This window comes from Vombatus ursinus, unplaced genomic scaffold (genome assembly GCF_900497805.2).
Source record: "Vombatus ursinus unplaced genomic scaffold, bare-nosed wombat genome assembly UNPS02014821.1, whole genome shotgun sequence".
Lineage (NCBI taxonomy): Eukaryota > Metazoa > Chordata > Mammalia > Diprotodontia > Vombatidae > Vombatus > Vombatus ursinus.
The window spans coordinates 29,827,857-30,078,189 of NW_020954599.1; the positions used below are offsets into that span (position 1 = coordinate 29,827,857).

Here is a 250,333-nt window from a genome sequence, read left to right on the forward strand (position 1 = left end):
TTTGAACTCAAGTCCTCCTGACTCAAGGGCCAGTGTTCTCTCCACTGCACCACTGAGCTGTCCCTAAACTGAGTCTTGAAGGAAGCCATGAGGCAGAGGTAAGGAAGAAGACCATTCCAGGCATGAAGTCCAGATAGAAAATGTCTGTTGTGTGGAAAAGTAAGCAGGACGGATAAGAGAGTACAGGGAGGAGAGTTCAATATTAGAAGACTAGAAAACAACGAAGTTAGAAATTGTTCAATTATTTCAGTCATGTCCGACTCTTTGTGACCCCATTTGGGGTTTTCTTGGCCAAGTTCTCCCATTGCATGATGAGCCTTCTCCAATCCTCCTGATCCTTATCTTGTCCCTGGACTCAGATGGCTGTGGAAGAGAAAGTGAGGCATGTGACTTTGCACAGCCCTCCCTCATTCACATCAGAGTCAATTGTAAGTCCTATTCCAGAAAGAAGGACACAACCTCCAGCTCTTATCAATGATCCTATTTACCCCAAAGACAATAGAAGGTTTATCAGTGGGAGTAGCTGTCTCAGAAGCATGACAGATAATTGACTTTAGAAGCAGAGGCAATCAGTCACTCAGGGCAATGCTGAGTTATGGTTAGAAAGACCTCTCCGGGCTAAGCCCCAAAGGGCTAAAATTTGGATTTCCCAGAGAGGAAGCCTTATTTTCTTTTTGTCACAGAACTCTACTACTATTAAATGGAATGGAAGTGTTTATCTGCCATAGCGCTGGCCACTCCAAAGGTCAGGTCAAATATGGCTTATAAACATCAAACACAAATTGGAAATAAAAATCAAGCCATGTCTTTTTTTAATTTTTTAATTGAAAAACAACATAGGTCAAAGTTCCAGACCTCAATTAGAGGCTGAGATAGCGGCATCTTGTCCTTGATTTATTGTAATCTCCAAGATTCCTGTTTGTTTTTGCCAGAGTTAAGTGTTCCTGCAGCCAACTCTTGAGCCTTCAGTTTCTGATTGTTTCTCTGTCTGTGGATTATCCAGACCACTTAGGTCACCATCTTCTATTCTTGACTTTATGCCACTTCAGTGGTCCTTTTTATATCCATCACAGGATGTAGAAGAAAAAAATAGAAAAGGAAGGAAGGAAAGATGGAAGGAAGGAAGGAAGGAAGGAAGGAAGGAAGGAAGGAAGGAAGGAAGGAAGGAAGGAAGGAAGGAAGGAAAGAGGGAAGGAAGGAACGAAGGAAGGAAAGAGGGAAAGAAGGAAGAAAAGGAAAGAAAAGAAAAGAAGAAAAAAAGAAAAGAATTCAGAACACTTCTATTTAGCTTGGAACCAGTTGGGGTAAAAGAATTGTAAGTGAATATAAAAACCATCAGAGCATTTCATTTAATAATAATCACAATCATAAAAGCTAACGTTTAAGTGACTATGTGCCAGGCACTGTACTAAATGCTTTACAATAATTATCTCATTTGATCCTCAAAACAACCATGGGAGGTAGGTGCTATTTTTATCTCTATTTTACAGGTGAGGAAACTGTTACACTTGCATATTACCTCTAAATTTACATTGCTCTTTCCTATTCCCCATATATCCATATATCCCCATGGATAACCTAGGGTAATCTGATGTAACATTTTAGACTTTTTAAATGTTTTACTATTACTATTATAGAGCTCAATTATCACCATTTAAGTCTCCTGATACTAAGAATCTTGGAAAACAATACATTCCTTACTGTAATTTGTAGACTGCACGATGAAGCTACAGTACTATTAGAAGCCTATTCTGTCCTCCATAGTCACTGGCCCCATCATTTCTAGGACTTTATTTCCTTTTGGAATGAAAAGGTCTCCATGCAAGGCAACTCTGCTCACATATAGTTTGGAGATAACACCTATTCCCCAAATTCCACCACCTATTTAGGAATTAAAAGGCTGAGACACAGAAGAATGTTGGAGGGGTTGTAGCAAATCAGGCACTCTGGTACACTGTTGGTGGACCTGTGAACGGGAATGGCCATTTTGAAAAGTGATTTGGAATTATTTACGAAAAGTTCCTAAACAATTTATGCTGGTTGACCCAGATATAATGTTGGGATCCTGTGGCCTATGGAAAGAAGTGTTAACCTGAGTTAATAGGGAGGGGCTTGGACAGTGTTTTGAAGAATACAGTTGTCGCTGACATGGTGGCACAAAACTGCCACAACAAAACCATGTTGTCTCTGCCCAAGACTGTGGGCAGCTTATAGCACGGTTCAGCAAAAAAAAGACTCTACCAGAGACAAAAAGTAATACAGGAGAACACAAGCACAGACGCACAGAAACACCAGACCCCTGGTAGCCTCACTTCTCTGCCAGCAAGAAGACTTTCACTCTCTTCCTCCTTCAAGGACAGTGAGCTAGCTCCATAAGCCATCTAAAACACCAGCCAGGAAATCAGGAAGCCCTATTCCTCCAAGCTTTCATGTGCTGTCTGCAAGGTGACATCAATATGGAAGAAAGGCCACTGTTGTTACCATCTGTTTCTACCACACCCAAATAAACCTTAGACGCTCTGACCTCCATATCGTAGTGACAGCTAATTCTTAAACATTAGAAACCTTCAGATCTGATTCTGCTGAACCAAGAGAAGAAAATGGGGGAGGGAGACCCATTCTTCCCAACGAGTTGTTAGATTTGATAGGCAACATATTTGTAAAAGACTCTTACAGTCTCTTATTACCATTCACAATCAGCTAGCTTCATCAAGGAGAGATGGTCAGTTTTGTGTGCTCTCTAAAATCCAGTCCACATATGCAGCCACTTTGGTATAAACACCTGGGTGATCCTTTTTAGCACAACCATCTCCCCAGCTGGTGATGCCAACTAGTTGCCATGCTCCATTTTGGTAACAGGACAGGGGGCCACCTGAATCTCCCTGTATCACAGGGGTTGGAAAAACAAAATAGAAAATGTTTATAAGAGGTGTCTTCAAAGTCAGTTCATACATACAGCTTTCTGTAGTCAGACACACAAAAACATACATACACATAACCTTTCCTTAAAACCATATTGGTACTTGAACTTATTGATGAATGCCAAACTAATGGATGATATGGGTTTCAAAATAACAATATAATTCTATTACTCCAATAAGAGAATAACTGAAAATTCAAAAGCTTTCACACAGTGGGACTATAAAAACCTTTTCCCAAATATTTTTATCATAATACTCCAAAATCTCAGTATAATACTAATTACCATGGAACAGACTTAAGTATAACAGACTTTTTCAGAACCCATTTCTGGGTGACTTGAGTACCAAAAAGACTTAATTATTAGGTGATTTCACTTATAAGAAAACGTCCCATGTACCCTTAAGAAAGCATTATAGTAAAGATCCTTTGTAGCTCACTTTCCCTCCCCGCCCCCATCAAAGATATTCTTGTTGTTCAGTTGTACAATGATGTCCAACTCTTCGTGACCCCATGGACCTTAGCATGCCAAGCCCTTCTATTTCCCAACGTCTCTCTAAGTCTGGTCAAGTTCATGTTCTCTTGACAACTGGCATCTGTTTCCTAAGTTGACCCGCCACCTCTCTCCTGACTACAAACCCTTCCTTGTCCATACTACACTCACTCCTCCACTAGCTGCCCAGTCCAATTTCTCTTGACCATCTATCAACTCACTGAATCCATTTCATTAACTTTCATTAAGGACAGCCACTCTTGATATACCCACTCTTTAGTATGTCCTCCAATCACCCTGGCAGCTAGTTATTGCTTCATCCCAGATTATCCCAAACTAGTATGATACTGACCTGAGTAGATGCTCTAAGTTAGAATCTCAGTGTTATAATATTTAATATTTTAATGAAAAATAATTTAGTTTGCTCAAATGGGACTGGAGCAATGGGAGCACATGGATCATTAATGGAATGTCAATATGTTTGAATGAAAGACCACCCAAAGGAATACTTGAACCATATCATAATGCTAAGTAGTAAAGATGCACAGGGGCATGGTGAATATAGCATTGTATTTGGAATCAAGGAAGCCTAGATTCAAATCTTGCCTCTGATACTTACTAGTTATATGACCACAGTCAATTTATTTTAATCTCTCTGAGTTTTAGTCACCTTGGCTGCAAAATGGAAATTATATATATATGTTGGAGAGAGAGAGATAGAGAGCACACTTTTCAAACTCTGAAATGTTCCATAAATATCAATTAATATTATGGGCTGAAAAGTTTGAGTGTTTCTTTGTGGGGGGAGATTGGTTAGAGGCATAAAGGAACTTTACCTAAGAACTTTATAAGGAGAACTGGATTTCATTAAAGGCTAAATGGTATAAAGTTGACAGATTGGAAGGAAGGAAGAGGGTGTACCCAGATACTCTAGGGGTGAGGTTTATATTTTTGTTGTTGAGTCATGTCCAATCACAACCCTATGGACCATATCATGCCTATACTGTCCATGAGGTCTTCTTGGCAAAGACGCTGGAGTGCTTTACCATTTCCTTCTCTAGTGGATTAAGGCAAACAGAGGTTAAGTGACTTGTCCAGGATCACACATCAAATTAAGTGTCTGAGGCTGGATTTGAGCTCAGGTCTTCCTGACTCCAGGCACAGCACTCTACCTGCCATCTAGCTGCCTCTTTGGTATTATATGGGTCTTGGCCAAAGATCTAACAAAACCAAGTTGGGCTTGGAGAGTGGCCCAACCCACTTCCTCAGTGGGACGCACATTGAATGGCAAATAATTCAACTCAATTCAACCACAAGGAAAACACAAAATTTCAACAAGTGTCTACACATCATAAAGTGTTGAAGTTCTTCAAGTAAGGAGTGAGAATGAGGGTAGCTCTATGTTTTTTTTTTCATTTTGTTATTTCCCTGTCTAATTCAATAACCAAGTTTATCTATTTCAGATATCAGGCCAACAACCATGAAAAAGAAATCTAATGTCCATATATCTGAATCGAAACATAGTCCACTCTTATCATACATCATCATCACAGCTGAAATACTTGTGCAATTCTAAGGTTCATAAAATTTTCTGCTTACATACATTCTGTCCTTTGATCACACACACAGTGCTTGTCTGAGGACTTTGGATCTGTCTGATTTCAATGTATCCTATCTTGCTTTTGTAACAAATAAATAGAAACATTTAAATGGCATTTGATAGTTGGCTTTTAATGTGAAATTGATTCTAGCATTATGACTTATGTAACCCCAGACAGGTCACTTGATTTGTCTGAGAATCAGTTTCCTCATTTGTAAAATGAATGTTTTGAACTCATAAGGCCCCTTTCAATTCCAGTTCTATACTCCTTCACATCATATTTCTCACCTCTGAGGGGAGGAAGGAAATAAACACTTATTGAGTGCTATGCTAAGTGCTTTACAAGCATTATCCTATTTGATCCTCACAACAACCTTTGTAGATGCTGTTATTTTCCTCATTTACAATTAAGGAAACTGAGGCAGAGGTTAAATGACTCACTCAAGGTCACACAGCTAGTAAGTGTCTGAGGCAGAATTCGATCTCAAGTCTTCCTGACTCCAAGCTCAGCACTCTATCGCCTGCTCCTCTTAGCTAGATGCTTTTTTGCTTAGTAGTCCCACTCTGCCAATATTCATATAACAGATGTCTTTACCTTACAAGCATCTTTACCCCCTTCTTTATAACCAGCACAGATCATCTGATCAGTTATTCTATGCTGAATGTATTTTTTCCGACATTCTTCAATGGGGACTAGGGGAATTCTGACCTTCTGGAGAGTGTTTTGGATTGTACCTAGCAAAACAGAAGGAACATTGAAATGTGTATTAAAAGCAGAGTGAGAAATTGAAGCAAAATCAGATTTCTGAATTCTCTAATAGGACCCATTGGGTAAAACCTGGACATTAGAAGTTGGCAGACCAGTTTTTGTGTCTTAACTTGTAGTGGCATCATTCAAGTGATCTAGAAGTCCAGTCAACAGGTATTTATTAAGCACCTACTGCGTGCCAGACACACAAGTTATATACAATATAAACAGAAAATAATCAACAAAAAGGAAGACACTGGCATTTTCCTCCTTTATCTTACATTTATTTCTCTTTTTTGGTGAAATAGTATTTTATTTTTTCTAATTACATGTAATGATAATTTTCAACGTTCATTTTTATAAGATTTTGAGTTCCAAATTTTTCTTCTTCCACTCTCTTCCCTTCCCCCTCCCCAAGACTGCATGCAATGTGATATAGGATATATATGTGCAATCATGTTAAACATATTTCCACCTTAGTTTTGTTGTGAAAGAAGAAACCAAACAGGGGGGCAAAACCATGAAAAAAAAGAGAAAATAGTAGGCTTCCATCTGCATTCAGACTCCATAGCTCTTCCTCTGGATGTGGATAGTATTTTCCATAATGAATCTTTTGGAATTAAGACACTAGCATTAGAGGGGATTGGGAAAGGCTTCATGGAGAGGTGGGGATTTAGCTAAGACTTGGAAGAAGCCAGGGGAACCAGGAGATGAGGAGGAAGAACATTTCAGACATGGGAGACAGCCAGAGAAAATGCCTGGAGTCACGGATGGAATATCTTGGGAAAAGATTAGAGACCAGTGTCACTACATCCTGGACTGAAGCCCTGGCTTTGCCTCCAAGACACTATTAGAACAAGTCTGACTACCAAGCTACCTCCAATCTCTGGTCCACCATCTTCCTCCATAATCACCCACAGTTCAAGGCTGACTAAGAACTTCAAAGCTCATCATTTTCATTTACTACCTATAATCTCACATTCTAGTTCTGTATTTTTCCATGGGGGTGGAGGGAATGAGGCAATTGGGGTTAAGTGACTTGCCCAAGGTCACACAGCTAGTAAGTGTCAAATGTCTGAGGCTGGGTTTGGACTCAAGTCCCTCTGACTCCAGGGCTGATGCTCTATCCACTATGCACCTAGCTGCTCCATATTTTTAAAATTCAAAAACAATAAAAACAAAAAAAACCCTATTCTTTCATTCACCTTTTCCTACCAACCCCAGCCTCCAACAGAAGCAACCCATGGTGTGCTAGTAAATGTTTAACAACCTACTCTCGGGGGGGAAGGGGATGCTGAACACAATTTTAATTTGCATTATTACTGTTTCCTCCACCACTTTCAAAAATCTAGACAGTCAACAAAGCAATAACTGAAGCTTTGATTTGTTCTGATTTGCCACTTTCCAAGGCGTAAACACTCATATTGAAAATTTAACAATCAGGTCTTGTAAAAGCAGTTCAAACTGACTCCCATAGACTTCTGAATGATATAGTGGGAAGAAAAACAAACAAACAAACAAAAAACCAGCGGCACTGGCGTCAATTGGCTTCAAATACCATGTCTGACATTTACTCCTCTGTGACCTTAACAGATCACTTAAACACCCTGGGCCTTCATTTCCTCACCTATAAAATAAGGGGGCTGGACTGAATCAGAGACATCAAACAAACGGAAGGCCTGCAGGCCACAAGTAGCCTCCCAAACTCCAGAAAGCAGTCCAAACCAGATTAAAATGTAATTGGAAACTGTTGAACAAAACAAATAAAAATATAATACAACATAGATAATGATACTTTTTTTTGGAGGGGGGGGTTCTTGCCTAGGCAATGGGGTTAAGTGACTTGCCCAGGGTCACACAGCTGGGAAATATCTGAGGGCAAGCTTTGAACTCAGGAAGAGGAGTCTTCCTGACTCCAGGCCTGGCACTCTATGCAGTATGGCACCCCCTAGTGGCCTCCATTGAATCAATACACATTGAGTAAGCACCTACAGTGTACAAAGCACTGTGTTAGACACTGGAGGAGATAGAAAGGGTAGTGGGACAGTCCCTGCCTTCATGCAGCTCAAAGACTAGTAAAGGGATAAAGCATAACTGTAATTATAATGTGCAATATTACATGATAATAATAGTAATAGTGAACATTTATATAGTATCTACTATGTGCCAGGCACTGTGCTAAACACTTTACAAATATTATATCATTTGATCCTCACAACAACAACCCTAGGTAGGTGCTGTTTTTATCCCCATTTTACAGATGAGGAAACTGAGGCAAAGGGAGGTTAAGTGACTTGTTCAGGGTCACACAGCTAGTAAGTGTCTGAGGCTGGACTTAAACTCAGTTCTTCCTGACTCTAGGCCCAATGTTCTATCCAGTGCTCCACTTGGAAGACTAGACTGTGACATGAGGACCTAGGTTTGAATTCTGCCTCTGACATTTACTCTGTGACTATGATAAATTGTCTTGGAGGAATGCAGGTGTGTTTCTATTGTTTATTTGTTTATTAATTTGGACCTGTGATTTCATTGATGTAAGGTATGACCAGTGAAGAAACCTCTCCCTTAGATCAGCACATCTATACTATTAGAGAGTTGCCATAGGCACCGATAGGCTGTCATTTGCCTAGAGTTGCACAAGTATACATATACATATGTGTGTGTGTGTGTGTGGATCCTGTCAGAAGGCAGGACTCAAACCCAGGTCTTCTGGATTCCAATGTTAACCTTCTACCCACTACTCCACGGTGCCTCTCATTTACCTTCTACATTAGGGCTCAGTTCCTCTGAATTGCCCCAGTTTTTTTTTTAAATTTTTTTGATTTTACAGCTGATGCCCCATTCATGAGCATTTATTTTTAAACATCATTCCATACCTTTTTCCTGGGTGTAGCCCCATCCAGTCACCCAGCAGGTGGTATAAGGCATGTCTTCTTTTGAAGGCAAGCAGATAGGTTTTTGGAAATCTAGATTGTATTTGTTATATTAGAGTTTGGTTAGAGAAGAAGGAAAAATTCTGATTTTATAGACATACTCCATACACACACACACACACACACACACACACACACACACACATACCAATGCTATGTCCTGCTGTGGAAACCCTAAGAATGAGATCTGTCCACTTTCTGTTAAATACTCAATAATGCATTAGAGATAATGACACAAGGGAGTGTCCAACTAATAGGGAATTCATCATCCCAGGGCATTATAAGCATTAGAAATTGCCAAGTCGTCCCTGCCCACTCTGCCCAGAAGCCTGGCGTACCAGTTTACCATTGGGAAAAATTTTAATATCTTACTTCTTAAAGCTTATTCAGAATATGATATCCCAATAGCATGCCTCCAGACCAACCTCTTGCCTTCAGTCCAGTCTCACCCCAACCACAGCATCTGATGCTTAGTTAGACATTAGTCTCTAGCTCATGGCAGTGTCTCTATTTAAGACCAACACCAGATGGCAGGTTGATAAGGTTCTTTGTCTGAGACTACCACCCAGGGGTAGCCTTGTGCCTGTCTGGTCCCCGAAATGCATCATCTCCTCTGACGTTAATCTCAATAATTTATGAGATATCACATGTCAGGTTGAGAGTTCTGGCTGAAAACCTCTTATTCTGGAAGATACTTTATTAATTTTGAAAAAAGATTTCTCTTTCCCTTAGGAAATAGGAGCAATTATTGTCCCCTAAGTCAAAAGCCAAAGGCTGTCGTGAAAAGAGTTAGGTCTTATGCAAAGTGCTGCAAAATTTAAATCTAGAAAACTCAAATAGATAACTTTGTGATGAACAGTCTACATACCAGTGAAATTCATGGCAGCTTCAAGCTTGATTAAAGCAATATCATGTCTTGTTTCTGAAATTTTATATTGAGGGTGGATAATAATCTTTCTAGGCCTGAAGAAAGGTGTGGCTGCCTGGATTTCTGACTGATTTAAAATGCCAGTATAGATTCTCCAAATATCAGGTGATGGTAAGCTAGAGGTAGGAAAAAAAAATCTTCATAAGAATATTTAAGTGTCCAGAATGCCCTATTTACTCCCAAATTTCAAATTCTGATGTGCTTTTTTATCTCCCTCCAATGCCACCCCACTGACCAACCTCTGTTCCCAATTAAAAAAATCAGGAAAACCAAAAACAACTGATTTTTTCTGCATTATGTTTTTGTTATTCTATTTCTGTTCTCTATTTCTATTTCTCTATTTCTGTTCTCTATTTCTATCCTATTTCTATTCTATTTAGCAACAGTCTCCAACATTTGAGGTCTCAGCAAATTAATAGCTAGTTATCAATTATATAGTACCCTAAGATTTGCAAAACAGCTTACATGTGTGTGTGAATTGTGTGTGTATATGTGTGTGTGTGCGTGTGTGTATAAAATCTCATTTGATGCCATCCCTCCTTTAATGATTTCCTATTTATCCTTAATATAGTTTGTTTGTACATATTTGTATATTAGATTATGAGCTCCTTAGGACAAGGACTGTTTTTTGCCTCTTTTTGTAACCCCAGAGCTTAGTACAGTACCTGGTACAAAGTGGGTGTTTAATAAATGTTTATCTACTGATCAACTAATTGACTGATTTTCATAGCAACCCTTCAAGGCAGGTACTATTATTATCTCCATTTTATATATAAGGAAGTTGAGGCTTAAAGGGGTTAAAAGACTTGCCCAAGGTCAGACAGTTAGTGAGAGGAAGGCAGGATTTGAACTCAGATCTATCCCCAAGTTCAGAGCTCTAAACACTGAGCAACATGGCTAGTAAAGGCAGTTAAATACATATAAGATGTGTTTAGTTACAGCATGTTTTTACTGCCGGCTAGTGGAAGCCCCTTTTGCTTCTCTTCGTAGTTTTTTAATTGCTCTTGTGAACACATCAGAGCTGTTAATGTTGAAAGCAATAGCATCCTACTGTGGGAAAAATTATGCTGTCCCTGCATTCATTGAAAATGCCTATGTTTGTAGAATTTTTACATTACACTTTATATTCACATTATTCACATTATACTATATATATGTGTGTGTGTGTATATATATATATATATATAACATATTCACATATACAGATTGGTGCTCATTCCTTCCTTCCCTCTCCCCCAACTAGTCCATGTTGATGAGACTGTACTATATGAATGTGAAGGTCAAATCATTTCCCTAAAATATGGCCAAATATCTTTACCTTTAAAGGACATATGAAGGAGAGCAGGAGGCAGGATAAAGCCTGCCTTTAAGGAAATTAAGGAATTAAGGAAAATAGTCCCAACATGGGGTTTAAAATAATGACATGGTGATAGTGAAGTGTGCCCCAATATCGTTCCTCCTCCTTCTATTGGAATTCAAACAGAGAAGAGCCAATACTCACTCATCAAAGCAATGGGCAGCTGTTACGACCCACTGATTCCCAATGACTGAGCCTCCACACGCATGACTCTGTGTTCTCAGTTTGACTTGTAAGGAGGCTTGCCATGGCCACTCTTGTGAAGAAGATCCAGCACCTCCAACAATCCTTGTACTTGCTCTCTTTGCACAGACTACAAAGAATCATAATGGTGATGAAAGGTGACAAACATGTAACATTTACACAGAGTGGAACGTCATGAAGCATTTTATCTACATCATCTCGTCTGAGACTGACAACATGAGACAAGTCTAACTATTGCTATTTCACAGATGAGTAAAACTGAGGCTTAGAGAAATGGAGTGACCTGCCCAAGGTCACACAACTAGGAACTTGGATTTGGTCTCGGGTCTTCTGATGGTGAGAAGTGCTGGAGGCGGTGTCTATAACTAAGCAGTAAATCAGAGAACCTTCACTCTCAAGGTAATTCAAAATAATGGGCTCAATCAAAAGACAGGGATTCATTGAATTATAATGTAACAAGGTATCTGATTACACTTAGATAGAAAAATAAGGACTTTACTTACCAGAGATGCTTGGCGTTTTACACATTCTTAAAGTATAACCAGAGGTACATTCTGTCCTATAAACTATTCTAGTTGGAGAACCATTCGAAGATATTTTTAAGGAACATTTACACCTACAAAGATAAATAGAAAAGGAAGGAAGGAAGAAGAAAGAAAGAAAGGGAGAGAGAGAGAGAGAGAAAGAAAGAATGAAAGAAAGAGAAAGAAAGAAAGAAAAAGGAAGGAAGGAGAGAAAGAAGGAAGGAAGGAAGGAAGGAGAAAAAAGAAAGAAAAGAAGAGGAAAATGTGAGGTTTTTAAAGATATTGTCTTTGTAGAAATGACAAATATGTTCAAGAATTTTGTTAGCTAGTTTTCAGAAAGAAAATTGATTGTACTTGTCTTCCTTGCATTCTCCTTGGTGGGATGTATACGTGAAAAACTGACAGCGGATTTTGTTTGTACAGCTTTCTTGACAAGCCTCAATTCCTTTAACATAGACAACTTCCAACTCCTCCCCTTCAAAGTCCACACCAGCATACTTTTGGGAATGGCATCGTTCTGTACTGGTCACAGACATGAAAGATGGAAAATGCACACACAAATAATAATAGCAGCTAGCATTTATAGAGCACTGCAAATATCTTATTTTATCCTGACAACAGCTATGGGAGGTAAGATGCTATTATTATCCCAAGTTTTACAAATGAGGAAACTGAGGCAGAGAACAGTTAAGTGACTTGCTCAGGGTCACACAGCTAATAAGAGACCGAAGCAAGATTTGAACTCAGGTCTCCCTGATTCCAGGTCCAGTATTCTATCCACTGTACCGCCTAGCTGTCTAAATATACAGGTATGAATTTGGTTTCATCCTATTATTATTGCTTCTCTCTCTCTCTCTCTCTCTCTCCCTCTCTCTCTCTCTCTCTCTCTCTCTCTCTCTCTCTCTCTCTCTCTCTCCTTTGTGATTTCATTGGTATAAGGAACTCCCAATGAGGAACTCACACCAACCAATGTAGATCAGCACCAGCTTAGGTGACTTGCCCAGTGCCACCTGGCCAGTACATATATATCACAGTCAGAACTTCAACTCATGTCTTCCTGATTCTGAAGCCACCTCTCTATCCACTCAGTCATGTTGTTTTTCTCTACAAGCACTATCCAGTTACTAGCTATATGACCAAGGTCAAATCATTTCATCTCTCTGAGTTTTAGTCTCCCCAGCTCCAAAACAGAAATATTAACATCTATAGCAGAGTGAGTGGAACCAGGAAGAATTGAGTTTGAATCCTTCCTGAGACACTCACAAGTTGTATGACCCTAGGCAAAGCCCTCATCATCTCCATACCTCAATTCCTCATTTATAAAATGAAAAGTTTGGACTGGACAACCTCTAAGACGTTTTCTGACTTTAAATATCTGATCCTATGAACCCAAGGCTTCCTATCTACTTCAGCACCCCATTTCACTCTACCACAGTGCTAGAATAGCCTTGGCAATCTTATCCAATCTTTTTAAAAATTTATTTTGTTTTTAATTTATGGAATGAAACAAACATTTTTATAACATAGTATAATAAAAAAGATTATTGCACGTGAAATTGCAAATCTGTTATGTGCAACTTGCTATTCTTTTTAAATATATAATACAATTATCATGTAAATTTCTTTTTTTTTCCTTTTTTTTCTTCCCTCCCCCCTTACCCCACCCTAGAGATGGCTACCATTAGACACAACTGTGGTGGCAAAGAACTAGAAATTGCGGGGATGCCCATCAATTGGGGAATGGCTGAATAAGTTGTGGTATATGATTGTGACGGAATACTACTGTGCTAAGAAATGATGAGCTCAATGATCTTAGAAAAAGCATAGAAAGACTTGCATGAAATAATGAAAAGTGAAATGAGCAAAACCAAGAGAATACTGTATACAGTAACAACAATTTTTTTTAAGAAAGACTTTGAGAGACTAAGTCATTTTGACTATTATAAATCCACAAATTAAAAATGAGAGACATATAAAGAAAGACTCTATTTGAATCCAGAGAAAGAACTGATAAATAGAAGTATGTATAGAATAAGGAATCCTCTCCAATCTAACCCCTTCATCTTACTGATGCTCATCAGTTATTACTTGTTATTGTACCACATTACCAGGCAAATCTTTGCAGCTTAGAAGACTATATCCTGAGGTGGTATTGACCTGTGGTATTCCAGAGCTTGGTTTTCCACTCTTTGATGTCTTAAGAAAACACATATTTCTAAAAGCAAATTAAAAAAAGCATGAGAAACACTAAGTAAATAGGGAAAACATTTAAAATGGAACTCTCCTTCAGGAACAGACAGATCATTATTCTTTCTTTTTAAAAAAAATTGTGACTGGAGGCACTTTAGGGACTGGAATTTTGTAATATTGAGAGAAGATAAGTAGACTTTGACCTTGATTTCACATAAAGGTTTTGCTAAGTTAATTGGGGTTGGAAGAAGAGAAATCAGGGACTTTGGTTGCAGGAATACTGACCTCTTATCCTAACTAAGCCTCCAACACATTCTCCTGCTCAGAGATTGTTGTATGTAACTAATATAGAAATATGTTTAATATGATTATACACAGATAGCCTGTATTAAAATGCATGCCGTCTTGAGGGAGGGAAAGGGGGGGGGAAATTTTTAGAACTCAAAATCTTATAAAAGTGAAAGTTGAAAACTAAAAATAAATAAAGTAATTAATTTTTAAAAAGCATATTGTCATAGAAAGTTTTTGATCCAAATCTGTGATTTCATTAGAGTAGGGAACCCAAGGGTGAGTTGGAAATTTGTCTGCAATTTGTAGTCTTGAAAAAAAAATGTTGCCTGGGGCATTGAAAAGCTAAGTGACTTACCCAGGGACACACAACCAATAACTGATTGTGTGTCCCAGGCATAAAGTCATATAAGAGTTTCCTAACTATAAGGCCAGCCATCTATTCATAGCACTATTGGCTGTTTTTTAAAAAGTCTAAGCCTCTAAATGTGAGAATTATAAAATTTGTTATAAAATGACAGCCAAAATCCCACATACCTTTGTGACTCTATATGCCATGTGTTTGTATAGAACGTAAAAAATAAACAATTTGGATAATAGGAGCAAATAGTGCGGCATACAAAAGGATCCGGAGCAATCACTCTGCCAACATCTTCACCAGAAAATGACATATGTTGAAAAATATTCATTTGGCAACCTGTGAAGGCACAGAAGTCATTTACTACTCAGAATTCCACATGCTGTTTCATGGTATCAGGAAGAGACAATCTTCCCCACTTCCTATCCTAAAGCATCCAAACCCCATCCCCAACCTTTCCCCTCTACCAGACTCTGATCTCCATTTCTGCTGGAGGGAACTCAGAATTTCATATGTCACTCTGACCCTTCCCAGTAGTGGGGGTCTAGTCTGACCCTTCCCAGTAGTGGGAGTCCAGTGCCCTCCAGGCTCGCCACCCTGCAGATCAGACTCTCTGCTGCATCCTAAAGATTCATGGCCTTGACATTCACCTTTAGCACCTTTGGGCCTTGCTGTCATCCCTGCTGATGTGCCCTCTTGTATGTACTGTGTCCTCCAATTAAAGCATCAATTCTTTTAGATTGAATGTCTTCTTTTTCTCTTTACATACCCAGAACTTTGGACTAACATTTGGAATATTCTGGACACTTAAAAATGTTTTTTTTTTAATTCATTACTATTAACACTAACATTATATTGGATTAAGATCTGGGTGTACAATTAATCAAAACATTAAGATATAAGTCCACTGCTTCTTTGAAGCTCAATTCTCATAGGATCAGAGACTTGGCTAGAAGTGATGGTACGTGTCTGTAATTCCCACTCATGGAGAAGCTGAGATTGGCAGATCTCTTGACCTCAGAAGTTCTGAACTACAGTGGACGATGCAGATGTGGGTATCCACATCAAGTTGGGAAAAAATTAATAACTGAGTCCCTGAGAGCAGGGAGGCCTCCAGGTTGCACAGGGAGGAGGAAACTGGCCCAGGTTGGAAGCAGAGCGGTTCAAAGGTTTTGTGCTAATCAGAAGTAGGATCAGGCCATGAGTAGTTCCTTTACTTCTACTTTGAGCAAAATGGAGAGATCTAGTCTTTAAAAAATATATCAGATCTAGAGTTAGAAGAAACTAAAGGGGCCATGAAGTCCAAGTTTCTCATTTTACAGATAAGGAAACTGAGGGCTAGATAAGTGAAATGACTTGTTCAATGTCCTACAGATAGTAGCATCAGAAGGAAGGAGGGATTTAAACCCAGATTCTCTAATTCCAAAGCTACTGCTCTTTCCACTGGAGTTGGCTGCAACCCAAAAACCTTTCTTTGTATTTGTTACATCACTTAAAAGAAGACAGAGTCATTCGTGTTGGCAAAGTTAACAAATTCTTAAATTTCTAAGTAGGCAGCTTTTTCCAGTGATAGTAGACTGTTGATCGAAATTCTGCTAACCCCCATCATTCTCTCAATTCTATCTAAAATTTTAAAAAGTAGAACTTATTCCATCGGCCCTCTGTCATATACTCAGTTGTCCTTTGCATTAGTAAGACCCATAGTCCAGGTACTTGGGAATATAAACTATTATTTACTTTGAGCTATTTTTTCTGCAACTACCCATGATTCTTCACTGACTTCCTTCCTCAGTACCTCATCATGATGTGAAGGGAGTCCATGGCTATTGGCAAATAGCAAAGACAGGAACTGCCAGTTTCTACTGACCTGGGAAGGCTTCAAGTATAGGCCATGCTTTTAAGTTCAGAGGTTCTTATTAGCAGAAAATTATCCATTAGATGATAGATTTTCCAAGGTCAGCAACCCATAACCCATATCTACTAAGGAAGATATGCAAATGTAGGAAATGCAATGTGGGAAAAAATACCATGATGATGAAATCATGGGTTTTTGAAGTAGTACATAACTTATTAAGTACATATGTAATATGGTGTCGTGGTGGATTAAGCACTGGACTTGGAGTCAGTATGACCTGAGTTCAATTCCTCCTTCAGATATTTACTAACTATGTGACCCTGGACAAATCACTTAACCTTTCTCAACTTCAATTTCTCCATCTGCAAAATAGGGACAATAAAAAGACCTATGTATCAAAGTTTTTTGTTGGAAACAAATGAAATAACATATAACATAAAGTGCTTTGTCATCTTTAAAGTATTCTACAAATGTTAATTATTATCTCCACAGTCCCTTACAGCTGTAAAGCTCCATGACTTTTAGGCCTTTATGATACTTAGCAAAGAGAAGTATGAGATAAACACCAATGAATTTATAGAGTCTAAAATAAGTAAATTTAGATTAGATCAGGAGAAAGTTCAGTGATTATCATTTTTTATTAAACTTGTCTGTTAATTCCATTTGTACCTGTCTCTAGTTATCTTATAAATTCTAATAACCTATACATAACTTGCAATAATATTATGGAAGCTAAATTACTGATAACAACTTTTTCTCACCAGGAAAACAACACCAAACTGATTGCGTATAGCTTAAATGCCAGTGACTTAACCCTTTAATTCCCCAAGAGGTATATGGGCAGGTTAATTTGAGAAGATGAATGCATTTGTATTTATAATCCCAGTGCCTGGCACATAGTAGGTCTTTAATATATACTTGCTGACTAATTGATTCAACAAGTATTTACTGAATGTCTTTTATATGTGAGTCTAGTTGAGTCAACTCACAAGCTTTATTAAGTACCTACCATGTGCCAACCACTGTGGCAAGTGCTGAGTAAGACATTATGTTACATACTGGTAATAGAAACCTAGGCAGCACCAGTGTGCCCACCTTCATGAAACTTACAATTAAGCAGGGGAGCTGTGACATAGGAACAAGTAATTAGAACACAGAATATGAAAAAAAAAGTTATAAAGGGCTAAGAGAGCTATGAGTACAATCATGAGAGGGAAGGCTTACTTCTGAATGCAGGAGGATTACAGTTAGCTGGCCCTTTTTGTCTGGGGATAACTCCAAGCACAGGGAAACAGAAGAAAAAACACTAAGGTGAGGAATAATTAAAGAAATAGGGACTTTCTAATTTGGCTAGAGCATAGGGCTTCTACAGTGGAATAATGGGAGACACAACTAGAAAGTTAAGGTGGGATAATAGAAAGAATAATCTTTTATTTTAGTCATGAGAGTTTTTATTGTACTCTGTAGGCAATATGGAGCTATGTAAGGTTTTTGAAGAGGGAAATGATATGGTAGGAAGTAGATTCTCCTCCATCTCAAAGACTCTATCTTCTGGGCTCTAGTGAAACATTAATCTGTTGGTTGGAGTGGGAGAGAGACTGGGAGTGGAAAGGCAAGGAAATCAAAAAGAAAACGCTTATACTAGTTCACTCAAGAGCTTATAATGGTTTGAACTAGGATAGTGGTGGTGGGAATGGAGAGGCAGAGACTGATGCAAGAGATTGTGTAGGACATAGAAAGGACAATAGTGCTTATGTGGGAGGAACAATGGAGAAGGAGCCACCAGATATGAAATCTCAAGCCTGTGTGACTTTGCATATCAGTTCCATTCACAGATACATGGAAATCTGGAAGTGTAGACCATTTTAGGTGGTAAGATGATGGGTTTAGTTTGGGAGATGTTGAATTTAAAGCACCAGCAGGTTAAGACCTGGAAGAACCTAGGAGATTTATTAACCTAGGGCATATAGATCTGTAGGTCAGGAGAAAGGTCATGGCTTTGAGATAAAGATTTAGGAAGTAGATTGTCAAGGTAAAGCGTATATAACAAAAGAAGGTTGAAGACAGGAACCTGGGAACCATCAACATTTTTTTTTTCTGGGAAGCAAAAGAACCAGTGAAAAAGATAGAGTAGGAACTCATGAGTTATTCCTAGAGCCTCCATTTTGTGAGGGGTCCAGGCTATCCCTCCTTCGTCTGTCTCCTGGCTCTGCTTCTGACTCTTCAAATTCTACCATTATGCAGGTGCCCCCACCTCGACTCCCCACCATGCTTTTCAGCTCCCTTTTATGAAGTGTCTTCCCCCATTAAAATGTAAGCTCTTTGAGGGCTGGGGTTATTTTTCTTTTTTTGCTTGTATTTGTATCCCCAGTGTTTAGCACAATGCCTGGCACGTGATAAGAGCATATTAAATGTTTGTTGACTGACTGTTGACTAATGAAGAGATTCATGAATTGGGTAGAAGGTTGAACTAGGTAATCTCTCTGAAGACTCTTCCAGCTCAAAGAATCTACTACTGTCTTCTTGACACATATTTCCCCAGACACCTGCCCACATATTCAACTTTGATTAATGTTTTCAACACAACCCACTTCACTTCTATATTCCATCTATCCTCTCCTGCCTAGAGACATTTATCACCACTCCCCTTTGCCCGTATCTCTAATTTCTTCTCATCTCTACTGGCGCCTTCCTCTTCAGCCTAAAAACATATGCTCAGGAATCCCCTGTCTTGAAAAATCATTATTGTATGCTACCCTCTTTTTCTTACTGTTATTTCTCTCTTTTCCTTTTCACCACTAAATTTCTAGTTATAATATATTACTTATACTTATGAAGTCCTCCTCACCCCTTTTTAATGTCTTGGAATATGGCTCCTACCAGAAGATCATAGATTTTGAGTTGGAAATGACCTCCAACTCAATGGACTCATTTTACAGAGGGAGCCTTGTCCAGAGTCTAGAGTGAAGTGTTTCAGACACAATTCAAACCCAGTTCTTCCTGACTCCAAGTCTAACACTCTATCCACTATCTCTATGAACACATTAAGACTCATTTTTTTCAAACATCATTAATACCTTCCTAATTGTTGGTTTGATGACCTTTTTTTTAGTTCCTATCTTACTTGAGATTTCTGTATCATGTGATACTGTTGACCACTTCATCTGTCTTGAGATGCTCTCTTATCTTCTGGATTTTCTGAAAGAGCCATACCTAGGTGGTTTTGCTGGAATAGGCAGAAACAACAGAGGAGGTGAATACCAGTGGCCACACTGAGGCTTTGAAAATTTTAGCAAAGAGGGATGCCAAGGGAGGTTTGGAGAGAAAGATAATTGAGTTAGCTTTGGGCATGTTGAGTTGAAGATATCTATGGGATTTCCAGTTTGAATTGTCCAAAAGGTAGTTGAAGATGTAAGTCTAGAGGTTAGGAGAAAGGTTAGATAAGGCTGAATAAACAGATCTAAGAATCATCAGCATAAAGACCATAATTGAACTCATGGTGCTAGTCAGATTACAAGCAGGACAGTAAAGAGAGATAAAAGAGCAAAGTTCAAGATAGAGACCTGGAGGAATACCCACAGTAAGTAGGCATGATCTGGATGAAAATCCAGAGGAGACTTGAGAAGGATCAGGTAGACAGGAAGGAGGAGAACCAGGAGAGATTATGAGGAGGAGAGGGTGATCAACAGTGTCAAAAACTGCAGAGTCAGGAAGGATGGGGTCTGAGAAAAGGCCATTAGACCTGGCAATTAAGAGACTGTTAGTAACTTTGAAGAGACAGCAGTCTCAGCTGAAGGATGACATCAGAATGAGACAGTGGAGTAAGTGTTAAGGGGATGATTATGCTGATAATTTGTAAAATTTGCCTAAAATAGAAAGTTGAAGAAGGAAGCCTGTGAGGATAGCCATTAGCCAATTCTTTAGATCATAAAATTTCAATGATTTTTAACCCTAACTTGAAGTCAGCCTAAAAGATCCTGTTTTCTCAGATATTTCTCAAAAATCTTCATTCAAATGTTTTAATTTGTTTCATGAACAGTCTTACAAGCAATCAATCAATGGGTATTTTAACACCTACTATGTGCCTGACACTGAGTTAGAGGACATGAACACAAAAGCAAAAGATGAAGTGGGGGATGAGATGATATAGAAGGGATGCAGAAATCCCCCCTGACAAAACTAACTTATCTATTGTCCTATCTGAAGTCTCCACCCTCTCTCAGTTCCCATTCACATATAAGGACCCAGTGAAAACACTCCCCTTAAAGTATGAGAAGAGGAAAAGGAACCAGAAATGTCTGTGGCAGCCAATGAAGCACCACTCTCACTGGCCTTTGGTCATGCCATATCTCAGAACTTTTGTTCATATCACTCTCTGCATGTTCCAACATACCTTCTGGACTTCCACTGCTTGGGTCTTAGCCCTGTGAACTTTGGACCTCAACTTATTCTCCTCCTCATGGTTTAGTCTCTTCTTTAAAAAAAAACTGATAAAAGGGGGCAGCTAGGTGGCGAAGTGGATAGGGCACCGGGCCTGGATTCAGGGGGACCTGAGTTCAAATCTGGCCTCAGACATATAACACTTACTAGCTGTGTGACCCTGGGCAAGTCACTTAACCCCATTGCCTAGCCAAAAAAAAAAAAAAAACAGCTAATAAACAAACGGCCTAGCTCCCTATGTTGAGTTGGCCTGTGTTTTCTACCAGTACTAGTAATCAGACCTTCCTCCTGTCTACTATGGAAAATATAGTATATTAAGTGAACAAGGTACTCTTCTTACTGACATCTACTTCCCCAGATCCTCTGACCTGTCCCCTACCCCTTCCTCAGCCTAGCATCAGCCCTAGTTAACTCTTTGCATCACAGATTCCCTTGGGGTACATCAGTATCACACCATGAAAGCACCGTGTGGTGCAAAGGAATGAGGATTGCATCTGGAGCCAGAAGATATAGGTTCAAATACGGGGTTTACTACTTACTCATCTGTGTGACCTCAGGTTAATCGCTTAACCTCTCTGGAACTCAGTTTCCATGATGGTAAAATGAGGGGATTCAACTAGATGACTTCTGGGGTCCCTTATAGCTCTAAATCTACAATGATGTTGAAAACCTAGTTCATGCATTCCATTTGTCAGGAATATCAGAATTTGTGCTGATGCATTATCACTTACTGGGGATAGGAAGTTTTGACAGTGGGCAGGAAATTGAGAGGACATCCCAGGCAATTTGGGGGCCAGAGAGGATTGTCTTGGGAAAAGAGGGATCAGTGTGAAGATATTGAATGAGGGCTGACGAAAAAGGGAGATAGCCCCCTGGCCTTGCTGCAGCTTCTCTGGTTTTAATAATGTTACCATAATTAATGTTATCTATAGATACATGAATTAAAATGAGCATTAGAGATAATCCTTTCAATAATGCCAGGTGAATTATCCATCCATCCCAGGAGATAGAGTCCCATTAGTCCAAGTTATAGTAACCTTTGCTCTCTGCCACATTAGGTATAAGCTCTGTCCAAGTGTTCCTTGTTCTCTGTACAAGAAATCATGTGGAATGGTGGATATATAAGTAATTACCCATATCAGAAAGTCCACAGGGCTTCAGGGAGAATCCTGACACCAAGCCTTCCAGCGTCTTGATGGTGTCAGGGAATCCTGACTGGCTGTGCTTCAGCAGACATATGTTTCTGAGCAAGAAGGAAAGAAAGCTCATTGATGATTTTGTTTGATATCTGTTCTTTGCATTCTGAATATTGTCACAAAATAAAGTAAGCTGTGTTCAGCAGTGCAATTAACACTTCCACCTGCAACATGGTTTGATTCCCCTCCCTTGGCAAATCCCCACAGAAAATTACAGTAACAATGATCACGGCAATAAGATGATCCTGGTGATGATACCACGAGAGATGAAGCATTTGGAAATCATAACATGGGTGGAATGGTGGAAAGAAACAAGGAATAGATAGACTAGGAACAGGTTTAGGGTCAGGCTCCACCTTTACACACATAATTACGTGACCATGTCCAAAATTGGACTAAGCTACAGTCAAAAATTTATGCATTGATACCCTACCCATAGACCTTTAACAGCATTACCATGCCTAGAACATTGCCTTGAACAGATCCTGTTGCTAGCCTGGAAGAGAGAAGAAAAAATATCTTGTGTTTGAAAGGTTATTTAGCTGAGACTCAAGACACCTGGGCTTGAGTCTTGGCTCCAATCTTAGGAAATTCACTTTACTCTGGTACACCTCAGTTTTTCCATCTGTCAAGTGGGATGATATATTTATACTGCCCACTTCACAGGGTTGCTGTGAGAATCAGTTGAGATGAAAAATATTTTGCAATGGTGATGTTGAATACAAACTCCTTAAAGGAAGGGACTTATTTTGATTTGTCTTCATTGTTAAGTTTTCTTGTTTACAAATCCCCCTTCATGCTAGGCCCTTCTCTCTATTATCATCTATAATTTATGCTCTCTATATCTTGTTTGTTCATAGTTGTTTGCATATTATTTCTTCCAATAGACTTTGAGCTTCTTGAGGACAGGGACAAGTTTTGTTTTGTTTTGTTTTGTTTTGTTTTTAACTTTTGTGTCCCCAGCACTTAGCAGGTGCTTGTTAACTTGTCTTGTCTTGACTCTTGTGAATTTTCTATCTAGTGTGGCATAGCAAACCCATCAACTAGAACAGAATTCTAAAATGGTCATTCCTTGGATGATGAGGAGACTGGAATGCTTTCAGGCCCAGTAATGAACCATGCTTGACCATTTAGCTTCGACACTTATGAAAATATAAATACTCTATACCATTGTCGACTTCACTGAACTACCACCAAACCCCACCCACAAAGATAGCTGCTATTTCAAGAATCCCAAAAAGAAGAAAAGTGAGATTGGAACGTCTTTCATTCAGATTTGAAAAAGAGTTAGTTGAGCCTTAAATTAAAATCCTTAACAGAATCTTTAAGGAAGATTGCTGCTCACCGATACTCCGGTCTGTGGAATGTCTGTGTGGCATATGTGTAAAATTGGCAGAGGGCATGGTTTGTACATTGTTTTTGACATTCTTCAACAGTGTTCACCTTGGTTACATTGAAATTCACTCCTCTCATATCAAGTCCTACATGTTTCTCCTTGCTACAAGCTGTAGAAACATAACAAACAGAACTAATGCAGTTTCCTAACTGGAATAATGTAACCCCTTTAATCAATGGCCCTAAAAGAAAGTATTTCATCTTCAATGCACCATTAGAAAAATCTCTTCTTTTTTAAATTTTATTGTCAAGTCATGGAACAAAACAAGCATTCCCACAATACAGTTCAATAAAAAAGATGATTGCACATGAAACTGCAAATCTACCATGTATGACTTGCTATTCTCTCCAAATATACAACAAAGTTGTCACGCAAATTTCTTTTTTTTTCCTTTTTCTTCTTTCCTCCCTCCTCCACCCTAGAGATGGCTACCATGAGACACAAATAGGCATACATATGTGTGTATGCATATGCATATATGTATGTGTGTGTATATGTATGTGTATATATGTATATATGTGTGTGCATGTGTGTACATATATACATGTATACATACATACATACATACATACATACATATATATATATATATATATATATGTTAAAGTATTCTAGCCATACCTCTATTTTTCAGTTCTTTCTCTGGATGCAAATAGCGTCTTTCTACAAATTTCCTTTACTTTTAATTTGTGCATTTAAAACCTCTTCTTTTAATTGCTCCACATAATCCATTTATATTTGACATTTTCGTTACCAGTAAGTAATGAACCTTACTAGCTGTGTGACTCTAAGCTGGTCACTTCTTCATCTCTAAAACGGGGGAGGCAGCTATGGTACAGTATAAGAGAGAGCTATCAGAGTCAGGAAGATGTGGGTTTAAGTCCCAGCTCTGCCATATAGTGACTGTGTGACTAAGGTCTAAAATTGGATAAATATTCTTTAGCTAGATACCTATTCATCAGTGTCATCTCTGTGGCTTTGGAGAACATTACCGTGCCTAGAACAGTGTCTCAAACATAATCTGTGCTCAATTGTAGTTAGAAATTGATTGACTCCTATATCACTAGTCACCATAGAGAATTCCCAGAGGATCCATCTACTATGTATGGAAAGTAGAAGAAAAGAAATCCAAACAAAACCACATGGTGTTTTATCCAGTAGAATATTTTTCCCCAAAGAATACCTCCTTCTCCTCTCCTTTGCAGATGTAGGAGTCTACAAGTATAGAATATTAGATAGTGAACTCATTGAGGGCAGGGATTATCTTTTGTCTTTCCATGTATCTTCAGAGCTTAGCACAGTGCAATGAACATAGTAGGTGCTTGATAAATATTTCTTGACTGAGTTAATATTGCATGTAATATTATTTTTTTGATGTGTTGATTGGTTTTGTTGACTTTTTTTCTTGTTTTTAAATTCTTTCTTATAAGGGATGGCAGGGGTAGAGAGGAAATGTAGACAATGTTATAACAAATAGTACCACAAAAATCTATTCAAAACAAAAAAAGAAACTCTCAGGGGGACTGCCTTCCACAAATGTATGAGGCTCCATAACCAACTGGCAAGGAAAGAAAGACAGACAGAGAGACAGAGATAAAAAGACAGAGAGAGAGAAAAGAAAGAATGAAAGAAAAAAGAAAGAAAGGAAGGAAGAAAAAGAAAGGAAGGAATACTAGGTAAAGCATGTTAGAACTAAATACCAATTGAAACAAGTAAACTACAACTTACCACTTCTTTGATAAACACATTCTTTTAAAGAATGCCCAGAAATTGCATTTGTCCTAGTCATTCTTGGAAGAGTTCCAGTAACACTGTCTTTTAAGAAACAGCCAAACCTGTGGGAAAGGAGGGGCATCACTTAGTGAAAATGGATAAGTATATGGACAAATAATTTATAATTATATCAATTATTATACCTACAAAACTATCAACACATTTAAAACTACTAACTTATCTATAATTAATGTTTTTAAAAGATTTATTTTATATTTAATTTATAGAATAAATAACCTTTTCATAACATAATACAATAAAAAAGATGATTGCATGTGAAACTGAAAATCTACTAGGCACAACTTGCTATTCCTTTCAAATACACAACAAAATTATCATGTAAATTTCTTTTTTTTCCTTTTTTTTCTTCCCCCACCCCGAGGTGGCTACTATTAGGCACAATCATGTGTATATGTACATATACATATATGTATATGTATATGTGTGTATACATACATATATGCTTATTTATATACACACATATGTAACATTATTCTATACATACTTCTATTTATCGGTTCTTTCTCTGGATGTAGATAACATCTTTCCTCATATGTCCTTTATAAAATGCCCTGAATTTGGGTATTTTAAAACATTTTTAATGGACAGAAAATCCATTACACCTTTTCTGACACTGACCAAAAAAGAATATTTGTCAGAAAGTAATATTCTATTTATTTTAATTCTATTCAATAAGTCATTGAGGTCAGAACACTTCACTAGAGGAGATAACAAAGTTTAGAGAAGGCATGGTCCCTACCTTCCTGGAGCATATAGTCAAGCAGGGACAAATAGCCTATGTACAGATAACTGTAATGAACAATAACACATATTAAATACTGTTTTTCTTTTTCTTTGCATTCCTAGCACTTGGACCAATGATTGACATCTAGTCAATTAAGTAAGTACTTAAAAAATAAACGTTGATCAATTACTTCTGTAATTGTATATTTGTTTGTATGTTGACTCCTCCCTTAGATTGTAAGCTCTGTGAGGGCAAGGACTGTCTGTTGCCTCTTTTTGTATTCTCAGCACTTAACACAGTACCTGGCACAAGGTAGGTGCTTAACAAATGTTTATTGATCAACTGAATGATTGATTAGAGTGACACAACACAAATTGCCACCTAAGATAGGTGGAACACAAGGTCTTTCCTGACTGAAGGGATGGGAAAAGGCCCTGACAACTTTGCTTCAATACTTCCAAAGATATATGATTTCATCACTTTGGGCTTTCCACTCATGCAGATCATGACCCATCTGGCACAGGGAAAAAAGGCCCTTAATTAGAGTCTAAAATTTTAGGTGTGAAAATCAGAGATTAATGAGGTAAATCAGATCATCCAATATAAGATCAGGGTAGAGAGCAGGCATAGCAAAAGATAAGGATTGTGAAAATTTGAATCTCAAGTGTGGTTGTGACCCACTTCTTAGTCTTCTTTGCTGGATCTTCCTCCAAGGTCATGTCTACTAACCATGAGTAGGCTGTGTCCTATATCCTCTTCTTCTTTTATATTATTCTGCTTGGTGATTTCATCTGTCCTCATGGGTTCAACATCAGCTCTATGAAGACTATTCTCAGATCCATATATCCAGCCCTAACCTTTCTCCCAAGCATCAGTCCAAATTCTTCTTGAGTATCTTGAACTGGCTGTCCTACAGACATCTCAACTCAGCATGTCCAAAGCAGAACTCACTATTAATCTCATCAAACCCTCATCTCTTGCTATTTCCTATTCCTGTCAATGATATCACTATTCTCCCATTACTTCAGAGTTATTCTCAGCAACTTGCTTACACTCACCCCACCACCACCCCTCACACAGATCTATTGCCAAGTTTTCTCATCTCAATCTTCACCATACATCTCATATAAGCTTCCTTCTCTACACTCACATTGCTGCCACCTTGACTCAAACTCCCATCATCCTTTTCCTAGAATACTGCAAAAGTGTGGTTGGCTCCTCTGCCTTACACAAGATGACTCCCTTACTCAGCAAATTCCAGTGGCATCCTATTATCTCCAAGATCAAATCTAAAATCCCTTGCTTGGCATGTAACATCCTTATCAACCTATGCCCTCCCTAGTTTTCCAGTCTTCTAACACTTCACTCCCACAAAATCTGCAATGCAGCAGCACTGGCCTTCATGCTGTTTCTTGAGCACAGCACTCCATCTTTGTACCTTTTTTACTGAGTGTTCCCCGTGCCTAAAATGCTCTCCTTTCTGGCTTCTATCATTTTTCCTTCAAGACTCAGCTTATATTTCCTCTTGTTTAAGAGGCCTTTCTAGATACCCCCACCCACCCACCAAATGCTAGTGCCTTACTAATGGGATTACCTTTCATTTACATAGTATATACTCTCTATATAAAATTTTGTGCATATAGGCACCCCCTCCTTTCTCATTAGAATGTGAGCACCATGTAGGTGGGGACCATTTTTGTTTGTTTGTTCTGCCTATCTTTGAATCTCCACTACCTGACACTTGTTAGTGTCACTAATTAGTGACACTAATTAGTAAGCACTTAATAAATGTTGCGGCCTTTAATAAAAGCCTACTTAGTGCTCGACACTTGGGACACAAAATCAAAAATGAAAGGAAAGATAGAAGTGACTGACTATGTGTCTACAATCCAAGGTTCATCCTAGGTTAAGATCAGTGAATTAAGTTAAGTTATTAGGCTATCTACCATATAGCTTTGTCAATGAGATAAAATGCTTAGAGCAGTGTCTGGCACATCTAGTCTAACTCCTTCATTTTACAGATGAGGATACTGAGGCAAAGAGAGGCTAAGTAACTTGCTCAAGGTCACACATGTAGATGCAGAAGTGGTAGAACCAGGATCCGAACCCATGTACTCAGACTTCAAAACCAATGAGCATCATTGGGCGAGGGTCGGGGAAGGGGGGATCGGTTTCTCTGATAACGCACACCAAGCCTTTTACCTTCTGTTCTCATCATTAATGGCGTTTGCAGGTAGAAAGCTAAACAGTATACACCTGGGGTGGAAGGTGCATACTCTCTGGCAGTCGTCAGCAGTTGGGGTGTGCACCGCACCCACATCTCCTCCTTTAAAGAAGGTGTTTTCATAAAACTGAGTCACACAGTCTGTAATAGAATCAGAGGAGAACGTTAATCTGGCACGGCTGGCAAGGAATGTGCTCGAGTGCCCTCTTATTTACCTCTTCCCCCAACATTATCTCCTTCCCCACCCCCTCTCCATTCTTAGCAATCTCCTCCCCCCACCACAACCCCAATTAAGATATGGCTGTAATTCCCTACATAGAATGAAGTCATTTGGCAATGAGACAGCACAGACCCTGCAGTCAGAAAGACCTGAGTTCAAATGTGACTTCAGAACCTACCAGCTGGGTGACCTTGGGCAAATCATTTAACCTCTGTTAGCCCCTGTAAAATAAGGATGATAACAATAGCATTTACCTCCCAGAGTTGTTGCAAAGATCAAATGAGATCATATTTGTAAAGCAACTGATACATAGCTATTATTATTGTTATTATTATTAGACTCCCACCCATCTGCCAGGACTTCTTTCATAACACTACCCTCACAATCTCCTCTTTGCAACCAAATTGCCCTAATAATAATTAGCATTTATATAGTGCTTTCTTATACATAGGATCTCATTTGATCCTCACAACAATCCTGGAAGGTTAATGCTATTATTATTCTCATTTTGCAGATGAGGAAACTGAGGCTGACAGGGGTTCAGTGGCTTGCCCAGGGTTCTACAGCTAGTAAGTGTCTGAGGGGCAGCTAGGTGGTAAAGTGGATAGAGTGCCCAGCCTGGAGTTAGGAAGATTCCTCTTCCTGAGTTCAAATCTAGCCTCAGACACTTACTAGCTCTGTGACCTTGGACAAGTCACTTAACTCTGTTTGCCTCAGTTTCCTCACCTGTAAAATGAGCTGCAGAAGGCAATGGTAAATAAATCACTCCAGTGTCTCTGCCAAGGAAACCGCAAATGGGGTCACAAAGAGTCGAACACATGAGCAGCAAGTGTCTGAGGCAGAAATTGAATGGAAATCTTCCCATCTCCAGGTGCAGCACTCTAATGACTATGCCACGTTCTCTGAGCTCATTATTTTGCTCCTCATCTCCATGTCTCTTCACCTTACCCAGAATGCACTCCCTTCTTATATTCACCTCAGAATCCTCAGCTTCGTTTAAGGCTCAGATGAGGTACCACCTCCAGGGAAAGCCTTATTCAGTCCCCTAAGTTATTAGTGTTCTCAGGGTGAGCTGGTAAATGTTTAACAACCAGCCCTCCAAAAGAAAAAATATATATATAGACAGTATACACTTTTAAGTTGAATCTGCTTTATTAACATTTTCTCCATTACTTTCTTAAGTCTAGTCAATCACTAAAACAATAAATCAAGTCCTGGTTTGTAGTATTTGTCAATTTATGAGGTATGGATGCTCACTACAAAAATTTAACAATCAGCCTAGCTGGCTCCAGCTCACCCCTGAGTGTTCTCTGTCCTTTCAAATTATCTTGAACTTATTTACTGGTAGATATCTTAAATTGCTGGTGTCTCTGTTGTATACATCCAGTAAAAATGGTTTTTGCCTTTGTACCCCTAGCACCTAATTTGGTACCTAGCAAAAACAGTAACAGGCACTTAAAACAAATGATTATTGAATTAGATCAAAAGACCCCAATAAATTTCCCTCCACCTAATCCAACAATTGATGGCAGGTCCCCACATGCTAGGAATCATCTGCTTAACCAAACTTGCATAGAGTACTAGAATGAGTTATGATTTCTCGCAGAGGCTGAAGTAACCAAATAAAAGATATATGTGTGTATATAGGCACACATGTACACGTATACATATATACACACAGGATTGTTGTTGCTTGTCCTTCATTCTCAAAGAAGGCTGTGACATTAGGAAGATGATGCCATGAGTTGCAAGTGAATTGGATTTAAGTGAGGGAGGGCTGTGCAAAATCACCAGCCTCACTTTCTCCTCTGGAGCCATCTGGGTCCAGTGGCCAGATACACATCAGCACAACTGGAGAGGGCCCCAAATGCAGTGGAAGACCTTGGTTTTTTAAAGCTAAGGTCTTTAGCAGGTCTCAGTTTGATTGAGGCAATGCCCCTTTAGTGATTAAGGCTAGATTTTTAAAAAATGAGTCAAAGAACCTCTTTAATCTAGTCGAGAAAAAAAAAAATCAAACCGGTAAGGGAAGACCCTCAGGGTTTCTGGCCAAAACATAAACAATTCCTATTTACATTCACTCTGAGTCAATCAAAGTCCAAACATTGACCAAGTACACACACACACACACACACACATATGTAAAATTTCTTAGGACTAAATTATCTGTGCATAACTCCTAAATATCCATGGAGAATACATGTTCATTCATCCACCAACATCTAGAGGTGTGCTCATGAAATGACCAAACATGGAGGTAGAGCTGGTAATGGATAGGTGACTTTCAGTCAATCAATCCACAAGCATTTATTAGGCACAGTGCCAGGCACTGTGCTAGGCACCGGAGATCAAATATAAAGAGTGTTCCTGCCCCTGAGGTGCTTACATCCCCCTGGAGAGGCATATACAAAACATATTCAAAGTAAGTGCAAAGTATTTTTTTTGCAAGGTATTGGGAAGGAGGTTGAAATACTAGTAGCCAGAGTGATCAGGAAAGACCATGTAAGATCTGAAATTTGAAGAAAACCAAGGACTCCAAGAAGTGAGGGGTGGTGGGGAGAGAGCATTACAGGTATGAGAAATAGGTTGGGCAAAGGCATGGAAAGAGGAAATGGGAAATTAGGTGTGAGGAACAGCAAAAGAACTGGTTTGCCTTTACCATATTGTTCATAAAGGGGATTCATATGGAATGACTCTGGAAAGGCAAGTTAGAATCAGATTATAAAGAACTTCCAATGTTTCATAGAAGAGGATGCATTTGATGCTATAGGGAATAGGGAGCCACTACAGTTCATTGAGCAGTGGAATAACACATTGGGTCTGTGTTTAATGACTATAGATAAACAATTGAAGTGGCACATTGGAAAGTCTGATATGGAGAGAGAGAGAGACAAAGACAGAGAGAGACAGACAGGGAGAGACAGAGACAGAGACAGAGAGAGATTGAGAATTGAGAGAGGAAGCCCTCCAAGACAGATAAGAATTTCACAGAGTAAGATGACATAAAAGGGGTATAATCTGAGGTAACTGAGAGAGTATCCATGTGGGTGACAACAGAGATCCACCAAGGATCTTATTATTTCTGTTCTCCATAAATTGCAAGAGACAGATGTTTGTTTGGGGACTACTTGAGTATAGTCAGATTCAAATCGACACCTTCTAGTAGTAAAAATAAGGACTGATCTTCTTGGACATGTAAATCTAGAAGGGATCTCAAGAGTCATCCAGGCTATTGAATACATTCTAGTCCATTTTATAGATGAAGAAACCAAGGCCAAGAGAAGTTTGGTGATTTGTCCAAGGTCACACAGGTAGGAAGCATCAGAGGTAAGATTTGAACTCAGGTCCTCCACCTTCCGAGTCAGTGCTCTGCTACAATGAAACAAGACTTCTAAAAACAGGTATAGCTCTGTGAGTATAGCTCTTGGTTAAAAAGTCTGATTTTTGGATCAGTGACCTTCCCCTCCCATCTGATTTTGCACTTCTGGGTCCCTCCCCCTGATTCATGATAAAAGACAAGGACAGTAAGTCTATAGAGCAGATACATTAGTTCTTGCCTCTGGTCCCTAGAAGGGGAGTCAGATGATCACAGACCCAGAAGCAGACTCCTTTCTAGTTTCCTATTCTCCCCAGAGAAATGAGCCCTCTTCACAGGCTGGTGCCTAGGACAACCACCCCTCTCAACTTTACCAACTGTGGAAAATTCTCTTTGGGTAAGATAGGTGTTAAAGCTAAACTTACCACTGGTCACCGTAGCAAAGAAGAAAAGGAAATAAACTGCTTGACATGCGAAATCCATCCTAAAATGACAAAATACATGAACAAGTCTAAGGGCTAGGATATCTCCCAAGAAAGCACAACCTGGAGTTATGGTGACCAAGTCATCTAACAAATCAATAACGTGGTCATTTGTCCTTTTCCCATTGATAGATGTTAGCTATGAATTCTGGGCACAGAATCCCAGGTATTGAGAAGATGGGTCAGAAGTAATTTTATGTGATTTATCACTTGAAAAAAAACAAAATTCAGCACACTTTGAAAAATATGGAATATAACAGCAGTTAACAACTCCCAGTTCTTGGCAGCATGCCAGACACATAGTAGGTACTTAGAAATGCTCATTGACTTAATGTGATAGCAGCCCCCCTCCTCCAGCTTCTTAGTTTCATGTTTCCAAAGGACATTTTAGGGTACTTACTTCCCAAATATCTAAACCATAGCTACATATCTATATCCATATCTATATTTCTATGTCTACATTTAGCTCTCTCTACATTAGCTCTAGATAACATTATGTTATATTATATTGTAAAACATTAAATTATAAAATGTTATAAATGTTAAATTATAAAATGATAAATTATAAAATGATACATAACATAATGTAACATAAAATATTATGTCATATCATAGTATGCCATATTATATATTTATATAATAGATATAGTTATATATGTAGACATAGCTATATCAATATAGCTTTAGTTATTAATATTGGTGGGGAAGGGAGGGGGACAGAAGGAAATGTATATATATATGTATATATATGGAGAGAGAAATCTATCTCTATATATATGTATATTATATATATTATCATGCAACTGTTTATACTTATTATTTATCAGTAATAGATGTTATGATCTCATAGGGAGGAAACAGCTTAGGTGATTTCTGTCCAGGCTTGATTTTAAATTGTATCGATGGGGGCTTTAAAATGATTTCCACACACATAGTAGAGATTTGCAGTTTCATGTACAATCCTCTTTCTCTGTTCTACTTTGTATATGAAAATGCACAATTTATTGAATGACAAGTCCGGAATGAATAAAAACACATTTTATTTAAAAAGATGAGTTATATGCCATCTTTCCACTTACACTTGGCTCATTTTGGCTTCCTAAATATGCAGTGATTTAGAATCAAAACATCGCTTCATGGAGTAAAAAAAAAAAAACAAAACAAACAAAAAAAATAGTCCATTTCAAGCAGTGGCCTATGGAGAAGTGATCAGAATAAGAGAGGTTCTCTACCTGAAATTTTGCAGGCTTCAATGGTTCTGGTGGTAAGGGTTGGGTCTTCTTTCCACTTAAAAAGTTGGATGGTCGTCCCTTCATACAGAGGACTGTGACGCAGCACGTATTTGCTTGGCTCTAACATTGACTCTGATTCTCTGCCAACTGACTGTCAGCATTTTTCTCTGTCAACATCTTTCATAAATGTCCAGCCCTCCTGGGTTTCAGCGACCTCCCTCATTAATATGTCAGCTATTTTGCTTTGCGACTGTGTAACACAGGCCTGGGATTGGATTATTTTAGGTTTTGGGAACATTCTCTGTTATTTTAGAGCAAGCAAATTGCCATTGTTGGACTGTACTTTTTCCATTGGAGCAGTATGGAGAGGTTCGGGCACGGTGGGTAGAGTCCATAGAGCTAGATTGAGAGTCATAGAATTATAAAGCTGGAAAGGACCTCAGAGTTCATTTAATCCAAAGCTTTTTAATAAGTGGTTTGTCAAGTTCATATAGGATGCAAGAGACAGGTGGGATTTGGATGACAGTGTGTGTGGGTAAATGTTTAACAATAAGTGCTGTGGAGAAATGTACCCATGACACACTTTTTATGTTTAATTTGCATAACTAACATTTTCCCCATTGGTTTCTTAAGTCTGGAAATCAACAAAACAATAAATCAAGCCTGGATTTGTAGCATTTGCCCATTTCTGAGGCATAAATACTCATACTGAAAACCTTAACAATTGGCTCCCTACCAAAAACAAGTTAAAATTGGCTCACCAATTGAGTTCAAGTTGGATTTGAACCCAGGTCATTTGACTTTGGACCCAGTGATCTTTCTCCAGGATCCTGCTCCCTGGGTACAGATCTCACCTCTGACTAGCTGTGTGATCATGGGTGAGGAATCAAACCATCAACAAGCATTTATTCATTGTTTACCAGGCACTAGACTGAATGCTGGAGATACCAAAGAATAAAAGTGAAAACACACATTGGCTGCAAAGGACCCTATATTCTAAAAGGGAAAACAACATGTGCATAAATAGAGATATTCAAGAGGGGAAAACATTAGCAACGAAAGGGAGAGGGTGGTGATGTGACCGGCAAAAGTTTCTTAAAGAAGTTAGTACTTGAACTTTGTGTTGAAGAAAGTCCGGGGTCCTAACAGGTAGAGGCAAGGAGGGGGTATGTTTCAGGTCTGTTTCAAAGGCAGAGATACAGCAGATTGGACATTGTGAGTGAGGGACAAAACATTTAGCCCATATGACTAAGAGTGCTTAGAGGAGAGTATGTTTAAGAAATGCATGAAAATAAGAAGAGACGAGGTTGTCAAGTGCTTTAAATGTCAAGCAGAGGAGTTTATATTTGACCCTAGATGTATTTGAGAACCATTGGAGGTTACTGCATAGGAGGAGAGGGTGACATGATCAGAGCTGGCACTCTAGGAAAATTACTTTGGCAGCTGTGTGGAGGATGTGTTGGAGTAAAGAAAGACTTGAGTCAGGGAGTCGAGTGAGAAGGCAATTGCAATAATCCAGAGATGATGAAGACTGGAACGAGGGCTGTGGCTACGTGAATGGAAAGGAGATATATTTGGGAGATGTGGAAATAGGAACAACTAGATTTCTAAACTAGTTGAATATGCTGAGTAAGCACAAGTAAGATGTCAAAGAAAACACCAAGGTGGTAGACTTAGGTAACATAATAGTACCCTCACAAGTAATCACTTGATGTCTCTGAGCCTCAGTTTCTTCATCTGTTAAATGGAGATAAAACTATCTGTTGTACCAACCTCACATGTTTTTGGTGGGGCTTGAGACAATGAATTATAAAGTGCTGTGTAAACTTTAAAATGTGACATGAGTATAGTAGCCTTTTGCCTAAGAAACTGGAATTCCATTGGAAAGGAAGAGAAATCACCACACCTCAGCAGAAGGTCAAGAATTTAAAGGGAAATAATGAAAAAAAGGTAGGAAAGAAGGGGCCCTAGCAGTACCAGATCTCAAACCATATCACAAAGAAATGCTCATGTAAACAATTTGATACTGGTAAAAAAAAATTAGAAAAGCTGATCAGTGGAACTGATTAGAAAGAATATATAGAAGCAAAAGAGCACAGTAGCCTCATGTTTGATAAACCCGAACATCTCAACTATTAGGACAAGAACTCGGTATTAAACAGAAACTATTGGGAAAATTGGAAAGCAATTTGGTAGAAAGGAGGTTTAGGTTAACATCTTACACTACATGCCAAGAGAAGTTCTAAATAGATACATGACAGATATAAAAGATTATATCATAAACAAATTAGAGGAACAGTGAAGACATCTGTCAGATCTATGGATAAAATGTGATTTCATGACCAAATAAGAAATAGAAAGGATCACAAAAGGTACAATTGACAATTTTGATTACATAAAATTTGAAAGTTTTTGCATACCAATGTATTCAAAATTAGAAGTTGCTGTTCAGCCATTTTTCAGTCACGTTTGACTCTTTGTAGCCTCATTTGGGGTTTTCTTAGCAAAGATACTGGAGTGGTTTGCCATTTCCTTCTCCAGTTCATTTTACAGATAAGGAAACTGAGGCAGAGTTAAATGACTTGCCCAGGGTCACACAGCTAGTAAGTGTCTGAGGCTACATTTAAACTCAGGGAAATAAGTCTTCCTGAATCCAGGCCCAGTACACTATCCACTGTGCCACCTAGCTGCCCAAATTAGAAGAGAATCAGATAAATGAGGAAAGGGCTTCATTTCTTAGATATATATGGAATTGATTCAAGTTTACAAGAATAGAAGCCATTTTCCATTTGATAAGCAGTTAAGAGAGAGAAACAGAAAGTTTTCAGAGGAAGAAATCCAACCTATTAATAATCATATTTAAAAAGTGTTCTAAAACACTAATAATTAGAGAAATGCAAATTAAAACAATTCTAAGTTTCTACCTCATACCCGTTAGACTGACAAAGTTAAAAAAAAAAAAGGAAAATGACAAACTTCACAAACGCTGTTGGAAATCAAGTATGTTAATGTACTATTTGTGGAACTATAAACTAGCCACAGCCAAAAAGCTATTAAACTATGCACACCTTTGGTGCAGTAATACCACTACTGGTCTATGCCCTAAACAGATCAAAAAAAGAGGAAAAGAACACATATGTACTAAAATAGTCATAGCAGCTCTTTTGTGGTAGAGAGGCAACATTGTGCAATCAAAACGGCATTGGACTTTGACTTCAAGTCCTGGTTCGGATACTTACTAGTCATATGAGCCTGGGCAAGTCACTTTGTTCTCTGAACCTCGGTTTCAGCATCTGTAAAATAGGAATACTAATACTTGTACTCCCTACCTAAAAAGGTTATCATGAGGAAAGTACTTTGTGAAGCTTATAGACCAAATAAATGTAAATTAATAGAACATTATTCTTTATGTTGAACCAAAATGTGCCTCATTATAATTTCTGCCCATTGGTCTGAGATCTGCTCTCTAGAGCCCTCCCCTCCAAATTTTTTTCATTTATATTTTGTATATGACCAGCTTTAAAATATTTGCAGACAGTATTTATGCTGTGACTCATTTGTTTTTCATGACCAAACATGCCCAGTTTCCCCAATGTTCCTTAATAGTCTGTGCCACCTTTTCATGTTGGACTTCTGACTTGGGGTCAGGCAGGAGCATCCTGGAGGTAACAGAGAGGAAAGCCAATGAAAATGGCCGGAGCTGAGAGATGGAGTGCCTTCCCTGAGGAACAGCAAGGAAGCCAGTGTCGTTGGGTCAAAGACAGAAAGGGGAAGTGCTGCTGGTGGCAACGTGACTGCTTGTGTTCTACCACAATCACTGAATTTGGTGATCTGTTTGTCTTGGCTGGAATCAGAGGAGTCTGACTATAACTGAGATGTTAACACTTACCTGAGATGGGACATAGTGACCTGGAGAATATAATGGCCCAGGGGATGAGAGTGATCCCTGATGCTAAATGGGAAATCCAGGATGACAAGATGGATGAGACAACATTTGTGAGGAAACATTTCAAGGACATGGTCACTACCAACTTTTATACTGATAGTTGATATACCCAAACTGTGTTTTCATAGCTCTAATTCTGAAGCCATTGAAAACAGACAGATCAGACCTTTGAAATGGGTCTCCAGATTTCCTCCACAAACAGACAGAAAATCACCACTAAATAAACACAGAGCAGCAAAAGAAAAAGAGTAAAGCAGCTCTTCTCCCACGACAACTTGAGAGGACCTCAGAGAAACCTCCAGACGCTGAGGTTCGGCCTTAGTGAAGTGTAGACGCATCCAGGCCAACTTCACTGACAGCATCCCCTGAGGACAGCAGGCCCAGGGGCAGCTTGGTGGAGAGGCAGACAAGGCCTCAAGAAATTTCATCTCAACTCAAGAGCTTTCACCTCACAAACTTTCATCTAATGAACAGCAGACAGCTGAGTGGGGGAGATTGAAGGAATCCACTGTTCCAATCATGACCAAGTGGGATTTATAGCAGGAATGCAGGGATTGTTAACATAAAGAAAACTATTCCCTATTCTGATCCTTTCTACTTCTTTTTCTTCTCTTACTGCTGTTGCTAGGATTTCCAATACAATGCTGAATACTATTGGTGACAGTGGGCACCCTTGTTTCACGCCTGATCTTACTGGGAAGGCTTCTAGTTTCTCCCTATTACAAATAATCCTTGCTGATGGTTTTAGATAAATGCTTTTTTATCAGTTTAAGGAAAAATTCATTTATGCCAGTAATTTCAAGCATTTTGAATAGAAATGAGCGTTGGACTTTATCAAAACCTTTTTCAGCATCTATTGATAATAATCAAATTATTTTTAAAACTTTTTTAGTTGATATAATCAATTATGTTGATATTAATATATTTTATATATGTATTATATTGACATAATCAATTATGCTCCTACTCCCCTCCTGTCAGGTACTGGGCTAAAATGCAGAATCAGACAAGTATTTTTGGACACGGTTAATATGGGAGTTTGTTTTGCTTAACTATACATGTCTGTATACTGCATATACTGTATACTGTATATATATATATATAATATACTTCTATAATATGCATAGCATATTTTATATCTATAAAATATATGTGTGTGTTTAATGTGTACTATACACACATATACACACATGTATGTGAGTATATGTGTATGTGTCTACGTGTTTTGGAACAGCTAGGTAAGACAGTGGATAGAGAGCTGGGCCTGGAGTCAAGAGTTCAGGTCTGGCCTCAGAGACTTACTAGATATGTGACCTTAGACAAGTCATTTAACCTGTTTGCCTCAGCTTCTTCATCTGTAAAATGGTGGTTAATTACAGTGTCTCCCTCTCAGTGTTATTGTGAAGTTGTTATTATCTCATTATCAAATGAGTTAACAACTATAAAGCACTTACAATGCCTGGCATAGTAGATACTATGTAAATATTAGATATTATTATCTATTCCAAAGGTTTTCTTTTTCTTTTCTTTTTCCTTTGTTTTAGTAAGTGGAGGAGATGGGATAAAGAGAACTGTTTAGAAATTAAAAAAAAATAACAAAACTTTATTTCCAAAAGTCAGTCCCTTGATTTCAATATTTCAGATCCCATACATGATTATTAGACAACCCAGTAGGTATACGATAACCATGACCATGTTAGACTGAGAAACAAAACCATTCCACTTACATTTTATATACAAACATTCACAAACTGAATCCTACCCCTGAAAACAGCAAAGGTTGAAATATTTCCCTTCTAATTTTAAGGTAATCTGGCATATTTCTGTCTACTTCATCGTTTTACTCTCTTACACTATCAGTGAACCTGTCACTAGGATTTTGATCACCCCCCTTCTACACCACACACTTTATGATTTTTTATGGATTAATAAACTAGAAAAACAATTTTATTAGAATTATGTGCTGAGTAGAAATCAATACAGTTTTTAAAAAAGTAGATAGGCTTTAAAGCATCTGTTTTATGACATTTGTTTTTGGCTCTTCAAAGAGCTTTTTGCTTCCTTTCAGGTGATGGCTTTCTTTGGGAGTGGTGGGTGAAGATTGCTGCAAGTTTCTGAGATCCCCTTTACTCTAAAAAATCTGTTTCTTTATGTAAATTACAAATAACTGATAAAGATTATTAAGTGCTTTGAAAATATAAAGTGCTTTAAAATAATTTTACTGCAAGTGAATTATTATAATTCAAAAAGTTATTTTAAATCCCTTAGATCAAAAGAACAAAATACTAGTTTTTTTCAAATATCAAAACAAAATAGATCTTTCATCTCAAAGGATCTATAGCTATTCTTTAGGATAGATCCTATCAAAGAAAGTATAACTGACAAAGAAAAGAGGGTTTCTTAAGCATCTGTGCTTTTATGAAGAATAAAAATTAAATGTTGGTATTTCTCTTTTTTAAAAAAATGTTGATTTCCTTGATTTATCTATAAATGGAGGACAACAAATTGATCTACATCCTCCAGGTTGGGAAACTTGTTACCTGCTCATCCAGTGATTGACATCAGTGACCACCTGAGGAAACGTGTCAAGGATATGGTTACTACCAACTTTTGTATTGATAGTTGATATACTCAAACTTTGCTTTCATAGCTCTAATTCTGAAGCCAATGAAAACAAGACAGATCAGACCTTTGAAATGGGTTCTCTACCAGAGGATTTACAATTTATCATCAAGAATTTTGTAAGCGCTCTCTCTCTCTCTCTCTCTCTCTCTCTTTTCCGGCTAGATGATGAACTGCCAGTACTATTGATCGAATTTGAGGTTCTCTCCTATGTTCTCCTCTTCAGCTTAATCCAGATGCCATTCTTTGGCCGAAGAATCATCTCTCCCACCAGCTGAAGTTCTTCTCTTTTTTGAATGGATTCGACCCAAAACCGCCTCAGCACCCAGGAAATGACAGTCTTTTCTTCCATCATTGCAAACTTCTGACCTTAAAATTTAATAGACACATGACCACTTCAAAGGTTATTCCCAGACAGAGGTTTCAAAGATCTCTGTGATCGTAGGTATGATATGTCTGAAATTTTTCCCTTCCTCTTGTTGACTCCCTACGTATCTTTCAATTCAATTCAATCATCATTCATAAAGTGCCTACTTATAAGGCAATGTCCTAGAAAGTATGGATCCGGGGACAAAAACTAAATAGGGGAGAAGGGAACAAGTGTTTATTAAGTATCTACCATGTACCAGATACTGCATTTTACAAATATTACCTCATTTGATCCTCACAACAATCCTGGGAGATAGGTGCTATTGTTATCCTCATTTTATAGATGAGGAAACTGAGGTAGACAGAGGTTAAATGACTTGCCCAGAGTTACACAACTAGTAAGCATCTGAGACCATATTGGAACTCAAGCGTCCCTGACTTCAGGTCCAGAGTTTTATCTACCGTACAACCTACCTGTCCCTAAGGTAGGCGGGAGGAGAGATATACAAAGGAAACAGGGACAGGGGGGCTTTCAACTACAGGAATCGGGAAAGGTAAAGGAGGAGTTGATCCAAGTCAAGGCTGAAGAAGGCTACAGATTCTAAGACATGGTGGTAAGAAAGTTAGCACATTCCAGGTATGAGAGGGATGGCCTGTGCAGAGGCAGAGATGGGACATCAAGTTAAAGCTACAGCTGACTGTTCTTCCCATTTGTATGGAACATGGAGTCTGTGAAGGTGAGTAATATGAAATGTGTCTGGAAAGGTAGACAGAGTCTTAACTGCCAGGCTGATGAATTTGTACTTGATTACAGACAGGGGCCACGGGGAGTCACTGGAGCCTTTCTGAGAAGAGGATATTCGGGATGTGTTTGGAAATATCATTCTGGCAGCTTTGTGGAGGAGGGAAAGAGACTCTACCACCACCTACTCCAGGATGCGTTTCCCAGTCAGTGTCAATTCCTGGCACATAGTAATAAATCTTAGTAAATAACTGTTGCTTAATTGATAGAATCCTCCCAACTGACAAAACATTTCTCCTCAGGATTTAGCTTTGGAACTCTCTGATGTTGATATACTCATCATGTAATATTATATATTATAACTATCTTTGTTGGTACGTTTCCTCTCCATGCTAGACTGAAAGGTCCATAAGAGAAGAGACCCAGTCACTTTCACCCCAGCACATCAGAATCATTTAATAAATGCTTATTTAACTGAATCACATTAGTCCATTGTGTTTCGACATGATTTTCTTTATGAGTGTTTTCCATGTAGACAACTAAGGCATACTTCTTGAATGTACAAATGCATAGCGCTAGAGAGCATTAAGGACACAGAGGAAATAGAAGACAATGTCTGGAGCTAAATAATATAGTGCAATTGGGAATTTTATTATCTATACTATACAATGCTATGCTCTATTATGCATGTTATAATATAACACGATATGTTTTATTACATTGTATTGTTATATTATATCACATATGTCAATTAGATTAAATTATATCATATAATATTCAGTATATAGGGTAACTAGGTGGTGCAGTGGATGGAGTGCCAGGCCTAGAGTCAGAAAGACTTCTCTCCCTGAGTTCAAATCTGGCCTCAGGCACTTACTAGTTGAATGACCCTGGGAAAGTCACTTAACCCTATTTGCCTCAGTTTATCATCTGTAATATGAGCTGGAAAAGGAAATGGCAAACCACTCCAGTATATCAATACCAAGAAAACCCCAAGTGGGGTCATGAAGAGTCAGACACAACTGAACAAAAACAAAGTCAAATCATATAATTGGACAGCTAAGTGGCACAGTGTATAGAGCACTTGTCTTGGAGTCAGAAAGACTTGAATTCCAATTTGGCTTCAGATACTTAATAACTGTGTGACCTTGGACAAGTCACTTAATCCTGTTTGCCTCAGTTTCCTCATCTGTAAAAGGAACTGGAGAAGGAAATGGTAAACCACTCCAATATCTTTGCCAAGAAAACCCCATATGGAAAATGAAGAGTTGGACATGACTGAAACAACCGTACAACAACATTGTATAACTACATTATATTATATTGCATCAGCATATCAAGATAAGTTATATTACATTATATATATTATATCACACTATACTATAATATTGTTATGTTAGGTTACATTATTATATTATGTTATGTAATATTATATTATATTATATTATCACATACAACAGTCACATATTTAATACCCTTTGCACTTAAATGCAAATAATTACTGCTTGTCTATGTCTTACTCTTTAAAAATAATTTGATACTTTGGTCAAATATTAAATGACAGTTGACAAATTGATTTTTGTTAAGCATGTTTTCATTAGTATGTTTACTTAATTAATAAAATGTTTACTTAATAAAATAAATTTTTACTTAATTAATAAAATAACTTAATAAATGGTTTTAAAGACAGAGTGTCCCATAAGTCTTGATGCAGTTTAAACCTTTAGTAGCATAAAGCTGAACTAAGATTTCTGGGATATCCTGTGTTTAGAGTTCATTATTGTGATTTGGAGAGGAGTTGTTATTTTGTGTGTGTGTGTGTCTATCTCTTCCTGTTATGAATGTTGAGTGAAATACGCTCACTTGTCTTCAGAGCATCTGCAATCACTTGCCCTCTCTAATCCCTACGCAACCTGGGTGTCAATACAAGAGCTATTGTAGGTACTTCCTCCACAAATGCCCTTTTCCAACAGATAAGAAATCTCAACTTGAAGGACTTTTCCTTTGGAAATAACAATGTTTTCCCAGTGTTTTGCGCTCCCCCATGCCTGCATATCAGTAGCAACCCCTGCCCCTCCATTTTCCCACAAAGCTCTAGCATCCTAAGCAAATAATAGTTTCCTTTCTAAAGTAATTAAGAAGAATTTAGAATAAAGAATCAATATTCCAGATAGGAAAAAAATGAAATTTATTTTTACCTAGTGACAGAGGAAATATTATTGCCCTTGAAAACAAATTTTGCCACTAGCACTAGAAGACAGAAGTTAAAGAAATGATTCAGTTCCATTCCTCGTAAATTTATAGTTCTACCTAAGCTTGACTTTCTCTTTGGAACCCTAAAGTTAACTTCTAATAAGATCAATGAGTATAAAATTATTGGTCCATTTTAGTCTAGTCCCATTTTTAAACAGGAATGAGCATTAAATTAGAAATGAACATCTAACCCTTATCAGCCTCAGTTTGCTCATATGTAAAATAAGGATAATAATAGCAGCTACTCACAGGTCTCACGAGGCTCAAACGAGATAATATACGGAAAGCACTTGGCAAATCTTATGAAGCTATGTAAATCCTAGCTATTATTATTACAATTATTAAAGTCTGGAAGGATTATGACCTCTGTCAGCACAGTACAGGCACTAATGAAGTCACATATCACTGAATTATTAAATGCTATCACAATGACCAAATTTTTTTAAAAGTTATATTTCAAAGCCATACTCTGCTAATGTATAGCAGATAGCCAAGCTAAATTATGATACTTGTTGCTTTTTTGATCACTATGGGAAAAAAAAATCACTCTGATTTTGGATTGCAGCTAGTTGGTAGAGTGGATAGTGCTAGGCCTGAAGTCAAAAAACCTGAGTTCAAATCCTGCCTCTGACACTTACTAGCTGTATGGCCCTGGGCAAGTCATTGAACGTCTGCCTGCCTCAATTTCCTCATCTGTAAAATGAGGATAGTAAAAGCACCTATCTCACAAGAGTATTTCGAGGATCAAATGAAGTAATGTTTATAAAGCAGTTTGAAGTTAGATGGCGCAGTGGGGTCATGAAGAGTCAGATACAACTGAACAAAATAGGAATGAGCCTGGAATCAGGTTCCTACCCAGGTCTGGAATCAGGAAGACTCATCTTCCTGAGTATAAAATCTGGCCTCAGACTCTTACTAGCTGTGTCATTCTGGGCAAGTCACTTCACTCTGTTTGCCTCAGTTTCCTCATCTATAAAATAAGCTGGAGAAGGAAATGGAAAACCATTCCAGCATCTTTGTCAAGAAAACCCCAAATAGGGTTGCAAAGAGTTGTACACAACCAAAATGACAGAACAACAACAAAAAAGTGCTATACAAATGCTGCTGCTGCTCCTTATAACTACTACTACTGCTACTACTACTGCTGCTACTACTACTACTACTGCTACTACTACTGCTGCTACTACTACTGCTACTGCTGCTGCTGCTGCTGCTACTACTACTACTGCTGCTGCTGCTACTACTACTACTACTGCTACTACTACTACTGCTGCTGCTGCTACTACTACTACTACTGCTACTACTACTACTGCTGCTGCTGCTACTACTACTGCTACTGCTACTATTAGATTTCAGATCAGGTGTTTAGCACGGTGAGATGACAAAGTAATAGTGTGATGCCCACGAAAAGGCTTTTCACAAGTTTCATTCTAATTCATACAGTGTACATACCAATACAGTTTCTGGGTCCAGCAGAGAATGGAACATAAGCATAAGGATGGCGTCCACGAGCATTCTCAGGGAAGAATCGCTCAGGCTGGAAGTCCTCAGGATCTGGAAAGTGCTTTGGATCTCGGTGCAGGGCATAGGGTAAGACAACTGCTTCTGTCCCTTTTGGAACCTTGTAACCAGCTACATGGGAACAGCCAAAGAGACATGAGCAATGGTCTACTATCAACAGGAGCAAACTGCTCAGAAGACACAGTTCCCCTTTAGACCTGAACATGAGATGCTTACCAATAAAGCAATCTGAAATGAGAGTACGGGCAAAAAAAGGAACAGAAGGAAAGAGACGAAGGGTCTCCTTGATGACACAATCCAAATATTTAAGTTTTTTCAGATCATCCACTGTAACAGGGCGGTCCGATTTTCCTTATTTAAAAATGAAAACAACAACAAAAAAACAATGAAAATGAAGAAAAGCGTCAACGAAGCATAAATCAATCTAACACATAAGGCTAATATTTAATTAAATATTAATGTTAATATGTGGGCATTTAATAATAATTATTAACAATTAATTAATATGTGAATATTTAATTCACAGATAAAGAATAAGACATGGCTAATAAAACCTAAACTAGAAATCAGTATTAGGTAATTATTATGGAACACAGATGTGTATGGGAATAATAATATTATGTTAACATAATCAGAAACACAGGATAGCTCATCTTTGAAAAGACAGCAGTTGTGACCAAAAAAAAAAACCAAAAACCAACCTTATGATGGCACCAACCTTTCTCCTATCCCAAGACTGCCTATTGGTAGCTGATAAAGGCCTTGAGACTAGCATTCTTTAGCTGGGTCTTATATTGTGGTTGTTGGAAGAAGGGAGAGAAAGGGAATAGTGAGGTCTCTTTGTGGCACAGCATAATAGCTCAGGGAATTCTGGTTTTCTGGGTTAATTTTCATCTTTGATTTTATTCCCTGTCACTGTCTACTCTTCTAGAAAAGTCTTTGTGCACTGTGCTGGGCTAAAAACTGCCTGAGGTCTAGATACAAAATATACCTAAGGGCGGGATGATAACTCTTCACCACAAAGTCAGTTTCAGCTGCCTTTTTTTTTTTTTAGGCCATTGGGGTTAAGTGACTTGCCCAGGGTCACACAGCTATTAAGTGTCAAGTGTCTGGTCTGAGGCCAGAGCGCAGGTCCTCCTGACTCCAGGGCCAGTGTACTATCCACTGCGCCACCTAGCCGCCCCTCAGCTGCTTTCTTGACAACATTATCTGAGACCTTTCCTAGTCTCTCAATTATGCCTCCATTAGAGGCCATGAGACCAGTTGTCAGAACAGATCCGTGGCTCACGCTACATCAGGAATCCTCATGAAGCGGACCATCTGTTCCCTCTCCTCAGTTTCTCCTCCTGTAAAATAAGGGGGTGGACTAGGTGACCTTAAGGTCCTTTCCAGCTCTAAATCTGTGATCATGTAATCCAAGTATGGCATTCATTTGCCCAAGTAGAAGTACACATGCATACATCAACTTTATACTTCTGGACTAATTGATAAGTGAATAAATCTAACACACCGAAGACTTCATCCAGTTCGCTGTGTACTTTGCGCTGGGCTTCTGGGTAGGAACCTAGCAAGTAGAGGACCCAGTTCATACCCGTTGCTGTGGTGTCATGCCCCTAAAGGGAAAAATAAACATGACGGTGGAGAAACGACAGGGAGAAGGCAGAAGGAAGCACAAAAACTGTCTCACGTTATTTCAGATGGAGTGTGACAAGGGAAAGAATAAAATATAATTAAATGCACAAAGCAATAAGAACTCTAATACTATGACTTAGAATAGTCTTTGATGAAGAGGTAATGCTTCTCGTCAGCAAGGCCAATCCCTCCTATATGTGCCCTTGATTCCATCCCACGGCCTGTCTCCTCTAGCAAGCCACCCCCACTATTATCTCATCTCGCTAATCTTTAACTTTTCCCTATGTACTGACTTCTTCCCTGATGCCTGCAAACTTCCCCATTTTCTACCATTCTTTATAAGCCTTCACTATACTCTAGCATCACCTCCAGCTATTATTCTTTATCCTTTATTTCTGAGTTGAGCTCTTAGAATAAACAATCTCATTCACGGCCTCCATTTCCTTTCCTTTCACACACTTCTCAACACTTTGTAATCTGACTTCTGACCACACCATTCAACTGAAAGTACTTTCTCCAAAGTTACCAATGGCCTTTCCAATAGCCAGATCTGATGGCCGTTTCTCTGTCTTCCTTCTCCTTTACCTTTCTGCCACACACCTGACACCGCTGACCTTTGAAGATATTCTTTCCTCCCTGAGATTGTTCTCTCCCCCTATCTATCTGACAGTTCTTTCTCCATCTTTCACTAGAAGTATCATCAATATCACACTCCATCCACTACTTTCAGAACTATCAAATAGGAACAATTATACACATAGGAAGGAACTTTTAAGTTCTTCAGGAAAAAGAAAAAACACTTTATTTTATCAATCTAAGATAACATGATACATATTTGATTAAGAAAAAAGACAATTCTCCTTTTTTGGATGAATGATAGATCCATTTTGGGTTCTAAAAGCTTATTCCTCTAAAGGAGGAAGATTGGTGGGTATTTGACAAAAAAAAAATTGAATCTGCTGAGTCAGCCTATGTTTACATCTTTGTATAGTTGAGTTTAAGACTTTTCTGGGTATTCTGCACAGCAGCTATCTTCTGACCAAAGAACTTGGAACTCAAATGAGGAGCAACCGCCTCTGGCTCCTTTTCAACTTATTGAGGGAAGGCATCTTGACATTATACTCCTTAATATACTTTGCTGGATTTGTCAGGGAAATTAATCCAAGTCAGAATACAAATGGATTTGAGATATAAAGATATAGATAGATAGATACACACTACATACATACACATGTATGTATATTTGTTGTATATATACATTTATAGGTATATACACGCATGCATATATATACACATCTGTTGTTGACACACACATAGGTGTGTATATGTATGCATATGGGTAGCTAGGTGGCACAGTAAATAGTGCACTGGGTTTGAAATCGGGAAGACTCATCTTCATGAGTTCAGATATGGCCTCAGACACTTACTAGCTGTGTGACCCTGGGCAAGTCACTTAACCCTGTTTGCCTCAGTTTCCTCATCTATAAATGAGCTGAAGAAGGAAATGGCAAACCACTCCAATATCTTTGCCAAGAAAACCTCAAATGGGGTCACAAAGAGTTGGACACCACTGAAATGATTCAACAACAACAATGTATACATGTGTATGTATATCATATGCACAAAAACACATACATATGTATGTATACATGTGTGATTGTGTCTGTATCACAAGGCTAACATATATCAAAGGCTCACATCACTTTATATTTTTTAATATGAGTGGGGAAATTTCTTTTTAAAAATCCAATATCGTCTCTATCCCAGTGATATAAGAAACCCCACAAAAATGTAGTTATGGGTTTAGAATATATACATATACTAAGAATCTCTTCAACGGTGTTTGGAAAGCCCCATGGTATGACAGCTTACTTCAAACATGAAAGTATCAACTTCTTCTCGAATGTCCTGAGGACTTAGTGTGTTTCCGTCTTCATCAGTCGTATTTAAAAGCAAGTCTAGAAAAGCCTGCCGCTTGATGTCTTTTGGTTTCATGTCACCTTTCTTCTGCGCCTCATTTTCCTTCATTTGTCTGGCTCGTTCTTCAATAACCTTTATATTTGAAGAAAAAAAAACTTCTGTTTTTATACATTCTGCAGTTCAACAATATTCCTGCAGAAAGACCAATGGCTTCAGAAGGTCCCAAGGTAGAGCATCTGGTAACTTTTCCTTAGAGACTCTTCTGAAAAAATGAATATTTAGATCTCATTGCATTTACCATTTTCACTAACAAGGGGCTACAGCTCTAATGTATTGTTCAACGCAGTCCAATAAGCATTACTGAACGTCAGCTATGTACCAGTACTGGGCATAAACAGACAAAAACAAAAGGATCCCTCAGTCTTTGCACTCAGCAAACTTTTGATTTTACTAAGGAGAAAGAATTAAAATTACTATGAAAATGTTAGTGTGACTTCATAAAAGGTAATCATGATCCAGTCAAAAGCAAGCAAGTCTTGGATCTGGCACTATAAGACAGCCCACAAGGCACTTTACTCTCTGTACCTCAGTTTCCTCATCTATAAAATGAGGATAATCTATTAAACTACGTACTATACACACTCATACTGTATACCGCATATTTCACAGGATTGTTATGAGGAAAACATTTTGTAAATTTTAAAATTCTGACTCAGGTAGGCATGCACACAGTTTTTTTGTGTGTGTATGTGTGTTTGCATGCACATGTGCACGATAATTATAATGATCAAGGTTAACCCTGAAGCAGAGAGGAGAAACTGCACTTTTCTCCCTTCTTGGCACAGGTAAGGGATTATGGGTGTCAAATATTGCATATTCCTTCAGACTTAGTTGATAGGTCAGTTTGTTTTGCTGAACTGTTTTTTTTCTCTTTCTTTTTTATTCTTCATATAAGTTACAAGTTCATTCCAAGCAGGTAAAATGGAGAGGAGAGGAGGAACTCTATTTGTAAATGAAGATGATATAAAAATAAAAGATATGAATAAATATTTTAAAACAACCTTAAAGTTCATTCATTCTCCTCCAGGCCCTATCCCTGACTTTCTGGATTTCAATAGCACGCCTTCTCTACTGATGGTTCATCCTGGAACTGTCCTCAGCACCTGGTGCCACCTTGCCTTGGAACAGCCTACCAACCCTGCAGTCTGCTCACCCTGCACTGTTCCTTCGCCAGGCCTTTTCCCTGCTCCCACTGGTGAGTTCCTCCTAGGTCTTCCATTTTGTCCTGACCCTGTTCCTGACTTTTTGGACTTCAAAACCATGGCCCTAAACCAGGTTCCTTTCTATTTCCCCTCCTATTTCTCTACATTCTCTGTGTGTGTGTCTCTCTGTGTCTCTGTCTCTATCTCTCTGTCTCTTTCTGTCTCTTTGTCTCTCTCTGTCTCTCTCTCTCTCTCTCCCTCTCTCTTTTGTGTGTTGACTTACCCCATTAGATATTGACCTCAGTGGACTGGAAGCTACACAAGGACAGGGACTGTTTTTCTTTCTGTTTTTATTTGTATCCCAAGGCTTAGCACAGTGCCTGGTATGTAATAGGCACTTAATAAAGGCTTATTCCCTCCTTCCCTTCCTTCTTTCTTTTTTTCCCTTCCTTCCTTCCTTCCTTGAAATGATTATATCTAGGAACAGTTAGTAAGATGACATTAAATAATACAAATTCACTCCAAGCAGGTAAAATCAATAGCTTTTCAATAGGATCTCTGTTAACTGGTTAACTAGGCAACTGATCGAGTAACAATAAAATGGATAAATGAAACCATCAGCAAATTAAATATATGAAAAGATAGATTTATACAAAACATAAATCAAGATGGCAACTGCTTATTTTAGATAAGAATTCCCAATAAAATTTCTTTAAATATCTTTCCTGTGGTATTTAAAATGTGATTTGATATACCACCTCTTCCTCACTCTACCCAAATTAACTAACATCAATTTTTCAGATCCATACATTTTACATAAAGTGAAGTACATTTAAAATGTGTCACTATCTCTCTTATTTTTTTTTAGTTGGCTATGACCAGCTATTTCATTTTGGAACTTGAATGTTTTCTCAGATAGCTCAACATAACCAGAAAACCCAGTTTCTATCGCCTCTTGTTTATACTAACCCCTGCCGAAGATTTTAATTTGAATGTCTATTTAATGTATTCTATTTAATTTTTATCATCTCCTATACAATTCAGGATGCCATAAAAATGGGATGGGGGGAGGGGAGAAGGAACATACTTTGTCTGTGAAATCATGTAGGATCTTTAGACTCCTTTTGTGTTCCCATCCTTCTTTAAACAGAAGATACCATAGGTCAAGCCAAAGCCAAGGCATCTTAATTCTGCGCAATATTATATCAGTCATCCTACAATAGAAGATTTTTAAAAAAATTAATGAATTAAGATTGAGACTAGAATGGACTCCAACAAGAATCCTTCAAAGTAGTAGTACCCATCTTGCATTATCATCACATTTCCTTATGGATATTGAATGCTTATTACTTACAGTTACTAAGTTATAACTAGGTTATAAGTATGTAGTTACTATAGTTACTAAGACAAGGATAAACATGGTAGAGCACCAGGTGCAGAATCAGGAAGATCTGAGTTCAAATCTAGCCTCAGATATTTACTAGCTGTGTGGCCATGGGCAAGTCACTTAACCTCTGTCTACCTCAATTTCCTTGTTCATAAAATGGGAATAATAACAACATCTACCTTTCAGGATTGTTGTGAGGATCAAAGGAGATATCATTTGTAAAGTGTTTTTTTAATATTAAAGTGGCACATAAATGCTAGCTATAATAATAACAATAATAATAATTATTATTATTATTATGTTAACCTCATCACCAGTTCAAGACACTTGGAAGGAAACTACTCAGACTAGAATATGTTTTGGACATCAAATTTATGAATAAGGTCAGTTTATTTTTAATCAAATTGTTTATAATTAGGACTTGCTTTTGAGAAATCTTTCATCATTTTATTGAATTCTTTTGTTTTTATTTATAAAAAAGGTACATTGATAACAATACTATTTCACAAAGTCATTGTTAGGAAATTTACAGAAAGAATTTTGCAAATAATCAGACACTGAATAAATGTCAGCCACCATTGTAATTATTATTGTCTCATTCTTTTCATCTTTTTCAATGGGGTTAAGATAGAAATGGCTCACTTCTGCAAGTCAGGAAGGTGGAATAAGCAATAAATCACAATAACTCTCTCATATTCACCACCAAGCAACCATAAAATAGCACCCCAAAACAAATCCTGGGATTGCAGAACCAGCAAAAAGACAAAGTGAAACAATCTTTTAGTCCAAGAAACTTGAGAGATCAGCAGGAAAGGTCTGTCTCACTTGGGTAAAAGGGAGGCTCAGTCTAGGACAAGAAATGTTCCATCAAGCCAGCAGCAAGCCCCACCTCAGCAAACCAGGGGGAGTTCCTGAGCCCTAGTGTGATGGAGCAGGCAAACACCAGCACCAGGACTTCCCACATGCCTAAGTATAACCTGGGGAAAGGGTAGACTCCAGGTCCAAGAACTGCCATGTGCTTCAGCACTGGGCAAGCAGGCAACCTCAAGCAGCCAGAGCACCATGTGTTTCAATGTAGCCCTGGGAAATGAGAAAACATTCCACTGGCCTCAGGACACACCACACACCAGCACTAGGACCCCAAGTCAGGACCAGGTAAGCTGCCAGACCCCTATGGGCTCCAGCAGTGCCAGCCATCTCCCCTCCCCCCACTCTACTTCCTCAACACCACCAGTAGGGTCCTTCATGGGCCTCAGGGCAACATCAGTATAGCACCAGGTTAACAGCCAGCGCCTGCAGCCCCTGGCACAAGAAGCCTGAGACAATGTCCTTTCCACCCCAAAAGCAGAGCTCAAATTTAAAAGAAAGGAAAAAGACCAAAAAAAGATGAGCAAAAAAACAAAAAAATAATCTGACCATAGAAAGTTATTATGGTGACAGGGAAGATCAAGGCACAAACTCAGAAGACAACAACGCCAAAACACTTATAGGCAAAGCCCCAAACTAAAATGGGAAGTGGTCTGAAGCCCAGAAAGAACTCGTGGAAGAGTTTAAAAGTCATAAAAGAGAGGTAAAACAAAAACTGGGAAAAGAAACGAAAGCGATGCAAGAGAATAAAGGAAAAAAGTCAACAGTTTGGAAAAAGAAAACAACTGCTTAAAAAGTAGAATTGGCCAAATGGAAAGGGAAATACAAAAATCCACTGAAGAAAACAACTCCTTAAAAATACAATTTGATAAATGATAAAGGAAGTACAAAAGCTAGTTGAGGAAAACGACTCCTTAAAATTTAGAATTGGACAAGTGAAAACTAACAACTCTATAAGACTTCAAGAATCAATCGAACAAATTTAAAAAAGTGAAAAAATAGAAGAAAACACAAAATACCTCACTGGAAAAACAACTGAGCTGGAAAAATAGATCCAGGAGAGACAATATCAGAATCATTGGACTACCTGAAAGTCATTATCAAAAGGAGGATCTAGACAGCATCTTTCAAGAAATTATTAAGGAAAATTGCCGAAATATCCAAGAACCAGAGGGCAAAATAGGCATTCATCAATCACCTCAGAAAAGAGATCCCAAAATAAAATCTCCAAGGAACATTATAGCCACATTTCAGAATTATCAGGTCAAGGGGAAAATACCACAAATGGCCAGAAAGAAACAATTCAAATATCAGGGAGTCACAATTGGGATTACATAGGAGTTGGCAGCTGTAACATTAAAGGACTGGAGGTCATGGAATATGATATTCTAGAAGGCAAAGAAGTTAGGACTGCAACCAAAAATCACCTACCTGGCAAAATTAAGCATAATACTTTAAAAACAAATGATCTCCAATACCAAGACCCAAGAGAAGCCTTAAAAGGTAAAAAGGGAAAAGAAAACATAAAGGATTCAATGGAGTTGAACTGTTTACATCCCTACATGGGAAGATGATACTTATAATTCTTAAAAATTATACCACTATCAGTACAGCTAGAAGGAATACACATAGAGAGGGTACAAATATAAGGCAAATTTGAGAGAATGACACAAAAAATTAAAGGATGAGAAAGAGGAGTACACTGGGTGCAGAAGGATGGGAGAGGTAAAATTGGATAAATTATTTCACGTGAAGAGACTCAAAAAAAAACCTATTACAGTGGAGGGAAAGATGGGGTGGGGCAATGGGCATCACTTGAACCTTACTACCATCAGTATTGGCTCAAAGAGGGAATAATACACACAATCAGTTGAATATAGAAATCTATCTTACCCAAGAGTAAAGTAGGAGGGGAGAAAATTAAGCAGGTGGTGGTGGTGGTGGTAGGGAGACTGACAGAAGAGAGGGAAGACCAGGGGAAGTGGTAGACAGAGGCAAAACACTGTTAAGGAGGGAAAGGATGAAAGGAGAGAGAAGACTAAGAGGAAGAAAAATAGGATGGAGGGAAATACACAGTTCATAATCATAACTATACATGTGAATAGTATTCATTCTCCCATAAAATGGAAGCAGATAGAATTCACTATTTGACAAACAATTGCTGGGAAAACTGGAAAACAACAGGGCACAAACTAAGTATAGACCAAAATTTTATACCGTGAGGTAAAAATGGGTACATGATTTACTTTTTCCTTTTTTTTTCTTTTCTTTTTTGGCAGTTGGGGTTAAGTGACTTGCCCAGGGTCACACAGCTAGTAAGTGTCAAGTGTTTGGTCTGAGGCTGGATTTGAACTCAGGTCCTCCTGATTTCAGGGCTGGTGCTCTATCCACTGCGCCACCTAGCTGCTCCCATACATGATTTAAACATAAAGGATGACACCACAAGCAAATCAGAAGAACAAGGAATAGTCTACCGGTCAGACCTATGGAGAAAGTAAGCATTAGTGACCAAATAAAAGACAGAGAGTATTATGGAATATAAAATCAATAACTTTTATTATATTAAATTAAAAGGCTTTTGCACAAACAAAACTAATGCAACCAAGATCACAAGGAAAGCAGAAAGCTGGGAACCAATCTTTACAGCAAATGTCTCTGATAAAGGCCTCATTTCTCAAATATATAGAGAACTGAGTCAAATTGATAAGAACACAAGCCATTCCCCAATTGATAAATGGTCAAGGAATGTGAACAGGCAGCTTTCAGATGAAGAAATCAAGGCTATCTAGAGGCATATGAAGAAGTACTCTAAATCACTTTTGATTAGAGAAATGCAAATTAAAACAACTCTGAGGTACTATCTCACACCTATCAGATTGGCTAATATGCCAATTGTGGTCAACCATTAAGCCTATAATTATGTTCCAGGGGCTGATATAATCTATTAGGTAAGTTATCAAGGATATTTTAGGGTTCCTTTTTATATAGGAATATATATGTATTTATAGGAATTTTTATTTATTTATAAATAAATATTTATATATAGGAATATATATATATTTATAGCTGTCAGTTCATGAAAGATTGATAGCTTCTGATAAATAATTCTAGTCAGCAGGCCATGTCTTGCAAAGCATCCAGTAGATACTAAATTTCCTTTGGTAATATGTAGGACAGTTTCTATTATTTCCACACAGAATAGACAATAATCACTAAGTTGAGTCTCTGTAAGGATAACCCTTCTATAATTTCTGGGATCAATGGCCTGGTCTTGAATTGCCATCATGAATCCCTACGCTTCCACAAATAGTTATATATGACTTAGCCTTTGTTCTCCATGTCTTTGTGTTGGCTGAACTCATGTTGATGTTGCCCAAGGAGGGCCTTCTGATTCTTTTCTTGAGTTTTAGCCAGAGGTAAACCACTTTCAGATACACTTATCAAAGCCAATGGCACGTACCATTTGTAAGCCTTTTCAATTAAGTGATACCTGCTTGTTCCCAAAGTATTTCTTTGAGTTTTTGACCTGCTGATCATATGCTCTGGGACAATCTGTCAATACTATTCTTTTTGGGTGAGGAAGGATTAATCATTCTAGAGCTGCCTTAGGATGAGGGCTTCTGGGTTTCTTAATATTGTACAGATTTTTATTAGAATATTTTTCAAATCCTATTCCAATCTGCTATTGTTGGTTCATTTTATAGTTCTTGAAGTGTGCATTAAAGCTAGTTTCATTTTATGTTCACCCTATTGAGTGTTATTGTTATCATTTTTATTATTATTAATAAAATCATGACAAAAACTCATTTTATTCTTGGTCTCAATATAGATGAGAAAACATCTAAATCTACTGATATACTAGAAATAAATAAGGCAACTTCACTTAAGTGGAAATAAACATAAAACTAACTTTGACAGTAAATGTTTTATATATTAATTACATATGATTATTTTAAGTGTGTGTGTATATATGTGTATATGTATATGTATGTGTGTGCATGCCTTTCAAAGACAGTTTATTTTTGGGTTGTGGCTGATAGTACGGCCAATGTATTACATAATCCTGAAATGAGGCTAAGGGTCTACAAGTTTATTCATTTTGAAATAGAGAGTCCACAAGAATCAATGGGAAAGGTAAGGTGAGTAGGATTTCATGTAAGAAGCTGGATCAAGATCTTCCATCTGCCTGAACTTCACAAGTTAATATATTTAGAGCAGAAAGGGACCTTATATCATCTAGTCCAATCCCCTCATTTTATAACTAAGGAAACTGAGGTCTAGAGAGACCAACAGAGGTAATTTTGTGCAACCTGGTGTGAGAAACAGGATTCAAACCCAGCTGCTCTGAGGCTACTTCTCTCAACAACCGTAATTGCCTCACTTGTTCTAGAGATGCTGGAAGATTTGAGAAGTCAAGAAAAGCAGAGGTGCTATTCCCCACCCCCATCATAGCTACCACCACTACAGTGGTACCAACTAATCTCTTAACCTTCAAATCTTTCCCCGGACACAATGGATCACAGACCTGACTAGGATTTAGGTTGGGTGGCTTCTGTTTTCTCTGCCCAGGTTCTACTTTGCTAAGCAGACACTCAAAGGAGACTCCAAAGGCCAAGAATAATGACCACCCAGTTGGAACTCATCCCACTCACTATAATACTCACTTGTCTACGCAGACGGGCCAGTGACAATGGCAAGTATAAACAAGCTACCCACTCTATAGATGTCATGGACAAGGTTTACTTCTTGAAACATCACAGGATCAGGGAACCAAAGAAATTCAGACAGGGATGGAAACTGAGAGGTCATTTAATCCAACCCCTTCATTTTCCTGGTGAGGAAACTATTGGCCAGAAAGTCTAAGCAATATCCCCTTTCCATTCTTCATGTCATTGTCTTACATTGCAAAATGGCCTTTTCTATGAAAATTCTGGATAAGCTATTGCAGGAGCTTCATGAAGACAAATGTGTTTTTGTTGTTTATTACAGCTTTCTGAGGTAAGAAGAAAAATCACCTTTAAAAAATAAATGTTTCCATTTTGGAGACACTCATTTCATTGCCACAGTGAGCTACCAATGAGGAAAATACCTCTTGCCAATGAACATCAGCATATGTTCTGCAACATAGAAATTTGCCTGGGACACTAAAAGTTTAAGTGATTTGCCCACATAGGCAATATATGTCAGAAGCAAGACTTGACCCAGATCTTCCTGACTCTAAGGTCATCTAACCACCATACTGACTTTAATATGGTCCATTCATTTTCCCAATTAGGAATTTTTTAAACGAGTCATTTTTGTATCACAACTTCTATTGCTAGGTAGCCAGTCGGCCCAGTGGATATAATTATTTACAGTTACTAAGTTATAACTAGGTTTTAGGTATATAGTTACTATAGTTACTAACTTACAGTTACTAAGAAAAGGATAGACATGGATAGAACACCAGGCCTGGCTTCAGGAAGATGAGTCCAAATCCAGCCTCCGATACTTATAAGTTCTGTGTGACCCTGGACAAGTTACTTAACTGCTTTCTGCCTCAGTTTCCTCAACTGTAAAGTGGGGATAATAGTAGCACCTACCTCCCAGGTTTGTTGTTAAGCTCAAATGAGATGAATTTATAAAGTGCTCAGCACTTTGCCTGGCACATAATAGGTGCTATATTTGTTATTGTTGTTATCACTCTTACAACTACTGGTTTTCTAAGATCCTTAGCCCATTTCTTACCTTCAAGCTATACATGAACAGGATTCATATAACAGAGCCAGAGAAGGGAGAAAATCCTCTGTGCTCAGCTATTCTGTCAATAAGGAGAAATAATTTATTCCAACCCTTGGCAAGCCAGAAAAGCTTACAGCTTAACAGTACTTAGAACGTTCCTTCCTTCCCTTTCTTGTTCCTTAACTGAGTATGCTTTCCAAGGTTCCCTCCTTAGCCTTCTACCCTAGAAGTTCTTAACTTGGGCCTATGAATTTTTAAAAATGTCCATTTTGATAAATGTATTTCAATATATTGGTTTCCTTTGTACTCTTATGTATTCCAAATTATCCATTTAAAAACATGATTCTGAGAAGGGATTCGTAGACTTCACCAGACTACCAAAAGAGTCCGTGACACAGAAATGTTAAGTTTCTGCTCTAATCTCTCCTTTCTCCAGGCCATCCTTTGCATTCCTACCAACCCCCCTCCCCAATTCAAAAACCTCCTGTGACTCCATCATTCTAATCAGGTCACTTTTCTGCTCAAGGATCTTCTTGGCTCCCCTCTGTCCACTAAAGAAAGAATGAATTCCTTAGCCTATAGTTAAGGCCCTCAAAAATCTGGCTGCAACCTTCCTCATCAGCCTTCCTCACGGTTCCCCTCGATTTATTCTGTGTTGCATACAGAATGGACTGCTCACCACCTTTCTAAAACTAATTTCCTTCCTATTCCTATGCCTAGGCTGATACTCTGAAAACAAGCTCTATGAGAACCAAGACTTCATTGATGTGTGTACCCACCCTCTCCCACTGATGTGAATCCCAACCTGGTCAGGAATTGCTATGAAGACTCAACCACTTTTTACCAACCTGGTGAATAAACAAGAGAAATAAAACACAAAAGCCCAAACTCAGAACTACACTGGAGGGTTTTCCAGCTTGGTAAGACTGGAAAGAGCTTACTTTTCTTGGGCACAACCTTTGAGAAGCCAGGGTCACCTCTATTCCAGAAGGAGACATTGAAGGAAGGTTGTGGTTTTGGTTTTTTTTTTTGGGTGGGGGTGTCAAAACCATAAATACAATACATTGTTCATAGAAGAAATGGTAGATGCCAGAAACTTGGGGAATTTCATATATTAATTCATGACCACTTAAAATATTAATTTAATATGCAGGCACACTAAGAGCCTGTAAGAACCATAGAAAAGGAAATGTCACATATATGATTAAAATATCACTGCTGGCACTAACTTTAAAAACCTAAATGATTAATAATCCTTTGAAACTCAAAGATGTATATTTACCTAAAAACTGAGCGGACATACTCAGAATCACCATTGACTTGGGCACCAATATTTTTACCCATAGCAGTTTCTAGAAAACGAAAGAAAAAGCCTGACTTAGATTCATAAGAACATTCATCAGTTGGGTGGGGAGTGGGGGTAGTTTGATGATTTACTATTTTTAAAAACTGTATAATGTTTATTATGTTTGTATGTTTATTATGTTTTTCAGCTGGCCACCATCTTCCATGCTCCCTTCTCTTCCCTTGCTTTATCCACTCCACCTTCTTTCCTGCCTTTTCTTTTATCTTTCCCTCCATATCCTACCACTGTCCCAGGAGTGGATGTAAACTGGGGAAGGATCCCCATTTGGGCTGGTGCTACAGGGCTCAGTTCTGTGCCAGTCTGATGTTAAGTCCAGTGACCAAGGCTTTTTCTCCCATATTATTCCCATATCTGGTTACCATAATTAAATAATAATTAGAACTTACCACAGATTATGTCTAAGGCACAGAGAGTGATGTCAAGAAAACAGTTAAAGGCTTCTTGGTCAACGTGTTTTTCAAGCTGATTGACTAAAACATTAGCTTGTTCATTCATGACATCTAAGAATTCTTCCAGAATTGTGAAATGAAAGGTTGGGGTTAGCATTTTTCTCCTGGAACGCCACTTGTTTCCGGTACTAGAAATTTGTTACAAATAAGAAGAAGAAGAAAAAAAGAAGCAATGAATCTGAGTTTTTTTTAACTTTTTGATCTGAAATCCAAATTTGATAATTACTCTAAAATTAATATAATTAATTATATATAAATATTATTAATAACATAATTATAATAATCTATATATTCTTAAATGTTTTATAAGAATTTTAATGAGTCAGTTATAATAAATCTATTTTAGAACCCTCATACATAAGATTCTGATTATAATATGATACTCTAGAGCCTGCAGAAATATAGGACTTTGCTGTCTCAACAGCAGCACAATTCTCTATTCCTGGAATGCCCTGCCCTTGTTAAATCCCTATCCATCCTTAAAAGCCTAACCCCCAGGCTACCAAATCCATGAAGCTTTCCATGATTATCCTGCTGCTACCTACCTCCCCTCTCTGATATCAGAGAGGACCTGATTTTGTCCCTCTCTAGCAAATAACATATTTGACACAGTATTATACTTCTGAATGGTTGTGTCTTTGCCTTTACTAGACTCTAAACTCTATGAGGGCAGAGAAGTAATCTGTGAACTCCTCATCTACTTCAATACCAAACACACAGGCTTGTATACAGTAGGCACTTAATAAATGTCTGTTGAATTTTAATATAGTGTTATTCTGTGGAAATATTATAACTTAAATATTTTCATGTAAACCTCCATTGAAAAGACTCCTTAATTTGAGAAGGAAAAAGTATCTAAAATATCAGAAGCCCCAAACACATTTTAATCTAGATTCATAACTGTAGAATAAGATTATAAAAATGGGATGTTTTTTTAACACAGTTGTAGCAATATCATTATATATTGAGAAGTGAAATGCAAAGATTACATATATTATTACAAATACTTTCTTCATTTTAGCAAATATAAATAGTATAAAAAAACCTTTAAAGTAGATAGCGGTAACTTCTGAAATCTTCAATTCTCAAAAGAAATAGGATGAGATCTTTACATTAGCATACCTTGTAAGGAGTCCAAGGCCAAGCCAGGGATGCAGGAACTTATACAGGCGGGATTTGTCAATTTGCTTTGAACTTGATAAAAGTGTCTTAAGAGAGGAAAAAGAAAAATGTGTGCTTCAGGTTATGGAAACCTTTGGAGAGAGTGTGGTAGAGCAGCCTTGAAATCAGGAAGCCCTAAATACAAACTCTCCCTTATAGTAGCCATGTGACCAGCCTTTTAAACTCTCACCACTCCCAGAAAATTCTGTAAAACTATAAATGACACAGGAGCTGCTATCCTATATCAACAGAGAGAATTTCTCCACGCAGAATTCTTTACATCAGTGAAGCTGTAGACCCAAACCAAAACCATATATTGATACACACCCTGTGTATATGTGTGTGTGTGTGTGTGCACAGACAATAGATAGCTAGATTGATTATTTTTAAAATTGATTTTAATCAAACCTGTGGTTTCATTAGTATAGTGAACTCCAGGTGTGGAAGTCCTTCGTCCAATACAAGACCATAACTATTATGTAACTATAGTCTTAGAGAGTCGCCTAGATCACAGAGAGGATAAGTGACTTTCGGAGAGTCACATGGCTAGTATGAATCAGAGGTAGGATTTGAACCTAGGCCTTCTGGACTTCAAAGTTAGCTTAGAGGCTGTCCACTACACTAACTCTTGCTACACTGCTCTCACTCCACCTTCATTTTCTCTCTGTCTCTGTCACTCTGTCTCCATCTCCGTCTGTCTCTCTCTGTCCCTCCCTTCTCTATCTGTCTCTCTTCCCTCCCTCCCTCTCTCTCTCTCTGTTTCTCCTTCCCCCCCCTCTTTCCCCTACTCTCCTTCCCTTCTCTCCTCTCTCCCCTTCTATATATACACACATACAAATATAATTACAAATATATATCATCATACATAATGTATATTATATGTACATATATGGGAAAAAGCAGGAAAGCTATTTTAAATATTAAAATGCCTATATAGGGAAATTTAGATCTAAAACAATAATTTCAAAGTCCACTCCAAAGCTCCATTCTTTTGCTATGATTAGGCATATTGATTCATTCATTCATGAAATCTTCCTACCTAGGTGACAAATTCCTCAGTGAACAGGCTTGGAGAAAGGAAAGGAGGAACCTTCCTGTTTAAGTGTTTGATTATACCCACATAAAATGTGGACCCGAAATGAGGAAAACCAAACCTTTAATCAGATTGATGCTTTAAGGGGGCTGAAATAAAATGTAAACAAAAAAGTTTTATTTTGTTTCTTAAGGTTTCCAGAATTAAAATCAAGAGTTGGGCCAAGGGGCAGCTAGGTACTGCAGTGGATAGAGCACTGGCCCTGGAGTCAATATGACCTGAGTTCAGATTTGGCTTCAGACACTTACTAGCTATGTGACCATGGGCAAATTACTTAACTCCAATTGCCTCAAAAAAAAAAAAGGAGTTAGGTCAATTATGTAGCATGAAAACAAATAAATAAATGGTCTAGCTTCAAGGTACATTGCTATCCCAGAGAAACTAAGGGAACAGGAAGAAGGGCTCCTATGTGTTGGATAGCTCCTCATTACTGAGGGTGGTGGTGAAGGGAGAAAAAAATAAAAACAATAACAACCGATATTCATTAGTACTGTAAGATTTACAAAGCATTTTCCTTCTGGCAGAAGTAGTACAATGGTTAAGAGAGAAAAATGGAAGTTTAGAGGTTAAGTAAAAGTAGGGAGAAAGTCAGAGAACCTCTAGCTGACCTTGGTAAATTCAAATCACTAGGCTGTGATGAGATAGATAGTCTCAGTTCTGAGAGAACTGGCAGATGAGACTGATGAGCTACTATCAGAGATCTCATGGATCCTGGACGACAGGAGGGGTACCGTGGGACCTGAGAGGTCAAATAGTCTCTGGATTTCCAAAAACAGAGAAAAGGACAAAGTCTGCAAAATTCTAGTCGAAGGAGCTCCAATTCCTAGGAAATTTTTAGAAAATATTATTAGAGGGATGAATAATGAACAATCAGAAAAGAAGCCAAGAAAGCTTCTACAAGAAAAAGTCATGCGATTCCCCAAAGCATAAAATTTCAAATAACTAAATGAAAGATTGCTTCAAGTCACTAATAATAAGAGAAATGCAGATCAAAACAACTTGGAAATTTCAACTCATACCCAGCAAATTGGCAAAGATGACGAAAGATGGGAATAGCCAACGTTATAGGGCATACAACAAGACAGATAGATTTTAGGCACTCTTGAAGTATATAGAGTGTAAAACACACTTGTCGCCTTAAGGCTAAGAGACCAACCATTGGGCCATTTATAATTGTCTTGGAGGAGCTGTGAATTGATCCAACCACTCTGAAAATCAGTTTGGAAGGAGTGGTCAGATAGGTAGGAGGAGAACAGGAAAGAGAGGTAACCCAAAAACCTAGAAAGAAGAGAGTATCAAGGAGAAGGAGATTAACTGTGCCAAAGTCTACAGAGAAGTGAAAAAGCATGAGGATTGAGAAAAGGACATTAAATTTGGCAACTGAGAGAGAACTAGTAACTCTGAAGAAAGCGATTTTGGTGGAATGAGTTGGAAGCCAGACTATAGAGAGTTAAGAAGAGAGCAAGAGGAAAGACTGTGGGGGGCACTTGTAGACAGTGTTTCTCAAGGAGTTTAATCACAAAAGGGAAGAGAGATATGGAACTCAAGCTGGAAGGGATGGATGGATGGATGGACAGATGGATGGATGGATCAAGCAAGGGTTTCATGAGGAAGACATGGGCATGTTTGTAGGCAGTAAGAAAGCAGCCCAATAGGGAGAAACTGATAATAAGTGAGGGCATAGATGATAGAGGGGGCAATCTGCTGAAGATGAGAGGATAGAATGGCGTTATTTGTGGGTGGAGCTTGCCTTGGCAAGGAGAAAGGCCACCTCACTATGTGACAGAGGCATGAAGGAAAAGGTAATGGAAGAAGGCATCTGGGCTATGTGTGATGAAAGAGTTGAGGAAAAGATGCAGCTGTTGGGGGTTGAGGAGTCATAGGAGGCTTGAGGAGGGATAAAAAAAGTTTAGAAGAGCATCCTACAGATGAGGAGGATAGCAAAAGGATTGCCTGGCAGCAGTGAGGGCCCAGCTGAAGTTACGTAACATAAATTCATAATGGACCCAGTCAGAACAGTCTTGTGGCATGTCCAGCTTCATTCAGAAGCATGTTTGCAGGAGCAATGACAGGAGATAGAAGTCATCCAAGGCTAAGGCTTTGCAGGAGAAGTTCAGTGACATGATCAAGCGGCAAAGGGACACAAGAAGAAAGTGGAGATGTTTGTCCTGAGGAAGAGAAGAGAAGACTGAAGGATGGGGGTGGACATGAAAATTGTCTACACATCATATGGAAGAGGGAATAGACTTACTCTGTTTGCCTTTCAAAGGCAGAGAGTGGCAAAGAGGTAGCTTTAGCCTTGATATTAGGAAAAACTTTGTAAAACTTAGGGCAGCCCAGAAGTAGAGGTTCCTCCTCATTATAGATCTTCAAACCTTACAAGACTAGATGATTACTTCTTGAATATTCTGCAGAAGGGATTCTGCTTTGGGTATTGGTTAGACTTCAGGGCTGGAGAGACTGCAGCCTCAAGGACGTACATGGCCCTCTAGGTCCTCAAGTGCTGTCCTTTGACTGAATCCAAACTTCACAGAACAGATCCCCTTAATAAAAGGATCTGTTCTGTAAAACTTGGACTCAGTCAAAAGGCCACACCCAGGGACCTTGAGGGCCACATGTGGCCTTGAGGCTGCAGGTTCCCCACCCCTGGACTAGATCAAAGATCTTGACTTTTTTGTTTCATTATTGTTGTTTTTGTTGTTGTTGTTAAATTATTTCAGTCGTATCTGACTCTCATGACCCAAATTTGGGTTTTCTTGGCAAAGATACTGGAGTGGTTTGCCATTTCCTTCTCCAGCTCATTTTACAGATGAGGAAATGAGGCAAACAGGGTAAAGTGACTTGCCTAGGGTCACACAGCTAGTCAGTGTCTGAGGCCAGATTTGAACTCAGATCTTCTTTACTCCATAAAAGAACCCTCTGACAGTTTCAGAATGATACCTAACATGTAGGTTTACAAAGGAAACAATTACATTGAAATAGTTACTTTTTTTTTTAAAGCACCTTTACCCCCTTGCTAGCCCTCACATACAACATTCCATTTCCTGACTCCATCCATCTTCACTGGCTATCTCTCAGGTCTGGAATTTTCTTCCTTCTCTTCTCTGCCTCTTGGCTTTCTTCAGATCCCAGCTAAAACCACACCTTCTTCAAGAAGCCTTTCCGGGTCCCTCTTAATGCTAGTATCACCCCCCTGAGATAATCTCCATTGTGTCCTGGATATACCTTGTTAGTGCTATTTGTGTTATTTCTCCTGTTAGACTGTGAGCTCCTTGAGGGCACAGTAGGTTTTTTGCTTGGTTGTGTTTTTGCTTCTCTGTGTATCCTCAGTACTTAGCATCATGCCAGGCACATAGTAGGTGCTTGATACATGCCACACTGTTACAGCCTTTATCATCAGAGATGAGATTTGAACCCTGGTGTTCCCATCTCCAAACACCGCACTCCATCTTATGCTTTACTCCGTAAAGAATGTGGGCTACTGCTTCATTATAGAAGATGGGCAACAGGAATTGCCTCCATGTAGGAGGCAGTATTTTCAAATATGGCTCTTCTGGTTTAAGGGAGTTAAGAAATAGTACTCCACTAATCTTTCAGTTGGCTGCTAATGGATATAATTAACTTAATTTGTACTTGGAGAAAAGTGAGCTTCTGAGAAATAAAGCTACGGTCCACAGGGACTTAAACTATTTGGTCACAAACCTCTATTTCCTCATTCTCATTCTGTAGTATTCTTTACTATATCACTTTTTCTTCCTGTAAAAAATATTTTGTATTGTCTTCCCCATCAGACTGTGAGCTCTTTAAAATCAGGCAGCAAGGTGATACAGAGGATAGAGCATGGAACCTGGAATCAGGAAGAACCAAGTTCAAATTCAGCTAAGCTTTGTGACCTTGGTCAAATCCCTTAACCTCAGTTTCTTCAATTGTAAAATGGGAATAATAATTAGTACCGACCTCCCAGGGTTGTTATGGGGATAAAATGAAGTAATATTTGTAAAGTTCTTAGCACAGTACCTGGCTCTAAGTGCTTAATTAATGCTTATTTACTTACTAATTATAGTACAGAATTATTTTGGTGTGATTCTCATGAAATGATATGTATAATATTAATAATTAGTTATACATTTATATGTAATTATATTAAAATAATTAGCACAATATTAATAAATAACATGTCTAATATTTATTTAAAACAAGTTCTTTCCCTATCTTTAAAAGGGCAAAAGTTTTAAGAAGTAGATGAAGATTATTACAGATAGAACTGAAATGGGAAGGAAGGAATGTAGAGTCAATTCTGAGGGAGAGAGGAGAGACAAGAGAGAGACTTTACTGTTTATATGCTTTCTGAGCAGGCATGGTGGTGTACCCCTATAATACCAGCTATGGGGGGACTGTGATCTCTTGACCTCTGGATTCCTGAGCTGAAGTGAACTATGCCAGTTGGGTGATTGAACTAAGTAAAACACCTATATGGTGAGCCCCAATGACTGAGGAGCTACCAGGTGGCTTAAGGAGGGCTGAAGCAGGACAGGTCAGAAATGGTATCCAATAAAGCTTCCATGTTGATCAGGGTGGGATTAGGTCCATAGATGGCTGCTGTACTTCTGGTCTGGGCAAGATAAAGAGACCTAGTCTTAAAAAATAAATAACATCATTTTAAAGGCTTTCTAATTATATTATTGACCATAGTCTCCTTTGATTTGAATGCCAGTAAAACAAAGGTATAGTAGGAAAGAAAACTATCACGGCAATAGGCCATAAATAAAGAAATCTCATTCTGAAATATTTCAATTAACTTTTTTCTAATCATAAGCATCATGACTGATGTTCACACACACACATGCACACATGTATAGGGCAGGATAGTATGACAGAAGAAAAAGTACTGAATCTTGAGTTAAAAAAATGTGTCTAAATTTTTCCTATAATATAGGCAACTAGGTGGTGCAGTGGATACAGCTCTGTATCAGGAGTCAGAAAGCACCTGAGTTCAAACCCAACTGTAGACACTTACTTGCTGTGTGACCCTGGGCAAGTAGATAATACTTCCCAGTATTATTTACTGTCTATCTAGCTGTAGATAATACTATCGAGTTGAACTTAGACAACTCTTATCACCTCTGCACGTCTCAGTGTTCTTATCTATAGATTGAGAGGGCTGGACTAGTTGCTTCCCAATATCCCCATATCAATGTTGCAATGTATTGAAAGGTACCTTTCAAAACCTAAAATACTCCAAGTATTTCCCTAAGTAATGACTCAAGTAGCAGGGAGCATTTCTGATAGGTATTGCACTAGAATTCAACAGTTCTTCAAATTGTATGTTTCTATTTGAAATACAAACTCACCTCCACATTATCAGCATGATACAATGCCACCATTGGCACTGGACCCACCCACAATTTTAGCAGTGGTTCCTGTCTGTATTCTTCGGTATAGAAACTGATCTGTTCAAAAAATTCTGGGAAATAAATGTTTTCAGTTAAAATTCAGTCAAAATGAGCATTTGGGTAATTAAATATTTGTAAAAAATCATGCATTTTATAAAATACCTCTAGCTTTCTGAAAAACCATTGAGACTTCTCAGGATTCAATTTTTAAAACAGGAATGGGAAGAATGACTTCCCGTATGATAACTAAAAACAGAAACTAAATTCTCTGTAAGAGCTTCTATGTGCTAAAAGATATTTGATTTTTTTATCTAAAATTTTTAACGTTTGTGTTATATTTTCAGTACCTTCATATGGTATAAAGTGAGAATCTGTTTTATTTTCTTCCACATTATTAGCCATCTTTCTCTAAACACTCCTTAATTAAAACTTTCCCTCATTTTTACCAGCTACAAGCTCATCAAAAACTAAGTTCTTGTATGAATTCAGTCATTTCTACAATTTCTATTTTATTCCACTATTCTGGTTTTTCCTGTTTAGTTTTGTTTAGGGAATATCTTAGGAAGTATATTTCTTCCCCTTAAAAAGAATAGAAGCAAAAAAGAGGGGATAAAAATAACAAAAATCAAACTTTTTCTGAGATGAGCCAGGGTGTATGTGAGAAAGAAGAGGAAGAGGAAGTAAGATCAAAGCAGAGAAGACATAATCTAAATTTGCAGTGAATCCAATTAATAAAGTTTCCAATTAATTTCAATCAATTAATTAATCCAATTAATGGAATTCCAATTAATGAAGTTATATAGAGGATTGGAACAGAGGAAGTTCATGATCTAAGACTTATTCCCCTCAATAAAAATAGGGCAGATGAGAATAAAATGGAGACCCTATGAGGAGGGTAGAAAAATTTTCAAGTAGTTACTTCTGTTGGTGAGGGATGGTATAGTTGAAAGGTCACTTTTTGTTGCTGTTCAATCATATCTGACTGTATGTGACTCCATGGACATTATCCATAGAATTTTCTTGGCAAAGATACCGGAGTAGTTTTCCATTTCCTTCTCCAGCATGTCCCTATTTTACAGATGAGGAACTGAGACAAATAGTGGTTAAGTGACTTGCCCAGGATCACACAGCTAGTAAGTGTCTGAGGTGGGATTTCAATTCACATCTTCCTGACTCCAGGCCTGGTGGTCTATCCACTGCACCAATTAGCTGCTCCAGAAAAGGCACTTACTCTGGAGTCAAGGGACAAGTGTTCATATTTTGCTTCTGATCTGTGTTACCCTGGAAAAATCACCTACCCTTCCTGGGCTTCAGTTTCCTTATCTGTAAAATAAGAACGTTAGACTAGAAAGGCTGTGAAGGCCCATCCAACTCTGGAACTACGATCCTACGAATAGAGTCAAAGAGTATTGGGCACAGAGCAGAAATAACACAATCTAAATCTGTAGTGAATGCAATTAATTACTTCATATTGCCTAGGAGTTGAGAAAATCAGTGGTGGTGGTGATGTTTATATGTTTACTTCCCTCATCAGCTGAAAGATCCTTGAAGGTAGAAGTAGGTCTTACATTAATTTTATACCCCCTCTAGTGCCTAGGCTTAGAGTATTGGTGAGGCACTATCCCTAAGGTAGCCCCGCCCCCCCTAAAATTGTAGTACCTAGTTTAAAAAAAAAAAACCTCACCAATAACAAAAAGATCCTAGTACTTTGAGTGCATACTGAGTATTCATAAATAAATAACTGTTGATTGATAGCAAAGTCACTCTTGGGAAGCCAGCATGTTCCCATCACACGTACAATTGTTCAGAACAGCTTATTTTAAAACTGTGTCATTCACTAGAGGCTAAATTTCTTATACCAACAATTATCCAATAGACTAAGGTGCCTTCTTAGCTCAAAGCTTACGATGCGGAAGAGGGAGAGGGGTATGGAATATGTATTTCTACATGCCTATTTTAATACATACTGCCACAAAATCTGGAAAAGAATCAGAGATTTAGAACTGAAAGGGACTTAGCAGACATCTAGTCCAATCCTCTCATTTCACAGATGAGGAAACTGAGATTGACTGACTTGTTCACACAGTGAACTCAGGTCACACAGTACTAAGTTTTTAACCCAGGTCTTCATTCCAGAGCCAGGATGCTTGCTGGATGTGTTAGTATATTAACTTCCTTTTTTCTTTCCAAAAACGATTTCTGTAAATCTCAACATATTATATACATCATAGAAAGTATCAATCATACTAACTTTAAGACAGTCCTGAGCTGATAAAAATTCACTTCCTACACTTGACTAAAGATTAATGAGATGAAGTTGACTGTATTTTCATCCAGAGAAACAAGCTAGAAGTGGCCAACTAGTATTTCCAGCCTGAAGTTGAATTCAAGATAAACATTTTCTATATCAGACTATTAAAATGAAGTTTGGGGAGCTTTAAAGGAGCGTGAAAGCTAGAAAGTAATCTAGACATTCTTGCCCTGATCTTATCACTAAAGTTTCCACTTGAAATCAGACTACTGGAGTTTCCTAACTTCAAGGCTCCCAAATTTTTCTACTGATAGAAATGAAAAACAACAAAACTGGCCCCACCTACCTTATGCAAGCATTTTAAGGATAGCAACAACAATAACTTTGAAATATTTATGCAAAAATAGATTTATAAGAGCTTTATAACTTAATAGCACAAGACCCCATTTGATATATTACTTCTATTAAAATAGGACTGAGATGTTCCAGCTCTTAAAAAAGGTTTATAAACAAAGACATCTGCCATTAACAAACAACATTGTTGCAAATTTCCCCAGAATTCAACTGGAAGCCTCAGCCAACTAAGCTCAGAGTTGACTAGGTCTGAAGGAAAGGAAAATTGTTGGGTAACCCCCTGGATAGGAGTTCATGTGTCAATGAATGGGGAACCAACATACAAAAGTAGGGAGCATGGCTTAAAAATATTACATCTTAGGTCCTAAACCTTCCTACATAACTTTATTTTTTAAGTTCAAAGTTATACTGGAGCCCTTGTTATATGGGGATGAGGAAGAAGTTGGGGTATTTGTCTTGTTATGTGTGACAGATCTCTTCTAGGTTTTAAGCAATTATTGTGATAAAAAAGGAAAGACTGAGTAATGAAAATGAAACTTTTTCTGAGATGAGTCGGGGTGCGTGTGGGAAGTGAGAGGAAGAGGAAGTAAGGCCAGGGCAGAGAAAACATTATTTGTAGTGAATCCAATTAATGAAGTTTCCCAACTATAATCCAGGAGCTGAGAAAATTAGTGATGAGGATGGCTTTTATTTCCCTCACTAGACCAAAAAACTCCTTGAAGGAAGCATGTTAGCGCTAAAAAGGATCTCAGATAGCAACAATTCACAATTTAAAGGCTTTATGGTTCACAGTGTATCCAGAGCAACTTGTGAGGGAGTTAGTGCAAGGATTATTTTTCCTGTTTTACAGTTGAATAAAGTGAATTTTGGAAAGGTCAAGTGCCTTGCGCACGGCCACATAAGTAGTGAATGTCAGTGCTGGGATTTGAGCCTTCCTCTGGTTCCAGGGTTCCCGACAGTCCAAACCCCTCATTTTGTACATAAGAGGGCTGATGCACTGAAAGAAACCTCAACAACTGTCAGATCCAGGACCAGAACCGGCTTCTGACTCCAACTGCATCTCACATCAGGAAGCATCAAAAGAACAGGAGGAACAGAGCGCACGGAGCCAGAGAGCCAAATCATTAGTGCCGGGCGCTCCAGATCTCAGAAGCTGCGCCAGGAGTCACTGCAAAGTTTGGAGTTTGCTGCTGGCATACAGAAGAGTTAGAGACCGAAAGGACTGGCAGTCAGCCGGGATATAATTTAGCTTATTTAAAGAAGAGGTAGAAAGGATGAAAGTAGAGGGAGGGAAAGAGGAGAGAGACACGGAAAGCGTGAGAAAAAGAGAAGGAAGAGAATTTGAAAAATCGAGAGAGAAAAAGCAAAGGGGGAGAGAGGAAAGGGAGAAGAAAAGAGGGAAAGAAGGGATTCGGAAAGGGGGAAAGGAGAATGAGAAAGAAACTAAAAGTTAAGAGCTGGATGAGGATGGAGATTTCCCGTCTTCACTCTCTCTGAATAGACTGGATAGACCCTAGACTGGGAAAGGTGAGTAAACTGAGTCAGATTGCCTGGAGGTGGAAAGGAGAGAGAGGCGATAGTCGTCCAGCTGCGCCAATTCGGCTCATTTAGTTACCTTGGCTATCAGATTTCATATGCAGGGAGTGTCCCACCAGAGGGTACGCGACGCCAACAGAGGGGATGGCTTTCATCTGATTCCATTTCCGGACATAAGCGACCAGCATCTGCAACAGAGTCAGCGCGAGGATGGTGCCCAGCAGGGTAACCGCGCCTGTGGCGCCCCAGTAGAGCAGCTTCTGCCCAACGGGCACTAACCACATGTCTCCGCCCATCGTGGTCGCCCGCTATTCTCAATCCGAGCTAACGCTGCCAGGGGCAAGAGAGTTCTCCGGGCACCGCCTGGGCAAGCCGGCCAGCTGCGCTTTCCAGGGAGCCCAAGCAAGTGGTCCGGGTGCTCGGGGCAGAGGAAAAGGGATGCTGCCAGCCAGCCACCGATCCACCCGGGAGCTGGCTTCCCGAGGGCTTAATTAACTAGACTATCTGCGCAAGGCTAGGCAGTGCAGCTGGGTCCAGGGAGGGAGGAGGAGTCACGGGAACTCCAGACCGCATTAAGTGGGGTTTCTGTTTGCTCCCCAGGCTCTGGTTACGATCCTGCGAGGGAAGGAAGAACAAAAGAGGTCTAATATGCAATCGTTTTCGAAAGCTGAACTCTGTGCCCCAAACCTTCAGAACCGCTGCGGTCCCGCTGCAGTGGAAGTCGAGGTCCGCAAAGCCCCCTCAAGGTCCAACTTCCGTCTTGGAAAGGCGGAAGAACAAGGCTAGCCTGGCTCTGAGCGGCCGGTAATGCAACAGCTGGGGCTCAGACGCCAGCTATGCGTCTGCGGAGTCTGCGGACCCTATCACTCTGAAGTGCAAGAGCTGTTTGCTTTTGCGGGGACTCAGCCCCGGGGCGTGGAGAGGAGGAGCGAATTTTGTGGCATTTTGCGTCGTCAACAAACGCTTGTTTCCAAAGATTTTTAAAACCCTCTGGCTCAGCGAAACCGTACACTGCCACCATTCTAGTGCAGGACGCCTTGATTATTGCAACAGTCAGCTGATGGGTCGGCCTCCCTCAAGGCTCTTCCCACTCCAGACAATTCTCCATTCGGACACTAAAGTGATTTTCCTAAAGCGCAGATCTGATCATTTCACCCACTTACTCAGTAAATTCTGGTGGCTTCCTGTTGCTTCCAGGAGCAAATGCAAAATGCTATGCTTTGCATTCAAACCCCTTCATAACCTAGCCCCCTTCCCATCTTTCTAGTCTTCTTACACCTTACTCTCTGACACATACTTTTCCATCCAGTGACACTGACCTGTTCCACGAACAAGAGTCTCCAACTCTCTGCTCCAGGCATTCTCTCTGACTGTCCTCCATGCCTGGAACTCGCCCCTCTCCACTCTGACTACTGACCTCCTTGGCTTCCCTGAAGTCCCAAACGAAATCCCACCTTTTGCAGAAAGCCTTCCCCACCCACTCAATTCCAGTGCCTTCTCTCTGTTCATTATATCCTATTTATCTTGTATATAGTTTGCTGTGTACAGTTGCTTCAGCCATTAGATGGTAAGCTTGTTGAAGGCAGGGACTATCTTTGGCCTATTTTTGTATTCTCTGCTCTTGGCATAGTGCCAGGCACACAGTAGGCACTTAATAAATGTTTATCCATGGATTAACTTAAAAGGCACTCTAGATAACATCTAATCTCTTCCTTCTACAGTTGGGGAAAGTGAGGTTCTAAGAGATGACTTTATTTCCTTAAAATCAGTGGCAGTCTGGTTCAAACTTGGGTCTGTCTTTATCACTGCATTACATCACTTGTAGCTAATTCCACATTCAACTTTTTGAGATTCAAGTACATAATATATACACTTGTATTTATTTAAGGCAACAACTCAAATGTTGGGGAAAGGATATGGCCTAAGGAAATAAAGACCACTTTTGGAGGGACACAAAAAGGGTAACAGGGATGGGTCCTGATTGTGGAAAAACTAATATTCTAAATTAGGTAACCTCAGCTAGGTGGCTCAGTGGATAGAGCACTGACCTAGAGTCAGGAAGACTCTTCCTCCTGAGTTCAAATCCAGCCTCAGACACTTGCTAGTACTGTGACCCTGGGCAAATCACTTTACCCTGTTTGCCTCAGTTTCCACATTTATAAAATGATCTGGAGAAGGAAACGACAAACCACTGCAGTATCTTTGAACAAAAGCAGAGACAATGGTGAGCTTGTTGGGTTCTGGGGACCTTAACGAAAACAACCACCAAGGCTGGAACACAGGGTTTGAGTTGGAAACTAGTGGGGAAAGGGTTGGATTTGGTAGGCTGGGACCAAAACACAAGGCTAGGGAATTTGGAGTTCATCCTGAAGACAGTGGGAGCCATTGAAGGTTTTCTAAGCAGAAAAGTAACATGATTTTAACAAAAGCTCACCGACAGCACTTTCAACATTGTGGGGCAAGTAGTATTATCATTGCTCCCCATCTTAGTGGGGAAGAAAAGGCTCATAGAGGTTAAGTCACTTGCTCTTGGCCACACAGCTAATATCAGATCCAGGATTTAAACTCAGTTTTGTTTGTTTGCTTGTTTTACTTCACATTCAGAATTTTTCCACTATACCACATCTATTGTATAGTATGAGAGAAATGATTATTAATAACCAGTGATTTGGGGAGATTCATATTTCCCCCTTTTTCTTTTATCCTCATTTTAAGACATCAGTGTCTGAAGGTTGAGCTAAGCTTGTCCGCTATCCAGAGCCAACCCAGGTGGGACAACCATTGTGTTCCGCTCAGGTTTGGGTGGGGATGAATTCTCTGGATAGATTGCCCAAAGCCTGAGTTAACTTAGAAGTAAATGACATAATCAAAGTTCAAGTCCAGCCCCTCATTGTAATATTCATTCTTTCATGAATTGTTAGCCAATTAAAGTTGATTGGGGGGGGGGGGGGGGGAAGAACACACCTCTTCCAAAAGAGCATTTAAGCTGTGAACATACCCCTCCACCCCCTTATTGTCTTTGGTCTAAGAAGGAGATGGCCAGAATACCATCCTTTTATTAAAATGCTGACACTAATAATAAAATGATTAAAGTACCCAGAAATTATCTCTCGAACCTTTTTTAAATGTCACAAGTGAAAGCCTTTCTCTCCCCAAAAAAATTCTTTCTGTATAACTGAATAAATAATGTCTCATACATATACACATATTACCATTTTTCAGTTGTATATTGATGTACTGATTTATAGATGTGATCTTCTTGAGGGCTTGAGCTATTTTTCCTTTTTCTTTATGTCTCTAGAAATTAGCAAAGTGCCTGACATATATGGCAAGTGCTTAATAAATTCTTCATTGATTGATACAGATGTGATTAGTAGATTATTCATTTTTAGAAATTTTCAATTCATCATAGCTCTTTGGTACTATATATTTTCTCAGTCATTGAATAATAACGATACAGTTTCTATTATTTGGAAGGGGTATGTTTTATATATAAAAGGGTTCTTCAATTGCTGTACACCAGAAATGTTGAACACACAGATAGCAGACCACAACACTGTCATGTCAGCCCAAACCACATTAAAATGTAATGGGAAATATTTAACAAAATAAACAATAATACAATAAAACATAGATAATGTTAATATGTAGTTTTCTAAGTCAAAATGCAGCCCACAGGAATCCTTATTATGTGATTTAATGACTCCTTTCTATTTGAGTTTGCCACCAATGCTCCTTACCAAACTTTTTTTGGTCCCTCATGCTTGTCATTAAAAAAAAACACCCACCCATATGTATATATTTATTTATTTATAAATTACTAGTACTAATGTACTGATAACAATATAAATTATACATCTTACACACAAATATAAAAATTTAAAATGATGAGCTAAGGATAGAATAGTATGATCCTAGGGGAAATAGCGAGCCATTGCAGTTTGTCTAAATGACTGATTTGTTCAGACCTGCTTTAAGCAGAGCAGCTAGGTGGCGCCATAGTGCATAGAGTGCCAGGCCTGGAGTCAGGAAGACTCATCTTTCTGAGTTCAAATCTAGCCTCAGACACTTACTAGCTGAGTGGCCCTGGGCAAGGCACTTAACTCTGTCTCAGTTTCCTCATCTGTAAAATAAACTAGAAAAGGAAATAGTAAACCACTCTAGTATCTTTGCCAAGAAAATTCCAAGTGGGGTCATGACTGAAAAACAACTCAACAACACCAAATACATTACAAAGATCATTTTATCAGCTGTGTGGAGAATGGACTGGAAAGGGAAGGGGTTTGAATCAGAGAAATCCATCAGGAGACTATTGCATTAGTACAGGCCACAGGTGATGGGGGCCTCAATGAGGGTGCTGGTCCTGTGAGTAGAGAGATGGGGACCCATGTGAGAGATGTGGAGGTAAAACCAATGATTAGATATGGGGGTAGGGGAAGTGAGGAGTCTTAACACCAAGGTTATCCTGGGTGACTAGGAAGATGTTGATACCCATTGATCCAGGGGGTGCTGCAGTAGATAAAATGGAGGAAGACCTGAGTTCAAATCTGATCTCAGGCAAATCACTTAACTCTTCTGTGTCTCAGTTTCTTCAGCTGTAAATTAGGGATAATAATAGCATCTACCTCCTACGGTTGTTGTGAGCATCAAAATGAGATAATGTATGTAAAAAAGCACTTAGAACTATATGAATGCTTATTCCTTTCCCATCTCTCCTCTATCCCTTGGCAATAATAGGGAAGTCTAAAAGAAGTGTCGTTTTGGGAGTGTGGGAAGAGGGAAGATAATGAGATCTTCATGTAGGTCACAACCCCTCCTTGGTCCCCCTGCCTTGTCTTTCCCTTCTCCAGGTCATCTTCCATTCAGCTTTGAAATTAATTTAAAGAGAAGATCTGACCATGTCACCTTACCCCCCTATTCAATAAACTCCAGTGGCTCTGTATTACCTCTAGAATCAAATATAAAATCCTCTATTTCTCCTTCAAAGCCCTCTATAAACTCGCCCCCTCCTAGCTTTCCAACCTTCTTTCACTTTATTCTGGGAGACTGTCCCAGACTTTTGGAGGAATGTTTTTGTACCAATTGTACCATTTCAGTAAATATTCCTCTCTAAAAGCTTACTAACTCTGGCTGGCTAATTGATTTTGAGGAATAATTATTTGCAGGTGGTATGATGGTATACTTAGAGAATCCTAGAGAATCAACTAAAAAATTACTTGAAATAATTAACATCTTTAGCAAAGTTGCAGGATATAAAAAACCCCACATAAACCATCAGCATTTCTACATATTACTAATAAAGCCTAGCAGCAAGAGATAGAAAGAGAAATTCCATTTAAAGTAACTATAGACAATATAAAATATTTGGGAGTCCACCTGCCAAGACAAACCCAGGAGCTATGTGAACACAATTACAAAACACTTTTCACACAAATAAAGTCAGATCTAAATAATTGGAAAAATATCAGTTGCTCATGGATAGGCTGAGCTAACATAATAAGATGACAATTCTACCTAAATTAATTTACTTATTCAGTGCCATACTAATCAAACTACCAAAAATTATTTTATAGAGCTAAAAAAAATAATAAAATTCATCCAGAAGAACAAAAGGTCCAGAATATTAAGGGAATTAATGAAAAGGAATGCAAGGGAAGTTGGCCTAGCCATACCAGAACTTAAATTGTATTATAAAGCAGCAATCATCAAAACTACTTGGTACTGGCTAAGAAACAGAGTGGGAGATCAGGGGAATAGGTTAGGTGCACAAGACACAGTAATTAATGACTTTAGTAATCTACTGTTTGATAAACTCAAAGTTGCCAGCTTCTGGGATAATAACTCACTATTTCACAAAAACTGCTGGGATTTTGAGGAATACATGAGATTGGTGGCCAACAGATAATTCTAGTAACATTCTCCCCCTCCCCCCACCCCACCCAGGCCCCTTAAGATTTCCCCTGGATACTGGAGGGGAACTTTAGTCAGTTTGCCCTTTGGGGATCCAGCTCCTTAATGTGAGTGGAAAAGTTGGAAAAGTAGCCTCAGAGGAGGTGCTACAATTATAAGGTAGAGTTCTACTAGGGAGTGAGTAGTCATCATTAGGAAGAGATAGTAATATAAAAAAAAAAGAGCATTTTATTAATGAGCAGACAGTACACTTCAGTTCACTCCAGAGCTGAATGTAAGAGTCACACAAAGGTCCCTCTACTAAGAGTATCTAAAAACAATGGCTACCCCCTATAATACGCAAAGAACAGTCTTCATTTATTCCCAGTGAAGAAAAAAAAGTTAAACCAGTTATTTTGGCCACTGTTACAATGGTGGTATTCTTATTTCTTATACTTATACAACTTATACATTATATACCATATGGTACAACTCATGCAATGGTGGACCAGAGGCTGTAGTTTTTGTTATATATTCTTATCTATATATGTCTTAATTTTTCTATCTTTATCAGCATATCTGTCACACTTGTGAATTCTTAAATGAAAATAGGTGAAGCATTTGTGACTATTTAGCCACATATGGCTATGTAGCCATGTAGGGGAGCCATGTAGCCACGTATGGTCCAAGCAATAGTCTAACCTCTAGCCTCCATGCAAGTTAGGTTAGCTTTTCCTTATAAGTATTGAAGCTGTGCTTGATATTTGATTAGCTCAGTGAAATAAAAGGTTCCAGTTATTAATGTCACTTCCTGGTTGCTTGTGTATAAAACATAAGGATCTCCAGTCTTTCTCTGAAGCTTGGCTATTGGACTATAATGGTCAACCCAGCAGCTAAGGAGTTTTATTCAGCTGAATCAATTCACTGTGCCTTCCACAAGTCATATCTTTGTTGAATATCTTTCTCCTTCCATGACTAAGTAAATCCCCTTTTGTTAACTGTTAAACCACTTCATTTTATTCTAACTATTGAACCTAATCTACCAACGGTCCAACTTTGACCCACCTAGCCTAGAACACCATAAATGAATTTACAACATTACAGGTCATAAAGTATCCAGATTTCATAGACATAATGAAGCAAAAAGGACATTGTTTTAAAATTTCAATGGTTTGGGCAAGCTCTGTCTTTCCAAACTATTTGTAATTTGTTAAGAAATTTAGAAACAAAGGCAACTGCCAATGATCTCTGCCCATCAGAAAGAAAACATTGAGAATTAACTATATTATACAAACTATATACAATGTTATGCAAACTGAATACAATGCTATAAAAATGAATTATGCAACTTAATTTGTGTAGCTTCCTTATTTGATTTCAAAATACATCAGCATAATTATTTTCCTTAGAAATAAACCCACTAGTTCATGGTGACATTTCATTATCTTACTTCCCTTCCCTCTTCCCCTGTCCCCATTCCCACTGTTGATTTGTCTGATTATGTCCAAAGGTCTTCTTTTCTCCTCTGATATAAAACAATGGAATTTATACAATACGTCTAGTAATTGAAATATAAAACTACACCTAAGAAGAATTAAAACACATTGTCAATTTCCTTAGAATAAAAATCCCTTGGGATGAATTGGTGATTTGTTAGAGTGATTGGTTTATGAAACCGTGCCCTAAGTGTTTTCTTTTTTTTCCTTTTTTTTAACATTTTTATTTAAAGTTTTGAGTTCCAAATTCTATCCCTCCCTCCCTCTCTCCCCTCCTCCCTCCCTGCGATGGTAAGCAATCAGATGTATATTACATGCATGCAATTATGTAAAACATTTCCATATTAGTCATTTTTTACAAGAAGACTTGAATAAGAGGGAAAAAATGAAAGAAAGTAAAAATACCATGCTTCAGTCTGTATTCAATCAATATCATTTCTTTCTCTGGAGGCAGATAGTAAGCTTCATCATTAGTCCTTTGGGATTGTCTCGGATCATTGTATTGCTGAGAATAGCTAAATCATTCACAATTTTTCCTCGAACAATATTGCTGTTACTGTGTTCAACGTTCTCCTGGTTGGTGTTTACGTGATGCCCTTATTCCAGGGAGTTTAATTTCATATAAACATTAGTTCACTTATCTTTCAGTCTCATGGCACCTTAGGGCTCTGGGTAAAGACATGTCTGTTTTATACAAGAAGGAAACAGGCAAACAGCTAGAAGGTTGCAACTTCATTTGTCAAACACTGTCAGGTCTTCAAAGTCTCAACCCTTTGTTTCATCTTTGAAAATGCTCTTTTTTATTTTTGCGAAGTACCTAATATACATAGTTTTTAAGTTAACTATTAACAATAGTTAACATTTTAAAATTGTTACCCAATTGGCGTTAAGCATTTCAAAGAGCCTAGGCCATAGTTTAAGTTCATGTGTTCTCCGAATTGTGATATATGAATGTAACAGAGTGTTTTTGTCGTTCTTAAGTCATTTTCCAGGTTATGTCTGACTCTCTGAGACCTCACTTGGGATTTTCTTGGCAGAGATACTGGAGTGGTTTGCCTTTCCTTCTCCAGCTCATTTTACAGATGAAGAACTGAGGCAGGCAGGGTTAAGTGACTTGCCCAGGGTCACACAGTTAATTAGTATCTGAGATGAGATTTGAACTCACGAAGATGAGTCTTTTTGACTCCAAGCCCAGCACTTTATCCAATGCACCACCTAAGTGCCCCAAGGAATATTTTTGTACTATCGTTGTTTTTCAGTCACGTCCAACTCCTTACGTCTCCATATGGGGTTTTCTTGGCAAAGATATTGGAGTGGTTTGCCATTTCCTTCTCCAGTGGATTAAGGCAAATAGAGGATAAGTGACTTGTCCAGGCTCACACAGCTAGTGAGTGTCTGAAGCCAGATTTGAATTCAGTTCTTCCTGACCCCAGGCCAAGCACTCTATCTACTGAGATGTCTAGCTACACATTATTGTGTTATAAGAAATGGCACATATGAAGAATTCAAGAAATTTGAAAAGATTCATATGAATTGATGTAGAGAGGAGTAATCAGAACCAGAAGAATAAATTACACAATCCCCACAATTTACGTAAACATAAACACCATAGATAGATTTCAAAACTCTGATCAAAGCAGCCTAATTGTGACTCTGGAGGACTTGGTGAGGAAGCATGTTTCCTGCCTATGAGTAAAGAGGTGGTGGGCAATAGATACAAAAGGAAGCATATATTTTCTGATGTGTCCAATATATTGAATTGTTTTGCTTAATTGTACGTATTTATTATAAGGAAGAGTTCTATTGGGGAGGTGGTACTCATTGGGAAGACCCAATGATGTAAAAAGAAAGATAGAAATATTGATTGAAAATATATTTTTTTTTAAAAAAATCATTGAAATGAAACCTCCTTACCTTAAAAGTTCCCACGGCAGTCAATCATACCACCATTTTCTCATTCCAAAATATCCAAGCTACTTTGGAAAAAGGGTGGGGGGCTCACAGAAAGAATCTAGGGCACTCTAAGCTTCCCTGAGAGGGAGAAGGTTATAGTAACACACATGGCATTGTCAAGGGAACATCTCAACAATAACTTCTATGAATTAGACTCTTCGTCTCCATGTATACTAATTTGTTTTTTTTTTCTGGCCCTCTGATTTCATTCATGTATATAGTTCCCAGGGTGGAATTTTTCTATCAATGAAGATTGGCAATTGCTCTTCAATCTAAAAGTCTAGTTTCTTGACCTGGGATCCAAAGAAGAGGTCTGCAAGCAGATTTCAGGGGATCTATGAAGTTGGATGGGTAAAAATTATGCCTTCTTTTTTTTCTACCAACCTACAAGTAAAATTTATTATTTTGTTCAGTTATTTAAAAGCAATATTCTGAGGAGTCCATAGGTTTTGCCAGAATGCCAGATGGGTCAATGACACACTCTAAAAACGATTAAGAATTTGTTGTAGAGAGTTTCTTGGGCCACTGAAGGGTGAAGGTATTTGTCCAGGGTCACAATCTGATATGTGGCAGAGACGGGAATTGAACCCAGGTCTTTTTGAGTCAGAGGCCCCTGGGAATTCCCAGGAGACTTTCATTTTGATAATTAGTTTCTTAATTTAAGAATCATATTTCTTTTAAAAACATTGCTGTCAACATCATCACCAAAATTAAAGTATAAACGTTCTCCAAATGCTTTGGTTTTCATCACCCACCCCCAGGAATTCACTATGGAAAATACATCCTGGCCTTAGCTTGCCTGCTAAAACATGGATCTTCAGCTGTTGGTTAAATACATGTCTATACCAGAACCCCAATTCTGTATTTTCTGTATTTCACATGTTCTAATGCCCCTTCTTTCTATCTTACTCAGTCTGGTGATCCTAGAGAGAGAAACTGGGGTAGTAAAGAGATTATGGTTCAAAAGTGTCATATATAATATATATATATTATATATATATATATATATATATATATATAAAATTTAATTCTTTCAACAGCCATGTGAGGTAAGAACTACTATTATCACTACATTTTACAGATGGGGAAAGAGAAGCTGAGAGAGGGTCAGTGATTTGCCCAGGATGACAGAACTAATGATGTCTAAGGGAAGATTTCAGTACTCTATCCACTGTGCCACCTAGATGGCTGCCATTTACATTGTTGGAGTCATTGTGGATGTTGATTTCTTGGTTCTGCTCACTCTACTTTGCATCAGTTCATTCAAGTATCTCTAGGGCTCTGCATTCTTCATACTTAGTATTTGGGCCAACACAATAATAATCCATTGCATTCATTCCGATAGTTTAATTTTTTTGCCTATTTCTTTTTTTAAAATTTGGTATTTTATTTTTTCCCCAGTTACACGTAAAAAAAATAATTTTTAACATTTGTTTTTAAAACTTAGAGTTCCAAATTCTTCCCTTCCTCCCTCCCCACCCACCCACATTCAGAAGGCAAGCAAATCGATATAGGTTATGCATGTGTAGTCATGCAAACCACTTCCATAATAGTCATGTTGTGAAAGACTAACTATATTTCCCTCCATCCTATCCCACCCCCATTTATTCTATTCTCTCCATTCACCCTGTCCCTCCTCAAAAGTGTTTGTTTCTGATTACCCCCTCCCCTAATCTACTCTCCCTTCTATCACCCCTCCTTCTTTTATCCCTTTCCCTCCTACTTTCCTATAGGATAAGATAGATTTCCATAGCTAATTGAGTGTGTATGTTATTCCCTCTTTGAGCCAGTTCTTATGAAAGTAAGGTTTACTTACTCCCCCTCATCTCTCCCCTTTTCCCCTCCATTGTAAATGCTTTTTCTTGCCTCTTTTATGTGAGATAATTTATTCTATTCTACCTCCCCCGTTCTCTTTCTCTTGTACATTACCCTTAATTTGATTTTTTAGATATCATCCCTTCATATTCAACTCACAACTGTGCCCTCTGTCTATACATACATACACACACACACATATATATGTATATATATATATATATATATATATACACCCCTTTTATCTACCCTAATAATTAGAAAGGTCTTATGAGTTGCAAATATTATCTTTCCATGTGGGAATGTAAACAGTTTAACCTTAATAAGTCCCTTATGATTTTTCTTTCCCATTAACCTTTTCATGCTTCTCTTGAGTCTTATATTTAAAAGTCAAATTTTCTATTTAGCTCTTGTCTTTTCTCAAGAATGTATGAAATTCCTCTATCTCATTAAATGTCAATTTTTCCCTCATGGATTAAACTCAGTTTTTCTGGGTAGGTGATTGTTGGTTTTAATTCTATCTCCTTTAACCTCCAGAATATCATATTCCAAGCCCTCTGGTCCATTAATGTAGAAGCTGCTAAATCTTGTGCTATCCTAATTGTGGTTCCACAATACTTGAATTGTTTCTTTCTGACTGCTTGCAATATTTTCTCCTTGACTTGGGAACTCTGGAATTTGGCTATAATATACCTGGGAGTTTTCATTTTGGGATTTCTTTCAGGAGGTGATCACCAGATTCTTTCAATTTCTATTTTACCCTCTGGTTCTAGAATATCAAGGCAGTTTTCCTGGATAAATTCTTGAAAGATGATGTCTAGGCTCTTTTTTTTGATCATGGTTTTCAAGTAGTCTAATAATTTTTAAATTATCTTCTCCAGATCTCATTCTGATACTTTTAATCCAACATTCCAAACATACTTCCCTTTATTAGAAATCTAAACTTCCCTCGAGAATATCACATCATTTACAGCTTTCTCCACTGAAAACCAGTCTGTCTACTCACCCCAGCTCACATGTTTGGAAGGGTCAGTATATTCCCTGTGCTCCTGGAATGGGGCATTTCCATCTTTATATGACCATGGTGGCCTCCTTGGGGTTTAAGCTTAACAGTGCTTAACATATGTAGATAGACAGTAAATGGATAGATACACACATACATATATACACACATATATACTATATACACATACAAACACACACACATATATAGATAATTATTATTATTAATGGTGCTCATGACTATACTGGGTTAAAGTGCAGACACCTGCCTTACAATAATACACACACACGCATATCTGTGTATGTGTATATATACACGCATATATATAGTACTATTATTATACTATAATATGTAACAAAAAATTGGAAACAAATTGGATGCCAATCAAAGGTGAAATCACAAACAAACTGTGGTACATGAACATTATGGAATATTATGTCACAAGTGATGGTGATAACAAAAGATACAGAGAATGTCCTGGTTGTGTTTTGTGTCTGATGCAATAGATCACTCATAGCGTCAGGGTTCAAACAAACACTCTTTTTTCCTAAAATATATTCCAATACTCCTAGATAAAAGCAGTTTCTAAAGTCATTCAACAGCAGTTTCTGAAGAAAAAAGCAACCAGCAAAGAAATTAACAGCAGCAGGCAAGAAGGTTCCCTGGGGTCACTGGAGCTCTCTGCCTAAATCCAAACTAACATTTGTATAGGTACTCTTCTCTCGAAAGGTGATGAAATGTGGGTCCTGGCTCAATCCACCTGGCGGCAAAGTGAACTCAAACCACCTCAAGTCTGCACCCCAGCTTTCCTTGCTTACAACAGGCTTAGGTGATATTGTGGAAATGTGGGGAATTAACTTACACCTCCCCACTTCCATTGGTTTCCTGGCCCACAACATAGAAACATGGAGACCTATGAACTAACACAAAATAAACTAAACAGAACCAGGAAAACAACAGATGCCATGACTTCAGCAATGTAACAAGGGCAGAATGATAATAAAAACAAGCATCCAAACCGAATGCCAGATGACCATGACTAAGTTGGGTCCCAAAGAAGAGATATAAGAGGAAAATACCCTTCATTCTTTGCAGAAGTGAGGAGCTATAAACGTGCAAAAGTGAATATATAATGACAGACTTAGTTGATGAGTTGGTAAATTTTGCTGGGTTTGGGTTTTTTTGCTTCTTTTTTTTCTTCCTAGTTATTAGGGATAGCTCTCCGGGAAGGGAGGGAGAATGGATATACTGGGAAATGAAGGTGATACCAAAAAAAGAATTAAAAAAAAAAACCTCACTGGTTATAAGTATAGCATCGTAAACAGTAAGAAGAAAAGAAAAATGGTAAAAAAAATTAGTTTTTTAAACTAGCCGCTGTCATCTTTTTTAAATGATACAATGTTTTGAACCTGTTTTTTAAAAAAATTCAGAAAATGTTGGATTTGAAAAAGAGGGCCTTATTCAAACCATGTCACATGTCACACATGGCCACAACTGAAGTCCTTCTTTGAGGTTTCACAGTCATAAGCTAGGAACTTATAACTCTTGAATGCATCAGAGAGTAAGCTCTGGCAGGTTCTTCTAATCTGGAAAGGTTTTGAGAATAGATCTGCTGGCAGAAACTGTGTCTGTCTCCTAAGGACCTACGTGACTAATTTCAAAGGGGCTCTTTACTAGGAAGTTGGCCACCAGGAAATGAAGATCTGTGGCCAGAGTGACTCACAAAGACTGTCTACTAGAATGGGTAACGTTTCTGGTTTATACTGGTGGGAAAAGCATGCATACTGAGGTCATAGATCTCTGAGGTTCATCAAAGGTAGATGAGTCTTTTTAAAGAGAGAAATGCTATAAAATTTTAGTGGGATTGTGCTGCAATGAGAAAACAGTAAGTCTACTCAGATAAAAAACTACAAAGCTGGTTTGTTGTCTTTTTTAAAATCACAAATCTTGTACATGAATTAGAATAGAGGTCAACCAACAGCTTTAAAATGCTGGATCACAGTCAGAGGGATTAAGTGATTTGCCCAAGTCTACATGGGTCATATCTTTGAACATCAGAAGCAGAAACCATACAGATGCATCCCATGCCCCAAACCCCAAAAGTCTGTGTGTATGTTTGGATTGTGTCTTACGGATGATGCAAAGTTATGGCACGTTCCAGTTAAAAATGGACATGTTTATTATGATTGGTTTTCTCCAAGAGTCCTGTCTCCAGGACCAGGAGACAAAGGGACACATCAAGATAGCATAATACCTTGCTGTTATTTCTCAAGTAATAAAGAGTAAGTTGACAGTTGGCAGATTTCACTGAGTACAGTGACTGACCAGCCAAGTTGGATCAGGAAGCCACTGGAAATCTCCTTCTTGAAGTTGAGGTATTTCTTTGATAAGATTTAGGTAGATGCTGTGAACCTGAAATCACAAATATAAGGAAAAGTCTAAGAAAAGACAATGATATCAAAAAAGAGGTAAACTGAGGTGTTTGGTTTTTCTCACCAAAATCCATGATTTAATTTAACATTTTTACTGAAGAAATGTAATGATATAGTGAATTCTCTTTTTTTTGGCCTGACCTCTAATTTCATCAGTATGGCTACACATAATATTGCAGGCCTGGCACATCATAGGCACTTAATAAATGCTTGTTGACTATTTGACAGTGGGAAACTTCCAATGTGGAAACTCCCTCCACCACTGTATATTGGTATTCTGAGTGTTTGAGAGCTCAGCACCGAGTTAGCTTCAGTGGGATAACATTTTGGGCTACGGCAAATTTCATAGACTATTTCTCAAGTTGTTTACAGGGCTGTTGAGCTTTTCATCAGTGGAAGAACTACCCATATTGATTAAAATATAAATTCTTGGAGTATTAAGGAGGAAGGAAATAAGCATTTATAGAGCACCTACTACACACTAGGCACTGCGTTAAGCACTTTTTACAAATTCAGTTATACCTTCCACATCATGACTTTCCCCATCGTGGTTTCAATATGTTACAGGTCGCATAAGAAATAAAATGCAAATTTTGGGGGAGTTTTGCAGAAGCCGAAGATGACACGCAAAGACTCACGGGTGACAAAGAAAAAGTTCAATGCATAAAATATATGTATAGCAACCCAAATTTTACAATAAGGTATTGTAAACACCCTATAAAAGAAAAAGAAAAAAATTCAGATGTCTTCTCTGGTATGAAGGGAGGGCCAGAATATTTTACATGGATTTTCCAGATCATAGAGGCACGGCACCCCTAACCCCTTCGATGTAGATGGAACAACAATTATCACATTTGTTCTTCACAACAATCCTGTGATGTAGGTGCTATTATTATCTTCATTTTACAATTGAGGCAACTGAGGTAAAGAGAGATAAGTGACTTGCCTGGCTAGTAAGTGTGTGAACTCAGGGCTTCCTGATTCTAGGCCTGGCACCCCAACCGCTGTATCATCAGCTGCACTCTCCTCTATTATTAAGCTACATATTGAAGTTTCTGTTTATTATTATCTATTTATTAAGGCAGAAATTATGTGATCCATCTTTAGAAAGATGTCCATCATAAACAGCTTAAATATAAATAGCATTAATACTTAAAGGTGTTTAGCCATTGGAAAAACAGGGATAACCATACTCTATATAGGATTCCATCAACTGAGTGGCATGGTATGGTGAGAAAATTAATTAACTATCAATATATGCATACAAATAGGGTTAGGGACTAGTTCTGGGATCTCACTGGCAGAGAGAACTCCCAGATAGGAAATCCCCTCTACAAACTCAGATCAGAATCTTTTCTGCTACTTATAATGGTACAGAGTTGCCTGAGGGACCAAGAAGTTGGGTGACTTACCCAGGGTCATACAACCCATAGGTTTCAGAAGCAGGGCTTAAACTCAGGTCTTTCTGGCTCCAAAATCAGACCTTTATCCAATTTGTTGTGTTCTTTATTCAACAAACACCTCCTCCATATACATATATATATATATATATTCCATAGAATATGGAAGATATCTCAAATCATCTAGTCTAACTCCCTCATTTTACAGATGAAGAAACTGAGGTCCTGAAAGGTTACTTGATTTGTCCAATATCAACCCCTTATTTAGGTAGTAACAGAGCTGGGGTCTGAATTCCCACGGCCTTGAACTCCAGCTTTAGCCAGATACCATGTTATCAAATCATAGAATTAGTTCAATAGGTGGTGATGGGAAAGCAATAAAATCAAAGAGACCTGTCACAAAGGAAAATTAGAGTGATTGTTATTTCACTAATGGAGGCAGTTGTTCACTGTTTATGAAAATGATTAACCAGGTCAATTAGAATATCTCTATTTATTTTTTCCAATTTTATTAATTTATTTACCTTTAGTTTTCAACATTCACTTCCACAAGATTTTGAGTTTCTCCCCATCTCATCCCTCCTCCACCCTAAGATGGTGTGCATAGAATATCTGAACAGGACAATTTTGCTCCTAAAATAAAACGGCCCTTTGTACTAATTGCCACTGGTTCTTCTTGCCCTACAGAAAAATGTGACTCATCAAAAAGGTAAAAGGACCTACATGTACAAAAATATTTTTAGCAGCTCCTTTTGTGGTGGCCAAGAATTGGAAATTAAGGGGATGGCCATCATTTCAGGAATGGCTGAACAAGTTATGGTTTATGAATGTAATGGAATACAATTGAGCTATAAGAAATGATGAGCAAGCAGACTTCAGAAAAACCTGGAAAAGATTTATATCAACTGATACTGAGTAAAGTGAATAGAACCAGGAGAACATTGTACACAGTAACAGCAACATCGTGCTATGATCAACTATGAATGATTTAGCTCCTCTCAACAATACAACGATCCAAGATAATTCCAAAAGACTCATTATGGAAAACGCTGTCTACATTCAGAGAAAGAACTGATGGAGTTTGAATACAGATTGAAGCATGCTATTTTCTTGTTTGTTTTCTTTTCTTTCTCACGGTTTTTCCCTTTTGTTCTGATTCTTCTTTCACAACATGACTAATGTGGAATTATTATAATTATTATATTATTATGCATTATATATAACATACATTATTATATATAATAGCATTATATAATATTATTATTATAATATACACATATATATCCTATATCAGATTGCATACCATCTTGAGGAGAGGGAAATGGAGGGGAGAATTAGAACTCAAAATCTTAAAAAAGAGAATGCTGAAAATGAAAAATAAATTAATTTTTTTAAAAATGCTGAAAACTAAAAAAAAAAAAGATTAACCAGAAGTTTCACTTAAGTCAACCAACCAGTGTTATTTTTCATTTTCTTTGTAGGAGGGGAGGAGATAGGAAGGGGAAGTGTTGTGTTATGTTTTAATAGCTTTGAGATGATTAAAAAGGAAGAGAAAATTTTAAAAAAAGAAAATAGAAAAATGTGACTCTCAGGTAGCCATAGGCTAACACAAAATTTTTTAAACTATTCAGAACTACTCTGACTATTTTGAAATATGTTAAAATAATTTAAATTAATTTAAAATAAAGTTTCATAAAAAACTTTACTCACCTGTTAAGAAACCCTGACCTGTCCATGTGTGGTTTACAAACTCCACTGGTGTCAACGACCTTTTGTGAGGAGTATCAGACTGTTGGGAGAAAAGAGGGAAAAAATGTTTACGATGCTTGAAATTCTTCCAAAAAGGAATCTCTGATGAGAGCCAGAACCTACCCTGAAGGTCTGAGTGGTATTAGGCCTTGAAAATTGCTCAGAGATAACAGTCCTTTCCCGGAGAGGTGGTCTCTCAATATTTCTAGGCACAGCACTTAACACTCTGTTTTGAGAATATCTTCCTCTGCGCTTAAATTAAAAACAAAGAGTAAATCCAAATTTGCAACAAATTTCATCATTAGCATAGCAAACTGAACAAATTCATTTTATTCATTCCACAAGTATTTATTGAACCCTCAATACATGAGCCATTGTGGGATAGCAGAAATAAAATTGGACTCGGAGTCAGAAAACCTGGATTTGATTCTTGGCTATAATACTCACTACTTGTATAAGTTTCATCTCCCTGGGCCTCAGTTTCCTCACCTGTAAAATGAAGGGGCTGAACTATATGTTCTCTGAGACCCCTCAAAACTCAAAATCCTATGATCTGATGGCACTTTGATCAATTATTAAGCATATAGGACATGTAAGCCACAATGCTAAGTTTACTTAGTCTTTTAAATAAATTTTTATTACTATCTTTTCTTTTAATATCACCAATATTTCCCCCATATCTTTTCTTCTCCTCTCTTTCCAGAGAGCCATCTTCTATAACAAAAAAAATTAAAAAATCAGCAACAACAAAGAAAAGAGACAGAAGAAGGAAAAAAAATGAGCTCAGCAAAGCTAATCAATATATTTTTTAAAACCCACTGATGTCATATGCAATGTGCTGTTCCCATAGCCCACCCCTCCCCCCAACTTCTGCAAAGCAATGTGGGGAAGTGTCTTTTTCTCACCTAGGCTTACTTATAAAGTCATTACTGTTAACTATGATAAGATGCTAAAGAACTTTAAGTTTTTAATGGTTTAAATTTTGGAATTTGAGGGGAAATCTAATTTATTTTGAATTGTTTATTGATAACTTCATTTTAGATCATCTACATTTCCCAGCATAGACGTTCTCCCTTCTCCCACTCAGAGAAACATCCTTTAATGTCCTTAATTTTTTTAAAATTTTAAATCAAATTTTAAAATAAAAACAAAAGAGAGTAAAACAAAATAAAAGTTAAAAGGGAGACAGGGGAGAGTAACAGTTTACTAGGATGAAATAACATGTGGAAAAAGTCTAACACTGAATGCAGTGTTCCACACCCACTGTCTTCAACCTCAGCAAAGATTGGGGGAAAAAAATGCTTAAGCTCATTTAAAAAAAAACATACACATCAAAACCAGGTTAGGTGCTTAGCATTTTAGGAAGAATAACAACAATAATAGCTAACTTTATATAGCACTAACTACGTGTCAGGCACTTAGCTAAGCCCTTTGCTATTATTGTCTCATTTGATCTTTGACAACCCTACAAAGTAGATGCTTTTATTATCCCCATTTTACAGATAAGTAAACTGAGGCACACAGAAGTTAAGTGACTTGCCCAGGTTCACATAGCTAGTAAGTATCTGAGGCTGGATTTGAACTCAGGTCTTCTGTTGGGCTCTTCCTCCTTCTCCTTCTTTGTAGCCTTCCCTCACCTCCTTCCAGCACCTCATCTCTTGCCATAGATTTATAATAGTATAACCAAACAAGCCTTGCAACTCTTGTCTATGTTCAAGAAATAATATATTTCACTGAGCATGACCCTCCACCTTCAAACTCCTGCCCTTTTCTCTAGTCCTGGAAGCCTCTGGTCACTGCTCAAACAAGCTCTCTTTTTCAACATTATAAGTGACATTGGCTGGTTGTACTTGAGAAATATAGCACTAGTCTAAGAGTACAATTTGAAAAAAAAAAATGAAGTTTTATAAGCCAACAGCCTCAGATTGTGCACCACAGTGGAAAGATCCCTGGCTCCTGGTCAGAGGATCTGAGTTTAAATCTCATCTTTGATGCTTGCCACTATGTACCCTTGAGCAAATCATTGAACCTCTGTGGGCCTCAGTTTCCTAATCTGAAAAATCGAGGAGATTGGATTAGATGGCCTGAGGTGCCTTCCAGTTCTAAATGTATAGTCCTAGTTTTTTCAGAACAGGCTGCTGGACTACATGAAGATAATACCTCTCCACTGAATATCTCCACTGAAAAGCTAGCCCACAGAATTAAGGATCTAGAGCTGGAAGTTTATCTAGCCCAATTCTGCCATTTTACAGATGTGGAAATTGAGGTTCAGGGAGGTTAAGTGATTTGACCAAGGTCACACAGGTACTAAGTGGCAGAGTTGGAAGTTGAACCCAGGTCCTCGAACCCAAGTCTTCTTACTCCAAAACCAATTTCTTTCTGCTGGACCACACCACTTCCAATTAAATGAAAACATTATACTGTAGCTTAAAAAATGAATATTCATTTAACACCTAGACATATTAACTCAATTCTATGATTCCATTAGCCTAAACCAGTATTTTCTTCCATTTAAAAAATGGTATAAAATTAATTTTAATTCAATTTTAATTAATTTATATAGTGCCCCCCCACCAAAGCTCATGGAAATGATTTTAAGTAGAGCCCATCATAGCATTCTGTTCTGTTATTGATTTCTGTTATAAGCGTTAAATTCTTCCCAGTGCTCAGTTGATAGCTACTTTTTTTTGGTGATCTGTTCTTGTGACTTCAGCAGTGTAAAGAATTCCCAGTGAGGAAATAAATTCCACTGACACAGACAAGCAGTTCACCTGTATCCTAGAGTATCTTAGTAGAGTGGCCTGGGAGCACTAAAGGATTAGGTGACTTGCCCAAGGTAATACAGCAGAGGTTGGAATTAAACCTAGATCTTCTCACTCTGAGGATGGCCAGTTTTCTTCTATGCCCTGCTGCCTCTTAATAGGTTCATTAGTATACAATAAAGTAAGTCTTACAAAGGCTTGGCGGGATCCAGGAGAAGCAACATTCTGTTCACCAGCCTCTGAAATTATGGGTGGTAGCCTGTTTCGAGGCACGGATGGAGAAGACAAGCAGTCTGAGCCAATTTGCCTGTAAAAACCAGTCACATAACAAATAAAGATTTATTATGTACCTACTGTATACAAGGAATTATAATGTGTTGTGTCTCCCACTAGATTATGAGTTTCTTGAGAGCAAGGACTGCCTTACCTTCTATTCGGATCTCCAATGCTTAATTCAGGGCTTTGCACATAGTAATATGGGCTTAATAAATTCATTGCATGAAGTGATGAGGAAATAGAGACATAAGATACACAGCCCTAAAAGAGATGACCTACTTTATCAAGAGCCAGCTTTTGTAACCAAAATATTATTTAAAAAAAAAACAAATATCAATTGATATGTTTTATAACTATTTGAAATTATTGACCTCTATTAGGACAAGAGTTAAGGCTTTTGCTAGCCTTTAAAGAGCACAACACTAAAGAATCCAGGCCTCCTATTAAATGAAATATTTATTTAGTGTTCTCTACGTCCTCAGTGTTGCTGGACTCTGAAAAGGAATAAAGAGGACCTATAACAGCCCTTAGGATCAAAGAAATGGCAATTTATTTGGGCAACAAGACTAACCACATATGAAAGATTTAGAGAATGGAAGACATTATGCAATTTAGTACTAAATTGTGTGGTTAACGTCATGTTAACATGCAGGAGTTTTGAAATTTTTTTGTATCACCAATTGCTTTGGCAGTCTGGTAAAATCAATGGAATAAAGGTTTAAAAAATGTATGAAATAAAATACATGGTATTCAAAAGAAAAGCAATTACATTGAAACACACACATATACTTATATATCATATATTACATATATTATATGTCATACATATATTAAAAATATACATATATGTATATATACTCACATATATTTACATTATATACATATATATATAATGTGTGTATGTTTTTGTGTATGGGTGTGTATGTATGTATATAAAGTTTATGGACTACAGGTTAAGAACCATTGCTGGAGAGGAAAGAAACGATCAAGTCAGGGCAGCATCATGGAGGTGCTAAGCCTTGAATTGTGGGGTGAAGCATGTGTAGAATGTGGGTTAAAAATGAAAGAAAAGAAGGAAGGCATTCCAGAACAATGAAATAAAATAAGCAAAGGCACCGAGGAGAGCATGGTCCTGGGAGTCTAGGGTCCGGGGTTCAAATCTCAGCTCTTCCACTTACTACCTGTGTGACCATGGACAAGTCACTTAATCTCCATTGGCCTCTGTTTTTATTATCTCCAGAATAATCTTTTAGCTCTGAAATCAGGATAAAGCTTCCACTGTGTTCAAGGAATAACTATGAAGTTATTATTCACTTGTCACATAATCCAAATTAGCCAGGCATAAAAGAAATATTCTCAAGAAAAAGGAAAAACCTTGTAGAAAGACGGCCCCCTACATATTGGTGATTAGACAAATTTGAATCTTTTTCAAAGATCCTCTAGAAAATAAGCATTAGGGAGGGCTGGCAGAAAGAAATTTGGGGAAAAGTGGTAGAAAACCTCTTTGCATACAATTCATATTAAATAACATATATAGAAAGTGCAGGCATAGGAAACCAAGAGAAAAGTCATTTTAGATGATGAACATTCAATTTCCTTACCATCTCTAAGTCCCCCAAGCCCATTGTTAATTAACTTACTTCTCAAATGGATCTGTGAACTAATCAATTTGAGAGTTTCCCCCAGCTGTACAGAATGTAACCTGCCCATGCCTGCCCGTTCTGGGTGATTCTTGTCTATGTGCTCCCATGTGCTTACAGAATGCACTCACCCAATCAAAGTCTTCTTCTATTTATCTTGACATCACAAAAACACCGCTGGGGCACTGGGACTATCCATCTTTTTCCCTAATCACATGACAAGTACTCTTTTTTTCCTATCATATATTTCTCTGATGAAATGAAAATGAATATCATACAGATATCAAGGGAGAGTTGATGATGGCTATGAACATACTCCATTATAAGCAATGGGGAAGTTGAAAGAAAAAAAAGGTACAACAGAGGTCATCAGGGAAATATATTAACTACTTTATCCATTTTTTCTTGTATTTTCCCCAGATACCTATGTCTTAAATACTTTCCCATTTCAAATTAAGTTACCTAAGTTCAAAACTTGCCTCAGATACTTAAAACTGTATTATCCTGGACAAGTCACTTCACTCTCTCCATGGCTCAATTTCCTCATGAGGGGAAATGGATTCAATGGCTTCAAAGATCCTTTCCAGTTCTAAATCTGTGACCCTATGATCTATGATCCTGGAAGAGGTCAAGTTTGTTTCCATGTTCTTTTCCATGATAATTGTCAAATATTCAAAATGTTCAGTACTCACTTAAAGGAAGAGTTATAACCCTAGAAGCCATAAGCCCCAGGGAATCTATGATTAGATTTCAGTGAGTCCATGAACTTGGATGAGAAAAAAAATGCATCATTCTTTTCACTAGACTTTGAATTCCTTGGCAATCCTATTTTTTTTTCATTTTATACATTTAAAAACATGAGGCGTCTATAGGTTTCACCAGACTTCTTGAGGGGTACATAACAAACACACACACACACATGCACATACACAATCATTAAGAACACCTGATTTAGAGACATTTAATCTACAAGCCCTCATGGATCACTTCCTTGTCATGGTGGAGAAGTTTGCACAGCTCAATGAAACTATGAGCTGTACCATGCAGAGTTACCCAAGAAGAGCAGGTCATAGTGGAAAGTTCTGATAAAAGGTTATCTACTGAGGAACAAAATGGCAAACCACTTCAGTATCTCTGCCAAGAAAACCTAATGGACAGTATTAAAATGTTACAAGATATTACATCAGAAGATGAGCCCCTAAGGTCAGAAGGTGTGCAATACATTATTGGGGAAGAGCACAGGGCAACTACAAATAATGTCAGAAAGAGGGAAGCAGCTGGGCTAAAACCAAAGTGAAGACCAGATGTGTCTGGTGACGAAAGAAAGTCCAATGCTGTAAAGATAAATATTGCATAGGAACCTGGAATGCAAGACCTATGAATCATGGTAAGCTGAATGTAGTCAAAAAGGAGGTAAGAAGGTTAAACTTCAAAATCTTGGTTGTCAATAAACTTAAATATCTGGGAATGGGTGAATTTAATTCAGTGATCATTATATATACTACTGTAGACAAGAATCCCTTAGCAGAAATGAAGCAGCCCTCGTAGTCAATAAAAGAATGAGAAAAAAACAGTACTGAGGTACAATCTCAAAAATGATAGAATGATATCTGTTTGAATCCAAGACAAATTGTTCAACATCACTGTAATACAAGTCTATGTTCCAACCACTGATGCTAAAGAGGCCAAAGTTATTCAGTTCTATGAAGATCTACAGCTTCTAGAAATAACACCCCAAAAAAATGTCATATTCATCATAGGGGATTTAAATGCTAAAGTAGGACATCAAAAGATAATTGGAATAACATGCAAGTTTGCCCTTGAAGTACAAAATGAGGCAGGACAGAGACTAATATCTTTTGTCAAGATAACTCACTGGTTATAGCAAAGACTCTTTTTCAACACCCCAAAAGGTGACTCTATACATGGACATCACCAGATAGACAGGGCCAAAATCAGATTGATTATATACTTTACAGCCAAAGATAGAAGAACTCTGAACAGTTAGTTAGAACAAGACATGGAGCTTACTGTGGCTTAGATTATGAGCTTCTTACTACAAAATTTTGACTTAAATGGAGGAAAGTAGGGAAAACCATCAGGTCTCATAGATACGGCCTAAATAATATCCCTTAGGAATATAAAGTGGAAGTGCCAAAAAGATTTAAGGTATTAGATATGGTAGATCTATGGCCAGAAGTTCACAATATTGTACTAGAGGCAGCAACAAAAACCCTCCCAAAGATAAAGAAGAGCAAGAAGGCAAAATGACTGTCTGAAGAGGCTTTATAAGTAGCTAAAGAAAGAAGGAAAGAAAAAGGCAAAGGAGAAAGGGAAAGATATACTCAACCAAATGCAGAATTCCACAGAATAGCAAGAAGAAATAAGGTTTATCTTAAATGAACAGCGCAAAGAAATATAAGAAAACAATAGAATAAAAAAGATAAGAGAGCTCGTCAGAAAAATTGGGGATATCAGAGGAATGTTTCATGCAAAAATGGGCATGATAAAAGACAAAAATGGTGAAGACTTAACAGAAGTAGAAGAGATAGCAAGAATATACAAAAGAACTATACAAGAAAGATCTTAACATACACTGATAACCAAAATTGTGTGGTTACTGACCTGGGGCCAAATATCCTGTAGGGTAAAGTCAAGTGGACCTTAGGAAACATTGTTAGCAATAAGACTAATGGAAGTAATAGAATTCTAGCTGAACTGTTTAAAATCCTAAAAGATGACACTGTTAAATTGTTGCACTCAATCTGCCATCAAATTTGGAAAGCTCAACAGTGGCCCCTGGATTGGAAAAGGTCAGTTTATGTCCCAATCCTAAAGAAGGGCAATGACATAGGATGCTTGAATTATCAAAGAACTGTACTCATTTCACATACCAGTCAAAATTCTGCAAGCTAGTCTTCAGTAAAATATAACAAGGAGATTAACAGAAGGGTAGACTGTTTTTCGAAGAGGCAAACAAACTAGAGACCAAATTGCCAGCATTTGCTGGATTGTGGAGAAAGCAAAGGAATTCCAGAAAAAAACATCTACTTCTGCTTCATTGATTACACTAAAGCCTTTGTGTGGATCAGAACAAATTGTGGCAAATCCTCAAACATATGGAAGGACCTGTACATGGGTCAAGAAGCAACAGTTAGAACCAAACATGTAACAACTGATTGGTTCAAGATTAGAAAAGGAGTATGGCAAGGTTGTATATTGCCACTTTATTTATTTATTTATTTATTTATCTTAGAAGCAGAGTACATCATATGAAATGCCAAGCTGGATGAATCAAAAGCCAGAATTAAGGTTGCTTGGATACATATTAATAATTTCAGATATGCTGCTGATTCCTCTCTGATTGCAGAAAGTGAAGAAGAATTAAGAAACCTCTTGATAAGGGTAAGAGAGGAGAGTGTAAAAGCTTGCTTGAAGTTTAAGGTTAAAAAAGCTAAGCTCATGGCATCTGGCCCCACATTTCCTGGCAAATAGAGGTAAGAAAAATAGAAACAGTGTGAGATTTTATATTCTTGGACTCAAAGATCACTGTAGACAGTGGCTATGGCCATGAAATTAAGACACTTGCTCCTTTGAAGGAAAGCTATGGCAAATCCGGACATCATACAAAAAATCAGAGATATCACCTTGCCAACAAAGGTCCATATAGTCAAAGTTACAGTTTTTTTTTCCAGCAATAAAATATGACTGTGAAAGTTGGAGTATAAGGAAAGCTGAGCACCACAGAATTGATGCCTTCAAATTGTGGTGCTGGAGAAGACTTTTGAGGGCAAGGACATCAAATCAATCAATATTTAAAGAAATTAACTCTGATTATTCATTGGAAGAACAAATACTAAAGCTGAAGCTTAAATACTTTGGCCACATAATGAGAAGACAGGACTCATTGGAATGGACTCTGATGCTGGGAAATAGTGAAAGCAAAAGAAGAAGGGAATGGCAGAGAATGAAATGGATAGATAGTATTATAGAAGCAGCGTATATAAGCCTGGACAGACTTTGGGAGATAGTGGAGGACGGAAGGGCCTGGTGTGTGATGGTCCATGGGGTCACAAAGAGTTGGATGTGACCGAACAACTGAACAAAAAACAATCAACAAGTATTTTCTGAGGACTTACTATGTGCCAGGCACTGTGTTAAATATCAGGGATGCAAAGAAAGGCACAAAACAATTCCTGTTCTCAAGGAGCTCATAGTCTAATGGAGGGAATGACATGCAAAAAGCAATATACAAACAAAATATATACAGGAAAAATTGGAATTAACTGAATTAATGTCAGAAGGAAGTCACTTAAGATTTCAACTCCTTCAAGATAACATCCCCTCAGCCCTGATGGGAAAAAAAATGCCTTTGCTCAAGTTAATATTTAGTTTAACAAGAAGGAAACAAGACTTACAGCTTAGTGCCCCTGAGAACTTTATCACTATGCACATTGGAGGTTTTCGATTGATGCAGTTCCGAAGAGAGAGATGGCAGCCTCCTATGGACAGGTGTCTTCCTTGCAGACATAGGTAGCGGCCGAGACGAGGAGAGAACACTGTAATCTGAGACTTGCCCCGACCGATGCCGAGTTGAGGAGAGAACACTGGAACCTACAACCGGCAATTTGTCATCTTGATCATGCCTAGGAAGAAAGCTCAAGTTATATACTGCTCCCATTTAGATCTATACTAGATCAGTGTAGAAATGCACTGAGGTTTTTCATTGTTTACAATCAAACAAACAAACAGACAAAAAAAAAAACAACCCAGCACCCAAAGGGTTAAGTAAAAGAGTATTTCCTCCATATTATCTTCTTCATTTTCTCCACTTCTCCCACCTCCTCCTTATGCTATGGGTTTCATGGGAAACTAGCCCCCAAGGCTAAAAGTCAGCTATCAATTTCCTCCGCTATTACTGGCCCATTCTTCCCTGACACAGGTCTATTATTTTATGTTATAAAACTGTAGTCCATAAGGGTAGATATGGATCAAGAGAAGAGGTGAGAATAGAGGTTAGGAGGTAACAAAGTATAGGTGAAAGGTAGAGAATTGAATTTTGGGGTAGACTAAACCTGAGGTCAGTAAGCTTTTTTAATGCTATGGACCCCTTTTTCATTTAAGCCTGTGGACTCCTCTAAATGTTTTAAGGTGCATAAAATATATAAGATTACAAAGGAAACTCATTATATCGAAATAAAGATGTAATTTTTCACCATCCAAGTTCCCAGACTCCCTAAGATCTATCCATGGGCTCCAAATTAAGAACTACGGCTAGGTAATTTCAGTAAGGTTCTTTCCAACAAATTTCCATGAAGTCATGAGTCAAGAAATCTGAGTTTGGGTTCTGGCACCATCACTAAATAGCTGAGTAGTATTGGGCAAGGCTCCTAACTTCCCTGATTTCATTTTCCCTTATCTGTATAGTTAGGGATTTGGATTAAACGGTCCCTCAAGTTCCTTCTAGCTCTGACATTCTATGCCTCTTTGGCCTTAATAACGAAGAAACACACTCAAATGCTTACTGTACTTCATAATCCCCAGGCTGTGTTTCTCTCAGCCAGGAAGTTAGGCATATTTGTTTATAACTAAATGGTGTCCCTCACAGCCTTCCTATCCCCAAAAGCCTTAGGCACCGGAGAGTTGAGACTGAGTCGTTTCCCATACGTACGCTGTCCTGTCTGCAAAGTGCATATGTCTCTGATGAAGGGGTTTTGCTTGGATTGTCATCACACCATTCAAATCATTGTAAAAACTACCGGAAAAACGATGGCTCTAGAGAAAGAAATAAAAACGAAAGTTATTGTAATCCGTATTATTTGTCAGTTTCATAAATTGATATGACCAAAAGTAAGAATAATCTGTCCCCCTGGTGGTGAGGAGCCATTCTATGTGTAGCCAGCCTAGTCTTTAAATGACAAGTACAGTCTGTTGCTGGATTATCTTTGTAGCCTTCCCAGCTTGGGGAGATGTGCTAGAGTTATTACTCTGAAGGCCTAGTCTTCTAGAAGCCAGGGCTCTCTGTACCATGAGCCAAGATCAGAGTAGGTCTTTAATAGAGATGGACTTCCCAAAATCTAAAACATCAAGAAAAGGGACTTTAGTATTTAGGGTATAGGAGATGGAAAAGGGAGAGGGGGACTGGATAAGAATCAAACATGATGAGAAGTCATGGAGGAGTTCCAATTGGTATCAAGACTGATGAAATCCTAGATATACCCAAGTATCAAAAGACTACAATTTCACAATAACGTAGGGATAAACGTTCATTGTTCAGTTGTTTTTCAATCATGTCCTACTCTTCATGACCCCATTTGGGGTTTTCTTGGCAAAAACTACTGAAGTGGTTTTTTGCCATTTCCTTTTCCATCTTATTTTACAGATGAAGAAACTGAGGCAAACAGGGTTAGGTGAATTGGCCAAGGTCACACAGCTAGAAAGTGTCTGAAACTGGATTTGAACCCAGGAAGATGAGTCTTCCTGACTCCAGGCAAGGTTCTCTAATTATCACACCACCTAGCTGCCCCTAAAGTTGCACCTATCCTTTGCTAAAATCTGCCTTTCCCATAAAATCATCAGAAGAATAATAGCAATGTAACAGTACTTCTTAGCATTCTATTTTAGTTCAAGGATCAATGCAACCCTTTTATGCTGGGTGTCTGTTGGAAGGGGAAAGGGTGTTGGTAGGCAATAAATTAGATGAAAAAAATTAGATTTAATTCTTTGAAATCAGTTAGTTTAATTGCAAATACTTTAGGTGATTCTACTGATGTCCAACATTCAGTTTTTAATAGATCACTCATAGTTAAGATAAAAAAGAATAAATATAATCACTCCATAGTAATAATAGCTCACCTTTACGTAGCTCTTGAAAGTTTGTAAAGCACTTTGCAAATATCTCATTTGTTCTGCGCAATTATAGTCCCTTGGGGCAGGTCATTTTACTCTCTCCATTCTATTACATCTAACCCTTGCTCCATATACAAAAAAAATTCCATTGATAGAAACCAAAATCAGAACTGCTTTGCATTTAAGCAATTCCCTGAGCATCCATGTGCCAGGACTGGAGTCAGGAAGACCTGAGTTCAAATCCGACCTCAGACACGTACTAGCTGTGTGACCCTGTACAAGTCACTTAACTTTGTTTTCCTCAGTTTCCTTATCTGTAAAATGAACTGGCAAAGGAAATGGCAAAAACCACCCCAGTATCTTTGCCAAGAAAACCCCAAAGTGGGGCCATTTAGAGTAGAACATGACTGAAACGACTGAACAACAACTTTAATATATGTGTGTGTGTGTGTATATATATATATATATATACACACACACACATATATACACACACACATATACATACATATATACAGTATTTTAAGTATTTTTAAGATCAATTATTTTCTGGGGTGTGGAAGCATGGTGTAGTCCAATGGTGTCAAACTCAAACAGAAATAGGCGCCGCTAAATCAAACATAAGGACCCTTGCAGGCTGCAAATTGACTTAGAAAACCACACATGGTTATATATTTCTGGTTTTTTTTTTTAATTAACACATCAACACATTAAAGTCAGCTAGAAGCTACATTTTAATCTGGTTTGGGCCACACTTAGAACTGTTGTGAGTCCCATGTTTGGCACCTTTGGTGCAGTTGATGAAGAGCTGGATGGAGAGCCAGGAAGATCTAAGGCTGCCGCTAACAGACTAGCTGTGTGACCCTATGCAAGTCACTGCAAGTCTTAGTGTCCTGCGCAGTTTTTAAAGAGCATAAGTTGCAAAGGAGTTGCTGACTTGCATTAGTAGAAGGAGTTTCCTACATCAAGGAGATCACAGATGCAAGTCCACAGTCTCAATTCTCATTTCCTGCAACACGTGCATTATAGAGACAGTAATGTGGCATACTAGATAGAAAGCTGGCCTCAAAGTTAGGAAGACATTCTAGTGCTTATCACGGTACCTGGGAGACAGTAGGTGTTTAATAAATGTTTATCGGCTATTTGACTGACAGGAATTCAAGTCCTACTTCTGATACATACTGGTTGTATGATCTTAAACCAATTAATTAACTTTTCCATATCCTGGGCAATTTTATAAGACAGGTGTTCTTAACTTGAGGTTCATGAGCTTTAAAAATTTTAGCATATTTTTAATATTTCATATTTATTTGATATTTTTGATATTTCAATAAAATTGGTTTTCATTGTAATCCTATATATTTTATTTTATGCACTGGAAAATATTCTTGTGAAAAGGGGTTCATAGGTTTCACCAGACTGCCAGTGGGGTCCAGAGGGCACCAAAGAAGTTAAGAATTCCTGAGCTAAGAATTAACTGCAGAAAAGATGCCAATATACATTGTTTTAAGTCTAACTGGGAACTCCTTAACAGAGATAAAATCACAAGCCCAGTTAAGAGAACAAAAAAGCACAAAATACAAGTAGTTTATAGAAACATTCTGAGTCGGCAGGATAATGAGACACCTGTATAACAGTCGTTTGTTTTGCTGTTTCAATCCCCATCTTCCTCAGGTCTACCCACTTTACCAAATGTTTTTGGATCTTTGCCTATTCTGTTTTTAAAACCCCACTTGTAAGATCCTCATATTAAATATGCATCAAAGCAGATAACAATGCACTTAGTAACCCCTGCTTCCTTGTAACATTGCCTTTCACTCCTGGCCAGTTCTCAACTCTGAGCCACCCTCATCATCTACCAGCTGTCCTTCTATTCCTATGCTGCTGAGGAAGTTACGGAACTGTGCTGATGAGGATATAAACATATTGAGATGTTCTACACCCACCTTCACCCTCACTGTATGGCAATTCCTTTAAAAATTCTTCCTTGATTCACTTTTATGCACTCCACAGAAGTGATTACAAAATTTTCCTCTCTTTTTCAACTCTCTATTCTTCCCTCCTCCAGCTTTCTCAGTAAACGACTAAGAAGATGATAAAACGATAAAATTAAGGCCACCTCTTATGAGTTCCCTCATATCTCTTATTCCATATCTCAAAATCACTCAATTCTTCACCTACTCTTCTCCTTTGCTCCAATCTCCAAGGAAGCTGTTTCCAATCCTTTACATAACAACTAGCTAGTATTGATAGAACATTTTAAGGTTTGGAAAGCACTTTACAAATATTATCTCATTTCATTCTTGCAATAACCCTGTGAGATAGGTGCTATTATTTTTCCCATCCCCATTTTTACAAATGAGGAAACTGAGGCAGAGGAAGGTTAAGTTAGCTAGTAAGTGTCTAAAGCTGGATTTAAATTCAGTCTTCCTGACTGCAGGTCTAGAGCTCTATCTGCTATGTGACCCAACTGCCCCAATCCCACTCATCCTTTCTCACCTCTTCCAGGAGCCTGCCCTTCTGCCATTCCCTCTATTATCACCTCCTTTCAAAATGCTTCCTAAAAACATGCCATAGTCTTCCTCATCTTTAAAACATTTTCACTTGATCAATTCCTTTGACATCCCTTCAAGCCATTGTCTTGTATCTCTTCTTTTCACAGCCCAGTGCCCAGAGAGAGTTTGCTCCCACCCTACTCCCTTTGTCACCAACAACTCAGTTCTCAATGCCTTGTATTCAGGTTTCTGACCCCACTAATTAACAGAAACTGCTCTCTTCAAGGTTACCAATGAGCTCTTATTTGCCAAAACCAATGGCTTTTTCTCCATCCTTTCTGCAGATTATTGTGACACTGTTGACTACACCTTCTACTGTCATGGTTTCCATGACAATACTCTCTTCCAGTTCTTCTTCCTGTACATCTGTTCCTTTAGAAATTCCTTTGCTGGATCCTTTATCTCTTGCCCTTTAAGCACAGTTTGACCTTAAGGTTCTGTTCTGGGTCCTAGTTTCTCTTTGTACTCTCAATTAGTGATTTCATTTACTCCCAAGAGATCAATTATCATCTTTGTGCATATGACTCCCTAATTTATATATCCAGTCACTTAACACTAGTCCCATGTGACCAATTGCCTGCTCATTATCTCTAACCAGATGTCTCATTGACATATCAAATTTGACTGTCTAAAATAAAATATCATCTTTCTAAAAAGGCCGTTCTTCCAAACTTTTCTGCTAAGGGCATTGCCATTTCACAGGACCTAGGTTCTTAACCCCAACCATCCTTGACATTTCCCTCTCTCTGACCCCACATGCTTGTCAGTTTCTAAGACTTTTCCATTCTATGTCCATAATCTAGTTCTTATCATTTCCTTTCTGTCCGCTCTTGTATCTGTCAGGCTAGTATAGATTTCTCATCATCTTTCACCTTGACTATTGCAACAACTACCTAATTAGTCTCTCCGCTTCAAGTAGTTTCCTTCTTCAATCCATTCTCCCCACAGGTAAAATACAAATAAAAATAAAAATAAAAATTCTCGCTAAGGCATAACTATGACTATATCAATTTCTTTTTCCATTGTCTTTAGTAGTTTCCTTTCAGGATCAAAACACACTATCTCAACTATAGAAACAGAAGCTTCCAGGATAGAAAAATAGACTTGAACAGAAAAGCGTCTGACCTGAGACGGACCCATATGAGAACCCAATGATGTGCTGTGGGTCTCAGAACCTCTGGAAGGAGGAACACTCGATGGATTGGGTGGAATATGGGAACTTGGTAGTTTTGCCAATTTATTTCCAGCTGTCTTCAAGTTTTCTCTCTGTTTACTTCCTCCTGCAACAACATGAAGTATAAATAACAATTTAAAAACACATTTATTCAGTGTATGCAATGCAATTATGCAGTTTTTGAAGTTCTACCAGTTAAGAGAACTGTCAACTTTCCTAGTAAAAAAGTTAGCAATAAAGAAGCAAACTAAAATTCTTCATTTTATGATACCTCAAGGTATCATGAATCTCCTCCTCAGTCAAAAGAGAAAATATGGCCAATAATCAAGGAGCATTCACTTCAACGAACACTTACTAAGTACCTGCTGTCTGCAAGGCCTTGTGTGAAGGACTGGACACATAACAAAGAGCAAAGAAAGAACCACTGGAGCTTTTTACTATCTGTACCCATTTTGAAGGACAGCTAGATGGCAGAATGGATAGAGCGCTGGGCATAGAATCAGGAAGATTCTTCCCCAATTGATAAACGGTCAAAGGATATGAAAAGGCAGTTTTCAGATGAAAAAAATCAAAGCTATCTATAGGCATATGAAGAAGTGCTCTAAATCATGCAAATTAAAACAACTCTGAGGTATTACCTCACCCCTATCAGATTGGCTAATATGATAAAAAAGGGAAATGATAAACATTGGAGAGGATGTGGAAGAACTGGGATATTGATGCACTGTTGGTGAAGTTGTAAACTAATCTATCCATTCTGGAGAGCAATTTGGAACTATGCCAACCAAACTGATTGATCCAGCAATACCACTACTAGGTCTGTATCCCAAGGGGATCAAAAAAGAGGGAAAGGACCCATGTGTGCAAAAATATTTATAGCACCCTTTTATATGGTGGCAAACTATTGGAAACTGATGGAATGCCTGTCAATTGGGGAATGGCTGAACAAGCTGTGGTATATGAATGTAATGAAATGTTATTGTGCAATAAGAAATGATGAACAGGCAGATTTCAGAAAAACCTGTAAAGATTTGTATGAACTGATGCAAAGTGAAATGAGCAGAACCAGGAAAACATTGTACACAGTATCAGCACATTGGGTGATGATCAGCTATGAATGACCCGTCTCTTCTCAACAACACAATGATCCAAGACAAGTACAAAGGACTCATAAAGGAAAATTCTATCCACATCCAGATAAAGAACTTATGGACTCTGAATGCAGATTGAAGCACATTTTTTTTCACTTACTTTATTCTTTTCCATGTTTTTTTTTTCCCCTTTTGATCTGTTTCTTCTTTCACAATTTTAACTAATATGGAAATGTTTTCCATGATAGCACATATATTACCTATATCAAATTGCCTACCATTTTTAGAAGAGATGTGAGGAGGAAGGGAGAAAAATTTGGAATTCAAAATCTTGTAAAGATGAATGTTAAAAATTGTCTTGACACGTAATCGGGGGAAAAAAATAAAATACTACCTTAAAAAAAGAATCAAGAAGATTTATCTTTGTGGGTTCAAATCCAGGCTCAGAAACTTAATAGTTGTGTGATCCTGGACAAGTCACTTAACCCTGTTTGCCCCAGTTTCCTCATCTGTAAAATGAGCTGGAGAAGGAAATGGCAAATCCTTACAGGATCTCTGCCAGGAAAACCCCAAATGGGGCACAAAGAGTTGGACACAAGTGAAAATAACTAAACAAGAGCATCAGCAACAAGAATCCAGTTTTAAAAAATTGGTTTGATTTATGGTGAGGTCATGACTTATTCATAGCCTTCCATGTCCTTGGGGGGGGGTTCTATTTTTCTCCTTCCGGAGGGAAAGAGTTAGGAAAAGTAGCTTTATGGTACTAGTTATATACAATTAGTCAGTAAAACAGGTCACTATGATTTGTGTTTCTGCATCATGTTAATCTTTGCCAGTCTACCAAACTTTTTTTTTTGTTTAAAACATCACTGGAAGCTGAATAGACAATAAAGCTAATTATGACCTTTTTGATCAAATAAATTTCTTGAATTGTGCTTCATCACAACTCTTCCAGTGTCAGTAAAGATATTGTACAAAATAATCAATAAAATTTTCTCCCATTGAGAAAGTATTAGAACCATTACTTTGAGGAGAAAGAACGTCTTCCTTAGAACACATAATAATGGGATATACCTAAAATGAAAACTAGATAGAGCTGAGAAATACTCTTTTAAAGTGGAGTTTTTTTAGATTTTTTTTTTTTTTTAGTGTTTTAGGAGGTTGTTTGTTGACATTACTTAAGTACCTTGAGGGGCAGTTTCCCATGTTTTTCTAACCAGCTCTTCCAACATTTCAACCACATTTCTCCAAGCATGATCAAACACTTCAGCAGCTGCCGCATCTTTGATGCAGTCCTCAGGGGAAATAGGAGGGATGCCATGTTTATTCCTTTGTCGACCGACAACAGCTTTCTTGGGTTCCAGACTTTCATCATCACTTAAAACAAAAATAAGGACATTCTTGTTGCTAAAATCAGTCAGTTTTTGTTAATGAAAAAAATTTCCTTTATGTAAATTACTGAAAGGATAAAACATGCATTTATTTTGCAATGGATTTGACTGTATCTACATCACAGACTGATAAACTAGATGCCTAAGGATTTAAGATTAGTTTCAAATCAGTAGGACATCAACTGGGTGAATAAAGGGGTTATAAGACATTAAAAAAAACTTCACCATCTCATTGCTAAGCATAATAAATCGGAACTATTTCTATTTGTAATGCTGGTGCTTTTCTTCTGAGACTCCCTCCAATTTACCCTGTATATATTCTATATGTACATAGCTATTTGCATATCGTCATCCCCCATTAGAGTGTAAGCTCCTTCAGGGTAAGGACTGTTTTTGCTGGCGTCTGGTACAGGGTAAGTGCTTAATAAATTAACTGATTGAACATCATGAGGGTGAGGGTGCCATTGTGGATAAAGGAAATCAGGAAGATTGGGGTTTAAATATAGTCCCAGATAGATACTGAGTGTTTGACTCCAGGCAAGTCACTTAATCTCTTAGTGTTTTAGGAAACTTTCTGAGATTATAAAATTGCATTGGTGCTGAAATTTTCCACATTTAGGAATTGCCTTTATCAATGAAATGTAATGCAAAAACTCATTGCTAAGCATAATAAATGACATTTTTCTAGTGTCTGGTACATGGCAAGTGCTGAATAAATTGATTTATTGATCATCATGAAATAATTGAACTGGGAGGGATCTTAAAAGAATCATCTAGTCCCCTTTATTTTACACAGGAAGAAATCAAAATCTAGAAGCTAATTAACATTTTTCAAGTCACACAGCTAGTTGACTAGAGAGGCAGTATTACCACTCATGAAATGACTCTCTAGCACGTGCTCTTCTTAGTATACTTGTGTTAAACTACTTTGCAACAAAGAAGTGTGTACAAATATTTGGATTTAAAATCAAAGAGTGTTTCAAAAGGGCACCCTAGGAATTAGGGGATTATAGCATCATCCTAGCAAGCAAAGGAATTTGAAGACTTAATTCAAATTAAATAATGTCACCCTTGAAACTTTGTCCATTTTAGTGAAATGTTCTACTTACAGTTCTTTTTTGTCGAAAGCAAAATACTCTTCAATTTCTCCATCCACATCATAGATCTCTTCTTCTAGGAATGAAGCAGCTATGTCAGAAACAACAGAAGAAATTCTTGTGTAATCTTCTGGGACAAGCTTAGAGCCTGAGATGCACAGCCTATAAGCAACCAAAGACAGTAACCATCAATTATACTTGGGAAGATGTTCCAACAGTCCCAGACCAGCACTTGTGTGATTATGGCTGATGTTTTCACTTCTGTTGAAATAACATGATTCCATAGGAAAAGATCAGTCAGATCAAAATTTATTTTTTGAAGAAATAAATATATTTTTAAAGAAATATATTAATAAATGTTTATTTTGAAGAAATAAATATTTTAAATATATTAATAAATGTATGTTTTTAAAATGCATATTTTAAAGAAATATATTAATATATTTTTGAAGAAATAAATATGTTTTAAAGAAATATTCATTAATAAATGCATATATTTTTAGGAAATAAATATTTTTGAAGAAAGAACTATACTTTAAAAAATAAGATAAAACCCAAACTTCACCCCTCAAAAAACAAAATCCATAAGAGGCTTTTTATAAACCCAAATCACTCTATGAGATCAAGTTTTTCTTTCCCAAGCAGGAGAACTCTATTTGAATGTTACCCACCCATACCCTTCCCTCATTGCAAAGGCATATGGGGCAGGAATAGACTGCCAGGCAGGTTTTATCCTTTACTCCTGTTCCTACTTTCACCTTGTAGTAGATTGGAGCAACATCACCCTGCTCCTTGTGCCACTATGAGGTTCCTCTAATATTGGGACTACCTTACCAGGTAACCAAGCTATATAACTAGGGTAGGAAAACTGGAGCTTTGCTTCAGAAAGCTGACAGAAGAGGGCATTTCTCTTTTCCCACAATCCTCAGGATCCCTGTACGATCTCTATACCTGCTATCTCACCTGGACCTAGGCCACCACACCATGAGCCCCAACATTACAATGGGCTTACTCTTCCCCCTTCTTCCCAGTGATTAGAGGAATCAAGAGAAAGGGATCAGGGATCATTTAGAGTTGGGAGAAGTCATCTAACACACCTCTTCATTTTACAGATGGGGAAATAAAGGTCCAGAGAGTTAAGTGTCTTGCCCAAGGTTACATAAATAGTGTCAGAGGCAGAATTTGAGCCCAGCTCTTCTGACTCCAAAGTCAGAAGACTTTGTCTTTAGCTCACTATTTTTTCTCATCAGTATTCCAATGGGTGGGGATAAGGCTCTTTGAGAGACAGTACCTTCTCCTGGCACAAATGCTCCTAACTGAAGTAGATTAGTCTCTTCCGCATCCTCATTAAATGAATTTTTCTTGAACACCAGAATTCCCAGTTATACCATTACCAGGAATACTCTCCTCCAGTCCTTTTAATAAATAAATTGATTTATTTATTAAATCAGGGGCTTAAGCCAAAGCCATTTAACTGGAGCCCTTAATCTCTGAACAGGGATTTTTGAGAAGCTGCTCCTTCCCCATCTTCCACCCAAATCCAAATTCCCCTCAGTGATGCAACTTTCTGGTGTGTTGGTTTGCCAATAGTTGCTGAATGTCAATCCAGCCTTGACTGGACAGACAGAGAGATGATTGTGACTAAGATAAAAAACCTTTCTAGAATAACTCATAGAAACAATGATAGAGTGAAGAAAAGTGCACCAAATGTGGTAGAAGCAAAATTATAACCTCTGAATCTTTAAAAGGTAATGAAATCACAGTCAAGACTTGACTGGCTGAAGTGACTAAAGGCTGTTGCTAAGACCTCCTGCTCACCTAAGTAGAAATAGTCTCAAGGACCTCTGATGCTTGGCTGGCAAACCACAATAGACATCTCGGAGGTAGGCGAACATCACTCAGTTGAATCAACTCAGGTGTCCTCAATGTATATCCTTGTTGAATACACTTCCCTTCCCTCTTTGTCTAAATGAGTCTCCTTTTGTTAACTGTTGTTTGCTCTGTGAGTGCCTCATTTCAATCCAACATCAAACCCAAACTACCAGGAAGTTGGCCTGAGTCAGGCTTGGTCCAGAACACCAGAAGAATAGTATATGTAAAGACTACAATAATATAATGAAAACAGAGCTCAGATAAATCACAATGACCAATCTTGGTCACAGAAAATAGGTGATGAAATACATTTCTCTCCTCCTGGTGCCAAGGTGAACAACTACAGAGATGGAATGATATGTGTATGCTATAAGGTGCAGGCCTTTGCGGTCAGTTCTGCTTAGATGCTTTGCTTGGGACAAAGGACAGCTCTGTGATAGGGGGAGAGGGACCAGATCAAAAAATGACAAGTGTCACTCAGAAGGCATCAATAAAACTTAAAAGAAAAAAAAGAAAACATACTCTTTGAGATTGTTATTGCTTTCACAGAGATCAAGTGAGGATTTAATGTGGACAGAACTAGCAGTATGGCTTGGAAAATGTTGAAAACCTTCGTCTGTTGGAAACATGAGCTGTTTTCCTAGAACCCTGTGAGATACAAAAAAAAGATAATAATGGCTATTAAAATAATGTCATTCTGAACTTTTTAAAAATAGAGAACATGGTAATAATTGAAAAGACGTTAAGAGGAAAGGACTTTTTCCCATAAGATTATGGATTTAGAACTAAACTAGACCATAAAGTTCAACTAGACCAGGGGTAGGGAACCTGCAGCCTCAAGGCCACATGTGGCCCTCTAGGTCCTCAAGTTTGACCCTTTGACTGAATCCAAACTTTGCCAAACAAATCCTTTTAGGAATTTATAGGGATTTGTTGTATGAAGTTTAGATTCAGGCAAAGGACCGCACTTGAGGACCTAGAGGGCCACATGTGGCCTCAAGGCCACAGGTTCTCCACCCCTAATCTAGACCAACACTCTCCTTTATCAAATGAAGAATCTGAGGCCTAGAGGAGTTAAGGGACTTGCCCAAGTTCACACAACTAGCAAGTAGCAGAGACAAGATGTGAACTCAAGTCCCCTTATTCTAAAGCCAGAACTTCCCCTGCAACATGCACTGGTATGAGTATAACATTTAAAAATAAGAAAGAATATACATAGATATCATTTACATAGTACCTAAAAGTTTGCAAAACACTTTATATCGCATTTGAACCTCACAACAACCCAGAGAGGGAGGTGCTGTTATTAACTCATTTTTTACAAGTGGGGAAATTGAGGTGGGCATAGCTTAAGTGACTTGCTCAGTGTCACACAGCTAGTAAGTGTCTGACCTTAAGTCCAGTGCTCCAACCATTGTGCCAACCAAATATCTCTAGGTATACATTCATTGACCTTTTGTATGTCCCTGACTATTTGGAATGACATCTACCTATTTCATGTAGCACACTTGAATTAATATTCAATTAATATCTACTGATTTCTCTACACATGTATATCATTAGGTAACTCTAGATCCTAAACCAGAGTGGTAGTGAAGGGGTTGATAATATTATGAAGACATGGATCTTAATACCTAGACAAGATAAGCTACTGGAACAGCTATCTATCCAGGTAAAGAAAAACAGTATACTGGGCATGAAAATTAGCTTGCAAATTAATTTCTTTCCAGTTTGGCCCAGCTTTTATTCCCATGGTTACCTTGAAAATGTTACGGATCATCACCAAGTATTTATTTAGCACCTACTATGTGTCAGGCACTATGCTAGGCACTGGGGATTCAAATACAATTAATAAAACAGATCCAAGTATGGGAATGCTTTCTCCTCTGCTATACTAAAAGCTCAGCAAGGGCAGGAGCTGTTTCTCTCTGGCCTCTGAATCCTCAATATCCTGGACTGTTTATACCACAGAATAGGGACTTAATAAAGGCTTGCTGATTGATTTCCACATAACATAATATAGAATGAAGGTATTTCCAGATGATTGAGTTTTTCTTTTCCTTTAGGGCTGGGGGAATATCAAATACACAGCCACCTGAGAACCGAGGGCAGAAAACCTTTTTGTGTACTTCCTATATTCTCCAACTTCAGTATGTTTATTCAGGCTGACCTCTCCCTAAGGAAAAGACTCGTTACTATTATAAATATAATTTTTATTATAGATGCTATGCTTTCCAATAAAGGCATTAGATAGGCTGTTTACATCAGTGGTATCAAACTCAAATAGAAATACTCAAATAGACTACCAAGCCATAAATAGGAATCACTATGGGGACATATTGACTTAGAAAACCACATAATAACTTGATCTATGTTCTACATTGTAAGCAGCTGGGTGGCAAAATGGATTTAGAAAGATCTGATTTCAAATCTGGCTTTAGACACTTCCTAGCTGTATGACCCTGGGCAAGTTACTTAATACTGTTTGCCTCAGTTTCCTTTAACATAAAATGACCTTGAGAAGGAAATGGCAAATCGCTCCAGTATCTTTGCCATGAAAACCCCAAATGGTGTTATGAAGAGTCAGACACAACTGAAACACCTAAACAAGAAAATGTTCTATTGTGTATGTGTGTGTTTTTTGTTAAATATTTCCCAATTACATTTTCATCAGGATGCACTTGATAACATGGATGGAAGCATGTTAGATCTTTGCTCTATTTTACTTCAGTACAACATACACAATTATTTAGATATTTCAATATTTCCCAAGGTTTTGAACAATTTGTAGAGCCTGGATGCATTTATTGGCTGACAGCATTCTTCCACTAATGTTTCTAAAAAGCAGCCACTCCAGAAAATAACACTCAACATTTCACTTACCTGAGATGAAGCGACCTTCTAGTCCACTCTTCACATTCTGCCTGCAGATTCTGGCAGTGAGGACTGATCTTCCCTTCAAAGAGCATTTCATCCACCTCTCGGAATAACTGCTGAACTTTTTTCGTTGCGGCTTTATCAAAATCCTAAAGCAGCAACATAAGTGGAAGTCTATGTGTTATAATTTCCTTAGGAAGGAAGTATTTATTAACCTGAGAATGTACTTGAATTTAGTGGGGGTAATAATTTCTTTTTTTTTTTTTTGCTTTTGGGTGAGACAATTGGGGTTAAGTGACTTGCCCAGGGTCACACAGCTAGTAAGGATCATGTATCTGAAGTTGGATTTGAACTCAGGTCCTCCTGACTCCAAGGCTGGAGCTCTATCTATTGCACCACTGCCCCAGGTAATAATTTCTTAAAAGATACCACAGTCACACTTGAGGGTGTGCCCAATTCCTATCATGAATCACATTGATACATGTTTGTCCTGAAATTTTTGAGTAGATTGGGACCTTTGGGTCTTGGATATAGATCTGGAAGGATCCTAGGAGATCATCTATTCATAGGATCCCAGATCAGAGCCAGAAGGGATGTGAAAGACCATCTAGTGCAGCTCTCTCATTTTCCAGGCATCTAGGTGGTACCAGTGGTAGAACACTCAACCTGGAGTCAGGAAAGACTTAATTAAAATATGACCTCAGATACCTACTTAGCCGTGTGACCCCAGGCAAGTCACTTAACCACTGTCTGCCTCACTTTCCTCCTTTGTAAATGGGAATAATAGCAGCACCTACCTCCCAGGGACGGCTGATCCAAAGATAAATTAGATGATATTTGTAACGGGTTTTGTAAACCTTAAAGCACTATATGAATTGTTACAAAGGAGGAAAGTGAGGCCTGGGAAGTTTTCATGACGTGGCCAAGATAATAGAGGTAGTAAGGTCAGAGATTTGAACCCAATTTCTCCAATTTCAAAGTTGCTGTTCTTCCCACTGTTTCATGCTGCCTCAAATTCTGCATTCAGATCATAGGATATGAAAAATAAAAGGAAAAAACCATTTATGAAGCACATACTATGTCCCAGGAACTGTACATAGAACAATAATCCTGTGAGGTAGCTGCCATTATCATTGCCATCTTAAGATGGTGTCACTTGGCATCACTTATGTCATTTGATGTCACAGGTAATGAAAATGAGACAGGCAGAGATTAAATGACCTACTCAGGGTCATACATTTAGTAAATGTCTGAGGCTGGATCTGGACTCTGGGAGCATTCCTAACTCCAGGGCCAGAGCACGATGCTACCTCACTTCTAGGTAAGTTACAAAATAACCATCGACGTACGTCATCTGTCCAAGAGGAGACTGAGCTTCGTTCAGTAGACGCGCTTCGTTCAGTAGACGCACTTCTTTCAGTAGATGCACTTCTTTCAGTAGTAATGCTTTGTATTCCAGACCAAGAATTATTCAAGTCTGCAGGGGTGGTGTTCCCACTCGACAAGAGAGATGAAACGGATTCACTGCAGAAATTAAAACAAATGTGCAAGAATAACATTTAGAGAGAAAAGGAATGCATGGGCAGCTTTATTTCTTTTGTGACTCGTTTCTTTTTTCTTTTCTTTTCTTTTTTTTGGCTTTACTTGGGCTCATTTAGCCCATCAAATAATCTATATCTGTATCTATCTGGAATCTAGAACTGTACCTATCTATAATCTCCACCTAAAGACCCAATTCTTCATCATAATATGGAGGTGAACTTACAAGGCTACACCAACAGAGGGCAGTCTCTGTCAAGATTCTAGCAAGCATGAAAGGTGATGAGTATGGGAATGACAAGGTTACTGTGGGTGTTATCTGAGGTGGTACCAACTTTGGTTAATATCAGGATGGGTCATCACCAGAAGGTTGGCCAAAGTCGATAAGGCTTTTCAGCCACAATCAACCCATAAAGAAGGGGTATCCACGGGGAATAAGCAGCACTCGTCAGTAAGTGGATATTTATATGCATGTATGTGTAAAATTATGTATCATGTATACTCTCAAAATTCAGAGTTATTCCAAAAAAGTTATTATTCAATAACTAGGTTATGTACATATGTGTCTATGTGTGTAGGAGTATGATACCAAGTTGTAGAGATTCCCCTATATTTCTCAGTAATCAGTCAATTAGTATTTATTAAGGACCTACTATGTGCCCAGCATTGTACTAAGTGCCAAGGATACAAAGAAAGGCAAAAAATAGTCTCTGCTTCCAAGAAACTCACAGTCTAATGGGGAGATGACTGCAAGAAAACTATGTATAAATAAGCTAGACAGGATAAATTTGAAATAATCAACAGGAGGAAAAGTACTAGAATTAAGGGGGATTGGGAAAGGCTTCTGGTAGAAGGTGAGACTTCAGCTGAGACTTGAAGGAAGCCAGGGAGTTCAGAAAAACAGAAATGAAAGAAAAAGCATTTTAGACCTGGGGATGAGCTAGAAAAAACTCCTGGAGTCAAGAAGTGTGTTCCAAGAGGAGCAGCAAGGAAGCCAGGGTCATTGGATGGAAGAGCACAAGCAAAGGAGTGAGGTGTAGAAAGACTGGAAAGGCAGAAAGGGGTTAGTTTATGAAGGTCTTTCAACAACAAAAAAGATTTTATGTTTGCTACTGGAGGATTACATGTTCATATATAACCTAGTTACTGAGGAATAAATTCTTGAAAGTGTTCAATCCTTTTTTAATATCCCTGTATATGTATACCTGTACCTATATCTGTATCTACATCCATATCTTGACTATATCTATATACACATTTTTATCTATGTCTGTATCTATCCATACTTATATTATCTGTATCTATCTACACATATAACTCCAGATAAGGAACTATCTTGAGATACAAGTTAATAATCCAGAGCATGAGTTCTTAATCTTTTTGTGTCATTGACCCCTTCCATAGTCTGGTGAAGCATATGGACCCCCTCCCTTTCAGAATAATGTTTTTAAATGCACAAAATAAAGTTCATAGGATTCCAGAGGAAGCCAGTTATATTGAAATATAGTTAGCAAAATACTTTTAACTTTGACCCCTGATTAAGGATCCCTTATCTAGACCTAGTTCTACATTTAGTATATAGTTGAAAGGCTGTGTGGCTTTGTGAGTAGAGAGGTGGCCTCGAAGATTTGTGTGTGATAACTATTGGCTGTGTGACCCTGGCTAAGCCACCATAGCTCTCATTGATCCAAGCAACCCTCTGAGACTATAAATTGCAAAGAGGATGCCAACCCACATTGGCAAGAAAGTTTCCTCCCTCTGGGAGTACCTTACACCAATGAAACCACAGATCTAGCCCCTATAGATAGAATTAGATTTGAGCAAAACCTCTCTGGGCCCCCATTTCCTCATTTTTTAAAATGAGGGGATTGGATTTGATGGTTTCTGAGGTTCATTCCAGAAGTCTATCTATGATTTTCAGAGAGGCAGCATGATGTAGTAGATAAAATATTGGCCTCTGAGTCAGGAAGGACTGGGTTTAAGTCCTGCCCTGACACATACTGGGAATCACAAGTCTGATAAAATGTGTGTGTGTGTGTGTGTGTCTGTCTGTCCGTATATGTGTGTGAGTGTATGTACAAACACATATGTGTGTACACATATATGTGTATACCCATATACCTATACATGTATGTGCATGTGTATATATGTGTGTGTATACCCACACACCTATACATGCATGTGAGTATACATATATGTGTATACCCATACGCCTATACATGTATGTGTGTATACCCATACACCTATACATGCATGTGTGTATACATATATGTATATACCCATACACATGTGCATGTATGTGTGTATCTATATACACATGAATGTATGTATATATGTGCATATCACACATGTTTACATATTTTATTTATATATACACTATTTTGTATAATGTGTATATCCAATATAATATGTATAAAACATTTGTGTATAATATACATATTTACCCAGTATAATACATGTCATATTATACTATTACTATTAGTATTACTATACTATACTAAAAATCCAACTACTATAATAGAGTATCTACTATGCTGTTCTATACTACACTGTACTGTACTATCATTATGCTATATTTCTAAGGCTTCCCAAAAATCTTAGCAAAGTTTTCAGCTGTAATAGCTTAATAACATTTTCCAAAAACTAAGAAAATACACAATTATGCTTTACTTTTATAAATGTAAGGCCTCCACCTAATATGCCTTCCTACCACATAACCAGCACACATTTCTCCATTCTGAAATCCATAAGAGATCAGTGGGTTATTCTTACCAGTTATAATTATGAATGGCTTCCTGCACATTTTTGGTGAAATGCTCAGGAAGAGGGTCCCTGCTCTTCACAGTAAGATGTTGCTGTCCAGGCCCTTCAGCCAGTCCTTTTCTGGGAAAAACAAAAACAAAAAATAGAAAAAGAGGAAATAGACATTAATATATTTGCAATGCTTAAGCATTTTAATTTTTAGGAAACCTAATTATGGTGTATTATGTGATCAACTTACAAACTCTGGCAGAAAAGCATTGCTTTACATAGGTGCTTCTCTTGCTTTTTAAAGTTTTTATTCATTTCAAACAAATACAAAATGAGAAAAGAACATTTCCATGTATATAGCAGAATAAAAAGAGAGGATTCAATATAAAACAATAAATTTTCATTTCAAACTATTTACTTTTTTTGGAAAACCTATGTAATAAATGCTACACATTGCTTACAAAATGTCCCAGCTTTTCTATGGCTCCTTTTAAGTTTTCTTTTGTTCTCTGCTGTGCACTTTTAATTTTATTTTTTCCTCCCTCGTCCTAGAGAAGGCTACAATTAAACACAAATACATACATATACAAGTATACATGTATATATACATATATACACCCATATATATATATATATATATATATATATATATACGCACATATATATACAACCATACTGCATAGATTTCTATTTCTCAGTTCTTTCTCTGGAGGTGGATAGCATCTTCCTTTATAGGTCCAAGTCTTTCCATGTTTTTTCTACAATCAATGAGCTCATCATTTCTTTACGTCACAGTAGTGATATAATCATATACCACAACTTGTTCAACCATTCCCCAAATGAAGGTCATCTATCATTTTAGCCAATCTGATAGAGGTAAGATATCACAAAGTTGTTTTAATTTGCATTTCTCTAATCAGTAATGATTAAGAGCATTTTTTTATATTATTATACATAGTTTTGATTTCTTCATTGAAAAACTGCCTGTTCATATCTTTTGACCATTTATCAACTGATGAATGAATTGTATTCTCATAAACTTGATAAAATTCTTTATATATTTGAGAAATGAGACCTTTATCTCAGAGATTGTCTATGAAAGTTTTTCCCCCAATTTTCTGCTTTCCTTCTAATCTTGGCTATATTGGTTTTATTTGTATAAATTTTTTAAATTTAATATAATCAAAATTATCCTTTTTACTCCTCAAATTTTCTCTATCTCTTATTTCTTCATATATTATTCTCCTACCCATGAGTCTGATAGGTAATATGTTCCACGGTCTTCTAATTTTCTTGTGATATCTCCCTGTATATCTAGGTCATATATCCATTTTGACCTTATCTTGGTGCATGGTTTAAGATAATGTCCTATGCCCCATTTCTGCCAAACTGCTTTCCACCTTCCCCAACAATTTTTTTTCCAAATAATGAATTCTTATCCCTCAAATTTAAATCTTGACATTTGTCAAACACAAGTTTCTATAGTCCTTTACTACTGTGAATTGTGTGTCTGCTCTATTCCACTGATCTGCCTTTCTATTTCTTAGTGTCAGATAGTTTTGGTATTTACTGCCTCATAATATAGTTTAAGGTCTAGAATTACTGAATCTCCTTCCTTTACATTTTTTTTCATTAGTTTCTTGGAAATTCTTGACCTTTTGTCCTTCCAAATGAATTTTGGAAAAAATATTAGAAAAATGTTTTTCTAACTCAGTAAAATAATTTTTTAGTAATTTAATTGGGATGAGATACTTCTCTTGCTGTGATCATTCCACAGGAATGTTTGTCAAGCACTAAAAGAAGCATGGTTAAAAAAAAAAAAAGCAAAGTCTATATTCAGCAAGACCAGGGCAAAGCTTTAAGACCTAACAGAGTAGGAGTCCTGTTTCTCAGACATGTGGGTCTCCACTAGGCATCACAGGGAAAACTGAAGGGGTATAAAATGATGTAGGTTCCCAGGATGGGTCTGATCCACTGCACCATCCCTTCCAATTATTAGTGACTAATACTTGATGTGCCCTTCATTAGGAAAGGTATGAAGCTGATTTCATGACTACAGATGTTCACCCATTAAATTTCAGGACTTATAGCATCATGTAGTTGAAATCAATCAACAAAGTGATTAATCCATAAATGTGTTTTAATTGCTTAACTTTGTACCTGGCACTGGGTTAAACATCAGAGAAAAAAGGAAGGAAAAAATATTGTACCTGCCCTCAAGGAGGTCACACTCTGATGGAGGAGACAGCATGTAAGTAATTAGGTACATATAACATAGGCACAGAATAGATCCAAGGTCAGAGAGGCAACTAGGTAGCTCAGTGAACAGAATGCAGGATCCAGAGTAATGAAGACCTGAGGTCAATTCTGGCCTTAGATACTTACTAGCTGTGTGACCCTGGGCAAGTCACTTAACTTCTGTTTGCCTCAATCAACTGTGCAGGAAATGGCAAACCTACTCCAGTAGTTTTGCCAAGAAAACCCCCATAAGCTCATGAAGAGTCAGATGTGACTAACAGTTTCAGGGAAAGCACTAGCAGTTAAGGTATCATGTGGAAGGCAAGTCTTGAAGGAGTTCAGGGTACTTAGGAGGCAGAGATGATGAGATAGCGTATTCCTGGCACGTGGAATATGCAAAGGTGATGAAGATGAAGCAACATTAATTAGACCAATGAATGTAGCCGGATTGTATAGTGTATGTCAGGGAATAAAATGTAAGATAAATGCATAGATAGGAAGAGACCAGGTTATGAAAGGACCTTTCAATATGATCTTAAAAGTAACAAAGAACCGCTAAAGCTTTCTGCAAGGTTAGAAAGAGGGAAATATGGTGAGCCCTAAGCTTGTATTTGGAGTTAGGAGCCACACTAGCTTACTGTGTGACTCTGAATAGTCACTTAACCTCTCTGGGTCTCTATATGTTCTAAGGTGTTACCTTGTCTATAAAATGAAAGGTTTAGATTAGATCTCTAAATCCCAGATGGGTATGCATGCTGAGTATATCTTTGTTGTTGTTATATGGTAATAAGATTATTTAGGTCATTCCAAATGAGAGAAAGAGATCATAATTTTGCAATAGTCCAGGATTCCTTTCTATCTGGTGTCAAGGAATTGGGTTATTGGATCCAAATTTAGGACACAACTTCTCTAGTTCCACTCATTGCATGACTTTGGGTTTGGATCCTTTCCAGGTTCAGATTTATGATTTAGAAGAAAGTCCCTCTACCAATGAAGGTCAGCATTGTCTCTTAATTTACGATCTCAGAGTGTTGCTTGGGGCCCTGAGAATAAATAATTTTCTCAGGGTCACACAGCTACTATGTGTTAGAAGCAGTACTAGAACCCGGCTAGAACCCGGGTCTTTCCGACTGAGGCCAATTTTCTATTCACTACATCAGGCTGCCTCTTTATTAACACACAAAAAAAATAATTATTTAAGAGAGAATGGTAACTAAAAAACAAACAAACAACTCACCTCTTCAGTCATGAAATAAAATACTTGTCCACTGGAATGCATTCATTGTTAATCATTAAATGTCCTTTTAATGAACCTTCTGAAAACTTCATTCCCATCTAGTTAAATGCTTGGTCAGTGAGTACTAATAAAAGTAGTTTCCAATGCTAAGACAGGTCTATGATTTTTCATAGAAATAAAATGCATACACCATATAGATGACTACCAAGTACATGCTCAGCCTTTGTCTTTCTTCCAAGGTTTCAGTCTCACATCTCCAATTGCCTGCTGGACATCTCCACTGGGATGTGTCTGTCATAGGGATACCAAATTCAACAGGTCCAAGAAACAACTTGTTTTCTTTCCCCCTGAGCTCACCTACCCTTCTTCCTGGCTTCCCAGTTTCTGTTGAAGCCACCATCATTCTTTTAGTCATCCAAGTTGACTGCCTAGGAGTCATAATGACTTTTCCCTCTCCCTCATCCCCTCTATCTAATCAGCTACCAAGTCCTGTTGAATCCATATCCTCAACATATGTTGTTTTTATTCTCTTTTTCCCAGTCAGCCAGCATAGTTCAGAACCTCTTCATTTTTCTCCTAGACTGTTGCAATAGCCTACTAATTTTATGACTACAGATGTTTACCTGTTAAATTTCAGGACTTGCAGTATCACGTAGTTGAAATCCCTGCACCCACTCAGACTAGCATGAGTTTCTCTCCGCACCCAGTCTCTCTCCCTTCTTCAATCCACTATCCACACAGCTGCCAAATTTCTCATTTTAAGACCTAGGTCCAACCCTGTCACAATCCTTCAGATGGTCTCCATTACCTCTAGGATAAAATAGAGACTCTTCTCTTTGGCATTTAAGGCTCATCCCAGGCTTGCTCCATGATTACTTTGCCAAACCACTTCCATGTGATGTATTTCCTGTTATGTACTTTATGGCACACCTGCGTCATTAGCTTTTCTGCATACGTGGCATTCCATCACCCACCTTCATGTCTTCACTTAGGCTGTGAACCTCATATCTTCAACAATCTGTCTCTTGACACCCTGAACTCCTTTCAAGGCTCAGCTTAGGTACCATCCCTCTTCAGATCCCTAGTTGTTCATGTCCCTGCCCTATCCCAAAATCACTGTTTATTTTATGTACAGTTTGCTTGTCCTTATCTTTAAACATGCAGTATCTCTCCAGTAAACTCCTTGAAACATGGTGTCCCCACTGACCAGTAGGCTGCCTCACACATAGTAGGGGATCAATAAACATAGATTCTTCAACTTCAGCTTGAGGCAAGCCTCATGCCAAACAGAATGCAATAAACAAACAAACAAATAAACAGGAACATAAATAAAATAAAGCATAAACAAATCAACAAATCACCACATTATGATCAGTGCCTGATTAAGAACAAGATGCTCCATCTATGTTTTACCAAGCATTTTCTCTGCCTGTCCCCCAGGCCTGGCATGCTCTCCCTCCTTCTCTCTACCTCCTGGCTTCCCTTGATTTCTTTTGTGGTTTTATTGTTGTTCAATCTTTTCAGTTGTGTCTGACTCCTCATGACCCCATTTGGGGTTTTTCTGGGCAAAGATACTACAATGGTTTGCCATTTCTTCTCTAACTCACTTTACAGATGAGAAAACTGAGGCCAACAGGGTTAAGTGACTTGCCCAGGATCACACTGCTAATAAGTATCCAAAGCCAGACTTGAACTCAGGAAGAGTTACACCTACTGCACCACTTAGCTGCCTAGGTTTTCCTTAAGTAACATTTAAAAATCCCATGTTCTACAAGAAGCCTTTTCCAACCTCTCTTAATTTTAATCCCTTCCCTTTGTTAATTATTTCCTATTTATTTCTATATTAGTTTGTACATCTCTGTTTGCTCACTAGTACCCCCATTAAACTGTGGGTTCCTGGATACCTGTCTTGCCTCTTTTTATGTCTCCAGAGCTTAGTACAGTGCATGGCACATAGTAGGTGTTAATAAATGTGTACTGACTGGCTGATGATGAAAACAACAATTATTTAAAAATAAAGTGATTTGGACATTATGCTTCCCCATTACGCATGAAAAACTAAAATAGGAAAGTAGAGAAAAAAAAAACAAAAACTAACACACTGAATCTGGAGATAAAGGAACTAATTTCAGGTCTTGGTTCTGCCACATCCTACTTGTGTGACCTTGTACAGGTCACTTAACCTCTAGTTTTCTTCTCCCTAAAATGGGAAAGCTGAAGTCCAATCTAAGGTCCTTTCCATGTCTAAATCTATGATCCTTTAATAATATAATACAAACATTAATTATGTTTGTAAATCATTGTTAATTATGGAATTTCTCAGTTGAAAATTTAGAAATTTGTGACATTAAACAGTTATAGAAAACGTTTTATGAAATGTTCTCTACATTTCACAATGAATCAGTCAATGAGCATTTATTTTTTATTAATTTATTTATTTTTAGTTTTCAACATTCACTTCCACAAGATTTTGAGTTCCAAATTTTCTCCCCTTCTCGCCCCTCCCCCACCCCAAGACAGCATGCATTCTGAATACCCCTTCCCCAAATCTGCCCTCCCTTCTATCATCTTTCCCCCCTTCTCTTATCACTTTCCCCTTCTATTTTCCTGTAGGACAGGATAGATTTCTATACCCCTCAATGAGTATATATTAAGCAATGCTTCTGTGCCTAGAGAGAGAGAGACAGTGTAGGGTTGCCAACAGAGAACTAGCCCTAACACCAGGAAAATCTGGGTTCCAGTTCTCCCTTTGACACATTCTGGCTATTTAACTAATCCTGAGCAAATTGTTTAATCACTTGGTGCTCTAGGCAACCCTCTAAGACTATAAATTGCGAAAAATGTGCCAGCTTTTATTGGCTGGGGAAGTTTGTTTCCTAACTTGGGAGTTTCCTATACTAATAAAATTGCATATATACTCCTATACTAATAGTACATATTCCTGTACTAATAAAAATAATATCTCTATGTGTGCTCGGTCCTGAGGATACAAAGAAAAAGCAAAAACAGTCCTTGTCCTCAAGAAGTTTACATTCCAATGAGGGAGATGACAAGTATATTAAATCACAACATACAAAGTAGGTACAAGTGAGAGAAATGATTATCTCCTATATTAATACCCAGTAATTGAATTAGGACTAAGGTTTTTCCCCTTTCTTTTCCTCCTTTAGAAATCAGCCCTGTAAGTTATTCTGGACGCCTTTGAAGTACAGAGCTCGGCTCATAATGAGATGAAATCTTGGGTGAAATTAACCCAACTGGAAAACTCAGACTTGATCAAAAGGTAAAGAGGTGAATTGACAGATTCCAGCCCATAGTGTTTTAATCAGACAGATCTGGGTAGAAATGGATTTCCCTTTTTGTCTAGATTACCCTAGTCAGGATGATGTGGGCATAGATAAGTCTATTAGACCAAGACTGAGTGATCAGAGTCAGGTCTCCCAGACCCCTATTAGAATAAGCCCACCTCTCATTATAATATTCATTCTCTCATTACTTATTAACCAATCAGAGTTGATTGCTATTCTCAGGAACACCCACTCTTCCAATGGCATATAGGCATTGAGTGGGTTCCATGAGGAGTCTTTGGCATTTGAGAGTGCCACTGACCTCTTTTATTAATTATCTGTTAGCATGATTAATAAAATGATTAATCATCCACAAGTTATGCCTCTCAAACTTTTTATACGTCATACAAGGTAACCTTAGAGGGGAGAGCAGTTGGAGCTGAGTGGAGCCAGACAGACCTCCTGCAGAAAATGTCATCAGAAAGGAATTCTTTGCCTTTTTGCCTTTTCTTAACTTATTGCTTCCATGATGGATTTCACTGTCACCTAAGGCCATATCTACAAGTCTCACAGTTGTTATTGGGCAGCTAGGTGCCAAAGTGGATAGAGTACCAGGCCTGAATTCAGAAAGACCTGAGTTCAAATCCAGCCTCAGATACTTACTAACTATGACCCTAGGCAAGTCACTAAGCCCTATTTGCCTCAGTTTCCTCAACTGTAAAATGAGCTAGAGAAGGAAATGGCAAACCACTCCAATATCTTTGCCAAGAAAACTCCCAAAAGGGTCACAAAGAGTCAAACATAACTTTAAAATGTCTAAACAACACAGTGTTTAGGATAAAAAAGGCAAAACTGCTGAGATAATTACACAGGTTAATCTGATAGGAAAACATCCTACCTCACTTTTAACACTAATTTCATTTGTTTTCAAGCTTTGAGATGCCAGAGAGGAAAGATCTGAAGGTATTTATGAACTTATTTAGACACCATGAATGAAATATTTCTTCAAATGGACCTGCTCTGTGGCACAGCAGAAGGACCACAGTACTTAGAGTCAGAGTTTAAAATCTCATGCCTCTGTTTACTCATTTGCAAAATGAGGGGTAGCTCCTAAGGTCCTTCCCAGTTCTAAATCTATAAGCATAGCTACGTTTTCTCCCAGAAGTGATATCTGAATTATTTAACTTATCCTCCCCCATAATATCTATAAAAACTTCAATTACAAAGGAAGAAATAGGGGATTGGAACAATAGGATATATTGTTAAAATTAAAGCCACCAACCAGACTCTTACTGCCCTAAATTTCCATGCTTTGGTGTAAGATGTTTATTACAACCAGACTTTAGAATTTGAACAGAATAATCCAAACAAGGTGTGCCGCAGCACACCTTAGTAAGGGAGAGAGGGAGGAGAAGCTAAAAACACTGATGAAGTAGGATTAGACACTAAAACCTCCAGTGTGCTCCAATAGCTTGTACTCAGCACAGCAAGTACTTCCTTCCTAAAGATGAACTTTATTGGATAATGGCATCTCTTCTAAATACAGCCTGGTTTACACAACCCTATCTTTCTTCCCTTCATTTTCCATTCATTTTGCAATTGGAGCAGGCATCCATCCACTATCCCCTCCTTTCCCCTCAAATACATGAGGAGGAAATCTCTTTTCTAGGCAGTTTCATTCTTTAAAAAAATTATTTACAAAAGAGATGGACTCATTCCTTATTGTATACTGTATCTCTTCCGAGAGAAGCATTCCTACTTAGATAGATATGTGTGCACAGGAAAACTGAAAGATTTAAGGAAGTAGATTGTGAATTCTTGGGAACGGGAAGCCTATTTTATTTCTATCCCAGCTTCCAGCATTTTACATAGTATCATTAATATTTCACGAATGAATGAATGAAGAGGACATTTTGCAATTATCTCAAGAAGTACTATGAATCAGCTTTAATATTGGAAATGGAAGTTGGTATCTATTGCAATAAATACAATGCCAACTATTTCTCCTGTCCACATTCCTCTCCCCCCAGATTCCATCAACACCTGATGAACCTCAGAGTTCATTATAAAGTCTTCTCACTGTATTAGGCAATTTAGAGCTGGCAGGGACCTTTAGAAATCATTTAGCCCAACTTCTGCAGTTTATAAACCAAAAACCATGATGGCAGGTGGCCTCAAGAACTTTTGAGGAGGGGAAGTGAAGGGTTATACAAGTCACACATAGCTCCTTCTGGGCTGGAAGCTAGCCAAATCTCCTAACTCCCAGGCTAGGATTCTTTCCACAATGCCATGATGAAAATATGAATTAAATATGAAATCTTACATGATCACCGGAGATTGGCTCCATTTTTAAACTGCCATTTTTTTGTCCTCCTGGTTCTGGCTGCTGTACAACTCAGCACAATCTGTATAGAAATGTTTGTGTGCTTATTAATGGGTATTGTTTTAGTGAGTGTAGATTATAAATTCACATTGCAGGAACTTAAACTGGTTTTGCAGAGCATACTTGGACAGTCAACTAAGTACTTAAGTACTGTATGGTAATGATGAAGCCTTTCCTGGTCCCTGAAATGCTAATGTCTCCCTTCTCAAACTACTTTGCATTTATTTGTATATATTTTCTTTATATAAGATGTCTCAAAAGTCTTAGTTTGGTTTTAAGGTTCAAAAACTGTAATTTAAGCTATTAAATCTTAAAAGGTCCCTACCAGCACTAAATTGCATAATACTGTGCGTGTGTATAAATAATCTGTGTGTGTGTGTGTGTGTGTGCTTGTGTGTATCCTCAGTGCCTGGCACATAGTAGACATTTAATAAGTGTTTGTTGACTAATCTATTGGTAGAAAGATATTTCTAGGTAGCTAGATCACACAATACCTAGAGCTCTGGACCCAGAATCACAAAACCCTGAGTTCAAATTTGGATGCAAATACGTATTAGCTGTGTGAACTAGGTAAGTGATTTAACCTCTACTTCCATTTCCTCATCTGTAAAATGGGAATAATAGCACCTACCTCCTTGGGTTGTTGTGAGGATCAAATGAAATCAATGTGAAAAATGTTTTGCAGACCTTGAGTGCTTTGTAAATGCTAGCCATTAATAAGTTTTAAAACATTTGGATACATTTTGCGGGAATTCAAATCAACCTTTCTAGTAAACATCTGTAAAAAGTACAATGAATCCTTTACTTTCAAGCTAGCAATCTAAGTGCTAGAATAGGACCCTTGGCTCTTGTTATGTCTGATCATGCAGCTAGCTCTTAATTTCAATATACTATCATCATTAATGAGAACTATTAAAAAGTAATGATAAGATATTATTGTTAATATTATTAATAACAATCTGGATGTAGAATTTCAACATGGAGTGTGGGAACCTCCAGGTATGAAACCTCCCCTTCTTGATGAAGAACAGCATCTCTTCATCCCAGACAGTTGCCTGGGGACACTCAGAATTTAAGTTTCTTGCTGTTCATCAGTCACAAAGTGAATTCTGTGTCACAGGCAAGACTTGAAGCCAAGTTTTCCTCATTCAAAGACTGGCCCTCTCTCCACTGTATACCCTGTGGCTTGCTATCATTGTTTATGCTTTCACAAGTAACAAGGAGACCATTTGAACATGTATAATATTTGTCAAATGCTTTGCAAACCTGAAAGGGCTATATAAAAGACTGGCTATTATTATTACATGATAACTGTAAAATCTTCCTCTAAAATTGTGTCCTCGTATCTCAGCAAGAAGTAGAGATGCCATCCCAATTTTGGAAGGCTATGCCCACAAAGGGTAAGTGCTGATAGGTCTTACCAAGCTGAAAAAGCTTCTAGGATGAGGCAAATTATCCACCATATCTCTCACCCCAAAGGACCAGCCTACTTCAGGTGGGAGGAGCTTATCACTGGACTGGCCACCAGGTAATAACTTAGGTGACCTGTCCAAGGTCAACAGTGTGGAACTGAAGCTGGAGAATATTAATGGCTCACTCCAGGGTTGCAAAAAAGCTGTGATTAACCCCAGCCTTGGGCAATCTAGTCAAAGAAATTTTATCCCACCCAAGCCAGAGCAGAACTACCTGGGTGAGGTCTGAACAAGAAAGTTAGTCCAATCTCTTTATCAGCAATGTCTTTCCAGAGACTGAACTTTTAAAATCAGGACTTAACTTTAGAAAAAGCAGGGAAACTGAATCTCCACAAATCATTGATTATTAATAAGCATTTCTCTCAGGTGTCTGGGGGCAAGGACTATCTTTTGCCTCTTTTTATATCCCCAGTGTTTAGTACAATGCCTGGCACCTAGCGGACACTTAATAACTGTTTATAGATTGATTGAGGCACAAATAGGCATCTGCCTGAAACCTCACCCATTCATCACTGTAGAAATACAATTACTATGACATGACAGGTGAGGCAGCATGACATAGAAGTGATAAATTTGGAGTCAGAGGATCTGGTTTGAAACCTGATTCTTTCCCTTACTAGCTGTTTAACTTTGGACAAACCACTTTAAGAGAACGCAGTTTTCTCATCTGTAAAATAAGAGGTTTGAAATATTTGAGCAATAAGATGCTGTCCAGCTCTAAATCTAGGATCCGATGATTCTAAGAACTTTAAAGAGCAAATGCTTTTGTTATTACTCCTTTCTCAGGACTACTACTCTCTACATATATAGCACAATAGAAGAAACACCAGACTAATAATAGCTAGCATTTATATAACACCTATTATGTGCCAGGTACTGTACTTCACAAATATTTCTAATTATCCTCACAATAAGTGGCCTCTAAGTGATCTGAGGCCAAATTTGAGCTCAAGTCTTCCAGACTTCAAACACAGTATTCTAACCACTGCACCTCTAACTGGCTAGAAATCCAAAGAGCTAGGTTCTGGTGCCATTCTGTTGTGTATCTTTGGATTTCAGCATCCTTGTCTGTAAAATGCCTTAGTTTCTTTCCTCTGTAAAATGAGAGGGAGTATGCATGCTACAATGGAAAGAAAGAATGCTGGATGTGAGGTCGGAGGACCTAAATTCAAATTCTATTTCTACCATTTACTACCTACTTAGTACCTCCCGAACTGGAGGAAGTCGCTTCCCTTAACTCTTTGGGGTTCTATATCCTCATCTGTAAAATGGAGCGTTTAGATGATCTTGAAAGTCCCTGATCTAATCTGTGATTCTGATCCAGCTGGATTCATTCTCTGCTTCCATACATAGGGGATATCTGAAAGCTCACACACACACACACACACACACACACACACACACACACGAATATTTTCTAATCCATAGCATTTTGAATTTAACTGAAATATACAGATAAGAAACAGCTGATGCAGTGGATAAAGAGCTGGCTTCAGAGAAAAGAAGACCTGGTTCAAGTCCTACTTTGGACTCATCCTGGCTTTCCGTGCTCCTGAGAAAGTTACCTAACTTCGTATTTCCTCTGGGCAATACTTCTAAAACGGACTATAAAAATGGAGGGGAGGTGTAGCTCTGCATTACTACAGGGAGTTTTCCTAATGGGAAGTTCCCTATACCAATGAAATCACAGATCCAATCCCCCTCCACAATATAAATGCAGTGTAAGGAGAGAACGTTATGCTCTGGGCAGATGGAGAGATCTCGGACAGGAGGAGCGCTATGATTGCAAAGATGCTAGTTTGCATGGTTTCCTATATTAAATACCTACGAGATGTGTGGATGAGTGTGAGTTTTGTAAACATACAGAAATGCAAGCAAGCCTTCCCCACCCCCCCGAAGCCCTAAGATTATATTTGCCAGTGAAGAAAATCCAAGAGGCCTCTAATCTCGTGCCCCGCCCCAGCTCCAGGATAAACAACTAAGGCTTGCCCTTTGGACTTACCCAATGACAATCAGTCCCTTTCTGCTGCTTTTGCTGCTGCTGCTCGCGGGGTCCCGGACCTGCCGGCCGCTGCTGGGGTGCAAGGCACGGGAGCTGTGCCAGCCCCCACGGCCCCCATGCATGAAGCAGGCAGCTGGTGCCCCCAGTCCCGCTGGAGCTCAGGGCTTGCAGTCTGCTTGTCTCCTTACCCCCACCCCTCCGCCGCCCCTTCTTCTAGGGCCTGCGCCCCCTCGGGACGTGCGGCAGTCGCTTGGGCGTCCAGCCCTGGCTAGTCCTGAGCATGGACCTCCCCAGCTAGGTCCAAGGGAATGCGGCCTGGGAAGAGTCCCCAGTCCCGTAGCACGGGCTTCCCGGAGCCTGGAGCTGATCAGCTTCGGCTATGGGCTCCTGAGGGACTCCCCGGAGGACCCTTAGCCCTTCGAAGCCGCCACCCTTTATCACGGGACACCCCGAGTCTCTTCTTCCCGCCAGGTGGGCGTGGGAAGGGGCCTGCACCCAGCCAGCCTCCCCGCCGCCGGCCAATGACCCCAGTGCTCTTCCTGGATTCTCCTTGGGCAGCTCTGCAGCGTTCCCCAGACTCCTCTGCCCCCAATCCTAGGTAGGCTGGGAAAAGCTGAACTCTCGCTCACCGCCCCACACCCCCTCCCTCCGCCCCACCTCTGGCTTCCACGCTCCCCCGGGAGCTTGCACAGCTAGCTGCAGTCGCCTTCCAGGGACACTCGAGTTGATGAAAACATCCGCTGCTCTTCCCCTCTGGGTAAGAACCAGGAGCTTCCCCTAAGCAGATGCCAGATTTCGTTGTCAAGTGACAGGCCGGTCTCCGCCGTCCAGCCCCAGGAGGCACAGTCAGACTGCCTGGCCCATCCCTGCTCTCCCGAAATTCCCAGTAGACAGACTCGGGAACTCCTTTACCTCCGAAGACCAAGGCCCCAGCGTGGTGATAAACCACTCAGTACTGGATGGGAAAATGAAAAGAACAATGAAGCAAACCCAGGCCAGCAGTCTCCTGCATCCCGAGAGCAAGCATTCAGTTTCACCAGGAGGATGTTAGCTCTGGAGGAGCACCCCTCCCCCTGGATTTTCCTTCTCTGAGTCAGCCCGCCCGCTTCTGCCTCACACCCAGCAAAAAAAAAGTCAGATTAAAAGTGTTAGAACTATGATTTTTTTAACCACTGTGCTGGGAAAATAAGGCCAGGATGAAAAAGTCCTTGCTCTGGAGGGGCTTACATCCTACGGGGAAGAAAGCATATACAAATGTAAGTTACACACCAATACGCAAAATTAATGTGAGGGTTTTGGAGGGTTTTTGGAGCGGAAAAACTCTAAGGAAAGGCGTTCCTTAGCTGAGTTCCGAGGGAAATTGGAAGGCACTTAGAGGTCTAACGGTTCTTAAAGGGTAATAGTTGGACCTCTCTGGATTCCCAAGACCCTTTCAGGGGGCTCCTCACGTTCAAAACTATCCCTTTTCCCAACTACTTATCTGTGTGAGGCCAGATTGTTCTTATATATTTCAACCAAAATCATCACAACCCACTGAATGCAGAAGCAGACAGGAGAATCCAGTGACCTGCCTTCTATTAAGCCAGACATTTGGGATATTGGCCACTCTTCTGTTATTTTTGTTTTTTTGCTTTGAAGAATATAGTTATTTTTCATTAAAATTGTCATTTATGTTAACATGAGTTTATTATTGTTATTTTTAATGAATTCATATTTTTAGAATTTATCAGGTTTCATTCTGAGATACTAAATTTCTATAGACATAATCCACACAAACAAAAGTTTTATGGGGTCCTTAAATTTTAAAAGTATAAAGAGGTCCTGAAACCAGCAAGTTTGCAAACTGCTGGTCTAACCCCCTATTTTTTTTAAATGAGGAAACTGAGGCCACTAGGAGTGGTTATATATATTTTAGGATCATAGATTTCATGGTGGAAGAGACTATACAGGGCATTTTGTTCAATCCTCTCATTGTATAGTTGGTGAAATTGAAGTTCAGCGAGAACTGGATGACTTTCTGAAGTCCATCAGTGGTGGAGGTGGAAATTGAAGTTGGGTCCCCATTCCCTGGAGGAAAGGTTTCTCCTTCTCCACCAGCTCATTGACACCAGTTTGCCTTACTTGCCCTGTACTCATCATGTATCTTCCTGCCCACATCCACCTCTGATAACTTGTATCTAATGTACATGTAGACATAAATGCCAAATACCTATGTCTGTTCAAGTGTCTAAATCAAAATGTTCATTTCTGGAAAGATCCAATTACGTCTGGACCTATCCAAGTTGGGTTGATCTGATTTTTTTTTAATGTCAAAAGGAAAAAGTCAAGAGTAAGATCACATAATTGGGCAAGATATATTAGAATATCATGGACAACAGTTCTGTGTATCATAATGGTCTGATTGCTATACAGCTTATGTGGTGGATTCCCAAGGATTATTATCATTATTACTATTTTTGTCATCAGCTGTCATCATAATTTGGCAGCTGGTGTTGCAGTGGATGGAGTGCTGGGCCTGGAGACAGGAAGACCTGAGTTCAAATCCGACCTCAGATACTTTTGAGCTGTGTGACTGTGGGCAAGTCACTTAACCCTGTTTGCCCCAGTTCCTCATCTGCTACATGAGTTGGAAACGGAAATGGCAAACCACTCCAATAACTTTTCCAAGAAAACCCCAAATGGGGTCACAAAGAGTCAGACATGACTGAATAACATCATCATCATCATCATCATCATCATCATCACCATCAACAACACCATCACTATTTATTATCTGGGCTATTGCCTGGTTCCAATGCAAAAGATGACTGCCAGGCTAACGGGTCTCTCTCTATTTTACATGCCCTGTCCCAGGATGGCTCTGGAAACCTTGTGGTTAGTGTACATCCATTCCAGAGTGAACCCCGGAACATGCTTCAGTCACAATGCAAATGTAGGGCTATTTTCCTTAGCTCCCCAATCAATGCCTTCTCTGTCCACATTTATATCTATTACACCATTTATCCACGTTCATAAGAAGCAGAAAGGTAATGGATAGGGCATTCAGACATAGGTTCAAATCCTGCCTCAAACACTTATAAGCTGCATGACCTTGTGAAAATCACTTAACCTCCCTGGGCCTCAGTTTCCTCATCTGTCAAATAATGAGGTTGGACTAGATGACTTTTAAGATCCCTTCCAGTTTGAGATCTATAATCCTATTATCCTACTCTCTCCCTCACTCCTCAAATCAACCACTCAAAAAACAATTATTAAGTACCTGCTGTTTGCCAGGCACTTTATTAGATGCTAGGGATAAAAGTTGAAGAATGTGAAGTGATCCCCACTCTTAAGGAACATACATTCCAATCTAACAAATTCTGTTGTTCCTGCCTCTCAAATATCTCTTATCAGTCCCTGCCTCTCTTCTCTCACTGCCACCACCCTGGGAAAGGCCCTCATTATCATCCTGTTGACAAACATCTTCCTTTCCTTTATACATAGTCTATATATAATAACTAGCTTTTATATAGCACTTTAAGGTTCTAAAGCACTTTACACATAAGATCTCTTTTGATCCTCACAACAGCCCTGGAAGGCAGGTGCTATTATTACCCTTATTTTATAAACGAGGAAACTGAGACAGAGAGTGGTTAAGTGACTTGTCCAGGGTCACACAGCTAAGTAAATTCTAAGAGGAATTAGAACTCAAGTCTTCCTGAATCAAAGTCTAGGGCTCCATCCTCTACACAACCTAGTACCTAATATATGTCCTAGTATCCTTCTCCTGTTCAGATTCCTAAAGTTTTTGATAGTTCCTTAATTACAAAAGTTTAAATTCCTTATTTTGTCGTTCAAGACCCTTGACAATCTGACACTACCTTCCTCTAACTCGCCCCTTGTCTATCACAGATCACTTGTGTATGCAGTACTGCAAGATCACCACCAGGGGCCCACCATTACTTTCTGGAGGGAACACTTTTGTTCATGGATTTTAGGTTTAAAAAAACAAATGGTACTGAGTCTATGGGTTCCCAGCCTGGCGCTCTTTCCACTATTAGAATATTCATTACACTTATGTATTTCTGCCTTGTCATGCATTCATTATGTTTAAAATTTTAAACCATCATTTCCCCAATTATTAAATTCTTTGAATTTCTAGCTATATTTCTTGTTCAGTCAGTCAACAATTATTTATAAAGCATTTATTATGTGTCAGACACTGCAAAAAGTCCTGGAGATATCAAAAAAAAAAAAAGACAAGGGAAAGGGAGAGCAGGGGAGGGAAGGGAAAGAAAAGAAAAGAAAGGAAGGGATTGCATATGGTATTATGTATATTAGATAACATAATATACAATACTAATATAGTATATTATGTAATATATAGTCATGTATACTGATACAACAATGTAATATACAATATAATTGTAAATACTTGCATTATATAAGTTTTATAAGTAGATTATATCAATAAGATAATCACTTCTGAGAGACAGAAGACCAGAAATGAATCATTAAGAGAAGCTGAGCTTCCAGGAATAAGGAAGTAATCATTTCTCTGTATTCTGCCCTGGTCAGACCATATCTGGAGTATTGTGCTCAGTTATGGGCACCATAGTTAGGTAAGCACTGATAAGTTGGAGCATTCTGACTTCATGACCTTCTCTCTCCCATCACCTCCAAACAAGCTCCCAGTTTATCTCATTCCGGCTTGCTCTGATCACATCCCTTTTATTAAAGGATATCCTTGACTCACAGATGTGATGGAGCCCTCCCAAATGTCTTGTGGACTAGGGGGATTATAAGGAAGATGGGAGGATGTGGAAGCCAAAGTGTAACGTGCATGCCCTAGAATTGCTATCAACTTTCCCCAATGCCAGTTGACTAAGTCACATCTTAGTCGCTGTCTAAGGTACTATTTTATAGGGAGGTATAGTCCAACAGGCTCAGCAGACTCTACCATAATAACGCCAACAAATCAGTGCCAGTTGGGTTCATGGGAACACAAACAACTCTAATAAAAAGCCAAATTTTGGAGAATTTTATTGTCGGGTAGCTAAGTCCTGGTATTCCACATATTTTTTATTTCAAATTCTAGTACAGACTTCCCTGGTTCTTTCTGCCTAATGACGACTCTTCTTGCCTATCCCAGGCCATTAATTTGTAGATATCTTAGTACCATGCTAACCTGCCTTTTCAGTTTATACTCGCATGCTCCCTCTCCTTCCGACTCAAATTCCATCTCCTTAGCCCCTCTGCCCAGGGATTCATCTAAATACTGACATTCATTGTCCTTGTCTCATATAGGATGTAACAGTGGCTGCGCCATCTCCAGTCCTCCTGATCTATATCTGTCCACTGGACCTAGATGGCTTTGGAGGAGAAAGTAAGGCTGGTGACTTTGCACAGCCCTCCCTCACTTAAATCCGATTCACTTGCAGGTCATGGCATCATCTTCCTGATGTCATGGTTTTCTTCAAGAATGAAGGACAAGGGAAGCTAGGTGGTACAGTGGAAAAAGCACAGGCCCTGGAGTCAGAAGGACCTGAGTTCAAATCCAGCCTCAGATACTTACTAACTGTGTAACCCAAGGCAATTCACCTAACCCCAACTACCTAATAAAAAAAAAAGAAAGAAATAATTATGGGGCAGCTAGGTGGCACAGTGGATAGAGCACCAGCCCTGGATTCAGGAGGACCTGAGTTCAAATCTAGCCTCAGACACATAACACTTACTAGCTTGACCCTGGGCAAGTCACTTAACCCTGTTGCCTTGCCAAATAAATAAATGAATGAATGAAAAGAATGAAGGACAAATGATAATAGAAACAACAGCAGTGACATGATCTATCACCATCATCACCATCACTGTCACCATCTTTATCATCATCATCACTAACATTTATATAGTGCTTTAAGGTTTGCAAAGTGCTTTATGTATGTTCTCATTTGACAACTGCCTTGGAAGTTAGGTGCTATTATTGCCCTTATTTTTCAGATGAACAAACTGAGTCTTAGAGAAGTGACTTGCCCAGGGTCACATAGATAGCAAGTTCCTAAGGTAGGATTTGAATCCAAATGTTCCTTACTCCAAGTCCAATGCTCTATCCACTGTGCAACCTAGCTGCCTATTGGTAGCATAGCAAAAGCTTATAATAGTCTCTAATTCCTCTAGTCCTGTGATCAAAAAAGTCATTGTCTCATCCAGTCCCTTTCTATATCAAATCTCCATTCTATTCTAAAACAAAACAAAAACAAAAACAAAAAAAAGCCAACACAAAAACTCTAGCCTACAGGCTTCTACTGCAAAGTGGGCCAGCCCCATAGCTGCCTCCTGCCAAGCTCCTTTCTACTTTTGTTGTTATTGTTCAGTCATTTCAGTCATGGCGAACTCTTTGTGACCCCATTCGGAGTTTTCTTGGCAAAGATGCTGGAGTAGTTTACCATTTCCTTCTCCAGCTCGTTTTACAGATGTGGAAACTGAGGCAAACAGGGTTAAGTAACTTTCCCAGGGTCACACAGCTAGTAAATGTCTGAGGAGAGATTTGAACTCAGGTCTTCCTGACTCCAGGCTTGGTGCGCTATCCACTGCACCACCTAGCTGACCCATCCTTCTTACTACAGATGTTCTTTAAGCCTAAGGTTACTATACACTTTGTTGATAGATTCCCTCTCTCTGGATTTGAGATTCCTTTTGTTTTTTCATCATGGCTGTAAGTCTTCCTTACTCTTTTCCAAGGCCTATCCTGGGCAGAGTCAAGGAAACTTTTGGAGGAAACTCTCTTTATAATACCACAATGAAAGTTATAAGCCAGTCACAATAGAGGTTATACATAGGACTGACTGACCTGGGAGAACACAATAGACTTCTCTTCCTTCCATGCCTAAGAGTATACAGAACAGAGTGAAGAATCAAGCTTAGACTATGTTGGCTTGTGTCTTTTTGCTTTTTGTCTTGCAAAATAAACTTGTTCAAACCAGAGGCTGTGTTGTTTTTCCTTTTCTTTAATCCAACTGCCTTATTCGTATTTTAAGCACAGGATATTACAGCCACATTGTGCAATGACTAACTTGGATAGACTCAGTCCTTTTCAGCAATGAAAGGATCTAAGAAATTTCCAAAAGTCTCATGATGGAAAATGCTATCCACTTCCAAAGATAGGACTGTGGAGTTTGAATGCAGATTGAAGCATACTATTTGCTATTTTTTTTTCTTCTGTTTTGTTTTGTTTCCCCTTTCTTATGGTTCCTCCAATTAGTTCCAATTCTTCCTTACAACATGACTAATGTGAAAATACGTTTAATAGGAATGTATATGTATAGCCTATATCAGATTTCATGCCATCTTGGGGAGGGAGCGTGCAGAGAGGGGAAAAATTTTAAAACTCAAAAGCTTATGGAAGTGATTGTTGATAAATCAAAATAAATTAATAAAAAAAATAATAACACCTATATCCCAGGGTTGTTGTGAGAATTACATAAGATAATATTTGTAAAGTGCTTAGCACAGTACTGGCCTGGCACATAGTAGACTTTTAATAAATACATGTTCCTTCCCCTTACTATTGTATGGAGGCAGAGGGAGATTAAATTGCATAACTTTGAGTTTTAGTAGCTTGATCTACTTTTTCAATTTAAATTATTGTGTCCTCTCTCCTCCCCTCCAGCCTCAGACATTCATTCAAATTGACCATTGGGACTCAGCTACCGTTGCTAAGAAAAACAGAGATAATTTGAAACAAAACCTGTAGTCAAGAGATTACTGAGAAGGATGTTTATTAAAAGGCTTTAAGTAGAGACACTATTGTCTGGAATCATATTTTAAATTCTTAATGAACAGACTTTCTTTATCCCTTCCCAAAACTGGTTGGTTGTTGTCCTTCCTGCTTGAAGAAGACCAAAATGACATAATTATGTTGGAGTCAAAGTACTCTTTATTAATTTTTTCTAGCTTTATAAAATAATTTTTGGTAGTTTGATTGGTATGGCACTGAATAAGTAAATTAAGTTAGGTAGAATTGTCATTCTTATTATATTAACTTGGCCTATCCATGAGCAACTGACATTTTTTCCAATTATTTAGATCTGACTTTATTTGTGTGAAAAGTGTTTTGTAATCGTGTTCATATAGTTCCTTAGATTCCTAAATATTTTATAATGTCTACAGTAACTTTAAATGGAATTTCTCTTTTTATCTCTTGCTGTTGGGCTTTGTTGGTAATATATAGAAATGCTGATGATTTATATGGGTTTATTTTATAACCTGCAACTTTGCTAAAGTTGTTTATTATTTCAAGTAGTTGTTTTTTTTTTTACTTGACTCTCTAGGATTCTCTAAGGACATCATCTTCTCATCTACAAAGAGTGATAGCTTTATTTCTTCTTTGCCTATTCTGATACCTACAATTTCTTTTTCTTATCTTATTGCTAAAGCTAATGTTTCAGGTACCATACTGAACAACAGTGGTGATAATGGACATCCTTGTTTCACCCCTAATGTTATTGGAAATACTTCTAGCTTCTCCCCATTACATATGATGCTTGCTGAAGGTTTTAGATACATACTACTTATCATTTTAAGTAAGACTCCAAATAATAACAAGATTCATTTCTAGTAACAAAAGGTCTAGAATATCAAGGGAACTAATGAAAAGAAATGCAGGGAAAGGCGGGCTAGCTGTTCCAGTTCTTAAATGATATTATAAAACAGCAATCATCAAAACTACTTGGCACTGGCTAAGAAAAAGAGTGGTGGATCAGTGGAATAGGTTAGATATACAAGACACAGTAGTCAATGACTATACTAATCTACTATTTGATAAACCCAAACACCCCAGCTTCTGGGATAAGAACTCACTATTTGACAAAAAACTGCTGGGAAAACTGGAAAAGAGTATAGCAGAAACTAGGCATAGACCAAAATCTTACACCATATACCAAAATAGAGTCAAAATGGATTCATGATTTAGATATAAAGGCTGATTGATACTATAAGAAAACTGGGAGAGCAAGGAATAATTTACTTGTCAGATTTATGGAGAACAGAAGAATTTATGACCAAACAGGAGAGAGAGAACATTATGAAATGCAAAGTGGACAATTCTGATTATATTAAATTGAAAAGGTTTTGCACAAACAAAGGCAATGCAACCAAGATTAGGAGGGAAGCAGAAAACTGGGAAAGAATTTTTACAATCAGAATCTCTGATAAAGACTTCATTTCTAAAATATACAGAGAGTTAAGTAAAATTTATAAGAATACAAGTCATTCCCAATTGATAATTGGTCAAAGGATATGAACAGGCAGTTCTTAGATGAAGAAATTAAAGACATTTATAGTCATATAAAAATGATCTAAATCATTATCGATTAGAGAAATACAAATCAAATCAACTCTGAGGTACCACATCATACCTATCAGATTGGCCAACATGACAAAACAGGAAAATAATAAACATTGGAGAAGATGTGGGAAAATTGGAACGCTAAGACATTGTTGGTGGAGTTGTGAACTGATCCAACCATTTGGGACAGCAATTTGGAGCTACACCCAAATGATTATAAAAATGTGCGTATCCTTTGACCCAGCAATAGCACTTCTAGTATTCCAAAGAGATCATAAAAACGGGAAAAGGACCCACATGTACAAAAATATTTATAGCATCTCTTTCTGTGGTGGCAAAGAATTGGAAATTGAGGGAATGCCTATCAATTGGGAAATGGCTGAACAAGTTGTGGTATATGAATATAATGGAATACTATTGTACGATAAGAAATGATGAGTAGGCAGACTTCAGAAAATCCTGGAAAGACTTTTATGAACTGATGCTGAGTGAAGTGAGCAGAACCAGGAGAATGTTGTACACAGTAACAGTCATTTTGCTTGATGACTAACTTTGATAGACTTAACCCTTCTCAGCAATTCAAGGATCTAACATATCCAAGGATCTAAGAAAATACTATCCACATCCAGAGAAAGAACTATAGAGTTTGAATGCAGATCAAAGCATACTATTTGCTCTTTTTTTTCTGTTTTGTTTTGTTTCCTCTTTCTTGTGGTTCCACCTGTTGGTTCTAATTCTTCCTTACAACATGACTAATGTGAAAATATGTTTAATAAGAATATATATGTATAGCCTACATCAGATTGCACATGGTTTTGGGGAGGGAGGGGGAAAAAATTTAAAACTCAAAAACTTATGAAAGTAATTGTTGATAAATCAAAATAAATTAATAAAAAAGGAAGACTCTATTTATTCCTATGCTCTCTGGTGTTTTTAATAGGGTGTTGTATTTTGTCTAAAGCTTTTTCTGCATCTACTGAGATAATCATGTAGTTTCTGTTAGTTTTGGTGTTGATATGATCAATTATACTGATAGTTTTTCTAATATTGAACCATCCCTGCATTCCTGGTATAAATCCTACCTGGTTATAGTGTATTATTCTCATGATAAGTTGCTGTAATCTATTTGCTAAATTTTATTTAACACTTTTGCATCTATATTCATTAGGGAAATTGGTCTATAATTTTCTTTCTCTGTTTTGACTCTTCTCGTTTTAGGTATCAGCACCATATTTGTATCATTAAAAGAATTTGGTGAGATTACTTCTTTGCCTATTTTCCCAAATAGTCTATATAGTATGGAATTAATTGTTCTTTAAATGTTTGATAGAATTCACTTATAAATTCATCTAGCCCTGGAGATTTTTTCCTAGGGAGTTCATTGATGGCTTTTTTCAATTTATTTTTCTTAGATGGGGTTATTTAAGTATTTTACTTCCTCTTCTGTTATATATTCTTTTTACACGTATTCTATGTAGCATATGCTTCTTATATAAGTACTTGTCTCTGCTGTTATAATGTAAGGTTCTTGAGAATAGGGATTGTTTTAGTCTTTATTTTTGTATCCCTCAGTTTCTAAGACAGGCACTTAATAGTCAATTGATTCTTACACAAGCAAAATTCTCTTCTTGAAATACAGTTCCCAAGCCCCTGTCAAAATGTATAGTATTCTACTTCCATGACTCCAGAGATTTCCTAATCAAGAAAATTCCACAGTACATATTAATAAGATATCTTGCTAAGAAAAGATTTAAAATGGCTAACTCTGGCTCACTAAATCCAGGCAGTGACAGAATACTAAACCAAGAAGGTGGAAAGAATTCCTTTATAAACTTGTAGGCTCAGCTATTAATTATGTAAAAGGGTTAGTGAGAGTGACTCACCCTTTTGACATTGATTATAGGGTTGATGATGAGAAACAGACAGATTCTTTAGTTTATAGGTAGTCTTTCTAACTAATCAGGACTCACTCTTTCTTCCTGAACTATGTAATTTTCAACTAATGGCCAACCTTCTATAGCTGAACCTTTTTGGGACTTAACTGGGGGGCTCTTAGTGACACACACTAAATCTATTACTGGACTGATACCCAGAAGCCTTTTCAGCTGGCTCGGATCTGCAAGAGCTTATGTTTAGTTCCCATTGCTTTCAAGAACTCTAGTTCTCTTAAACCATGATGAGGCTTCAGAGGGAAACTCCAATCTTAACTTCATTTGCAAACCTATAGGCATCTCAATGTCCAGTAGTTAAAATCTTCAAGAGGGTTTAATGTCTATTAGTAATCATGATGAAATAAATATCCAATATTTCATTAGCCAAGTAATATAAACATCATATTGTGCAAACTTGATAAACTTTTCAATCTGAACTCACAGAAAAGATCACAGTTGTCAATATTTAATCATAGGGTTTCTCCTAAACACTTAAGTGGAGTCTTCTAATTAAAAAATGCTTACGTACAGGGATAGCATTTCCACCAGTAAGTGCCATATCTAATTGCTTCTTCTTTGTTTTTTTTTTCCTAGAAAGACAATACATTCTCATTGCATGCCTTCCTGATATGAATAAAATATTTGATTTGCTATTAAATGGAATCACAGATAATGAGAGTTGGAAGGGAACTCAGTGGCTGTCAAGTATACACAAAAAGCATTTTTAAATAACAATTATATAATAAGGTTACTAGAGAGAGATAAAAAGAAATAGTTTAAAAAATGAAAGATTTTATTTCAATGTCAAAATAAAAAAGTTTTAGAAGTTGTTTTCCCATCCATGTATATTACAACTTATTTAATGAAGCATTTAAAACATAATTTTAGATTCAATTTATATTGTGTTTATGTTTATTATATTTATACTATTAATTTCATTTCTTCTTCATCTCATTTTACTTTTTGAGGAAAGATTGTCATTCTTAATGGCCAGGTCTATTTTAAATATGGCTAGAGTTAAAGGAATATGCTGGAACCAGCTCCAACCAGCTCAGGAGATGTGATGATTGCTCAGTTTTCAGTATAACCATTTACACCTCAGATATTCACACACTACAAATCAGGGTTTGATTTACTGTTTTATTCAGTAGACTTAAGAAAGTGATAGAGAAAATGTTACTAAAGCAGATTAAACTTAAAAATGTGTTGAGCATTTTCAGAGAGCTGGTTATTAAACATTTAGCAGCATACTTCTGCCATATTAGTAGTTTGGAAGTGGGCTTAAACTACACAATAACATAGATTGATATAACATTCTTTAGTTCCATAATTTTATAAAAATGCTTCTCTCAAGTATTCATTAGTCACTGTTTTTTATTAGATTAATAGCATCTTCATTCTTGAAAAACTGATCAAAAACATATTTATATAAACACTAATATTTTATGTTATTCACTTTGACTTAGTAGAATACTTGGGCAACCTTTGAATCTATCAGCTTAAAACTCCTTTTGAAGATCAATTCAGACCTCAAAATGAATTATTTGCTTAGCAAAGGGTTATCTTTAGAGCACTAATATGTCCAAAGAATTAAAATGGAATTTCAAGGTCAAGGAAGGAGGTCAAGGAAGTATTAAGTTAAGTATTCATAGGCTTCAACATGTAAGGATTAAGGAACCTCAAAGGAAAACCAGAGAAAAAGATAACATCAGAGAAATGTATGATGGAAAAAGATGATTCAATCATATGCCAAGGTTGAGCAATAACCAATTTCTAGGCAGGATGTTCCCCTAAAATCTTTAAGATGTCTAGGGAAATTGAGGATGCCCCCATCCCACCCACCCTCCCTGGGTTCTTTGGGTTAAGTTAGAAGAGGGACATGGAAAACAGTCACTCAGGATGGGTAGTAATGATTAGCATCATTAGGAGGAACACCCATATAGATTCAATCACAGATTCTTTTGAATATTTGGGTATTTCAGAGTTTTGGATAGTTATTAAAGTAATTGTTAGGTGATCACTGTGTCACAGTCGGTACACTTTGCTGGTATGTTATAATATGGTGATGTCTTCATTAGGAAGTCTTACCTTTCTTTTTTTTGTTTTTGTTTTATTTTTATTTTTTGCTATGCAGTGGAATTAAGGGACTTGCCCAGGGTCACACAGCTAGTAAGTGTCAAGTGTCTGAGGCTAAATTTGAACTCAGGTTCTCCTGACTCCAGGGTGAGTGTTCTATCCACTGTGCCACCTAGCTGCCCCAATCTTACCTTTCTCTTTGACCATTACATTTCATAGTCATTTATTCCAAATTAATTTTTGACTGACTATACCAATCCTGAGTTTTGTTTACTTGATTCCCAATTATGCCAAGTAACCTGAATGTGGGCAGAATTATCCAAATTGGTTCAACCATTATGTAGAGCAATGGAGAACTATGCGCAAAGGCTTATAAAACCATGCATACCCTTTGACCTAGCAATAGGACTACCAGTTCTGTATCCTAAAAGAGATTGAAAAAAAAAGGAAAAGGACCTATATGTGCAAAAATATTTATAGCAGTTTTTTCTGGTGGCAAAGAATTAGACATTGAAGGGAGCGCCCATCAATTGGAGAATGGCTGAACAAATTGTAGTATATGACTGTGATGGGATACTACTGTGCTATAAGACATGATGAACTAGATGATCTCAGAAAAACCTGGAAAGACTTACATGAACTGATGCAAAGTGAAATGAGTAGAACCAGGAGAAAATTGTACACAGTAACAGCATTATTGTAAAATGATCAACTGTGAACGACTTAGCTATTCTCAGCAATACAATGATCCAAGACAACTCTGAAGGACTTATGATGAAGAATGCCATCCATTCCCAGAGAAAGAACTGATGGAGTCTGAATACAGATCGAAATAAAATAAAACAAAAGAAGAATTAACCCAAATTGTTCTTTTAGTAATTTTTACTAGTGTAGATTTCTACAAACACCAAGTGTTTTGTGTTAAAAGATTGAACAAACATGTATGAAATAAATATTTGTCTAGTCTAGGTCCAAAGTTCAATTCATTTCCAGTTCAATTGTTAGTCAACAAGTATTTATTAAATGTCTACTATGTACTACAATGGAAATACTGTAGGATCTTGAGTTAGAAGACCTAGGTTTGAATCCCTTGAGCAAGTCACTTAACTTCTCTAGGACTCAGTTTCCTGGTTTGCAAACTGAGGAAGTTGAACTAAATGACCTCTAGTCCAGCTCAAAATCTATAATCCTATAGTGTACAATTCCCAGAGCTAGGTCTCGGTGTATATATGTACCAGATTACTTTTTCTTTTAACACATATTCAGAGATAAACATATTCAAACCTCCTAAAGATGAAATAATAAGAAAAACTATACGATGTTTTGCTCTAATTATACAACACAAATTTAATTTAAATTAGATTTTGAAAGATCTTTATGTAGATAGTTTATATTCTCTTTTTAAATAAATTTTTTATTAAGTATTTATTTGTTCACTAGACCCCTAATTTATCCTCATTATTATTTGAATAGAAGCAGTATGGCATAGGCATATGGATAGAAGGTTTGCCTTGGAGTATGGAAGGCCTGGATTCAAATCTTGCCCATGATGCATACCAGGTCGTGTGACACTGAGCAAATCACTAACCTATTAGTGCCCCCAAGCAACCCAGTAAGACTCTGAATTATAGACAAGTTGCTGAGCTCCATCAGAGAAGGGAATTTCCATGCAAAGAGTTCCTTACGCCAATGAAATCATAGAGTATGCCATCCCAAGCCCCTGAAAAAAAATACCAACACCTTTTGAGTTTAATAATTCCTTTTGAACACAACTACCTGCCATAGAAGTTTAATACAGTCACCTTATTAATCCATTGCTAAATCTTGTCATTTCTATTTCTATTATATATAAATTTATATATAAATTCTATATATTCTATATTCTATATTCTATAAATTCTGTCTGGCTTGTGTATTCCCTCACACAACCACCAGTCCTCATTCAAGCCTTTATTACCCCTCACTAGGACTATTACAATGGCCTTCTAACTGGTCACCTTATCTCTTTTCTTCTCACTTCCTTTTCCCCATCCACCCTCCCCTAAAATGTATGACCCTACTTAATAGACTGCACGGGCTTCCTAATACTTACAGGATCAAATATAATGTGTTTGGCAAGTAAGAGCTCATCCAAACCTGGCCCTTTCCTACCTGCCCATTCCTCTGGCACTTTTCTCCCCTCCATGCACTCTACAACAAAGCTTTCCAGGACTACTTACTCTTCCTCTAGCACAACTTCTGTCTTGTTTCTCAGAGGCTTTGTGCTGGCCATCCCCCATAAGAGAAATGCACAGTCACATCACTTCTTCCTCTTTGGTTCCTTAGATTCCTTTAAGACTCAGCTCAAATCCTACCTTCTGCAGGAGGTCTTGTCTACATCCTCTTCAGCTCCCAATGCCTTTCCTTCTGAGGTCACCTTCCATCTACTCTCTATGTATCTTATAGGTACGAAGAACTCACACAGGGCAAGCACTCACATGGTAGTTAGAAGAAGCCGTAGAAGGACACTCTCAAGGTCTCCCTTAAGAACTTTGGAATTGATTGTGTGACATGGGAGATGCTAGCACAGGACTGCCCAACATGGCGTGCCTTCATCAGGGAAGGTGCTGTGCTCTATGAGCAAAGCAGAAGTAACTCAAAAGAAATGCAAGATGCCCAAATTTAGAGAACCCACTCCAAATGTTCATGTGGACTATTTGTGCCCAACCTGTGGTAGAGCATTTCAAGCCCATATTGGTCTAATGAGTCATAGTCAGACACATTGTAACATAGTGATGTCATTTTGGTCCTCTTGGAGAACAAAGGGCAACAACCAACCAATCAGGTACCTAGTTTTTTGCATGTTGTTTCCTCCGTTAGAATATAAGCTTCCTGAGAGCAGGGATAGTTTTTATCTTACTTTTTTTTTTTTTGGAGACAATTGGTGTCAAGTAACTTGCCTAGGGTCACACAGCTAATAAGTGCACTTAAGTCCTCCTGACTCCAGGACCAGTGCTCTATCCACTACGCTACCTAAATATTCCTGGTTTTTAATCTTTCTTTGTATCATTGTGCTTAGCACAGGGTATGGCACATAGGAAGAGCTTAATAAACAGTTGTGTTCAGTCATGTCTGATTCTTCATGACCCCATCTGGGGTTTTCTTGGCAGAGATACTGCAGTGGTTTGCCATTTCCTTCTCCAGTTCATTTTACAGATGAGGAAACTGAGGTAAACAGGGTCAATTGACTTGCCCAGGGTCACACAGGAAGATAAGTCTTCCTGATTTCAGGCCCAGCACTCTATCCGCTGTGGCACCTAGCTGCCCAAATAGTTGCTTACTGACTGACAAATATGTGAAGTTACCCCATAAAGCAAATGTTAATCTAGTTCCCACACTTTCTGTATTGTAAGGAGATTTCATTGTATTTTGGAAGTATATAGTAATCAGTAGTAATAACCATAAATTTATGAAAGTACTAAAGCTATGAGAAAAGAATGCAATAGAAGATACTTCATTTAATCATTTTAATTCTATTCTTCATTGACTTCATCTGAGCCTAAATAATTAAACCATTAAGAAAAGCCATAGCTTACTTTCCTCTTAGGCCATGACACAGAAGTGTGGGAGAACCTCAGTAGTGTTTAAACTCCACTCTTACTGCATAAAAGCATTTACAAGCCCTTTCACATTGCATCACTGTTACTAGGCATTATGAGGCAACGTGTTCCATTATTTTGACTCCTTAGAATATTTCTGTCTTCCACAGAGAGTAAGACATCATTTGTTTCCATTTGGTGCTAGTGGTTAATTGAATCATTTCCCACATTGTATATGTTTGTGTAGTACCTGCTGTTCTTTTAGAAGAGCACACACTATTTGTAGGTGGGCCTTGTAAATGCTTCCTGTGGGTTGGGAGTTTGAAAAAAAAATATACCTTTACTCTGTTCTTAGCAGGAATATGGGTCACAAAATCATAGATTTAATAATAATAGCTAGCAAGCATTTATATAGTGCTTCAGGGTTTGCAAAGTGCTTTACAAATGGGTAGGTGCTATTATTATTCCCATTTTACATGTGAGGAAACTGAGGCACGTAGTGCTTAAGACTTGTCCAGGGTCACTCAGTAAGTATCTCAGGCTAGGTTTGAATTCAAGGATTCTTTACTCTGGGTTCAGCACTCTCTCCATTGAGCAACCTAGCTGTTGGAAGGGACCAACCCTCTCATTTTATAGATGAGGAAACTGAGGCACATAGTGCTTAAGCAAATTGGCCAGGATCACTCAGTAAGTATCTGAGGCTAGGTTTGAACTCAGGGTTTCCTGACTGCAGATCCAACACTCTCTCCATTGAGTCATCTAGCTGGTGTAAGGGACCAATCCCCTCATTTTACAGATGAGGAAACTGAGGCAGAAACTGAGGCACACGGAAGTTAAGTTACTTGTCCAGGTTCACACGGCTAGTACCTGAGGCAGGATTTGAACCCAAGTTTTCCTGCCTCCAAGTCTAGTTCTCTCCACTATACCACGCTGTCTCTCAGCTTGTAAGGATCTTTGTATCATCACCCTCTCTCATAGCAACTACTTACCTAATATTTACATATCACAGTCAATATTTAGGTGTCATGGTGGGAATGATAAATATTATCTAGTGACATTACCATCAAAAACCAACTTGACATATATGCTTGCTTAGCACTCAGAAGCAAAAATATTATTTTGATATAAGTGGATTTCCTTTTTGAAAACACTGAAATTTGGCCAGATGTGAAACATAACTTGAGGTTTCAATTTCACCTATGAATGTCATGCTTCAAGATGTGCAGCATGAGACTAATAAGCAAATCCAAACAAGGGAGATTGAACAGTAAGAAATCCTTGGATAAGACAAAGAAAAACAACAACACCTCGTTTTCTCCTGTTGAAAGCACAACAGCTTAACCAGTCATTACTATCCTTAAGGATAAATGGAAAGTCATATGATGATCAGTAGGCTGAGCTCACTCACCCACAGGTCCCTATGGAAATACAAGGTCCCAATAGAAAACACCATGAACTTCAGAAAATCTCCTAGGCAACCAAAAAAAAAAGTCCAACATAGCAGTTGCTATAAAGGAGGGAGATTCAAAATACCATTGGGTTTTCATGATGTAAGCAGAAGGGCGGGGGTGGATTCTGGGGAAAAGAGAATTTTCCTACTAAGTACTTTGTATTGTTTCAGTAAAGCACTTTGTGTCCCAGGATTAGGAATTATGTTTGCTATAGGGAGATAATCCTCTTCTTCCTTTTCTTCCCTATTCTGGTCTGGTTGACTTGATTGACTAGTCAATTCTTACTACTACAAAATGGAGCTTCTTAAGTATTCCAGACCAGACCTGTGATTTCATTGTGATAGGGAACTCCCTATAAGGAAGTGCCCTCTGCTGATGAAGATCGATACCTGCTCTGAACCTTATGGTCTAAGAACCTGGGTCTGTGAGAAGTTAAGTGACTCTTAATTGAGTTTTGTTCACATAACAAATAAATAACAGAGGTAAGACTTGAACCCATATCTAGGAGCCTCTAAGCTTGGCTTTCTGTACACTAGCTATGTTCCCTCTTAAGGCTTCATGAAATTTTTCCCCTTAACACTCAAAATTTTATATAAAAATGAATTTTAAAAATTATGATAAAGAAGGAAAGGGAAACCAGGCATAGACAAGGAAGAAAAAAAGAGAAATTATGACCTCAAGGATCTTAGAAAAACATGGACAGACTTGCACAAAATAACGAAGACCGAAATGAGCAAAACCAAGAGAATGTTATATACAATAACAACAATATTGTTTTAAGAACAACTTTGAGTGAATAAATCATTTTGACTATTATAAATACCTAAATTAACTACAAAGGACATCTTCCTTCGAAGATGCTATCTGCCTCCAGAGAAAGAACTGGTAAAGAATGTGTAGAATACATGTGTGGAATGATTTTACATATATACTTATTATATATATATATATGCATATTTGTATATAATGGTAGCTATCTCTAGGGCAAGGGCAGGGGGAAGAAAAAAGAAAAAAGAAATTTATGTAATAACTTTATTATATATTTAAAAGGAATAGCAAGTTGTACATAATAGATTTACAGTTTCATGTGCAATCTTTTTCTTATTATACTATCTTATGGAAATCCTCATTTTATTCCATAAATTAAAAATAAAAAACAAAAATTTTTAAAAAGAAATATTTCCCCTGTACCTCCAGAAATAGAAAACCAAGTTTTCTGGGTATGAAACACTATAAATTTTACACTTCAAATGCATGGGGCATCCTGGCTCTTTAACTGACTTGCCCTTTCTAGGCAAGTACCTTCAATGAAAATTCCCCTCCTATCTCTGTACCAAGGAGCATATGTTCCCACAGTATAAGATCAAGGATATAGAGCTGAAAGGGATTTTACAGGCCATCTACTCTATTTTTTTAAATTTTTATTAATTTATTTTGATTTATCAATAATCACTTCCATACGCTTTTGAGTTAAAAATTTTTCTCCCCCTTCCTCCCCACCACCCTCCCCAAGACGGCCAGGCCATCTATTCTAACCCTCCCTTATTTACAGCTGAGAAAATCAAGGCCTAGAAAGCCTACACCTCAGTGCTCCCCCATTGATTAGATTGGAGCCTCTCCCCTGTTCTCTTCCAAGCTGGAAGTTCAGCCAGTCACTGGGCATGACAGCTTTGTTTGTTTTTTGTTTGTTTGTTTGTTTTTCTAACCTTGAAATGATGAAAGTTAGCAATAGTTCAAAACTGAATGACTGCTTTGGAACTAATCTTGCACTGGGTTCTTTTAATAATTTAGTGAATCCCTGATCTCATCCGAGTAAGTCTTCTCTCCAACAACCAGTGCAGCTCATACCTGTTTTTGTCCAAATATTTCCTCCCAAATCCTCCATAAATGAATGAATGTAAAACAATTTAATAAGTACTTATTATATGCCAAGCATTGGAGAAACACGTAGAAAGCAAGACAGTCTCTGCTTTTATGGAGCGCCCCGTATTAGAATATGGGGAAGGAACAACACACGTCGGAAAGACCAGCAACAGGATGGATGGCATTGACTGGGGCTCCAGAGGACAAAGGGTCAGCCTAGACAGCAAGGTTTTGAGGTAATTCCTTTTTCTATGTGGGAGGGCACGTAGCTTAGCCCCTTGTTGTGGAAAGAGAAGCTGATGGGCTCCTTTAGTATGGCCCCAGTAAAAGAGTTCTTGGAGGGGGCAGGTGGCACAGTGGATAGTCTGCCGGCCCTGGAGTCAGGAGAACCTGAGTTCAAATCCGGCCTCAGACACATAACACTTACTAGCTGAGTGACCCTGGGCAAGTCACTTAACCCCAATTGCCTAGCTAAAAAAAAAAAAGAAAAAGAATTCCTGGAGGTGGAATTCATGGTGAGACTAGAAGGTGCACTTTAAAAGGTCAAATTGACTCCTGAGAAAGAGGACTTCGATCCTAATGTCAACATTTAGTACCTATGTGACTTTGGATATACTTAACTTCCCTGGGCCTCAGTTTCCTTATTAGTAAAATAAGGGCTTTGGACTAGATTGTGCCTTCCAGCTCTAGAACTCCAATGTTCCAGTCCAATGGTCTAAGACACTCCATTACTTTCCCTTTATATGAGTTTGGCTCCAAAGTAAATACACAAGGTAGATGTTATCAGTGGAAGGTTTGTGTGTTCACTCCTAACATTGTTTATGGTATCTCTATACAAGAATGTACATGTAGGATACAGTGCTTTATTTCCAACAGCATTTACTGACCGTTAGCCTTAAGATCCTCCAAAAATGATTTTCAAATCTGTTTTTATAATGATAATAATAATAATTAGGCAGCTAAGTGATGGCAGTGGTTAGAGTATTCCACCAAGAAGAAATGAGTTCAAATAAGACCTCACACATTTACTAGCTGTGCGATCCCAGGCAAGTCACTCAACCTTAGTCTGCTTCAGTTTCCTCAACTGTAAAATGCAGATAATAATAGCACCTACCTCCCAAGGTTTTTGTGAAGGTCAAATGAGATAATATTTATAAAAAACACTTAACTTCTAGTTGTTATTATTAGTAGTAGTAGCCAAAGTAGCTACAAAGCTAGAGGTAAAAATCAGGGAGAATCTTAAGGTATGTATTTATGGGTTTTATTTTTCTATTGTTCAAGTATCATAATGGCATAAAAGGCAGCAGATTTTCAGACCATTTCAGTGTCTTTACTAACGCAGAACTTGCTTTTCTGTAAAGAGAACTGACGACAGTGTTAAGTGCACAGTAGCTTTCTCCACTAAAATCTGACCCCACTGCTACATCATCATGACCAATGCTAACATTTATTTATCCAGCACTTTTCAGTCTGCAAAGCCCCTTACAAAAATGGAGGTTGCCATGGGTTCTCAAACACTGTACCATTGGAGTTTGAGACATGGCAAGTCCTACTTAGATGGAATGAATATATATAGGACTGATGATTGATTGCAGGTCTCTCATCTGAAGACTAATCTCTCTCTTTTTTTTTTTAAGGCAATTGGGGTTAAGTGATTTGCCCAGGGTCATATGGCTAGTAAATGTCAAGTGTTTGGTCTGAGGCTGGTTTTGAACTTAGGTCCCCCTGACTTCAGGGCTGGTGCTGTATCCACTGCACCACCTAGTTGCCCCAGAAGACTAATCTCTTTGGAGGAGGAAGAACTCATCACCAGAAGGTTGGTCCTAGGATGATGATGTATTTTTCAATAATAACTCATGAAAACCACCTACTAAGTCAAGTTTGTTTTGTTTTAGTTTGGTTTGGCTTGTTTTTTTTTTTTTTGAGGGGGGGTGATAGGGAAGAGTCCTAATTTATCTCAGTGTATCAGTAAATAGAAAACCTACACTAACAAAATCATAGGTTTTCCAAAGTATTTGAGGTTAAAGACTCATCTTCCTGACCTCCCTATTTCTGTTAAAAACACCACTCTCCTCTATCCTTCATGCTTGAAATATTAGAATCTTCATTGGCTCCTTTTTCTGCATAGCTTTCTTCCCCCATCCCTGACATACAATCAGTTGTTGGGTTGTATTAATCCTACCTCTGTGATAGCTCTCCTTTTTATTTCCAGTGGCAACACCTTCATTACCTCTCATTTGGATTATTATAATACTTTCTTAACTAGTCTTCAGGACTTCAGTATCTCTGCTGTTGTTCAGTCATTTTCCAGTCACATTTGACTCTATGACCCCATTTGGGGTTTACTTGGCAAAGATACTGGAATGGTTTGCCATTTCCTTCTCTATCTCATTTACAGATGAGAAAACTGAGGCAAACAGGGTTAAGTGACTTGCCCAGATTCACACAGCTCATAAGTGTCTGAGGCCGTATTTGAATTCAGGAAGATGAATCTTCCTGATTTGAGGCTGGGCACTCTATTTGCTTGGCCACCTAGGGGACCCATAGTATATCTACTCTGTAATAATAATAGGATTACAGATTTACAGTTGCGAAGGACCTTAGGGACCATTAAGTTCTTTGTTTTACAGATCAAAGAAATTAATCACAAAGATTAAGTGACTGTCCCAGGGTCACACAGCTAGTAGGTGTCTCAAATATGATATGATCCAATCCTGACTTCAAGTCCAGTGCCCTGACCTCTAAACCTTTTTCATGAAATTCACCCAAATACTTAAACTCTATTCATTCTCCTGCAGCACAGCTCTGATTATGTTATAGCCTTCAGAAAAAATCTTAAATGACTCCCCATTACCTACTAAAATGAGATAAATATAAATAAATGCAAAATGGGACAATATTTATGAAATGCTTTGCAAACCTTAAAGCACTCTATAATGCCCAGCTATTGTTACTAAATAAAGTTCAACCTCCTCTTTCCTTGAATTCAAAGTCTTTCATGATTGGACCCCATTTACTTTTCCAGTTTATCTTCCATTGCTCCTCTTTACTTAGCCCATATTCTAACCAAACAGAATCATATACTATTCCTTGAGCTTGCCATGAGTTTTTCTACTATGCTCCCCATGCTCTGTCTTGGTTGCTTATCTAGGCTCATCTTCTTTCTTTCACCTAAGATTCAGACCAATTCAAAAGCACCACCCTCTATGTGGGAGGCACACCAGCAAAGTGCTATTTTAATGCCATGTCATAGTAGAAGTTCAAGTATGTGTAAGGCCCTGGGCACATGAAGATGAAATAGAAAATAGTTCCTGACCTCCAGGACCTTACCTTCTAGTAGGACATATGTTCAAATTAAAACCTAAATGAGACTTCTCTTAGTTTCCTCCTCTGTAAAATGAACATATTGGATGAGATGGACTCTGAGATTCCTTCCAATTCAAGAGCTTTGATGAGCTCCGTTCATTTCTTCAAATGGAACTTTCTTCAAGAAGTCTGTCCTGCACTGATGGAGCATCCAGTTGATGGAGTTGGGAAGTGATCCAACCATTCTGGAGAACAATTTGGAACTATGCCCAAAGGGCTATAAAACTGTGTATACCCTTTGATCCAGCCATACCACTGCTAGGTCTATATTCCAAAGACATCCCCCCAAAAGAGGAAAGGACCTATTTGTACAAAAATATGTATAGCAGCTCTTTTTGTAGTGGCTAAGAATTGGAAATCAAAGGGATGCCTATCAATTGGGGAATGGCTAAAAAAGCTGTAGGATGTGATTGTGATGGAATATTATTGTGCTATAAGAAATGACAAGCAGAATGATTTCAGAAAAATAAGAAAGACTTATGTGAACAGATTTGCAAAATAAAGTGAGCAGAACCAGGAGAGCATTGTACACAGTAGTAATAATGTTGTACTATGAAGAACAGTGAATGACTCAGTTATTCTCAGCAATACAATGATCCGATACAATCTCGAAGGACTAATGATGAAGCATACAAACCACCTCCAGAGAAAGAACTAATATTGTCTGAATGCAGACTGAAGCATGCTGTTTTTCACTTTCATCCTTTTTTTTTTACTCATGTCTTCATGTACAAAATTACTAATATGGAAATGTTTTACATGATTGCACATGTATAACCTATATCTCTTACCATATTAGGAAGCAGGGAGGGATGAGAGGGAGGGATAGAATTTGGAACTCAAAACTTTAAAGAAATGTTAAAAATTATTTTAATATGTAATTGGGGAAAAATAAAATATAATATATAATTTTTAAAAATATGTCTGTTCTGATTCATACTGATCTGTGATCTATGATCCTGATCTATGCTCAGTACACGGCATATGGTAGGTATTTAATAAATGCTAATTGACTGACTTACTGACTGATCCTCTGTCAGAAGTCCTCTCCTTAGGTCCCACAGTACTTTGTATCTCATACTGTACTTTCACCTTCTAATTTGTATGTGTTCGTTTATGTACATCATATCTTCCACAGAAAAGCTTACAAACTCCATGAGGACAACGAGCATGCCTTATATTTACCCCTCCTCTCTTCTAAGGAAGGAAGGCAAAAGGAAAAGATGATTATGGCTGATGATGATGAAAATATAACTTCTATTCACAAAATTATAAAACCCTAAACACATGTTCACAAATCCTTTTCGAGTCCCATGATGAATATTCAGCATCTGTCATGAAGAGCACTCAGATCAGAGTTTAAAGCAGGTGTATAGCTCTGTTTACTCATGAAAGATTAATAATATAAATGCTAAGGACCAGTAGACAAAAACAAAGATCTTGTTCCTGAGACTCTCGTTCAACTACTTACTCAAGTGAAATGGAATTGTCTTAGAAAATGGTTCTGGCTCTTTTGGTGATATTCTTCCATATATATACAGTGTACACTATTACTTAAGCATACAAAGCATTAATATTTTTAAAGGCATATTTTAAAGTCAAATAAATAGGGCTTTTAGTTTTAAGAAAACATTTTTTCCCATTGTGAATTTAATTTCTGTTAGGAATTAGTGTTCGTTGCCTTTCTAGATTCCAGGGAGGAATCTCCATCTACATGAAGACCATTCTAACCTAGTGTTCTCTGATTTTCAAATTGTATATGGAGTTTTTGAGGAGTAAAAGTTTCCGTACCTACTAAACTGTTCACTTGTTTAGTCTGTAAAAAAGAAATTCAGCTCTAGGCCTTCAAAATGCTTTTATAAAAATACCTATTTCTTAACTATGAGAACATTGTTAATGTTCTAGGGGACCATTGACCTGTGGAGTAAGTTCTAAATAAGATCAGGCAAGAAGCATTGATGGAGGAGAGAGAGAGAGCTGGGGAGGAAGAGGGAACTGGAGAGAACATATTAAGATCTGCTATGAAGTTTGAACTACTGAAATTCTCTATGTCCGGGTGAGAAAACTGTCATGAAGACACACGCTTCCAAAAGAGTCTCTGCCCACATGGAGTAAAAACTGAAGTTGTTGTTGTTGTTGTTGGTGGTGGTGGTGGTTTTTAATCTGGAGATATTTTGTTTGTTTTGCAGAAAATTCAACATTGTCGGTGTTTGTGTTTGGTTACTCGGGGTAAAAGTCACTCTTGCCAATTTCCAAGGAAGAGAAATGGTTTCTCAAAGCTTTGAAGCATCAGAAAAAAGCCCAAAGCAAACAAGAAGACGATATAAATTAAAGTAGCAAATACAAGTACATAAGTGCCAGAGCTCCAAAAATAAACAAATGAAAATTCCTTTCTCTCTTCTTCCTAGTCCCCTCCCTTCTCTCCTCTGCCTCCCCTTAAGAGTACAGGGGCCCGGGTGGTAGTAAGCCTGATGAGAAGAGATCTGGGTAAAATGAGACTACTCCCTAAGACTGAAAACAGAGGGAGAGAATCACTTATAGCTCAGTATAAGAAGCAAGACCAAATATCGTAGTTATTGGGAGACGCGGAGGAGAGGATGCTGAAGAAGATCCTGAAAAACTGGGGAGGGGTGTGCGGAAGGGAGAGGAAGGAGGGGGACGGGGGACCGGGGACCGGGCGAGGGAGGGGTCTGAAAAAGGTTAAGTAACTCACGTTTCACTGCCACCATCATCCTCTGATTCAGTATCAGTCCCCCACTCCTCGCCGATGTCTGGGAGGGTGAACAAGAGAGTCTTAGGGCCCTGGGCGGGCACTATCCAAGCACCAGGCTCTCGTTCTCCGAGGCCAGGCTGGCGCGGAGAGCGAGCCGGGCTCGCTGCTAAGCCGCCGTTGCTACCTCCAGTGCCCGTAATGGGTTGCAGGACCGCTCCGACCCCTCCGGGGCCTGGGGGCGATCGCCACAGGGCCGCAGGAAGAGGAAGAGCGGAGGAGTTAGCCCCACTGTTGTTGCTGCAGCTGCCGCCACCACCACTGCCTCGCAGGGCCAGGGGCTGGACAGGGGAGTGGAGAAGGGGGAGAGGCTGCGGCTGGGGTTGGAGCTGAGGGAGAAACTGCGGTTGGGGCTGGGACAGGGGCTGGAGCGGAGGCTGGGGAACGGGAAGAGGAAGGGACTGGGATAGAAAAGGAGGATGTGATTGGGAGAGGAGCTGAAATTGGGGCTGTGACTGTGGCTGGGGCTGGGGCAGAGGCTGTAGATGAGGCTGAGAAGGAAGCTGCGGAAGGGGATGCGTCTGGGGCTGGGGATGGGACAAGAGCTGAAGATGAGGTCGGGAAGGGGGCTGTGGGAGGGGTTGAAGTTGAGGTTGAGCGTGGGACTGGGAGGAAGGCTGGGATTGGGATGATAGCAAGGGCTGCGATTGGGACAACGGATGAGGCAGGGGCAGGGGCTGGGGAAGGGGTTGAAGTCTGGCTGCTCTGGGGCTACTGGGCAAGGAGAATGGGGCTCCAGCGATTTCTGCTACTTTTCTCACGGAGGAAACCCTGGGATAGGAGGCGGTAAGGGGAGGATGGAGGGTCGCTGGGGAAGGGAGGGGGACAGAGGGTACCCTAGGGGCGGTTGGGGATTTGGGAGCCACGGTGGGGAAGAGGGTGACGGACTGAGCAGCACTGAGGACGGTACTGGCGGTGCTGCCTGCGCTGCCCACGCTAGAGCCCGCCGGACCGGTAGCAGCCACAGAGGAGGCGCTGCTAGAGGAAGCCGAGGCAGATGCTTTGAAGATTTTGGCGAAGAGGGACCCCAGATCCAACACTGCGACCTTCATATCTCAGAACTGGGAGACCGCGTCTTGAGGAAGCCCAGAGTTAAATCACAGGGCACAGAGCCTACCCTTGGCAGCGGAGCTCCATCCACCACCCTAGTGGGGAGGAGATGCTGGGGGCTCAGTAACAACTTTAGCGAAGCGAGCTGAGTGGACTAGCGGCGCTCCCAGGCTCAGTGCGTGTTGCTTCTCGAGCTCGGAACAGAGAGGTGCGCCTTTCTGTGCGCATCAATTCCTCAGATCTTTGCAATACAGCCCCAACTTCAGGACAATTACCCCCCCGCAGCTCCCCTTTCCCGAAGAAATGAGAAAAGCACGGATGAGAGAAGGCAACGGCACACTCAATCCTCTTTCCTCCTTTGTCACTTTGGCTGAACGCAGCAGCACCAGGGCAACAATTAGCAACCTGTCTTCCCGTCCAGAGCAGCGAACCTCGGCTTCCCGGGAGGTGAAAAAAAGCCCGCAGCCAGAGCTGCAGGAAGTCCTGGCCGCGGTGACAAGATGCCCAGAGGGACACTTGCAGCCGCCGTCGTCACCGCCGCTGTTGCTCTGCTCCCTTTGTGGGCTTCCACAGGTAACACCCAGAAGAGGGAAAGGGAAGGCGGTTGCTAAGCTAAACAAAAACTGAACTCACCGCTAATTGGGCACAGACCTGAAGTCCACTGTGGATGCAGAGGCTTCCCAACTGGATTGGTATAGCTTAAATAAATAGTAACCAACATCCCCAATGTCCTAACCCTCCTCCAGATAAGGGCCTGAGTGGGTGGGTGGGGTGAAGCAGAGAGTTGTCACAGGGCCCATTGTGAAAGGGGAACAGAGTTTGGGCACAAGCACTGAATAGTCTGGGTTACCCTGGAAGTATAGTGACAAAGGGGATATCATAGCCCCTCTTCTTCCTTGACTCCCAGGATGGAAAGGTCAAGGTCTAGATAGGTGGTGGGGAAAGAAAGAAGCCAGCCGTTGGGAGGCAGAATGGACCCCAAACAGCATGCACATTAGTCCCTGGGGATGTCCTTTGCAATTACACATTATTCCTTCTCTCACTCAAGGTTTCCATTCAACCGACCCTACTTGTGCTCCCCATAATATTATATTTTATCTCTCAGATTCATTCCTGTAGTTGTTCCCCTGCCCTCATCAATCAGTCATGTATTCTCTTCATGTCAATATCCACTTCTTAGAACCCCCACTCACTTCAAGGTTAAGCTCAAATGCTACCTCCTACAAAGAGATCTTTCCTTATTGACTCAATTGTTAATGTTTTCCAAATGATTTGTGTAGTACCCCATCTTAGACTACTCTCCCAACATACACACAAAAAATGGGTCCCTTGGAGATGGCTGATACTGTGTGTTCTCAGAGTAACCCTCTGGGTAAATATCCTCCTAACATGATAGTTTATAAGTCCTCATCCATATGCTTCTCTTTAACAATCACCTGGTAATTCAATTAAGTTTTTAGAATAGGTATTTATTTAAATGGAACATCAAAAACAGCAATTATGAAGCACTTTCCCTAAAACATGGGACACATATTCTCAAGGATACTTGCAGAGTCCATGGAGGGTAGGGAGAAAAGTGGGTATGAATTTCAAAATACAGTGGTAGTGAGACAAATATGTATGGAGTACATGTGGCCTAAGCAACTCAACTTTAGAAAGACAGGGACCTCAAAGCCCTTTCTTTCTCTGTAGAGATCATATACAGTTTACTGTTGGTGATAGAAAAAATCATTCTCTTACTAAGCTGGGTTTATTTCTTGCGGGATGCAGCCTCCCTTCTGGACAGGTCCATCTGCTGCAGATCGTTCCTTACCTGGCTTGGTTCTTGCTGGAGTAGACAGGGCAAGTCACTTGGTTGCTGGGTAAGAGTACTGGTGAGCTATTCTAACCTAAGCGATCTAAGCTAAGCTAATGCTGAGCAAATTCTAAGTGATCATTTAGCCAATATGGTGCCACCAAACTGGGCTGAACAAGTTGTTCTGCCAATGAGGTCTTCATAGGGTGCCATCTCTGCTGGTTGGGTTGACCCACTGAATTCCTTGAGGTCCTTCTTCTATGTTCAACTCCAGTTGTCTACAATCTCCAGTCTCTGGCTCAGGTGGGTGTTACTGTGCTCTTTTCAGCTGTCATGTTATGATACCTTTTCCACAATGGCAATAACCCTTAACCTCGTATTGGCAGAAGCCTCTCCTTTTTGACTCCCTCAGGCCCTTAACTGTGAGGTTTATCACCTCCAGGTAGGAGGCACAAAGCAAAATGCTATTTCAGATCCAAAGAAGAGGGTTGGGAAGGAAAGGAACAATCATGTACCTGGCACACAGGAACCACTTAAAAATGCTAGACTGATTAATGGTATTCTATAGGCATCGTGGGATAGGATTTTCAAGGTATAGGGAACAACATAAGCAAAGGCCCAAAGACTAGAAATTGTAGGGAGGATTTAAGGGACAAAGTAGTTTCTCGACTAGCACACTGAGCTCATGGAAAGGATCAAATTGACAAAAATTAAAAGAGAGGTTGGTCACAACCAAGTGTGGAGAGCATTGACTACAAAGAAAAGGAATTTGTATGTGACTTTCCCCTCTCCACTGAGCACATTACAATATATTCACCCATAATCCCTCTTTCCTGAGCTCTATTACTGCATCACCAACTGCTTAATGGAAATTCTTTAAAAAAATGTTTTTTATTAATATGTTTTGTTTTTACATCGCAAATGTTGACAGAATATTCCCACTTCATGAGAAGTCTCTTATAACAAAATAGATAAGTAAAACCATTAATATAGTGGCTTCATCTGAGAGTGCATATGACATTTTATACATGTATCACTCCCCTTACTTCTCTATTAAAAAAACAACACAGAAATCTATTTTCTCTTCCTTTCAATTCCCATACCACTAAAAAAAAAGAGAGAAAAAACTTTCTTGTAACAAATATGCATAATCAAACAAAACAAATTCACTCAACAACATCTGTTAACAAAAATACATGTCCCATTCTGCACCCTAAATCCATCAACTCCCTGTAATGGAGGGAATGTTTCATCATCAGTCCTCCAAAATCCTGAATGGTCATTGTATAGGTCATGGTTGTTGTTTCTACAGCAGTGTTGTTATTGTATAAAAATATTCTCCAGGTTCTGCTCATTTCATTTTTCATTAACTTACAAAAGTCCTCAAAAAGTATTTATTTTTACAATATTGATGTTGCAGTATAAATTGTTCTTCTAATAGAACTTTCTTCACTCCGCATCAGTTCATACAAGTCTTTCCATGACTTTTTGAAATCATCTATTTCTCCATTTCTTACAACACAACAGTATTCCATCACATTCATATGCCACAACTCATATTCCTCAATTGATACGCATCCCTATAATGTGCAAGCTTTTTTTTTTCCACTACAAAAAGAGTTACTATAAACATTTTTGTACATAAGGAACCTTTTCTCTTTCTTTGATCCCCTTTGGATATTGGCCTAGCAGTGGTATATCTGGGACAGAGGGCATGTGCTGTTTACTAATATTTTGCATATAATTCTAAATTGTTTTCCAGAATGGTTAACTGGGCATCAGTTGCCTGTTTTCCCAAGCACCTCCAACATTCATCATTTTTGCTTTTTGTCATCTTTCCCACTCTGATGGGGGTGAGAAAAAAATCTCAAAATTGTGTTAATTTGCATTTTTTTAATTGACAGTGATTTGGAACATTTTTCATAAGGCTATAGATATTCTGGGCTCCTTCCCTTGAGAACTACCTCTTCATATCTTTAGGCCATTAATCAGTTGGAGAACAGCCCCTTTTCTTATAAAATTGAATCAGTTTTTATGTATCTTAGACATGAGAACTTTATCACAGAAGCTTACTGCAAAAACTTTTTCCCTCCAGTTATCATGTTCCTTTCAATCTTAGCTTTTTTTGCACACGTATGTACAAAAATTTTTTAATTTTATGTAATTACAATTATCTATTGATTCTTCTATGATCCTCTTGATTCTTTGCTGGTCATGAAATGTTCTCCTACCCATAGAGCTAATGATATTTTTCCCCATGTTTCTCTCACTAGTTTATGATCTGACCTTTCATATCTAGGTTATGTATCCATTTGGAGCTTATCTTGGTAGAAGATGTGAGGTGTTGTTCTAAAATTCAACTTCTTCCATATAGCTGTCCAATTTTCCCATCAGGTTTTGTTATCTCATTGTTGTCATTATTTTTAATGAAATCACCTATTGTCTCTATGATTTTTTTTAACCAAACCATTCCTAAGAATTAAGTTATTTAATCTCTAATTGGTTTTTACTACTGTTTCAGTGGCCCTTAATTTAATATAATTTTATTTCATTGTTTTCAGTTTAAAAAATCTGTATAATATTTCTGCCTTTTCTGCATTTATTTCTGAGGTTTTTAATGTCCTAAGGAATGATCAATTTTTTTAGAGGTGTCATGCATAGCTAAGATACATGTATGTTCCTTATTTCCATTCAATAATGTCCAAAAGTCTATCATATCTAATTTTTCTAAAATTCTTTTCAAGTCCTTTTCAGATTCTTTTTTTGTTTATTTTTTATTAGATTTATCTAGGGCTGATAGGAGCAAATTGAAGTATTCCATTATTATAATGTTATTGTCTATTTCTTTTTATAATTCATTTAGTTTTTCCTTTAATTATTTTCAAACTATGCTATTGGGTATATATATATTAAGTATCAAAATCATTTCATAGTCCATATAACCTTTCAGCAAAATGTACTTTCCTTCTTTATCTCTTTTAATTAAGTTTATGCTTTTCTGTTGCCTTGTGTGAAATCATAATTATTACCCCTGTTTTTATGTGTGTGTTTAGATCAGGCATAATAGATTTTGCTCCAACTCTTTATTTTAACTAAATGTGAGTCTTTATGTTTCTTGCAAACATATTATTTGATTTTACTTTCTGCTTTATGTGTGAGCTCATTTCATTCACATTCAAAGTTATGTTAGTCCTCCTTTGATATGCATGTTATTCATATCTACCACCAAATAAAAATCCTAGTACCCGTTGTCTATGTGCCCCTTCCTTCTTCAATGAATTTGGTAACTGGCTCACAATTTTTCTCCCCTTCCCAAGTCCCTCCCTAATACTAGGTTGCTTCAACATGCATACTGACTCCGCCTCAAACACTCAAACCACTTAGCTCTTCAACCTACTAGCTTCTCATGACCTACTCATCCACCCTGGCTAAACTACACAGAAAGGTGGCCATATCCTTGATCTTGCCATCATGAACAAATGCCCCACGTCCAAGTCTAAGCATTCTGAAATACCCTTACCTAGCCATAACCTGTTGGCAATCTACTTCTCTCTCTGCCATCCTTTACCAAACTCCACTATTCATTCACAATGACCTCCAGTCCCTAAGTTCTCTCCCAGGTCACTTTTTTTTCACTAGCCACTCTATCCTCTTTTCTCTACCCTCTTCTTCTCTTTTTGAACCAGTTCAAACCTACACTGTCCTCTTTTCTGGAGTTCCTGCCTCCCTTATTTTATCGATTGTGCCTGCCAAGCCTTAACCTAGCTTGATTTGCCTTTGCTCCTACACATGTCCCGCTGAATGTAGGTAGAGAAAATAACACAACTGTTCTATTTGTTTGTCTGTTTATTCATTTGTCCTTAATTCTAAAATCTCCCAGCTTCACTCTCTTCCCTTGGGATATTTCTTCCTGCTGAGACAGTTGAAGCTTTTAAAAGGGCAAATCTTTCACTTTCACTTTTGTTTTCCTCCAGAGAGCTGTCTGAAGCCTTTCACTTTCATTGGTGAGGGCGGCGAGAACATACTTACGACTTGTCTACGAGATGAGTTATTTAGTAACCAGGTTGTTTCACAGTGGGATACAGCTGAGCCAGACTGCTGCCTCCTACCCCATCATCTTGAGCGTTCTAACTGAGGCTTCTATAGTGATGCTGCACTTGAAGTTTTGTGACCTTAAGCAGTCCAATAGTTTTGCAAGTGTTTGCTTACCTAGCTTTATTTTTTTAATCAAGTGAATAATTTCTTAAGGCAGAGTTTCATACACACACATATAATCCATGTGTTAAGCTATTAAGCTTAATCATAATTATTTATTACTTAAGCTATTAAGGCTTAAAACTACAATAAGACTTTTGGGACACTATGTATATGTAAATGTATACATAGATATGCATGTACATTTATGTGCATGTATATATGTATTATATATCCATGTATGTTTATGTGATAAGTATATAGTTTTTAAAAACCAAAACAAGATTGGACTGGGACCTAGGACAACCACAAGATCTTTCAGGAGACAGATGTTGCCTTAATGTTTAAGGAAGTATGTCTAGTTTCACATGTTTCCATAGCTGAATTTCTATAAAAAGTCTGTAAACTATAAAAGAGAGAAATAGACTCAGCTCCACTACCTCCCCTACTACCATATTGAAAGACTTGTTATCAGTATTAGTATCAGTAATAGTTATTTACCTCAAATTATTTGAGGTAAAAAAAAACAAAAACAAAAAACAACGATCAGTTATTTAACCACAGTCTGGACAATAGTCATCTGGAACACAGCCTGTCAAAAATAAAATTCATTACCTCTCCGCCAAACCCACTTCACTTACTAACTTCACTATATCTATTGTTACCTCCAGCCTCCTAGTCACCTAGGTTTGAAAACCTTATAGTCATTCTCCACTTTTCACCCTCTTTTGCCCCTATAACCAATCACTGTCTACATCGCATGCACCCTACCTCCACCATATCACATATCCATTCCTTTCTCTCCACTCATAGCGCCACTGCTTCAGCCTTGGATCTCTCTCCTGGACTACTGAAGGTCTTCCCCTTCTCTGTTCCATCTTCCAGATAGCTACAAAGTTGATATCCCTAAAGGACAGACCTAAGTAACTCTCCTGCTTCAAAAAACAAAAATCCTCCAGCACCTCTCTATTGCTTCTAGGATAAAATGCAAACTCCTCTTTTTGGCATTAAAAACTTTCCATGAGCTTACTCCAGGCTAAAAACTTATTACACATTGTCCACCTTCATATTCTCTATACTTGCCAAATTGACCATGCTATTCAGCTTTGTCTCCCATGCCTGAAATGTATTCCCTCCTCAACTCTGACTTTTAAAATCCCTAGCTCAATTCAAAGCCCATTTCAATTATCTCATGCATGATACCTTTCCTGATCCCTAGCTGCTAGCTCCTTGTCCCAAATTACTTTGTATATATTGTGAAATGGTTCTTATTTTTGTATTCTGTTCTTTCTTCTCCTCAGAACAGTTTCTTCTTCCACATGCCCATAATGGCAGCATTCTACAGCTATACTACTACCAGTGAGGTACTTTGATTTTGTCTTAATGCCAACTCATTTCACTACTTTAGGCTTCACAGATATGAAATACCATATCATTTCATGGCCTTGGTGCTGACTTGGACTATTATTGTCATCTGAGGAGCAGCTTAGCTAAGTGCTCAGGTTTTTCATCAGAAAGGTAGCCACTGATGATTTTTTTGGCCATGGCAAGTCATAGAATGTGTAAATTTTGCAATCTATATTTGTAGAGGATCAGAAGAACAGACATTGAAAAAAATCACTACCATATTGTCTCTCTCTCTCTCTCTTTCACACATGAGCGCACACACACACACACACACACACACACACACACACCCCCTCTCATTAGCAAACTGGCACAGTAGATCAGGAGTACCTGAGTTCAAATCCATCTTCAGACATCTACTAGCTCTGTGACCCTAGGCAAGTCACTTAACCTTTGTTTGCCTTGGTTTCCTCAACTGTAAAATGGAGGCATTAATAACACCTATCTCCCAGGATCATTGTGAGAATCAAATAAGATAATAGTTGTAAAGCTCTTAGCACAGTGCCTAGCGCATAATAGATGGCTAATAAATCCTATTTCCATGTTTTTTTCTATATCTGAGACAGACTTAGCTAAGGGGATGGTCAAGATATTGAATAAATGACCAGGGTGTTGGGAAAATGTTAAGGCCTGTAGTATGTGACAGCAAGAGTACTTGGACACAGACACAAAGACACATTTGAATTCTCCTTGTTTTCCCAATAAGGAAAGATTCTGATAAGTTAGCAGGGATCAATCAGTACCCCTTCACATGTACCTTTTGTCTTCTAGTGAAAGGCTTTGCCCACAGGGCTCTGACATCTCCCCTCACCGATATTAATCTGCCTACTCTACATATACACACTGTGTAAAAGGTACTAGCAAACAAAATAAAACACATGAAAATCATACACACATGTGGATGATCATACCAGGGGAAGAGGTTCAAGGGTTCAAGGCAAGGGTTTTAGCTAGACCTCTACCACAACTTCCTTTCACTTTCTCACTGCTCTCATGACAAAATCCACAATTTACCACAACCATTGACTCTCTGTGACTCTATGAGACCCTATGGCCAGGTTGACTTTCTCTATATTTTTACCACTAAAAGTATCACTCTAATTACTTCCCCATTTCCCTCAATGCCCTCCCAACATAGAATTATAATCAATAGCTCCCCAATCCCAACTACCTCAGACAGTAGCATTGAAGGAGGGCAAACATTCTATTTATTTTCAAAGGAAAGAATGGCATCTGCAAACTCTAGGCTTTAAGTCCTAGCAAAATTCCAGAAAACACTGTTAATAGAGTGGTTAGTGAACAAGTAGAAAAATGGAAATGGCTATCACAAAGAATCAGTATGACTACATTAAGAATAGTTCATGCTCTATTAACCTCATTTCCTTCTTCTTCTTCTTTACAGAGTTACTAGACTTTTAGATTAGAGGAATTCTGTAACTATAATTCACCTGGATTTTAGCAAAGCATCTCATAGTTTATTATCCTATTCTTGTGGATTAGATAGAAAGATGAAAATTAAATATTAGCATGGTTAGGTGGATTTGGAACCATATATATGTATGTATGTATGTATGTATGTATATACACACATATATACACACATACACATATACACATATACACATATATACATACATATATACATATATACATATATATATGAATGGCTATATCCAAAGTTGTTGTTTAGTCATTTCAGTAGTGTCCAACTCTTCATGGCCCCATTTGGGGTTTTCTTAGTGAAGATATTGGAATGGTTTGCCATTTCCTTCTCTAGCTCATTTTACAGATGAGGAAACTGAGGCAGAGTTAAATGACTTGCCTAGGGTCACACATTTAGTAAGTGTCTGAGGTCACATTTGAATTCAGGTCTTCCTGACTCCAGCCCCAGTGCTCTATCCACTATGCCACCTGACTACAGATCTGGTACAGGTAGGTCTAAATGGCTTTAGCAGTGCTTTCTAGTTTTGAAGGCCTATTTACCATGCCCAGGCATCTGCCAGAGTAAGAGCAAAGGGGGGAACTTTTCCATATGAACAGCAGTGCCTCATTCTCCCTGACAGTCCTGAACATCCTAATCCTTGACCTCTAACCATATGGTTCATATACTATCTATCTATCTATCTATCTATCTATCTATCTATCTATCTATCTATCTATCTATATCTATATCTATATCTATATTTGGTGAGGGAATTGGGGTTAAGTGACTTACTCAAGAGTCACACAGCTAGTAAGTGTTATGTGTCTGAGGTCAGATTTGAACTCAGGTCCTCTTGACTCCAGGGCCGGTTCTCTATCCACTGTGCCACCTAGCTACCCCCATATACTATATTCATATGTGGAGATGTATATATATATACATATATATGTGTGGGTACATATATACCTATACACACATAATATCTATACTGTCACACTGTTTATATGTTCCATATATAATCATACATACACCTACACACATATGCATTCATACTTTTTTTTGGACCACTTGGACCAAATGACCTTCCCTTGATGTACAGCAAGGGGTTAAAAGATATTTGGGTGTGGTGTAGTGGTGGCTCAAGGGTGGCAGTGATATTTACCACCCCCACCCCAAGACACTGGGCCTGAAACTTTAGACCCCTTTCGGGCAGTTTAATTGCAAATCAGCAGTCTGCTAACATAGACAGCTGGTGGTAGGTTCTACTTACTTGTACTTATTATACCATCAGGCTGCGTCTGTTTCCAAGAGATGTGTATGATTTATTTTCCTTTCTCTGCCTCAAAGGTCAATGCGGGCCTCACTTCTCTCATTAACCTTTTAAAAGGCAATATTTCTGCTCCCTGATTAGCACAGGAAATGGAAGCAAGCACTAATTTTTAATAAAATCCTGTTACACTGTACATCAAGTGGGAATTTATTTGTGTCATAAGGCTTGGCCAATTCTCAGTCTGGGGTAATTTTTCAGTTTGTACAAGTGTGGCTCTACAAGTCTATACGTTCACATTTCATTGCTTGCAGGAGACAGTTGGTCATTTGGATTGAATAGAAAGCCAGAAATGTGAGATGAAAGTTTCACAATAAGGGTGATGCAATTGCTGCATGTGTGGAAATAGCAAATCCCAGTTCACCCAGTTCAGTCAAATATTCTTCAAACTGCATGCTTTTATGAATAAAACTTACTGGTAAAATATTTCCCCAGATAAGTAACTACCATACCACCTAAAAAGCAAACATATTTAAATGTAATTTTGTTTAAGTTGTTTCACCATCATCTGGGGAATGATTGAAAAAAAATTGTGGTATATGAACTCAATGTGATATTTTGTGCTATAAGAAGTGAGGAGTGTGACCTTGGACAAGTCATTTAACCCTGATTGCCTCACTAAAAAAATAAAAAAATAATAAAAAAAAAGAAGTGAGGAATAGATAATTTCAAAGAGACATGGGAAAATGTGTATGAACTGATACAGAGTAAAGTGAGCAGAACCAGAAGAATAATTTATACTGTAACATCAATATTATAAAAATGAGCAATTTTGAGAGATTTAAGATCTCTTATCAATTCAGTAGTCAACTGTGATTCCAGAGAACTGATAAAGAAGAGCATTATTCACCTAATGACAGAGAGATGACAAATTAATATGTAGAATTTTTTAAATGAGATTTTGGATGTGAATAATGTGATAATTTGTTTTGTTTGGCTGTGCTTACATGATACATAAGAATTCCTGTGATCATCCCTCCCCTTTCCCCTTTCTACTCTTTCTTTTTTTCTTTCTCTTTCTTTCACTTTTTTTCTTTCCTTCCCTTTTCCTTTCTCTCTTTCCTACCTTCCTCTCTTTCATGGGTGGGAAAGGAGGAGAGAGGAAAATACTGAATGTTGAGAACTGAAAAAATAAAATAATAAATTTATTTAAAAATTGTCATTATTTTCTTTGTCTGAATTGTCTGCCCTTACCCTCTTCACTTATTGCATTCCTCCAAATAATTTAAAACAATGGTCTCTAAACCTTTTTGATTTTGCACCCTATCAGTAAAAAAAAAAAACTGTGCACGCATCCCCAATTTATGTATATTTACTTATTTGTAAATTATATTTCTACACTGTTGGGCTAACACATATAATAAAAGAGAAGTATACATTCAGAAAAGTTGAGATAAAGATAAAATAAACATTAAAAATTTTAGTTGCATTTTAAATTTTTATCTTTAAAATGAAGGATTGCTTTTCTTTCATTAAAATACACTTACAATTTTAAAAATAAATTTTTAGTCAAAGAAATGTAATGTGCTCTATTATTTTAAGAAAAAAAATATCCTTTGTATATCCTGGGAGGTAAGGAGGACTTGTAAATAACAATTGCTTATTAGTAATTAATAGTTCTGTTGATTATATCAATAGTCATCCATGCAGGTGAATTTCTTTATTTTTTAAAGATACTTTTAAAATAGAATGCTACATAATCAATAATCAAATAATAGATAATAGCAGTCAGTGAACTTTTGGGGAAGAGTACCTCTACACACAAGGCAAAAACAACAAACAAAAGTGAATTGTCTCGTCTCTGATTTCAATTCAACAGAAAAAAAAAATTTTTTTAATTCCTTCCTCTTTCTGGTTCTGTTTTGTGGCTGGCGGTGTTGTTCAGTTGTTCCAGTCATGTCCCACATTCTATGACCCCATTTGGGGTTTTCTTGGCAAAGATACTGAGGGTTTACCATTTCCTTCTCCAGCTCATTTTACAAATAAGGAATTGAGGCAAATAGGTTAAGTGACTAGTAAGCATCTGAGACCAGATTTGAACTCATGAAGATGAGTCTTCCTTATTCCAGGCCCAGTGCTCTATCCATTGTGCCACCTAGCTACCCTGTGGGACTTACTGTGTCTGACTCCAAATAAAATTAGAGGTGATGTATTTATTCAGCGGTCAATGCCCAGGACCACAGAGTACTGCTCTCCAATTGTACCTATCACATCCACTAGGTGATCTGCAAGGCAAGGGTAGGCATGCTGAGGGGAGAGGGGATATTTCCAATGGCACCTATGCAGGTGATGGTGAGGTTATAATTGTCTCACTGCCCTGATGGGCCAACTATCAACTTAGAAGCAGGGAGATAGGGAGCTTGGATTGGAGGGGATTGAGTGGAAGATCATTGCAGGATAATGGATGAAGAGCAAGTATGGTTATGTTGGAGCCCAAAGATAGACTATTTCAGGGAAGATGGGATGTTGATGACAAAACACTTGGGGTAAGGCCATGGTCCTTTGGGCAAAGTAGGGTACTAGAGAGTGAAGAATTTAGGATATCTCCAGGATTATAAACCTGGATGATTGGAAGAATGGTGGTACTCCAGGCAGAAAAAGATGAGTTTTGGAAGAGAAAATAATGTGTTCTGTTTTAGATATATTAAGTATGAGATCTTGATGGGACATTCAGTTTAAATTGCCCAGTGGTTAGTTGATGATGCAGATTTAGAGCTCACAATCTAAATGCAGATCTGAGAGTCATCTGCACTGAGAGCTAGTAGGTTCAGTGAGAGACATAAGTTATAAAGAGAGGGAAGAAGAGGACTTAGTACAAAGTCTTAAGTAACACCTAAAGTCAGGGTGCATGTGTGAATGATGATTCAGAAGAGGAGATTGAGGAATAGTCAGATAGATAGATCGAGAACTAAGAAACAGCAGTGTCTTGAAAACTCAGAAAGAAGAGAGTATCCAAGGCAAAAGAGTGATCAATAGTGTCAAGTGGTGCAGAGATCCAGAGGGAAGAGATCTGAGAAAAGACCATCAGATTTAGCAACTGAGAAATCAATGGCGACTTTGAAGAGGAAAGTTTCAGTTGAATGATGAGGTTGGAAGCCAAAGTACAAAAGGCTAAAAAATGAATGGAAGTGATAAGGGATGGGACCTGGACTCCTAAAAAGAAAAGATCATGTCTTTGAAAGCAACCCAGTCCCTGAATTTTCCCATCCATTTCAGTAGCCCAGATCGGTGGTGCCTCTGCCCAAGGCAACTGGCTCACCCCAGCCTACCTTGATTACTTATTTAGTTTACTTGACACTCCTTAATCCCATCCAGGCCCTTTTCTCTGTTACCTCTGGACCACCCCAGGCTACTTACCACTCTTTAATCCCATCCAGATCTTCTCACAGTCTTTTTCTGTATAAAAGTACCAATCTTACCCCCAATCTCACCTACTTCTATTGGCGTAACAATATCTTGCAGATTCACTAGAAATCGTGTGCCTAATGGTTTTATAATAAAACCTCACTACTCTGACTGAAAAAAGGCTTGAGTGGTTGAATTCTTTCAAGTCAGTCCTTCCCTGTACCCTTACATTTTGGGATTCCCAGCACCCCAAACTACAACAGAAGTACAAGAAATGAACGCATTGAGTGTAGATAGCTTTTTCAGTCACATTCTCAGTCAGAGAAACAGAAGGCTTTTAGCCCACCTCCTCATCCACTCATTGTTTACCAATCAGGGTTAGTCTCAGCCTGTCAGAGGCACCCACTTTTCCAAAGGTATTTAAGCATTTGATGAACTCCATGGTTCTGTTTTTGGTTACCTAGGGAGATCACTGACCATCAATTTATTGATTATTTGCTAGCCTAAGTAATAAATTGGTTATTAATTACCCAGAAACACTGTCTCTTGGGCTTTTCATTTATCTCTGTTGGATCAAGGGAAATTTTTTAAGGATGAAGAACACTTAAGAGTGTTCATAAGTAGGAGTGAAAATAAGCAATGGATAAGAAAAACTTGGAAATTAGAGAGTAAGAAGGATGATTGTGGAGCTAATCTGAAGGAGGGGATAGGATAGGATAGCATAGATAAATACGTTACTGTTGCATTTTCTAATTTTCATTTGTTCATCTTTTCCCCCCAATAAAAATCCCAAGTTCTTTGTGGCCAAAGATCACGTCCCATGTATATAAAACACTTTCAAAATTGTAAAAGAACTATATAAATATCAGTTCTTGTTATTAATATTATTATATGTCTCATTTTATTCAATCAAAATTATTATTACCTCATTCTCATCTTTTTCTATGAGATTCAAATCAAAATAGCCCTGGGACAAATCACTCTTTCTATTTCCAATTTATATTAGATGTTCTACAGTCTATTTCATAGGCAGAAAAATTAACTGAGATAATATATGTAAAGAGTTGTGCAAACCCTAAAGCATTATATAAATGTATTATCATTAGTATTGCTGTTGAGTAAAAGCATTAGGATGCAAGCTGTAGGCTCACTGAAAATATCCTTGGTACCACCTCAGTAACAGACAGATCAACAGTACCTCACCCTGTACCCACATGCCTCTAATCTCCTCTGCTGTCATCCTTGGTTCTATTCACCCCACATATCCAATCTGACATCAGATCTTATTATTTCTACTTTTGCAGCATTTCTCCTTTTCTCATTATCATCTACCATTTGGATGATTCCAATAGCCTTCTGGTGAGTTTTCCTCCATCAAGTTTCTCTTTGGTCTGATCCATTCTTCATTCAGATACTAAAATGATTTTCCCACATCTGAACATGTAACTCTATTTTTCCTCCCTGCTCCTTGGCTTCTTATTACCCCTAGGATCAGATATAAAATCCTCTACTTGCCTTTTAAAGACCTCCATAACCTGACCCCTTCCTACCTTTCCTGTTTTCTTATGCATTATTCCCTTTTAAGCACATTATGATTCAGCTAGGCTGGCTTAATTGCCGTTTCTCACACAAAGTCCTCTATCTCTTGAATCCATGCCTTTTCCAGCTACCCTGAAGGCCTCTCCTTCCTCACCTCTCCCTCTTTACTTGCTTGACTTCCTTTAAGAATCAGATTACATCCCCCTTACATAGTCCTCCCCAATTAGTTCTCTCTGATATTAGCTCCCATTTATACTCTATATATCTTGTGTGTGTGTAATTGTTTTGATGTTATCTCCCTAATTAAAATGGGAACTCTTTGAGGGGAGGGATCATGTTTTTGCCTTTCTTTGTATCTAGTGTTTAGCACCACTTAGTAAGCATTTAATGAATGCTTGTGACTGACTGGCTGTATTTTATTATTATTACTATGTATCATCTAAAATATATTGTTACAGCGTAAGTTATTATTGTTATTATTGTCAGGGTGCTTCTTTTGAACCTCTATTGTGCCCAAATAAAGTGGGGAGTATGAAAAGATAGCAAGTAATTATTTGTTGATTGGTCAGGGACCTCGTGACATATTTAATATGGTCAATTTAGCTCATTTGAATGTTATTCTGACCATTCTCCTTTGCAAACCCTTTTCAAACAATCTCAGGCAGATCTCATAACAATTGGGATTGAAACAAAGACCAAGGAACTCCCTTTTCCTTCCCATGAACACAGATTTCTTCTACCTCGAATATATCTTGAACTATATCTGTGAAGTAAAATTTGAAAACATAAATTGTTTTAAATCCAGTGGTTTTGATTGCATTTTGTTTTATGTTTACTTTTTTTATGTTGTGGAGATTTTCTTTTAAATTTTAAAAAGAAAAAAAAAGGAATGAATTGGTACCTGAAGAAAATGAATCTAGTCAATTCACCTATGGAAATTAAATATGAGTCCAGGAAAACATTTTTTTTTCATGCTCCCTTTGTATTGCCCCCAAGAGGGGTGGATCTTTGTCTCTGGAGAACAATTATTATTTTTCAAAATGTCTGCACGTTTAGGATGTTGCTTCCTGTGTGGATTGCAAACTCTAGTTTCAGTAGCTGTGTTTACATAAGTTAGACATAATTCTGAGCAATCTGAACTTTTTAATGGCATTCTATGTACAAGATTTATTCTATTTTAACTTGTTACTTCTTGGGGAAATCTTCAAAGAACAGCTTGCATAATTACGGAAAAGTATAGTCAAGCAAAAACATACAAGGTCACTCAGTAATTATTGGACCTGTATTCAAGAAAGAACTGAGTTCATATCTAGCCTCACTAGCTATGTGACCCTAGGCAAGGGTCTTAACCTCTGGAACTCCCATACACACAAAAATTACAACTACTAGAAGTAATCAGTAACACAAACCTTCACATTAAAAAACAAAGAACAAAACAATTCAAAAACATAATCAAACCCCGAACTTCAAAATGTTTGGCATTTCTTTTTAAAAGTATCCACTAAATTTAAAAAGCTTCTTCTTCAATTATCCAATGGGCCTGGGACCTCATTACTGTCGATAGCACAACTTATCCAGAATAATTAGTTTTAAAGTTCTATTTTCTATTGGTGGAAGGTATAATCAAAGCCATAGACAGAAATACCTAGGTGGTCAGTTGCTTCTAAACTTCTGAAAGAGTACATAGGTTAAATCCTTGTACCTCCAAATTTTGATGTCCTAAGGCAAAGTTATAACCATTCATGTCTCTGGCTATTATATATCAATGTAAATGAAATATAAAAGTATAAGACCAAAGTAGCATTAGTGGAACTCTCTTTTTTCTTCTCCCATCCCTCTCTTCCAAAATGATTTTTTTTTTGCTAGAGAACTAGGTTTTCTTATTACAAATCAGTGTCTATTAGAATTCAGAAATCAAAAGATGTATATTTGTGATGATGGATGGTCATGAAACAAATCTACTGGTAGAATATATATTGTAATTTTGATTCAGTTTCAAATAATTTCAAGTAGTTACTCATAGCCAGAACTGTGGCCAAAGGACAGGGGAAATCTTATATACCCTATTCTATATTTTAAAATCCATAATAAGTTTTGATTTCCAGGAGAGGAAAAGACTTTTGAAAACTAAATTCTAAAATAACATCATACTGAAAGAGCATTCAAAGTAGAGATAAGAAAATCTTGATTCTGGTCCACTAATTAATTAATCACGAATTAACTATGTGACCTTTGGCTAATGACTTTCTCTCTTTGAGTCTTAATTTACACTTCTTTAAAATTAGGGACTTTATGAATGTTAAGTCCTCTTTCAGCTCCAAAACTGTATGTCTCAAGTTTTTTATAGGAAATCAATTATTTATTCTGCCATCATTATTATTTATTATACGGGGACTTTAAAAAGATTAATCATTCTCTCTATTTTCAAGGGCAAGAATAAAAGGACCTCAGTGTGGTGAAGGAGATTCACCCAGGGTCACTCTGAAAGTCTGGAGCAGAGTGAAGTCTGTCATCAAACTTTAAAGCCTCTATCTGTGTGACCTTGGATGAGTCATTTAAATATCTGAGCATCAGATTCCTCATTTTAAAATGAGAGGATTGAACCAGATGACCTCTGAGGTCCCTCCCAGTTCTCCCCGTATGGTTCTATGAGCCTAGGATAAAAATATTATCTTTCCTAATAATCTCCACAGTTAAAACTCAAATATAATGAGAATGTGTAAAGTGAATAACAGATGTTCATATGGTTTTTGGTCAAAAGACATTTACATTAAAAAGTTATTAAAGGTTTACCAGTATCACCATTATGATAAGCACTATCCAATGTCTACTGAAGGCTGCAAGCAATCTGCAAATTAAGAATATTAAAGCAGGTCTTTTTCACCCCTTAACATTTGAGATGAGGCTATATCTACTGAAACAATGACCATCCCCTACATTGAGTATGATGTTTTGACACATGAAGGTAATTATTATAAGCCCCTATGTAAATTGTCACTACCTTTAAGTAAAGCACATTTTGAAAGCCCCTCAAGTTACCAAGACACTGAGTGCTTGGGTACCAAGTGGCTGTAAAATGTTCTAGGTATTAACCTATTGATTTATTTATTCTGACCTAAACTAACAAACCAAGATATAATCATATGGTGGCTACTCAGGCTCCACAACCAAAGAGGGCAAGATAAAAATGTGAACACATAACACACAATGACCACAATATTGTAAAGGCAAACAACATTGAAAGACATCAAAACTCTGATTAATACTGTGACTAAGTCTGACTCCAAAGAATTGCCAGTGACTTTATCTCCTTTCTTTGAGGAGAGAGGTAGTGGACCAGAGGGGTGGAATGAGGCATACATTAATGTTGCTGTTACTACTGCTGCTGCTGATGATGATGATGATGAAGAAGAAGAAGAAGAAGAAGATGAGGATGATGACAGCTAGCAATTATTTAGGGCTTTAAGGTTTGCACAGTGTTTTTCAGATCATTATTATCTCATTTAATTAATTATTAGTCATTTTTAATTATCTTATTTGATCCTCACAATAATCTGGGGAGGTTGGTGCTATTATTAACTCCATTTTACAGATGAAGAAACTGAGATAGGCAGAAGTTAGGTGATTTGCCCAAGGTCACACAGCTAGTAAGGTTTTAAAGTTGGATTTGAACTTAAGTATTATTGACCCAGAACTCTAGCTCCTTCACCACCTAAGCTAAATAATGTAGGTACATGACCAACATATCCTTTGTTTTTGATTAAGGATACTTCTTTGTTATAAGGGAAGGGAGTTCAATGGAAAAGGACTATGGTGTTTAAAAAGCATTAATAAAACATTTATTTTTTTTAAATGCAAGTATCATTTAAGAATAGAAAAAATGTAAATGAATTGTGGAAGAGATTGCTCCCTCTGACTTACAGTACAACTCCAATTTATTCTAGAACTTATGATGATAGGAGACACTTGAACTTAAGTAGATCATTTTGAAGGTAAAGAAATTCAGTGTGCTCTATTTCTCATTCCAAGAGCTACTTGTAATTTCTGATAGAATGCATGGACACGTTCTTTCTGAGCTGGCCAATACAAGATGCAATGAGACCTAAACATTCCTCTTCTCAAACAAAGTGCATGGTTCAGTTTATAATCTGGAATGTCTTCAAGAAAGATCAGTATAATGGAATCCAGATTTTGTTCAATTGCTTGCTGGACTGCATGGTGTACCTTGAACCTGAAATTAAAAAGGAATAGTTAACCCTGAGTTTCCTTCAATGCTTCAGAAGATTCATTATTTAATTAATGTGAGTTCTTCCTCTATTAACACAGATCACATATTATAGCTACAATGATCATTCTGCTATTACTACTACTACCACCACTGCTACCACTACCACTCCACCACCACCACCACTACTACTACCACTACTACTACCACTACTACTACTATTACTACTAGCATATATATAGCTCTTTACCATTTGCAAAGTGCTTTACATGTATGATCTCAGCTTCCTAAGTTTTGTTATTGATGTTGTTCAGTCATTTCATTCGTGTCCAACTCTTCGTGAGCCCATTTGGAGTTCTCTTCGCAGAGATGCTGGAATGGTTTGGCATTTCCTTTTCCCAGCTTATTTTATAGATGAGGAACTGAAACAAACAGGGTTAAGTGACTTGCTCAAGGTCACACAGCTACTAAGTGTCTGAGACCTGGATTGAACTCAGGGAAATGAGTCTTCCTGACTCCAGGCCTGGCGCTCTATGCACTATGGCACCACCTAGTAAATTGTAATACATTGAGTGACTTGCTCCACGTTACTCAGCCATATAACTAGTGTGAGTCAGAGGCAGGATGAGAATATAGGTCTTCTTGACTTCATAGCCTGCCCTCTATTCACTATGCCTCTAGTTTTCTCAAATCAGTGCTGTTATAATGCGTTTTATCATAGGATCTCAGATGCAGAATGTAAGAGAATATAGAGGATAGTTAGTCCAACTCCATTTTTCCCTTAAGGAAACTGAGGGTCAGAAAGGTTCATTGGTTCAATTGAGGTAACACAGGTAGGAAGTGGCAGAGCTGGGATTTAAACCAGCTCTAAATCCACATGATCCCTCCATCTTTCCCTATTCCCCCAGCAAACCAATGATCTCTTTATCGTTAAAATCTAATGGTTTTCTCTTAGACCTCACTGTGCTTGAGATTTTTATAGATTTTGACACTGTTTGTCATCCTCCAATGCCGGATACTCTTTCCTCCTTTGGTCTCCTACTCTTTTCATTCCCCACATACCTGTTTTACCATTCTCCAGTTTCCTTTGCCGTGTCGTCTTCCATGTCCTGCCTCACAAGAATGGGCAATCCCCAAAGCTCTTTATTGGGCTTCCTTGTCTTGGAGATCTCATTTTATCTCTTGGGTTTGTATATCATCATCCACACAAATGACTTCTAAACCTCTAAATCTAGCCCAAATCTATCTCCTGAATTGTGACCTGACATCAACCACCTTCTGGACATCTTTGTCTGAATGTCTCAGTGGGACTTCAAACTCAACATATGCCAAACCATTTTCTCTTCAGTTTATTCTTTAAAAAAAAAAATCTGAATTGCAAGAAATGTGTATGTGTGTAGGTATGGGGCAGCTAGTTGGTACAATTAGTAAAGGGCTAGACCTGGAGACAGAAAGACCTGAATTCAAATCCAGCCTCAGATACTTGCTAGCTGTGTGACTCTGAGCAAGTTACTTAAATTCTTTCTGCCTCAGTTTCCTCATTTGTAAAATGGGGCTAATAATAGCACCTATCTCACAGAGTTATTATGAGGACCAAATGAGATAATAATTGTAAAGCACTTAACTCAATGTCTGGCACATAATAAATGTTACATGATTGTGAACTATTATTGTTATATATTGTGTATATGTACCTACATATATGTATTTATTATTATAGCTACATGTGTTTAGATATATATAAATGTATAATATATTACATATAATAAATACATTATGTATACCTCTATATCTAGATCTATATATCTATATAGGAGGAAGGGAAGAAGGGAAAGGGGAAAAAAAAACTTTTATTAAGTACCTGCTATGTGCCCAGCACTGTGCTAAGTGCTTTAAAAATAGTATATCATTTGATCCTCACAATAATCCTGGAAAGTAAGTGCTATTATCATCTCCACTTTACAGGTGAGGAAACTGAGGCAGACACAGATTAAATGACTTGCTCAAGGTCAGAAGGCTAGTAAGTGTCTTGAGGCAATTTGAACTCGGTTCTTCCTGACTATAGGCCTAGAGCTCTATGCACAATAGCACCCCCTAGCTGCCTCTATGAGGCAGTGGATAGAGTGCAGAGCCAGGAGTCTGAAAGAATCCTCTTCCTGGGTTCAAATCCAGCCTCAGACACTTACCAACTATGTGTCCCTGGGCAAGTCACTTAACTTTGTTTCAGTTTCCTCATTTGTAAAATGAGCTGGAGAAGGAAATGGAAAACCACTCCCACACCTTTGCCAAGAAAATTCCAAACGGAGTCACAAAGAGTCTGAAACAACTAAACGACATTGGTTGGAAGACAGATCCCTAAAAATTCATGGACATCCCATACATATTGACCTACCTTTTACATAAGGGATCTTTCAAGAGATTTCGAGTTACAACAAAAATAATCTTCCTGCTCCTTTTTATGCTGTTGACAATTGCTTCAAGTTCAGGTATGCCAGCTTCGAAATCCCTTTCCTCCAGACAGAATCTGAGGGAATGGTCTTTTTCTTCCATAGGGCAGAAATGCTTCCAGATCCATCGTGCATCTTCTTGGGCATGGACCACATAGGCTGAGTAGTCGAGCTTTTCTGCCTGGCGATCCATTTCTTTGAAGCCAAGGACTCGGTGTATGGTTACATTCCAGTAAAAGGCTATTCTCCAGCCTTGAAAGTGGACAAGCAGGACAACGAAGATCAGAGTGAATAAGAAACTGGTATTTATCACAAAGAATAGCTTAAAAGGGGCACTGTCTTTGCAGGGGGAAATATCAAAGAACATCACTGGGGTAGCATGATATTGTGGTGGGGTGTTGCAGAGGTAATGACTGGGCAAATCCTTAATAGCTGTGTGGGTCCCATTAAGCCAGCTAGCAAACCAAGCCAAACTTTCACAGGTGCAGTCAAATGGATTGAAACTCATATCTAAGGAATTCAGATTCTGGAAAGCCGGTCCAAAAACACTCTTCTCAACAGACGTTATAAGATTCTTCTGTAGGCTCAGTGACTTCAGGGACGTCTGATCGTGAAACAGAGAGTCTGGAAGTAAATTCAGATTGTTTAATCCTAAATAAATTACCCACAGCTGAGACAAACCCTTAAAGACATCTGCTGGAATTTCATCAAAGCCATTAGACTCTAAATCAAGTATGTGGAGGTGAGAAAGACCTTTTAGAAAAAGAACAGGCCCACCAGGATTAGCACGTTTCCAAAGCCGAGCCAAGTTATTGTGCTGTAGATCCAGAATTTCCAGCTTATTGAGTCCTTTTAACATTTCATCATTTATATTTGCAATGTTGTTGTTGCTGAGGTCTAGAATGGTCAGATTCCGAAGGGGATGAAAAGGGGACGGAGAGACATCTAACTGTTTGCAGGCTACTCTGCGGAGCATCAGTCTTTTGAGGCTTGGGACTGAAGCAAATGAGTCACTGGTCAATGTCAGGTATTTGTTGTAGGAAAGGTAAATCTCCACGATGTTCTCCAGACCATTCCACTCTTGGCCTGTAAGTTCTTGATTAATTTCATTCAGACCCAGGTCAAGGACTTCTAGACGGCCCAACCAAGAGAATGCTCCACTCTCTATATGAGAGATTTTGTTTCTGGTCAAGTTAAGAATAAGTAAGGGAGAATGAGCAAGAGATGAGAAGGTAGCATTGGTTAAAGTCTGTAAATTTGCAAAGGAACTGGACAAGGTTATAGATTTCAGATTTGTTAATCCTGTGAACATATTGGTGGTAATGCCCGAAAGACTGTTATCTTCCATGTTAAGATATTCCAAACATTTTAGCCACTGGAAAGAAAAATCATCTATCTTAGGAAAGGAAAACATGGTATTTTTTGGTTTAGTGAGTGTTCTTTTCAAGTTCAGGTTTTTAACCTTGGAGAGTCCATAAAAGGAGCGAGAATATAGATGGCCTATGTTATTATACTCTAACCCAAGCCATTCCACGTGTGAAAGGTAAGTGAAGGAGTCATTAGCTATTGCTGACAAACCATTACGGGAAAGGTCAAGTGCGGTGAGATTTGTCTGGTTCAGGCCTCTGAAGGTCATGCTGGAAATTTTGGTAAGTTGGGTGTTGCTCAGAGAAAGGCTCAGAACACTTGTGCCTGATAATTGTAAACAAAGCTTCTCTGTGGGTTCGAGCCCAAGCTGAACATTGTTCAGCGAAAGGCCATATAATCTTCCAATTGACTGAAAGCACCCTGGAATAAACTGGAAAAATAAAAATAAGAAACAAAAAAAAGTTAGTGGTTATTTTACATCACAACATATTTAAATAACCTTTCAGAGGTGTAGGAAACTAGGTGTGCAACAAATGGACTTCTGGGTCTGGAGTCAGGAAGATCTGAGTTCAAATCCTCTGTCAGACATTTACTAGTTGTGTGACCTTGGGGTAAATCACATAATCTCTGCCTCAGTTTCCTCAATGGTAAAAATGACAGTAAAAATAGCACCCACCTCCCAGAGTTGTTATGAAGATCAAATAAGATAAAAAGTGCTTAGCACTGTGTCTGGGACATAGTAGATGCTTTGTAAATGGACTACTTAGTAGTAGGTTGTTCTGGAAAGCTGATCTGCCTAAACTCCTGAGAGGTTACCCTTGTAAAACTGAGAAGGAAGCTGAATAATGGACAGAGTGCCATACTGGGACTTAGGACAGATTTGGATTCAAACTCTATCTCTGGCACTTACTATCTATGCGACTCTGAGCAAATTCCTTAATGTGTCTATGGATCATTTTCTTAATGAGTAAAATTGATGTGAAATATTTATATTTCTTAACTGGAAGGCAGCATGGTACAGTAGATGGAGAACCAGCTTCAGAGACGGGAAATATTTGGTTCAAGGTACGCCCCGGAATATACTGGCTTGTGAATTTGGGCAAATCACTTAGTCTCTCAAATCCTCAGATACTTACTAAATGTGTGACTCTGAGCAAGTCGCAACCTAATCTTTCAGGGTCTCAGTCTCCTTATCTATAAAAGGGTGTGTCTGTAGGATTTAAGGATCTCTCAAGTTTCTCCCAGCTCTAAAATCCATGATCCTATGGATTGCAAAGTAGGTGATGATCTGAATCTGAAGAGGGAGTTCCCTCCCTGGGAACTCCCCACATTGAACAAATCATAGTTCTGGGATTAACAGCATTCCTCCCTCCCCCCAAATGGGCTTCTGCAGTCTCCCACATCTATAATGTACTCCCTTTCTCCTCACCTCAGCTTCTTAGTGTCTCCTAATCTCCTTCAAGCTTCAACTGAAATGCCATTTTTTACACCGAGACCTTCTTTCTGGCTCCCTCTAACTGTTAAATGCCTTCCTTCCAAAGTTACCTAATATCCATTTTGTTTATGGTTCTCATTTACATAAATATGTCCCTTGTTTCCCCAGATAGTTTGCAAGCTTCTTGAGGACAGGGCCTGTTTTTATTTTGTTTCTGTATCCCCAATGCCTAGCACTGTACCTGGTACATAGAAGCTCCTAATAAATACTTGTTGATTGATTGATAGTCCAGGGCAAGGGTGGGGAACCACATGTGGCCTTCTAGATCCTGGGGTGCAGCCTTTTGACTGAGTCCAAGTTTTACAGAACAAATCTTTTTATTAAGGGGATTTGTTCTATGAAGTTTGGATTCAGTCAAAGGGCCGCACTTGAGGACCAGGAGGGCCACGTGTGGCCTCAAGACCACAGGTTCCCCACCCCTGGCAGGATAACAAGAGTCTGTATTTGATGTTGTATGAGTGAGGGAGGAAGAAGTGGTAGGATTAAAGAAGAAAAAAAAATATATATATATATACACATATATGAAAGATAGAAGTAGGACTTGGAAACTGGTAAATGTTAGAATTTGAGGGAATAGAAGAAGTAATAATAAAAAATAACAATAATAGATACCACTTGTATAGCTCTTACTATGTGCCAGGCACTGTGCTAAGTGCTTTTATAATTGTTATCTTATTTGATCCTCATGACAACCCTGTGAGGTAGGTATTGTTATCACCATCTCCATTTTACAGGTGAGTGAACTGAGGCAACCAGAGGTTAAGTGATTTGACCAGGGTCACACAGCTAGTAAATGTCGGAGGCCAAATTTGAACTTAGGTCTTCCAGACTTCAGGCCCAGCTTTCTATTCACTGTACCACGTAGATGCCCTTAATTTTGTAGATGTAACCGATGTCAGTATTTGTCTTTTAAAAACAAATGAAAACTCCATGTGGGAAACTAAACAGATTCACTAGAGTAAATGTTAGGAGTCATGAAATCTGAGGGTTGGCAGACATTCCAGGGGTCATCAAATTCAACTTCTTGTCCTCACACATTTTTTTAAAAGAGGATGTGACTTTTTAGGGATGTTGATTTTTAAAGTACACGTAACTTCAGTTTTCTATAATATTAACAGGAAACAAATTCTGAGGGAAGGAATGAGTTGGTTTTGATTTCCTCAGAGGAATTAGAATAAAATTAATATCCTAGAACATTAAGAATGGCCCCACCATTGTACCTGGTACTATTTCAACTCAAATACTAAAGGATTCATGGTGTGTATATGACATTTTAGTAACAAGGGATGGAATCATATTGGAGCCTTATAAGAAGACTGTCCATTTGGTCCATTCCACAATTCCTTCCTTTATCAAAAGTTTTGCCTTTTTACCAGGTATTTTGACAAATAAGCCCTCTTAGATGGAGTTTAAAATATACTCACTTCATACCAAAATTTGCTTTAAAGCAAATAGTGTAATAAGCATGTTCCAAAGTATGTCATATGGAAAACACCCTGGCTCTGTTTTCAAAGAGCTAGACTGTCTTTCTCTAACTTTAACTTTTCAAGGATTTCACTTCCCTAACGCTGATCATGGTCCCTGCATTCCCTAGTAGATGCTACTATTAATAATAATAGCTAACAATTATATATTGCTTTAAAGATTACAGGGCACTTTCCAAATATTCTCTTATTTAATACTCACAGCAACCCTAAGAAGTACAAGCTATTATTATCCCCATTTTGCAGATAAGGAAACTGAAGCCAATGGAGGTTAAGTGACTTGACCAGAGTCATATAACTATTAAGCATCTGAGGTAGAATTTGAATGCAGTTCTTTCTGACTTGTAAGTCCAGAGGTCTATACATTGCACTATGAGTTGCTATAGTTCCCCTGCTTTTCAAAAAACAAAATCAGGATTTGGTGGCCAACATTCTATCAATAAGTGTCTTAGCAAGGTGAGTCCTTAGACGAAAGACACATGGTTGTTTCTAGTTTGTTAGAAACTCTTAGAACTTGAAATCTAGCTTTCATGAAGCCATGATTGTCTCTATGCTAGGATAAGACATCAGAGGAGTCTGTAGAGAAATTTCTCTCTCTTGACCTAGCATCCACGAACCCAGATTTCAGGGGGTGCATGAGCTTGGATAGGAAGAGAATTACATCTTTATTTTCGCTAACCTTTGATTTTCTTTTTCATTCTATATATTTTATATTTTGAATTTAAAAATATTAATCAGAAAAGGAGTCCATAGGCTTCACCAGACTGCCAGAGGGATCCATGACACAGAAAATGATTAAGAACCTGTGTGTGATAGGACCAGCATTTTCCTGATGCAAGTTCCTTCCCCCACTTACCCTGACTGCTCCAGAGTTCTCCCACACAACCTGATTGGTCCCAGCTCCCCTGATGCAGCCTTCTGGTCCCGGGGAATAGAACATCCCAGCTGGGTGATGTTGGAGCCTCTCAGACTTGAGCTCTAGAGCCCATCTCCAACCAGACCCCTGGACTATTACATCCTGCTAAATTCTAGACCTTTAGTTTTTCTAATACTCCGCAATCTTCTCTGACCCAGGTTGCAATTTGACTTTGAGATCCCTGCCTTTGGGGCTGTCCTTTCTTTCACCAGCTCCCTATGCCTTCTCTCTTCCCTACCTTACCTTTGAATAGCTGTGGCTTTCCTTAGTGCAGAGGCTGGGAATAAAGAAAACAGGGAGGAAAAAAATCAAGCAAAAGTGGGAATAAAAGATGGGGCCAGTGCCTAGCAGGGTGGGTGGTCTGGAGAGCACAGAAAATACTATTCACACACCCAAGCATCAGTTAGCAGTTGGCTTTTTTCAGCAGCCAGCAAGAAAGAGAAAAACATGATATAAATAGAGTAGATGAAATCAGAAAGAAGTGGTCATATTCAAAACCTTGCAGTTACTGAGTCTGGCTAATTTAGGGTATAATATACAGGAACCAGAGCCAACTCTCCTTCTTAATCAAAAAAGATTAGAAAGGCAATGGGATGTTCCAAGAAAAATGATGGCTTTTAGAGATAGAACCTGTCTGGTGGTGTGAACTTGGGCAAATCATTTAACCTCTCTACACTTATTTCCTCATTTACACAATGAGCGACTTCTTCTGGAGCAAAGTTCTTAACCTGGGGTCCCTGAACTTGTTTTTTTTTTCCTTTTTTAAAAAAATCTGGGGGCAGCCAGGTGGTACAGTGGATAGAGCACTGGCCCTGGAGTCAGGAGGACCTGAATTCAAATCTGGCCTCAGACACTTGATACTTTCTAGCTGTATGATGCCAGGCAAGTCACTTAACCCCAATTGCCTCACCAAAAATAAAATAATAAATAAGCAAACAAATAAATATTGAAAAAAATCTGATATCTGTATTTTGATGCCATTGGGTTCCTTTATAATTCCATGTATTTTATTTTGGGCATTTAGAACATTATTCTGAGGAGTCCCTAGCCAATCAATTTATTTTAAAAAAAGCATTTATTAGTCTTCCCCAAACTTCCAAAGGAGTCCATGACCCACCAAAAAGGTTAAGAAATTCTGGTCTCAAGATCTTTTTCTAAGATCCTCTGCTAACCCCAAATCTTATTTCAGCTGGAAATTTAAAATACAGCTGCAACATAATTAATACAGTGGGACAACATTCCTTTATGAAGTGCAAGGAACATAGCAAAAATCAGTTACTTTGGAGGTGAAAAGGCAAAAAAGAGTATTGATAATGATGCTAATAGGGTTTTAATAGGATTATAGATATGAATTGTGGAAGAGACCGGAGAATCATCTAAACCAGAGGTTCCCAAATGTATTTGGCCTACTGCTCCCTTTTCAAACAAAAAAGTTACTCAGTGCCCCCCCCCCGGAAATCTACTTTCTTTAACCTTTTAGCTGTTTTTAAAATTTTTTAATATTTTTTAAATGACATGTCTTAAATTTAATAATTTATTGTAAATTTGTCTGTTTTTTCCTGCATTGAAATTTGATGATGCAATATTACATCATGTAACTGTATAGTATCTTATTACAAACAAGTCATTACATGCACATATTCTTGCCGATGCATGCTGGACTTCCGCACGATGCAAGACACGCTCATTTGCCAACACTTGCTTTTTAAGACCTGTCAGTAGACTTTCCCACTGATCGATTATAACCTGCATTTTGTGTGTTTATTTGGAAAATAATGTAATCACTATGACTTTAACTCTGTTACACAACAGATGAAACATGTACTAACAATTTTTCAAAATTTTCTTCTCCTCTTTCCCTAGGCTTCCACTGCCCCTTATTTTTATTTATTCAATGCCCCCCAATTGCACCTGAGGCTACTACTGCCCCCTGGATCATTCCAGTGCCTCCCAGGGGACAGTATCTCCCACTTTAGGAGCTGATCCAACTCCCTGGTTTCCAACAGGCCAAGGTGTCATTATTCTCCCTTTAAATATGAGGCAACTTGGGACCAGAGGAATAAAATCTCTGGCCCAAGACCACAGTTAGTAAGTAGGGGAAACAAGAACCCAGGTTGTCTTCCTCTCTTTCTAGGTCGCCTTTATGCAGATATGATGAGCTCTCTCCTGAGCAAACACAACAGGAAATAAGGTATTTTGAGTAGCCAGGATGGAAGCTGTGACCTCCTTTCTTAGGTGCCTTTAGATTTTCATCAGTTGGGCTCCTTTACACAGAGCTCAACCTAAAGTCAGCGATGCCATTTCTTACCTCTTTCAGTTGGTTTGAAGACAAATCGAGTTGCCTCAAGGATGTATTGCCAAGGTAATCAAAGTCCTCCTTTTTTAATGTGTGTATTTTGTTGTTAGTTAACAGAAGTTCCTGGAGATTTTCTAGTTGTACCTGAGTTCCTAATTTTGTAGATGATAAACCACTGTGAGATAAGTCTAATATGCGTAAATCCTGAAGGGGAAGAATTAAAAACAAAAACATGACAATGTGTATATTAGTCTTCCAATAAAAAAAAAAACTTTAAAGTATACCTCATAATTATCCTTGAAGTCAAAGTATGGCCCATCATTATTACCTCAATACTCCATGGCTCTATAATCATTATCAGTGAGGGCTTCTTCCATCAATGCAGTGACATATTGGGTGGTCTTCATGGAATCATAGATTTAGAACTGGAAGAGACCTTAAAGGCTAAGTTCATCCCCTTCATTTTTCAGATGAGGAAACTGAGGAACAGAAAGATTAAATGACTGGCCCAGGTTCACACAGCAAAGGAGTATATAAGGTGGGATTTGACTTCCTGACTCCAACTCCAGCTTTCTATACACTACTCTACATTGTCTTTCTGAAGGTTGGTATGACTAGAAATGTCATTACCATTTTGCCACCCATTGGGTCTTCAGCTTTTCCATATTTAGCTAAACCTATCAGTGAATGACAAGCATACCATGTCTATGCAGTTTAGTAGGACCTTCTAGAGTTTGCATTCCAGCAGTATAACCTTCAGGAAGTCATGATCGTGGTCATGATTGATATTAAGCTATTAATAAGGAACTGAGAAGGACCTTAGTGGAATATTCTACTAATCTGTGGGAAAAGTCACAGTAGAGTTCAAAAGCAACTTAATAAATGTTTCCTAGGGCCACATACCTCGGAGGAAAAAAGGTCCCAGGCCTATCACCTCACAACATTTTCTCTCATCAGCTGAGAGCTAAGGAGTCATGCCACTGGAATGCAGCTGAAGAGCAAGATGACAGAAACAAAGGTCTTTTGAATGCTTCAAAATCAATCAAAGAGCCTCCCTTTCACCCTGTGATTAGCCAGAACCAGTAAAAGAATGTCTATACATGTTCCACAGTCTCTCCAGGTTGCCTCCATTGAATCACGATTTTCCTAGAACTAGGCTTCCTTAGCATTTCCACATGGAAAGATGCCACCCCAAGTGTTCTGAGTATTTTCTAGAAACCTGTCACATTCACATAGTCTTTTTTTCTTACTGGATCTGTGATGGAGAGTTTGTTTGTTTCAAATGTGTGATTTTGTTGGTGTCAGAAACTTCTGGTGATGAAACTCTCTCTATCAATGCAGATCAAGACCTACTCTGCAATACCTAGTCTTGGAGAATTATCTTCATAAACCACTGATAATATACACCTATGTTTAGTATATTAGGCAGGAGGTTAGATTCAGTAAGAACTAAGATTTTCTTCTAGGTCAGCCCCCACAGCTATTGGCCAAGGGAAGCAATCCCTGTGGAGAAGAGTTCTACCATCTGCGCTACAGCCAACGTTCATGACTGAACAACTGTCATGGATAGGCTTCAGTTAAGCGCTTAACTGAAACAACAAGATGCCCAGAAGGCATCAGGATGTGGTGTGTGCCAGGTAAGTCAAACCACTGCAACTAACCACCCACCCCCCATAGACCTTGTAGAGACAGCTAAAGATCCTGCTCCCAAGCCCTACTTCTAGCCCATCCTCAGCAGTCAACTTCCAGGGGAGCAACTCTTGAGAGGCTGCCCAGCAAATGTCTTCTCAATGGCCTTAGGAACTCCAGGCCCAGAAAATAAAGTTCTCACTATCAAAGTTTTTGGCGCAGTTAAATGGTTCAAAAGATGTGTTTTATTGATGGAAATGACACGGAAATTTAGTCATTTTTTTAGTCATGTCAGACTCTTGGGGTTTTCTTGGCAGAGATATTGGAGCAGTTTGCCATTTCCTTCTCCAGCTTATTTTACAGATGAGGAACTGAGGCAAACAGAGTTAAGTGACTTCCCCAAGGTCACACATCTAGTTAGTGTCTGAGACTGGATTTGAACTCGTAAAGATGAGTCTTCCTGATTCCAAGCCCAGTTCTCTATCCACTGTACCACCTAGCCTCCCTCAAAATTGTTGCTTGTTGTTGAGTTGTTTTAGTTGAGACCAACTCTCTGTGACCCCATTTGGAGTTTTCTTGGCAAAGATACTAGAGTGGTTTGCCATTTCCTTCTCCAGCTCATTTTATAGATGAGGAAACTGAGGCAAAAAAAGAGCAAATGACTTGCTCAGAATCATACAAGCTAGTAAGTGTGAAAAGCTGGATGGGAACTCAATCATTCAGGTGACCCCAGAGCCAGTATTCTATCCACTGCACCACCTAGCTGGCCCTCTCTATCTGCTAGTTCTAAGCATAGAGTAGGTGCTTAATAAATACTTTTTTATTTATTCATTCAATCATTCCACTCCAATATGCTTTGATTCATATTGAGAAGAAAACATTGGAGCTAATGGAAGCACACTACTTTAAGTTTGAACTATAAAAAAAGGACATTTTGAGGTATCTGTTTTGCTTTATCTATGTATTTTTTCATTATCCCTATTTGAAGAAATGGTCAGGAATTGTTATGACCGTCCCCAAGAGTCTAATCATCCATCCTTCACTTCACAGAGAAAATCAACAACACTAAAGTTTCTCTTCAATGTCCTATAAAGTGAGATTTGTTCAACTTCTGTCCTACCTTCCTGTCTTATGACACCTTTTCTAAACAGTTGCCACCAGCTCTAACTTAAGCATTACAATAGAAAGCAATAAAAACTGGTTTATTTGTTTTGGATTTGGACCCTTGAGTTCATTGAGTCCTGCCTCTTTCTTGTTTGGATGCAGAAGCAAGACCGGAGAGATACCAAATACTTGTCCTCATATGCCTCAGTAAAGAAGCCAAGAAAGAAATGCAGGTCTTCTGACTCCAAACCCAGGGGTCTTCCAGGTTCTTTCCAGTATCCCACACAGCCTCTCACTCAACTTTCACACTGGCTATCCATTATAAAAGAAATGGAGTCTGAAGACAATCCATTCTAAAGAGAACTTTAGTACTTCAAACTTTCTTCTTGAGACTGCTAAGGGGTATAACACAGTGGCATCTAACTCTCATAGAAACAGATTTCTACAGGCTGCCTGTTAACTTGGAAAACCACAAATTAGCATTATCTATGTTGTATTGTATTTTTACTTATTTTCTTAAACATTTCTCAATTACATTTTGGAGTTTTGCATGAGCTTGAAGCCTAGGAGTGCTGGACTTGGAGACAACAACAATAGTATCAATATAATAGTAACAGCTAGCATTTTTGCAGGGCAGCTGAGTAAAGAGTGAATAGAGCACTGGAGCTGGAGTCAGGAAAGTCTGAGTTCAAATCCAACCTCAGACACTCACTAGCTGTGTGACCCTGAGCAAGTGACCTAACTCCTGTTTGCCTCAGTTCCTCCTCTGTAAAATGGGGACACATTGGAGAAGGAAATGGCAAACCACTCCTCTATCTTTGCCAAGAAAACCCCACAAACAAAGTCCAAGAGGTCACATAGAGTTGGACGTGACTGAACAACTGGACAACAAGCATTTAGTCAGGACTTTAAGATCAATAAAGTGTTGCACATATATAATCTCATTGGATCTGGGATTTGAAAGGAAGACCTGGGATTGAATCCCTCCTGAGACATTTACTAACTGTGGGGCTCTGGGCAAGTCATTTTGTTTCTCTTATACATGGCCACAGTGGTTTCAACTATAAAAAGGTAATAATGATAGCGTCTATCTCTAAGGGTTGTTGTGAGAATCAAAAGACATAATCCATTATATAATACATTCTGCAACCCCCCCCCAACACTATATACATGTTAGGTATTATTATCATTGTTATTGCTATTCACGTTATCTCTGGCAAAAGAATACATTTATATTACCTTTAAATTTTTAAAAGGGTTGTTACTGATTTTCTGAAATGAGTTGAATTGTAAATAAAGTTCTGTAAGGCCTATGCAATGGGCAAACATAGCATCAGACATCTGGGACAGCTCGTTGTGCTGAAGGTTCAGAACTTTCAACAGAGGCAGATTTTGACACAATTCCGGCTCCAGTTTTGAGATGCTGTTGAACCCCCCATCCAAGATGATGAGTTGGTTGTATCTTGTCAGATTTGCAGCTGGTAATCTTTTGAGTTGATTGTGCGTAAGGTTCAAGGTTGTGATATTGGTTGGGAGATCAGGAGGAATTTGGGTCAATTTCAGGTGACTGCAATCAGCCGCTTCTTGTCTGACAACGCAATCTTTTACAGATTCTGTGCACACCATCTGAAGGGGCAATAGTCCAAGAAAGAAGTAGCTCCAATAGGACAAATATCTTTCCATGTTTCTGCTCTGCAAAAGAATCCAAAACAAGCATACACATGATTAGTAACCCACAATTTTCTAAATAATTTGTGCGGATTACTTGCTATGCATATGACCAAAATAACCTTGCCCATTTTGATTCAGCCACAAGAGTTGCATAATAGATAGAGAGGGGTCCTCAGAATCAGGAGGGATCTGTGTTCAAGTCTCACCTCTGACAAATATTGGCCATGTGATCATAGATAAGTCAATTAATATCTCAGAATCTCACTAATGACTCATTTAGCCTAGAAACTTCACAGCAAGTGTCAATTTGCTTGGTAAAGGAAGATTCTCATCCTGTATCAATGAGATCACAGCTCCAATTCCTGCCCCCTTCCTCCCTGCCAAAAATCACCAGATTGAGAAGCAGTGTGGTATGTTGGATTTATAGCAGTACCACTCCTTGTCCCCCCTCAGTGACCTCCACTCTGCCTCCCCCACTTTAGCAACCTTCCTCCTATAATTTCACTCTTCATCTCCCAAATCCAAACATGCCTGGAGCATTCTCCCTCTTGGCCTCTCTATACCTAACCATCCCATTAGGACTAAAATTAAGAAACATCAAACTCCAAACTCATTATCTTGAGTTATAAAGCCTTGCTGATTTCACTTTGCCAATTACCATCATCAAATAGATATCAATAATATGGTAAGCATATATGCTGTGTTAATTGAAGGCTTCGAATTCAATTCAACAAATATTTATCAAGCATGTATCATAGGCAAAACTTGAAAGGTGTAATTGATTTATATTTGGCCTTAGAGTTGCAAAGACTCTGATACACACTGGTTCTGATTCTGGACAAGTCATTCAACCTCTCAGTATGCCCAGATGACTTCTATGACAGGGCTTCCCAACCCAAGTTATAGGTACTACCTGCAATATGAGAAACTTTTCAAGAGGGTAAGAAAAATGTTTGGCAAAATACTCTATTATCCTGTTGAAACATTCCCAAAGTAGGAGTATTAGTGAGAAAAAAAATGTGTGAATTAGAGAGCCAACAGTGAGAAACCAAGGGATGGTGAGAAAAGAATATGTATGAAGGATAGTGACACAGAAATAATTCCCACTGACCAAAACCAAGTGAATGAGGTTCAGATATGAAACACTTTTCATTTTAAGCTAGAACAAATAGTGCCCATGATCCAGTGAATGGAAGAGGAACTAACTGATGTCCACAATAACCCCAAAGTCCAAAATCATTTCCAACCTACGAAGTTCCAAAATGCCAGGCATACCCTTGAATAAGCATGCCTCTTTCTTATTAGATGTGCTCACAAAGCTTTAATTCTGCTTACAACTTCTCTTTGTGAATCAGAACTCTCAATCAATCCTGTTCTCAGTCAAATCCAAAGCAAGAAATAATTTGGAGGCTGAACATAATATGTAACTAGTATCTATTTTTAAGAATCATACCAAGGGGCAGCTAGGTGGCACAGTGGATAAAGCACCGGCTCTGGATTCAGGAAGACCTGAGTTCAGATCTGGCCTCAGACACATAACACTTACTAGCTGTGTGACTTTGGGCAAGTCACTTAACCTCATTGCCTAGACAAAAAAAAAAAAAGAAGAAGAATCATACCAAGAAGAAAATTGTTGGTTGATAAGAAGCCAAATCAAGGGTTTAATTCATGTATTTGACTATGTTCTGATAAACATTGAAAATTTATGATAATAAACAATGTTGTTATGTATTAAATAAGGTTTTCTTTTTGAAAAGTGAATCACTTTTATCTTATCTCTTTTGTGCATGTATGTGATACATACATATATGCCCAACATGTACACACACACACACACACACACACACACACACACACACACACACCACACGAGTCAACTCTAGAATTTATTTCCAATAGGCAGCTAGGTGGGGCCATAGTGCATAAAGTACCTAGCATGCAGTCAGGAAGACTCATTTCCCTGAGTTCAAATCTAGCTTCAGATACTTACTAGCTGTGTGACTCTGAGCAAGTCTTAAGCAAGACTTAACCCTGCTCGCCTCAGTTTCCTCATCTGTAAAATGGACTGGAAAAAAAATGGCAAACCATTCCAGTATCTTTGCCAAGAATACCCCAAATGGGGTCACTAGGAGTCAGACATGACCGAAAACGAATGAACAACAACAACAAAAGAATTGGTTTCCATTCATATTGAATAGGGGATACAGGAAGGTTTACTAAAAGCCCAAAGACACGGGGACTTAAAAAACCATTGGAAATCCTGCTGCTCTTAGGGTCTAAGTTGTAGAATAGATATATATCTTCACTGCACAGCATTTTTCTACACCAGTGGAATTATGAGTCTGGTCCAAATGTGTAAGGATATACAAGGTCCAGTGCTAGCCACTGCAAATACAGATATGACAAATGACAGAACCTCTGTCCGTGAGGGATGGGCCATATACAAATGACTCTAGGACAAGTTAGAAAACTACGAAATGTAATGGAAAAGTCAAATAGAACAACTGAGGGATTTAAAGTAAGGAAGGACTACTGTTAGATGGGGAGGGTGAAGTGGGTGAAGGGTGTCTTGGAGGACTTGGCAGCTGAGACAGACATTGAAGAGTGTCACTAAGCAGAGTCTAAGGGGAAGGGAGTTGTTGGGGAGATTCCATTCAAGGCGTAGGGAAGGACTTAGACAAAGGCACAAAGGTAGAAGAGGTCAGGATAAAAATAAAGAATAGTGGGACAGCTAGGTGGCACAGTGGATAGAGCATCGGTCCTGAAGTCAGGAGGACTTGAGTTCAAATCCGGCCTCAGACCAAACATTTGACACTTACTAGCTGTGTGACCCTGGGCAAGTCATTTAACCCCAATTGCCTTAAAAAAATAAAATAAAATAAAGAATGGTGAGTAGCCCAGTGTGGCTGGAGGAGAGATGGTATAAAGTGGAAATAAAATAAATAACAAAATAAAGCCATATAGGGAAGAGGGAGGGGAAAGCATTTAGTAAGCACTAACTGTACTATGTCCTAGATTTCTAAGCTGAAACTTTGGAAAGGATGGATGGGGAACAGGCTATGTTGCTAAGGATGCAAATAGGCATTCCTGAGAAAATGCATTGCCTCCCCCAGGTGAGCTATTTTGTATGTCATTTTCAAGCATTTTCCCTAGCAGGTCCACGGTGATGCTTTGGGTGCAAGAGGAATATTCAACACCCCTTATACAAGCTATTTATTTTGCTTCCTACTTAAGTTTTTCAAAGACAATCTACCTGGAAGTAAATAGTGCACAGGAAATGGGCCTCAGCACTTGAGTTTTACACTACAGTCTTTAGTGTACACCATTATCCATAATTCACTATCTTGGAGAGTTTCCTGAAGCGTTGAGAGATTGACTTGCTGGTATGAGTCACAGATAAGATTTGAACGCAAATCTTCTTATCTCTGAGGCCACTGTAGCTCAGATGTACACTGTGAATTATTTCTCTGTATTATAGCCTTACCAAACTGTCCTGATTGTGCTCACTGGCTAAGTTTTCCCCGTGCTAATTGTTTTCCAGGGCAGTTTTCTTTCTTCTCCATTCATGTCTACCTCTTACTGCAGTGGAAAGAATAGTATCTCTAGTGCTGGAAGACCCAACTTTAAACTGTGCCCATGAATCCTGCAATTTGTATAACCTTGGGCATGTCATATGTCCTCCCTCAGCCTCAGTTTCCTCACCTGTAAAATGAGAGGGATTAGACTGTCTTCTGAGATTCCTTCTATTTCTAAGTCTATGCTTCTATGATGTTTTTGCTCTTTCATCAGCCTACAAGGAGAATGGACAGATTTCTCTGATGAATTTTCACAAATCATTTCTTGTTAAGCCCTTCCCCCTTCTCTAGGGCCTTCACAAAAGGGCATAGAAAGGAGGAACAGATACCACTTCTACCCTTGCCTCCTCTCTGCTACTCCTTTTTTCTCCTTATCCCTTATATTTTCCCCATATCCCTTAGATCCAACCTAATTTCTTCCTTTGACCTTGGAGGAATACATTGATTTCCATAGCATCACTTTTCCAATTTTTTTTGAAGTTACTTTTATTTTTTAATGTTTTAATTTTAAATTTAAATACAAATTAAGAAAAGAAAAAAATAACATTGCCTTGTACATGACAGAACATAGGAGAGAATTCAATATAAAACAATAAATTTCCACTTCAAGAAAGCCTTTATAGTAAATACTACTCATTATATTCAAAACTGTCCGTCTTTTCTTTGCTTCCTTGTAAGTTTTCTTTTGTTTTCTGCTGTGCACTTCTTACTTTATCCCCCCCCACAACAAGAAGGCTACAATTAAGTATATATATATGTATGTACACACATATATGTACACATAAACATATATATACAGCATACACATATACATATGCACACTTATATATACATATATGAACACATACATAGATATTTATAATCACATACTATATATGCATTTACACTCATATGTTAGTCTATGTCATGCTTGTCTCCAACTGTCATCTGTTTTTCTGAAGGTGGACAGCATCCTCCTTCATTAGTCCAAATCTTTCCATGATTTTCTAATTCAACCAGCTCATCATTTCTTGCACCACAGCAATATTCCAACCCAATCACATTATATCTGAGAGATTGTCTCAACAATGCTCTCACCTTATAATGTGGTTTAAGGACTGATACTACTGAATCTATTTCCTTTACATCTTTCTTCCCCTGACCTCTTTGAACTTTCTGACCCCTTGTTCTTTCAAATAAACTTCAGCAAGAAAATTTTTTAGTAATTTACCTGGGTTGGCATTACATATTTAGGTAAAATTGACATTTTTTATATTGATTTGCCTACACATGAACAGTAAATGCTACTTCAGTTGTTTAGATCTTGCTTTATTTATATAAGTTTGTGTTCATATAGTTCCTCTGTTTGTTTTGGCAGGTATACCCTCAGGTATTTTATGCTGTCTAGTTATTTGAAATGGTCTAAAACAATATTGAATAGTATAGCTGACATATAGTGTAGTTTCCCTATTTTTCTTTTTGATTAAATCTACTTTAGCTTTAATTTTGTCTGAAATTATGATTACTGCCCCTGCTTTTTGTAAGTAATAAATTCTACTCCTGATCTTTTTTTTTCAATGTTTGTGTGTATCTCTCATTTTTATAGCATTTCCTGAAAGAACATATTGTTAAATTTGAATTTTTAATCTGCTATCAGTTTCCACTCTATAGGTAAATTCATCCCATCTGCATTCTAAACTATAATTACTTGTTATATATTTCCCTCCTTCCTATCTTCCTTCACTGTTTTTCTCATCTTATTCCTACCCCTCCTCTTTCCTCTACTTTACCCACTACCTTGCCCTCCTGTTCTTAGATCTACCCACCCCTCCAAGAATCCCTCCCTCCATCCTATCCCCTTACCCTCTTGTTTCTTTCTGACTTTTATACCCTTATACATATATATGTTGTTCCCTCCTTAACCCATTCCTGATGAGAGTAGGGTTCTAGCACTACCTGCCCTCCCTCCTACTAGCTTCTTCTGTAGCTTTTCCCCTTTTTTGCCCCTTTTATATGAGAAAATTACTCCTTTTTATCTCTTCCTACAACATTTTTTTTAGACTTGCCCCATCATACTCAGCTCAGCCCAAGCCTTTCTTTCAGACTACCCAAATAGAAGTGACAGTTACAAAAGAACTTATATTATTTTCATATATCCAAAGTAAATAATTTGACCATCCTGTGTCCCTTATAATTGGTCCTTAATGTGTACTTTATATTTCTCCTAAATGTTGTATGTCAAATTTTCTCTTAAGCTCTGTTATTTTTGTCATACATACCTGAAAGTCTTTCAGTTCATCGAATGTCCAGTTTTTTCCCCATTCAGGATTATATTTAACTTTGCTGAGTAAGTTACCCTTGGTCGTAACCCTAGCTCTTTTGGTTCTATGGAATATAGTATTCCAAGGCCTGTGGTCCTTCAACATAGTAGTTGCTAGATCTTGTATAATCCTTACTGTAGCTCCAAGATATTTAAATTGATTTTTTCTTGTTGCTTCCAGTATTTTCTCCCTAATCGGAGAGCTCTGAAACTTGGCTATGATATTCCTATATGTTTTCCTCCTGGGATCTCTTTCAGGTTGTGATTGGTGAATTTTTTCTATTTTTGCTTTGCCTTGTTGTTCTGGAACTTCATGGCAATTTTCTTTAATAATTTCTTGTATTATTGTATCAAGATTCTTTTCTTATCATAATTTTCAGGAAGTCCAACTATTCTTACATTATTTCTGCTTTCTCTGTTCTCCAGATCAGTTGTCTTTCTAATGAGATATTTCAACTTCTCTTCTATTATTTCATTCTTTTGGTTTTGTTTATTATTTCTTTGTGTCTTAGAACATCATTAAATCCCCTTTGCCTAATTCTAGTTTTCAAGTAATTATTTTCTTCCTTAAGTTTTTGATTCTCTGTTTCAAGTTGGTTGCTTTTATTTTCTTAATTTTCTTGGTTTTCTTGAATTGCTCTTTTTTTTCTAATTTTTCCTCAATCTCTCTTATTTGATTCCTTTTTAAGTCCTTCCAGGAAATCTTTTTGTGCTTGGTACCATTTGACATTTCTCACTGAAGAAGGAGTGACTTTTTTTTTTTAGCTCCATTATCTTCCTCTGAATATGAACCCAGATCTTCTCTATCCCCGTAGTAACTATCTGTGGTTGGGTTTTTTCTCCTTTGCTTGCTCACTTAAATTTAATTTTTGTATTATTATTATTATTATTGATCAGCTATTAGTGTGATCAAGTTCTAGACCTGAGATGTGGGGAGTAACGCCCCAAGTTTCAGTTCCTTCTTACTGTTATTTTCTGAGGTCTGTCCCGGGCAGACAACTTTAGGCTCTCCACTCCCCTCCTAAGCCACAGTGGCTGCAAACTACAGCTGTCCTCTCTATCCTGGAACTGAAACCAGGGGTTCTGCTCTCCTGCAAGTGCCAACAGCCAGTGGGGTCCCTACCCCTCTGCTATTGCACTTACCAGGTGTGCATCTGGTCAGCACAGCTGTCCTTGACATCCCTCCATAGTGGAAAGTTCTTCAATCTCCTCCTACTCAGCTGTCAGATGGTACACTGTTGGTGAAATGAGAGTTTCTAAAGTTGAGACTGCCCCTCAACCCAGGTGCCCCCAGGACTTGTTGTTGTGGATTCCACAGAGTTGGCCTGGAGGTATTTGCACTTCACTCAAGCAGAACCTCTGCCCCTGGAGAAGAGATCTTTCCTGGGGTCTTCTCAGGTTGTCTAAGACTTAAGCAAACAAATGCTTTACCCTGTGTTTATTTCTACTGCTGTAAGGTGAAGTTCTGTCTTTTTTTGTGGAGGAAATTTGGAGAGCTGAAAGTTTTCTGACCTACTCTGCCATCTTCCCAGAATCCTCTCACTTTTCAATTTATTTTTCAGTGAAAGTGATTTTTAAAGAAAGAAAGTAACTTTCCCAATTTATGTTGTTAAATGCACTTTGGGCTTCACTTCAATACTTTTTTCCTTCAGCCTCTGATAATCACCATTTTCTCAGTAAGCATGCAAGCAATTATCATTGAACAATTTCTCCTTTCAGCCATCATTAAATAGGACGATTCAATGACCATTACATTCCAGTACAAGCTGTTTTTATTCCCAGCTGGCCTTTCTCCTGCAGAATTAAGAAAAAGAAACCTTTGCAGCCCGTCTTGTAGTACCTTTCTTTCTTGTAGTAGCTCAAAGTCCAGGACTTTGCTCAGAAAGCACATGACCTGTTTGCTCAACTCTTGAAAGTGAAACTACAGAAATTAAAAAAAAAAAACCTGGAAAATTTCCTTTTTCACTTGGATTTATCTGTGGGGGAGAAGGAATGAAACCCCAGCAACTCACCTTCTTAGCAATGGCAATCCTCTCTTTGGTTTCTTACACTTCCTCCCCACTTTGGAGGAAACTAGCCTGCTAAGTAACCGAGAATTCAGGGGAGGGCACAGCCCTGGGATGGGGCAGGGCTAAGACCAGGAATTGGGTACACGGATATAAGTCACTTCCTTTCTATGGCACATATTCTTGGATAAAACAAGAAACAACTCATGAAAACTGAACTATAGTCACAAACTAATTTAACATGAATTTTTCATGATGAAATACCTTTTGGTAATCCAGAGAGGCAGATAGTAATAACTGATGGGAACAACAGTCAGCTCAGAAAGGGAGGGCAGAAAAACATGAACTGAGCATACGTGGATAGGTAGAAAAAGAGGGGGAGTCAGCGAGTCTAGGTTTCAAGAATCCCAAAATGTCCAGCTCAGTTTTATAACATAAAAAGGATTTTACAGTGGCACACATGGTTATATATTTACTAAGTAAACTCTTGAAAAATATTATTATGTAATATATATTATATATAATATAATAAAAATATTATGTCAGCCAAGGGAAAGATCTATGTTTCTTTTAGGGACAATATGACTTTTATGTTATTTTTAAAGTTTTTAAAAAGTACTTTCATTTGTTCCTTCATTTTATCCTTCAGCACCAGAGCCTTATTAACTGGGCGGGACAAGCTGCCCTTGGTCCCAGGTCTTCAGCACCTGGGAAGGCATATTTCCTCTCCACAGAACTTCAAAATCTACCACCCCCAACCTGCTTTGTCATTTTTCACTATCTTGCACCACATAATGTGACTTTACTCCATCACCTAGCCGTCAGCTGCAACCCCTATAATACCATTGCCACCTCTTTCCTGGGAAACACCCTTCTTTCCAACCTCGACTAGGGAATGGGCTGTTCTCTTTCCCGGTGCAATTACATATATGCTCAGATTATCCATTTTGCACTGAAAGCACCACCGCCTTACTACACCACACCCCCAAACCACTTTGCTCCAGGTGAACAAAGTCTTAATTTAATGTTTGTTCAATGTAGTTTGGGGAGAAAGGTAAAGGATATATACTATCTATTTTCATACCCTGTTCTGTTATCCACCCTCTCTATCTTCTCGCCACATGCACTACCATTCAATTCTGTTTACTGTACCTCTAGAGACCGTGTTCTGAAGGAATTGATCCATTCAGCTTTGGAATTCCTAAGTCATCCTAATTGGTGATAAGTCAGTGAAAACTCACCTAGGCTACTACTATCTACCTGGTCTCAGGATCATACTTCGTATCTCATCCAGCCATATGCCTTGACAACACTCTTGCCAAAACCCTACTGTAGCATGTCTCACCTACCTCTATCCCTCTCTACTCTGGTTCTGGAAATAGAACTCCTGTCTGGTATCACCAACTACCTTTTGGATATTTCAAACTGGGCATCTGGTATGCATCCCAAACTCAGTAGGTCCAAAGTGTAACTTTTCCCTAAGCTTATCCCTCTCTTGTTTCTGTCAAGAACTTTCCCATCCTATCAACTGTGAATGGCTTCGCTCTTCTCAGCAATACAGTGATCCAAGACAATTCTGAAGGACTTATGATGAAAAATGCTATTCATCTCTTTTTTCTTTTTCTTTTTTTTTCTTTTTTTGGCTGGGCAATGGGGTTAAGTGACTTGCCCAGGGTCACACAACTATCAAGTGTTATGTGTCTGAGGCTGGATTTGAACTCAGGTCTTCCCAGGGCCTGTGCTCTAGCCACTGCACCACCTAGCTGCCCCTGCTATTCATCTCCAAAGAAAGGATTGATGAAGTCTGAATGCAGATTAAAGAATACTTTTTATTTATTTTTCTTTTTTGTTGTCTGTGTTTTCTTTCACAGCATGATTAATGTGGAAATACATTTTGCATGATTGCACATGTAAAACCTATAACAAATTGCTTGCCTTCTTAATAAAGAGGAGAGGGGAGCGAGGGAGGGAGAGGACTTGGCACTCAAAAAAAATTTAATGAATATTAAAAATCATTTTTACATGTAACTGGGGAAAAATAAAATATTAAAGAAAAAAAAAGAACCTTCCCATCCTTCCAATCCCCCAAATTTGCTACCACAACATTATACTCAGGATCTCCTTCTCTTTTACTCCATATATCCAAATCAATTGTCAAATATTGTTTCTACCTCCATAACACCTCTCACTCCCATCCTCTTCTAACTACTCACACAGCCTTCGTCATCTCACCAGAATTAGAGCCTCCTAATTAGAGTCCCTGCCTTAAGTCTCTCCCTTCTCCTGTTCACTGTCTGCAGATCTGCCAAGCAATTTTTATCAAGCACAAGACTGACCATGTCATGCCTCTATTCAAACTCTAGTGGATACCTGATGCCTCCAGAATAAAATACAAACTCATCTGTTTGACATTTAAAACCACTCACAACCTGTTCTCAACTACATTTTCTAGATTCATTATATTTTACTCTTCTTCCCTCACTTTATGGTCAAATTAAATTGGTCTTGCTGTGACTCACACATGATTCTTCATCACCAGTACCTAAAACACACTCCTTCCTAAATAGCACATCTTAGAATCTCTAGTTTCTTTTAAGGCACAACTCACCTTTTATATGATGGCATTCCAGATCACTACAATTAGCGAAGCCTCCCTACTAAAATCGTCTCTTATTAATTTGGTATTTTTAATATATATTCTTATATATACTTTCTTTCCCATAATAGAATGTATGCCCCTTGAGGGCAAGGATTATTTCACTTTTTTCCTTTGTATTCCCAGTACCTCATCCCACATTGGTACCTGACTATAGGATGCTGTCAATGGTTCAGAGTTTAATAGTCATCCTCAATTCTTTTTTTTTTTAAGCAATTGGGGTTAAGTGACTTGCCCATGGTCACACAGCTAATAAGTGTCAAGTGTTGGGTCTGAGGCCAGATTTGAACTCAGATCCTCCTGACTTCAGGGACGTTACAGTCATCCTCAATTCTTGTCATCCTCTTTCTTACCCCTAATAGACAACCACCTGCCAGGTTTTGTAGATTCTATCTCCAAAATATACCTCATATCTTTCTTCTTTTTGCATATATATCCACCACCCAAATTGAGGACCTTCTTTCCTGGACTATTGCAGTAACCTCCTAATTTGTCTCACAGCAACTGGTCATCAGTTACTCAGTCAACAAGCATTTATTAAGCATTTAATACATGCCAGACAATCAGATAAGCACTGGGAATACAGAGAAAGGAAAGAATAGTCTCTGTCCTCAAGGATTTTATATTCTAAGAGGGAGGAGAGATAATATGTAAACAGTTTTGTGCATACAAGATAAATTCAGGGTAACTTGTAAATAATTTAAGATGAAAGGTGTTAGCTTAAGAGTGACCAGGAAAGACTTCTTGAAAAAGGTAGGATTTTATCTAGGACCCAAAGGAAGCCAGGGAAACCATTGAAGAGACATGGAATCAGGTGATGGAGGAGATTATGAACAGCAAGAAGGCAATTATCATTGGATCTGTAGAGTATGTAGGTGGTTAGGTGAAAAAAGACTGTAAATGCAGGAAGAGTCCAGGCTATAAAAGTCTTTAAAAGTCAAACAGAGGATTTTATACTTAATCATGGAGCTAATGGATGAGCCTGATAGAACTGACTGAGTGAGAGGGGACAAAGTCAGACCTGAACTTTAGAATGATCACATTGGCAGCTGAGCGAAGGGTGGACTAGAGGGGGGAGGGACTTGAGGCAAGGAATCCAAACCTGTAGGCTATTGAAATAGTCCAGGCATGAAATGATAAGGGCCTGTACTAGGATGATGGCAGTGTGAGAGGAGAGAAGGAGGATGCAAGAGATGTTGGGAAAGTGGAATCAACATTAGTTAGTGACAAATGGGATATTGAGAAGTAGGGAGAGGTGGGAGAAGGTAAAGAGTAAAGGATGACCCTTAGGTTGTAAGCCTGGATAACTGGGAGAATGATAATGCCCTTGGAAGTCATAGATAAGTTTAGAAGAGGGAAGGGGTTTGGGGAAAAGATAGTAAGTTCAATTTGGACATGTGGAGTTTAAGATATCTACAGGACATCCACTTTGAGGTGTCCAACAGATAGAAATGCAAGACTGGAGGTCAAGAGAGAGGTCAAGGCTAGATCAAAGACCTGAGAATCATCTGCATGGAGAAGATAATTCAATCAATAAGAGCTGATAGGATCACCAAGCAAAATAGTAAAGAAAGAAAAAAGAAGACCCAGGACAGAGCCTTGGGGGCTCATGGTTGGTGTGACCTGGATAGAAAAAGGCAATAAGGAGTGAAGATATTTAGGAGGAGACCTAGGGGAGAGCAGAGTGGTGACAACCTAAAGAGAAAAGAGTATGAAGGAGAAGAGGGTGATTCACAGTGTCAAAACCTGCAGAGAGGTCAAGAAGGATGAGGACTTCAAAAATATCATTAGATTTGGGGATTAAGCAATAATGGTAACTTTGGAGAGAGGGGTTTCAGTTGAATGATGAGGTTGAAAGTCAGACTACAGAAAGTTAAAAAAGAGTAAAAGTAATAGAAGATGATTCACCAATTGTAGATGACTGTCTCAGAGTTTAACCACAGAGGAGAGGAGAGATATAGAATAGCTGTCAGTGGGGATGGACAAATCAAGTGAAAATTTTTGAGGATAGGGAAGACACAGACATTTGTAGACAACAGGGAAACAGCCAGGAGACAGCAAGAGATTGAAGATAAGTGAGGGAGTGGAGATGACAGAAGGGACAATTTGTTGGAGAAAATGTGATGGAATGGGATCACAAATGAAAGTAGAGGACTTTGACTTGGCAAAGAGAAGAGACATCTCTTGAGAGAGACACAAAGAATATAGTGTGGGAAGGCACATGAATGTTGTGAGATGAGAAGAAGAATAAAGGGAATTGTAGGTAAATGGCCTGAATTTTTCAGTGGAATATAAGGCAAGGTTCTCAGCTGAAAGAATGGGGAAATTTGGAGAGGAATGAAAAGGTTTGGGAAAGCCACGGTGGTGATTGGAACAGTGAATTCATTGAGAAGGTATAGAAGAATATCTTTGCTGCAGTGAGAACCCAGTTGAAATTATGTAACATAAATCTGTAGTAGACCCAATCAAGAGAGTTTCATGATTCCCTCCACTGCCATTTGGCAGAATAAGATTAGTAGCATAACATTGAATGTTAGAGGTGGTTTTGATAGAGAAGAAAAGAAAAGATGAATTGATATGCAGTAATAGTTACAATGCATTTAAATGTTCAAAGAAATGATTCATATAAATAAAAGAAAAAAATAAAAAGGGAGTGGCAGGAACTTTGATGAGATCCTCAGAGTGGTTGATTCCCTTCAGTGGACTGCATACAAGAAGGTTGCTACTCCTGTTGACTGGAAATGTGGGGATAGAGTCATGGTTGTTCCAACTATCTCTGAAGAGGAGGCTGAAAAACTGTTTCCTAAAGGTATCTTCTCCAAAGAGCTCCCTTTAGTGAAGAAATACCTATGGTATACCCCTCAGCCACAGGTTACTCTAGCAAGACCATGCTGGGATCTGGCTGGGGCTCCCTTGAAGATCTCTACCAGAAAGGATACCAGCCTGCCAGTCTTGTCTTCTTATAGTAATTGATTTGAACATTTTGGGGTGATGAAAGTCAAGAGTTTTAGGGCTACTGTAATGGTTTGTTAAATGAAAATGGCACTAAAAGTCACTCATGATTCCTCTCTTTGTGCCTTTACCAACATTTCACTTGGGTCATTGAAGTCCTTTGTCTGGGATGGCACCGTTTGGGACTTAAATCTTTGTGAGATCTGTTGCAATCTTCATCATCAGCCAATTAGTATGGTTGACATTTAGGAAAGGGGCTACTTAGGAGCATTGCAGGAATAAGACTTCTTTAACTGACCTGATAGACAAATCATCTCTTTTTCTAATTAGCCATTTGAGGGAGGAGACAATTTAACATGTCTGGTTTTGAACTTCACCTCCCTAAGTTTATGACCAATAACTTGTAATAATTTAGGTGTTTCAGATAGTATTTTTTTTTCAAATGTTGACTGTTCTAACCACAACTAGGAAAAACTTAGAGATTCTTCTCTTTGAGCAGGTAACAGGGAAGTAGAATACAACCTTAAAATATTTTGTTAGATTGGGCAAAAGGACTTTCTAATTATGTTACAGTATGTGGTTGAGACTACAGAGAAGCTACACAATGCCTGCTAAGTGATGTACGGAAGGGTGGAGGGCCATAATTTTGGGTGATTTTTTAAACAAATCACATATCTGGACACGGAAAACTTAAATATTCATAATAAGATGAAAGCATGTATACTTGAGGAAAAGGAAGGGGTAAAGATAGTATTTCTCTACTATAAAATGTTTTCTCTGCAGTGGATTGTTTTCTGATATTTTGCCTTAAGGGGAGCCACAAATAAAAACTTTCTAAAACTTAAAAAAATGCCAGTGGTTTGATGTCTAAATATTAGAGTGTTATATAAATGTGAGCTATTTAAAAAAAACTTGTTAGAAACACATTTTAATGGGAGAAGGAAGCTTCAAATGATCATTTATAATTTTTTATTTCCTTTCCTAAGTTGCAATGTTGGCAGCTTTTGAAAAGCTGAAATATAATCACGTGAAAATTATTTAACCTTTCTAAAAATGAAACAAATTCAAATTAAAACAACATTGAGGCATCACCTCACATCTGTCAAGATGAAAAAGCAGTTAAATGTAACATAATTCATTATTGTTGGGGCTTCAAGATAGGAGGAACAATATTACATTGCTAATAGAACTGTAAATTTATATTATCATTTTAGAGAGTAAAACATTATATTTTTGTATTTTTATTAAATAAATTTAATGATCCCATTACTGAGTTAATGCCCTAGAGATGCAATTAAAAGGAAAATAAAATGTCTATAAAATAATAATCATCCCTCATTTATTTGTAAGAATAAATACTTGGCAACAAACTTTATATTCAATAGTTGGGAAATAGCTGAACAAATTATCATTATCAATATGAGGAAAAAGTCTTCCACTATGAAAATGATGCATATGAGAGATACTATAAAAAATGGAAAGAATTAAATGGTAAGACAACGATAAGAAAAAAAAACAAAAAAAACCCAACACCTATATATAGGCTGGGAGTATATGAAAACAAAACTATCTATCTATCTACACACACACACACACACACACATACATATATAGATATACACACACATTTAGATAGATAAACTGATTTTAAAGCATAAACAAAAAAATTAGAAAACAGATTTGGCAAAGATGAGTTATTATTGGTTTGTTAAAGTGTATTTTATTATAGATGTTTTAGGCTGGGAAACATGGTTCCCTTTGACCTTTTGCTGGCTCTGCTTCTCAAAAATTTAATTTGAGGCTTTATTCTAAAGTTGTTTGGAGTGGAACGTTGGGAGAATTCATCTGTGTTCTCTGCCATCTTAGCTGTGCCCCACCCTATCAGATGCTTTTAGAATATAGAGATCGAAAGAAGGTTTATAATATGAGTCTAGAAAGAACCAGTAACAACTAAAAGCTTGAGAAAACCCATCAATTCTCTTTTTGGGACAAAACTAACATGCAAAATTTTTAGCAGTTTGCAATAATGACTTGAGTCATTGGTATATTCAGGAAACCATAGACGTTCCAACTTTCCATCTGTTCTCTCTTGGGTTTTCATTTCAGTCCATCAGGAAACCAGACACCTGTTAGCAATTAGCCCTAAAATACTGATCACAGCTTCCAGAGGACACTTGAATTACTGGAAGGAACAGAACCTCTGACAGCCAGCACCAGTGTTTTCACACCATGGCCCTCCATCATTTCTGGATTGTATCTGGAGAACAAAGCATAACTTCCATTCCATAGCAATTAGTTTATTTGTAAAGGAAATAAACTACAAGTCCCACACAGTCAGCAATTACTTAGACAAAAAAAAAAAACCACCTTCCTTCTCCACAATAAATACTGTTGGATTGAAGTAAGGCCCTTTATTACTTACCCCTGAAATGGAATTAAAAGCCTGAGAAATTAGCTCCAAAATTCCTGGGAAATTGCACTTCAGTCAAGAAACGTCTCTACTTCAGAGTTGATGTATTTAGTCAAGCGACATCTCTTTTTCACGGGTGGGAAGGTATTCTCCAATGAGCATTGTAGATCTGTACCCACACTCATTCACACAAACAGATATATTGCAAAGTCAAAATGGAATTATGCAAAGAAGCAGCACAGACCTATCTGCCCAGATTCACTTCCTCTGTGCTATGTGCAAACCACAGCCCACTGAAATCTGACTTGAAGCAAGTACATACAGGCAAGAGTCTTAGTGCAGATTTAAACTCTTAAATTTAAGTAATTATTATGATTATAGAAAGCTTGGATTTCTTGCTTTGAAAACTGCCTTTTCAAATCCTTTGACCAATTATCTATTGGGGAATGGCTCCTATTCTTACAAATTTGAATTAGTTCTTTATATATTTTATCAGTGAAACTTTCCACAAAGATTTTTCCCAGTTATGTTCTTTATCCCTGAATCTTTGAGAAGACCTCCCAGGCTCAAGTAAAACCGAGTGAAATGGTGAGTTGAACATGACTGGTTGGGGGAGTGTGTTTGCATCATTTTAATAAAAGTTTTTTCTTCCAAGACTGCAATTGATTCTCCAGAGTATGGAGAAAAAGACTTCTGCAAATTAGGAAACAGTTCTTCCTACCAATGTCACTTGGTTTATAAAATATTTATTATTTTATGAACTAGCTCACATAAATGTTAGTTATTTTAACTGTTATGACTACTCTTTGCATGATCTTGAGTAGAATATTTACCATTCTCAGTACTTCAGTTTTCTTTTGAGGGCAATGTTATTTGACATATACTCAAAAAAAGAATTCATCAAGTAATTTTTTAAAATACATTTTATCAACTGCTAAGGCAGCACCTTTCAGTTTGGAATCTCTCTGAGCCAACATCTCAGTCACTTAGAGCAGGCTTGTTAAATAGAATTGCATCAGATGACCTGGAGAGCCTTTCTCTTTGGAATGTAACCATAGAAACAATCCAGGCAAACAGTGATCTCCATCCCATCTGTCACATCACCATCTAGTGGTTCTCACCTGCAGTTACAGTCTGGTGGACATAGTCCTCTCAATATGTCCCAGAGCATTCTAGAGACACACTTGGACGGTCAGGCTGGTTAGAATGGTGTCTATTGCTCACTCCAGATCCAAAGGGGAGAGAGTGTGAGGCAGTGAGATCAGCACTGTGTTTAGATTCAGACAGACTGGATTCAAATCTCAGCTTTACCTCCAACTAGCTATATGACCTTGGGCAAATCACTTTGGACAAGTCTCTATGGGCCTTGGTTTCTTTGTCCACAAACATGAGGAGTTGAACTAGCTAGTCTTTTAGAACACTGTTAGAGGTCTTTTGTTTGAATTCCATTTTTGCATTTACTGTCTTGGAAAGTAGGTGCAATTTGTTGCCAAGATAACATTTGATATTTTTCCAAAATGGTAGACCTTTCAGAGTTTGTGAATCAACTTGCATAGGCTTTGAGAACCCAGGGTCACCTCCACAACAGAATAAGGCACCCAAGGTCCCTGCCACACTCTGCCCTGCTGAACAGACACTTTTCTGAAAGGTGATGAGGGAAGAGTGGCCATGTCTCCCTGAGTAGGATTTTGTGGAAAATAGCTTTGTTGAGGGCTTAGGAGAGAACCAGCAGGCTTTCATGAGTGTTACTCCACAGGAGACTACATTTTTACAAGCACATATTTGAATGAAAGATTCAGGGAATACAAGATTTCACTGTGACCTTAGTCTAGTCACTTAACTTTGTTGAGCCAGTTTGTGCATGTGTAAAACAAGGGTGTTGACCTTTGACATCCCTTCCAACTCTAGGTCCAACACATTATCACATGAACTTTATAATGCTGTGATCTCTTATAATCTAAAAGACCCCTCTCAGCTCTAAACTAATCCATCTATCAATCCAATAAGCATTTAAGTTTCCACTAGGTGCCAGGCACTGAGCTAGATGTTGGAGCTTTTTTCTCCTCAACTAAAAGGGTTTTGAGAATGGCATATGTCTATGTTCCTTGCTATTCACTTCCTAGCAGAAAAGTGGTGGACTCAAGATCCAGAATGAGATGTACATTTTCTAATGTAGCCAATTTGTGAATTTATTTAGCTTGATTCTGGTTTTTTTGTTGTTGTTGTTGCGATGGCTTGTATGTTTTGCTTTTGTTTTTGTAAGGTGACTAGATGAAGGGAACTCCAGGACCATTTGCATAGCATGGTACTAATGTCTAGAGGCACAGCGTATGCTGAAAATAATTTATTTACTTGAACCCATATATCAAGCAGGATTGGTGAGTTTGTCACATCATAGATTTGGAACTAGAAGGGACCTTAGAGGTCACCCATTCTAACTTCATTTCCCAGAGAACTTAACACTAAAAGGACCACGCCCCTCAGGTGACACCTTCAAGGTATTACTAAATTTTGGTCCTTCCAATAAGGTAAAAATGTCAGAGCCAGGATTTAAACCTAGATCTTCTGGTGTCATATTTAGTATTTTCCCACTATTCCATATTTCTCCCTTCTCTCCTTCTGATGCAGAAGTGGAAGAATCAAAAAAGAGAGATAACACTAGACCTGGAGTCGAAGACCTGAGTACAAATCTGGCCTTAGACACTTATTAGCTGTGTGACCCTGGGCAAGTCACTTCAGTTTCCTCATCTGTAAAATGAGCTGGAGGAGGAAATGGCAAACTGCTCCAGTCTCTTTGCCAAGAAAACCCTCAACGGGGTCACAAATAGTCACTCACACATGAAAGAAGCATCTCAACCACAGGTAAAGACTGTCAGTGTATAAATTATTTCACAAACTTTCTCATTTCAAGAATCTTTCTGTCATTGAAACCATATAAAAACACATGTACCTGTTAAGAGGTGATTCAAAAACAATATACAGGAAATGGGGTATAGAAATCTATCCTGCCCTACAGAAAATTGAAGGGGAAGGGGATAAGAGAAGGGGGGGGAGAGATAGAAGGGAAGGCAGATTAGGGGAAGGGTTATTCAGAGTGCATGCCACCTTGGGGTGGGGGAGGGACGAGATGGGGAGAAAGTTTGGAATTCAAAATCTTGTGGAAGTGAATGTTGAAAACTAAAAATAAATAAATTAATTATTAAAAAGCAATGATTCAATAGAATTGCATATATTTATATATTTAAATGAAAGAAGATAATGTCTGCAAAGAGCTAGGTTTCTGGGCAACAAGTGAGCTGATTTTGAAAGAAAAGCAACTTCTTAATAGTAAGCTTTGGGGTAATCATAGCGTGGTGACATAGTAAGCCATGTTATTTGTTCTTTGTTACTCCCATTGATGAAAAATTTGAATAACATGAGAATTCAAATATCTTCACAGGTTATTAAAGCACACTGTCAAGAGCCATCTCAAAGCTTAATTCAAAAAAAAAAACACAGCTTTTAAGGAGAAAACCCAAATCTTTTTTTGAAAAGGGCATGATTCAGAACAAGCACGGCTTCTGAGAGGATAAGCCAGTTCCAACCATCTTCTTCTGGGAACACACTATGACTAGGTCCTCCTGAGGACATTATGGAAGTGCTGAACTACAGCAGAGCTCACATGTGCATAGCCTTGAGCATTTTCAAATTGAGTTCCTTACACCTGCACCATGGGGGGGTCACGCAAGTGAAGTTGTCCCAACTTTAGATACATCAATGATCTATACTGAAGCAGATTTTGATACAACAAAACTTAGTAAATGAGGCTAAGAGAGTTGCCTAAGGATCAGAGGGGTAAAGAGATGTGCACATGGTCACACAGCTAGAAAGTGTTAAAGGTGGGACTTGAACCTAAGATTTTCTGTACTCCATCCATCACACTTCAGTTTCCTCTTAAAACAATGGGGCTGAACTGAAGTCATTCTCTCTCTCTCTGTCTCTCCCTCTTGTGTGTATCTTTCTCCCCCCTTTTCTCTTTCTTTTTCTCTGTCTTCCATCTCTCTCTCTCTCTCTCTCTCTCTCTCTCTCTCTCTCTCTCTCTCTCTCTCTCCCTCTCTTTCTCTGTCTCCTCCCTTCTCTCTTTCTTTGTCTCTGCATTTTTCCCTATTTCTTTACTTCTCTGTCTGTCTTCCTCCTCCTTTTTCTCTTCTTTTTCTCTGTCTTTCTCCCCGCTGTCTCTGCATCTCTTTCTCTCCCTCATCTCTATTCTCTCTCTTCCTTTCTCTCTGTCTCTCCTCTGTCTCTGCCTCTCTCTTTGTCTCTCTGTCTGTCTCTCTCCTCCCCCTCCCTCTTTCTCTGTTTCCTCCCTTCTTTCTTTGTCTCTTTTTCCTCTCTGTCTTTTCCCCTGTCTCTCTCTTTCTGTCTTTCTCCTCTCTTTTCTCTTCTTTTTCTCTGTCTTCCTCCTCACTGTTTCTGCATCTCTTTCTCTCCCCCGTCTCTAATCCTCTATTCTCTGTCTCTTCTATCTCTGTCTCTCTCTTTGTCTCACTGTCTGTCTGTCTCTCCTTCTCCTCCCTCTTTCTTTGTCTCTTTTTCCTCTCTGTCTTTTCCCTGTCTCTCTCTGTTTTTCTCTTTCTCTTCCCTTTTCTCTGTCTTCATCCCCCTCTCTCCCCTCTCCCTTTCTCCCTGTCTTTCTCTCCTCTCTTCTCCCTTTTCTCATTCTTTTGCTCTGTCTTCTCCCTTCTCTACCTCTTTCTTCTTTTTTCTCTTTCTCTGTCTATTTTTGCCCCCCTTCCCACTCCCTTTCTCTCCCTTCTGTCTTTGTTTCTCTATATCTATTTTTTTCTCTCATTCCTCCCTCTTCTCTTTCCCCACCCCATTCCATGTTCATACAAGATAAAGGGACTCATGATTGACAGAACTGAGCCTCATTTTCCCTAGACCTATGCAGTTCATATAACTCAAACAGTGATGATAGGGGAAATTCAGGGTTGTGGCTTTGTCCTCTGCCTCTACTGGGTCCAGGGACTCCCCTGTTGGTCCAGAGACTCCTCTGTTCCTCCCACATTGCAAATCCACTCCTACATACCTGCAGCTACTGACTTTGCCCAAGAACTTTTCACAACTTAATATAAATAAAGCACAGAGAAAAGCTATAATATATTATATTATAATGTGTAATATATCACAATATATACTAGAAAAGCTCTCATGAAAAGCTCATTAGTTAATGAGGGAGACAACACATATAAAAAGCAATCTATACCCTGTAGAGATTTGTGGTTTTACATATAATCCTTTTTCTCTATTCTAATTTGTATTTGGAAATTTTTTTAGGTGTTTATTAAGTTACAAATTAAAAAAAAAGATTTTTAAAAGCAAATAGGCTGCAGCCTACTTAAGCCTAACATGTATCTTTTCATTGACTTTGGATCATCTGTGACTTTGATTCTTCAGAGAAAGTGGTATTCTAAGATTTGGAACCAATTCAGTGTTCCCAGGAGAACACTGGGGTAAAAGAGATGGGTTTGGGGGTTTTGAAGCATCCTGGGTTGTTAAAAGTACTGATTGACTTCATGAATGCAATCCAACCTGCTCTCATTCTCCTTTTCATTTCTGAGTCTAGCTTATTGTCCATCTGCACTCTCTGTCCTAGTATTGATACGCGAACTAAGCATAGTATGTCTGGAACTTTTCCTTAAGTTTTCCTTTTTATGCATATATTTAAGACAATCTCTTTTGAGTAATCATGGATTTAACTGGAGATGTGATATAATGTGGTGTAACTTGGTGCATTCAATACAACGTAATCCATAAATAAGCTCATCTGGATTACCTTGCCATCCAGAGGGAATCCCTCTCCCATTTGGACCTGGTGTAGGACCTCCATGACAGTGGTGGACAGATACCTTCAGTGAGCACACATCTCCCTATTTTATGTCTGGCTTATAATAAATAACCAGAAGGTTAATGAGAAGACTTTTCTCCATAGTTGCATTAGCAAGGAATCTGATGTAATTTTAATATACATGTAATGAATATGTCCGGGCAAAGTCTTTGTTGCCCTATTAATAGGGCCTTTTTTCTGTCTTTGATGATGTCTCCTTAGTAAGTTAGAAATTACTTTGACAAGGTTAGGTCTTTGATAAATTGTTAAGCCCCCTGTACTATCTGTAACAATACATTACTGATGACTAGTGATTGCTGATACATAGCTAGTTTATACACCTATGTAGCACCTTGGAGCTTGGCCTTTGTGAGAGAAAGATGGACACTAGAGACTGGAAAAAGGAAAAGAAACGGGAGGGACTGGATAGAGCTTATGCTCAGTTTCCTAGAGCACCAGGCTTCAAATTGTTTTGATTGTGAACCCCACTAGTAAATTTTTTTAGCTTATACTCCCAACATACCTACACAGCTAGGTCCTAAATATTGTAAATAATGAATCCTATGAAGTGGTTGCATTGTTTAAATTCTCACTGAATGTTTCCATTGGGCTAAAACCAATGACCATATTTTATATAACTATCACTTTAAATAGTACAAATTCAAACACATGAGACTATTTCATGGGATTCATTATTTGCACTGATTTTCTTATTAATAAATTATATATGTATACTATTATACTAATAGTTCTGTACATCCTAAAACACAAAATTGAAGTTTAAAATAGTTTAGATAAAGATAAAATGATGATCTTAGAGTCAGTAGGAAGATACTGAATTCTATTGACCAGGGGAGTAACACTGTCAGTCCTGGGCTTTATGAAAATCCCTTTGACAGCTTTATGTAGGGTAGATTAGAGAGGGAAGGAATCTGAGACAGAAAGACCAATTAGGAGACTATTAAAAAGGTTCATGAGAGAGATGATAGCCTGAACTAAGGTATGAGTAGAGAGGAGAGGACAGACACAAAAGATGTTGCATAGATTGAAAAAATACACTTTACAAGTGGTTGGATATGTGGGGTAGAGTATAAGTTGTCAAGGATGACACTGAGATTGAAAACCTGGGTGACTGCAAGGATGGTGGTGCCCTCAGTAGTAACAGAGAAATTTAGAAGACGGTAGGTTAAAGGGAAAGACAATAAAAGGAGATCAGTGATCTGTCATAAGTTCCAAGGCTGTGCTGGAGCCAATTCCAACTGGCTTGTGAAAGTCCAATTGTTAAATTTTCAATGTGATTATTCAGAAATTGGCAAATGCTACAGATCAGTGCTTGATTCATTGTTTTACTTATTGTCTAGACCAGGCCTGCATAATATATGGCCCGGAGGCCACTTACAGCCTGCCAAAGTATTCCAGGCCGCCAATGAAAAATGTAGAGGATTTAAAAGAAAGCAAAGATGTAATGAGTACTTTGTCAATGCCCCGCTTAACTGCCCTGCCACTAATCACTACTGTGCCTGTCACATAATTTGGCAGGTGGACAGCCTCCTGTTTGTCACATGACCTGCGGCAACCAACCATGGTCAGTCTGTCTCTAGTGACTAGACTATCTGTGGCCCATAGAAGTTTAGCCTGTTTTAATTTTGGCCCCTACTTACTGCCAAGTTGTGCAGCTCTGGTCTAGACTTAAGCAAACGATAGATAATATATTAATAATGATGATTAAATTTAAAAGTGTGTCATATGTGTATCTTTTTTTCAGGGAGCTAGTTGTTAAACTTTGCCATCACACCATTGAGACTCATAACCCACTCATACTATCTCACCTTGTGTGACACTCTCTCCCACCCAAAAGCAAAGGGAGGGGTTGTAGGGCTTTTACTCACTAGTCATTTCCCTAGCACATAGAAAGAACCCCTCACAAAACATGGCTTTTGTGGGATGCCTGCTAGAGTTGACAGGTGAATCAGGAGCTGAGTATGGGGCTGTTGGGGAGGTTTTGGGTATTTGGAGAATATTGTTTCCAGTATGAGAGGGAGCCAAGCAGAGAAGGTTTGAGTGATAATGGATAAAAGGGCATAGCACAATGTGTTGGAGTCAAGTCCATTATTGGCTATTGAGGGGAGGATGTGACTCATCTCTTCTCCCCATCTCCATTTATTAATCAAACACACATTAGATTCATACCATGTTCACAAACCCCACTTTGGAGATCAATGTACAATATGGTGGCCTGTATATTCTTGGTTAATGGTTAATGGTTATTGTCCTTCGTTCTCAAAGTAAACCAAAATGACACACTGTCAAGTTTCAGTGTGTCCAGCTGTGGCTGATCAGATCAATATGAGGTAGGAATGTTCTACCACAGGTTGGGCACAAATAGTCTGTGTGAACATTTGGGGTGGTTTTTCTAAGTTTGCACATCCTGCGTTTCCTCTGAGCTGGTTCAATTCTGCTTTGCTCATAGAGATAGCACCTTCTCTGATGTGGGCATGCCATGCTGAGTGGTTCAGTGACAGTGGCTCCATGTCACACAATCAATTCCAAAGTTAAGAGAGACCTTGAGAGTGACATACGCATTGCCAGAGCTAGCTCAGTGTTTGGGAGGCTCCCGAAGGAAAGTCTGGGAGAGAAGAGCTATTAAATTGACTACAAACGGAAGCTTTACAGAGAGATTGTTCTGACCTCATTGTATGCCTGTGAAACCTGGACAGTTTACCAATGCCATGCAAGAAACTGAATCACCTCCTTTTGAATTGTCTTAGGAAGATTCTGAAGATCACCCAGCAGGATAAGATACCAGACACTGAGGTCTTTTCTTAAACTAAACTGCCGAGCATTCAAACTCTGCTTCAGAAAGCACAACTCCGATGGGCTGGTCATGTTGTTCGAATGAAAAATGTACACTTGCCAAAAAGACTATTTTATGGAGAACTCACACAGGGCAAGCGTTCACATGGTGGTCAGAAGAAGCAATACAAGGACACTCTCAAGGTCTCTCTTAAGATATTCATAGCGTGACCCGGGAACCTATGGTTCAGCAGATGTCAGCAGATTAAGGCAATGGCAAAGTTGTGAGAAGTTCCTGGACAAAATTTAAAATTAAAATTAAATTTTAAAATTTTATATAGCTGAAGGCACGTAGCAGAAGATATGCAAGGTGGAAGGAACAGAGGAGTCACTGGACCCAGTGAAAGCAAAGGACAAAGCCATAACCCTATATTTTGCCTTTATAATATTATGATATATTATAATATATTGCACATTATAAAGCAATCTATATGTAGCTTTTCTATTTGTATCTTCAATGCTTTGTACAGTGCTTTGCACATAGTAAATGCTTAATAAGTGCTTTTAAATTCATTCATTCTTTTAAAATGTATAATAAATTCAGTGTGTTACTTTCAAAGCTGTCCTGCTTATCTGTTTCCCTATGATTGTCTTTCTGTTCTCTTCTCTGTATTTTAAATGCTTTGGTGACCCACCCCATTTTCTTTCCTTTCTTCTATTTGTAGTCCTAATTGCTAGTTCTTCTTTCCCTCTCAAATCCTGCCCATTCCCCTCACCCAGCAAAAAAAAAAAAAGAAAGAAAAAGAAAGAAGAAAGCATAATCCTTGTAACAAATAAGCATACTCAAACAAAACAGGTCCATGCATTTACCATGTCTAAATATGTCTATTTTATTTTGCACCTTGAAGTTAGCACCCTTCTGTCAGGAAGTGATTTTGCATGTGCATCCAATTTTCAATAATGATATTTATGCATGAAGTCACCCAGGAAATGCATGGCCAGAAAACGAGGAGGATCAGACATACAGTGCAAGTGAGGTCCCAGAAGCAAGTCTTCAGCACATTGGTAAAGAAGAAAATGGACAAGAATCACACAAGATAGTGAGCTGTGTTTATCCACACACAGTTGGTTAATGGAGGGAATAGTGGCACTGTTTGGACCAGCAGTGTCAAATTCACCACCCAAAGGAATCCATTTCTGTTTGGGTTCAACACTACTGGTTTAGAGCACACATCTATTGACATTATATATATATATATTATTTATATATATTATTTATATATATATACATACACACATATATATATGCATATATATGGAGAGAGATAGAGACAGAGAGAAAATATGTGTATGTGATTATACACACATATACACACATCACATGGCAGTGTATATATATGTACATGTATATAGATATGTGTACAAAACAGATATATTTATGCATGTGTATACATGTAAATCAGATTTTTTTTCAGGTATAACATGTAGCTAAAATGCCATCCATTTTCAATCATTGCAAATATATAATCTTTCACTTAGACTATAGGCATTTGTAAGTTGGCCTAGGACTTCGTATGCCTGTTACCTCATTTTTTTCTGCCTGTGGAAAAGTATATTCTGAGCTCCATTTAAGTAACCCACAAAGGAACATTTGGAAATCAAACTATAGGCAAGTTGGAGCTCTCTTGTATTCAGGCAGTTGACTACTAGGTGGATATTCCAAATAGTGACACAAGATGGACACCTTGGCATAAATTGTAGGTGACCATGAGGGCTCTAAAAGGTAAATGTGGTATATTTTTTTAAATTGAATTATTTCAGAGAGAGGAAAACAGAAAAAATGAAGTTACTCAGGTGTTTGTGCAAATGTGCAAATGCATTTTCCCCCAAAATGGTATTTAGAAACTGTTATTGGCTCTTTCCATGTGTACACACTTGTAAATGGACTAGGAGGGAAGATGTATTGGTGGAGCAGTGGTAGCTTCTCTATTATTGAAGCATTAGGTGCCATCCACTTTGAATGAAATGCTTCCTTTTTCAGTCCCACAGAATCTCAGTTGCCGTGCCCCAAGGAAGCAATGATGATGGGAGCTACTAATTCTACCAATACCACACATTAACCTATGGTTTGGGAAAACCCAGGAATATCATTGCTGTGGGTCAGAAGTAGCCACTACCTCATTTCTAGCTTTTATAAATTTTTCTTCCAAACTAATTCTTTGTCTTTACATAGTTCAATTTTAAAGACCGAATCCAAGGACATAGCTTGGTTATAATTGAGGATGTAATGTGATGTGACTTGATGCCTAGATGTCTGCCATTTTAGGTGTCTGAGTTAGCCAGACTTGAGTCAGTGAGAGAATAAAAGACTTGTGACGGGGGCAATGAAGATTTAAATAAGTGGGATTTCTTTATTATCAGATGATACAAGAGGCATGAGGGACTTACTTCTCCTGGGCACGTGTAGGCATGACTCAATTTTAAAAATTTCAGTTCCTTATAATTACACATGGGTACCTATAGGTGTCCTAGCCTGAAGCCAAAATTCTGGGTATCTCTCTGGGGACCTGAGAAGACTCCAGGGCATCAGGCAACATACTCAGTATAGCATATTCCTTGTCCTCTTTTCTGAATGCCTTCCCCTGTGCATTATGTTGTGCTGAGAGAGTCCATAATATAGTATAGTATCCTTATCATAATACCCCGAAATCAGTATTTTTTTTGGTTTTTTGGTGAGACAATCAGGGTTAAGTGACTTGTCCAGGGTCACACAGCTAGTAAGTTTCAAATGTTGAGGCTGGATTTGAACTCAGGTCCTCCTGACTCCAAGGCTGGAGCTCTATCTACTGCATCACCTAGCTGCCCGCAAATCAGTATTTTTTTGTTAATTTTCCATACTAATTGCTGTGCACCAGCCCTCTCCAATAACTGGAAGGCCATAATAGCCACTCACCTTTAACACCCGTTAAGTTCATTTGCATAAGAATCTCCTCATTGGTGGAGGTCAATTATTCAAGATTCCAAGCCTACATTAGGGGCAGAGTTGGTAAGACTTTGAGAAAAGAGAGATCCTTGTAACTTTGAGAAAGAAAAGTGCTTCCAAATTCTGTTTAGGTCCCTGAAGGGAGAAAAAGACTCTGAAAGCAGTTAACATATGGAGGAGCCCATTACCCCCACCAACACCACCTTTCTGAGGAGAGCAGATGCAATGGGAAAGGTTTCTGGCAGAAGGTAAGATTTGAACTGACTCTTCAAAGGGTGCCAAAGAAGACAACAAATAGAAGTGAGCAAGGAGAATGTTTCAAAGCATAGAGCATAGACAATAAAAAGACATGGAGTCTGGAAATACAGTGTTCTGTATGAGGAATGGCAACACGGCCAGTGTCACTAAAACGTAGAGATCACGGCGGGGAGTAAAGTTGAAGAAGACTGGAAAGATAGAAAAAGCCCATCTTCTTTAGGGTTTTTAAATGAAACAGAGATGTTTACATTTGTTCCTGGAGATAATATGGAGCCACTGGAATGTATTGATTAGAAGGGGCGACACAGCCTGACTTGGGCTTTAGAAAAATCTCTTGGTAGTTGAGTGGAGGATGGATTGAAGTGAAGGGACACTCGAGACAGGGAGACCAATCAGAAAGCTATTGAAATAGTCCAGGCACGAGAAGATGAAAACCTGCACCAGGATGGCATCTATGTGAATGGAGAGAAGAGGATTTATGCAAGATAAAGTAGAAATGACAAGCCTTGGAAACAGATTAGATGCATGGAGTGAGTGTGACTGAGGATTCTATGATGATACTGAGGTTGACAGCCTAGGTGACTGGAAGGTTGGTAGTACCCGTGACATTAAGAGAGAAGTTGAGAAGAAGGAAGGGTTTTGAGGAAATGATTATGAGTTCAGTTTTGAACACTTTGAATTTTTACTATTGCCACCAAAATTTGGTTTCTTCAAAAACTCTCTTCAACTTCTTGAAATACGTATATCCAGCTATCATCCCAAATTAAATATGGCCCAGACTGGATTCTTAATTCCATATTTAGCCTTCTCTCCTGACACCACATTCCATTATTCTTTTCATCAGCACCAACCTACAGATTTCCCAAGTTTACAAAGAACTTTAGCATTATCTACCCCTAAATTATGACACTCTGGCTTCTTGGATGATGGCCTACCTTCTGTAGGAGTAGAATAGGTAATGTGCATGAAAATATTTTAGGGAGATCTAGGGAGACCCATCTGTCCCACTAAATTTTTTTCGCCAGTCTATCACATTGCATCTATGTCACTTTGCAGTAGTTTAGCATTTGATCCATATATTGCTCGGTTACTTGAACTTGGGCTCATAATAAAAATTCCAAGACATTTTGACAAGCTTTATTTTATTTCATCCTCCCAACAACCCTGTTAGGTACATACTGCATGCACATATGGTTGTCACCATTTTACAGATCAAGAAACTGAAAATCAGAAAAGTTGATCCAGACCTGAGGTGTCCTGAATTCCAGGTCCTACATTCTCTTCTGTACTTCAAGCATGTCATCTCATGTTGAACCACTAGATGGAGTACAGATACAAGTTTTTGTTTTACTTCTAATGTTATTCTTTAAAAAAAAAAATACATATACGCATACAAATATATGTTTAATAAACACCAAAAAGAAAAAAAATACTATTTCCATGTACAAAGTCAAACAGAAAAAGAATTACATGTGAAAATGTGAATCTCTTACATCTCAAAAGATACAAATCAGACACGACTGCTTACTAATACACAAAATAATTCAGTATGTTATTTTCAAAACTGCCCTGCTTGTCTGTCTTTTCTTCTGAACTTCTGTGCATTTAAAAAATGCTTTAATGGCCCTCTTTTCTTTCTTTTTTTGGGTGGGTAGATCTCTTCCCCTCTTAATCTCCTCTGCTTTGACCACTAAAAGCAAAACATAATCTGCGTAACAATAAAAGCTTGATCAAAGAAAACAAATACGCATCTTTGCTGTAACCAAAAACTGTGTCTCATTTTGCACCTTGAGTCCATCACCTCTCCGTCAGGAGACAGGTACCCTGCTTCCTTATCAGTCCCTCTGAGGTCATGCTTGAGCATTGTGATAACTGGAGTTCTTAAGCTTATCAGAGGTTTTATATTTTTTTGTTTGTTTGTCTTTTTTAACAGTGTGGTTATCATTGTATAAATTATTCAGCTGCTTTTGCTCACTTCACTTTGCTTCCCTTCTGAGGCAGAGGTGCTACAACGGTTAGATCACTCATTTTGGAGTCAGGAAAACTTCAGAACAAATTCTGCTTCAGACACTTTTTAGCAAGTCGCTTTACCTGTTGGATCCTCAGTTTCCCCATCTATAAAATGGGAACAATGATAGCACTTACCTCCCATTGTTGTAAAGCAGGTCAAACGAAAAAAATATATATATAAAGTGCTGTAAAAATTCTACTTCTTATTATTTCATTCTAAATGGAGTACAGGTATCCTACCTAACATTTTTAATTGATTACACGCACACACACACACACACACACACACACATATACACATACACACAAAGATTCTACGTGAAATAACTTTGAAAAGCAGAGTTTCTCTTGTAGCAAAATTTTGTAAAAGTAAGATACAAAATTTGGACCACAAAAGTTTAGTATTGATTTTTACCTGAAATTATATAATTAGAGGAACAGGTAGGTGGCACTGTGGATAGAGGACAGGGCTTGGAGTCAGGAAGACTCAATCTTCCTGAATTCAAATCTGGCCTCAGATATTTATTAGCTGTGTGACCCTGGGCACTTAACCCTGTTTGCCTCAGTTTCCTCATCTGTAAAATGAGCTGGAGAAGGAAATGGCAAACCATTCCAGTATCTTTGCCAAGAAAACCCCAAAAGGGAGGGTTGGACATGCCTGAAATGACTGAGCAACAATAAAATATAATTGTATATACTGACAGGGGTGGAGACATGGCCCACCAATTCATTAAGTGAACTCTCTAAGACTTGTAGTAATGAACTTGAAAGCAGGCAAGAAGACAAAGTGCTAAGAATACAGCAACAGCATAGAAACATCTCACATATTCCTTCTAATGTCCTTGAATTCTTTCACATAGGGACATAGCTTCATATTTCATGCTTCCTTCCAAAGTTGGAATGATAAGAATTCACATTTCTACAGCACTTTGTTTTACAAAATGCTTTCCTTTCAACCATCCTTGGTGGATTAAATATTGTGATGCCCATTCTATAGGTGAAGTATATGTTGAGAGACTTGCTTATGGTCACACAGTTAACAAATGTCAAAGCCAGGATTTGCATACCAGCCTTATGTCTTCTTACTAGATTGAAGGCTGCCTGAGGGAAATGTCTGTGTTTAATTTTTTTGCTGCCTTTACCTTGCCCAGCACTCAACAAGTATTTGTGGAATGGATGAATAAATAAATGAAATAGTAAATTTTAAATTACTTCTGGCAGGGGCCATGGTCTGGCAGAGACCTGTGGAATGAATGGATGAATTTAATTTTTTTTAAAGTATAAATAGACTTTATTGAAGTCAATACCTCTGAACCAAAACTGAAAATTATGTCTATCTAATGTGAAAATATGTTTAACAGGAATGTATGTGTAGAGCCTATATCAGATTGCATGCCATCTTGGGGAGGGAGGCAGGGAGGGAGAGGGAGAAAAATTTAAAACTCAAAAGCATATGGAAGTGATTGTTGAAAACTAAAAATAAATGAATAAAAAAGACAATTGTGTCTATATAAGCACAAGCGTAACACTTCACAGCTACTAAATGGAATGAATTAGCCAAATTAAAGTTTCTTTGGCAGCTTTCAATCACTGAACACAGTGCCTTGACCAGAGTCGGCACTCACTTGAATATAAATTCATTTATCAAGTCTCTTATGATTTTTACAGATTGCCTTCCTGTATGGCCTCATTTTAATAGCTAACATTTATTTATCACTTTAAAATGTGCAATTTTTTACAAATACCACCTTATTTTATCTTCACAACATCCTGGAAGTCAGATTCCCATTTTACAGATGAGGAATCTGAGACAGAGGTTAAGTGACTTGCCCAGGATCACACAGCTAAGCATGTTGCTGAGGCAGGATTTGAACTCAGATCTTCCTGATTCCAAGTCTAGTACTCTCTCCGCCGCATTAACATCAATCATCTTTTTTTTTTTAAATGGATGTCTAACATAGACAAGATCACATATTCACATGGATCAGCAGGCGCTATGACTGCTCTATGTCTGAATTTTGGCTTACAAATGCCTTTCTCATCTATCTGTTCTGCTTCTGAGCTACTAATAGGGACTGGGATATTTTTGCAAGTGGCAGACTTAAATTCACCTCAGTTTGCATATGAAATTTAAGCCCAAGAGGTCAATAGCAAGCATATAAAAATAAAACTGCAGTGCTGTTATCAGGTAAACAGGAAAAAATACATTTCCTTTAATGCCTTCGAGGGTGATGGGTAATTTAGCAAATAATAGCTTAGGAAAGAAGTCATATTCCCAAATGAAAAATCTAGATTAGAACATGCAATCAGTTCCCAGAAATACCACACAAATGGATTTGAGATTCATACCTCTCTAAGGACAGAATCTCCAGTGGATTCTCAATAGCCAGAACAAAGTTTTCCAAAATTTATATTAAGCTCATTAGAAAAGAAAAAGTTATTGGCTTTTGAGAATCAGAATGACAAAGGACCTGAGGATATTATACATACTTAAGAACTGGAAAATTTTCATCTAAAAGTTAAGTGGAGTTTCATAGTATTTCTAAACAGATTTTTAAAATATATTATATTTGGTCTGTATATGAACTGTGAAACAGTACAATGTGGGGGTTAGAGGGCTAGTCTTAGAGTCAGAAAGACTGAGTTCAAATCCTAGTTGTGTGACTGTGGGTCACTTAACTTTAAATATCCTCAGTCACACGAGTCAGAGGAGTATCTGATCTGCCTCAGGAGGGACAACTGTCCAAACATGACACTCTCCATCATTTGAAGTATGCATACTAACAAAAATCACAGGTTTAGATATCAGCCTCCCTCCAACACGCACACAAATGCATGTGTACGTGCACACACACACACACACACACACACACATACACACATACACAGTGACTTCTGCTACCATAGTAGAGTACCTAATTGTGCAGTTAGATACCAGGAAAATGGGATAAAACTGTCATCCAAAATATCTTCCAATTCTCTGTGACATTTTTCCAAAATACTACTTTATCTCATCTGTGACATTCAATTCATGAAGCTGTGTACCTATGTAACTATCTTTACAAAGGGAAATAAGAAGGATTTTATTGACTTTTGAATTCCATAGAATTCCACAGAAAAGCCTTGGAAGTATTTCAATCTAAGCAACAATAGGAGATTTTCGTTTAAAAAAAAGCGTGTGTGTGTGGGTATGAGTGTGTATGAGTCTGTGTGTGTGTGTGTGTGTGTGTGTGTAACAAAGAATGAGTCAAATATTCTATGGGAAATTATGTTTTTGGGAATCTGCCTCCATCTCTCTCCTTTATTTTTACTGAACAGTTGGATAAAGTGGATAGATTTATGGACATGCATCAGGAGGTCCTGAATTCAAATTTCACCTCACTTACTAGCTGTGTGACCCTAGGTGAGTCATTTAATCCCTGTCTCCTTTTACTTCATCTGTAAAATGGGAAGAATAATGGCACCTATATCCCAGGATTTCATGAGAATAAAATGAAATAATATTTGTAAAACACTTTATAAATTGTAAAGAAATGTATAAATGCTAGCTATTGTTGTTTTTGTTGTTGTTATTTCTAAATAGCCAACTTCCCCTTTCCCCTTCTCTCCTTACCCCTTTTATATCTCTGATCTTGGAACTGGAGGGGCATGAGTGAGCTCCAGGCATTTGTCATGCATTGGCTCACATGACATACATCATATCTTTGAACATCTTGTCCTTGTACTGGAGTACTGCTCTGCCATTTCAGCAAGTTGCAAAGTCACTTAATAAAAGAAGTCAGTTGTAAATAGAATGCTAACTCTATTATGCTAAGCCAAATCTTAGAGGAAAATGTCAGGGGAAAGAAATTGAGAATTAGCTGAAAGTTATTTCAAAGCAAAACATTACAAATACTTTCCTGACCATAACCTCTGTATTGCATGGAATCAGAGTTGAACTAGAATGTAGAATTGGGAATGAAAGGTTTCCCAGCTGCTTACAATAGGAAAGAAAAGTGGAACAGATCTACACATTTTTTCACTCCCACTTCATTGTTGGTGCATAGTCTTAGCCCACTGCAGCCATGGCAGGAGTGTTCCATGGTTCCAGTTATTCTGGCCAGAAAATCTACTTAGTGACCATGCTCAGTGGCCCTCTGGTCTCATGTTATGGCCCCTCCTCCTCCACCACAGCGATTGTCAGACTGCTGTGTTTTTCTGGTGCCTGAGGGATACCGGAGTCTCACTGCACACTCAACACAATCATCCCATTAAGAAAACAAATGTTCAGTCAGTGAGCAAATCCAACCTATGGTACAGAAGATCCTTTTTCAGGCATTGCTTGGCCTAGATGGCATCTGGGGTCCTCTTATAACTCTGAAACTCTTGTTTTCTGTGATCTCTCTCTCTCTTTCTTTCTCCCTTTCATACTCTTCTAGATGTATATGTATTGTTCCCTCTTGAACCCATTCCCAATGAGCAGGGTTCCAGAACTACGAGTTGTCCTCCACCATCTAACTGTTCTTTGTCAGTTCTTCCTCTCATACCTCATTTGAATAAGCTAATTACTCTTTTTACCTTTTCCTGAATGGTTTTACTTTTTAGAGTCACATCATACCCAGGTCTACTCCAATCCTTCTTTCGAACTACCTAATTACTATATACTATCCAATTATAACAATCTTAGATATACATTATACATTTCTTCATACAAAAAATAGTCTGTCCTTATTGAGTCCCTTATAATTAGCCTTTGATGTGTACTTATATTTCTCTTAGATCTTGTGTGTCAAATTTTCTACTAAGTTCAGGTAATTTTACAACAATATCCTAAAAGTCTGGCAATTCATTGAATATCCATATTTTTTCATTCAGTATTATGTTTGCCTTTGCTGGGTATGATATTTTGGGCCACAACCCCAGTTCTTTTGCTCTTTGATATATGGTGTTCCAAGACCTGTGGTCTTATAGTATTGCTGCTGCTAGGTCTTGTGTGATTCCCATTGTGGCCCTGCTGTATTTGAATTGGTTTTATCTTGTTGCTCATAATATTTTCTCCTTGATCTAGGAATTTTGGAATTTGACTATGATATTCCTGTAGGTTTTCCTCATAGGATCTCTTTCAAGTGGTGATTGGTGAATTTTTTCTATTTCTACTTTCCCCTCTTGTTCTAATGCTTCAGGGCAATTTTCTTTAACTATTTCTTGTATTATTGTATCAAGATTGCTTTTTTGATCATAGCTTTCAGGTAGTCCAAATGTTCTTATATTTTTTCTTCTTGATCTATTCTGCAGATCAGTTGTTTTTCTTATGGGATGTTTCACATTCTCTTCTATTTTTTCATTCTTTATATTTTGTTTTATTATTTCTTGATCTGTCATAACTACGTTGGCTTCCCCTTGCCCAATTCTAGTTTTCAAGGACTTGTTTTCTTCCTTAAGATTTGGATCTCCTTGACTTTCTTTTCATAATCTTCTTCTTTTTCTTGGATTGTTATTTTTTAAAATTTTTTTCCTCAATCTCTCTCATTTGATTTTTAAAGTCTTTTTTAAGCCCTTCTATGATTTTGGGGGGAGCAGGTGACCATTTGACATTACTCTTTGGGGTAAAAGAAGCTTTTTTGCTTGAGTATCCTCCTCTTAAGACAAATCCCAGTCTTCTCTGTTCCCATAGGAACTTCTAGAGTTGGGTTCTTTCTCCTTTGCCTGCTCATTTTTTTTTCATTTGTAGCAGTTTATCATTATAATCACCTCTTGTCCTGAGGCATGGGGGATAGTATCTCCGGCCTCAGATCATCCTTTAGTTCTCTCCTCTGGCCTAGAACCAAAACCAAGAACTCCACCCTCTGTATGTGCCCACAGCCAGCTGCATCCCAGTCCCACTGCTTCTGCACTCACCCAGTGTATGCCGAATCCTTCTCACCCAGGGTCACATCTTGGCAGCACCGCTGAGCCTGGCATTCCTTATCAGCAGAGGCCCCCTCAGTCTTCCCTGACTCAGACACTGGGAAGTGAAAACTCCTGTGGCTGTGAGGCTACCTCCCAACCCAACTAGCCCCAGGGCTCACCACTTGCTGTTTGAGCAGAACTAACCTGGAGGTGTTTATACTTCACAGGGACCAAACCTTGGTTCTGCCCCAACTCTTGTTTATTTTTCCTGCTCTACGTTCACCCTGAGGCTCTATTGTGTCCTGTTTGTAAGGGAATTTTCTGACCTACTCCACCATCTTCCCAGAATCTTCTCCTAGTTCTTTCCACTCATGGGATTAAAATACTCAATCAACAATCATTTCTTAAGCCCCTTTGATCTTCTGGGGAGTAGGGATAGAAAGATCAATGGAAATACAGCCTGCCCTCAGGGAACTTGAATTCTATTGGAGGACCTAGTGTATACATGTACAGAGATGTAAAAAAGACATACATGAGATAACCTGGGAGTGGGAGAGAAGGAGGTGCTACCAGCCGGGAGGACCAGGAAAATTCTCCTGTAGAAAGTGGCATGTGAGTTGTCTGGAAGGAAAACAGGGATTCCAAGAGGCAAAGGGGATGAGGAACATCCTGGGTATAGGGGACAATCAGTGCAAAGACTCAGAGATGGCAGAAGGATTGTGTGAGGAATAGCGGTAAGGCAAAGAAGACATGACGGGAGAGTACATGGGGGGACTAAATGTAGAAGAAAAGGTAGGCTGGGGATAGGTTGTTCAGAGCTTTACATGCCAAGCAAGAGGGTTTAGATTTGATCCCAGAGGCAGAATGAAGCCTCTAAAGTCTGTAAGTAGGAAGATGACAATGTCAGACCCATACTCTAGGAAAATCACTTTGTCAGCCATGTGGAGGACGCATTGGAGTCCCGTGAAACTTGAGGCAGGGAGATCAAGGCCTGAATGCCATCGAATCAAAATGACTGCATGAATAGAAAGAAAGAGATGGATACCCATGAGAGGATGATGTACCTACAGAAACACTTAGCTTTTGTCTCAGTTCTTACCTAGGCCTTAATCATTGAATGGGCGTTGCCTTAGAAAAACTGAGACCTGGAAAAGACCTTTAAAAAGGCCCACGTCACCCGCTGCATCCTGGACCATCGGCAGTGGCCTTGCCACTGGACTCCAATGACTCTGGAGGAGCAAGGCTGATGACTTTGCATAGCTCTGCCTCACTTATATCCAATTCACTTGCAAGTCAAGACATCATCCTCCTGATGTCCTTGGTCCTCTTCAAGAAGAAAGGATGAACAACGGATTTAGCAACTGATCATTGGGTGAGTGAGAGAGAAGAGTTAAGACGATATTGAGATTGTACACTTGGGTGACTGGAGGAATGGTGGCACTCTGAATAGAGATGGGAAGTTCAGAAGTGGAGGGAGGGGCTAGGCAGAAAGATGCTGAGTTCTGTTTTGGACTTGTTGAGTTTGAAATGTCTACAGCATATCTAGTTTTAGAAGGCCAGTAGGTAAAAACAACAGAATTGGAGCTCAGGAAAGAGACTAAAGGTACATATCTAGATCTGGGAGTCATTGGCATCAAATAGTAATTGAATACATGGGAGCTAATGAGCTCATCAGTCAGTCAGTCAGTCAATAAACATGTATTAAGTGCCAGGAAGCATACTAAACACTGGGTATACAAAAAGAGGCAAAAGACCAAGTAAGAGAATGTAGACAAAATAGAAGGGGGTCCAGGACAGAGCCTGGGCAAAGGTTAGCCCATTGTTAGGAGCTGTGGCACGGACGGAGATTGAGCAAGGAGTAATTTGATAGGTGAGGCAGCTAGGTGGTGCAGTGGATAGAGCAGTGGGCTTGGAAACAGGATGACTCATCTCCATGAGTTCAAATCTGTCCTCAGACACTTACTAGCTATATGACCCTGGGCAGGTCACTTCACCCTGTTTGCCTCAGTTTCCTCATCTGTCAAATGAGCTTGAGAAGGAAATGGCAAACCACTCCAGCATCTTTGCAAAGGAAACCTCAAAGTGGGTCACAGTCAGACATGACTGAAAATGACTGAACAACAAAATCTGATAGTTAGGAGTAGAATCAAGAGAAAGCAATGTCACAACATCCCAGAGAAAGAATTCCCAGAAGGAATGAGTGGTCAACAGTATCAGATGTTGCTGAGAGATGGAGAAAAGGCCATCAGATTTGGCAACTAAGAGATCGTTGGTAATTTTGGAGAAAGCCATTTTAGGGAAACAATGAGGGCAGAAGCCAGACTGCAGGAGGTTTAGAAGAGAAGAGGGTATGGAGACAAGGTGAGTGTAAAAACTTCCCACCAGTTTGACTGAGAAAAGGAGTAGAGATAGAAGAGAGAGTAAGAGGTATTAAAAATAGTGGTGATTCAGACATGGTGGCAGATAGCAGGGAAGAATCTAATGGATAAGGAGAAATTAAATTTGTGTGCATGTATGTGCGTGAGAGAAAGAGAGACAAAGACAGAGAGAGAGAGAAGGGGAAGAGAATGGAAAGAGAGGAGAGAGTCAAAGAGATAGAGAGGAAGTCAGAAAGAGGAGGAAAGAGGAAGAGAAGAGAAGGGAGGAGATAAGATTTGTTTAGTGTCAAATTGCATGTTTCAGTGGCTGAATTTGAACCCAGGTCATCTTAACTCCAAAGTTAATGTTCTTTGCACCATACCATGTTGCAATCTTCATTTCAGGATGAAATGTATTTGAATTGTGTTGCTCACTTGTCTTCGATTCCATGACAGGGCATTTTTCCTTCGTGACTCAGAATGTTAGACATCCATTTCTAATTTTTTTGACCAAGAATTCAAGGTCCAACTCACCCAATGTTTCATGAATAAAGGAAAAGATTTTGAACAATATGATGAAGTGGTTGAAAGAGACATCTGTAAATATATCTGCAGAATTAGAGAAAATGGTGGAAAGTACCTTCATTAGAACTGGAGTCAAAAATAGCCTATGTATTTTTATATCCATTAGTATGACAAAGCACCCTGTTGGCTTCTCTGGACTGAACACTCAGGCCCAAGAAGTAGGGTTGTTGAGTGACCTCATATTTAATGGCTTCCTGGGGGAGCCAGGTGAGTTCTCAATGGAAAAGTAGAACTTAAGACATCCAATTATTGGCAACGGATTGGGAAAAAACGGTCGTACTGGGATTTCAGCAGTGTTGTTTGTTTTTTATTGTCTCCACTTCCTTGACCATGGTCTGAAATCTGTGGAACTAACAAGTCAACTCAATTAAACAGGTCCTACAGCCCAATCTGTTCTATATCACGGGTGTTAAAAGGTACACCCATGGCCAGTAGCATTCAGTGAATGCTAGACCAGTGCTTTATACTGTACCATGTTACAGAAAAAAAAAAAAAAGTCCTGATTCTAGAGTCAGAGGGTTTGGGTTTAACTCTTGCCTTTGACACGCGCTGCCTATGTACCTGGGGCAAATCACGTAACCTCTCTGGGACTCAGTTTCCTCATCTGAAAATATAGGGTTAGACTAGATGATTTCTGAGGCCCCTTCCAGCTCTACTCTGCAATCCTATAATCCTATGAAATGAATCATCTTGAAGTAAATTCTTGGTGCTGCATGACCTTGACATCACTCTAACCTACCACTGTAAGCCCATGCCCTCCTTCAGTGGCCCCTATCCAGACCATCTTAAAAATTATCATTCCTATTGGTACTCCAAGGATTTAGATTCCTTAGCGAGGGAAAGGAAAGTAGCAAAGGGAACTACACAGAGACAAAAAAAGAGGACAGGAGCTGCAAAGAACACCTACAAAGTCAAACTCTCATCTATTGTCACATTCATGAAAGAACTGAAATGCTTCTGACATCTCACCACTCAATCCCACCCACTCACCAAGCCCCAACACCCACATGTTTTTTGGTTCATCTTTTTTTCCTGGCAATGATTTACTTTCTTTAATTCTCTTTTCAGGATCCTGGGTCCCTTAAGCTTTAAATTGGGATTTTAAAAAATGCATTCTAAGACTTTGATTTTTTTTTTTTTAATACTTCTCTGTTGCCGGGAATTTAATCTGAAAGAAGGGAGCTGGCATGGATTCCAGGAATGTGAGCAGCTGCCTAATAGAGATATACGGAGTGAGACATTCATGCACTTCCAAACACGGCTCTCTCTGCTGCCTTGCATCTTCAGTGTTGTGTGGCTTGTTGGGGATATTGGGTCACGGAGTTTCCCACTGAAGATTATTACTCTTACCGAGGAACATATACAAACATGTACATATATTCTTATACATAATCATGTACATATGAAATCAAAGTCTTATCCAATTAATAGATTTTAATAAAACTATTCTAAATTATAAAAATCAAGTGGGACCCAAATGAAGAGATGTAAGAAAATGCCTCAACCTACCCCTTCATGGAGGTGGGAGGTCGATAAGTGTTACACATTGCACGTTTCCAGGTTTTCTCAATGTATTGATCAGTTGTGCTGCCTTGTTGTTTTTTTTTTTCCTTCTATATAAATATACTATTTGTTATATGGGATGGCTCTTTGGGAGGGGGAGGAGGAGGGAGAGGGATAAAAGGGTTACCATGGTGATGCAAAAAAACAGAAAATATCAGTAATTGTTTTAAAGTATTTTGAACATGAAACTTTCCATATATCAGTACTGAAAATAATATGTATATGGGTGCTCATGTTCCTATGTGCATGTATGTATATATGTAGAGGAAGCATGGCTTGAAGTCATGGAGATCTGGATTCCAATCCAGACTATCATGAGCCTAACAATAGCACCCAAACCTCAAGTAACTCTTTAATACATAATCTGCATTGTAGATTGGGTTCTGAAATTAGGAATTCCCTAGCTTGATGAAATAACAGGTCCTTTGCATTATTTTTCTCCTTCAGACATGTGACTTCATTAGTCTGGTGAACTTCCAGCGTGGAAAATCCCTCCGTTGATGCAGATCAGCTACTTTCTGGAACTTTGATTCTTAGAACTTTACTAAAGCATGGAGAAGTTCAATGACTAGGAACTAGAACCCAGGTCTTCCTAGATCTAGGACTGGCCCTCTATCTACTAGAGCATATGTGTATGTATGCATACGTATGCATGTATGTGTATGCATAGGTATATGATCATATTTATAAGTATACACACACATTTATTTCTTTTCAAAAGAGTTTATTTTTATTTTTTCGAGTAACAAACTTATTTTGAAAAATTAATCTATCTCTCTCACTACCCTTCTTTTCCAGAGCAAAATAACTAAACTAAACGAATGAATGAAACCCTCAATACGCAGTACATAATCTAGTAAAAACAAATTCCAAAATTAGTCATATCCAAAAATGTACATTTTTTTCTGAATTTTAAGTTTATCATTCTGCCAGGAAGTGAATTGTATGTTTCATCTTCATTCTTTTGGATTTAAGGTTTACCACTGTTTATCAGAGCTCTAATGTTTTTGAAAGTTGCTTTTGTCTATAATGTTATCATTACATACAATGTTCATTTACATAATTACATAAAATTAGCTTTATGCTAATTTTACCATGCATCAATTCATAAAGTTTTCATTTTCCTCTGAAATCATCCATTTAATCATTTAGAAATGATTCTAAAATACTAAAATATTCAATACATCCAAATACCAAAATCTGTTTAGCCATTGCCCAATAGGAGGACAGTTGCTTAATTTTCATTTTTTGGCTACCATGAAAAGAGCATAGCTCCCATGCTACAAATGTTTTTGTGCATATAGATCCTTTTCCTCTCTGATTTCTTTTCGGGATATAGGCCTAATAGTAGTATAACCAGGTCAAAAATACATGCACAGTTCAGTAACTTTCTGGGCATAGTTCAAAATTGTTTTTCAGAATGGCTGGATTAATTCACATCTCCACCAGCACAGCACTGATGTTCCTGTTCACATTTACTTTTTTTCAGAAAAAAAAAATAAAAAGTTAACAGTCAATAATGTAGTAAAAAAATCACAGAACATAGAATCCATCATAGGACATCAGAACTGGAAAGGTGTAAACCAGCCACATTTTCTATGTGACTATGACCTCCAAGTGAAACTCAGAGTTTACATGAACATGGTACAAAAATTTCAAGCAGGTTTACTCTAAGGACATCAGATTTTGGCTTCTGTGGACTTGTACCATAAATAGTCAAGATAATAGTGAACCCAGCTTCTCCAGAGATGTCAAGGCTTATCGTACTTAATGCCCAAAGTTTAGAGTGTCCCACAAAGGGGACATCTTGCCAAGGACACATATAGTCCTTCGGACTTGTGGTGCTACACCTGCTGAGGGTCCCCTAAAAAGGGAAATAACTAGTGAGTCGATCTCACTCCTTCGGGCCTACGTAAGTCACATAACTCACAGTACCACTGAAGGGCCAGGTCTAAGTTTTCTCCTCCACATCATAATTCTGGGGGGTTGAAATAAAATCTATTATTTGGCATCAACTAAATCTAAAAGAATAAGAGTTGCTTTCACAATTTCAGATTAAAAATGCAGTGCATGTAGATATAATCAAGAGAGACAAAGAAATGACTTCTGCTTAAAAACAATAATAAAAACATACTCAGATCAATTTGGAAGTTCCCTCCCTCCCTCTCTCTCTCTCTCTCACACACACACACACACACACACACATCCCTTTTATTTTCACTTTTAATAGCCTGATCTGCAGTTCCATCTACTATCAAGGTACTGAATCCCTGACCTTTCTTAGATTCTGTATTCATTCCATACCCAGGAAAATGTCTGCATGAATATCAATTGAGTTTTCAGTATATTAAAGCATCATTTCTAACTCATCACAATTTACTGTCTTTTGTTCAGAACCAATACCAATTAAATACGCCTCCAACCCCTGGAGATAATGCCACACTCGACGCTTTTTTCATTCTAATGGCATTTGCTTCTTCTTGCAGTATCATTGCTCCTCTTGCTCTCAGTTTTTAAAGCTGACAGTCTTCTTGAGCTACCACCTCAAGAGGCTTTTCACCTTTACACTGGATGGTGTGTTGAATAAAATCGGTACATGCTTTTCAGGATGTCCCACCAATTCCAAATTGTCTTTCTAGTCTCTGCAATTATTCTGGCAGATTCTATTCAGATATTGCAGGTTTTCTATTCTACGTGATTCCAAAGGCTGCATCTTTACAACTTTCAGATAACCTACCTCTTTTCTCCCCTTTGGATGCCTATCACTGTTGTAAAGCTTTAGTTACGTTTCTCACTCAAACACCCCGAGTTACCATTCTCAGTGGCAATGGCTCCTTCCCTGAAACATATCATAACTTAGGGCTATGGGTCCACTGTGATATCATATTATACTTTATGGTGTTGGGAAGCTGATTAAAATTTGAAGCCAATTCGTTTCAAATGACTTTTTATTCCAAATTAATTCCAGCCATTCATCTCCGTATACAACCTCCTTAATCAATATCATTTTAACTCTATTAAGCATGCTCTCCTCCACTGTGAGAGGTTTTATAATCAAACTTCAAACATTCTCTGAAACTCTTGCCTTACTGGAATTTTTTAAATGGTCTCTACATCCTCTGGTAATTTATAGAAAACAGATAAGGGGGAAGCCAAGATGGTGGTGTACAGGCTGGGACCCAGCTGAACCCTCCAAAAATTCCCCTCTAAACAACTTCAAAATAACTTCTCAAACAAATTTTGGAGCATCAGAGCCAACAAAAGGTCAGAAGGGACATTTTTCCAGCCTAAGACAACTTAGGAGGTCCATAGGAAAGGCCTGGACCACCAGGGTAGTGTGAGCACCAGCAGTGCGTCTGAGTGGTGGCAACAGCCTTCAATAGCAACAGCTTCGGGAGCTCTCAGCCCAGAGAAGGAGAGGAAGTCAGACATTAGACATTTTATATACATACATACAGATATATATATATATATATATATACACACACACACATACATATATATATATATATATATATATACATCGATGTAGATATAGATACAGATATATACACACAGAGGAAGAAATTAAAGCGGGCCTTTTGCTGACACTGGGTGCAGCTGGCACTAATTGGCAACTCTATTGTCCATAAGTAGTTCTGGGTCACAGTTCCAAGGTGGAGAGGAATGCTGGTGGTTGGTCACAAGGGAGCAAAAGCCCTGGTCACAGTTCCAGGGCCAAAAGGGGTACTAACACTTAGGCCTACAGGAGAGCAGGATAGTTGATCATAGTTCCAGAGGCAAGAAGAGCACTATTACTTGTGGCTTCAGGAGAGTGGGGGCCCTCCTTGGGTAAAGACATCAGAGTACAGACCAGGAGAACAGTGACCATACCTTTCCCAGGATAACACCACCTTGGAAGTACCAAAAACTTGTAGACCCCCAAAACTAGCTCTGAAAACAGCAGCACAGAAAGGCCTGAAGCTTGTCATAGTGCCTCCTCACCCCGAGGTGAGCAGAATCCAACTTTACATAAAAATTCTAAGTCAAGAAATATGTTGGGAAAATGAACAGGCAACAAAAAAAAAAGGAAAAAAAGGAAGAAACTTGACCATAAAAAGTTACTGCAGTGGCAGAGAAGACCAAGACATAAACTTAGAAGACAGTGATGTGAAAATATCTAAAAGCAAAGCTTCATATCAAAAAGAAGGAAAAAAAGAAAAAGGTAATTGGACCCAAGGCCAGCAAGAATTTCAAGAAGAGTTGAAAGAAGAGATAGGAGTGGTAGAGGAAAAATTGGGGGGGGGGAGGAATGAGTGATGTAAGAAAATTATGAAAAGAAAATTAATAGCTCAGTAAAAGACACAAAAAAACCTGAAGAAAATATGACCTTAAAAACAGAATTAGCCTAAAATTCACTATAGATAACACACATAACCCCTAAGATCTTTATCATTATTAGAACAGTTAGAAGGAGTCTGCATAAACAGAGGGTGCTGGTGTTAGTCGATTATGTTGAAACGATCCCCAAAAAAAGAATGTAGTGGTGAGAAAGGGGAATGCGCTGGGAAGAGGGGGAAGAGAGAGGTAGAATGGGGAAATTTTCTCACATAAAGGAGGTGAGCAAAGAAAAGCTTTTATAATGGAGAGGAAATGGGCAGTGGCAGGCAATGCTTGTGTCTCACTCATCAGAATTGGTTCAAAGATGGAAGAACATAAATACACACTCAGTTGGATATAGAAACTTATCTCGCCCAATAGGGAGATAAGAAGAAAAGGCGATAAGAGATATGGGGTGGGTATGATAAGGGGGAGGGCAGATTGGGGGAGGCAGTGCTTGGAAGCAAGGCAGACTTTTGAGGAGGGACAAAATAAAAAAGAGAGAGAGAAGAAGAAATAGAAGAAAATAGGGTGGATGGAAAAGAACAGCTAATGATCGCAACTGCGACTGTGAATGAGATGAACTAACCCATAGAACAGAAGCAGAATGATTTGGAAACCAGAATTCAATAATATGTTCTATGCAAGAGATACACTTGAGATAGAAAGATACACACAGAGTTGAAATGAAGGTCTAGAGCAGAGTTTATTATGCTTCAATTGAGTTGAAGAGAGCAGGGTCATTATCTCAGACAAAGCAAAAGCAAAATTAGACCTAATTGAAGGACATAATCAGGGAAACTATATTTTGCTAAAAGGCACCATAGACAATGAAGTAATATTAAAAAAAAATTACAGCAAGTTTCTTTATGTGCCTTTATCAAGACCTCATCTCTCAAATAGATAGGGAACTGATAAAAATAAGAGCTATTCCCCAATTGATAAATGATCAAAGGATATGAACAGGCAGCTTTCAGAAGAAGAAATTAAAGCTCTCTATTGTCATATGAAAAAATGCTCTAAATCACTATTGTTTAGACTGCAGGGGTGGGGAACCTGTGGCCTCAAGGCCACATGTGGCCTTCTAGGTCCTTGGGTGTGGCCTTTTGACTGAGTCCAAATTTTACAGAACAAATCCTTTTATTAAGGGGATTTGTTTTGTGAAGTTTGGATTCAATCAAAGGGCTACACTTGAAGACCTAAAGGGCCACAGGTGGCCTCGAGACTGCAGGCTCCCCACCTTTGGATTAGAGAAAGACAAATTAAAACAACTTGGAGCAGCTAGGTGGCTCAGTAGATAGAGCACCGGCCCTGGAGTCAGGAGGACCCGAATTCAAATCCAGCTTGACACTTACTAGCTGTGTGATCCTGGGTAAGTCACTTAACCCCATTGCCTAACCCCCCCCCAAAAAAATTAAAACAACTCTGAAGTACCACCTCACACCTATCAGAAATGAGAAATGATGGAGTGATGAGGCAAAATAGGTACATTAATGAACTATTGGTGGAATAGAGAACTGGTCTGACCATTCTGGAGAACAATATGAAACTATACCCAAAGGGCTATAAAACTGTGCTCACCCTTTAATCCAGAAATACCACTACTAAATCTGTACCCCCAAAGAGATCAAAGAAAAAGGAAAAAGACCTACATGTACAAAAATATTTATAGCAGCTCTTTTAGTGGTGGCAAAGAATCAGAAATTGAGGGGGTGCTCGTCAATTGAGGAATGGCTGAACAAGTTGTGGCATGTGATTTTGATGGAATACTTTTGTGTATAAGAAATGACAAAGCAGAATTTGGGCGTACATGCTTTCGAAAGAAAGATAGCAAGACCTATATGGACTGATGGAAGGTGAAGTGAGAAGAACCAGGAGATCATTGTGCACAGTAACAGCGATGTTGTAATGATGATCAACTGTGAAAGACTTGGCTACCCTCATCAATACAGTGATACAAGACAATTCCAAAGGACTCATGATGAAAAAATGCTATCTACCTCCAAAGACAGAACTGATATATTCTGAGTGAAAATTGAAGTATAATTTTCTTGCTTTTTTTTGCTGTTTTTTGTGATATGACTAATATAGAAACATTTTACATGATTTCACATTTAATTGGCATCATATTATCTGCCTTCTTAGTGGATGGTGGAGGGGTGGGAAAGAGGGAGAGAATCTGAGACTCAAATTTTTAAAAGAAAATAATGTTAAAATAAATATTTTAAAAGGAAAACTTATAAAATATTTTTCTCTTCCTAACTTTAAGTTAATACAAAGTTATCTACACTTTCAATACTATCTTGTAACATACTTTCAATCTCTTTATTTCTTGGACCAGTTAGTATTTCTTTAACTGAGAACTCTGTTGATCAAATGAGATAATATCTATAAGGCACTTAGCACAATGACTGTGGCTTAATAGGTGCTTTATAAATGTTTATTCCTCTGTTGGACTCTAAGTACTTTTCTAAGCATTAGCGCTTCAGATATGTTGCATATGGATTATCTGTGTTAACTTCCATGCTTAAATATGGATACAGCAAATTAATAGATATTAATATTTAACATTTAAATCATCAAAATTACATCATAGACAATGGTCTAATCCATAAATGTCAAACTCACCGATATATCTAACAAAATAAATAAAAATGCCACATAGATTATGTTAATTTGTGGTTTTCTTAGTCAACGTGTGGCCTGCAGGGATCTGTTTCTGTTTGAGTTTGACATCACTGTCCATCCCTGGCACAGTGGCATGATAATGTACAAAGGAACTGGGTTGGAAAGGAAGAGATTACATGGGCCACTTACTTAAAAGAAAGTTTCCGGGGAGCTCATCTTTCTGCTCTCTAATCAGAGGGACAGAAGGTCCTGAGGGTTCAGATGAAGTGTGAGCACCAAGACTGATCCAATCGTGCAAGATGATGAAGTCAAACTGAGTGCAGCTGGTTGGGAAATGAAGAGAGAGAGTTTCTCTAGATGAACAACATGGCCTTGAGGTCCCTTTCAGGTCGAGATTTATGATCCTACCTCTCCTGAACATCTAATTTACCAATGAAATGGTAATGCTATAGGACCTCCTCTGGCTGACTCATATCTGCCCAATGACAACAGGATAACTGTTAGTCTCCATACATCTCTGTTGTAACCATTCCCCATCCTAAAATAGTATAGTGGTTAGGGACTGGATTATTAATTCATTTGCTGGTTTAGACATCTCTCTAGTCAGGAAGCTCCCTTCAATAATGCAGGTCAGCACATTCCCTTTTCAGATTTAGAGAATTGCCTAGGGCACTGAAAGGTTAAATAACCTGGTCAGGGTCACAAATCCTACATGTTGTGGAGCTGAGATAAGAGAGAGAGATTGCTTTTGTTCTCAAATCCTAGAAGAGTTCCTGGCACAATGGGAGGATTAATCCTTGGATAAATCCTTGTTGATTGATTAAGAAGATGAAAATGGCTGTTTTTGTCTTGCCTGTTCTTTTCATCACTGTGGTTGCACTTAGCTCCCCCAACTTACCTTATTAATACGACATTCCTTGCCTTTTAGTTCTCATATCTAACCACTAGAGAGCGCTAATGCTCTCTGCACATTAGAGAACGGGACAACTATGTATACTTCTGAAGTGAGGAAGGGAACATCCCATTCCTGTAAATAAGAATTGCATTTCTGGGATCACGAGCATTGGATACGTGACTTCAGATTGGCAGTTCCAAGTATCACATCGTTTCCAGGCTGTAGGCTCTGATAGGACATTCTCCTCTATTCTGGGTACCTTGGAATGCACAGAGTGAAGGAGAACCCGTATCTCTCTTCTTCACTAAGATTCCACAAAGTCCTTCAAACTGACAGACGGCTTCCTAAGTGTTAAGCTCTCTTCGGATAATCTCCCTTATAAGGTTGACTTGTTTGGGGTCTGGGAGCTGTAAATCTCTATGGCAAGAAAAATAATTTGGTTTCCTTTACTTAAACTATTAGCTATTTTTTTTTGAAGTATGAGTGTGTTAAGTAATAGGGGAATAAAAGAAAGGAAGGAAGTTATTGGCTGCCATTTGAAATAGAGTTTTATGAAAAAAAAATTCATCCAACACCATACAGGATCACAGAATCACAGATCTGGAGTGGGAGGGTACCTCAGAGGTCATCTGAGTCTAGGTGGGTCTAGGTGGAAGCGTGATTGGGGTAACTACAAGACAATTTGGTGCCTCCCAGAGGGTGTAAAATTGCTCCTAAAAGTTTTTAATCTCACAAATAATGTTGTGCTAACCCTGAGGGGAATTATTACCACATTGATTTGCAAATTTTAAGAGGGTATATGGAAATGGTGAGTCATTTGGGGTTTTGTTTGAGAAGGACCGCACCTGTGATTCTGTTGGAGTAGGGAACTTCGTCCATTCTAAATGCAAATCCAGTAAGCAAACCAGCAACTACTATATAATTTATCATCTTAAAGATTTGCCAGGGATGACAGGCTAAATGGTTTAGCCAGTGTCACAAACCAAAATGTTCTAGAATCTGGACTTCCAGACCCCTCAGCTCATTCACTCTCTAATACTTTGCCTTTGACCTCTAGAAGTCTTTCTTAAAGACCTGCTAATTCTAAACAAACCTTAAGCAACCTTCTATACAACTCCAGGCTTTTGTGATGACATCCTCCTTTTAACTCTTCAAGCTTATTGAATATACCCTAACTTGGTAGTATATTGCTATTGATATGTAATAGATTGTAACCCCCATGAAGGTAGGAACCAAATCTGATACTACTCCAGACCTAGCCCAAAGCCCCATTCACAGTAATTCTATTAATAATCTCTTAGACTCTTTTCTTAAGAAATCTGATATCTAGAGAAGAGAAGGGGGGATTATGAGAGCTGTATCAAGTATTTGAAAGAGTGTGAGGTGGGGGAGGGACTAGATTTGTTCTCTTTGGCCCCTGAAGGCCAGAAGCAATGGTAAAAGTAAGAACTTTATGTCAGGGGAAAAAATTATTAACAATTAGAGCTGTCCAAAAGTGAAATAGGCTATTTCAATTGGTGGTGGGTTCCCCCTCTTTGGAGACTGGACAATAATTTGTTGGGTATGTTATAGTATAGATTCCTTTGATGATTGGACTGGGACTAGATGGATGGCCACTGAGGGTCCTTCCAACTCTATAACTCTATGATTCTGTGAACTGTGCCCCCAGAAAGCTATCCAGGGTCTAGGTCCTCTATGGGTCAGAATCTTCACTTCATCAAAGTTCGTCTACCTCCCCATTCTCAGTGTGTTTGTTTTTATTAGTCATCCAGAAGACATACGGTTCAAAGCATACTTAATATAATCTAGTGAAATAATAAACCTGTGGTTTATTCTCTCCCAAATACACCCATCCTTAGTGGGAAGAAGAAACGTGTTCAAGGGTCATATGAAAGGCATATATACACAGGACGTACATGTGATCAGGACACCTATACTGAGGACATCTATACCAACCCTTTTGATACTGTGGAGGAAAGGGAAGAGAAGAGAAAGAAAGGCAAGGCAAGGCAAGGCAAGGCAATCAGTCTAGAGTCAAGGAAAACCCACTCCAAATTGGAAATGTTCTGTCTTCTACTGTTTGGTTAAGTTTTCATGGAATTTTTGCTTGTAGATAAACTCTGAGTTTGTGTGGATAGGCTTAGATTGGACTTGGAAGAAGAGCAGGAGGGGTCTCATTAGTAAATGTGGCTGGAATTAGTGCCTATTTTGTGGTCTGGTGAAGATATTTGTGGACTTGAAGACTTGTCTGATCTTGCTGGGGAGTCAATTTCAATAAATTTAGGTGAAGAAATTTGTAGCTGCCTGGGTCAGCTGCAAATGTATTCTTTCTAACCTGATTCTAATATTACATAGCGATCCTTTCTATTAAACCTCCTAACTCCATAACAGACTCCCTAAAACATCTGTTCTAAAACTTTCCTTCTCTTCTCAAGTCTCTAACTCCACCATACTCCCTAACTCTTTGTGGATGGTCTCATCTCATATTTTTTCTGAAAAAAAAAAATAGGTCAAACAACGTGACTCACTCAACTCTGTATCTCCACATCTCTCGACCTCTATTTCTTCATACATCCTCATTCTTCCTTTCATCTTATTAGGTTCAGCCCACTGCTCTAGCCTCTCAAGCTATTCTGGGATCCTCACTCTGTTACCCAGGGTATTTGCTAGAGAGCCTTCTAGGTTTTGTCATTGAAATTTCATAAGGATGCCATCTCTGTCTTTCTTTGCGTCATTGATCATTTTAAACAGCACAGGCTCCAGCACAAATTTCTGGCACGTTCTCCCCCCCTTATTAGAATATAATGTATTAGAATATTCATACTGACTTGATTTTATATTTGTATCCCCAACAGTGAGCATAGTACTTGGCACATAGTAAGTGTTTAATAAATGCTTTTTCCTTCATTCATTTGCTCTACTGAAGACCTTCGGTTGACAGGCTTTAGTGTCCCCATCCCCAAAAGAACTTTTTAGGATTCAGCCTTTATGGCAAGCTACCTTCTTCATCCCAAAGTCCTAGAAAGCACAATGTTACACTCTTCATGGTCTCACTTCCCCTTGCAATGTAGCTTCTGTCTCCAACACTCTACTGAAATAGATCTCTCTAAAGTCATTCATGACTTAATGCTATGGCATTTTTTTCTGTCATCATCATGCTTCATGACATCCCTAAGCCATTTTATAATCTAGACCATACTCTCCGCCTTGAAACCCTTTCTTCCTCCCTTAGCTCCTGTGATTCCACACTCTCATCTCTCTCTCTTTTCTCTGACCACTCCTCTACCTCCTTATCCTCCTCCCTTTAAACATGGATGATTCCCAAAGTTATGATCTATGCCTTCTTTTCTTCTCTCTCTTGGTGATATTGATTATATGCAGATGACTTCCAAATGAATATCACTATCTCCATTCCTTCCCCAGAGCATTAAATCTACTTAAGTCTTGTTCCATAAGACTTTAAACAGGTGACTCTATTGGGAATGAACATCCACTTTGTGGATTTTCTAGGCTTCTGATTCTCCTCTCTGCCCACCTATGCCTGGACCACTTAGCCAACTACTATTAACCATGTTCACCAAAAGTCAGAGCTTATGGCACTTAGCACATTTAGTCTTATACTACAATTATTTTAATGTATCTTGTATCCACTACTAGATTACCATCTTTTCCCAGGTAAAGACCAAGTTTTCCTTGTATCTCCCTCAGGGCTGAATATATTGTTTTACATATAAGAAAAACTTAACAAATGTTTCAACAAATTCAGCCCAATCCCTGCCCTCAAAAGGCTTACAGTCTAATAGGGAGATTATAACCTGTAAGTGTAGAACTTACCTACTGTACCTTTACCACCATTTTATACATATAAGGAAAACAGAATTCACTTTGTATAGTGTCTTTCTCTTCCTTCCTCACTTAAATCCCATTCATTTGCATGTCATGGCATCACCTCCCTGACGTCACAGTCTCCTTCTAGAATGAAGGACAAACAATAGCAACAACCCTATCCTGCTATATTTCATCAATACTGCTGACTCTGCTCCTCTAAGTGGTGAATCGAATGCTCTTGAGCTGTGGTTGGGAATCTCTGCTGAAAAGTGACAAAGAGAAGCTTTGTATGGCCCCATCATTCCCTCTTCCTGGATTTTTAAAAAAATAATGCAATAGATTACTTGTGTCTATTACTATTTTTATCATACTTATTTAATAGACCAATTCAAAAAAATTGAATGAATGAAAAAATGAAATCAAAGGAACTGAAAATCCCAAGAGGTTTCAGGACACCTCATAATGGCAGATGAAAAAAATAACACCAGCTTAGCAACCATGGTCAGGATGCAGTTAGAGGGAAGCATATGGCTTGACCATGTTCTGCTTGGAAATTCTTTTCTTAGAACACCTATGTGTGCTTTGTTCTTGAGTAAGCAAATTACCATGAAAAAGAATATGGGACTTGGCTAGTTGCATAGACATTTATGATCAATAAAAATAACCCACATTTGGGTTATTTTTGCAATAAAATACATGAAATAAAAAGTGAAATAAAATGCAATAAAAAAGCAGCCTCAAACCAAGACCTAGGTTCAAATACTGCATCTGGCACATAGACTGTGCAACCTGGGCAAGTCATTTACCTCTCAATGGTCTAGGCAACTCTCTAAGACTAAAAGTAAATGGGTAACATTTATAAGACTTAACAAATATTATATCATTTATCCTCACAACAACCCTGAGAGGTAGATACTATTGTTATCCCTATTTTACAGATGAGTAAACTGAAACAGGCAATATTAATTGACCTATACAAGGCCATAGTCATTTAATGTCTGAAGATAGATTTGAACTTGGGCCTTCCTGACTCTAAGACCAGTGCTCTATCTACTGTGCCATCTAGCTACCAGTAAGTTATAGTGAAGGATCAGACCTATGTTGATCCAGTCCCCTTTCTACAATACCACTTGAAGTCTGCTAGTCAAGGGAAAGCTTAGGCAACCTTCAGAAAATCTTCCCAAAATCACAATCCTGTTTGTTTGTTTGTTTTTTGAAAGTTCTAGATGAGGTAATTATTTAATTCTTCAATCACATTGGGTCCTCCTGAAGTGAATCATAATTAAAGTAATTGTTTAATGACAAAGACTTACTTCACTGTAAAATTCTCATATAACCTCAACAAATTATAACTCTCGGGTTTTGTAAAGGTTTTTATTAAAGCAATTTTTAAAAATTCTAAGGTAGAATAAGTTGACAAAGAGTTCCATGTTTCTACTATTGTGTCTGCAAAATAAAAGCTTTCTGAGTCACTGTGTGTGGGAGACCCAATGTTATGGACCCATAGTTCAATTAGAAAAATGGATTTCAATATTATGCCCTTGGGTCTCACATTGTGCCCATTTAGAGGAAATTATCAAGGTTTGTTGGAAGCAACAAGGGGTAATTTGAACTCATCATTTTGGGGCTCTCTACTTATGAAGCAGGCTCTCTATTTACAAAAGAAGAATGTGTTCCTCCCCTCACTTTCCTCTGTGCTGTGTGGATTTTGTCTTCATTGTTTAACTTAAACGACTCTAAATTTACCAATGATATCTTAATCTTCAAATCAAATAACCTTTTCTCCATCCTCATCCTTCTTGACCTCTCAGCAGCCTTTGACACTAGTGATCAACATCTTCTCCTTGACACTCTCTTCTCTCTAGGTTTTTGTGATACCCTCATGGTTCTCCTCCTACCACTCTGACCAATCCTCAGTTTCCTTTGCTGAATCTTCATCCAAGTCATGCCCACTTATAGTGAATGTCCACTGAGGCTGTATCTGGGGACCTCTTTATCTCCCTCTAAACTAGTTTCTTCATCTCATCAGTTCCCATAGATTCAGTTATCATCTCTATGTTGATGATTCCCAGGTGTCCTTATCCAACACCAATCTCTCTCAACCTCCAGTCTCACATCTCCAACTACCTAGTAGACGTCTTCAAGCTAAATGTCTCATAAACATTTCTAACTCAATATGTCAAACAGAACTCATTATCTTTTTTCCTAAACCCCTCCCTTCTTACTAATTTTCCTATTACTGTTGATAGCATCACCATACTCCCTGTCATCCAATCTCACAACCTAGGTGTTATTCTCAATTCCTCACTCTCTCTCTTACATCTCATATCCAGTAAGTTGCTAAGTTCTATTGTTTCTTCCTTTGTAATATTCCCTGTATATACCCTTTCTCTCCCCTAACTCTGGCACAAATGTGGTTCAAACCCTCATCATCTCATGCCTAGATTACTATAATAGCTTTCTGGTTGGTCTAATTGCCCAAGTCTCTCCCCACTCCAGTCCATTCTCTGCTCAACTATCATCTTCCTAAAGCTTAGGTCTGATCACGTCACATACCCCTGACTCTTATTCAATATACTTCAGGGGCATCCTGTTGCCTCCAGAATCAAATATTCTGGAGTTCCAAGTCTTCTATAACCTGACCCCTTATGCTTTCCAATCTTCTTCTACCTTGCTTCACCCTCATGTACCGTGTGATCCAGGAACACTGGCCTCCTTGGTCATTCTCACACAAGATACTCCTCCTGAATTAATACATTTTCACTGGCTTTATTCAATGCCTGGAATTCTCTCCCTCTTTATCTCTTTCTCTTTGTTTCTGGCTTCCTATAAGACCTACAAAAAAAAATACTACCTTCTACGAGAAGCCTTAATACTAATGCCTTCACTTTTGTTGATTATCGTCAATTTATCCTGTATATGTTTATATGTTGTCTTCCCAATAGACTGTGAGTTCTTTGAGAGCAGGGACTCCCTTTGGCATTTCTTTGTAATCCCAGTGCCTGGTACATACTAGGTGCTTAATAAATGCTTGTTGACTGCCTGAAAACATGTGGTAAATAAAACATGGATGGAAAGTTTCAGCCACGTTTTAATAAGACCAAGAAGATTCAGAGAAGTATCTGATGAAATTTTTTAAAAAAGTGTAAAGGAAGCCTAGAGAGAATGAAATTCACTGGTTGTAATTTTTCCTTTTTTAAATAGACTCACAATGGAACAGAGTTTAGTCCTGGAAAAAGTGGTAAGAATCCATTTAGCAATCCAAAGGTTTCAACAACAGCAATAAACAATTAGGTGTAGCCATTATTCATCTTGGTCAATGAAACCTAAACACTCTCAGGAATAGTAAAACTGAATTTTAATAGGCTATTGTGTTTCTGGGAACAGTAGTAAAAAGAATGCTGGACTTCACATCAGAACCAATCAATTTATAAGCATTTGTTAAGTGTCTAGTATGTGACTGGCAGCTGGAGAAGGAAACGGCAAACCACTCCAGTGTCTTTGCCAAGAAAACCCCAAGAAAATGGGGTCATGAAGAATCACAACAACAACAACGTGTGATAGACAGCTAGGTGGTGTAGTGGATAGAATATTGAACCTGGACTCAGGAAAAACTGAGTTCAAATACTGCTTCAGACACTTCCTAACTATATGACCCTGGGGAATTCATTTAACCTCTCTCAGACTTAGTTTCATCATCTGAAAACAGGGAATAATAAAAAGCACCTACCTCACAAGATACTTATGAGGACCAAATGAGATAAGAGACTTGAAGTGCTTTGCAAATCTCAAAGTTCTAAATAACTACCAGCTATTATTACTACTACTTTTATTATGATCATCATTTATATATCATCAGTTCTGGATCTTCCTCTGCTCTGCATGACCTTGGACAGGTAAGCTCACTTCTCTGGATTTTGGTTTTGTTTTACAGTGGCAGAGAGCCGCCAAGATCATAAGGTCAGACCACACCTGGAATACCATGTTCAGTTGAGGGTGCCATATTTTCAAGAGAGGGATAATTAAAAGTTTGCCTGGTCCAGTACAGGACCAGGATATAAAAGATTTGGAGATCATGATATACAGGGGTCAATTGAAGGAACTGAGAATGTTCAAGCTAGAGAAGAAAAGACTTAGATAAAGACAGCAGCAGTCTTCAAGTATTTGAAAAACTGTCATGGGGAAAAACTGAGCAGTCTTATTTCACGTGGCCTCAGAGGGCAGAGTTAGGGGCACATGGGAAGAACACTGGCTTTGAGGTCAGAGAATCTGGGTTCAAATCCAATCTCTAACACTTACTATCTGCATGTCTTCGAACAAGTAATAACCTCCCTGGGCCTCAGCTTCTTTATTTGTTTATCTGAAAATTGAATGAGAGGACTAGATGTCCTCTGAGGACCCTTCCAGGTCTAGATCTGCAATTCTTTGATCTTAAGCTACAAAGATGCAGATTTAGCTTGGATATAAAGGAAAACTTCCTAATATTTACAACTATTCAACAATGGAGTGAGCTGTCTCTAATAATATTCTGGAATTCTGGGTCAGGCCCAATTTTAAAGGCTTTCTTTCTCTCTCTCTCTCTCTCTCTCTCTCTCTCTCTCTCTCTCTCTCTCTGTCTCTCTCTCTCTCTCTCTGTCCTACATGCCATCAAATTTGAAAAAAAAAAGCAAAACTATGATTCCTTGCTGAGCACCTATCTACTATATTATTTATGCTATTCAGATGAAAGAGAAAACATTGCCCAGGATGAAAAGTAAAAGGCCATACACAACACTAGTAGGTAAAATAATTCTGATTTCCCCTCTTGAGGACGTTTCCAGTATTCATGTATATTCATGAAGTGGACTTGCACAGTCCAGTTAGAACTCTGAGTCAGCTAACCTAAGTCTTTGAATTGGAAGCCAGCCCAAGATTACCCCATCCATAGATCTTTTCTCAAACATGGCCTCTCCAAAGTCCTCAGAGGAAAGAAGACTCCTTTAGAAGCCACTTCAAAACTTATTTTGACTCCTGGGACTAGATGAGCTCATGGCCTTTCCATAAACCTAAAGAAAACACTTTTTTTAAAAAAAGATCAATTTCATATGTTCTCTCAGGTATATCATCACTGTATTCTTTAGATATAACAACTTTCAAAAGGATTATACCGAAGCCAAGCAGGGAAAATGTCAGCTTGTAGTGAGAGAAAAAAAAATCCTAAGTAGCACTGAAGAAGTTTTTAAATAAACTATTAAGATAGTGTAAGAGCTTAGCCTTAGAGAATAAGTCTTTTCTTATTTTTATTTTTAGTACCAACAGAGGCTTGCTATTAGTTATGACTCACAAAAGCACATTATCACTACCCTCTCTTAGTAATCCAGGAGATTGGTGTTAGACAGGCTGAGGTGCCTACACAAGGCTGGGTAAGGAAAGAGAGCATGAACTCCCAACCCCCCAGGCCACCATTTTGATTTGCTACCTAACCTGATTTCTGCCATGGATCATAGGAGCATAGAACGGTAGAGCTGAAGGGAACCTTAGACATTATCTAACTCATTCTCTTTCCTTTTACAAATGAGAAAGCTAAAGCCTAAAGAGGTTGTAACTTATGAGGTCATACAGATAGTTAGGACACAGACCCAGGTCCCTTTGTCTCCAAAACCTGTCTAGTCCTCCAGGGAGAGTGAGGAATGGGATGGAAAGGAAGATCTTGTAATCATGGGTAGGACTTCATTCTTTAGATAATTTCATTTGTGTAAGGAACTCCCAGTAAGGAAACTTCCTCCAGCAACGCATAGGAAATAGGGACTAGACCTGTGATTTCACTGGTATAGGAAATTCCCTGGGACAGCTCAGTGACATAGCGGATAGAGTACTGGGCTTGAAATCAGGAAGACTCATCATGGGTTCAAATCTGGCCTCAGAAACTCAGTAGCTGTGTAATCCTCGGCAAGTCACTTAACCCTGTTTGCCTCAGTTTCTCAACTGTCAGATAAGCTGGAGAGCCACCTAGCAATCATGTATAGGTGACCCTGGGCTCTTGAAAGTATGATGCAGGCTATAGTAAAGGCAAATGCAAATTACAATAGCTCCTAAGAAGCTAGAAAGACTTCCAATATAGTCCTGGCAACAGATTTTGCCTCTATTCTATGTGGATAAGCCTGGAAAAGTTTGGCAAGGTCCTTTGGCAGAGCATTGGTTCATTACCAAGTGATAAATGTGTTTGGACACACCAATTCATGATGACCTACTGGAATGCAGAGGGGTTATATGGGTCATTGGAGAGAGCATTCACACTGATGAATATATAGATCCTTGGAGTAATAAAGTCAAAGAAGATATAGTATCTCTCATAGGCTACCAACCTATGAAATTGCATTATGCATATATGCTTGTATTTATGTATACGTGTATGTATATGTATATATGTGTGTATATTACTATGTGACCCCAGGTCAATCCCTTACATGTAAGCTTCTTCCCAGGGTCTTTCCCTTCAGTGACTTCTCCCTGAGGAAAGGCTAGAACTACATGTGTCCTCTCTTAAAGTTGGAAGCCAGAAGGACAAGGACATCTCCTCTCCCAAGCTTGCACTAATTTCACATCTCATGCAGGCATGGAGCATCAAATAATAATTCTCTACCAATGAGGAGGGCCTTAGGCAAATAGGACAGAACCCCGGATTGCATATATACTTTTGGATATATGTGTGTGTGTGTGTGTGTGTGTGTGTATGGAGAGAGAGGCAGCTTTAAAGACCAGAAGACCTGGAATTAAGTTCTACTTCTGACACAGGTTGATTGTGTAGCCCTGGGCATCTCTCAGTACTCTAGGCCAGGGCTTCTTAAACTTTTTCCCCTGTGGACCCTTTTTGTGTTTAGGCAGCGTTCCTTGGTGATGCGTGGCCTGAGGCCACGCACAGTGCAAAGTGCGCATGCTTTGTGTTCAGAACCAAGGCTGCAGTGAGGTTGCACAATGCAACATGGGCAAGCATTGCCAGAAACGCCTCGGATTCATTACTTATTTGATTTTTAATTAATTTTTGGTCTATGCATATTCAGAAACCTTTTACTGTTGCCAAATTGTTCATGACCTCATATTGGGTCGAGACCCACAGTTTAAGAAGCACTGCTAGGCAACTCTCTAAGACTGTAATCTAAGGGAATGCCCATCCATTGAGAACTGAATGAATAAGTTGTGCCATGTGAATACAATGAAAAAATCTATTATACTGTAAGAAATGAGGGGAATGGTTTTAAACATGGGAAGCCTTATATGAGTAGATGAAGAGTGAAGTAAGTAGAAACAAGAAAAATTTATACTATAACATCAATATTATAAAAACAAAAAAAAATTGAAATACTTAAGAACTCTGATCACCTAAACGATCTACCATAATTTCAGAAAACTGATAAAAAAGAATACTATTCACACTGTGACAGAAAGATGATGGACATGCACAATAAGAAATGCATTTTGGGACATGACCAATGTGTAATATGCTTTGCTTGATTGTGCTTTTCTGAAACAGGGGTCCTTCCTTTCTCCTTCCCTCCTTCCTTCCTTCCTTCCTTCCTTCCTTCCTTCCTTCCTTCCTTTTTGCCTTTCTTCCTTTCTTCCTGCCTTCTTTCCTTCCTTTCTTCCTTCCCTTCTCCTTCTCCTTCTCCTCCTTCTTCTTCCCCTCTTCCTCTTCCTTCTTCTTCTTCTTCTTCTTCTTCTTCTTCTTCTTCTTCTTCTTCTTCTTCTTCTTCTTCTTCTTCTCCTTCTCCTTCTCCTTCTCCTTCTCCTTCTCCTTCTCCTTCTCCTTCTCCTTCTCCTTCTCCTTCTCCTTCTCCTTCTCCTTCTCCTTCTTCTTCTTCGTCTTCTTCTTCTTCTTCTTCTTCTTCTTCTTCGTCTTCTTCTTCTTCTTCGTCTTCTTCTTCTTCTTCTTCTTCTTCTTCTTCTTCTTCTTCTTCTTC

At 38.4% G+C, this 250,333-nt stretch overlaps 4 protein-coding genes across 9 annotated transcripts; all 4 read right to left on the bottom strand.

Moving 5' to 3' along the window:
* Window positions 1-807: 807 nt before the first annotated feature.
* On the bottom strand, window positions 808-33,675 carry LOC114024506 (plasma kallikrein-like). Of its 2 annotated transcripts, XM_027837521.1 has the most exons (16): window positions 33,419-33,672; window positions 32,130-32,188; window positions 28,150-28,312; window positions 25,158-25,264; window positions 23,379-23,538; window positions 21,971-22,080; window positions 14,722-14,881; window positions 13,815-13,921; window positions 12,061-12,223; window positions 11,686-11,798; window positions 11,123-11,291; window positions 9,562-9,737; window positions 8,637-8,726; window positions 5,608-5,747; window positions 2,688-2,882; window positions 808-1,054 (listed from the first exon to the last, which is right to left on the bottom strand). In XM_027837521.1, the coding sequence occupies exons 2-15, from the start codon at window positions 32,185-32,187 to the stop codon at window positions 2,724-2,726; spliced, it is 1,875 nt and encodes a 624-aa protein (XP_027693322.1). In that variant the 5' UTR covers window position 32,188; window positions 33,419-33,672; the 3' UTR covers window positions 808-1,054; window positions 2,688-2,723. The 2 variants fall into 2 exon arrangements, with proteins under 2 accessions (XP_027693322.1, XP_027693323.1); XM_027837522.1 differs by lacking the exons at window positions 808-1,054; window positions 5,608-5,747 and having other exon boundaries at window positions 2,712-2,882; window positions 33,419-33,675.
* A 5,271-nt stretch (window positions 33,676-38,946) lies between these two features.
* LOC114024303 (cytochrome P450 4V2) lies at window positions 38,947-72,234 on the bottom strand. The gene is made up of 11 exons (XM_027837299.1): window positions 71,283-72,234; window positions 67,021-67,133; window positions 60,538-60,623; window positions 59,353-59,543; window positions 58,883-58,952; window positions 50,713-50,839; window positions 48,376-48,555; window positions 46,382-46,484; window positions 45,088-45,222; window positions 44,803-44,982; window positions 38,947-40,355 (listed from the first exon to the last, which is right to left on the bottom strand). The coding sequence occupies exons 1-11, from the start codon at window positions 71,497-71,499 to the stop codon at window positions 40,195-40,197; spliced, it is 1,563 nt and encodes a 520-aa protein (XP_027693100.1). The 5' UTR covers window positions 71,500-72,234; the 3' UTR covers window positions 38,947-40,194.
* Window positions 72,235-85,514: 13,280 nt separating this feature from the next.
* Window positions 85,515-156,989, bottom strand: FAM149A (family with sequence similarity 149 member A). Its single transcript, XM_027837354.1, has 14 exons — window positions 155,734-156,989; window positions 116,836-116,946; window positions 113,874-114,048; window positions 112,531-112,673; window positions 110,170-110,295; window positions 107,788-107,937; window positions 106,474-106,664; window positions 104,148-104,302; window positions 99,290-99,393; window positions 98,037-98,264; window positions 91,895-92,009; window positions 89,064-89,192; window positions 88,902-88,980; window positions 85,515-85,771 (listed from the first exon to the last, which is right to left on the bottom strand). Exons 1-14 carry the CDS (start codon window positions 156,840-156,842, stop codon window positions 85,698-85,700), a joined length of 2,889 nt encoding a protein of 962 aa, XP_027693155.1. The 5' UTR covers window positions 156,843-156,989; the 3' UTR covers window positions 85,515-85,697.
* An 18,568-nt stretch (window positions 156,990-175,557) lies between these two features.
* TLR3 (toll like receptor 3) lies at window positions 175,558-206,569 on the bottom strand. 5 transcript variants are annotated; one of them, XM_027837304.1, is made up of 5 exons: window positions 206,416-206,569; window positions 190,074-190,526; window positions 186,114-186,305; window positions 178,488-180,340; window positions 175,558-176,101 (listed from the first exon to the last, which is right to left on the bottom strand). In XM_027837304.1, exons 2-5 carry the CDS (start codon window positions 190,515-190,517, stop codon window positions 175,873-175,875), a joined length of 2,718 nt encoding a protein of 905 aa, XP_027693105.1. In that variant the 5' UTR covers window positions 190,518-190,526; window positions 206,416-206,569; the 3' UTR covers window positions 175,558-175,872. The 5 variants fall into 5 exon arrangements, with proteins under 5 accessions (XP_027693105.1, XP_027693108.1, XP_027693107.1 ...); XM_027837307.1 differs by lacking the exon at window positions 206,416-206,569 and adding an exon at window positions 197,523-197,540; XM_027837306.1 differs by lacking the exon at window positions 206,416-206,569 and adding an exon at window positions 196,339-196,360.
* Window positions 206,570-250,333: the final 43,764 nt, after the last annotated feature.

What these genes read in the sequence shown, in the direction of transcription:
- TLR3 (XM_027837304.1), bottom strand. Translation starts at nt 190,517, where the DNA reads ATGGAAAGATATTTGTCCTATTGGAGCTACTTCTTTCTTGGACTATTG. An exon ending in CTTCAAACCAACTGAAAGAG is followed by an intron (nt 180,341 to 186,113) that starts GTAAGAAATGGC and finishes TTATTTTTCCAG; the next exon opens with TTTATTCCAGGGTGCTTTCA. An exon ending in AAAGATCCCTTATGTAAAAG is followed by an intron (nt 176,102 to 178,487) that starts GTAGGTCAATAT and finishes TTTTAATTTCAG; the next exon opens with GTTCAAGGTACACCATGCAG.
- LOC114024506 (XM_027837521.1), bottom strand. Translation starts at nt 32,187, where the DNA reads ATGGATTTCGCATGTCAAGCAGTTTATTTCCTTTTCTTCTTTGCTACG. An exon ending in CTTTGCTACGGTGACCAGTG is followed by an intron (nt 28,313 to 32,129) that starts GTAAGTTTAGCT and finishes ATTCTATTACAG; the next exon opens with ACTGTGTGACTCAGTTTTAT. An exon ending in CTGTGGACTTTCTGATATGG is followed by an intron (nt 14,882 to 21,970) that starts GTAATTACTTAT and finishes GTGCCTTCACAG; the next exon opens with GTTGCCAAATGAATATTTTT.
- FAM149A (XM_027837354.1), bottom strand. Translation starts at nt 156,842, where the DNA reads ATGAAGGTCGCAGTGTTGGATCTGGGGTCCCTCTTCGCCAAAATCTTC. An exon ending in GTTCTCAGGGGCACTAAGCT is followed by an intron (nt 92,010 to 98,036) that starts GTAAGTCTTGTT and finishes TGGTTTTTACAG; the next exon opens with GCAAATTGGCTCAGACTGCT. An exon ending in ATACCACTCAGACCTTCAGG is followed by an intron (nt 88,981 to 89,063) that starts GTAGGTTCTGGC and finishes TTCTCCCAACAG; the next exon opens with TCTGATACTCCTCACAAAAG.
- LOC114024303 (XM_027837299.1), bottom strand. Translation starts at nt 71,499, where the DNA reads ATGGGCGGAGACATGTGGTTAGTGCCCGTTGGGCAGAAGCTGCTCTAC. An exon ending in TACATGATTTCACAGACAAA is followed by an intron (nt 48,556 to 50,712) that starts GTATGTTCCTTC and finishes TCAAATATAAAG; the next exon opens with GTTATTGAAGAACGAGCCAG. An exon ending in TGGACCCAGAAACTGTATTG is followed by an intron (nt 40,356 to 44,802) that starts GTATGTACACTG and finishes TTAAATTTTAAG; the next exon opens with GTCAGAAGTTTGCAATGATG.